Raw genomic sequence first — 288,358 nt, 5'->3', positions numbered from 1 at the left:
ATGTGCTGTCATGGAGTGCTTAACCGAAAAGAAGAAAGTTCCCAAAAAGGGAGCAGTGAAAGGATAAAACTCAACCAACCCAAAAAAAGTGGTAAAAAGAAGAAGAAAAGCAAGACAATAAATAAGATGATAAGGCCAATCAATGGTAACCAACGCGTGACTGAGAGACGTCCATTGTTCATACTTGGCAAAAGCCACAATAGGCCTTCTGCAACCAGGAAACTTGATATATCTGGTAGAAGACTTGAAAATACGGTAACTTCAAAATCAAAGGATCACTTACACAGACTTTATAATTACTAACAATCACTCCGAAAACTGCATTTGCTCAGAACATCTGGCTGTGGCCTGCATAAATAAGCATGTTATGCAAAACTCTAAAAGGCAGATACTAAAAATAAAATGACAGCGAGAGATTGAAGAAATGCTACTGGGTTGCTGGCTGTTATTTCTTTTGCATGTGAAGTCTGGCCACATGGCAGACATGGCATGCCATTCATCTGTTTAGGAAATCTTGTGTGGAGATCAGCCAGGGGCATTAATTCAAATGAAAACAGAAGCCATGCAAGGAATTCATGGGTCTTGCCAAATTTTTTTACCATACCAGCTGCAATGTGTTTGTACAATAGTGACACAACAGTCTGACATTTCCCACAGGAGCCTGGTTGAAGACTGAGATTGATAACAGCAGACTAGCGATAGGCATGCATGAGGCAATAGCCAGGATATACAAAGATGTTTATTTTGTTTTCAATCCACATGTACTTACTGTTACGGTTAAAGTGCAGTGTATTTATTTTAGTAGTGATTTCACACAAGAACCACAATAACACAATTCAAAACACAAATATACATTACTGAACACAATAAAATTGTTAACATTGAAATCCAATTAACAGGACAATGGCAAGTACTCACAATAGGGGAATTACAAAAATATTAAAGATTATTAATAAAAACTATTACAATTCATGAAATACCAACAGATATTCACTGAAGGCGAACTTAACAGCAGAGATAGTGCTTCCTCATAAGGTTCTACTGTATCTTTTTAGAAGATTTGTCTAATAAATTTTTATTTAAGAGTACATCAGACTGGGACAAAAAACACAAAACAAGGATCATGTCCTGCATCCACAAAATTATCAGCCAGAGTGAAAATGGATCTCGTCTCCATACATTTTCTCCAATAAGGATTACCAAATTTAAACTTCATTAAAAAAAAATCATACAAAAGAACAAGCTTTCAGATAGAACGCATTACACCGCACCTTACATAGAAACAATTTAACTGGAATCTTTTCATCAGTGAATAGTGTTGCATATAATTCTAAAAAGTTCTTATCTGCGAGAATTTCTTTAATCAAAGTTTCAATGTGTTATTATTTCTGCGAGATAGCACTTCTTCACAGTTAATGACCATCTGCTTTAAACAATGGGAATACATTTTACTAATCATGTAAAACTTATACATATCAAAAGAACATTGTCTCCATAAAATCTTTTTCAATGAACCTTAGGACTATTAAATAATCAATAAAAAAAACTAATAATCTGACAATAGACCTGATGAATTATCCCCATAAACCTTGAACAAGACGTATCATTTCAACAGAACCTAATATTAAAGTAATGCTTCCAAAACTGAGATTCAATAAGGTCAACTTATTAACAGGTGTTGTAGACCTAGTCTTGTTTGCATTTAATGCCATAGGACGTATTTTTAAGACATAGACCTTTAGAAATGACTGCATACCTCTTATCTTGAGTATTACAAATTGGAATAAACCAAAACGAAATGGTTACTCACCAGTAGGAGTAGTTTTGCAGCTTGAAGAATTTTCTGGATTCACATGCTGTGCATTATTCGGCTATCTAGTGGTTGGGTCCGGAATTGTCTGTTCTGTTTTTTTTTCTCTTTGTTTTGGTTGCTGTCTACCACCATTTGGTGCCAGGTGACGTCAGACGGTATCCTGGAGGTCGACGTGCGTTCTAGCCATCTTCGTTGTTTTTTTTTTCCTGATTTTATTCTTGTGTGTAATCTTTAAGATGGTTAGATAATAACTGATGAAATCCTGTGCTTCCCACCTGTTTGTTTTCTTATAGGGGAGGTCGGTAGGTAGCATGTGAATCCAGAAAATTCTTCAAGCTGCAAAACTACTCCTACTGGTAAGTAACCATTTTGTTTTACAGCGTGAATCCTTTTCTGGATTCACATGCTGTGCATTAGATTATGTAGGTTTTCTTCTGTGTTTGAGGGGCTGTGGTGAAAGAAGGATCTGCAAACAGGTGTTGAAGCACCTTTTGTCCAATTTGAGCTTCCTTATTCATTTGTGTATCCACACAATAGTGTTTTGTAAAGGTGTGTGGTGACCCCCATGTTGCTGCTGCATAAATGGAGTCAACGTGTATATTGGCCATAAAGGCTAGCGTTGCTCCTTTCATTCTGGTGGAGTGAGCTATTGGTTGAATTGTCAGTTCTTTGACTGGCATTGGCATAGCATAATTGGATGGTTTGTACTGTCCATCTTGCAATAGTTGCCTTTGTGACAGGCGATCCTGTCTTATGTGCGTATGCGACGAACAATTGTTTTGTTTTTCTGTTATTTTGGCAAAGAATACAATAATGCCCTCCTTACATCCACGGTATGGAGGCTTCTTTCTCCTTTAGATTTTGGGTTTTTGAAGAAAACCAGTAGGAGAATGTTCTGATTTAAGTGATACTTAGATACCACCTTTGGCACGAAATGTGGGTTAGTTTTCAAAATCACCTTATCCTTGTGGATTTGTAAGTATGGTTCTTATATTGTTAACGCTTGCAGTTCACGCACTCTTCGTAGAGATCTTATAGCAATGAGAAATGCTGTTTTTAGAGTAATGTGCTTGAGGTCCGCTGTATGCCTGGGCTAAAAGGGCTTTCCCATTAGTTGCAAAAGTACTGTATTTAAACTCCATGTGGGTACAGGAGCTGCTCTTGGTGGTGCATTCTTTTTACTCCTTCCAAAAATCTTTTTTTTTTTTTTAAACATCTTTTTATTGAAAAAAAAACAAGAAAAACAATAATAGGTGACTTACATCGCGGAATGAAAGGATGAGCAATATACATACAGGGCATAATGGATGGAGAACTATCAATAAAGCCTACTCACAAGCTACATCAGGTAAGCGGCCGCACGACATTCAGAATAATCAAACAAATGCCAACAACCAACCCCACCTCCCCTGGAAACAGGATAAACATTGAGCAGCAGTCCAGAGTAGAAGGGAGGGGGGGCGCCGCAGTAAAAAGGTTACAAGACTACAGCCGCCTCCCGAATACAATAACGGATGACGCAACAGTTGGCTAATTTATGCTAATAATACCCCCACCAGAGCCCATCCACCCAAAAAACAAATTTGCGCCTCAATAAGACCACCGATATCAGGATTCGAAAGGATTTCAAACATAAAAACTACAAACACTAACAAGACGAACACCCCTCCCCCCACCCTGCACCCCTGCATATGGCTTGCGCCTGTCCCCAACTAGCAGTGTGCCTGTTGCCCCATCTAACTAGGTACTAAAAGCAGAAAAAGTGGAGGAGGACACCTCAGTACGGGCCCCCGGTCCCCCCTCCCCCTCGCCAGAACCAGGAATCCCCCAGGATAAAATCCACAACTATTAGAGCGATGTAAAACAAAACAGGGGAAACAGTAAACACCACCGACCTCCCTTAAATACAATGGTAGCGAATCCCACTTCAGCAAGTCCACAGTGCCAAGACCCAACAATCAGTCTCATCCTTGACCCTTCCGATCAGTCGTGCAAGCCCCTTCCGGACGGACTGTCGCCTCCGCAGGATAGTCAAAATGCCAAAACAGTTCAGTAAAGTTCCTTCCGAGGCGAGGCAAAGTTTTAAAATCACTGGGAACTCCATCGACATCTACGATGTCCCTCACCGCCATGAGCTCCCAACGTCGTTGTTTCTGCGATCGTAATGAAGGTGTCGGAGAGGGGAAAAACACTGTTTCATCCCGTAGACAGTTCCCACCAAGAGTATCCGGAAAGGAAGCACCAATTAATCCACACACAGTAGGCAATGATGGTGGGCTTGACAATCCGTAGAGAGCACCGAGTTCACGGTCGTCGGCCATCACACTGCCATGAAGCTCCGACACCCCTCGTGGCACAGGGCCCACTGCCGTTACAAGGACCTCCATGGGTGGTATAGGCCGATCAGGATAATGCACCGGATCAGGGTCCGGTCCCTCATGCCCATGTCCGTATGTGAACTCTATCAATTTCTGGACAATGGACTCCACATGGGAATGTAGTGCCCCGATAGCTACCAGTACAGTCCGCATCGACGGTTCAGACTCAGTCCGTCCCACCACATTTCGTTCCGAGTCGACCATAATCGTGTCCCCCAGGGGCACCGGACTTCCCCGGGGGAACCGGCAAAATTGGGACGGACTGTCACGGAGGGAGACTCAGGGCGTACCAAGACCACAATCCACGCTCCGCTACCGCAAGCGAAGACCCCGACTCAGCGAACCCGGCGGCGGCAAACCGGGTCTCCGGGTCAGGGACCTCCACCCACAGCCACAATCGTGACTCGTCAACCCTTCGTCGATGTTTAGGCCAGAGCAACAACCGCCGTCAAAATCGGGCTTAGAAAGTTCTCCACATCCAAGAACCGGACCCTGTCGATCACCCACGGCCGATGTTATTCAACTGGAACCCGGCTGGGCCAGTACTCGAGTCCCCGGCTCACAAGCTAGTGTAGGCCCCCAACTGAAACTCAACATAACTCCGTCCACCAAGCTGGTAAAAGTCCCGGGATCGCTCCAAAGTACAGCACAGCAGTTCACACGCCCGGAGGCAGGGTGTAAATTCAGGATTAGTAGCAGGATCATCTGGCGGGGGACAGAGGTCGGCAGAGCCGGGAGCCTAAGCGGCCATCTTGGTTGCTAGCGTAGCTCCTCCTCCCAAAAATCTTTTAATTACTGGTCTTGTAAAGAAACTTTTACATGTTTTCCTTGTGTATGCTACTATGGCAGAAAGATGCACCTTTATGATTGAGTAGTTGATGTTACAGTCTAAGAGGTATGTCAGGTAAGTAATAACTGTTTCTTGCATGTTGATTGATCTCTGTTTATTGTTAGCGGTGCACCACGTGGTATATCGCTTCCATTTTGCTGTATAGCATTTTCGTGTTGACTGTTTTCTTGCCTCCATTAGAATTTCCATGGTTCGTAGGGGCAAATTGAGGTGACCAAATTCTATGTACTCAGGCGCCAAGCTGCTAGGTGTAGTGCTGCTGGCTCTGGGTGAAAGATCTGACCCTGGTGCATTGTTAGCAGGTCCTTTTCAACCCTGATCCTGACCATCTCCCCTTTGGATAGTTCTAGGAGAGTTGAATACCATGTCTGCCTTGACCATAGTGAAGCAATGAGAATTATATTTGTTCCTGGATCTTTTGCTTTTTGTAGCGTTCTTTGTAGCAGGGGTATCAGTGGAAAGGCATAAGCAAATATCCGTGACCAGTTGAGTGAAGGTGCATTTCCCTTTGATCAGTGGCATGGAAACCTCGAGGCAAAGGATTGGCATTTTTTGTTCTGCATTGTTGCAAACAGGTATATTTCTGGTGTTCCCCAGATTCTGAACAGATACTGTACTGCTTTGTGCTTCAATTCCCATTCGTGGGAGCAGTTGTTCTGTCTGCTCAGCTGGTCCGCTGTAATGTGTTCTCCAGGTAGATGTACAGTTTAAAATTTGATTTTGTGAATTATTGCCCATTGCCAGATTTCCTGTGCATGTTTGCTCAAGGGAAAGGATGTTGTCCCTCCTTACTTGTTCAGATAAAACATTGTTGTTGTATTGTCTATTTGGATCAGGATGTTTTTCCCCTGAATATGTTTCTGGAATGCTTTTAGAGCTAGAAATACTGTTTTCATTTCCAAAAAGTTGATGTGCTTTGTGGAATCCTGCTTGATCCATTGCCCATGTTCTTTCAGCTAGTTTAAATGCGCTCCACAACCATTGAGGTATGCGTCCATGGTGACTGTCACCATTGGAGTTGGGTTCCTGAAAGGTCTTACCTGTGCTTTTTTGTTTGATGTTCACCATTGTATCTCCACTTGCACCTTTTGCGTAACAACCACAAGATCCTCCCAACTTCCTGTGGCTTGAGACCAGCTGTTTGTAAGCCATTCTTGGAATGGTTGCATGTGTCCTCTAGCATGAGGGATCAGTGGGATGCATGATGCCATCATGCCCATTAGTTTCATGACCCTCCTCACTGTCAGAGACTGACCCCTCTGGTAAAGTCTTGTTTCCTGATGGATCACATGTACCCTGGCTTGTGTGGGGTATGCCCTCTGTCTTGCAGTATATAACTTTGGTACCAGGAAGGTTTTTTCTCTTTTTAATGCTATTGAAGATTTCTTGTGGTTTAGAGAAAAACCAAGTCTTTGTAGCATTTGAATTGCTTTTTGCGTGTGATTGTGACATGTTTGTTTCAATTTTGCCCTCATGAGCCAGTCGTCTAGATGGGGGTAGACGTGGATTCCTTCTTTTCTCAGGAGTGCCACCACTGTGGCCAGACACTTTGTGAACACATGCAGAGCTGATTTTATTACGAACTGAAGTACCTTGAATTGATAGTGTGATCCGTTGTGCGGGAATCTTAGGTATTTCCTGTGTTTTTTGTTCATTGGAATATGAAGGTAGGCATCTTTGAGGTCTATTGTTGGCGTTTAATCCCCTTTTTGAATCTGTGGGATTATTTCTTGGAACATGCACATCTTGAAGCGTTGTGTCAGTATGAACTTGTTTATGAACCTTAAATCCATGATTGGTCTTAAAGTTAGATCTTGCTTAGGTATTAGGGAACATAGTGAATAGTTTCCTGTGAACCACCTCTGTCTTGGTACTTTTTCTATTGCCTGTTTTAGGCATAGTTCCCCGATATATTCATTTCACAATTTTTCTTCTGGCATCAATAATTTTCTTGTTTTTGGTGGGTTTGCAGGTGGTAAATGAGTGAGTTTTATGCAATACTCATACTTTATCAAATTTAAGATCCCATTGGCTATTGTTATCCTTTTCCATTCTCTTTGGAAGAAGGATATTCTCCTCCCACAGGTCTATTGTGTGGGTCTTTGTTTGAGGGTAAGTCAGTTTGATCGATTCCCTCTTCCTCTAGAGCAGTGGTTCCCAAACTTTTTTGACCCGTGGCTCCCTTGACCTAATCGTTCAGAAAAGGGGGTGGTGATGAACAGAGTGTCTGAATTAAGCAGACCACTCTTACCCAGTCCAAAGATCAGGGCTTGATCCATCACCGTTTTTTAGCTTACTGCACCATCCCAGCTCAGAACCTGGCTACATGCAAATTAGTCTGTTCCTGTCCCAGTGCATGATGGGAACAGGGCAAACCAAACTACCAAGCCAATTCTTATACTGGGAAGGAAACAAGCTACCGGGGACCGGTTTCTGGCATTTCAGCCGCCGTCGGCCCGGCTTGCTTGAATCCTGATGGTGCAATGAGCAAGGGACTCACATCTGAGTATACCCTTCCACGCTTATGGTGGACAAAATGATTCAGAAAAGGGGGTGGTGATGAACAGAGTATCTGAATTAAGCAGACCACTCTTACCCAGTCCAAAGATCAGGGCTTGATCCATCACCGTTTTTTAGCTCACTGCACCATCCCAGCTCAGAACCTGGCTACATGCAAATTAGTCTGCTCCTGTCCCAGTGCATGATGGGAACAGGGCAAACCAAACTACCAAGCCAATTCTTATACTGGGAAGGAAACAAGCTACCGGGGACTGGTTTCTGGCATTTCAGCCGTCGTCGGCCCGGCTTGCTTGAATCCTGATTGACCTCATCGGCAGTTGGCCGTGGTTCCCCACCATTTTTATTTTTACCGGTGGGCGGAATGTGAGCCCAACCTCGGGAGTACTTCCTGTTGTCTTCCTTAAAGTAATTGGGACGCAATGAAGGTATTATAATGATATTAGTAACAAAATAAGAAGATAACAGTTGTTTAATAAAAACTTGTTAAGTGAGAAACAATACAAGACTTTTTTGGACCACACAATAGTTTAAAAACTTCTGTATAATAAACTATCTTTTTCAATGAACAGGAAAAACAACGGAGTCCGAATTTACCTAACAAATCCTAGTGAGATGGATGTGCTTCTTTTTCCTTACATAGCTCCTGAAATCTTGGGAGTTATTTTTGAGATCGCAACACGCATTTCCTTTTCAAGGTTAATTTTTGGCCCTATATTTGGACTTTATTACTGCAACTGCTGAGAAACCAGCTTCACAAAGGTATGAAGTAGCAAGCGGGATCAAAACATGCAGGGCATGATCATTGGGTATTCATCCCTAGCTTGGCACCAGAACTCAAACAGTGACTGAGACTGGAACCTTACTTTCAATGCTAAGTCACTTGCAACATCAATAAGCTGTTCTGCTTCCTCATTGTTGAAATGCTGAGGTATCTCAGCATTGAAAGGCTTGCTCACCCATTGTATTGGCTCCACTTCATCCTCTGGAAAATATTTGTCAAGGTAAAAACGCAGTTGAGACAAATACAGAACAAAACTGTCTGCAGTTCCTCCTTTAACACCATTCCATTCTCCTGCAGAAACTGGTCCAATGAAGGGAAACATTTATAGTCACTCTTGCTTACACTGCTTTTCCAAAGGATCACTTTGTTCTTAAAGCCTGAAACTTTGGCTGACAGTTGCAAGATGTTAGTGTTATTGCCTTGCAAGGACTTGTTCAGTACATTCAGTTTTTCAAATAGATCAGAAAGAAACCCCATTTGTATTAGAAAGTCTGCATCAATACATTTGTCAGCAAAACAATGTTCATCATCATGTAAATATGAGTATATTTCATTCCTCAGCTCATACACTCTAAGCAGGGAATTACCAAGAGACAGCCACCGAGAGCTGCTGTAGAACAAGAGGCATGAGTGGTCGGCACCCATGTCCTCACACAGTTTAGCAAAAAATTGCGCTTTCATTGGTCTTGTTTTAATATGATTTACCACTTTGATTACTATTTTCAAAATACCATGCAGTTCTTCACTGAGGTTTCCTGCTGCCAGTGCTTCTCGGTGTATTATACAGTGTGTCCAAACAGCATTGGGTGCTTTAGATCGTATGCGAGCATCCTTGGTAGCATCCTGCCATTGAACAACCCCCATCTGTACAAACTCCAACACATCCCTCCCAGTCAATTTGATTCTGTTGCATAAAATCATTCACAACTACATACAAGTCTTGACCTGTAGTTCCACCTTTGATTTCTTTACAGAACAACAAATCCGCAACAATTTGTTTTTTGTGTAGAAACCGGACATAGCAAATAAGATGGGTGTCTTTGTGGTTGACTGTTGCCTCATCCAACTGGAGTGCAAAGTCTTTTCCTCTTAGATTACTGATGAGATGATCATTAATATCTTCAGCCATTTAATTTATCCTCCGGCTGACAGTATTATTAGAAAGAGGCACTTTCAGCAGCTGTTTACCCGCATCTTCGCCGGCCATGTTTGTTACCATTTTAACAGCAGCAGACAAAATCAGCTCTTCTGCAATTGTGTGGGGTTTTTTACTCTGTGCAACTAGATAGGCCACTTGATATGAGGTCAGGAGGGCATTACTATTCATTTTGGATGGTTTAGAGAAAGAGGACTTTTGTAGTTTGGCTTCTGCAACTTTTCTTACAAAAAATTCCCTTGGCTTTCCGACCACATTTGGGTGAAGACTTTCAAGATGCCGCTTAAGTTTACTTGGAAGCATGGATTCCAGAGCCAAAACTTTTAAACAGATTGCACATTGAGGACGGTCCTCATTATTAACCTGAACACACGTGAAACCATAATCCAGATACCTATCATCGTACTTTCTGTACTTGGCCTTTCGTTTCCCGTCGTTTTTGTCAGAAGAACCTGCAACTTCACTTTGCGCAGATGAACTTGAACTTGGCATTAGAAATCTCTTCATTGTCAATCAAAAAGAGGGAAATCAGTTGCACGTGTCTGAATTATTCAGATGGAGGGGTCTTTCTATCTGTAAAGTTCCGGGTCTTCTTTTCTTTTCCTTTGCTCAAGTATTACCAGGTTTCTTCCGGGTCTCAACGGTATAATAAGTCTGAAGTACAAAACATCCAGGTAAGACAAGTATAAGAAGAACAAAAGTTATCCTCTTTCTAATGATGGATCTATTATTGATGTTAATTTCCAATAGCAGCACGTGATGATGATGACCATTTGGATTAATTATTCTTATTGGTACCCCACACAGATAGAAAGCGCATTCAGTTTTGTAATGAAATCTAAGATGGCACATTTTTGCAAACAATGAAGAAAGTCAAATTGCAGCTGATGTGTACATCAGACTGATTTGTAACACCAAAGACCACACTTCAACAATTCCTGGGCCCAGCCAAGGACATATCACAGTAGTACAGAGAACGCTATAGAACGGACATATAGTTTCTAATCCAAATCAGTCTAGAGATAACAGCACTACCTGCATCAACTTTGGTGAAAGACTACAGCAACTTTGAAAGTAAGCATACTGCATTTACCAGGATGCAATGGGATGAACTCTGCTGGGTTGAGAGGCAAATGCTGCAAAGCACGAATAATTTCTGCAAAAGCTAAACAGGTATCCAAGTAGCTTAGTAGCAAATGCAACAGAGCACATTCAAGTCATTGAAGCAAACACAAGACAGCACACACAGATACACGACCATTCACACACAAATGCATGAAAAATGCTAACACAGCGCTGCACACACATACACACCATCACCGAAAATGTAACTACAACACCCACACCAATTCAGCATATGCTGTGGAGCACACACACACCACTGCAAAAGTGCAGTACAGCACATGTAAGTCACGCATCTAGGTGCAGGACTATGCGTCTCAGTACCTGCTCAAAGGCGTGACGCTGCGCCGCGCAGGCCTATGCGGAGAAAGCTATGTGCCTGACTTCATAACTCATTCACCACTAGCAAGAGAGGAGCTGGAGTGAACCAGGGCAGGCAGCTACATGGAAGTGCAAAAATCTGTCAAACGTGTGCATGCAGATGAGTGTGTGTGAGCATGTGTGTGAAAGTGAGCGAGAGACAGGAGTGGACAGTTTGAATACCCCCACCGCATTTATGGTTCCATTCCTGCCCTCCCTTTCACTCCTGGAGGGGACTTCAGCCATCTGCAACATCCTGGTGGGCCTTACTACTGGTTGAGAGGGCCCATGCCTCCGCCACTGAAATTGAGTGAAGAGATGTGTGGGATAGATAGACTGCAAAGGAACGGCATTTGGTAAAACCGCGTGCTTACCACACAGCAGTCAGCACCAAAACAGGGCATCAAGGGCCAAGTACAGAACGCTTGCATTAGTGCCAAAACTAAATAACATCCTTAATAAAGAGCCTTCAGGCACTGTGCGTGGCACCAGTCAAAGCAATAATGGGAGCGCAGCAGAACAGCTTTGAGCCACAGATAGACTGGAGTCATGAACAGAGAGCATGTTCATCAAAATATTGCTGCATGGAGGCGCCCTGGGACATGGTGACCCCTGGATCAGCCACACTCCGTTTACCAGTCACTAGTTTCACCAAGGAGTGACAAACTCGCCCTGCTTGGGGGCCTTTTTCTCAGAGGAAACCAATTTGGTCTGCATGTGTTCGGGAGCCACCACCTCTTCCCAGGCCTTCAAAACTGACCTCAAAGTTCGCCTCCTTCAAAGACACTTCCAAATCTAACTCACACCCTATTATGTGAAGGAAGACCTTCCAGTACAGAAAATTCTTTTCTCCATGACTATTGAAGTGCCTTCCCAGTGTGTTCTTGTGGTTTGAGTGTCAGCCATTTATTGCAGTATTATCCTTCTACCTGTGTTTGGTACTCTTTTGTAACATGCACACGTCACTTTTCTCTTGTAACACACTGTTTGCTACCTCTTACATTTTGTTTGCTTTAGATACTTGCACAAGTGCCACCATTGCCTACATAACATTTGTTCTTGTGCTTAAGTGTCTGCCATTTATTGCAGTATTATACCTCTAGTTGTAGTTTGTACGTTTGTGCAACTTGCACACATGTCACTTTCCCCCCCTGTAATGTACCTTTTGCTACCTCTTGTATTTTGTTTGCTCATATTACTGCCTCATGTAACTTAAAGTTTGCTTTTGTAATTTGGTCACTTGTAATTTTCGCATGTATCATTACTGTTCCTATTGTGAAGCGCTCTGACATCTTCGGGCATTCCACGTAGGCCCACAAGTGCCTGACCTGTGCAGCACTTTCACGATAGCCATGTGAGGTGAAATTACATATAATGATGCCCTGATTTTGAGCAGGGTGGCATAGGGTGGGGCACTTAATGCACCTGCAAATACCTGGAAGACGAGGATCGGGTATTTACTGGAAGTGGTAAATACCTCCAAATTCTGAGCTCCACTCCATTGTAAATAGGGCATAACATGAAGGTGTGGCATTAAAGCACCAGACTCTCTTTTGCCTTTTTGCCCGGAGTTTTTGCAAATACATTTTTGGAAACCCATCAGTGGAAAGCTGCAAGAGTGCAGTCATGACTGCAAAATACAGATGTTTCATTTGTGTGTGCTTTGCTTTGTTCCCACCTGTCCTGGTTAATTCCGGACTATTTAACACCCCCCAGACCTGCCACCGTCCGCCCCCTGTAATGTACCTTTTGCTACCTCTTGTATTTTGTTTGCTCATATTACTGCCTCATGTAACTTAACGTTTGCTTTTGTAATTTGGTCACTTGTAATTTTCTCATGTATCATTACTGTTCCTATTGTGAAGCGCTCTGATACCTTCGGCCATTCCACGTAGACCTCCCTTCACACTATCTCCCACTGAAAAGCCGAGAACACACTGGTACAAGGAAGACAAGCTGGAAATAGACTTTGAAAAGCCACTGTTCTGAAGGTTTTGAACATCTGGCTCGCTTTTAAAGCTTGGCATGAATCTCACGTTACCAGCAAAATCGAAGGGCTTTCATGCGGAGCCCAGTGAAATCACGCGCCACTACACTTGCTACTGTTCAAATGATTGAAGAAGCATTATGATTAGACATTCCTACTTTCCTGCATTTGTCTGTGACTACGCTTACTTACCGATTTGAACAGGGTCAGGCGAGGCAGAGCAGGGCAGGGCACAACACGGGGGTCACCAGCAACGTTTCTCCGACGCTCCAAACAGGGCACAAAACGGGTGTCACCAGCAACGTTTCTCCGACGCTCCAAGCAGGGCACAACATGGGGGTCACCAGCAACGTTTCTCCGACGCTCCAAGCTTGCTAAGGCAGTAACGGTGAGCCTACGCAGCTTATGTACAACGTGCGTGCGTACGTACGCACGGAAGCGTATGGCGGCAGTGTGCTGGGCAAAACCATTCAGAAGGTGGTATTTTAAACCCCCCGCATGTTGGGCTGCAATTTATATCACCCACTTCCTGCGTGGTGGCGCGGCGCCCCTGGCTGCTCATCGCGGCACACCAGGGCGCTGCGGCGCACACTTTGGGAACCACAGCTCTAGAGGATTAGCCTCTTCCATCGCCTCTTCCTCGAAAGGGCTGTTTTTGTTGTTGTTGCCAACCTTAGTATCCTGATTGCTGACCCATTTGCTGGCCTTGGTTTTGCACAGGAGTTTGCTGAGACATTTTCTGTCCTTGTGCAAATGTGCCTCTACCAGTGGGCTTTCTGCTATTAAATCCCCCTCTTTTGAAGGAGCCTCTTTGTTGCAGGGCACCCATTGCCCTTGCTGTTTCATTATATTTTTTTATTTACACACCTCAAACCTGTCTGTAACCTCCCCTGGTTTACCCCAACGGACCTGGGAATAGGTATGTTCGTGAAGTTTAACCAAGATAGCAACCAATTCATTAGGCATCCCCTGCTCCAATAGTACTCTCCACAATGTTGCCCTTGGCACTAGATCAAAAGCGGATCTAAGATCCACAAAGGCCACAAAAAGCATGCTCCCACCTAAAAACACCTCCTTCCAGTACAGTAACACAAATCTGAAGGCCTGATCCAGGGTCCCTATATGTGACCAGAAGCCCGCCTGTAGGGGAGTTAGGATATCAGCTTCAGTCATTCAACACTGTATTCTCCCTAATACTAATCGTGCTATTATTTTCTGAACAGAATCGATTAGACTGATCGGTCTATAATTAGCCGGAGCAGAGCGGTCACCTTTCTTGAAGATTGGTAAAATCTCTGCTCCGAACCAGGATTCAGGGACTTGTGCACCGCTGGCTAAGGCATTTGCTAGAGCAGTTATATTTGGTACCCATAAATCTTTATCGTTCTTGAATAAATCTGCCGGAATGCAGTCAGGCCCTGGAGCTCTGCCACTTGGAATCACTTTCAGCACAGACTCCACCTCTTTATGTGAGAATTCCAGTGGTTCATCATAACTGGGGAGCTGGACAACTTCATCATTACTATCATGTATCTTAAATTGATTTTCAAAATAGGTTACCCAGTGCTGCGGCTCAACATGGTTGCTCGGTGTCAGTGATTGCGGGCAGTTCCCCCACTTTAATAGGTGCCAGAAGTGAGTCATATTACGACCAATGCAGGCCAGTAACAACTCCTTCCAGCGGTCTTCATCCCACAATTTTTTAGCTACTTTCTGCACTGCTTTATAGGTGACCCTACATTGCTGGATGGTATTCTGTGATCTAGATTTAATGGCTTTCACCAAAGCTTATTGGGCCTGCCTACAGCTATTGTTATACCACGAGCTAGGCCTCAACTGTTTATCCTTTTTACAGGGGATGTTTTTAATGAAATACTTTTTGACGCCCATAAAAAGATCACTATGGATGCTCAATAAATTAGCATTGAGCCCCTCTTTTGACTCGCAACCGTTGAGTTTACACAAAGAGCTTGAGACCAGATCCCTAATGACAGCACAGGTCCTCTCATTAGTGGCTATCCTAGGCCACCATACCCTTCTTTGGTCGTTAGAAATAGTTGTCATCACCTGATCTATTACACCTTCACTCGTAGGGGAGCTACTAAAACTGCTATCATTAATTGTCAGAATCAGAGGATAGTGGTCACTTTCTGCACAATATAAACAATGGTTCTGTTGGGCAAAAGATTTCTTCTAATTTTCATTTATTATTTCATCAGCTTCTTAAACTGCAGTATCAACTTGCTTTCAATTTATCAACCAAAGAAAAAATGCATATAAAAACGCAAATCCAAAACAACCAATAGGGTATGAAATGATTATTTTATGAATTCAATGTCATTCATAATAACCCTGCATTCAATATATACATTCATAAATTCTACAAAAACGGCGCATCAGAGTAGGGTGATAGTGACATATTAGTGCAGTGATTTATCGTGCAGTGAGAAATTGTAAACAGTGAAATATGTACAAGTGAAAGAACAATTCGGGTTAAAAAGGTGGCCAAAGCAGTATTCAATTGGAAATATTCCTATATGCCACTACAGTTGGCAATTATTATGGAATATTCCGTGTTGGTCCACAGACTTCTTTATCTGTCGACGTTTCGACCCTAATGACGTCTGATTCGTGGGTCACAGCGGGTCTTCATCAGGACTGGGGGGATTGTGGTTGGATGGGACTGATGTTGCCTGTTAAATTAATTAAAATGGAGTCAGGATTTGCTTTTAATTCATGAGTCAAGGAGCATGGCTAATCTTAGTACTCAACTCACCTCTGGGGTGCCCGTATGTGATATGGGGCACAGACCCAGACTTCCACCGGTTCAATGGCAGTGTACTCTGGTTCCAGTGGGTATCTATGGAGACACATAGACCTAATTACTATACGTCTCCTAACCACTTTCTAGGTAGTCCCAGATATCGGACTGGAGTGTTGCTTACCCTAGTTCGTCATTCAATGACGCACTCTTCATGCGTGTGTCTTCTGCACCTCAAAAGAAAATATATAGGGGGACCATTAGTTACATCCACCCGCGCATTATTTGCTTAATGCATGTCATGTCAAAACTAGGTCAGACAGATCGCACTATTCCAATCTCGTGCGTATTTAACATGCATCTATTGAGAGCTGAAATAGTATTAAGGTCGTTCTCCCAATGATGATTAAAATTCGCTAGTGCCACGCATAAATCAGCAGTTTTGGCAAAGCTAACTAAGCGCACATCTTTTAATTATTCAAAGTTAGCATTTGTTGGGCCTGGGGGGGCTCTAAACTACCTGTTACGATGTACTTGATTCGACCAGCGTTGCAGCGTCCCGTTTCCTTCTCGCTCCCAGCGCGATACATCCGCCATTCAACTCTCGGCTTGTGAAACCAGTCAGTTCCGGTAACTACGGCCTCAAGGACGTTTGAACGTAATTGACGGGACCGGTCGCCTAGCAACCGTAAACAACCAGAGTCAGACAGGAAAAGGACTATGTCATGCCGTCTCTCACAAGAGCGTTAAACAGGCTGTTAACCAGGACCCTTCAATTTCATGGAAATTAAAATGCTTTGTCAGTTTGGGGCTGATCTTTTTAAACAGTTTACATTAACATAATGCTTAAAAACCAGTACGTTACGGTTTTTGCAAAATTATTGAATAATCAGGTTCAGTCATACACATAATGCATTATCCCACATGTGCTTGTCTCCGGCATCTTATACTCTAGTGTCTCGAAAGTGAGAAAAATTGTTACCTCGAGAGACACATTTATAACAAAACATGCAGTCCATACAAACTTGGTTTCAAGGAACACGATGCTCTAGGTTTTCAACACAGTGATTAAATATCCACATACATGTATTAGTATACTTCAATGTACACGGAATTGGAATGCTTTGCCAGTTCGAGGCGGATCTTTTAAACAGTTCACATTAGCACATTGCTTAAATACATTGCTCAAAACACGATATTCTATGGTTTCAACACAATGATTAAATGTCAACATACATGCATTATTGTACTTCAGGGTAATAGTAATACATAAGAACAAAGACATCAATCCGCACTGATCACATATTACTACTGCACCGCTCCAGTGTACTGCATCATTATCACGACTTGCGGTGATACATTCATTGTTCTGACAAATGTAACCAAACCTCTCGGGTACTCATATAGTAGACATCAAAAGCTCTATAGGTATGTGACAGGATAAATGAAATTGTGTTCATAAATACATACCCATCAGGTATGGTACGTTTATGCCTTTAGAGTTCACCCATTTGCCTAGCTGTCTCCTCTCTCTCATTAAGGCCCTCCTGCACAGAGTTAAGGCAATGTATCCATCTACACTCCTTGAACTTAAGGGACCTAGTCAGAGAACCGCCCCTACTGCTTGGGATTACTTTCTCAATAACCCTCCATCTGATGTCCTCAGGTTTGTGGTTGTGTGCAATATAATGTTCAACTAGGGGAGCCCCTACAGTCTTGCACCTTATGCGACTCATATGTTGCAGGATCCTCGTTCTCACCTTTTGGGTCGTCTGTCCAACATAGGTCTTTGCGCAGGGACAAGTAATTGCATAGACTACGTCTGTGCTGTTACAGTTCGTGAAGTGTCGTAGTTTGTGGGTTCTTCCGCCCTCCGTGAAACTTGCTCCCTCCTGGCAATAGTCACAGGCCTTACAGCTACCACATCTATGATGCACTGTCAGTGGTGGCAGACCCAGGCAGCTTCTGATGTCCTTTATTTGTGGAGGTTCCAGAAACGCCTTTACCACTACGTCTTTCACATTCCTTCCTCTCTTAAAGGCAAACATTGGTTGTTGATCCATCTGTATTTCATTTGCCACCAGATTCCAATATTTCCTTACAATCTTCTTCACATCATTACTCTTGGTATTGTATGTGGTAACACATACCAGATTGCCAGTTTCCTCCTGTTTCTCCTTAACCTCCAGTAGTTGGTCTCTTTGTTGGTACCATGCTCGTTTCTTGGCTCATTTGAGCAGACCTGAGGGATATCCACGGTTCTTTAATCGTGTTGTCAGATTATCTGATTCCCTGAAGTCTTTTCTCTGTGAACAATTTCTCCTTATCCTCAAGTATTGCCCGTATGGCAGGTTATCTCTTAGGTTCCTTGGGTGGTGTGACCCATACATTAATAGCGTGTTACGTTCCATGGGCTTGCGATACAGATCGCAGTACAGTTGACCCTCATTAGCTCTGAAGGTGAGGTCCAAGAAGTCAATAGCATTCCTGTTGTGACTCATGGTCAATTTGATGTCTTCACTTCTGGCATTCAACCATGCATGGAATTCCAGTAGGTCACTCTCATCTCCCGACCATACCATTATGATATCGTCAATATATCTTTTCCAGATATCGATTTTGTTCAAAAAGGGGTTGGCTGTGTCGTAAAGATGTTACTCCTCGTACCTATCCATGAACATATTCGCTAGGCTTGGGGCATATGTTGCCCCCATCACCACACCTTTGCATTGCAGATAGAATTGTCTCTTGAAGACAAAGTAGTTTTTCTTCATCGCTATCACCAACAGCGTGATTACAAAATCTGTTGGGATCCAATGTGGTCTAGGTCTTCTGTCCAACGTGCTCCGGATCACTTCCACTGCATTGTCTTGTGGGATGGACGTATAAAGCGAGGATACATCTAGTGTGACAAGTATCTGACTTTTGTTATCAAATGGCTGCCCTTCCAAGAGTTGAATTATGTGCGTACTGTCCTTAACATAGGACTTCGTTGTTGGGACCCAAGGCTGCAAGAAATTTGAGCAATGTAGCATCGACACCGGAGCTTCCAACTTTAACAGATGGATTGCTCAGGCTGCCGATGAGTTCGCTCCTCTGGAGTCCCGAGTGCCTAAGAAACGGTCTGCCACCGCCAGTGGTACACGGCTGAGCTGAAATTAATCAAACTTAAATGCCGCAAAGCCGAGCGCATTTGGCGGTCTAACTACTGTGTTCTCAAAAAGGCTGAATATTTCAAAGTTCTGCAGGAGTATAAAGCAGCGATTATTCAGGCCAAATCTATATTCTACACCACCAAAATCCAAGAAGCCCCTAACTCTGCCAGAGAGCTCTTCAAAACAGTTACTCTTCTGGCAAAAACCCCGCGAGACACTATATTTACACCTGACCAGAACTTTGTCGGGAATATTGCTGCTTTTTTCCAGAACAAAGTACAGGCAGTATACAATGATCTCAGCACTGTAGCTACCAACTCCAATACTGACCTTAACATCTCTGTCACTCCCACTCAGGTCCTGGCAGCGGGCACTAGGGAATCATCACCATCCACTTTCCCTGCCTACCCCAGGTTTCCCATGTTAAAGGAGTCGGAGGTCGGGGACCTTCTCCTACAGATGAAATCAGGATCTCCATTGGATCCATGCCCTCCGCACATACTGCACTCTATTCCACTAGCCATAACTGGAGTTTTGACCTCCCTACTAAACAAGGCTATCTGCTCGAGCTCTTTCCCTTCAATCTGGAAGAAAGCCTGTATCCGCCCGATTCTTAAGAAAGAATCCCTCAATCCCTCCGAAACTAAAAACTATCGGCCCATCTCCTGTCTGCCTCTACCAGCTAAAATCCTCGAGAAAGCCATGAACTTAGAACTGATGACTTTTCTAACGAAGAATAACCTTCTTGACTCTACACAACATGGCTTTCGAGCATGCCATTCAACTGAGTCAGCTCTCATCATGGCAACAGAGGATATCAGGAAGACTATGGATGACGGTGGAAGAACGGCCCTCATATTACTTGACTTAACCATGGCGTTCGACACCGTCAATCACTCGGTCCTACTGAGCCGACTGGAAAATCTGGGCATCTCTGATGCCGCTCTGGCCCTCTTAGCATCATTCCTGACAGGCAGAATCCAACAGGTTTACTGGGATGGACTTAAATCAGAGGAATTCACTCTTCCTGGAGGAGTCCCACAAGGGTCGGCGTTATCACCAACCTTGTTCAATCTATATGTCACCCCCTTGGCGTATCTGATAAAATCTCATGGCCTGAGATTAGTGTCTTATGCAGACGACACGCAAATTATAGTGTCTGTCTCCGATTCTATTGAAGCAACTGCAGGGCGTTTCAGGAATTGCCTTCTCAATGTGAAAAACTGGATGAGCCAAAACTTTCTCAAATTAAATACTGAGAAGACTAAAGTCATAGAATTCGGTCAGAAGCCCTCGATATGGAGTCAGCTATGGTGGCCCCCGGAAGCCGGCTGTTGTCCAACTCCAGCCCAGAAGGTCAGAAACCTTGGATTTCTATTGGACAAAAACCTCTCCTGCACGGCGCAGGTTAATCAAGTCACCTCTGACTGTTTTCATACGATGAAGGTACTTGGAAAGATCTTGCCCTACATCCCACCCACCTTAAAAAAGACTGTTATTGCCGCCCTGGTAATGTCTCGGGTTGATTATTGCAACTCTCTCTATCTTGGTACGGGAGAGAAGCAAATGTTCAAGCTGCAGGCTATCCAGAACGCGGCCGCCAGGGTTCTTTTGAACCTGCCAAGGCGTCACCCCACCTCCCGTGCCATTCGAGAGCTACACTGGCTGCCAATTAAGCGCAGAGTTCAGTTTAAGGCCCTCTGCCTGACCCACAAAGACGTTCACGGAAAAGGATCGGATGACCTGGCCAAACTCCTCCCGGGATATGTGCCCAACCGAATTCTAAGATCGGCCAATCAAGACCTGGTCTGTGTGCCTAGAATCCGGAGAGTGCGTTGGGGTGGAAAATCCTTTTCTAATCAGGCTTCCAAACTTTGGAACTCACTGCCTGCTGAACTTCGCTCACAAGCCTCCAAACGGAGGTTCAGAAAATCCCTGAAAACATGGCTGTTTTCCCTACCCTGATCTGCCTCACATCGTCTTTTAATCTACAGCGCCAAGACGCCGCGGCATTCGAGCGCTTAATAAAAACTTCAGTCAGTCAGTCAGTCTGTCCCAACTCTGATGTCTCCCACCCCCTCTGTTGCCTCTGGTGTGGCTGTCCCCTAAAAAATTCTGGGGTCTGTCTGGTTCAGAGTCAGAGCTACTTCCTATCGAGGAGTCAGAGAAAGTATTGAACCTTCTTGGGCCTTGCCTGCCCCTGTTCGTAAAGAACCCTTGGCTATCCTGTTCATAATAATTATCTTCAAGATAGGGGTATGTGGTCTTTTTATCGTATCTCCTCACGTCTTTGCTCAACTTATCCAATTTCCTGCCTAGTGTGATGGTATTAAACTCGGCAAGGATTTTTTCTGCACGCTCAAGTGCCTCCTTGGCATTAGTGAGGGCAGAATCTCCCAGTATCTCACTTTTTAGTTCTGCAATCTCCTGCGTGAGTTTCTTTACATACTCAATGGCCGTTTCAATCCCAAGCACCATTCAGTGCCTGGAACAGTTATTCGCCACGTAGCTAAAACCCTCACGGAATTTAGGTAAGTCTATGAATATGGCAGGTTCGTTTCTCACCTGGAGGCCTTTAGGAATGATATTTGATTCTAGGTATTTGGTCAGAACATGACCATGTAGGCGAGACCTGATTAGCTTCTTTTCTAATCTCTCAATTTTAGCAAGTTTGGCACTTAGACGTGCGTCTGCCGATAACCTCTCACTTCCTAGAAGAAAGTTAGAGGCACCCTGTTCCTGAATGAGTTTCGCTGTATATTCCTCACTGTAGATTTTGGAAAAGGGGGTGGTGATGGACAGAGTTTCTGAATGATGCAGAATACTCTTACCCAGTCAAGAGATCAGGGCTTGATCCATCACCGTTTTTTAGCTCACTGCACCATCCCAGCTCAGAACCTGGCTACATGCAAATTAGTCTGTTCCTGTCCCAGTGCATGATGGGAACAGGGCAAACCAAACTACCAAGCCAATTCTTATACTGGGAAGGAAACAAGCTTCCGGGGACCGGTTTCTGGCATTTCAGCCGTCGTCGGCCCGGCTTGCTTGAATCCTGATGGTGCAATGAGCAAGGGACTCGCGTCTGAGTATACCCTCCCACACATAGTGTGGACAAAATCGATTTTGAAAAAGGGGGTGGTGATGGACAGAGTTTCTGAATGATGCTGAATACTCTTACCCAGTCAAGAGATCAGGGCTTGATCCATCACCGTTTTTTAGCTCACTGCACCATCCCAGCTCAGAACCTGGCTACATGCAAATTAGTCTGTTCCTGTCCCTCACTGTAGGACAGGGTTTCTGTAGTGTTTTGCCAATGTTTTTGCCAATGTTTTCTTTCTAGTCTTTCTGGAACCCTTGTCCCTCTCTGTTTTGTTTTTCTTTTTGTCATCGTTTTTTTTTCAACACTCTTAAGGACACTGATCTCATCTAACATCTTCATAAATTCCTTTTGAGTTACTGCTGTCACAGTGATGAGTTTACAAGCAGTCTCTCCTCCACCACCTTTTCTTGATCTTCCTGGTGATCCCCCTATTACTTGGAAAAAGTGGTTCGATGCTTTCACTACTTACTTAGGTGCCATTGGTGCCTCTAGGTACAGGGCAGAAAGGAAAAATTATCTTCTTTTGAATAGCCTTGGATTTGAAGGTCGCTCAATCTTTAAACATTTACCTCCTTTAGTTCTTTTTCCAGGTGAAGAGGATTTGGATGACTATAATCAAACTGTTAAACTCCTTGAGTTACGTTTTGATATCAAACCCAGTTTAGTTGTCGTCAGACATAAATTCTACAAACGTGAACAGAAACAAGGTGAAAAGGTTGAAGACTTCATCTCTGCACTTAGAATACTTAGTGCGGAGTGTGAATTTGAACATTTCAGAGATCAAATGATTAGAGATCAGTACATTTGTAAATGTTTAGATAAGAGTATTTAACAAAAGTTGCTTTCTTTAGGTAATCCCTCTCTTGAAGAAACTGTACGTGTGGCTAAAAGTATTGAGTTTTCTAAGCTCTCTGTCAAAGAACTTGATGGGAAACTCTCTACATCTTTTGGTAAAGAAGAAACTGTTGTGGGTGCTGTAAAAGTTGTTGACAATAAGACTAATGCTTCTGGTCGCACTGACAACAAATTCTTTAAACAAACAAATATCTGTTTCAAATGTGGAAATTTTCCTCACTCTAAGTCTGGACGTCCTTGTCCGGCCAGAAATATCACTTGTAGATTATGTGGTAAGTTAGGCCATTTTGCCAAAGTCTGCCAAAGTGTAAAAAGAGGCCCTTCTCTTCCCCTGCCCAACAAACAGTGGAACAATAACTACAATCCTACTTCTGGTGCCTATGTTTCTGACTGCAACCAAGATGATACCAACATTCAGGATGATTTAAGAGATATGGTTGCTGTTGTTGGGGTTAGCGCTGATGATCCTGAGTGTGAATGTGTTGATACATATATTGACATTGGTATTGGTGATAAAATTGTTTGCTTACTAGTAGACTCAGGAGCCCGTATAACCATGCTTACTCAGGAACTCTTTGAAGAAGTTTGGGGTGATCGCAAACTTTTTCCTCCTGACAGGTCTCCTCTTAATTATGAGGGTAGAAGGATTGAACTCAAAGGTTATTTTGAGGATTCTATTGAATTCAGAGGAAGGAAAATTTTTGGCAAAGTGTATGTTTCAATCAAAGGCCTAAACATCCTCGGCTGGTTCCATCAAGGTCTGTTTAAGATGGTTCTCCGCCCCGGCACTAAAGATCCTGTCTCCATTTCTGTTGTACAAATTGATGACCAGTCCTCCACAAGTAATGATCTCTCCATCCTAAGTGATGATTTCATCAACTCTTTAGTCAAAGATTTTCCTTCCGTCTTTAGTAATAAGTTGGGGGAAGTAAAAGGGTTTACGCACACCATTCGTGTCAAGGACAACACCATCCCTATCAAACATAAGTTCAGAAATGTCCCGTTCAGCGTGAGAGATCAACTTGAGTCAGAGTTGTTTGGTCTTTGCAGTAAGGGGATAATTGAACCCATTGAGTCCTCCTTATGGCTTTCTCCCTTGGTGGTCGCTAAAAAAAAAAATGGGGAACTTCGTGTCTGTGTCGATTTGCGCAGTTTAAATAAGAACATCTGGGTGGATTCCTTTCCCCTCCCTAAAATTCCTGATATGTTGTCGCTTATTGATGGTTCCAAGTGGTTCAGCAAGCTAGATTTGGCTTCTGCTTACCACCAAGTCGTTCTTGATCCTGCTTCTAGACATTTCACTGCCTTTGTATCCCCTGTAGGTTCCTTTCAGTACTGCCGTATGCCCTTTGGGTTGGCCTCTGCGGCGGCAGTTTTCCAGAGGATCATGACCAACATTTTGAAAGGTATCAGTGGAGTCGTCGTTTTCCAGGACGATGTACTTATTCATGGAAAAACCTGTGATAGCCATGATGTAATCTTGAGGGAGGTATTAAAAGCATTGGGCAATGCTGGCGTGGTTTTGAAGAAAGAAAAATGCGTTTTTAGGGCACGGAAAGTGGAGTATCTCGTTCATGTGTTGTCTGAGAATGGTGTGGAACCTAGACCAGGCCTAGGTAAAGCGATTGTTGACAGTCCCCCACCTAAAGACAAAACTGGTTTAAAGTCTTTCATTGGACTTTGTGAGTTTTATGCCAGGTTCATACCCGACTATGCCTCCAAGGTTCAACCTTTGTCTAACATGCTTAAGAGGGAAGTTCCTTTTTTGTGGGATTCTAATTGCGAAAAAGTTTTTGCCTGGATCAAACAAGAGTTGGTTGGCTCTAAAGTTTTAAAACCTTTCAATCCCAATGTTATGTGCACCATCACTGTGGATGCTAGTGGGTTTGGTTTGGGGGCCGTTCTCACTCAGGAAATTGGTGGTGTTGAGCAGACCCTAGGTTACGCTTCGAGAGTTCTACGTGGAGCTGAATCCAATTTTGCTGTAATTGAAAAGGAACTCCTAGCCTGTTGGTGGGCATTTAGAAAGTTCAATCCTTACATCTGGGGTAAGCATTTCCGTTTGAGGACGGATCACAGTCCTTTAGTCTCTATCCTTACAGGTGACCGCATTAAGGAACACTCTCCCAGGATTGCCAGACTTTCTACCAAATTACTCTAATATGATTTTGAGGTTAGCTACATACCAGGTAGCCGAAACACTAGAGCTGATTATTTCTCAAGGAATCCTGTTGACGCTGACTGTGACGGAGATTGGGAGGAGGATTATGATGAGGAGGATTGTTTTGTTGCTTTTGTTGGTATGGATGATATGCGTTCCATCAGTGAGGCAGAATGGAGGGAGCATTTGTCTAAGGATGTTCTCCTCAATGAGGTTACTAGGCATGTTAGAGATGGATGGCCAAGAGAGAGCAATGTTTATGTTTCCCTTCAAACCTTTGTTAAAATTTCTGATGAACTCTCCATTGAGGGTGGTCTACTCATGCGTGGCGATAGACTCATTCCCCCCAGTGATCTCAGAATCAGAATTGTTAAAGGAGCACATGAGGGGCACCTAGGCAAGACTTTAACTAAAAGAAGAGTTAGAGAGCATTACTGGTGGCCCAAGATGGATCAAGAGATTGATACTGTTGTTGAGGAATGTGTTGTCTGTTCTAGTGCTGAGAAGTGTTTGAAAATACGTTCTCCTCCTCTTCAACCCATTTCTTTTCCTGATAGGCCGTGGGAAAAAATAGGCATTGACTTGGTAGGTCCTTTCTATTTGCTTCCCTCTTCTTCCAGGTTTGCCATAGTGGCTGTTGACTATTACTCGAAATGGCCGGAAGTCCGTTTTGTTCGTGAGGCCAATTCCAAGAATGTGATCGACTTTCTCAAGGACTTGTTTTTGCGTGAAGGCTTTCCCTCATCTATTGTAAGTGATAACGGTTCTCAATTTATCAGTCAGGAGTTTAATTATTTTGTTTGTCAAAGTGGTATTGATAATTTGAGGAGTGCCCTCTATCACCCCCAGACGAACGGTCTTGTTGAGCGTATGAACAGGGTCCTCAACAATTGCATTCAGTGGGCCATAGCTCAGCACTGTCACGTTCCCAACGCTGTTAGATCCATGTTGTGGTTCTATCGTACCACTCCACACTCCTCCACCAAAGTATCCCCCTTTGAGTTGTTGCGTGGGAGGAAACCTTGTTCAAAAGTTTGCCCTGGATGGATGTCACGTTGGGTTAAACTGAATTCCCTTGACAATTTAGATGAAGTTGCTAGGTCCAATGTGATGTATGCCCAGTCTAAGCAGAAAAATGATTTTGACTCCAGGAAGAAAGTTTCTTCTCAACCTTTCAAGGTGGGTGAGAGAATTCGAGTAAAGTTACCCACTCACTCAACTAAAGGTAGTCCCAAGTTTTCCGAACATTTTGTTATTGACAAAGTTTGTGGTAACTCAGTTAGAGTCAATATGAAGAATTGGTGGAATGCTGCCAGAATTGTCAAAGTGGGTGAACCTATTGTTAATCACCTTTCTTCTCTAGACACTCCTGTTTTGCCTTCAACTTCTGCTGTTCCTTTTCAACCTCGTAGGAGTGTTCGCACTCGCTCTGTTCCTGCAAGATTTCGTTGATGGTTTCTTCCCTCTTCCCTTGCTTTCCTTCCTCTCTTTCTTTTCTGTTTTGAAGGGGAGAGGATAATGTAGTGTTTTGCCAATGTTTTCTTTCTAGTCTTTCTGGAACCCTTGTCCCTCTCTGTTCTTTCCCTTGTCCCTTCTGTTCCATTTGGAATGTATTTTGAATTACTGTTTCACAGTTTGTGATCTGCTTCGCTGTGAGCTGCTGCGCAGCACCTGTAACAATAAATCCTCTCTTCAACTACATCGACTCTGACCTAATTACTACAGTTTCCTTATCTGCCATACTCAGGGCTACATCAACTCACAGTTATATACACTTTCCTTTTTTGACAAACAACACAAAGTGAGAGTAAAAAACCCTCGCAGGTATTTACCTGCACTCAATATAGTGAATTCCTATGGGGTAACCCAGTATCCCTCAGAACCTGGGCATTCTACACAATATAAACAATGGTTCTGTTGGGCAAAAGATTTCTTCTAATTTTCATTTATTATTTCATCGGTTTCTTAAACTGCAGTATCAACTTGCTTTCAATTTATCAACCATAGAAAAAATGCATATGAAAACGCAAATCCAAAACAACCAATAGGGTATGAAATGATTATTTTATGAATTCAATGTCATTCATAATAACCCTGCATTCAATATATACATTCATAAATTCTACAAAAATGGCGCATCAGAGTAGGGTGATAGTGACATATTAGTGCAGTGATTTATCGTGCAGTGAGAAATTGTAAACAGTGAAATATGTACAAGTGAAAGAACAATTGGGGTTAAAATGCAGTACACTGGAGCAGTGCAGTAGTAATATGTGATCAGTGGGATTGATGTCTTTGTTCTTATGTATTACTATTACCCTGAAGTACAATAATGCATGTATGTTGACATTTAATCATTGTGTCGAAACCATAGAATATCATGTTTTTGAGCAATGTATTTAAGCAATGTGCTAATGTGAACTGTTTAAAAGATCTGCCTCGAACTGGCAAAGCATTCCAATTCCGTGTACATTGAAGTATACTAATACATGTATGCGGATATTTAATCACTGTGTTGAAAACATAGAGCATCGTGTTCCTCGAAACCAAGTTTGTATGGACTGCATGTATTGTTATAAATGTGTCCCTCGAGGTAGCAATTTCTCTCACTTTCGAGACACTAGAGTATAAGATGCCAAAGACAAGCACATGTGGGATAATGCATATGTGTATGACTGAACCTGATTATTCAATCATTTTGCAAAAATCGTAACATACTGGTTTTTAAGCATTATGTTAATGTAAACTATTTAAAAAGATCAGCCCCAAACTGACAAAGCATTTTCATTTCCATCAAATTGAAGGGTCCTAATACATTAATAGTACATCCCGGTTAACACTCTTGTGAGAGACGGCATGACGGAGTCATTTTCCTGACTGACTCGAGTTGTTTACGGTTGCTAGGCGACCCGTCCCGTCAATTACATACAAACGTCCTCGAGGCCGTAGTTACCGGAACTGACTGGTTTTACAAGCCGAGAGTTGAATGACGGATGTATCGCGCTGTGAGCCAGAAGGAAACGGGACGCTGCAACGCTGGTCGAATCAAGTACATCGTAAAAGGTAGTTTAGAGCCCCCCAGGACCAACAAATGCTAACTTTGAATAATTAAAAGATGTGCGCTTAGTTAGCTTCGCCAAAACTGCTGATTTATGCGTGGCACTAGCGAAGTTTAATCATCATTGGGAGAACGACCTTAATACTATTTCAGCTCTCAATAGATGCATGTTAAATACGCACGAGATTGGAATAGTGCGATCTGTCTGACCTAGTTTTGACATGACATGCATTAAGCAAATAATGCGCGGGTGGATGTAACTAATGGTCCCCCTATATATTTTCTTTTGAGGTGCAGAAGACACATGCATGAAGAGTCTGCGTCATTGAATGACGAACAAGGGTAAGCAACACTCCAGTCAGATATCTGGGACTACCTAGTAAGTGGTTAGGGGACGTATAGTAATTAGGTCTATGTGTCTCCATAGATACCCACTGGAACCAGAGTACACTGCCATTGAACCGGTGGAAGTCTGGGTCTGTGCCCCATATCACATACGGGCACCCCAGAGGTGAGTTGAGTACTAAGATTAGCCATGCTCCTTGACTCATGAATTGAAAGCAAATTCTGACTCCCTTTTAATTAATTTAACAGGCGACATCAGTCCCATCCAACCACAACCCCCCCAGTCCTGATGAAGACCCGCTGTGACCCACGAATCAAGCGTCATTAGGGTCGAAACGACGACAGATAAAGAAGTCTGTGGACCAACACGAAATATTCCATAATAATTGCCAACTGTAGTGGCACATAGGAATATTATCAATTGAATACTGCTTTGACCACCATTTTAACCCCAATTGTTCTTTCACTATTGGTTGTTTTGGATTTGCGTTTTCATATGCTTTTTTTCTATGGTTGATAAATTGAAAGCAAGTTGATACTGCAGTTTAAGAAACCGATGAAATAATAAATGAAAATTAGAAGAAATCTTTTGCCCAACAGAACCATTGTTTATATTGTGTAGAATGCCCAGGTTCTGAGGGATACTGGGTTACCCCATAGGAATTTACTATAGTGGTCACTTTCTGGCCTGCTCTGAACAACCATATCTAAAATAATAGGCCGCATCTCCACATTAACTAGTATATAGTCAATGCGGCTGCCAGATCTGCCGTTATCAAACGTCTTCGCACCCTGCCTATCTGACTAGGTCCTGCCATTGACCGCCCTCAAACCCTTGTCCAGGCACAAGCCCTTCAATTGGAGTGCAGTCTCGGACCATTTCCTTATGGGTTGTAGTTCCAGATAGGGAACACCCCACAGTACGTCCACGTCTTCGGTGAGCTTGCCATCATCCAGGTCTAGGGGCTCAAAGCACGTGTTAAAATCTCCAACAATAATCCGATAACTAAAATTATCATGCTGGTTCAGATGGCTTTCCAGGATTGAAGGTAGCCCCCTCGAATACACATTATATATGGTCACAGTAAGACCCGTTGATGATCTAACCCGGATTGCCATAATATCTGGACTATTGATAGCAACCTCTTCCACCTTTATCCGCTCGCGTTGCCGTACCCAAAGGCTGAGCCCACCAACTGGTCTACCTCTCGGTCCCTTGACTGCCGGTTTGGAGAAATTTAAATAACCCATTCGAAACACTCCTTCCACAGACCAAGTCTCTTGGAAGGCCCATACATCCGTATTCTCTATGAAACTTGCCCAATCAGGTGAGAGTAGTTTGGGTTCCAACCCCGCAATATTCCAAGAGGATAACGTTGCATAGGATCTCGTTGGGCTAGGACTCGCCTGTGGGTGATCCTCGGGAACAACATAAGTCTCCTGCTGAGCCGGGCACTGACTAGTATTGTCTGCTTTGCCAACAAGATTTGTCCAAGAGGAGTCTCTCCCCCCACACAACTCCTTATGGGTACCAAAAGTATTCCCTCCAGTCATATCCTTAACCCCATGACTTACAACCCGCAATGGGGTGACACATCCACTCAGTCAGTCAGTCAATGTCTTCTAACGTAGATAATAACTCGAAACGATTGCTGATCTGAATTGGATAATTAACCAAGTTGTAAGCCCTATGGGGAACCCAGGTTTCCTTAATTCCTGGAGTCCTACGGGGGTTGTAAAAAAAAAGAAAAAACGGGAGGTAAGACTTTAATGCATTCAGCAGCAGGGGGATAATGGGCAACGGTCTCAAGGATGTGTTGTACAAAGGAAGGAGACCTGAAACTCAATACCACATAGTCACCCGTCAGAGATTTATGTCAATGGCCTACCCAGTTGATGCGCCTCACCATTTTAAATTCATCAAATAATGCCTGCCTAATGCCAGACTTTTTCCTCAGAAAGAATAGAGCTGTTTTTTAAGAGTTGACCAGTGTTCACGAGTACTCAAAGAGAGTGGGGGCACATTAGCTAAAATAATAGTATAGGGTGTGGCTTCAGGGGGGAGGTGGAGGCTAGGAAGCAAATTGGGACCCCCTTCTATCCCCTCGTCATCCCTCCTCCCATTGCCTGCTGCCTCGTTCCACTGCACTATTAGAGCCATAGTGCCAATTATTGAATTCGGCCTGGCTTGATCTACAGCACTTGACACCTGAGGGACCCGGGCAGTGCATCCTTGGGCGTTTGATATATCACCCATTTGCACAGTGGTTTCTACTCCTGAAGGTTTACTTGAGGCGCCCCCATTATCCTGCGGTTTAAAATGGATCGGAAACCCTTTCTTACTACTGGAGAGACATTGTTCGATTTTATTAAGCCTCTCATCTACTGAGTCGAGTCTTTTAATAATTGGGGCAATGAGGGCAGTTAGGTGATCCTTTAGCATTGTGCACAGATTTCCTTGGTTAAGCTGGGCATTAGCACCAACAGTAGAATTGACTATGGGAGCATTAACATCTGGATTCCCAAAAACATATACATCACTAGTTCCATTAGAGGCCACTGATGCAGCTTGTTTTGCTGGACAGCGACCTTTCCTTTTTTTTGATGGCGGGTCAACCCCTGCCCCCCTAATGCTTTCCTCCCCCTTGTCCTAACCATAGCCGGACTCTGGATGTTACATTGGGGTAGCAAAGCACCAGGAGTGGGGGGCATGGACACCTCACATACCGAACTGGGTGGGGTAATCTCACCAGAGAGATCCACTTCAATACTCGTTTGAGAGGGGGGTTGCTGGGCACAAGACAAAGAGCCTCCCCTAGATAAAGCTGGCTCCAAGGAAAGCCTACGTTCAGTTGCCTGAATTTCGTGGATTAGAATTGATTCAGCTCGATTCAAAAAAGCATTGAGTGTACCCACCACCCTATCCCCTACCTTCCTTTTGCTCATAGCTGCTGGGTACAACGTTAAGGGAACCCCCAGGAGTTCTACCAGGCAATATACAAAGAACAACAAGAAAGTAATAATAGTCCCAAGAGGAAAAATGCAGTCTTACAGTTCTCGGCAAGGGAAGTAAGAGATATGGCCCTGCCCGGCCTCCTCTGGGCTCGGACGGGCCTGTCCTTGGCCCGGGCAGCTCCGGGCATGCCCCGCGCTGCGGGAGGGCCGGGCCGGTTTTGAGGGTCTCAGGCACCCTCCAACAGTGTCACTTACCCTGCGACCTGCAGGGACTTCTGGGGCTTGTAGTCCATGGCGACCCAACCATCACGCCGTGCCATTCCCCTCACGGCTGGAGTGGCGTCTCCGGCTCCTGGCGTCTCCGGACTCCTGCTTTCCTGGCAAGGTGAGCTTTCAAAGGCGCTGAATAAAAATTATGGTCCCGCACTGCAGGAGGGCCGGGCCGGTTTTGAGGGCCTCAGGCGCCCTCCAACAGCGTCACTTCCCCTGCGACCTGTAGGGACTTCTGGGGATTGTGGTCCTTGACGACCCCATCAACACGCCGCGCCTTTCCCCTCACAGCTGGAGTGGCATCTCTGGCTCCTGGCGTCTGCGGACTCCTGCTTTCCTGGCAAGGTGAGCTTTCAAAGGCGCTGAATAAAAATTATGATCCCGCGCTGCGGGAGAGCCGGGACGGTTTTGAGGGCCTTAGGTGCCCTCCAACAGCGTCACTTCCCCTGCGACCTGCAGGGACTTCTGGGGCTTGTGGTCCTTGGAGACCCAACCAACACGCCACACCGTTCCCCTCACGACTGGAGTGGCGTCTCCGGCTCCTGGCATCTCCGGACTCCTGCTTTCCTGGCAAGGTGAGCTTTCAAAGGCGCTGAATAAAAATGATGGTCCCCGCTGAATAAAAATTATTCATCCATGTCCTTGCAAAACAGTGCTTCTCCATTGAATGGCCTTTTAATGAAGGAGGTTTGAACTTCCTGCTTGAACCCTGAAATCCTGAGCCAGGCAGGTCTTCTCGGTATGGTTTCTGTGCACATTTGCCTACTAACAGTATCTGCTGCAACCAAAGCTGAATTTAGACAGGTGTTAGCCACGTTTTTTCCCTCCTGTACATAGCTTTTGCTTTTTTTTTTGTCTTCTTTAGGGAGTTTGTTCAATATTTCCTCTATCTCAACCCACTGTTGGTGGCATATCAATTTAGCAGGGCATTTGAATTAGCAAATCGCCATTGTGTTGCTGCTTCTTTCTCCATTCTCCTCCCCACCATGTCCATCCCCTTACTTTCTTATTCTGGTGGTGGCCCGGTGCTGGAGACTGCATTGGCTCTCCTGCCTGTGGTGACAATAATAGAGTCAGGTACTGTACTTCCCTGAATATATTTCGGGTCCTTTGTGGAGGGTTTGTACCTTTTCTCTACTCTGGGTGTTACCCCCTTGTTTGACGCTGGTTCTTTGAATGTTTCTGTGCCTCGGTCCAGGACACTGGGCGGCATAGGCAGGTATTGTGTTCCTCTTGTAGCTGGTGCTAGTGTTTCTAGCAAGAAACATGCGCCCCCTTTTTCCTCCTCTAAGACTACGCCAAATTGATTTGCTGCCCTTTTGACAATGTCGTTGTAGAAAGCTATGTTATCTGGAGGAGAAGCTTTCGAAGGGTTAGCTGCAAATCTCTTCTTCCAGGCTTTCGGTGTTGAGGTCGTTCCATGTATCCTCAAAATTTTCAGAGTCTTCCTCTTTGGGTATGTCTCCATATTCCTCAGGTTCTTCACCTCGAGGTTCCGGGGTTGGAGGTGAGTCAAAAATACCCTCTTCCTCTCCTTTGGCGTCTGCTGCCTCTTCGGCATCGACGTTGTCCGGTTAGTTCACTAGTGCCTTTGGGAAATCCTTTAGTGAGGCGTCTAAATCCTTTTTTTTTTGTTGGAGTATTGCCGCCATCTCCTCTGCAAAGCTCTTCCTTTTCCTTTCGACCTCGAGGGCCCCTTCGGTGTCTGAGGCCAGGGATTTTTTTCCCCCCCCCCGACGTCGACTGTTGTCTTCGACGGTGTCGGTCCCTGTTCCGCAGGTTCGGTGTCGACCCGTGGCTTCGTCGTCTTTTGCGATTTTCCCTCCTCTGTGACCTTTGGTTGGGTGCCTTGGGGTTCTTTTAACCGTGGCTGACCCTCAATCGCCTTTTTTGGATGGCGTTGGGGCTGCCTTGTGCGCCTTATGTTCGTGGCTCTTCGGTTCCGAAGGATTTTTAAGGTGTCTTACCTTTTCGGGTCTTTCACCTTCTTCTCGGTGTGGTTCTTTTCGGAGTCTCCTTCTAGGACCTCGACGTCCGATCACTAGTGCGTCTACTCCACTGGTGCTCCATGTTCTTCATAGTCGCTCGAGAAACCTAGGTATCTTATGGAAGTTTTTTTCGATGTTTGCGACATTGTGGCGTTGTGAGCCTGTTTTTGTTTCTGGTGTGTTCTTAGCATCTTGGGCAGGAATGCTGTGCAGACCTCACAGTCTTTGTCCAGGTGATTTTCGGGCAGGCAGAGGTTGCAGATGTGCATATTTGTGGTGGAACTTTGGGCAGAATTTGAAGGGGGTATTCTCCATGACCCCTACCTCGCCATTTGTGGACTGAAGTGGTCCTCTTACTGTCCGACGTTGATGTTATTTCTTTGACAATCTTCTTATTTTTTTAAGTTCTTAGGGAAAATTTAAATTTTCTTTGGCAATTCCTGTCTTGTTTCCAGACCCAATGGTGGAAAAAAGAATCTGAAGATGGCTACCACGCATGTTGACCTCCAGGATACTGTCTGACGTCACACAGGAGACATACCTGGCACCAAATGGTCAACCAACCAAAATAAGAGAAAAAAAAGACAATTCCGGACCCAACCACTAGGTTGCAGAACAATGCACAGCATGTGAATCCAGAAAAGGATTCACGCTGCAAAACCTATATACTTCATTCTAGAAAGTCGGCCTATCATGAAATGCCCAAGCGAGATAATTTGTGATAACTCCCCCCCAGGTATATGTAATCTTTTATCACCTCCAAAAGTTTGCCCTTTATAATACCAGGTCTGACAGGATTTTAGCAAAAACCACAGGTGATGGACAGAATGCAGAACAATGTCATACATTCACCCCAGTACAGAGATCTGGGCCTAAATCCATCGTTTTTTTGCACTCCACACCACCCCAGTTCAGATATGGCCATATGGAAATCAGTCTGACCCTGTGCCTCATGGGAACAGTCCAGCCCGAACTGCCAAGCCATGCCTTCCCTGGACCGGAAACAAGCTTCCGAGGACCGGTTTCTGGCAACCAACCAAAATAAGAGAAAAAAAATGAAAAGGAAAAAAAAAAGACAATTCCGGACCCAACCACTGGGTTGCAGAACGATGCACAGCATGTGAATCCAGAAAAGGATTCAAGCTGCAAAACCTATATACTTCGTTCTAGAAAGTTGGCCTATCATGAAATGCCCAAGCGAGATAATTTGTGATAACTCCTCCCAGGTATATGTAATCTTTTATCACCTCCAAACGTTTGCCCTTTATAACACCAGGTCTGACAGGATTTTAGACCTTGTGCACCCATTATCATGATTTTGGTTTTACTTTCATTAACAAAAAGGTTGTTAGTTACAGCAAACAAAGCCAGAATATCAATTTGTCTTGGTAAACCTATCAAGTTGAGCGACATTAGAACCCAAAACATCTGCATGCATCAGTGTTATCATTTATTTTATTCCTAATTTTGGAGTATGAGTAATGAGTTTTTTTTTAATAAAGCCTGGAAAATCAGATAAATATAAGGAGGCTAATATACAGCCTAGCTTTAAACCATTGTTAACCCTAATTTGACCAGAGTGCTCATTTCCTACCCTCAAAAGGACCTTAGTCAGTTTTCAGAATGAAGATTCATCAACTGACGCAGCAGCTCAATGGGGATACCTAGTTTAATCAGCTTGTGCCATAAAGTGGTTCTGTCTATAAAACTGAAGGCACTGCTAAAATCTAAATATGCCAAATAAAGCATCACTTTCTGGTATCCAATACATTTCTCATTTTCCAACGTTAAGCACACAATATTATCTATCGGGGAGCAACCCAGATTGTTCAATTGACAGGAGCTGTGCTGCATTGACCCAGGGCACTAATCGATTTAATAGACACTCCCAAGTAACTTCTAAAATAGAGATCAGAAGATAGCTTTGGGGTAGGATCGCCATTTTTATGAGGAGGGATGATGTTACTGCCTTTCCCAGAACTGAGGAATCAAACAAGCTCCTAAACAAAAGTCAAATAAAGAAGGATTTACTTTAATATTACTAGCAAGATACCAATAGGTCATGGAGGTCTTGAGTTGTTAAATTCAAGGATTGTGTCTATAATCTTGTGATGTAATCTCAGCTTGAATTGAAATAGGGAGGACAGAAATTACATTTCAGGAGGACTTATGTTAGTCAGTTGGAGTGCATAACATGTCAAGATAGGTGCACCAGTACTATCTTTACCTTGCCTTTTTGACATCAAGTACTAAAAGTTATGCATATTTCCATAACTCACTGCAGAGTGAAGTGAGCACCAGCACTTCACCATCTTATTACTGTGAATTAGTTTCCTTTGAAGTTTGGTATATTTATTAAACCTGCACAGCATTATTTTATTTGTGTATTCAGGTGGACAGATAAAATAATTTAATTAAACAGAGAAGGATCATACAGGAGGGAACAACATTTAAAATGTGTTGTTATAGTGATGCTATTTCATCACCAAATTTCCCTTCCGAACATATGTACTATCCGATCGACATCGTACAACAAAAGGGTATTCAACTGGATTCTTAAACTCACTTTGTTTGACAAAAGTGTAATTTAAAGCTGTGAACGATTGCTCAAGGATTTAGGGTTCATTTCTAATTTTGTTACTAGTTTAGTTCCTATATAATGAATAAAAATATAGTCTATCAGTGACCATTGAGAACCCCTTTGACAGGTGTAATTATCCGGAACCACAATACCAAATCTTCCATTAACTTGTGAGAGATTTAATTACAATGCCCAAAATCAGTAAGTGCATTGTTTGGTTGTTACACTACTTATTTGAGAGAGTAGGTTAACCTAGTCGAATTCTAGGAAGCCACCCTTCCTATGTGCAGAGGATGTTACTCTTGTGTTAAAATCCTCTGCTGCCATTAAAAGTGAATTTGGAAATGAATCCATGAATGAATGAACAAATGAAATGACATTTATATAGTGCATGGCTACCTGTGAACATCCCAGCGCTGGACCTGTAACTGGGGTAGTGTATACACAGGGGGGTTTTACCCAAAAATAGTCACTGGGACCTGGGTTCTATAAGTACTAAGAGGAAGGGGTCCCAGTGTGAACGTGATATAGTATGAACAATTCAAAAGAAATTATTTACAAAAACAATGAATGCATCCACACGGTTTTATTCACAATGGGATTGAGTATACTGAATATATAGACAATTGTTCAATAGTTTTAAACTGTTGTACAGTGCCCCAGGGGGGAAGGGGGTGGGTAATTGTGATAAGGTGGGGATATAGTGATGGAAGGGAATTAGTGACAGTAAAATCAGCCAGTTTAACAAAACTGTATTGGCGAGTTATATACAAAGCAAAGGACCATTAGTTCAAAACTAAAGTCAACAAATATCATACTTCACAGAATGCAATTAATGAAAAAATAGTGGCGTGAAGGTGACTATCAAACAGGTTGTTGTCGTCGACGTTTTGACCCTCAGAAGTTCGCAGGGATTAGTCGTGCCCTTGCTGCGGGGTCTTCATCAGGACCAAAATAGGGGGCAGGCAACCTAATTAATGTATATAAAGTAAAGAACTATATTTCAAGGTGGTGGGATATGCCTCATAAGTTAAACCAATCTAAGCACACACAGCTGATTGGGAGGGTATACCGTTGAGGTTATAGCTCTGGAATGAATCATTAACTGGGCAAGCGTACCCGTCTGGTACAGCCTGCACTTGGAAATATCTGAAATAAATCAGACTCTGAGATAGGTAGGACAAATAAATTAAAGAGTGGATCTTCCTCATACTTTTGAAAATAGAGCGTGATTGAATTTGGAGCGTATGGAGATAAAAGCTGGCCCGGGAGGTGGGTGACTATGGCCACATCCAAAACAAAATACTTGACCATTATCAAATGTAGCGGTTTGCCTTGATTAATTATTTGACACACGATCAAGGGCTGTCATCACACATGAACTCTTAGTATGGTCCGTGTCTGTTACAGAACACGTGGAGTGAGCGATGTTATATCTAGCAGTATCTAAACCAGGATACTGAGCCATTATTAAAATTAGCGATTTACCTTGATTAAATGTATAGCACACTGTCAAAGACTATCATCACGCTTGATCACTTCACGTTGCGTGTCTGAAACAGAACACGGGGAGTAAGTAATATTAAGGCTAGTTAGGCTATGATAGTCAATCAAGTATAAAGGTAGAATGAGCTTACCCATTAATGGGAATAGATCGGCATGGGTTCAAAAGTGTCGTTGAGAGAAGGTTGTGCATTAATATCTGAAATTTAACAAGAGACCTAATCACTATAAAACGCTGTCATATCAAAGATATGCACTGCATTGTAAAATTGGGCCGAGGGCTTACCCAGAGTTGCGAGATGTCAGAACTCGGGTCATCGGGTGTAGAAACTCCGTGAAATCTGCAGTGGAGAATACGGGGGAATCATTAATATTGACCATGGTTAAAGCGGGCCAGACTCTGGAAAGTTGGGGAAGAGAGTCGTAGATTCAAAAGCACACTTACGAGATGCCGAATTAATCAGGCCAAGGACGCCGCTCTCACTCGCAATGGCGAGTCACGCTTCCTGATTGTATTATCACTATGGTAACCCTACCACGTGATTCTGGAAATCAGTATAGAGCTGGAAAACAGACTCTCGTCGTAGTCCATTATTATCATAAAAATTATTACTGTTAGTATTCGAGCAGGCATGATTTGTAGACTGTACATGGAGTTGAATAAACATAGATGATAATGAACTTGGCAAATTAGATGTATACTTGATGTGCCAGAGGTTGGTATGCAATTGACCTGTGATCACAGTTATTAAAGAAAGCATATAAATTTGGTCAGCATGATAACTGTGTGTAAAAAGGGTTGGACATAGATACCACATATCCATCAAAATATAATAAAGACGTCAGCAATCATATTCCATGATGTAAAATAAAATGAAATGCCATTGAATGTTAGACTATCTTAATGGCGTACCTCCTGACAGTGGGGTATAGGCCGGTGCAGATGATAATGGAATCAGTGTTGTACACAGTCATAGATACTATGGCGTACCTCTCACATGAGGGTAAAGGCCAAATTACATATAGTGTATATTGCGTATTGAATGCAAAGAAGTTCAAGGTAAGGTGGCTAGTTGTGAGAAAGAGCTATCGTGCTCGTTGAGGCCTGTTTCAATGGAGTCAAAGAAGTACATCCATTTCAATTCGCGTGTGTTTAGGATACTTGTAATATTGCCTCCCCGGCGTCCCAGAACTGCTTTTTCTATTACCACCCATCTAAGGCTCTCTGGGGGGTGTGATGCCACTTTAAAATGGTCTACTAAGGGTGCGCCCTGGACCTCACATCTAATCTTGCTCATGTGCTAGAGAATTCTAGCCTTGGCTTTCTGTTGTGTTTGACCAATATAAATCATTTGGCACCTGCATATTATCGCGTAGATAATATTAAAAGAGTTACAGTTGCTGTGCGTCTTAAGCCCAATTTTGTGTTGGTGATGTTGAAATTCCTTTGATTGGATTGCAGTGTCGCACGCCTTACAGTGGCCACATTTAAAATGTCCGACCACAGGGGGCAAATCCCACAATGAGGTGATAGTGGGCTCATCAGATGTTGGTAGAAGTGACCGTACCACATAGTTCTTGATACTTTTGGCTTTTCTAAAAGCGTGTAAGTACAATGTCACACAAAATCCTAGCCTATGAAGCGGTGGTTTGGAGAGATGTGCAAGAACTACTACGTGATAAATCTTACATCAGGTACAATACCAGTAAAATGGAAAAGGCAGCACTACAATCACTAGCCCGGAACACCCAAGTTGTGATTAAGCCCGCAGATAAGGGCGGGGCAATTGTTGTCCAAGATGTATCCGCCTATGAATCAGAAATTCTCCGCCAACTTAACGACCATACTAGTTACCAACTACTGCGGTCTGATCCTTCTAAAGCCATTGCCCTTGAAATTTTGGAGTTAACAAAAGCTGGCCTCGACCAAGGTTTCCTATCTGAGAATGAGTTTCATTTTTTAAATCAGAAACATCCTCAACTGGCTACAATTTACACCATACCTAAAATCCACAAAAGTATGGTGGATCCCCCAGGTCGCCCTATTGTGTCTGGATGTGGGTCTATCCTTGAGCCGCTTGGCAAATACATTGATTTTTTCCTCAAGCCTTTGGCTGAGTCTACTCCATTTTACCTACGTGATACCATGCATACAATTAACATCATTGAAAATTCACAGTTTGACCCTCAACATCAAAGACTAGCTACATGCGACGTGGTATCACTGTATACCTGCATCCCTCAACAAGAAGCTCTCACGGTAATTACACGATGTCTGCAACGACGACCTGCACCGGTACAAGTGCCATCGGAATTCATTGTGGCCCTGTTAAAAATAGCTATGACCAAGAACTTTTTTCTATTCAAAAATAAATTCTATCTCCAAACATGCGGAGTAGCGATGGGGGCTCCATTTGCACCTGATGTGGCGATACTCTACATGGCAGCCTTCGAGGAAGACACTGTCCTAAATCAAGTTAATCTATTCAGAGACCAATTAGGTCTCTGGATGCGATACATTGATGATGTTCTTCTAATCTGGAATGGCGATTCGGAGGATTTATCCTCCTTTTTCACATGGCTTAATCAGCAATCTGCACATCTGAAATTCACGATTCAGTCAGATAATCAAACCATAAACTTTCTGGATATCACCATCTAAGAGCAGTCAGGAATTTTACTCACGACACTATACCGAAAACCGGCTGAAAGAAACTTGTTGTTACAATACAATAGCCACCATCCACAAGCTCTTCGCGACAACTTGCCCTTCGGGCAATTTCTATGTATTCGGAGGAACTGCTCTAACAAAGAACATTACTTTACTGAATCTGAGGATCTTGCCAATCGACTGCAACAACGAGGGTATCCAAGACGCCTGGTCAAGAAATCACAGAAACGTGCCTTGTTCTACCCAAGGGAGGAATTACTTACGCCCAAAGACAAAAGTGATCAACAAGAAAATAGGATTGTCTGCGTAACCACCTTCAACACCAAAAGCAATAAGATCAAACGCATAATCAATCATCATTGACAATTGATATCGGATGATGTCAACCAGTCTGAAACACCGTTACACGCTTTTAGAAAAGCCAAAAGTATCAAGAACTATCTGGTACGGTCACTTCTACCAACATCTGATGAGCCCACTATCACCTCATTGTGGGATTTGCCCCCTGTGGTCGAACATTTTAAATGTGGCCACTGTAAGGCGTGCGACACTGCAATCCAAACAAAGGAATTTCAACATCACCAACACAAAATTGGGCTTAAGACACACAGCAACTGTAACTCTTAATATTATCTACGCGATAATATGCCCGTGCCAAATGATTTATATTGGTCAAACACAACAAAAAGCCAAGGCTAGAATTCTCCAGCACATGAGCAGGATTAGATGCGAGGTCCAGGGCACACCCTTAGTAGACCATTTTAAAGAGGCATCACACCCCCCAGAGAGCCTTAGATGGGTGGTAATAGAAAAAGCAGTTTTGGGACCCCGGGGAGGCAATATTACAAGTATCCTAAACACACGCGAATTGAAATGGATGTACTTCTTTGACTCCATTGAAACAGGCCTCAACGAGCACGATAGCTCTTTCTCACAACTAGCCACCTTACCTTGAACTTCTTTGCATTCAATACGCAATATACACTGTATGTAATTTGGCCTTTACCCTCATGTGAGAGGTACGCCATAGTACCTATGACTGTGTACAACACTGATTCCATTATCATCTGCACCGCCTATACCCCACTGTCAGGAGGTACGCCATTAAGATAGTCAAACATTCAATGGCATTTCATTTTATTTTACATCATGGAATATGATTGCTGACGTCTTTATTATATTTTGATGGATACGTGGTATCTATGTCCAACCCTTTTTACACACAGTAATCATGCTGACCAAATTTATATGCTTTCTTTAATAACTGTGATCACAGGTCAATTGCATACTAACCTCAGGCACATCAAGTATATGTCTAATTTGCCAAGTTCATTATCATCTATGTTTATTCAACACCATGTACAGTCTACAAATCATGCCTGCTCGAATACTAACAGTAATAATTTTTATGATAATAAAGGACTACGACGCAAGTCTGTTTTCCAGCTCTATACTGATTTCCAGAATCACGTGGTAGGGTTACCATAGTGATAATACAATCAGGAAGCGTGACTCGCCATTGCGAGTGAGAGCGGCGTCCTCGGCCCGATTTATTCGGCATCTCGTAAGTGTGCTTTTGAATCTACGACTCTCTTCCCCAACTTTCCAGAGTCTGGCCCGCTTTAACCACGGTCAATATTAATGATTCCCCCGTATTCTCCACTGCAGATTTCACTGAGTTTCTACACCCGATAACCAGAGTTCTGACATCTCGCAACTCTGGGTAAGCCCTCGGCCCAATTTTACAATGCAGTGCATATCTTTGATATGACAGCGTTTTATGGTGATTAGGTCTCTTGTTAAATTTCAGATATTAATGCACGACCTTCTCTCAACGACACTTTTGAACCCATGCCGATCTATTCTCATTAATGGGTAAGCTCATTCTACCTTCATACTTGATTAACTATCATAGCCCAACTAGCCTTAATATTACTTACTCCCCGTGTTCTGTTTCAGACACGCAACATGCGAAGTGATCAAGCGTGACGATAGTCTTTGACCGTGCGCTATACATTTAATCAAGGTAAATTGCTAATTTTAATAATGGCTCAGTATCCTGGTTTAGATACTGCTAGATATAACATCGCTCACTCCACGTGTTCCGTAACAGACACGGACCATACTAAGAGTTCATGTGTGATGACAGCCCTTGATCGTGTGACAAATAATTAATCAAGGCAAACCGCTACATTTGATAATGGTCAAGTATTTTGTTTTGGATGTGGCCATAGTCACACACCCACCGGGCCAGCTTTTATCTCCATATGCTCCAAATTAAATCACGCTCTATTTTAGTATGAGCAAGATCCACTCTTTAATTTATTTGTCCCTACCTATCTCAGAGTCTGATTTATTTCAGATATTTCCAAGTGCAGGCTGTACCAGACGGGTACGCTTGCCCAGTTAATGATTCATTCCAGAGCTATAACCTCAACGGTATACCCTCCCAATCAGCTGTGTGTGCTTAGATTGGTTTAACTTATGAGGCATATCCCACCACCTTGAAATATAATTCTTTACTTTATATACATTAATTAGGTTGCCTGCCCCCTATTTTGGTCCTGATGAAGACCCCGCAGCAAGGGCACGACTAATCCCTGCGAACTTCTGAGGGTCGAAACGTCGACAACAACCTGTTTGATAGTCAACTTCACGCCACTATTTTTTCATTAACTGCATTCTGTGAAGTATGATATTTGTTGACTTTAGTTTTGAACTAATGGTCCTTTGCTTTGTATATAACTCGCCAATACAGTTTTGTTAAACTGGCTGATTTTACTGTCACTAATTCCCTTCCATCACTATATCCCCACCTTATCACAATTACCCACCCCCTTCCCCCCTGGGGCACTGTACAGCCGTTTAAAACTATTGAACAGTTGTCTATATATTCAGTATACTCAATCCCATTGAGAATAAAACAGTGTGGATGCATTTATTGTTTTTGTAAATAATTTCTTTTGAATTGTTCATACTATATCACGTTCACACTGGGACCCCTTCCTCTTAGTACCTATAGGACCTGTAACTGGAGCAGACTAATACCTAGGGGAAAAGCCAAGTTTTTAACTGTTTCCGGAACCCAAGATGATTTGATTCCCTACACAGATACAAGGGTAGGGATTCCAGAGTCTGCCGGCGTCCCTACAAAGATACAAGGGTAGGGAATTCCAGAGTCTGGCGGCGTTATACGAGAAAAGCCGGCCACCACTTCTGGCCTTCTTAATCCTAGGGACCACCACCAGGTGGAGATCATCAGAACGGAGCAGTTTGCCTTTTAGGGGCGAATCAAGTCCTTGTTGATCGGTGGACCGCTCCCTCTCAGAGACATATGGGTGATGCAGAGGGCCTTAAAGTTGATTCTCTCTTGTACTGGGAGCCAATGGAGAGAAGACAGCGCAGGCCTTGCAGAGCAACGATTTGGGATTCCCATAAGCAGCCTTGCTGCAGAGAGTTGTACAAACTGCAGTTTCGAGACTACTGAGATCAGGGCACCTAAATAAAGGGCATTGCCAAAATCTATTCTGGGTGAATGAGTGGTTGAATCAACAGTTTTTTGGCTTGGAAGGGGAGCACTTTCCGGATTATTCTGCGTAGGCCACAGCAGGAAGCAACAGCCTTCCAGGCATGAGCTCTAAAGCGGAGGTCCTGATCTAGGCAAACGCCCAGACTTTTTAGCTCTGTTTTAGGGGCCGGGGCCGGGCCCATGCAAGCTGGCCTCATTGCGGCTGCTCTAAAACTTAGAGGGTTGTCAAGGACCATAAGTTCGGTTTTATCGCAGTTTAATTTTAGATGTGACAGACTCATCCACTTTGCTACTTCTTTGAGACAGGAGTGCAGGTCATTAGACATCTGGTCAGCGTGGTTTAGGGCTACAACCAATTAGGTGTCATCAGCATATGTTACTATATAGATCCCGAAGGAGGAGACAATATCCGTCAACAGAGCCATATAGACATTAAAAAGAGTGGGGCTTAATGAGGAGCCCTGACGGACACCACACTGTAGAGGGATAGGTTTTGAAGTGCCTTCGCCTTCAAATATCTGGAAGAATCTTTCTTCTAAAAAAGATTACAGCCAAAATAAGGCTGAGCCAGTCACCCCATCACTCCTAAAACGGTGGCCCAGAATTCGATGGTTCACCGCATCGAAGGCTGCACTCAAATCCAGAAGAATTATAGCTGATGAGCCTCCCGAGTCAAAAATCTTTCTGGACTGTTCCACCACCGCTAGCAAGGCAGTTTTGGTGCCTTGACATGGGCGAAAGCCTGTTTGGGAGGGGTGGAGAAGATCTCGAGATTAAAGAAACGAGGAGAGGGTGAGATTAACATAGTTTTCTGCAATCTTGTTGATTCAGGAAGGAGCGAGACGGGGCGATAATTGCCCAGAATCATCAGGGTCCAGGTTGGGCTTTTTCAGTAACGCTTTCACCATTGCCATTTTCCACTTGAGCGGAACCGTACCCTTGGAAAGTGAGGCATTGATCAGGTCAATGATAGTGGGGGCGACTGTCTCCGCTACCAGTTTCATGATATTAACAGAAGCTGGGTCTCCTGGTGACCCACTTCTGATCAAAGTCAGGATGGCTTGAAATGATTCATGGGTCATTGGGGAGAAGGCCTCCAAGGAATGTTCACTTTTTTGGGGGCCAGAATCAATCAGCTCGGTTATCATGTCACTATCCTTTGAGGGAATGCGCTGAAGAATATTTTGGACTTTAGTAGAGAAATACTCAGCATGTTTATTACAGCGGTGACCAGAAATGTCCGGTATAACTGGAGGGTCGGGGACTTTGAGCAAATTTTTCAAATGTGAAACGTTTCTCTAGGAGAGTTGGCGGATAACGAGATCTTTTCCTCATAGTAGGAGGCCTGGGCTCTTTATATTTCTGCCTTATACGTTCTAATTGCCGCCCTATACTCCAAATTTCTTATTGGGGGAGAACTCTTCCCTCCAGACCCTTCTCCGTCTTTTTGCATTGCTGTTTTAAGTTACGTAGTTTGGTGGAGAACCAGGCAGACTTGTTGGGTCCACCTTTCCTATGGATCAAATCTTTTGGAAAGGACCAAATTGAGGGATCCCTCTATCCAGTCGTAGAATCTTTCGTTATCTGCGACTGGATTGGGGTCAGGGTTAGGCTTGGTCTTTTCGAGTTCTTGAACCTACCTGTCTAGGGGAAGTTTGGACCAGGTGCGAATAAGGGTTTGTGTTGGCTGAACATGAGGTGTAGTGGTTAATGGAGACCAGAGGCAGGTGATCAAAGATTGGTCAGACCATGGAAGGGGAATGGGTTCCTTCCCCTTTAAGTCGTCTAAGTTAGGAAAAATGGGGTATAGGAGATGCCTTTTGACATGGGTCGAATGTGGGACCTTCTGTGACAGTTGAAAGGCCGTGAGATCTCTGGCTAATTCTGTTGCAATCAGAGCAGAGGGGTCATCAAAATGCAAGTTAAAATCTCCTAAGAGAGTGAAAATAGCAGCAGTTCTGGCGAGATGGACAACTGTTTCTAATACAGATTTACTAAGTAGTCCAATCGGCCCAGAAAGACGATATATTAAAATACCTGAGAATGAAACGGTGGGGGGTAAAGTCTTTTGAGAGATGAACATTCTCATAGTCTAATAGTGGGCTGCCAAACAGGCGGCAGATCAGATGATCTTTGTAAATGGCAGCAATACCATCTCCCTTGCTTAACGTGCTATACACTATCTGCATTAAATATCCCGAAGGAAGCGTTTGCACAATATCAGGCTCTGAACAGGAATTGAGCCAGGTTTCTGTAAGAAATAGGACTTCTAAGTCTTTTAAGCGAATCAAAATCTCTGCTGTGTGCTTAGGCAGAGATCTGCAATTTAGCAGGAATAATTTGTATAATTTCCGGGAAAGGGAGAGGGGAGAGACAGAGGATGAAGTATCCTTTAGCTGACCTTATCGTTGCCAAGGCTTGTTGGTGGCCAGACAGACAACCACCGCCTTTACACGACTCTGCAACTCGAGGGAACTCCGTAACACCTCAATCCGATGTCAGCAGTGACTTTGTTGTAGACTTTCTGCACCAGTTTCCTCCTTAGCACAGTGTAAGCATTAAAGCCAGCTCTCCGCAGCTCTTGCTTCAGCACCCAGGACAGCCAGGGCAACTCTGCACCAGGCTTCTAGAGCCAGGTAAAATTTAACCGGCTGTTGTGGCTTGGTCCTGGGACCCACATCACCTTTAACCTTCTTGAGTTCCACACAACTCGACCTGAAAGTGATTGATTTTCACAAGTGCTTTATACCATTGACCGCAAAGCTAAAGTTCTGCAGTATTGAATTGCTGGGATTTATTTTTCCTTCTAAAATCCAGAACTCCGGTTATATGTATGTGATTGTGTCTAAATTAATATAAAAATCAGCTTTAATTTTATAAATTGGAATTGGATTTCTATTGAGTCGTGTCATTACCTATTGTCCAGCTTGGTGCTCTGAAATGTTTAACACATGTTCTTCTAGTAAAAGCCTTACTGCTCTTTACCACTCTACCAGACTGAGCTAAGGATTTATTATTAAGAATCCAAGAACCATTTTGGGGTGTTAAGAGTATTACATAGTGCAGCCTAACCAGCCACACTACATATTACTATACTTTCCTACAGTGCTATCTCTCACCTAAAGCAGCAGGAGTCTAACCAATTGAGCAGCGGAGGTAATTCAGATGATCAGACCCCATACCAATGGACGCAACCACAACTACTACTGTTCACTTCAACTGGCAAACGGGTCAACTAGGTCTCCCGCTCTCCACTTCAATTTAACGATTTCAGACAGTGCGAAGTACCAGTGTTTCAAGCCGATCTCTGCTCCTGGAGGACCAGCAACCTGCACGATCCATGTTCACGCGCATGAAAAAGGACTAACAGCAGTGTATGCTTTGCTATCAAAATACAGACAGAACTGCACGTGCTAAAAGAGTTTGAGTGGTGCGCGCGTGCAGTGAACATTCGTTGTTTTGTTTGTGTGGCTGTCGCGATAGTCAATACTACATGCTAAAGTGATGAAGGAGGAACTGTGTGTACTGATTGATGGGGAGCACTGCTAGAGAAGAGTGTACTGGTTAGCATGAAAGTCAGAGGTGCGTCTGTTGGGCAGAAACGTTACAGCAGTATGTGCTAGTGGTGTGTACTAATGGACAAGCTCGAGCAACCTGCACATTGTTGAGATGGTTGCAGTTGTGTATCTGCTAAAAGGCATGGTAATCAGAGTTAAGATTGAGCTGATGCTCAGGAACGACAGCAGTATGTGTGCGTAGTGGAGAATGGACTATTGCACACCTAATTAAAGCCTATATTTGAGTAAGTGCTGCAGGCGGGGGCCTCTTCACCTTGTATTTACAGTGCACTTCTGCCACTGGCTGCTCTGTGGAAGTGGTTAATGAGCAGATGCTGAAGAAAACAAGTTACTTACCTGTAACTTTGGTTCTCCAGTATTCGTAACTTTCATAGATTCCCAAAGCTTGTAATATTCCCAGGCGTCGGAATGGGAGCCTCAGTACATAAAACATGACATAGCAGTAGGTACAAAAGAGAAAGAAAGGCCTAGGCCTCCTCTCATTTTGTAGCATATCCACCTCTTTTGGCAAAAGAGACCAAAAACATACAACAACCAATCGGATTAGCCTCACCCCATAGAACCTTCCGGAGAGAGCCTCAAAGCCTCAGATTTTCGTAGCCATTGTGTAACAGTAACCAAATTTGCTTAAGGCTGAGCTTTCCCAGGGTAGGAGGGTGGGCGAATGGGAATCTATGAAAGTTACCAATACTGGAGAACCAAAGTTACAGGTAAGTAAATTGTTTTCTTACTCCAGTATTGGAACTTTCATAGATTCCCATAGCCTGTATCAGAGTAGCCAGCAGTTGGCAACTAAGCACATTTTGTGATATAAATAATTACATAACTTTGTATCGATACTTTCATAAGAAGTAAAGACATTGAAACATTTGTCAGTAAACATAATCAGATACAACATGTGCAATAACTCCTGTTAGGAGTGATAGAAGGGAAAGCTCACAGCTTATTGGAAGAGATTCCTCAGTACAGCCTGTCCCACTGCCGCCTCACTTCGTGTGGAAGAGTCCAAGCAGTAGTGCTTTGTGAAAGTATGGGCACTGCTCCATGTAGCTGCCCTACAAATGTTTTTGATAGGAACTCCAGCGAAAAGAGCAGCAGAAGATGAAACTTATCTTGTGGAGTGAGCTCGTACACGTCCTTCTAGCGGCTTACCCGCCGCTTGGTGACAGTAGTGAATTGCACTGGAAATCTAACGTGAAATTCCTTGTTTTGCAAGGGGGAAACCTTTTCGAGGAGCACTAAAAGCGACAAAGAGTTGTGAAGATTTCCTGAAATCCTTTGTGCGCTCAAGATAAAATTGTAGACATCTCTGGACATCCAAGGAATGAAGAGACCTTTCTGCTGGAGTCGTAGGTCGAGGGAAGAAAGATTTTAGAACGACAGGTTCATTCAAATGAAAATCCGAAGGGACCTTTGGAATGAACTTCGGATTTGTTCTTAGAATTAGTGTTGTTTTTGAACTGTAAAAAATGTTCCTTAATCGTGAGAGCTTGAAGTTCTCCAACTCTCCGGGTTTACGTTAAGGCTAGAATGAGGGCCACCTTTCATGATAGAAATGTAAGATCCACTCTATGAATAGGCTCAAACGGAGGTCTCATGAGCTGAGCCAGAACCAAGTTGAGCTGCCAAATTGGAGACGGAGGCCGAACTGGAGGGAAAACCCTAAAGAGTCCTTTCAGGAATTGTTTGACAATCCTTGCAGACCAGAGGGAAGGGTCAGAGGCTGTCCGTCTGAATCTGGAGATGGCCGCCAGGTGTACCTTGATGGAGGAATGTACAAGACCTGACTTGGCCAGAGATAAAATGTAGGGCAATATTTGATGAGGAGCAGAAGAGAACAGATGAAGGTTTTCTTGGCAGCACCACAAACAGAAACGTTTCCATTTTGAGCAATAGGTCTTATTTGTACTTGGTGCAAGGGATTGAGCTAAAACCTCTTTACACTCTTGAGAGATATTTAAACTTTGGAACTCTCGGTGCTCAGGAGCCACGCTATCAACTGAAGTGAGCTCGGATCTGGATGCACCACTTGGCTCTGGGACATCTTCAATAGAGAAGGAATGGGACACAGGTGAATCGGCTGATCTTGAGAGAGCAGGAGAAGCTTTGTGAACCAGAACTGGCGTGGCCACGCCGGTGCTATTAGAATCATTGTGCAGGGTTCAGTCTTGAGTTTTCTGAGTAATCTTGGAATCCGGGGAATTGGCGGAAAGGCACAAACAAATGCGCCTGACCAGGCCATCGAAAGAGCATTCCCCAACGACCCTCGATGGTGATCCCTGCTTGCATAAAACCGGCATTTCCTGTTGTCTGGGGTAGCAAACAGGTCTATGTACAGAGTGCCCCAATGTGCGAAAACACTGTAGAGAGTGTCCTGATCCAGTTCCCACTCGTGACAGACCGACGTCAGACAACTCAATGTATCTGCAGTCGTGTTGAGGGTACCTGAAAGATGCTCTGCTGAGAGCGCAATTCTTTTGAGAATTGCCCATTCCCACATCTTCTGGGCCTCTTTGCAGAGAAGTTGAGAGCCCGTTCCACCTTGTTTGTTCACATAATGCATGGCCGTCGAGTTGTCTGTATGGACCAGGACGGTGGAGTTCCGAAATTCTCGAAAGGAAAGCCTGCAAAGCCAAACAAATCGCCTTGAGCTCCAGAAGATTGATGTGGAGAGTGCATTGTTCGGGTGTCCAGTGATCGCTTACTTGAAGGTCTTGCAAAACCGCTCCCCAGCTTTCTAGAGAGGCATCCGTGGTGAGAATCAAAGGAGCTGGAGCAACCTTGAAAGTGAGACCTTTCGAGATATTGCCCTTGATCGTCCACCAGTTGACCGCCTCTCTCAAAAGAGGAGTGACCATTATCTTGTCGTCGAACGTGCCTTCCGCCTGGTGCCATTGCATGTCCAATTGTTCCTGCAAAGGGCGCATACGAAGTCTGCAATGCGGAATTAAGGGTATGCAGGATGACATCGGTCCTAGGAGAGATTTGTATAGACGGACCGACAGAACGTCATCTTTGCAATTGACGGGCAGAGAGAATCAGCTTTTTCTGTCTTTCCTCCGATGGGAAAGCTTTGAAGCAAGTCGTATCCAGAATGGACCCTAGAAACTTGGCCGACCTGGATGGAAGAAGGACTGACTTATCCTTGTTGAGTTGAAGACCCAGCTTATTGAAAAGTTGAATGCAACTGTCGACTGACTTTGTAGTTGCTTGAGAAGATGGAGCCTTTATCAACCAATCGTCCAGGTAGGGAAAAACCTGTAGAGACTGTCTTCTGAGAAACGCTGCAACTGTGGCTAATACCTTTGTGAATATCCGTGGAGCGGATCTGAGCCCGAAAGGCAGGACCTTGAATTGAAAGTGGCTCTTTGCTACTGTGAAGCGTAAAAATCTCCTGTGGGCAAGGTGGATAGGAACATGGAAGTATGTATCCTCGAGATCCAGAGTTGCCATCTAATCGCCTGGATTCAGGAGACGCAAGATATCCTGAAGAGACATACCATCTGAAACGAGAGTTTTATGAGATAGGTGTTGAGCTCCCTCAGGTCTAAGATTGGGCGCCATTTTTGCTCCGTCTTGCGAACCAGGAAAAACCTGGAATAGAACCCTTCTCCTCGCTGGGATAGAGGTATCGGCTCTATCGCTCCTTAGATGAGCAGTTGACGAGCTTCGAGACGTAGAAGATGTAGATGTTTTGATTAGGTGGCGCGAGGGGCTCTTGAAGGTGGGAGGTGTTGAAACTCTAATGTGTGGCCAAGCCAGATGATATTGAGGTCCCACGGATCTGATGTTATGATCTTCCAGCTGTGGAGACATTGTGAAGCAGCTATTGGTATTTCGAGGCAGCTCTACCCTGACGCCGCTGTCGTCTTCTTGAAGGCTGACGAGAGAAAGACGCCGACTGGCCTTGGCGTTAAGAGTACGGAGGTTTGTACGATTGTGAAGATTGTGAATAGGAGTAGCACTGTTGGTATCCTCCTCTGTAGGTAGAAAAAACTTTTCCTCTTGCCCCCCGTAAAGGCACTTTGCGGTATTGCAATGTCCCCAAGGACCTTGCTGTGTCCGTGTCTTTTTTGATGTCTTGTAGAGCATCATCCACATGCTTTTCAAAAAGCATGTCTCCATCAAATGGCAAGTCTAAGATCTGATTCTGAACTTCAGGGCAAAACCAGGTAGCCCGAAGCCAGCCTTGCCGTCTTAGAACTGCTGAACCTGCCAAGGCTTGTAAAAGCAGTTGTGGCAATGTCCATTGCGCAATCTATGATTTCCGAAGAAGACCGCTCTCCCTCCTCCAGGATCTTCTTCGTGTCAGCCTTGGTACCATCTGGCAGTTGATCTACAATGGAGATACATCGCACCACATTTGGCGATCATATTGTCCCATAATTGCAAGTGCATTGGCAGCTCTAACAAGGAGGCTGGACATAGAGGAAAACCTCTTGCCCACATTGTCTAGGCGCCAACCCTCCTTATCCGGTGGTGCGATAAGGAGCGCCGAAGGATTCTTCGATTTTCTTTAAACCGCCTGAGAGATAAAACAGAGTCAGGCTACGGTTGACCAACCAGAGAAGCAGGACTATCATCAGGAGCCTTGTATTTTTTCTCCAGCCGCAGAAGAACAGGGATGACTTTTATTCCCTCACTCCAAACATGTTCCACAATCGGGATAGATTTTCTGTAAGGTTCCTTAAAATCATAAGGAAAGCATTCCGACTGTACCATTGGAATAGGAAGGCAAAACCTCTTGGAAGCTCTCTGCATAAGATTATGGAAACCCCCAATGTCTGCTGGAGGGGAATCTATAGGATCTGGTGATGGGGAAGCTGGATCTGGGATGATATAATCGTCCCCCTCCCTATCCGGATTAGGGACATCTTCCACATTCCGGTCATCATCTGACGAATCATCATCATCCTGCACAGTGACTATGTTCTGTTGACTTTCTATTGGTTGCGGCCCCAGAGGTTGAGCCACCATAGCCAAAGAAGAGGTCGGAGGTGGTGGTGGAGGTTGTGGTTGTGGTGGTTGCATCGATTGTTGATCCGAGGTCTGAGATGGAAATCTCCTCTTATAATCTAACAACATGATTTGTAAGTCACTAATAAGTGAAGATAGCATGGCCACCATACCCTGATGTAACAACTCTTGAGGTCTATTTCATGGAGGGAAGTGTTGGTGTTCCAAATAATAATCTTCAGAATCCTAATCCTGGTATTTTACTTGAAGATGGGTTTGGACTGTACGCATCCCCATAAGGACCTTCTTCATCCTCAGAATATTACTCATCCTAAAGCAATGCCGGAGGTAATGGTGTCACTCTACGCGGAGATGTCATTTCCGGTGTGATTTGGTGTCTTTTTACAGAAATTTGGACTTTTTGTATTGTCGACGAGTTCGTCGTCGAAGGAATCGTTGACGGAGAATGGATCGTCGACGCCGATGGGCTGATTGACGACGGTATTGTCAACGAGCTCAACGTCAGTACCATCGTAGCTGTTGTCATAGACATAGTCGCCGTCGTCGACACCGTTGTCGGCGTCATCATCATCGAGGTAGTCAACATAGTCGACGACACTGACAGCTTCGCTGAAGTTGTCGTTAGCAAAGATCTCGACGACGGCCCGCCGACGGAGCTGGAATCGACGCCTGGTGACTTTTAGAGGCCGTCGTCGACGTACCTGATATTGTTGTCGTCGACGGACTGATTTTCTTCTCAGATTTTCCCTCTTGAGGTACAGATGCTGGTTTCTTGAACAGTTTTGTCTTTTCAGATGGCGGAGAGGCAACAGAAGGTCCATGGCTCACCTTCTGAGTAGAAAGTACCTCAGGAGCAAGTCCCTCCCTCTCCTTTACACCTCGGTGAGGAGATTTTTTTGGGACTGGGCCTGTCAGACCTATCAGAGGTCTGTTGTAAGGCCTAGGAGGTTCAGTTGACTTTGAAGACCTACCCCTCTTTTTACACCTTCTTGAAGAGGTAGCGGAGGAAGAATCTTCACTGTCACTAGAAATTACTTCCATACGTAACTTCATCTTCTGTAACCAGGTCAAGAGACGTCCTTCCCTGTCTCTCAGAGTCTTAGTAGAGAAGGTCCTGCAGATCTTACAATCAGTGGCCTTGTGATCAGGGTACAAGCAATAAATGCAGTCTTTATGCTTGTCCTCAATATAAAGTCTATTTTTAGAACAAGTGGCACAGGCCTTAAACAAAGCTTTATTTTTCTTTTCTGACAAGCTGAAGAGAATAAAGTTGAAATCCAAAAGTTGTAGAGAAATCTGAGCAGAGCTCAGTGGAGACTCCCTTAGCACAACGTGCGGTAGAAAATCTGAGGCTCTCAGGAAGGTTTTATCGGGTGAGGCTTATCTGATTGGTTGTTGTATATTTTTGGTCTCTTTTGCAAAAAAAAGGTAGATATAATACAAAAAGAGAGGAGGCCTAGGTCTTTCTTTCTCTTTTGTACCTACTGCTATGTTATTTTGTATTTACCGAGGCTCCCATTCCGACGACGGGGAATGATACAAGCTATGGGAATCTATGAAAGTTCCAATACTGGAGTAACGAGCTGCTATTCCCTGTGACAAACTGTCTGATATTACTTTCGGTAACGGCTTATCTGGTAGAGACATGATCTAGCTGCAGATTCCTTACCTTGGAACTTCTAGGCATCAGGCTGGATCTGGAAGATTTTTCTTAGCAGTACTCATTGCACGCAGGTAGGTGGCGTCGGTCGACACCACGCAACGTTGTCGTGTTCGTCGTCAATATAACAGCCACTCCAACGCACTGACGTCAGTACTTTATGACTTTCCACGCAAGCAGAGCGGAGCGATGAAGTGATCTACCATGTGTGTTAAAAAAACAGACTATGGCCCTGAAGGGGAACAGCCCTGACACAAAAAAGAAAATTCTGAGGTGTGGTAAGGAATCTGCGGCTAGATCATGTCTCTACCAGATAAGGGGTTACTGAAGTTAAGTAACTTGTCCATCTGATAGAGACATCTGGCTGCAGATTCCTTACCTTTGCACAGATACAAAAGCAAAACCTTCCCCTGAGGAGGGACAGCAGGAAATCTTTAAACCAGGAAATCCTGTAAGATAAGAGCGGTCAAACAGGACCTCCCTGCAAACCGGAGAATCCAGGCAATAGTGTCTGGCAAACATGTGCAGAGATGCCCACGTGGCAGCTGGGCAGATGTCAGAAACAGGAACACCATGCTGGAGGGGTGTCGTGTCTGCTTTCGCCCTGATGGAATGGGCTCTAAGGCCTTCGGGAGGCTGCTTCGTTGCCAAGGCATAACATATTTTGATGCAGAGGATAACCCAGCATGATATGGTCCTCTTTTGGACACGGCTCCCCTTATTTGCTCCCACATATCCTATAAAGATTTAGTCATCCACCCGGAACACTTTTGTGTGATAAAGTTAGAATGAGAATGCTCTATTTGGGTCCATATGGTGCAGATGATGCTCTTCCTTGGAAGGATACGGAGGTGCATAGAAAGTAGGCAGAGTAACGTACTGTCCCAGATGGAAGAGAGTTACAACCTTGGGCAAAAAAGATGCCCGAGTTCACAGCACCACTTTGTCTGGGAATACTGTCAGGTAAGGAGGCTGTGATGACAATGCATGAAGTTCGGTCACCCTCCTGACAGAGGTAATTGTCACCAAAAATGCTGTATTGATAGTGAGTAAATGTAGAGGACAGTTGTGACGTGTCTCAAACGGTGCTCACATCAAGAAAGTAAGGACCAAATTATGGTCCCATTGTGGCATAAGAAAAGGAGAAGGGGTGAACAATTGGGGTAACCCCTTCAAAAATCTCTGCACCAGAGGAACTTGAAAAGTGAAGGCTAATCCTGCAGCAGAAGAAAGGCCCAAGAGGGCTGAAACGTAGCCCTTTAAAGTGCCCAAAGCAGAGCCCTGCTGGGCCAGGGAAAATATAAACGGGAGGTTATCTGCCAGGGAGGCAGATAAGGAGTCAATAGACCATTCGGTTAAATATTTACAAAATGTATTCCATCGGCAGTCATATACTGATTTCGTGGCGGGACGCTTGGCTGCCAGAATAACCTTGCAGACTTCGGGAGGAAGGTCAAAAGCTGTCAACTATCGCCATTCAATCTCCACGCAAAGAGGCGGAGAGTGGACAGGTTTGAGTGGAGAACCCTCCCCTGCTGCTGCAACAGAAGATCCTCCCTAAAGGGCAGCCTGATCGGAGGATCGATGCTCATATCTAGAAGCTCGGGATACCAAACTCTTCTTGCCTAATCTGGAGCCACAAGAAGAACTTGTGCTTGGTGGCTCTCTTCATCTTCTGGGGCACTCTGAGCAGGAGTGATATGGGCAGAAAGGCATACAGGAGGCCTTGCAACTAAAGCGGCGCAGAGCGAGAGCCGCCTTGGAAACTCCAATGCACAAAACTGCTGACATTGCTTACTCTCTTCTGAGGCAAACAGATCTAACCAAGGTTCTCCCCACGGCTGATCGAGACACTATTCGGGATCCGTAAGGCACCTACGGCTGAGTTTGTCTGTTCTGGCATTCAGCGAACTGGCCAGATGGTGAACCACCAGGAAAAAGCCCTGCTGTTCCAGCCAAGTCCAGAGGCAGAGAGTCCACGACCCCACTCCGCCTTGTTTGTTTCAATACCACATGGAGATAGTGTTGTCCGCAAACACCTGAACTTGCCTTCCTTTGATGGATGGTAAAAAGTAACCCTGGGCAAAGCACTACGCTTGCGTAGTTTGCACAACTTCGCACTACGCGAACTGTACGTAGCACAGTGCAAACATGCGTAGCGTAGTGCAGCAGTCATTTTTTTTTGCTTGCTCGTGGTCCTCAACGTCAAGTTGGCGACTGCGAGCAAGCAAAATGACATCCTCGCGAGACTTTTTCCTTGTTCGCGATCGGCAACTTGATGTTGCTGATCGCGAGCATGGAAAATAAACTTCCCGGCGAGATTCTCAACGCGGGGAGGTCAGGTTGCTCATTGAGAGTGGTCGCGCATGCTCGCGATCGCTCGCAATGAGAAACTACCAGTCCGCGTTGAGAAAGCTGCTGCTCGAGTAAAAATCTACTTGAGCGGCAGAAAAGTACAGCTCGCACTGTGCAAGATGCCGTTTTCAATGATTCCACAGTGCCGGATGCTAGTCCGCACTGTGCAATCATTGAAAATGACATCTTGCACAGTGCGAACATGCTACTACGCAGTTCGCGTAGTGCGAAGTGCACTTTACGTACTCTACGTATAGCGCTACTTTGCGAACTACGCCCACCCCTAGTAAAAAGGCTTTCTGTGAAAATCGGATTGCCCAAAGCTCCAACAGGTTAATATTGAGCCTGGCTCTTGCCGGAGAGTCCACTGACCTCCACCTCCCCCAGATGGCCGCCCCATCCCAGAAGGGACTAATCTATCACTGCTGTGAGATATGGGCAGGGAAGGGAGAGGGGTCTGCCTCTGACCCAATTGCGGTTTGTTAGCCACCACTGCAGGTCTTTTGCAGTGCCCTCTGATATCTGAACCAGGTCGATGAGATTTCCTCGATGCAGAGCCCATTGGAACTTCAGGTCCCACAGCACAGCCTGCATGCGCCACCATGCATGTTCCACCAGCAGAATGCAGGAGGCCATGAGGCCCAACAGCCGCAAAGTCATTCTCCCTGAAATCCAGGATAGAGGCTAAAAGATCAGCGTCATAGCCTGAATATCCTGGAGTCGCCTTTCGGGAGGATAGGCCCAAAACTAAACGTGTCTAGAACCGCCCAATGAAAGTGAGCGTCTGAGAGGGACTTAGTTGCGATTTCGGCACACTGTTATGGAACCCCAGTGAATGCAGGAGGTTCGCCATAGTCTGGAGGTGGGAGAAGACTGTTTGGGACGAGCCTGCCTTCAACAACCAGTCGTTGATAGGGGAAGACTGGAACCCCTGATCTCCACAGATGGGCTGCACCCACCACCATCACCTTTGTAAACACCCGAGAGGCGCTGGTGAGGCCGAAGGGGAGCACCGCAAACTGAAAATGCTTGTGGCCCACTGTAAACGGCAGGTAGCAATGGTGAGCAGGCAGGACAGGGATATAAAAATAGGCATCCTGCAAGTCCAGTGCTACTATTCAGTCTCCCGGGTCCAGCGCAGACAGAACCTGAGCTAGGGTGAGCATCTTGAACTTCTCCTTTTTGAGGAAGTAGTTGAGGGCTCAGAGGTTGAGAATAGGACGAAGGCCTCCGTCCTTCTTTGAGACCAGAAAATAGCGGGAATAACGACCACAGCCTATTTCTGGCCCAGGAACCCTCTCTATAGCTCCCTTGGCCAAGAGCGTTTTGACTTTCTCGAGGAGTAGAGCAAGGTGATCCTCCGTCAGCCGATTGTACACTGGAGGCATAGATGGAGGGGTAGTCTTGAAGGGGAGGAAGTAGCCCTTTCGGACTATTTGCAACACCAACCTGTCTGAGTTGAAGTGGAAGCTTGAACCACCAGTTTTTGTGGGGTGGTATGGGCTGTGAGGGAAACTGGGTCACCTGGTTCAGGGAGATGGCGTTGGGAAATTGTCCTATTCACAGGAGCCCCTGTGCTGGGCTTGGACCAGGTGCCGAGAAGGACGTCCGTTAAGGTCTCATTAAAAGGAAGCAAGGGTGCCGAGCTGGAGACACCAAGCTGCAGGACCTCTTTCAATACGTTAGTTTTGACTGCCACAGTAGGAAGCTGCAGGTCCAGGACCTCCGCAGCCCTACGCACCACCATAGCAAATGATGCTCCCGCCTCATTAGCCAGGTTAGGTGGAGACAGCATGCCAGAATCTGGGGAGATTCCACTGGCATCCCCCAGTTCCTCATACCAGTCCACGTCTTGTGGTTGCGTGATTTCTAAGGGATCATGCTCTCCCTCCCAATCCTCCTCATCCATTCCTAACCCTTCAGAATAGGGCAGGTTAAATGGCATGGAGCAGTACGGCTCCATCTGCGCCGGCCTCTGAGGTTACCCGACAGGCTCGGTGTCGTCGGGAATGAGGATGTGTCGCCAGAGGGCGTCGGCGAGAACCTCAACGGTGGACATGGCGCCAGGGAAGGTTGTTGTGAAGGTGCGACGGGCGCTGTTCCGGATCCGGGAACGGGTCCAGTTGGAGGCCATGGCTGGAGCCGAAGTCGCTGAATAGACGGGTAGTCCTCCGTCATCTGAGCCTGCGGGGCTAGAAGGTGCGCCGGCAGGGTCAGGCCCTTCAAATATGGCGCACAAGGAATCATAAAAATCTGTAAGCTGGGCGTGGGTTGCTCTGGACCTGGGAAGGCAGGGAAACAGGGAGCCAATCCAGACATCGTTCTGTAGAGTGGGGCCTCAAACACAGAGTCCTTCGTCTCGTACAGAGACGGGCTGGGCAAAGTCAAAGCACACTGACTTCTTGTGTTTTTTGTGGTGCCTCTTACCTGACTTTGACCGGAGCGGTGCTCGGATCTTCCTCTCGACAGACCGGGATCAACGAGGCGACCTCCATGGTGCCGGACACTGGGCCACAATCAGCTGTAGGGACCGCTCTCTCAAACCCTTTGGCGCCATGACCTGGCAATTGGTACACAATTTTGTGTTGTGGTTGCACTCCAGAGACAAACTAAGTGGGGGTCCATGACCGACATGGCGCGATGACAGGTGCAGCATGGTTTGAACCAGAGGGATTCTTACTAGACATCCTACACACCAAAAGGAGTCTACAAAAAGTCAAAAGTCAGTCTAAAAATGACAGGGGTTAGCTCTCTTCGACAAATCTGCGCTGGTCAGAGTACGCCATAGTAGTGGTTATATTGACGATGCTGACATCACAACACTGCAAGCCCGACGCAGACGACATCACACACAGTCGACCGATACCACCTACTGGCGCACAAGGGTATTGCTAAGAAAAATCTTCTCGATGCAGCCTGACGCCTGGAAGTTCAAAGGTAAGGAATCTGCGGCTAGATGTCTCTATCAGAACATGCTTTAAGTGCCATTTCACAGAAAGAAACAGACAACATTGGATGAAGGTGAAAGTCAAATAGCACTTATGGTGTGTGCGGATGCTTTGTTTAGCACAGACACCCAAATCGTGTAGTTAGGAATAATTTGATAAATATAGAAAGAGTACAAGCTTGGCAGGGATTCGAAGATGTCAAGCTGGCATGAGGCGGACAGGAGCGAGGCTATACTGATTCATGTAAACGAAACTAAATTAAGCTGCCACTTTTTTTGTATTAACTGATCAGAGATGGATCTCTAAATAAAAAATATTTGAAGTAGCGTGAAAGCCATTTGTTAAAGGCGAAGGGGCCAGCAGCGGTGGGGTACTCCACCCTAGAAAAAATAAATTAAAACAAGATATAAAAAGGATCCCAGGGCAATGGAGGAGCAGGAGAGGCGAGGGGAGCATGTATGGGGAATGAAACTCAAAAGGAAGCCGGGTGGTGGGAGGAGATGGAAAGGCGCACAGGGGACAGAGACCAACATGGAGTACATGGGGTGATGGAGAAGCACAAAAGGGAGAGATGAGATGGAAAACGTGCACTCTAAGAGTACTTAACAGAACAAGCATTTGCAATGCAATAGGTCTCGCATTTGCGAGAGTTTAAGCTATTGGCATTGTAAATGACAATGCCTTTCATTTATGTTTTAAAAACCAACACGTAAATAAAAGGCATTGCCATTTACAATGCCAATAGCTCAAACTCTCACAACTGCGAGACCTATTGCATTGCAAATGCTTGTTTTGTAAGCCGGCCAATTACATCATCAACATGCAATGTTTTGTAAGTTTGGTGCAGTGCAGTTTTTTCGAATTTGCACAACAAAGTGCTGGAGACTTTTATGGTTCTCTGTCCTCAAGGACTTTTTAGTAAATCTCGGCCAAAGGGTCCACCCAGAAACAACAGTGTGATAGCCCCCAGCACAGATGGCTTACAGGCAGCCAGTGTGAATGTCCTTTAATGGGATCATTCCAGGATGGGTGGGGGAAGGATAAAGGCCAGCATCCTAATAGATCATAGAGTCCTATTGATGAGTGAGAAACTGAACTAGTCATACAGGGGAGGACTTCAACCATAGTGAATCCTCTTTCGAGGTCTAACCAAGAAAGATAGAAGAGTAATCTGCAGGCATGCGCGTGTTACCGACAGCCAGCAATGCTGAATTAAACCCTGTGGAGGACCCTAGTAGGCAGTTGATTTTTCGCCAAACACCCGTCCCATCCTGAAAATTATCTCCTAATAACCAATGCACCTGATTATTTTTTTTTACAAACTGAAAGCTGCCAGAAGATGAGCTTTGAAGAGACAAACTGTTCTGTGGAGCTGATCTGATGTATTTGGTTTATGTACTTTCAGTTATACTTTGATCCATTGTCACGGGCCCCTAAAAGGAGTGGGGCCCTTAGGCCGAGGCCTACTTTGCCTATTAAGAAATCCGGAACTAGCAGCCAGGCAGTGACCCAAGGTTACAACCAGAGGTGGAGGTGCACAAAGAATCAAGGCAAAAAAGTGACAGACAAATGTGGCAAGTAAAAGAATGAAAAGCTTATGGCCTAATGCCCAGTTTACACAAATAACAGTCATTGCTAACTAGAACTTGAAATGGTTAAACGTGGGCCAAAATGTATCTTGTACACTCAAGATTCCCTCCTGGTGGGACTGTGAGGGACACAATGTGAATACCCTCGCTGCCGATGTGAGGCCATTTGGTAGACAGACAGGATGCACGAGGAGGGGGAGCACGTGACCTTTCTGACAGCGTACTTCCTGTTTGTGCCATAGTGGTAAGAGATGGGCTTAGATGGATGGGAGCAGAGGCCTGGGAACATCTTGGCCATGGTCTGACAAGAACTTCCGGTGTGTGATTATTTATAACCATCGCAAACTACCACACATTTAGGGAAAGGTTCAGAAATGCCAATAACTGCTCCCAGTCGTTCTCTGAGGTCATGTAAACTATTAGCCTTGTGTAAATGCAGGTATTGACCTGTCTCGGAGCACTGCAGTCCTGCCGCAGAAGTGCTCCAGAGGCCAGTGGTGCATTAGGACTTTCTGGTGTCATTGCATAAGCAGAGGTGGACATGTGGTCACTTTGTTGTGCACCTATACACCGCTGACAACATACGCATATATCAAGCCTTGTTTCTGAGACCCTTCAGGACCCCTGTTTTTCAGAGGTACCGCTGAAATTAACCTGCAAAGTTCAGTTTGAAAATCAGAAATTCATTCACAGATGGGCAAATTCTTTAAAGTACGCGATTTATTTGCTTTTGTGAGATTTTCACAAACATTTCCTCGGTGTGTGGCATATCTTTGTGTGGTGTCTTTTCGTGGAACTCACCGACCAATCACTGGGCACGCTATTTTTCTGCTGCATACCTTATCAGTAATAAATTAACACATCGTGACTTTGAGATAACCTGAGTCTTCCTAACCACATCTGGCTGCGGATATTTTTAATGACACACAATTAGAGGGCGGTTGTGCAGTCGCATCTCGTGCCACCCGGATGTGAATATGCAGCGGCTGCGCCTCCACCCCAGAACTGCCTACGACGCGCAGCACCTTCTGGTTTCGGAGAGGGGGCGGGGAGCAAGTGCACGCGAAGCAACAGCCTCAAGGCCGAGCGCACAGCAGCTCCTTACATTCATCAGCGGTGCTGGCTGCACTAATGACAGCCCGGGCGCTCGTGCGGCCGCTTTCATTTTACGCTTCACACCCCACGATCGGGCCGTGCCCCAGCTCTGCCGTGCTCCCAGGATCAGACTTACTGTAAAACGAACGTCATTATGTTTTCATTACTCAGATGGGTGTGTGACACCTCTTAAATATCGCGCATGTTTACAGAAAATGCCAAAGAAAAACTTCTTGTCCGATGGCTCTGAGCCTTCATTTTCTCCTTCAGTGTTTGTTGTTTTAGGTTGGACTTCAGAAGTTAATGTGAACGTCTTTATATATTCATTATTTAACTGTATGTTTTGGAGTTTGCCCATCAATGTTATGCAGCTATGAAGGTCCAATGTGATTAGAAGAACATAAGAATGGGCCCACGCGGACCAGGACAGCCCTCCTTCTCAGAGTAAGGTATGCCCGTGAGGCCCTCATGGATATCGGATTCAAGCGGGACATTGTTTTGCGCTGGGAAAATCCTAACACCAGTATACGGAATGTAAATATTAAATGCACCATTATTTCTGTAGGCAGCTGAGCTCCGTGCATACATTTGGGAGCAGGTGCATGACTAACGTGCGCTTAATAACACCTACTACTCTGAGGGGCACCGTAGTAACTGTGAGGTGTCTCCGGGGTCGAGATACTACTCGTCTCGTGCCCCGTTTAATTAATATGTAAGTTATATATCTGGCTTCCCCAATCTCCATGCATTAAGGGGCTCTCTCTGAACAGCATCTCCCGGTCTGCGCTGCTGACAGTCTCTCTCCATCACGAGCCCCCGATGCAGCGGACCAACTGCGGGGTCACCCGTGCTTAAAGTCCAGCCAAGACGCTCCATTTCGCAGTTCTCAAGGTTAATTGCAGCCCATAAGAGTCGCCGAGCGCACGATCACAACGCCGTCCATCTTTCCCTTTCGCGCTCTGGTGACAGGATGTAAACATTTAAGAACAAGCCAGCAACAAAACAAAAAAAATGCGTGGTGAAAACGAGGCCTGACACGCAAATAGGATTTCCGTCCGGGAGAAAGGAGAGGCGTGACACGCACCTGAAGGGGCGGAGAAACAACGGAGCGGGCTGCGGAGTCTGGACACGGAGGGACAGGACGAGAGGAGCCGGTGAGGGGGGGCATCGAGGGACAAGAGGGGCGGGTGAGTTTGCCTGTATGTGTGTGTGTGTGTGTGTGTGTGTGTGTGTGTGTGTGTGTGTGTGTGTGTGTGCGCGCCTGCCTGCCTGCGCGCGCGCGCGTGTGTGTGTGAGTGTGTGTGCCTGCGTGCATTTACCAACGCGAAAGCGTGCGCGTTCACGAGGTCAAATCTCCGGCAGGAGAAGCTCGTGACAGTCTGCTGTCCACATTCCCCCAAAAGTGATCACATAAGTTGTCGAGACCTAGACAGCAAAGCTTTCGCTTTGCTTTCGTCTAGGCTCGACCTAAAAAAGCACGAGGGAGAGAGCTGGGAACCACATGCACGCCTAATGGAGTGCTTAACCAAAAATAAAATAGTAGTTTCCTAAAAATAAGCAGTGAAGGATACAAGTCTCCTAAAGTGGGGACAAAAGGCAATGAATGGTCCCGGGGAAAGAAACACAAGCAGTACAAGGCAAGCCATCACAAAAGAAACAAGCACACATGACTGGTCATAAAGCCAACCAATGGTAACCAATTGACAGGTTGTAAGCCCACTATAAGCTCTTAGTAAGCACACAATAGGTCTTTTGCAAGCAGACAGCTTGCGCTCATGGGTAGGAGAAACCTAAAAAAAAAAAAAAAAGAAGCTACCCAGAACAAGCTATCAGTGTGTGAACTGCTGCGGCTGAACAGGGTTCCTCCCTAGTAGTCACAACAGGACCATCACTGAGAAGGAGGGGTGCAAGATCTGTCAAAATGTTACATTTCACCTTCACAGAGGACAGATTCAGTTCAAAGGCTTCAGCTGCTTTTTGAACTACACAGTTGAAAATGAAAATATCTCTGCCTGAAGCAGAGCCAGAGAGATGTGGGATGTCCCTTCTGATGAAGTGTGCACGCCACCCACATTTTACAACCCTAGATGTAACCTAGCATTAGTATTATAATGAGAGAAGGAGGTAATAAGCATTAAATAATAATACTCTGTCCGGTCATAATCCTTGCCAGGAATCGCAAGGCCATCAGTGCAAAACAACAACTCCATCGAGGCGCATTACTGGCCCGTATTGAGGTACTCTGAAAAAGGATCATCCATGAAGTTCAATTTAACTTTCTATCTTGCTGCATGATCAGTTTCCTACAACAGGACATATTTGAGAGCGCCAACAGCTCTGTGGTCAGCATCATTGTGGGAGGCAACAGTGTTGGACCCACCGAGTCAAGAAGGCCCCAGGAATGTGCTCTCTCTTGGAAGGTGTTCTAGAAAGTACAAGAGCCATACAGAACAGATCCAAAATAGCCATCCAGTAAGCTTCGACTTGTGTATGGTCAGTCAACAGATTAGGAAACTCCGCTCTTTGACAATGTCGGATCTTGTTCAATGATTAGGAAGAGTCCGGAGTTTATGAATGGACCAAGACTCCAAAAAGGGCTGGGATCTGAAACATTTGCACACAAAAGTAGATGACAAATTCCTGTGCTGCTTTTTGTGGGGTTCTCTTAAGGAAAATCTTTTGGAAGGTTATTTATTGACAGGTGACTTACCTGTGGGAGAAGGAGAGAGCGTGGGTGTCATCCTACATGCCTTAACCAAAACCAAGCTTGGCATCCCACTCCCTGATAGCCTTCTGGTGCCAGGAGGCACAAGAATCGCAGGCACAGATGTGGTGGTCCAATTCCAGACTCCACTAGCAGATGTCCTTTTCGAACTCACATGACATCTTCCTGCATCTGCAACGAGAATTAAACCCTGGAACTGTTGCAGACATGTGTCCGAGTTGCTTTTAAAGTTCTGGGCCCTAATTGATTAAACAGATAATGCAGAAACTGAGAGTAGCATGGCCACTGCTGCTGAAAAAACTCTGGCGTTGCGCTGGAGGCACAATAGTTTTTCTGGCCCAGCCTGAAGCTTGGAGGGAAAATTAAGGTGAAGAATCTGCAGGAAGATGCATCCTTCACAATTTCTTTTTCATTAATAAATGCTATTGTCAAAAACCTAGTTTTTCATTACTGTATTATTAAATATACATTTACTATTTTTAAAGGGAAAAACAAATCGCTTTTCTCAAATAGAGCCATCAGATAGTCCATAGTGTATTTTCATAGTTCAACAATGCATCTTTAAAAAACATGAAGAATATATGTAGTAAATATTCTGGGATTCAGAACTACCTAAAAACGCCATGGCTGTCAATGAAGATTCCTTGACTGAAGGTTGAATATATCAAATGTTCCACCTCAGAAAATACTATTAGTACAGTTCAGAAAAAAATAAACCTAACTGGAGGACACGTATCTTGGGAGATCAAATGTTAGTAGGGTACAGAATAACTTCCTATGTAAGGTTGCAAGGAGAGATTATAATCATGAAAACTACAGGCACCGGCTCCGACACTTCTTTAAGAAAAAAAATGAATGTGTCTTTTTGTAATGCAACTGGTGCTATGTAAATCGCTCTGATAGCCGATTCGGGTAAAGCTCGCGCTATATAAAACTCTGTAAAAAAAAAAAAAAGCCAAATCAGAAATCAAATCAATAAAAAACTAAGTAACAGCATAGAAAACATTCATTCATTTTATGTAAAACTGTGCATTTTTCAAGTAATACAAGCGATTCATTCCAGTTGGCTCTCACTCACCTCTCACATTCATCAACTTTCAAATCTTGACTGTAACTGTTATCGCAAAGAAAGCTAGAAAGGCAAACAGCCCAGATAAAAACAAAACACTGCGAGGATAACAATTCCATCTCACCTTTCACTTTATTCCAAAAAACAAAAGAACAACGGTCAGTATTACAAATTGTAAACTGAGAGACAATCCACCACTCTGTTCCTTATCCCTTGTTCAAAATATTACAAAAATTCACTTAATCGCACAACCATCCTGGGTAGAGGTAAAGGAAACACAATTCAAAAATAATTTCACGTGGCTGAATCATGGGCAGCTTCTGGGCTCGACATCAGTGCAGAAACCAGTGTAAAAAATGCAACCGCAAGCCACTTAAAAACAGACTTTCTTTGGGTCTTGAAAATGTCTTCTGGCACCTCTTCTTAGAAGATCAAATTAAATGTGTTTGCCATTTGAAAGTTCCTTCTTAGTTTAATTTTCCAGATCTGAAATAAATGAATAAGCAAACAGTTACATTTCTCTTTAATTTGAACGTGCCAGCTAAAAAGCCTCATGTCTGCAGAAAGGAAGACACGTCTCTTCCTTCCTGGAAGGCTCTAGCTCATCCAAAATATTTTACTAAATGGATTTCATTGGTCGCATTCCATTATGAGTTTATGCAACTCTTTGAGCCTGGTTTTTAGGAATTCTGTTGGCAAAAACATTCATGAATATTAATCTGAAGAACGGCTACACTCTTTTGCCTAGTAGATTAAGGTGCTTTCTGCAGCTGATTAAGGGATAATTTACACCATCTCAAACCAATATATTTCATCAGTAATGGTTTCATGTATATTTCCAAAACATGGATGTCACGATATCTGGGTAGGTAAATGTAGTGTGGTGGGTGAATGGAGCTTTAGAAAGCAGAAAATGCCCTTTTCAGCACCATGTGGGAATAGCGGACACTACCTCCATATTTGTCCTCAACCATTAGTCCAATATTAAACAGAGCACATGACCTTCCTAAAATTCCAAACAAGATTTAATAAAGTTTCAAACTCTCATAAGCATATTGGGGTTCAAGCGCTTTGATAAGAAAACATCGGTAACGTGTTGATTGATTAAATGTATGAGTTATTCTAGTCCCTGTGATGAAACTAATTCTAAGTTCCAATGACAAAACTGGAGTATGTTTAAGAAAAGCAGAAGTGGGAATGATAGTTTTAAAATGGACTATTTTGGATGGCCTGAGAGAAGGGAGCATACTCTGTACAAACGTGACAAGCCTGAACATACTTGGTCTGTTGGAAGCGCTGTCCACCAAGCATCTTTTATCGCAAAGATTAGCGACTGAACACAAACATGTCAAATCATTTACTGAGTGGATAGCACTGTATTAATTGATCACACCTGCACGGTCTAAAGTGAAAATATGGATGCTTTGTCTGTTCAAACTGTCAAAGGATAATCTATACTACATTAAAATACAGACAATGCTTCATGGGAAGCAAGGAAAACATAAGAAGCCTTTTAGAGGAAGAATACGTCCGGTGAACGGTAATATAATAATGCTGGGTCCTTTTGGATAAGCTATATTGTAACTATTAATTGCAATGCAGAAAAGGTTACATTCCTGTAGCTACAGTTCATAAGCATTGCCATCTTCTAAAAATTCATATGCTTAGATTATTTCCCGCTGTCTGGCCTTGAACCCATTTGTAGTAAATGTTCAATAGGAGTGGCACCAAACATTGAACACTGCATTATTTACAGTCTAAAAATCTTCACTGAATGGCCTAACCTAGAGCCAAAGGGGTGGAGAGGTTCTGAGCTGCAGTTCAATGTGTGAAATTAATAGGTAAACCTCTTTAATGGGGGGGACAAGGGTGACCTGGAAAAAATTAAATTTGAAATGATTATTCTGCTCTTTAAAAAAAGAGCACTCTTACTAATAATCCCAATCTGGAAATGGGACACTGGATTCGACCGCCATAATGTTGAAAGTAATAATTGGAGGATTATGCTTTCATCGGCCTAACATACTTCCTTTCATAAAATTTGTTTGGCGGCATGTTTTCATTCAACTAAAATATTGGGACTTTACTTTCAAATATGCACCTCACAAGATGTTCTTGAGTGTGCCCCATTGGTCGGTTGTTATCTGCCTGGCAAACTAATACCAATGGATGGATTATTCCACACAACAACTGAGTAATTGGACTGAGATACTGAACTGGGGTACTGCTAAGCAATTGTAATTGCATTTATATAGCGCTTACTACCACTGACGAGGCGTCAAATCGCTTTTTCGGCGAGTAGCATGCTACTACGGAACTCATAAAGGATTAGTGTTGAATTAGAACAGTGAAATATTTTATTTTATTTATAAAGTTTTCTATAGCGCGAACTTGACCCAAGAGGGTATCAGAAAGCTTTACATTTAGGATCGTTGAGTTACAAGGTACATCAGATACAAGAGCATAATAAGGTACAGTGCACATAAACAATGTTTCAATAAGCCTTAGGAGGGGGGAGGGGGGAGGAAGGAGTAATAGCGGGGGGACGAGGAGGAACGATGCCCAAAGTCCGGCTGGGTAGGTGACGGTCAAGGGGGAAACCAGGGCCAATCTCCTCATTAGCTGTCAAGCAGCTCCACCGGTCATCAGCCATGTTGCTCAGGTCTCAGGAAAACCAGTTGTTAGTTTATTTGATTTGCAACGGTTATATAGCTCTATCTAGACCCGGAGGTATCAGAGCACTTAACCATGGGAACGTTGCATTAGGAGGTACATCAAAATGATTATAAAGCGCTGGCTAGACCCGTAGGTATCAGAGTGCTATAACAGAGGAACATTGTGTTACAAATTGCATCAGTTGCAATATTGTAATAACGTACAGTAAACAAAAAACGAGGTTGAGAGGATTTATAGGAAAGGAGGGGTAGAAGGAGCCGTAGCAGGGAGACGAGGAAGAACTGTGCCCAATGTCCGGCTGGGTAGGTGACGGTCGAGGGGGAAACCAGGGCCAATCTCCTCATTAGCCGTCAAGCAGCTCCACCGGTCATCAGCCATGTTTGCTCAGGTCTCAGGAAAACCAGTTTTTAGTTTATTTGATTTGCGACGGTTATATAGCTCTATCTAGACCCGGAGGTATCAGAGCACTTAACCATGGGAACGTTGCATTAGGAGGTACATCAAAATGATTATAAAGCGCTGGCTAGACCCGTAGGTATCAGAGTCTTATAACAGAGGAACATTGCGTTACAAATTGCATCAGTTGCAATATCGTAATAACGTACAGTAAACAAACAACGAGGTTGAGAGGATTTATAGGAAAGGAGGGGTAGAAGGAGCCGTAGCAGGGAGACGAGGAAGAACTGTGTCCAATGTCTGACTGGGTAGGTGACGGTCGAGGGGGAAACCAGGGCCAATCTCCTCATTAGTTGTCTAGCAATTCCATCAGGCATCAGCCATGTTGCTCAGGTCTCAACATTCGGGAAAAACAGTTTAGAATAGATGTGTAGGCTACGAGGATAGAAGTAAAAGAAGAAGGTAGGGGGGAGGGCATAGAAACAATCCAGAGAGGGAGTTGAGACACAACGGGGAGACAAGGTGAACTATGCGCAATGTCCGGCTGGGAGATGATGGTCAAGGGGGTGAACCGGGGCCAATCTCCTCTACGGCTATCTCACAGCTCCACCGGGCATCAGCCATGTTGCTCAGGTCTCCGCGGTCGGGAAGACAGGAATAATGAAATATGAAAGTGATTTAAGTGGTGTATAGGTAAGTCAATTGTTTGGATTCAGAAGGATAGCGGAAGGATAGAAGAGGGAAAAAAGGTTTGTATTTATATAGCGCTTGTTACCCCTGATAGGGTGTTGAAGCGCTTTTTTTGGGTGAGTAGCACGCTACTCAAGCAACCCATAAAGGATTAGTGGTGAATTAGTATAGTGAAATATGAAAGTAATTTCAGTGGTGGATATTAGTCAGTTATTTGGAGTGATAAGGATAGTGGAGGGATAGAAGAGGGAAAAAAGGTTTGCATTTATATAGCGCTTGTTACCCCTGATGGGGTGTTGAAGCACTATTTTGGTGAGTAGCACGTTACTCCGGAACCCATAAAGGATTAGTTTTGTAATGAGTATTGCACGCTCTTCCCAAGTCAGTGCTGCAGTGACAGTGCAACTATTCAAGATTCAAATTCTGTGTGGGTAGAGTTTCCTGTAATCACAGTTTCTTATTTACCGTAAATACTAATCAGTCTTGTATCTTGAAGCACTGATATCAACAGAAGATAGAACTAAATTATTCTGTTTTGGACAACATCTAGTCTTGGATATTTAAGGCGCCTGGGAAGGTACTCATAAAGGGACCACTAATGCAGACTTCACAGTTCAGGCCAGGATTGGTCAAGCATCCTGTTGGATTTGCGTACTGCTGTATAGTGCCCTTGTTGGGTTTATACTATTTTTAATAAAAATATATTTGATATGTATTAGTCTGTTGATATCATTGCTTGATCTCACCTGTAGAAAATGTTACCTTCGTGAAAAAGCAAATACAATTCCTCGAGAAAGTCTGCTTGCCTGTTGATCTTTCCTACAAAAATCCAAATTCATGAGACTAAAACCTCAAGCAGTAACTAAGGAGAGGCTCACACTAACGGTATTGTATAAAGCAGATGCATCCTCCCAAGAAAATCAAAAATGTACTTAAGTGGTTCTATAATAAAACAAAGAAAGCATTATAAGATCCTATGCTGCAAAGGCAAACAGATTAATACTGACTGGTACAAATTGGTAATTGGCTTAGTTGTCTTACAGCCGAATTATTGTCCATATGATCAGTCAGTGAGAGTGCTTAACTCAAAACGCCTAGCTCCTGTAGGGTGTCAAAGCCCGGCTTGGCTTCTCGTAGGAAGGGGGGGGGGGTATGGTACAGAAATATGTCACACAATATAAGTCAAATAACACACATGAAGTGATCTAGTACTGCTTTGTCAACGGGCTGAAGTGTTTGAGAAGAATAAATGTACATTCATTTTCTCTGTGATGGAAACTAGGAGTAGTTTTCCCATGTAATACTGAATTGCAGTATAATAATATAACAGTATGCAGAGTGTTACAACACAACAATAATGAAGATATCTGCAAGTTATGTAACTAGATGGCACAAGTAGAGTTGTGTTTTCTCAATTTCCTTAATGTTCAATCAATCAATCAGGGGTTGTTAAAGTGCACTACTCAGCCATTAGGGTCTCAAGGGGCAAAGGGTGGAGGGGGGTGTTAGTGCAACAATGTTGTAGCATAAAGAAAAGTGTGGTAGATAACTGGGGTGGAACAAGCCACCACCTTTTAAGCCTATGTTGGAATAGCTTTATTTAACCAGAGAGATCATACATGGAATGTCACGTTTGCTGTAATGTAGTGCTAGAAAGACAATGCTTCAATGGATACACGCTACTCAGTGATAATTTCTTCACAGGTCTATTTTCCCCCAATATCATATTATAGAATTGCTGACGGATGTCCAGATATATTCTGCCTACCAACAGTAGCGCTTCTCAGCCATGTATATCATAAGCATAGGTGAAGCATACGAGAGAATACTTCAATAGTGAACCTGGGCGTGGCTGGTGCTTGGTTAATACTGAATAGGGTGTGTCTCAAAGGAGATTTGCTAAAGGGTGCCTACGGCAGGGCTCAACTTCATGGCAAGGGGTACTAGGCGATAGTACCACGTGTCTAGAGAAAACAAGTGTCCAGTAATTAATGAAAAAGGCAACACAATGTATTTTTTCAAGTCAGAGGCATCTACATGTCAAGTTCTCCTGAATTCGTTTATCCAATGGAAATGTGAGCAATCTATTTTTGCATCTGACTCACCAATCAGCTTCAATATTTTAACAGTATGTTAGGATGTGAACTGTTCCATTTGAGTCAAGAAACTTGTCCCAACACTACATGTTAAAAGTAAACCAGGACGGAGGGCGATTGATTTCAGACACTACATTAACCACAAATAGGGCTTCACTATGATTTTGAAGCTAAACAACAACTTCAGATTACGTGAATGCATGTGAATGGGACTGATGCTAGTACTGATATGGAACTGTACTTTATTGTGTCTCAGACACTTAGTCTTCGTTAGTGAAAATTAAAACTAATTACACTAGTCTGACCAACACATTTAATGGAAAAAGAAGACGAGTAAGTGCCCTCATCTGCTGGCGAAATACATTTAGTGCGGCTTTTCATTAGCTTTTTATTGAGCTATTTGTCTTGTGGTAGTACTGGAAAATAGTGTGGTGAAGGCTGTCATATAGAAGAAACAAGAGGCTTACGACTTAATGAACCTGTTTGAGAGTAGTCAAAACCCTGCGGACTGGGGGAGATCTTTAAAGTGGTTGAATAAGCCTTAGGAAAAAGTGCCATTGTTTTAAAGTCATAAAACATGAACGTTTCAGGCTTCCTTGGATCATGATAGAAACACTTAATAAGGAAAAAAATTAGGCATATGAAATGAAACACAATTTGCACATTAGTGTATATTGATGTTACACTGTCACAAGGTTGCACCACTGCAATCAAAAAGCTTTCAGTTTTCAGCACGTTAACAGCATTTTTTGGGGGTTAGAATTGATGAGTGTGTGAATAACAAACGTTGACAGAACTGTTGAAAACTCACAGCACCGAGGCACTCCTGTGCGCTAAATTAAGAGTTAATCTTCGTATGACTGAGGGGACTAGGCGACTGGAAATGGAACAGAGGAAACACAATGATGGCGGAAAAGGACATGACAGGGATGAGGCGGGCATAATGGAGGGTCACTGCGGTGAGTGGTGACACAAAGTTGTGAAACATGCTCTTACTTTCCTGTAGAGCTTCTCGCTCTATAGCAAACCCTGTTTACCGGAGGGTTCTATACTTTGCCAACCTACTGCTTTGTTCAGCTGCGATCCTGCCAAAAAGGAAAGGAGGAGAGAAAGCATCACATGACAGTGAGAAGCACAACAGGGCAAGTTCAGAAAAGGAAACAGGAAAGTCTCACAGAACACTTAAGCAGAGGACAGAGCTCTCGAGACATGCTTTTAAGCATCACAATGTTCATGCACGAGAAAAAAAATTAATGTGGATACGAGAAAGACCAAGGTTAGCATGTCATTTTAGTGATTGAGAGAGAAGGTGGTCACAAAGCCTTACTGCTTCAAATTGTTTCATCGATCAAAAGCCCTGCTATCAGAGGTTAGCAGATCTCATATTGCAAGTAATGGTAACAAGTCCTGGAAATGCCAATTAGTCTGGTTTATAAAATAAAGTGTCTCTTAAGTCACTGGTGGGCTTTGGTACTCAGTAAGTCAATATACAATAACTGCCACTCATCTTTTCACTGGTAGACCTAGTCATCCAACTAATGACACTTTCATGTACTCACCCACTTACTCAAGACAATAAGACATACAAAATTAATCAACATGTACAAGATACATGGGGCATGTGGCTACAATCAAATGAAACAGGGCAGAGGGCAGCCTCTTGCCGTGGTACTGTACATAGTATATCATTGTTTTAAAGTTACATCATGGCCACCATGTTACAAACTAAAGTGTTGGATTGGTAAAACAATGATACACTGAGGACAGTACCCAGTTCCATGATGGCTGCCAGAATAAGAGGCACTGGCGGAGCAGTAGCCAGCGTACTGAAGGTGAGAGGAATGGCAAGAAAGCGGTCTGTTATCACCAATCTGGGGAGCTGGAATATGTTTTTGATAAAAGATGAGAGAAATACATGAAAGGGGATATGTACGAAATAAATTTGAAAATTACAGGACTGAACCACCAGCTGACAATGAACCATATTCATTTTCAGGCGAGTGAACCTGTGATTAGACAAATGTCACCTCTCACAGGACAAGAAAGCCAGTGGCCAAAATGGACTGACCCTTTTCCCATGCAGCCATGGATAGAAGTAGAATGTAAATGACTCATACAGACCAATGATTCAGAAAAGGGGGTGGTGATGAACAGAGTGTCTGAATTAAGCAGACCACTCTTACCCAGTCCAAAGATCAGGGCTTGATCCATCACCGTTTTTTAGCTCACTGCACCATCCCAGCTCAGAAATTGGCTATATGCAAATTAGTCTGACCCTGGCCCAGTGCATCATGGGAACAGGGCAGACCAAACTACCAAGCCAATTCTTATACTGGGAAGGAAACAAGCTTCCGGGGACCGGTTTCTGGCATTTCAGCAGTCTTCGGCCCGGCTTGCTTGAATCCTGATGGTGCAATGAGCAAGGGACTCACATCTGAGTATACCCTTCCACGCTTATGGTGGACAAAAATGATTCAGAAAAGGGGGTGGTGATGAACAGAGTGTCTGAATTAAGCAGACCACTCTTACCCAGTCCAAAGATCAGGGCTTGATCCATCACCGTTTTTTAGCTCACTGCACCATCCCAGCTCAGAAATTGGCTATATGCAAATTAGTCTGACCCTGGCCCAGTGCATCATGGGAACAGGGCAGACCAAACCACCAAGCCAATTCTTATACTGGGAAGGAAACAAGCTTCCGGGGACCGGTTTCTGGCATTTCAGCCGTCTTCGGCCCGGCTTGCTTGAATCCTGATGGTGCAATGAGCAAGGGGTATACTCAGACATGAGTCCCTTTCTCACTGCTCCATCAGGATTCAAGCAAGCCGGGCCGAAGACGGCTGAAATGCCAGAAACCGGTCCCCGGTAGCTTGTCTCCTTTCTGGTGAAGAATTGGCTTGGTAGTTTAGTCTGCCCTGTTCCCATGATGCACTGGGCCAGGGACAGACTGATTTGCATATAGCCAGGTTCTGAGCTGGGATGGTGCAGTGAGATAAATAACAGTGATGGATCAAGCCCTGATCTTTGGACTGGGTAAGAGTGGTCTGCTTAATTCAGACACTCTGTTCATCACCACCCCCTTTTTTGAATCGTTTTTGGCCACTATAGGTGTGGCAGGGTATACTCAGACATGAGTCCCTTTCTCACTGCTCCATCAGGATTCAAGCAAGCCGGGCCGAAGACGGCTGAAATGCCAGAAACCGGTCCCCGGTAGCTTGTCTCCTTTCTGGTGAAGAATTGGCTTGGTAGTTTAGTCTGCCCTGTTCCCATGATGCACTGGGCCAGGGACAGACTGATTTGCATATAGCCAGGTTCTGAGCTGGGATGGTGCAGTGAGATAAATAACGGTGACGGATCAAGCCCTGATCTTTGGACTGGGTAAGAGTGGTCTGCTTAATTCAGACACTCTGTTCATCACCACCCCCTTTTTTGAATCATACAGACCAATGGCAGAAGAGGGTTAACCAAAAAATCAATCCATCCATCCATGTCTACCCCACCCAACCCATCCATCCATGCATACATACATACATACAAAGATTAAAGTGACGTTATAGTTTGGAATTGTAATAATATCTTACTTTATATTTTTTTTTAAACTTTAGAAATTCACTGAACAACAAACTTTAAAAGGACGTTATAGTCAGGTGAAATTGTTATTTAAAACATAATGTTTTCAACTGACAAATCCATTGAAATTCACCGGTTATAGTTATCTCAAGTAACTGTAACTCGTGCCCTTGCCATGAACAGTGTTATCAAGATGTAATTTCAGATGTTATCAATGCAGTCATGCCCGGGACCAGGGTTCGATTCCCGGCGCGGCAGGTTTCTGGACCAGGGTCAGCGGACTCGATAATTCTCTCACCTCGGTGCCCACTCTGATCAGCGACCATACTCGGCAACTCTGGGCATTAGCTTGCCTCATCTTCACTAACGGCCCCACCAGACCGCCGGGGATGCCTGGTCTCACCCTGGAGATACCCATTAAGGGACCATCTCTCAGGGAAGCCAGGAAGGGTTTCGCAGCGGTCGAAGCGCCTTGGGACCCTACGGGTAAGTAGTGCGCTATATAAATGCCAATACATTTACATTACATTAAACGTTTCATGAGTGATTTAATATGTGACGGTACAAGCAATGCATGACAAAGGGGGCATCCGTTGGGGGGGTTAGGGAAGGTAGAGGGAGTCACTGTTTTGCAGTGGAGGCCCTGCCCACAGAGCCACTTCTGACCTTCTCACATCCATATTACCCATAGGCTCCTATGTGTTAGGCCTTAAGCTGCAAGGCCATGAGAGGATTGTTGATGCTGTTTGTACAGGGGTCTCTGACCTACGAAAGTCAGATTTGGGACAGGGGGACCGTTGGGGGCCCATGACGTTAGTAATGCACTAAGTCCTTTTTGATTTTTTCGAGCACCTGGTCGTCCTCGGGCCAAACAGATGCTCTCCACCACAAGAATAGTTTAAGAAGTGCTGCTGCACCTCGGGTCTAAACCCCGACACCGTAAGGCAGGCATGCCTGCAAAGGAAGGCAACTGTTTTAACTGTATTGTTGGAAGCAAGCTCATAGAACTTCTTTATTCGGGCAGTGACCACCCTGGCCTTTACTGTCTCCTTAAAGTTGTTGGTGGAGGACCAGAGGATTCCCGTCAGCATGGGGAGGTAATGCACTGCACGTTCGGTCTTAGACAGAATCTTGACTAGGAAGTAGCCTATTCCTGCACGGTGTTTAGTTTGACTTGATGGTTGAGCATCCATCACGGACAATGGAGACTCGAAGTTGTGGTGTACCAGAGTTAAGCAGTCAGCAACCGTTGGATCCAAAGTCCTAACATCACAGACAGCGAGACACTTTGTAGCGGTACTATTGTTTTTGCTGAGGACAAAGGATGAATTGCTGAAACTGAGAAGGAGAACCAGTGTTAACATGCCAGTCCTGGAGGAACATTCCTGAATGCCCAAGCTTGAGGTTAGAATTTTTTTTAGCTGACATGGAAGTGGCCTGGGGTCCTGACAGGGGACCAAGTGGAGACTAGAGCTCGGGTTGCTGTGGAATCGGCTTTTGCAAAGTCTAGATCACCTACTGAAGCATAGACATGAAGCTTAGGCAACCAGTACCTGCATTATTAGGGGTTCACTATAGTGGCACATTGGTCAAAGCTTCTTCAGAGAACTCCGGGTACGATTATCTGGGCAGATTAGCATATAGTCTTGTAGAAATTAGCCCTCCTCATTAACCCCTTCTTTGTTTTAAGGAACATAGTGCACACCTAAGTAGCAAAGACTACAGGCAATGCCAGAGAGCTGCTTTAGTTTGCAGACATCAACTTCCTGCTTAGAGTCCAGGACATTATCTTCATGGGTGAATGAGAAAATGGTAGGGCTGGAACACGCAAATCTGCGTTGAGTTTGTCGTCTATGTAGCTGTTAATAATGAGAGTGCTACTGGAGACGTTGTCGATGGTGATTTAGTTGGTGTTTCTGATGAGGATGCAGCCATCAATGGTGTTTTTGAAAAAGGAGGGTCTTACCATCCATGTGATTTCCTTGGATGTTGACAACGGGACGCTCCAACAATGCTAGGCTTTTGAAGTGGTCATCAATGTTAATATCCTCATCAACAATGATTAAGTGGGACGTCTATCAAGACATAAGAACAGCTGGATTCTCACATCAACTTCTGTGCAGGGTATTTCTCGCCCTTTTTTAAACCTCTGAAGAGGAGCTTGTCTTTTCCTTGTAGGAGGTGGTGCAGGCACTTCGGAGGTAAACCCCAGCTGAGGAAGCTTCACACGAATCAGTTTTTTAGTGCTGCATTCGTGTAAGTGCTTGAAGGAGCACTTTACAGAAATCCTCCACAGAGGGAGTATCTCCTTTGGAAGAGGAAACTTAATTTTTCTCCAGAAGATAGAGCTAACTTTGGGAATAAAAGTCTTACCGATATCACAGCGCAATGCTTTATGACCTGGCTAAAGGTGATAAATGCACTGATTTTTCAGATCATCGTATAAATATTTTGTCCACAAATAGGGGAGATCTTTTTCCTTTTCTGTCGTAATGGCAGTTGATGAAGGACAATGTTGCCCAGGGCCAGAGAGTGGAAACAAATACACAAGCCGCTAAAAACAAGTCAGTTTGTGGAAGCTGACTTTAGGGAAGGATGAAGTTCAGGAAAGATGAAAAGGTGGGGTGGGAGGGGTCATGATGTACACAAAATAGAGGCGATAGAAGCATACTGATGTTGGGCATATGGTCATTTCAACAGTATTTACAGTAACCAGGAATTCCCAGCTTGACAACGGGGAACGATTCAAGTATGTGAATCTATGGAAGATTCAATGTTAGAGAAACTCAGTTTGTCGCATGTACACTAAGCAAGTCTGGTAACTTGACTGTCTAGCTTCCAAGTATAATACTTTTCAACTTTATTAGTTTTATACGTGAGATATAAGAAGAGCTTGACTTAATTTAACCATTCCAAAATCTAATTTAGTCTTTTTTATTTTGCCTTTAAATATTACTTTTTTCCTCTGACACTCATGTTGTCCTCCTTAATTTAACAGGACCAGAATTTTGGATATGATTTAACTTTCTTCTTGAAACATTCCGTCCCCAACATTCCACACATACATCCACAGACTTTATTGTCTGTAACAAAAAGCTCAGATAACATTCAGCTTCAAAAATGACTGAGCACAAACTAAGCTTTGCAATAACGAAAGTGAAGGGAGTTCCAACTAATTACCTACCCCAGAGCAATACAAGTTTCCTTCTGCTAATATCTAGAAACAAATTAGGCGCGCACCTCTGCCTAATTATTACAATCACATTTCCTTTGTAAGCAGCTGCAACTGAATAATAGTTACCATGATGCAAATTGATAAATTCAGTTAAGTTCACCTCTGCTTCCCATCACATTTCTTATAGGTTCATACAATCCATTAGCACCAGGGAAATGTGGAATCATTATCTTAAAGCTACACTATGCATATTCGGTGACATAATTAGCATTAAATAAATACAAGTTCTATCGATACTTACAGATAGAAAGGTTATTAGCGTGTTTGCACCTTTAGTCATTCAAAACTATCACAAAAACATATTGCTTAGAGCAAAACTCTGGGATTTTCGGATATTGGTTAAAGATCGATTGCTCACTGGTCAGCCTGTTAACTGCATTTTATTTTCTTACAACTTATGAATATACTGCAAACATATTTTATATCTAATATGCTCTAAACCTAATCTGCTGAAGCTTCTTATTTCCAATACTCTGATACAGCTATCACAACCCAAACGAGTTTTGAAGTACTGTACCCTCTCATTGGTAGCTCAGTTCCAAATGCCAAATGAACAGAAACATTTAAAAGTCAGTGACTATTCTTGACACCCAAATTGGGATTTCTGGTGTGGCTATATTGGAAATTAAAGTTCGAGGTGACCGCTCTATCCTGCACGTTATTTTCCCTTCCATGTAAGCCGTGATTGTAGCACCTAATCTCCTCCCTTAAATGAGAAATGAATAAAACTCTTCTAGAAAGTTGTTTAATATTGTAACTCCTTTGGCGACACATTCACAGGAGGAGAGGCAGAGGAGCCCTGCATCGCACAACTGAGATGTGGATATACAAAATGCCCACGTAACTATCTTGGTCTGATAGATTCCCATTCTCAAGTGTAATTTCTATCAGAGGACACCAATTCATGCTCTCAACTGACCACCCAATTGGATATGGGAGACAGAAATGTACAAGCAACAGCATTGACAGATCTCTGTAAAACAATAAATAGCATTTGGTTCGGATACTTAACATTGCAACATTTATTCTTTTTCATACATCCGATTTTATTCCCATTCATATGTATCTCCAGTGAATCTGAACAATAAAATGAATGGACTTGCAAAGGTTTTTAGCGCTAAAATGATGCATTTCTGCCAGAATGATGCTGTGCGTACAATCAAATCTCCGTGAGCATTGCCATATTTTCATGCAGAAGGGGAAGATGAGCACATTCTTACCTCTTGACTGCCTTTTGAGCTAGCATCCGATTGCCTGCCAGGAATGTGAGTGTACCTAGGATGGCAAGGTACTTCAGTGTCTGAAACATGTCTAGCTGGGTCCAGTAGACGTACATAAGTCCCAGCATAGCTGCAAAAATAGACAAAGTAAATGGATGTTAATCAAACAGATCCTAAAATAGTGGACTATTTCCATACATTCTCTTGGGTCGAAACATGTTTGCAACCCCATGGAGATCTGCTTATTAACCCATACGCTCAAGGTCAGCATAGTCGCGCACAGTTTGTCTCACATTTTAGCATAGGTTTAATGAGATTTAAAAAGTGTAACAAACCTGAGGGTTGGCTTACTTGTGAATCTATCATTTGCATGCAGTTGAAGTAATATGCAAACACATTCAGGATTGTTTAAAATTCATTCACTATTTCTTCATCTGATAAAAACCATAAAAATTGAGAGGTACTACAAACTGCATGGTAGAGAAACAAAGGAATTTCTTTCACAAGGAGAGTACAACAGAGAAGGGAAAAACAACCTTAGAGGACGTGAACCACAAACCTAGTGAGTCAAGATGGACATCTAGGCACAATATATTACTTAATGAATCCTGACCAATTATGGTATCTGGACTGCAGCCACAACACAAAAAGAGCCACAGTACATAACGTAGTGATGCACAAATGAGTGAAATGATCTCCAGGCAGCAGTCTGTCAAATATCCCAGAAGGAAGTTACTTTTAAGGGCAGCACTAGCTGCTTTCCCATGGTAGAATATGCCTGGTGAAGGTCAATTCACTTTTATTATACACAGGCTATGATACTAATAACGACCCATCAAGAAGTAGTATATTATGAAACCAACCCAGCTTCATGACGAACAAAAAACTATTTCGCTTACTTGTCTAAAAAACATTAAAAATAAACAAACAACTTAAGGCGCTCTTAACATCTAAGCAGTGCACACACTTTCCTGCCTGATGAAATTGGGGAGAAAGTAGGTGACAAAACACCCTTGTTCATATGAAAGTGTTAAAGGCAGAAAACTAGACTGAGTGCATAGAGACACTAGTTCTACGGCAACCTCTATGATAAGAATCTCTACAAAAATGCTTTATTTTTGCTCAACCTCCTTGCTGCATCAATAGCTCCAAAGAAAAGCACCTACTATCACAAGTGCTGAAGGTGTGATGTTTACATGGGCTGAAAGGGAAGTCCCGAATAGTTTGGGCAACAGAATATTTAACTCCCAGGACAAGGAGGCTTAACTAGGGTACATATTTTTCTAGTGCCTTTCAATAAAAGGATGTGTTGGTCCAGGAGGGCTGTGATCAAGAAAAGATTACATCAGTTGGATAGAATGTAAACTTTCTATTAGTTGTACATCTGTAAAATGTGAGAGGGATTCAACCCTCCTGAATATCCAGCCTTCAAGAAACTCCTTAACAAGAGAATCCTTAAAAGAGATGTTTAGAAAGGACATTTTGGTAGTTGATGATGGGAGCCAATAGTACTTCAATAGATAAAAAGTAAATAACACATTTTTCCAAATGTATAATGTAGTACCAATGCTTCATGACACGTTCACAGATTCACCTGCTCCTCTAAACACCAGGTGCAAAATCTCTCACACTGGAAAGTAAAAGAAATTCCAGTGTGTAGGAAAGAAGCCCTTTTTGACCTCGTCACCCCAACTTTTTGCCAGGTAACTGATGTGATTTCAACTGGAAGTGCACTGGGTTTCTGCTAAGCAGGTCCCTAGTGCCAGAGCGCTTTCCCAAAACTGTACAATTGTTTCTCCAATTGGCAAAACCTATAGTACCCTCTATGAGTCCCTAGTAAATGGTACCCCTGGTACCTAGGGCCTGAGGTACTTAAGGGGGTCCCATAAGATAGCAGCACAACCTGTACCACCCTAAGGGACCCCTCACCAAGCACATGCAAGGCTGTCATTGCAGGCTGCATGTATTGGTGCAGACGAAAGAGAAAACACAACATGTGATATTTGTAAGTCACCCTCACATCAAGCCTGGCAGCCCTAAGGCAGGGTGCTGAATATTTACATGCAAGGGCATACCAGCATGAGCAGATATGCCTTTGTGCTGGTCCGTCCTATTACTGCCAGTGCATGTGGGCAGGGAAGCCATTTTAAAACGTGCTGGACACAGGTGAAAACGAGTTCCCCAACTACATGATGGCTTCACTGAAAATAGGGTTATTTGGTATCAAACATCTTGTATTGATAAACCCACACTGATCCCATAGATAGATTTACCAATATATGGGGTGACCCCCTGAAAACCTACCAGCCTCTGGTGTGCTCCCTGACTGGTTTCTGCCAGCCTGCCACCAGAGACACTGTTTTGATATCCTAGGGTGGGAGTCTCTGCTCTCAGGTGGACCAGAACAAAAGGCTGTCTGGGAAAAGGGTGCAACACCCCCTCCCACAGGATGACATGTTGATTACCCTTCCTAGGCCGGCAGGCTTCAAAGAACTGCCGCTTTTGGAAGACGAATCTGGCTTCCCTCACAGGAGAGGTAGCCACCCCCCTTTGTTCAGGACCCCATTGGCATCTGGAGAGGTGGGAAATTTAGCTAGTTGGGTAGGCTTGCGACCTCCAGGCTAGTGCCACACACAAGGTGTGCTACTGTGAAGAGGACACTTTTTCCAGATGTAGCCATCTTGGTGATGGCATGCTTAGGAATTCTCGTACAGCGTAATGCTTACTTCCCACAGGAAGTAGTCAAATAGGGGGCGTAGTGACCCCAAGGATCTTGATACAGGGAATTGAACCGCAGGATTGCACTGAGGTGGTTGGGTCAGTGTCTTCTTCTAACTCAGGAAATGTAAGAAGCCCCTTATTGCAGCGGCCCAAAGGATCCTGGGATGAAGAAAGTTGTTATGCTCAGTGTTGGGGTGTGATGGGGAAACAATCAGTGAACTCAAAAACCCAGACACTGAGGAAGATTTAAATGGGGAATAGTGCCTGGATATCAAACAAGTTGATTGAGATGCCCTTGATGTGGAGGAAGAGATTGTGATACCAAGATTCAGAACTCCCTCTAGTATTGCCATCTGAGTTGTTGAGAACTAGTCAGGTTAATTGCAGATGTATACAATTCAGGATTCTTCACACTGATAGAATAGATGGATCAAGAAGGTATTTTCCTACCACCCCCATTTTTTGCCCCGAATGGGATATAGTCTCTACCCCTCTTTTTAAAATTTCTGGCATCTACAAACAGATTTTACACATATTAATAGAGTGACATTCTGGAAAGCAGATGACTTAAACATGTTAATTATTTAATGACTTTGTCCACACAAAGGGCACCTCTCTTAAAAACAATTGAAGATCTAAGACAACATTGTAAGACTAATAAAGTTCAACTCCCAACCCAAGCACACAGGAATACCGTCCCAAAATAACTAGATCTAACGCAGTCCGTAGTAAAGCGGTTATGTAGGACAGCTTCGGGGTTAATAGGTGGTCCTGGGTTAATAGGTGATTAAAGACTGCCTTCGACCTGGTTCCCAGGGAGAAGTTATGGAAGGTCTTGTTAGACTTAGGGTTGCCCTCGTACATTCTCTCCCTACTGGTAAAACTTCACGATGGCAACTTTGCACAGGTGCGCTGGGGCACGAAGGGTGAAAAAAGAGAAAGGATCCCTGTGGGAAGGGGTGTCCGACAGGGATGTTTCTTAGAGCCCACCCTGTTTTCGCTTTATGTAAACGGTGTGGTTGACCATCTGCTTGGAACTCCCTCGGACGCTCCCTCCTTGGCGGGTAAACGGATCCCAACACTGCTTTTTGCAGATGACGCTCTCCTTATGTCAAAGTCCCCCATGGGTCTGCAGGGCCTTCTAAATAGTTTTCAGGAGTTTTGTCTGTTGAGAGGGCTAGTAATTAACACCGATAAAACCAAGTTTCTGGTTATGAATCCCCCCAGGAAACTTGGCAGACTTCCGACCTTGAATTCCGAGCCATTAAAGAGAGATTCCGAATTTGACTACTTGGGTATCCGCCTCAATGACTCCCTTTCCTGGAATCCACACATCTATAAAATGCTACTGGGCCACAAAAGGGTAGGAGGTTCACTACTTAAGAAACAACGCTCCTCATCCAGTAAACCCTTGCCCCAGTAGTGGAAATATATAAAGCGAGAGGGGTCAGTGCCGCTCTATACGGGGCGGAGTTGTGGGGCACCTGCAACCTGGATCCAATAGTCAAATCAGAAAACAAGTTCTTGAAAGACCGGATGGCCCTGCCACGGAGACTCCAACTGTGCCAGTACTGCTGGATTTAGGTTGCAGACCTATCAGGGATCAAGCTCAACTTTGCCCACTGCTTCTTTGGGCAAGGATATGGCGGGTGCCCGAATTGGTCTCTTATGCGGAAGCTCTATCTGAGGTTATGGACATGGCAGGGTGGTCTAGGATCAAATGGTTGAGGGACGTCAAAAGATTATTAATGGAGATAGGGTTACCCGATGCTTGGTCTACAAAAACTGCCCCTCCAAAGGCTACTATTAAAAAGTTGTATTGGAACTGGGTCTCTGCGAAACTACATCTAGACTCTCGCCATTGCAACGCAACTGTAGCTTTTGTGAGAATAAAGGATGTGGTGGCATACAAACCCTATCTAGACATTATCTCCATTCCGTTTGACCGTACCCTGTATTTCAAGTTCCGTGTGGGGACTTTGCCAGTAGGGGAGGTAGTCGCCCGCTGGAAGCGGCCTCACCAACTTTCACCTTTCTCTGCATCCTGTTCTACTCGTGTAGAGTCTGTAGCCCACATCTTCTTTGAATGCCCAGACTATTGTGCCCCGAGGATTCGTTGGCTAAAACCACTTTGCAGACTCTTGGGCATTCGTCAGTGTATAGTGGCAATGCGTATTTTAATGACTGACACATCCCCCGTGATCGTATGTGCTGTGTCAAAATTCTTGAAATGGGCTTGGTTGATTCGTAATAGAAGGCTTTTCTTGTCAATTTAATCCTTGTTTAACTCTCTCAATCAATTTTTTCCCCTGTTTTTATCAATTGTGTGTAAATAGATTGTATATGACACTTATTGTAAATTGTATTTTTGCACTGCTTTTATGGTATTTGTATACCGAAATAAAGCCAATCAATCAATCAATCAATCGATTAGTGTATTGTGCATAAGTGATGATGGTTCTTCTGAAAAGTAAGGGATGAGGCAAATATAGACCATACTTAGCCCTGTGGCGAGTGCATTACCCAAGTAACAATTGGCATCTGCCATGTAAAGAGAGGATGAAGCAGCATCTCATATCACCTACCAGCATGTCCTAGGTGAAAAAGAATGGTGCTTGGGGCAAAGCTGAAATTAGAAATGTTGGCGCCGATCTTTATCCACTGGAAAAAAAGAAGAAATTAGGAAATTTAAAAAAAACTGAACTCTCACAGACCATTCTATCACTTACTAATGCTTTGGGCAATTCCACTCTGTAAGGACCTTAGACCACTGATTGCCTCTGGTCTACATAACAAATGACTTAATCATCGTACTATCCTTTCTTGACAATGTAAAAAACTGGACAAAACAAGCACAGGACACAGAGATACACCAATAAGGAGTATGTTACTTACCCTGTAAGCATCTATTCGCAGCGTGTAGAGCTGCAGATTCACATGCTATGCATACTCCTGCCATTTAGTGTTGGGCTCGGACTATGCAAGTTGTTTCTGAGCAAGTTTAGTGATTGGCTTCATCTCTTCTCCCCCCTCGAGGTATTGTGCATGTTCAACGGTTTCTTTGTTAGATAATGTTTTTTCCCCATGCCACATACGGAGTAAGGATATAGACTGCTAAGTAAGTCTTTTCTGTTGAACATGCTGTATTTGTATGCATTTTTGCCACCATCTAATACCTGCCAGGGAGAATCGAATGCTTACAGGGTAAGTAACATACACCATTCATAGACTGTATTGACTGCAGATACACATGTTATGCATAGACTGCAAAGCAGTACCTATTGTGAGGTGGCTTTAGGCATGAGAACATTTGTTTGAAATAATATTTGAAGGACTGTTTGTCCAACCAGAACTTGTTGTCTAGCTTGAACATCCACACAATTGTGTTTAGTAAAAGTGTATGGGTTTTCCCATGTTGCTGCTTTGCAAATGTCATTGACAGGCATATTCCCTAGAAAAGCCATGTTTGCTCCTTTTTATTTTTAACGTAGTGAATGAGCCCTTGGCATGGTTGCAAGTGTTAGTTTTTCTTTAGTATAAAACATTTGGATACATTTGACCGTCCATCTTGCTATTCTTGTTTGAGAAATAGCATTTCCTTTCCGTGGCTTTGAGAAACAAAACAATTGTTGTGTTTTTTCTGAAGGCTTTTGTGCAATCCAAATATTACAGAAGTGCTTGTTTAACATCAAGGGTATGTAAAGCACTGTCTGCTACAGTTTCTTGTTTCGGAAAAAAAATGGTAACTCTAAAGTTTGATTCAAATTGAAAGATGATCTCATCTTTGGTAGGAACTTTGGGTTTGGGCGTAAACGCACTTTATCTGAGAACACTTGGAAATATGGCACTTAAACAGTGAGCGCATGTATTTCGCTAACCCTTTGTCGAGATGTTATCGCTACAAGGAAAGCCTCTTTCCAAGTAAAACATTTTATTAGACCGGTATGTAGTAGCTCTGTGGGCCCACGAGTCTTGTTAGTACAATGTATAAGTTTCATGTGGGTGTACGAGGTGGAATGATTCTTTCTAATCCTTCCATGAAGGCTTTGAAATCAGGAATGCGGAAAAGGAATTGGTGCTTTACGTTTTGTGATATGCTGCAATGGCTGCTAAATGAAGGCGGATGGGGGTGTATGCTAAATGAGCCTTTTACAAATGTAGCAAGTAGCAGATTAGTTCTTGTTCTTTAGGTGAAGAAGGGGTAATGTTCAGTGAGGCACAATAGTGCACACAACGTTTTCACTTTGCTGGATAGCAAGTTCTTGTGGTTTGTCTTTTGGCCACCTTTAGAATAATCATACATTCTGGAGGCAGGTTCAGGTATCCAAACTCTAAGACCTCAGGAGCCAGATTGTAAGATTGAACTGTTGAAAATTGGGATGTCTTACCCTTTCCCTGCTGCAAGAGGTTTGGGTAGTTGCGTAGCTTCTTGTGAGATAATAAGGAGAGTTCCAATAGGGGTGTGTACCATGGCTGCAGAGCCCATTTCGGAGCTATGAGAAGTAAGGTTAATGAAGTCTGTCTGAGTTTCCTGACCACGTATTGGATGAGTGGGAGAGGCAGAAAAGCATAAGGAAATATCCCTGACCAGTTAATCCACAGAGAATTCCCCTTGGTTTGCAGGTGTGGGTGTCTGGAGGGGAAGCATTTTGAGTTTTCGGCAGTGGCAAATAGGCTATTGTGAGAGTTCTCCATCAATGGAAATATCGTTCTATTAAAGGAGTGTATATTTCCCCCTCGTGGACTTGTTGGTGTGTCCTGCTGAGAAGGTCCACAATAGAGTGGTCTTGGTATATATTGTGCCAGGAGGAGTATTTGGTTTCTGTTTGCCAATTTCCATATTGTCTGTGCCAGCTGCGACTGTTAGATGGAAAGGTCTCTACTTGTTTCTGTATGTAATACATTGCTGACATATTGTCCGTTCACAGAAGGACATTGAGCCTGGTCATGTTTGGGAAGAAAGCTTTGAGAGCCATTTAGACAGTTCCAACATGTTGATGTGCAATGTCTGTTGTTGTGTGGTCCAGTGTCCCAGACCACAATGTCCTTCATATGAGCACTCCACCCCATGAGTGATTGGTCGGTTGTGATTGTTACTTGTAAGATTGGGTCCTTAATGGCTCTTCCCTTTAGTATGTTTGAGATGCTCCACCAGTGTAGTGCTTGATGGACCTACAATACTAGATCCTCGATGTTAACCTCCCCCCCCCCCCGTGACAACTGCAATGTACTCTTGGAGAGGTCTTGTGCAGTCTTGCATGAGGCACTTTTGCTATGCATGATGCCATCATCTCTAGAAGGCGCATCACTGTTTTGACTGGTAGTTGACAATGTGGCTGTAAAAGAGCAAGTTGGTTTTGGAGATTGAAAAACCCTTTGTAGATTGGGGTAAGCTGTCCCTGAGAGTAAATAGAGTATCTCTCCTAGGTATGGGTGAACCTGGAGCGGCTGGAGCTGGGATTTTGTGGCATTGATTGTGAAGCCCAATTGGTGTAGTAGGTCAATTGTGATTTGCATGTCTGTTAGACATTTTGCTTTAGTTGGACGATTGATCAGCAAATTATCTAGATATGGAAAAATATGTAATATGGTAATTTTGCAGCTACTACTGCTAAACGTTTTGTGAACACCTTTGGTGCTGTTACCTCAAATGTAAGGAGTTTGAATTGATAATGACGCCCACTTACAACAAACCTAAGGTATTTGTGATGAGCAGGGTGGATTGAAATGCGTAAGTGTCCTTCAAGTCGATTGCAGTCATGAAGTCGCCCTTTTTTAGTAGCAGTAGTACATCTTGCAATGTAATCATATGTAAGTATTCAGATAGTATGTATTGATTGAGTGGGCGTAGGTCCAGAATGGGCCTTAATGAGCCATCTTTCTTTGGTATGATCAAATAAAGGGAGTAGACTCCTTTGTTGTGATGTTTGCGTGGGACCAATTCTATGGCCCTTTTTTGAAGCAGTGCCTTTAATTCTTCCCTCAGCAGATGTAGATGCTGTGGATTTAAGAAGTAACGTTTTAGTGGGATATTTGGTGGTTTTTGGAGCAGTTCTAGACAATATCCATGTTTGATTATTTGTAATACCCATTGGTCTGATGGGATGTCTGGCCACAACTGATGGAACTGATGTAGCCAGTCTCCGACAGGTGTTTCGTGGACGGGATTAAGTATGGGTAAGTCACTTGTTTGGTAGTGTAGAGGTGCCCTTGTTAGGGGGACCTCTGCCTCTATTTTTGTTGTTGCCTCTATACTACCCACGTCTTGGCTGGTGGTACGGTTAGGATAGGGTGTATTTTCAGGGGTGGATGCTTTAGCTGCCCCGCTACCCTGATAACGCCGAAGGCCTGTTGTTTCTGAGTTGTTGTCTGCAAGGTACCGATTGATTTTGCTGTATCGGTATCCTTTTATTTCAAGTTGTGTGTCCACAACAGGCCCAAAGAAGTTTTCTCCATCGAATCGTACATTGAGAATGTGCTGCTGCACCGCGATGAGCATAACCATGCATATCTGCGGAGCATGATAGATGTGTCGATGCTCCTTGAAGCAGTGTCTGCTCCGTCTAGTGCACACTTGGTTGTTGCATTACATATTTGCCTGCTCTCACTTACCAGGTCTTTGCATCGCATCCTTAATTTATCTGGGAGATTTTGCATGAGTTCTTGCATTTCATACCAGGTAGCCCCAGAGATTTAAGTGGGCCGGGTCTCACCGGTGCGGAGCACCAGCAGTTTTTTTAAAGGGGGCCTCGAAACGGGTCTCTATTGGGCTTTGTTTTGTGCCCTGGCACAGGCAGTCTGTTTTTTCCTGGACTGTAGTGACACCAAGCACATTGCTCACTTCTCACTAGTGGAGAAGTTACGGCATAATGTCATGCCAGGTGACCGTTGTAGGGAAAGAGAAATCCTTTAAAGAGTAATTTTCTCTCTGGATTTACCTTCTCTTTTTAAAACTCAGGAGCAGCAACATTGTTGTGGTGTTACCAGGGCTGTAAGTGGAAGCTTTTTCAATAATATATACAAGCCATAGTTGCTGCTTACTTATCTTATGCAACTAACAGCCATTGACAATAGTACAGACTTGTAGGCATGTTACTGGTTGTATCATATCTGGATGCAATGACAGAAACAGCAAAATGCATGTCAGGCAGAACACTATGCTTAATACAGATTTTAAGCTTACGTTTAAGCCAAGCTCTTAATTACATTGGCCACGCCCCTTTATGAGACCCCCAGTTTTTTCATCCCACTTAAAGCCCTGGGTAGCCCTGTATATCATGAGAGTAGACCAACTGAATTGGCAATCCTCCAGTGTTTGGCATGGCCTGCTGCCACCCATTTGCCTGCAGCATCAATTATTTTACTTTCCTTATCTGGAGAAGGTGCTTTTCCAGTGCCTAGTACTGCAGCTCTTTTGCTGGCAGTGGTAACAACGAGGGAGTCTGCTGGGTGGTGCCCACGTATGTAACTTGGGTCAGTTGGCGATGGCCTGTATGGTTTCTCTATGAGAGGTGTTTGTACCCTAGGTTTAATTGGATACGTAAAGATCTCTTTGGATACGCGGAGTACGGATCCTATCATTGGCAGATATTGGACAGTGCTTTCTGTGCGTGAAAGTGATTCTACCATAAAGTCTGTTTGCTCCTCAGTGGTGTGCACTGGGAGCTTGTGGTACTCTGCTGCTCTCTGTATGACACTGTGGTATGAGGATTTGTCATCTGGTGGTGGTGGTTTTGTTGGTACTGGCGGCCCCATGTCTGTGCCAGGTAGACTATGTCATAGTCATCACACAGGTCTGTGGTGTGGTGGGTGTCTTGTGTTCCATGTGTCCCCTGTATATCTGTGTCTTTGATCTCCCCCTCTTCCTCTTCTTGTGTAGAGTGCAAGTAGGTTTGCGGTGACTCAGGTGGACAAAGTCATTGGGTTTGTGGCACTGTGCTCTTGTGCCACCCTTTGTGGAGAAGGCAGTGGCAATGTTTTCTCCTGTGCCTGGTATCTTCACACTCTCTTGGATGCATTCATTGCTGCAGTCCCTCAAAGACAATGCCTTTTTACGGAGTTGACTTATGCGAGTGAGTCTTTTGTTTCTTCGGAGCCGGAGAGGTGTTCATAAACTTTATGCAGCTTTGGTACCCAAATGTCTCGCCTTTCTTCTGGCCAGAAGGGTGCCTGTGCTGTTTTTCAGTCCTCAGAGCCCATGGCTGTTTCGATTCAGAGATGCTCGAGGCAGAGCGTTTCGTCTGATTCAGCGTATTTTTTTGGGGTTGGCATCATTTGGTGCCGATTTGCGATTGGATGTGTCAGTATATGTGGAATTGTGTTTTGGTACCAAGCTGGAACAGTCTCCATGCTGTGGCCTTGTCGCATAGTCAGGATTGAGAACGCTCTTGTCCCTTCTCGGCTCAGGCATATTTGCTGTGTCAACCTGAGCCGGAAGGCTGTGGCGCACTATGGTTTGGCAGGGGTCGTGGAGGTGAAAATAAAATCTTTTTGACACTTGGGTCAGCAGTACTCATGGTACGCGTCCTAGTCTGTGTCCCCGGCCCAGACACGGGAATGAGCGTGGGCGAAGTGGGCACCTCGATAGGTAACAGAGCGTGTTCGTCCCCGGACATTGAATCGAAAATAACTTAGTGGGTGCTGGCGATGCCCACCCCGCCTCCTCCCGGAGCACTGGTCTCGTTTTCTGCGTCTGTCATGCAAGAACTCCGCCTCTAGCTCCATGGAGTGCGCCAGGTGTCAGTCCCTACGGGACCGAAGTGTCTTTTTGTTTTTTTAATAATGCACAGGCTGCGCACTTGCCTTCTTTGTGCTCTGGGGATAAGCGCAAATTAAACACTTTGTGTGTGTTGGAGTGCGCGTATTTGGCTTAGCACCAAGGGCACTGTCGAAAGAGGTTCTTCTTTGTCGCCATCACCCGGCGATGGGCATTCTTGACAGGCTGTGTGTTGATCGCCGGGTAGTAGGTCCCCGGCATCTAAGATCCTCTAGTGTCATTCACTGGATCTGCTGTCGCGTTTTCTCTGTACTCTAGGCCGTGTGGGCATCGAATGCGGAAGCGCTTCAATGCAGTCCATCCGAGCTCAATTCCGGGGAAAAAACTTTCTAACAAAGGAACAAGGGAACATGCCCAATACTGCAAGGGGGAGGTGAGAAGATGCACAACGCAATCATAAAACTTTCTTGAGATAAATAACTTGCAAAGACTGGGCCCAACATTAGATGGCAGAAGCATACTTAGCATGTGTATCTATAGCCAACACATGCTATGAATTTAAAGATTTTGGCGTGACTCAAAGATGCATGGGAGAAGTTCCCCGACACCTCAATTCCTGGCTTATTTTGGGAGCAGTGCATTTATAAACATACACATTAAACATTAAGTGTAGGGTTTAATACAATTTACAACCTACAAAAATAATAAAAAATTCACATTGTACTACATTCTTTGAGGGGAGGTCTTCTAAGGTTATGACAACCCTAGGTTTTAGATCACAAAACATGTATTTATAAGCAGTCATCTTATCTTGATTGAAAGGAGAGAAAGTTACAGGTGACTAGTGCACAGGATCAAACTGACAGCAATAAAAGTTAAAAAGGGAGCCTCCTTGCAATCATCAAATATAAAATATAATATATATATATATATTTTTTTTTTAACGAGGGGGGGGGGGGACAGAGAGAAGTCACTCCGAATTTTAGAGTCAAAATACATCGTTGACCTAAAGACCATGACACCTTGGGGCCTGAACAATGACGAGGAGATGGGAGTGCATCTTTAAATGGACACATGGGATCATGTGTACCTTGGTTCTGTCTTTGTTGCAGATATGTCAAACATGTTTAAGAAACGAAAACAAACTATGAAAGTCTCCCAACCCTCAAGTCCGAAGTTATGCTGCAGCTCTTTAGCATTTCCAATAAAAAGTGATATTTGCCCATACAGGGCCACACAACACAAAAAAACAAAAAAACAAACAAAAAAGTCAGGAATAGAACAGTTGACGTCACTTAAATAAAAGACTATACTTGGGGATTCACCCCTGGATGCAACACTATAATAATAATAAATAGACCAGAACAAGTGTTCAATTAGTCACTGTTAAAATCGAGATCCGACTTAAAAAAATGATAGTATGTACACAAATGATAAATGTTTGTTGTTCTCAATGAGTTTTAAATTATGCACTTTAAGCACTTTATTGAATTGCCATTCAAAGTAATTGTGAATGTATGTGTATATATACACTCCAAGATGGCCACCGCCTTTTTAATGTATGAACCTTCTTATATGTTGATGAATTAATGGAGGTCAGGTGGGCTTTAAAATTGCAACTATTCATAAACACAAACTGACACGGACGAAGCTTCTATAGCGAAACGCGTCTGTCTGGGGTGAGGGGGTTTGCAATAAAGAAATTCTGAACATCGGATTACCTGCGTGCTTGCCGTTTTCCTGACGACACAAAGTTGGATCGTGTTGATATATATATATATATATATATATATATATATATATATCACCACAACTTCTTCCCAGCAGGGAAAAAACAACGGGTCGCACAGCCAACTTGGATTTAAACAGCAATCCTTTTTATTTCTTTCTTTTCAAAGGGCAACAGGCGCAGAGATCTACGCGTTTCGGTGTCACTCCACCTTGCTCACGATCACCGGGTTTGCCCCACCCACAAACATTTAACCACATTTTTTTCATTTTTTTCAAAAACAAGAGTATTTCCTGTCACATGATGTACTAAGGATTCTGGTCCTTGTAGTTTTACCGAAAGTTTAACAAAAAATTAATTATAAATGAAAGTGCAACCCAATCAACAATTAGATAAAAAGATTCAAAATTTGGTGCATTAATTCATGCGCCTTCCAATAGGCTTTTGTATCAATCTTTGTTCCGCCTTCCAATAGGCTGACTAATACTAATAATTTTCACTGATCATTGTACAAATAGTTCTGATTCAAATGTCTGGTCACAGGTGCACATATAATTCCTCCGATTGGTTCAACCCATTAGGGTGCAGGGTCCTCAGGTTGATAATAAATTTAGATTCAGCTTGTCTCAATTTTTTCGCTCGATCACCTCCCCGCTCACCTTTGGTTATTGTTTGAATGCCATAAAATCTCAGTTTTTGCCAATCACCCTGGTGTGATAGTTCCATATGTTTGGCTATGGCATTTGAGCGGTCCTTATGAATTGTGGCCCTCATATGCTGTAAAATACGGTTCTTCAGTTCCACAGTTGTGCTTCCCACATATTGCATGGGGCACGGGCACTCCACTACGTATACGGTAAATGGGTCTTGCACGTTATGCATTGTCTGATTTGCCATTTCTTTTTGTTAGCCAAAGTGATTTCCTTTGTTTGCTTGGCTATCTGGCACATTTTGCAGCCATGACATTTCATGAATCCTTTGGTTTTCAACCAGTCATCCTGTCGTTTTTTCTGGAAATGGCTGTGTATTAGGTGATCCTTTAGGTTTTTTGCACGCCTATATGTTATCGTAGGGTGCGTTCCCATGAGCTCCTTAACAGTATTGTCTAATTGTAACAACTTCCAATTCTTACGGAGGATTTTTACTATCTTTTCACTTTCTTGTGAATAATCAATGATTAGGCGAATTTTCTTCGTCTCAGGATCATCCTCTTTATTTTTCCTCTTCAAACATTCCTCTCGTGTTCTTGTATTGCTTTTAATGAGACTGTTTCTCACTGTTTGTTGTGGGTATTTCCTTTTGATAAATCTTTCCATTGTCTTTTTGCTGTTCTTCTTCCACTCATCTTCTTCACTGCATATCCTACGGATTCTCAAAAATTCTCCGTACGGAATGCTGTTAAGTAATGTTTTTTGGTGGAAGCTGGTGGCTTCTAGTGTGGCATTTGTCGATGTTGATTTGCGGTGGAGAGTCGTATGTATTTGTTGATTTTTTACATAAATTTCTGTGTCCAGGAATATGATTCTCTCCTTACTCATGTTGTAAGTGAATTTAAGATTTTTCACACTGTTATTCATTATCTGAAAGTATTCCTGGAATTCTGATTCTGTTCCATCCCAGATTAGTAATAAATCATCGATGAATCTCTTGATTCATCGATGATTTATTAATAATCTGGGATGGAACAGAATCAGAATTCCAGGAATACTTTCAGATAATTTTTAAAATCAGTAACGAACCCATTGCTGTAGCTGTTGGCATTTGATGAAGAGTCAAGAGACTCGAAACGCGTTATGCCTAAACTTTTACTTTGAATAAAATCCATTTGGACGAGTATTGCTGGTGTGGCCTGGATTGCGTCGCAGAAGCAGCGCGTGATGTTGTATGCATATATAGATATATATATATATATCTATCAGAGGTCCAATGACAAACCTTTCTTTCCTATATAAATACTATTTAATGGGCATAATACTATGCAGTACTTCAGTTTCTTTGTCTGCAGCAACTAAGCATATTTAAGCGCTATGTGAGCCTAAGCATTAATTGTTGTCTCACATAGCAGTAATAGCCTGAATTACTTTGAATGTGTGAGAAAGAGCCTCTTTTCACATGGTTAGCCCCACTGTTTGCCTGGAAAGTGATGTGGTTTCTGTTTTAGTGCTTAGGCTCCCTGCAAACTAGGTCCCCTGAGCCAGTGCTTCATCCCTAAAACAATTCCACAATTATCCCTACAGGCCCCCTGAAAGTACTTAGTAAATGGTACCTAAAGCATTGTGACTGAAGAGGGTCCCCTAGGAACCCCTCACTTTGGCCAATACGACTGCCACTGCAGCATGCCTGGCCTGGTGCAGACAAGACGACAAAGTCGACATGGTAATCTGCCTGTGTGTCATGCCAAATAACACGGCCTAAGATATAGGTAAGTTACCCCTCTAGCAGGCCTAAGGCAGGGTAGTATAGCACAGGTGTGGGCATATCTGCATGAGCAGATATACCCTTACAATATTTAAGATTATTCTTAGATAATATAAGTGCCAGGGAAGCTATAGAGTGTACATGGGCTGGAAACTCGACAACTCGAGCTCCCCAGCACCATGATGGTTTTTCTGAACCGAGGAGTGTTTGGTAACAAATTACATCTCTCAATAAACCCACAATAATGCCAGTGTAGGATTTATTGAAACATGCACTCAGAGGGCACCTCAGACGAGCTCCCTGAAAACCTGCAACACTGGTGTGGTCACAGACGGACTTTAGGCAGCCTTCTACAACCAGACATTCTTCTAGACCCCTGGGTCGAGAGCTTGTGCTCTCTGGTACCAGAGACAAAGCATATCCTGGGCGGAGGCGTTACACCTCCTCCCCCGGGATGGGCACAGTGCTTGAGAGGCAGCCCCGGTTTACACCTCCACTTTGGGTGGGAAAACCAGAGTTAAAACCTAGGAAGAATAGAGGTATGCCCCCCTCATCCAACTCCACCCCTAGGGTGGGGGACATGGGGTGAAACATATCTTTCAGTCCCCGCTATCTTCAAGATGGGGAGACCCCTACAATCAGGGGTAGGACAATGCCCACCTCCCACAGAAGGGTGGCATAATTGTGGCTGTAGACATCCCACGCGAGGTGCCCATTGGTCATACCCGTCGCTCTCATTAAACACCCCTAAATTTAGTATTTAGGTGGCCACCTCAGACCTGGAAACTAGTCCCTGCCAACCTGAAAAGGATGAAGAAGATATTGTGCAGCGAAGCCTGAAGCCGCCTACTGACTTGATTTGTGCCCTACGGGCCTGCCTCCAGCTTCAAAGACACTGCAAAGAAGACAACGCCTATCCTGTTCTGCAGCCAGTGACCTCCACAATCCGAGGAGGACTGCCTGACCTTTGATAAAGACCAGAACTCCACAGGATATTTACACAAAGGACACTGGTGCCCTCCAGAACCGAGAGTCCTGACCACTCTGCACTCGACGGCTCCGGCCCGTGTCAAGGTTGCACACCGATCCAGAAAAGGTTCCCCAGCGATCTGACCCCAAGTCCAGTGTTGGCCAACACCTCCTGGACACCAAGACAACGCCTGCAGTGTGAATCCAGGGGCTCCCCCCAGGCCCACCCAAACGCGACCGGTAAGAAAAGACGACGTCCCAAGACACTCCTGCACCTGAAGCCCCTAAGCCTTGGTGAGCTGGGCAGGCTGTATCACTATGACCTACAGCATCTCTACTTACCTTTGCAGTGACTGGTTTCCTCAGTGCAGCTTCTGGTTCATAGCCTGCAGCCTGTTTGTCCAACCAAGTATTTCCATTGAAAAGCAGTGGGCTCCTGATGCTGTATTTGAACCCTGCACCCCCCACACCTCGGCTGGTGGTGGTGTATGTTTGGTGCTGCCTTGTGCCTCCTGTGCTTGCTCTAACTCCTGAAGCTTGGCCCCTGCAACAGATTAACTTACCGGCAAACAGTCTGGCTTCAAGCACCTCCAGTCACTATCGAAACGCGTTGGGTCTATATCTGAATTTGGCCCCTGCACCTGCCACCCCTGTGCTGCTGGCAGTGCAGACTTTGTGCTTACCTGAACCTTGCCCTCAGCTGACCTTAACCTCCATAGATTGGAACTGTAAATTGGGTAGTTACCCGTGAAATTGCATTGTTGTTTTTCTTCATAGGTTAACATTGAACGGTTTGAAAATTGTAATAAGTGTCGACTTTTGAAAGACTAAAGTACTTTTCCTGAATAGCGTACTTACCTTTTTACGAAGATCTTGGCTTAAAATAAAACTCAATCAAACAAACCTAATTTTTATAAAAATGTGTGGATTTCCTTTTTGAATTGTGTGTAATTTATTGGTCGTTGTGTGCACAACAAATGTCTTACACTCCTCTGTATTAGGCCGAAGGCTACTCGCCCACACTACCCCAAATCAAGCACGTTGTGTTTACATTGAGGCCTGTACACTTCTGGGGAAATCTCTGGACTCTGTGCACGGTATAACCACCTAGTGGTCTACCATATACAGAGACAGCTTCCTATAGACTGCACCACTGAAATAAAGAATCAGTGGTGCATTAGGAGCAATTTTGCATAAAAAATGCCACTAGCAGAGTGTGAAGCATCACCTCAAAAAGGACAATTACCTTTAAAATCCAACCACCAGTCCATTGAGATAGAGCTGAAGTTTACCTTTAATCTACAGCACTGGTGTGAAACATAAAAACGGGGACCATTACAAATAAACATTTCTGAATAAGTACTCACCAGGATGAAGAGCAGTAGCAAAGGAGACAACACTAGGGCAGTGAAAGTGTTGGACACCACAGTGGGAGGTCTCTTCTCGGGCTCTCGGAACAGGTGCTGAAGATTGACAAAACAGACAGAAGTTATTCTGGTCCACAACTCCAATATTAAAATGATTCTTGTGAAATAAAGACGTAACTCACTGGATGACCAAACTAATAAGTTCAAGTCTTTAAATTCTGATCCCAAAAAAATTCTGAAACCCTATCTGTAAGTCTCAGGTAACCATGCTGTTTTCTGTGCAGCTAGAGACTTTTAGCATACCTACACAGGTAACCTCTTGATCCTACAACTTACAAAAATATCAATTAAAAAGCACATCTATATTTAGTTTATTCTTTTACAGTGAGCACTCTTAAGCATATGGGATCAACACAATTGATAGGTACTAATACTGAATGGTTTGGTGGAAGAGCTTAAAATCTGTCTATCAATCAATCTAGCATGAATTCTCAGAGTCTGGTGCAAACCATTCTGATAAAGGCAAAACGGCAGGAACATGACAAAAAAGCCACACGAGAAACTGTGGAAAAGATACAAATCTTTAATGAAATAGATGTTTCAGCGAGTCAAGACATCAATCTCTGTTCTGGGGCCAGAAGCCAGGAAATGGTACCTCATATAGGACTGAAACATTCCTAGATTGGAGATCTTGCAAATACCATTGACTGAAATATTTCTTGTGAAAGCAATAGTAGTTGCCTTAACAGGTGTGGGACTGGGCTAGGTACTACCAAACACTACAACACCATCTTTTTGACTGCAGACTGGACAGGGATAATAAACATTCACAGAAACAAAAACTAAAAACCTGAGATATGGTACTGGTAAAAAAATAAAATAAATCTGCCTTTTATTTCATAACAACACACACAAATGACACCATGTGACCAATCCTCTGTGGGCCACCAACAGCCGTCAGCCAGGCCCTGTGTCTAAGAATACATGAGCAGACAACCCCATCTACGCTGGGGTCTTGATGTGTATTTTCACAAAAAGGTAGCTGCGAGATCACGATTATAAGTCTGCAAACCTTTTACCTGTCTTTAATTTTGCATTTTATCACCCCTATGTGTGCACCCTAGCACCTCTCACAGGGCCCCACCTTCCCTCAACCCCCAAGCCTCCATTGCTTAGGAAATTTGATTCCACAGTGCGAAAATTGTGATTTTCAAGATGGCGGGAAACAAATAAATGCCCTTCATCAGCCAATCACATAAGAAAAAATTCAGACATGAATAATAGGACTTGTGTTTTTGAAAGGTAGCGCCATGCAAAATTTTAACCACGTCAGGTCCACCCTGTATGAAACACGTTAGAGGATTTACACAAAACCAGCAAAATATCGCTTACTGAGTAAAGTTCTACTTCCATGCCAAGTTTGGTATAAATGTGTAAATGTGTTTAGAGGTTTTGGCTGTACGCACAAGCAAAATCTCCTACTGAGCTAAAATGGGAAAACACTTTGTTTTATCCCCCATCCCCAAACTTTTCGTCTGCATGTATCTCCATAAATACTGGCACGCCAGAGCTTAGGTGTCTATGCCAAGCAGATAAGTCTATGGGCTCAACGGTTTAAGCACAAATTGCCCGTCCAATGGAAATCCATCATGAACCATAACTATTATTATTATTATTATGTTTCTTATATAGCGCCTGAATCGAACCCCGAAGGGGTATCTGGGCGCTTGCCTTGGGAACCCGTCCTGGCTTTTCCCTGTGAGATAGTCCCTACAGGGCAGCCCCAAGGTGAAAGTCAGGCATCCCGCCGCGGGGGGCCGTTGTGGAGATCAAGCAAGCTTAATGCCCAGAGTTGCAGAGTGTGAACCCATGATTAGGTCAGGCACCGAAGCGAGAATTATCGAGTCCATGGACATTTGAGCTCAAGACCCTGCCGCGTCGGGAATTGAACCCTGGTCCCGGGTCTGACCTCTGCTTCAGGGTCTGCCTGCTCTAACCAGTGAGCCACACTTCTCCACTATAAAATGGCAACTTCGACTGTGCAATGTGTATATACAGTTAATAAATCAAAGTAGTTCAATTTGGCTTACAGATGGCCTAAATAGGCTCCAAAGCTTCAAGCAAATAAATCAAAAGCTCGAGCTGAAATTACCACGACTTTACCTTTGATGGCAGCTTGCTCAAATAAAAAAATCAATGAGAAGTAACAATGTAGGGATTAAATGAGAAAGCTATCACATATCTGTCAAGAGAGCCAAAAGGTACTACTTCACCAAAAACACCAACAAGGCAACAAACCAAAAAGGGAGATTTCCAAAATCTACCACGAAATTAGCAAGCATGACAGACTTAAAAATATTTTTGACGTATAACCAATAGCACTGCAATGGCCTGTGTTTCTTCGATTAAAAAATGGCAACACCATTAATTCTGTGAACATCCGATCTCTCCACCTCCGAGTATACAACACAGCTCCGTCAAAACCTTCCAAACCCACAAGCCATAAAACATGCCAGTATCGTGCTTTTTCTCAAGAACAAATAACCCAAAAGTCCTGTCTAACTACTGTCCTACCTCCGGATTACCCTTCCTCAGGGGCCCACAAGAGGTCCTGAATCTGCCTAGAGTGGAACTCATAACAACGAGAAAAAGAAGCCAGCACTCACACTGCTACACATTGTTGTAGCCTACCACACAGTTGATCAAAGCATCTAAAAGGGAAAGGCTCCAGAAATGTGCTGGAATCGGTGAGTCCACACTAGAATTGAACCATTCCTCCCTTCAAGCCGTCATCAACAAGTATGAATTGTGTTAATTGAATTATTGTCACACAAAATATTCTGTGAAGTACTTTAAGGACCATCACTATCCTATCCTATCTTTTCTTCAGTAAATAGGTGTCCCCCCTCTGGCCCAAATTCTACAGGAGTAACAGATGACCCACACAATGGGATGCAATGATACTTAATCCATTTGCTAATGAAAAATAAGCCTATACGTAGAACTATGTTAAACGTGTTGATGTCATCAAAGTTTTAGTAATCCTACTAAAGGTTTGAAGCCTGACAAAGGGGAATAATTCAAGCATGTGAATCTATGAAAGCTACAACGCTGAAGAGGCCTTCCTTCTTAATACTCTACTGCAAACTCTGAAAGGGGTCATCACATAACCCATCAGGAAAGTTTCAACTCTTGTAAAATCATTTTTAACACATCAATCATAAACTAATGGAGTACTCTCCAAATTCTACTAAAATTCAGTAACATTTACAAAAGTTTTAAAATTTCTCACTCAATGTTTTCATGTGCCCTCCTAAAAGCTAGTAAACGAAGAATTATTTCACTCCTCCTATCGGCTGATTATTGCTACACGATTTCAACTTCCTTTAAATAAAGTGATTGAAGGCACAACTTAGACAGCATAAAAGAAACCAGAGGATGGCATGTGACACTGATGGTTCCTTGTAGATGTCACAGGAGAGTCTCAGCAGATGTTTCTCAAACTCTATACAAAGTGATAAAATAGATTTCAGCTCGCACCAGATGGATACAATGTAAAATACATCATGTAAATAAAACAGCTTCACTTTACAAAGTTCTTAGTTTTAATCAATACTGTAATGGTATCAGAAGGCCTTCTTCCTCTTGGAAGATTAGATGAGGCAGAATATATCAGCTAACAGGAATTAACTTGAATACTAAGCAAAAGGTCATTGGAAAAAAAATGACAGGATGCCCTGGCATAAGGCATATTTTAGCTTAAGGAACATTAAGGATGATTCAGAAAAAATACGGCCGTGAGAAGTTGCCTTCCTACAAAGTGCACAGTAGGTCAACCAGAAGCACTCAGGCTAGTCCTATGCAAGGTAGGTCTTTACTCCTAGTCCAAGAGACATGCCTCACATATAGAGATGGAGAGTTAAGAACCACAGATGCATTCCCCTTGTGAAAAGATATGTCAGATCCCACTGAGTAAATTTCAAGAACCTCAAATGCCTCAAACAAGCTCCAGAATTAGCCACTTTCCTGTAGGTCACAGTGACACAAATGTCCACTTTACTTTTATTTCTATTTCGCACCAACTGTGGTGTTCAAAAGCATATAAAAGGTGTATTTTACTTAGACAATGCCCCAATTAGTATCGGCAGCAACAAGGTCTCACAAGCAAGCAGTCATGCTCAAGCAAATAGGCGTAGTGTGCTGACTGACAAGGGATTCAGGTCTGCTATAAAATTATACATGTTATCAGCTCAACAATGAGTAAGGCTAGTTATCAAAACTTAACATTTCCTGATGCGCCCCCCCCCCCCCCCCCCCAAAAAAATACAGCTTATACAAATACCAGAATTCCTTTGTACCATTACCACAAATTAGTTTGATTAGAGCATGGGAACTGGGGGTCACGATCCTTATTAGAATTACCTGGATGTCCGGTTTGGGAGCAAAAAGGGTTTTGGATTGCACAGTTGCTGGCGCATCTTCCTCTGGGAATTTGATTACAACATCAGCCTGTAAATAAATATAGAAACATGGTTTTAGAAGCTGAACAAACAGTGACCATATGGTGACCTGTCAAAGAAAAATAGCTGAGGCAGCACCAAGGACCTTGGTCTTAGGCAACAAAAAAGCAGAAATATATATCTGTTCAAGGCTCCCTACATATGTTTGGATTAAAATGGTTAGGTGTTTAAAATCCCAATTTCTCAGGAATTGTTAGAACATGTGTCCATACATCAATGTGGCCACTACAATATGCATTTGTGAAGTGTGCACCACCCACTTGCCCTAGTTTGAATTGCTTTTGTGCACCATTTACTAAATGACAAGTTGCAAACTCCATGACCACCTAGGACTAAATTCGGTCTAAATGGCCTGGTTGTGGGCAGTGTGTTCATCTGTTTGAGTTAACTAGCTCTGGCCACTGGGTCCAGACAATTATTTCAGCTCGAACCACAGTTCAAGGGTGTGGGCACGCATATATTGCATCTCAAATTATGAATGACTAAGTTCAACAGATGTGTACATCACATGGAACATTACATTGTTTATGCTCTGTAGTTCGCTCGCTCATTCTATATTAATAAACACTGGCACTGTATGTTCTTGGTCCCAAATAAGAGTCTCCATAAAATAAGTATGTGCAAGAGTATATACTGTGTAATTACAATTGTAAATAGACAGAGAATTCACATGTGACAATCTACAGTCTGTGAGCAATACATATAGGTAGAGCATCTGCCGGAAGCTACTTACTTGCCTAGACCTAATATATGTCAACAGCATATTTAACTTGGAATGAGCTAACAATCCTTGGTCACTAGGTGTGCAACGTCCTTCTAGCTGTGAAAGATCACAATCAACAACCAATAGCTAGAGAAAGGGCATTTATGTGTGAAATATGGACCCATTATGCTATGGCATTTTCCTGTGTCGCTTGAGTATCACATGTACCAGACACAACTCAATCGGTAAGTAGCAAAGCCAGTTAGCATCTGGGGTTCTTGGTTTTTATTTCCCAGTCCAGTTCTCATCGGATGGGTTTGCTTCAAAACAGCTACTAAACACATATGGCACCCGAGCTGGTTCTTTTTAGAAGAAGTGTAAAGATTGGTGCAGAGTTTAAACTATAATTTGCATAAATGCATTTGATAATAAAGACTGATGGGCAGCATGAAAAAGATCACTTGCCTAAAACAGTTGGGTCCACTGTGATTGCAAGCAGCACCTTTTATGGGCACCACTCATAGGCATTTTCTTAGGGTCCTGAGCAACCATTGGTTACTGGTCAGTATTCAGCTTGGTTGCTGTGGTTTACCACTTTTGCTCCAGGCCCACGATACTGAGGCATGGATAATCACGTTGCTATTTTTGGACGCCGGACTATCGAGGCTTTCTTCAGAACATGGGCGGATTTAGAAACTCAAATGCAGTACAACATAACGTCAAATCAGTGGTTCACCTTTGGAAGGAAAAACCAAACCAATGTTATAAAACCTACTGGGTCTGAAAAAGTGGCAAAAAAAATTGGACTGCGTGTTTTTTAGATGAAAGTGCAACTCTTTAATAACATTGGCGAGATAGAAAATGTGTTCCTATGTGGCTAAGTTTGGGTAACTACTCCTTAGAGACTACACAAGTTAAAAGGCCAAAATATAAGGGGTCTTTATTAAATCAGTAACCCAAAAATCACCCATACAAACACTTAGTACTCCATCCCATGGTTTTAAAAATGATCAGAGGCAACCCTTTACTCACCAGGATGGACCCAGGGTGCCTTAGTCTATAAACCCCTGTATCTTGGAAACATGTCTGGCTTTTATTTATGGTGTAGGGGCCAACTGCATCCTGGTCTTTTGGGGTAGAACCGGACTGAAAATAAGTTTATATATCTTCAGAGTCATGAAGGCTAGAAACCTAATGCCAAGGCTGACTGGGCCTTCTGGGGCAGAACACGGCGGATACTGGCACTACATATAATTGATGGTAGGGAAATGCAGACAAGCTGATCACATTCAGTATCAGCTAGCGATTGAGCATTTACATGATCTTTCTCATGCTTTTTTCCCCTTAGTTATTTTAATTTTTATATAGAATATACACTGTGGCAACCAATTAGCTCATCAGTCACCTCCATTCACTGAGATGTTCTCATCCAGTCAGATGGGTCTAGTGCTAGTTTTCTTCTAGCTTAAGCTACTGTGAACTCTACGGAGAACAGAGCTCAAAGTCTAGCTACTTTGCAGTTTTCTATCAGGTCAAAAGCCGCAGAGGGTTAGGATGTAAAAACTGTTAACTGTTGAATGTGTGCAATTTGAACAATATGGCTACTCCAGATACATAGAACACTTCTCTAATTTATAAACATTCCTCAAAGACCCTGACAAAGGGCCGACAAGTCAGCTCTTAAAAGACCGATTAAACCAGACAGGAATACACCAGTTGCTCAAGCTATTTCTTATTTTGCAAAATATTAGTTTAACTCAAAGATTACCATTACTGGTATTAGCATGGCATTTCTAAGAAGTTTTAGTTTAGGTTTGCTGCCGTGAAAATAGCCAATGCTTGACAAAGGAAAATGCAGATTTCCGTAACAGGTGGCACACAAAGGATGTCTGAGTAACTTACCATGTTCCAAAGGATGGGATTTTCTAAAGTAGCGTCTCCAATGATCAGATAAAGTGTGTAAGTGCCAGAGGCCGAATCAAACTCAGTCTTCCTTTCCGTGGGATCCAGCTCAAACTTATACACGTTCTTGTTGTCTGGCTCAGCGACAAACACAACCTCTTGCCCAGTCTTGTGGTTGTGTAGGCGGACAAACGTCTGAGATGACAAAATGCGTAATAAATGGAGGTTAGAAAAACATTACCATGCACATGACTTCAAGAGTGTCAATTTTACAGGATGAAAGATTTTTTGTACAAGATAAATCTTTTGATAATTTCACTAAACCCTTTGGATGCCTACTGGCAAACTCCTGAACGAGGAGGCCTGGTGCTCATTTCGGGACACATATTTAGTAAGCATGCAACGTCACTTGTGACAACACACACACACATACATTGGATAGGTCGCGGATGGATTCCCTAGCCCACGTTCAGTCAAGAAATAAAAGTGGTGGTTATGGCTACAGGAGACGATAAGGACAGCAGCTAGTGATCCCTGATACTTCCCAGCCTTGCCCACCAGCTCTTTCTTTTTTCCTGTTGGTGGGAGAAAGTTAGAGAGGAGCAGTCACATCCCCCCACCATCCTTCCAATTAACGACTAACAGAATAAACAAATAAGGAGGTAGAGATTGGAATGGGATGAACTAGATTGTTTCTAGACCATACCCTACAAGTGTCCACTTTCTGATTCAATTTGGCAAGCATCTCCCAATGATTCTATGTCCAAGAGAAGCACTGGGAGAGTAAGGTGTTGTGTGCCAGTGCCCCAGAAAGGAACCAGATGCGGTTTGGATTTTCTATCGCAAAAGAAAAAATCCACACTTTCAGGTTCTTAGCTGGAGCGCAGAAACACACGTCTGCGCACCATTAAGTAGCCGGAAACTCTTTGGATGTTTTCTTAGCCTTTGAAAAATCTAAACCGAGCACAGCTCCTTGTTGGAGCACATAAACACGAGTTTGTGGCCCAGCCAGGAGCCCAGACACTATTTGAATTGTTCTCTTATACGAAGAAAAAATCTTAACAGTGTCCAGCTCCTTGTTAGGATGCTGTGATAGTGATGTGGGTCTTCAGCAACTGGGGAAACCTACCAACCATAGACATTTACGAAACTATAGACACGTGGATGAGTCCTGGGCGCGGTCGCTTGCAAGACTGCCACCTTTTTCTTACTTCAGAATTCCTTGCACAAGTTAAACATATTTACTCACATTTCTGTGGCAGAAAGCTCCATAATGTGTTGCCAACTGCAAAACTACCACAACCAGTGTTTCCAACAGAAGCAGTACATCACATGTATAGGTGTTAGACTTTGCATTTTCAGAGGGTGTATCACGAGACTTTATGACCAAATTTTCATTGGTTTTGGCACTCTGGGCACTTTACCACCGTTATTCCGTGCTAAAGTGCATATACTCTCCATGAAAATTGTGTTTATGGATTGGTGTTTCCACGATTGGCTTATTTGTTTTACTACTAAGTCCCTAGTAATGTAAATATGTGTGCCCAGGACCTCTATATCCAATGCCATTAGTGGGCCTGCAGCACTGATTGTGCCATCCACACCAGTAGCCTTTCAAAGGGATTCTCTGACCTGCCACTGCAGTGTTTGTGCACAGTTTTTAACTGCCATGTCGACCTGGCAAGTGCACCCACTTGCCTGGCCCTAACCTTCCCTTCCATGTAAGGCACCCCTACGGGAGGACCAAGGTAACCCTGTGGGTAGGGTGCAGTGTGTGTGAAAGGTATGGCATGTACTGGTGCATGTTACATGTCCTGATAGAGAAATAAGAGCCATTTCGTTTTTCACTATTGCAAAGCTATCCGTCTCATAGGTTAACATGGAAGCTGCTTTATGACATCTCACAAGCATAACTTTCCCTTGGGACAAGATAGAGGCATTGAGCTGGGGCTGCTTACCTCAGGATTTAAAAAAACATATTTTAGTAGAGATGGTTTTCTCATTGTGTGTTTGAAAATGCCACTGTCATAAAGTGGGCATTTTCTTGCTTAATCATCTATATGCCTCTGCCTATTGTGTATTTGTTGTCTGGGTTTTAGACTGACAGGGGTTGGTTTGTGCATTCACACTAGACAGACACCAGGGGGTGTTGAGGTGTGTCCTGTCTTTCCTGGGTGACGCATAGCCAGGCTGAATAGACAACTGATCCGAGAAAGGACTGGACTGTGCTTTCTGCACTTTAAGTATCTCCAAGGGCTTGATGTAGAGCTTGCCTCCTGTTGGAAGTCTCAGGGAAGTCAAAGACTTCAATATATTCTGTGTAGCAGCTTCTGGAACTGGATGTTTCAGCTGCTACAGAGGAGAAAAAGGTAACCCAACGCCGTCAACGCCGCCGCTGCTGGCCCCCTACTTGAAGGCACCGCAGAGGGCTCCGCTGCACTTTGCACCTCAACCCTGGTCTCACCGACAACACCATCTGCCGATGCCACGGAGCGGCTGCTTGTACCATGACCTGTGGGCACCGCACTTCACACTGCTGCCCTGGTATTCCCGCCGCGATACTGTCACCGACGCCGCTGCCTGCACTGTGACCTGTGGACACCGCTCGTGGAGAACACAGAGCACCGTCCTGCTTTGCACCGCAGCCCTGTCCTCACCGCAGCTCCAAGCTGACATGGAGGCCGTTGCTTACACCGTGGATTGGGGGCACCACTCGAGTTATACGATGCACCATCCCATTCCACACCGCAGCCATGGCCCACTGACCATTGACTCTAGATCGTCAACCGACCCAGCTGCATGCACTGCGACCTGTGGGCCCCGCACACTGCATAGCCCTGTCTCGCACTGAAGCCTTGGGTCTACCGATGACAGTAATTCAGCGGCCATGATGCCGCTGCCTGCACAGAGACCTGTTGGCACTGCAGCTCTGGACTCACGTCCACAGCCCTACAAATGCAGACACCGGCGGTCCCGACTTCAAACTTAAGGAGGTCGACCTGCAACATGTGTGACTTAAGGGTCTGACGACTCATGCACCGACTTCCGGAACCAACGCTGCTGACGTTGACCCCCCCCCCCCCCCCACCCCCCCGCTCCCCCCCCCCCCCCACCCCCCTCCCCCAAGATTTCCGCAAGATCAGATGCCCTGCCTCTCCAAAGGTACTGTTTTACAGGTATCCCTGACACCGGAGCAGACCTGTGACGCCACGGTCGGCCAGGACTGTTGGATTTGTTGTTCACAACGATGCAATAGCCTCGGACGGAGCTATTGACTTCAAGGAATTGTATATAGTCTATTTTTGCTTTATTGGTATTGTGGATTACTGTACGGTGGATTTTTATTGTTTTGGTCTTGTTTGACACAGATAGATATTGGATAATTTTTTCAAAACTGGGATGGTGTCCTTTTGTAGTGTTTTCACTGTATTACTGTTTGTTATGTGCAAATACTTTACACAGTGCCTTTGAGATAACCCCGACTACTCGTGCTAAGTTACTGAGAGGGTGAGCAAGTTTTATTTTAGACGTGCAATCCTCCTATCCTGACTAGAGTGGTGGATTCCGCCTTGCTTAGGTGCGTACCCTAGCCAGCCAGAAACCCCATTTTTAACATCGGGCAAATGGTAACTGACAGGAACTGACCAAATAAATGATTATGTGAAGTCAATATAGTGTACATTTGGCCTTAACATAGTCACAATTTGGTCTAATCCCCTCTCGTGCAACTGGTGCCTCACACATGTAGGGTTCCATTTCTTGGGGGAAGTGTAGGAACATAGTATAGTAGGAGTTCTGCCATTTGCCTAGAGTTCACACTCACAGCAAAGGGAACTTTTTTTATCCATACTTTGTCATCCACAGGGGATTCTGGGTAATAAAACAAGTTGGGATTCATAGAAGCCACATCAGGGTGCATTTGTCTGCCTCAGTAGCTTTCAGAAATGTCTAGGGTTGGTAGGTTTCCTTGGGAGTCAACTGACCTGGGCCTAAATACTGCCTACATCTCCACATAGAATCCTAGACCTCGGGGAATGCAGCTTAGGGCCAAGTCTTGGGATGGTTGTGTGTGCTGAAGGCAACTACCATGGATTAGGGGAAAAGGTTGACAATCTGACAAATGTCTTGTTCAGAGCACTGGCCCGGCCAACCAACTAGGGTGAGGCTGTCTGACCACAGGTGATAGAAGCCTTATAAAGTTCAGATGTTGAAAATATAGGTTTGTGGTGTGTTTCCCTTGGGCCAAGCAGTGATATTGATGACGAAAAGACAGTCATTTTGCTTTCCAGTTTCAAAATTTCCCAAATTCTCTGCACCCAGTTTATCACCCTTGGCCACCCGAAACATACAGAATACCCATCTAGGTATGGTATCTTTACGGTGAAGAGACCCATAGTAACACCAGAGGGGGTTGAGACTCGGCAGGAATATGGTCCTTCACAAGGGAAGCTAGAGGGAATTACCATGTCATAAAAAAATTTATTAAAAAACTGACCAACATTAATTTTCACTGTTTTCTACTGGCCAACCTGTCAGACCCATGGACTTCTAGCTTGCACCAATAGATTCTTGAGATTTTACCGAATTTTAAAAACTATTGCTTATATAATTTACTTTTAGTACTATGTTTGATAAGTCAGCAAAGGAACAGTGCACCATAAAGTGTCTCTGAAACAATTTAAGGATGTACATAATAGTTCACAATTGGTGTGCAGATTATATTGCCTAGGAAAACTAATGAACAAGTTACTTACCTTCGGTAACGATATATCTGTAAGAAACATTAGTTAGTGTTAGATTCCTTACCTTAGAATATCCCCAGGCGTCAGTCTGGATCCGGAAACTTTTGCGTAGCAGTACCCCTGCGCGTCGGTAGGCGTCGTCTGCAGGCGTCCCCTGCGGCTCCGCGTCCGTCGTCGGCGTCGTGCGCCGTGATGACGTCGCTGGAGTACATAGACGCCGCCTCCGCGCGCTGACGTCAGTTCTTTGCACACAGCTGTTCCGCGCCAGGAGACGCAGAGCCATGAGAGAACCAACACTGGTGCCATGTACAAACTAGGGCCCTGAAAGGGATGACCTTAACCCTAGGTATCAGTTCGCAGAACGGGGAGGATGGGTGGGTTCGGTAAGGAATCTAACACTAACTAATGTTTCTTACAGATATATCGTTACCGAAGGTAAGTAACTTGTTCATCTGAAAGAAACACGTTAGTGTTAGATTCCTTACCTTAGAATACATACCCCAGCAATACCAACCCCGGTGGTGGGTCTGCGAACCAATACAAAACTACACCAAAAAGTCCTGGAGGACAGATCGGCCAAAGAAGCCATCCCTCCGGACTTGACTGTCCAGGCAGTAGTGCCTCGCAAAGGTGTGCAGCGAGGCCCACGTAGCCGCCTGGCAAATGTCCTGCAAGGGGACTCCCCGGCCCAGGGCAGTAGTAGCCGCCGTGGCCCGAGTGGAATGGGCCCTCAGCCCAACAGGAGGCTCCTTCCGAGCCAAAGAGTAGCACGCTTTGATGCAGAGGACGACCCATCGAGAGATGGTTCGTTTACAAACCGCCCGTCCCTTCTTCGCACCCACGTAGCCAACAAACAGTTGGTCATCCACCCGGAACTGGCGTGTGCGATCCATGTAAAATGAAAGCGCACGTTTTGGGTCCAGACGATGGAGCCGCTCTTCATCCTTTGAAGGATGCGGAGGCGGGAAGAAGGAAGGGAGGGTGATGGACTGCCCGATGTGAAAGGCCGAAACAACCTTGGGCAGGAAAGAAGGTCTAGTCCTCAGAACCACCTTGTCAGGATGAATGGACAGGAAAGGAGGTTGGACAGAAAGAGCCTGGAGCTCACTCACCCTCCTGGCAGAGGTGATGGCAACCAGGAAAGCCGTCTTTAAAGTCAGGAGACGGAGAGGGCAAGAATGAAGGGGCTCAAAGGGAGCACACATCAGGAAAGTAAGAACCAGGTTCAAATCCCACTGAGGCATCACAAACGGAACAGGTGGAAACATGTGAGTGATGCCTTTCAAGAATCGAGTTACAATCGGGGATTTGAACAAAGAAGGCTGATCAGGAAGCCTTAAAAAGGCTGAAAGGGCAGAAAGGTAGCCCTTGATAGTGCCCAGAGCAGAGCCCTGCTGGGCAAGAGAAAGAAGAAACAGAAGAACCTCCGAAAGAGGGGCAGAAAGAGGATCCACAGCCTTTGCTGTGCACCATGCCACAAATCTGTTCCACCGACAGGCGTATACCGACTTGGTGGAGGGACGCCTGGCTGCCAGAATAACATCACAGACTTCAGGAGGCAAGTCAAATGGCCTCAACTGCCGCCGCTCAATCTCCAAGCATGGAGGTGGAGACTGGACAGGTTCGGGTGGAGGACCGTCCCCTGCTGCTGCGACAGAAGGTCCTCCTGAAGGGGCAGGCGGATCGGGGGACCGACTGACATGCTGAGTAGCTCGGGATACCAGTACCTTCGAGCCCAGTCCGGAGCCACAAGGATAACTTGGGCCCGGTCGCGCCTGATCTTCTTCAGCACTCTGGGCAGAAGTGGTATAGGCGGAAAGGCGTATAACAGACCGCAACTCCACTCGCGCCGAAAGGCGTCGCCGTGCGAGTGCCGTCTTGGAAACTCCAACGCGCAGAACTGATGACATTGCGCGTTCTCTTCTGTGGCGAATAGATCTAACCAAGGCTCTCCCCATTGCAGAAAGATGCCTTGCGCCACGTCCGAGTTCAGACGCCATTCGTGATCCATTGAGCACCGACGGCTGAGTTCGTCCGCCCTGGCGTTCAGAGAACCTGCCAGGTGTTGAACCGTCAGAGTCACGCCCTGACGTTCCAGCCATTGCCAGAGGCGCAGAGCCTCCTGGCAAAGGGTCCACGACCCCACTCCGCCCTGTTTGTTGCAGTACCACATGGCGGTGGTGTTGTCGGTGAACACCTGCACTACACTCCCGTTGACAAAGGGGAGGAATGCCTTCAGTGCCAGACGAATCGCCCGCAGCTCCAACAGATTGATATGGAGCCGGGACTCCGCCGGAGACCAGATGCCTCTGATCTCTGCCTCTCCCAAGTGGCCACCCCAGCCCTGGAGGGACGCGTCCGTCACGACAACGTGCTCCGGTTGGGGAAGGGAGAGGGACTTGCCCCTGACCCAATCGCGGTCCGTAAGCCACCACTGCAGTTGTCTCGCAGTGCCCTCCGAGATCAAGACGTGGTCGGACAAGTTGCCCTGATGCTGGGCCCACTGAAACTTCAGGTCCCACTGCAGAGCCCGCATCCGCCACCTGGCGTGATGCACCAGAAGGATGCAGGAAGCCATCAGTCCCAGCAGCCGCAGCGTCAACCTGACCGAGACTCGGGATAGCGGCTGAAAGATGGGAATCAAAGCCTGAATATCCCGAACCCGCCGTTCCGGAGGATAAACCCGAAACTGCGCCGAGTCCAGAACCGCTCCGATGAAAAGGAGCTTTTGAGAGGGACACAGGTGTGATTTCGGCACGTTGATGGAGAACCCCAGGTCGTGCAAGAGGTCTGCCGTCATCTGAAGGTGGTGGACGACTGTCTGGGGCGAGCCCGCCTTCAACAACCAGTCGTCTAGGTAGGGGAAGACTGAAACCCCTAACCTGCGCAGATGGGCTGCGACCACCGCCATCACCTTTGTGAACACCCGTGGGGCGCTGGTAAGGCCGAAGGGGAGCGCGATAAACTGAAAGTGCTCCTGGCCTACCGTGAACCGCAGGTAACGCCGGTGGGCCGGCAGGACGGGGATGTGAAAATAGGCGTCCTGCAAGTCCAACGCTACCATCCAGTCTTGCGGGTCTAGAGCAGCCAAGACCTGAGCTAACGTCAACATCTTGAACTTCTCCTTCCGGAGGAAGCCGTTGACGTTCCTTAGATCCAAGATAGGACGTAGGCCCCCCTTGTCCTTCTTGGGCACCAGAAAGTAGTGGGAATAACAACCACGCCCTACTTCTGGCCCAGGAACGCGCTCGATGGCCCCCTTGGCCAAGAGGGCCATAACTTCCTCCTGCAGAAGTGTCAAGTGGTCCCCCGACACACGGTGGTTCTGCGGTGGCATGGCTGGAGGAGAGGTCTCGAAGGGGAGGGAGTAGCCCCTTCGGACAATTTGCAGCACCCACCTGTCCGAAGTGATCGTGCGCCAGTGAGCGTGGTGATGGCGAACCCTGCCACCCACTGGCGTCACATGGGGCCGAAAGCACGGACTAGGAGGATTTTGGGGTAGATGCTGCGGGGGAAGGTGTGGTCTGACCCCGCCGTTGTCCCCGACCGCCACCACGGCGGTTTCCACGGCCGCCACCGCGTTGGAAGGATTGTTGCGGCGCGTGGCTGGCAGCACGTGTGGGGGCGCCCCTTCCTTGGCCACGAAAGGGACGAAACGAACCCGGTTGCTGACGCTGGGTCGAGAGACCCAAGGACTTGGCCGTGACCCTGGAGTCCTTGAAGCGTTCCAGCGCGTGGTCCGCTTTGTCACCGAACAGGTGACAGCCATCAAACGGCATGTCCATCAGGGTATTTTGGACATCAGCCGAAAAATTGGCGGATCTCAGCCAGGCGTGACGACGAATCGCCACCGTCGTAGACATAGCCCTGCCCAGCGAGTCGGTCGTATCAAGACCACACCGAATTGAATATTTCGCTGCATCTCGGCCCTCAGCCACAGCCTGACCGAGCTTTGCCCGCACCTCCATGGGGCATTCTGGCAGCAGCTCCGCGACCGTATCCCACACAGAGTGGGTGTAGCGGCCCAAGAGGCAGGCGGTGTTGCAAGACCGCAGGCCCAAACTAATGGACGAGAAGACCTTTTTGCCAAACTGGTCATACCTCTTGGATTCCCGGTCGGGCGGGGCCGACGGGAATGCGGACTGGGAGGTCGAGGCCTGGATCACCAGACTCTCAGGAGTGGGGTGGGTAGACAGGTACTTGGGGTCGTCCGGACAAGGACGGTGGCGCCTGGCCACGTTCCGATCAACAGGCGCACCTGAAGCGGGCCTGGACCACGTGCCCAACAGAACGTCAGACAAGGCTTCATTAAACGGCAGCAGAGGCTCCAATGGGCATGACTGCGGTTTGAAGACCTCGGTGAGGATGTTAGGCCTCACGGCCGCGACGGGGAGCTCAAGGTTTAAGGCCTTGGCAGCCCTCATCAGCACCACAGAATAGGCAGCTCCCTCCACCGATGCCACGGTTGGGGGAGAGATCAAACCAGGGTTAGGGGAGTCGTCCAAACCACTGGCATCCCCCAAGTCACCTGTCCAGTCCGGGTCATACTGGCACTCGCGAGCCAGAGGGTCCTCGGACCCCTCCCAACCTTCACCGTACTCCTCATCCTCTCCGTACTCGGAGTCAATGATGAAGACCGGCTCCTCGGGGATCATGGGCCCCATCGGCGCCGGGACCGGCGTCGATCGACGCCCGTCCGGCGCCGCGTCCGGCGTCGGAGAAGGTAAGGGGACGGCGCCGCCCGGAGCCGGCGTCGGAACCCCACCGCCGGCCGGAACCGGCAGCGGAGAACCGGCGTCGCGCGGGGGCGGCGTCGGGGGTAACCCCGATGGCAACGGCGCCGGGGAGGCCGGAAGACCAGCCGGCGCCGATCCCGAAGGCCCCTGCGGCGCCGGGGTCGGAGCCGTCGGCGGCGCCGGGGCCGGAGCACCCGACGGCGCCGAGGCAGGGACACCCGAACCGCCAGGGCCCCCAGACGGTAGCACTGGGCCCGCAGGCACCGTAGGCCCCGTCGGAGAAGCGAGCGCCCTCATGGCCATGAGGAACGCCTCGATCTCCTCAGGCGTCGCACCATGCCCAGGGACCGGAGGGTATGAGGCAGGCCGCGCCGGCGACTCTCGCGGAGCCGCGGGGATGGGGTCACCCGAGCCCCCGGCCGCATCGCGCGAGCGTCGGGGGGAGTCGGGGGTACGATGACGACGCCCCGACTTCTTGTGCTTCTTACCTGACGAGGATGACGAGTGGTGTCGGCTTCCGGAGCGCCCGGCGCGGCTCCGCGACCGCTCCCTCGAACGCTCTCTCGACCTCCGGCCGGACCGGGACCGCTCCCGGTCCCGACGTGGGGCCGACACCCGGAGCTCCAGTAGCTTGCGGGACCGCTCCCGTCTAGCCTTGTTGGTAAGGGCCCGGCAGTCGACGCAGGAGTCCACGTCGTGGTCGGGGCCCAGACACCGGAGGCAGAGGCGGTGATGGTCTGTGACCGACATCGTGCGCTCACAGCCATCGCAATTCTTAAATCCTGGCATCCTATCAGGCACAATAGAGGAAAAAGACAATCGAAAAAACTTGGTCAAAGACCGGAGTACTGCTCTTCAGATCTGCGTCCACTGGCGCGGAAAAAAGAAGAACTGACGTCAGCGCGCGGAGGCGGCGTCTATGTACTCCAGCGACGTCATCACGGCGCACGACGCCGACGACGGACGCGGAGCCGCAGGGGACGCCTGCAGACGACGCCTACCGACGCGCAGGGGTACTGCTACGCAAAAGTTTCCGGATCCAGACTGACGCCTGGGGATATTCTAAGGTAAGGAATCTAACACTAACGTGTTTCTTTCAGATAAATACTTGTTACTGCTGGACTGCAGACATTCAGTGCAATATTTCCTGTATTAAAACCTGTTAAAACCGGCATTTTTCATGATATCGTCAGGCTGAAATGAGATACTGAAGCAGGGTTTGCACCAATATATAGCTCTTAATGTGCCAATGAACAGTTTGTATGGCTACTATGCTGATATTTTGAGAAAGAGCTCAGCACTGATGCGCACAAACATTACAGCAGAGAAAGGGTAAATGGGACATGTTCGGCAGCACAATTTGCTGCTACTACCCTCTGTCCCTGAACAACCTTTCCTATGTTCGGTTTAACAATACTAATAAAAAATATTTTTGAAAAAATAAATTAACTAAAACAGGTCGCCTCTGATGGCCCAAAAGTGTCCCTTAAAACGTTTGATTTTAGAGGGCTTACTTTCTAAGTTTAAGTCTTACTCTTGGTAGGCTTTACTTGAATCCGAATGATAGTGTAGTGTCAGAATTTAATTGAACAGCCCATCAACATGTATAACGTACTGCAATAGTTTCTGGCAAAGTTGAAGAAATGCACATTTCATTATCGTTCGAGCATGTAACAGGCATCAAAAAACACAAACTACGCAGAAATTCTGAGTGAGAGCTCATTGCCTATTGCACTTTCAGAGGAAATGCTGTATTAGAAAATTCCACTCTGGAAATTTAATGAAGCAACATTTTTGTACATAACAAGGGATGATGTATTCTACAGGTCACAGCATTATTAATTAAATATAATTTAACTATGAGAAAATACTGAAGGCCTTTTTCACTCCAATCACTTGCTTCTGGAAAAAATGAGGAGCAGCTATGCCTTACCTGATGTGGAGAGACATCAGCTCCAGTGTTCACATCTGTCAACTGGAAAGACAAGGCAAGGTTCTGGTGACTGTCAGCAGTGAGCGATCCTTTGGCTTTGGATGGATAAGTCACCCTAAAAGGCAAGAAGCAAACTAAGTGATGCAGAGTAGAGTTTGTTACAAGTTGCACATCTAATATCATAGCCACCCACATACTGATCAGCAAGACGTCACAGTCTTCGAAGAAGAACACATTTCAGGGCATGCACATCTATAGCAACACACTCTACGAACTTGCAGCCATCTCTGGATTCTGTCTATAATTTCTCTCCAACCTTCGTATTTTCCAGTTATTGTTTAAAAAAAGAAAATCATATACCACGGACCAGCGCCCAAGCTGCTCTAATTACCTCCAGGAGAGGCCTCAAAGAGGGTCTAGAGTCTAGACAAATGCTTTGCTACTTTTCCAAAGGCATATTGAAGCGATCTTCCCTGTTCCGGATGTATTTCTTGTGGGGAAGGAAGGATCCTCAGCTGTCCATGAAAACACCCAGATACATGTAGCTGTTGAAACCATTCACCCACATTTTTGATTTTGTTCCCTATGATCATTGTTTTGGGCTTTTGTAAGTTCACCACAAGGTGGTTCTCAACTGAATATATTTGAAGGGTATTTGTCAGTCGTTGAAGGCCTATTTTTGTCTGACTCATAATGAACACATCATCTGCATAAAACAAACAGGCAAAATGCTTTCCACCTATTTTGGGAGGTTAAGGCATGAGTTGCAGCAGCACCTGAATTAGTCTCCTGCTCCTCTCATAATGGGTGTTGTGCCTCCTGCTCCATGGAGAATGCATTTTTTCCACGTAGAGGAAGGATATCTAAGCTGATATTCAGGGGCTCAGAATGCCCTTTTTAATTATAATCTAGTCAACTGACTAAGCAGAAAATGTGGCCCTTGTTGCTGGGTGTACGTACTCGGTACGCAGTCTTGCAGGAGAGACGGAGGACCAGACGCACCAAGCACTTTGACTTCTGTATTACTGACACCTCTGTAAAGTCTCCCTTCAGCAAAGACACCGTAAATCTGAAGCCTACAGTTCGTCGCCTTTGTACTGAGTCCATACACAATAAAGGTGGCCCCAAACAACGATCCATATAGTCATTGGCTTAGGTAATCTCACCTGTAAAATCAATTAATCATTTGCCAGTGTATCTGTATCATTATGGGTGACATCATGAGTACTGGATTTGGTGTGCAAAAGGGGTTCTGAGTCTGTTGTGCAAGTTATGGATGGCAGTCCCAACCATAATTTACAGTATTCTGTGTTGTTTTCGGTCTTGATTCTAAACAAAAATGCGGTCTACTTTGCTTTTTAAAGTGAACTTTTGAAGTTCTGTAACACATATTTTGAGGCGTTATAATCATGACAACTTGAACTTTACTTTAATCTCGGGTGAATGTGTTTATATAAGACTGCAATCTTATTTATTTATTTATAAAGTTTTATATAGCGCAAACTCGATCCCATGGCTTTGTTATTGTTGTACCTGTTATCATGCTAATCGTTCAAAGTAAAAACATATAAACACTTGATTTGTCCTCTTTGCATTCCAATCACCACCTTTCAGAGACGCACTAGTCCATTACCATCCAAATACAAAATTTTCATGTAATATACACCTCCCTCTCCCTCTCCCTCTCGAAAAACGCAAGAAACAGACAGACTGGCAAGAAAGAAAAGTAATTTACTTGGCCATTTTTGGTGCGATACTCTGATCCTTGTCCACTATAGAGAGCTCCACATTACTGATGGCAACTTCAGTTGAGACCTTGACTTTCATCTGCAGATCGAAAAAGAAGAGTAGACTTTAATGCAGCGGAACATTCACTCTTCTCTCAATGAGAGGCATTGAGAGGCCCATCTAAATCACACTTTACTGTTGTCTCAGGCCGCCTTCAATGTTAAATGTGCTTATTTCTATACTAGTAAAACATTTTCTTCTTAATAAACCAATGCAAATTCCACATACCTACGTGGAGAGCTCTCGGTCTTCTCTGCCGGATATTAATAATTTAATTACTCTGGAAAGGAACATACTGTGACTTCATCGTGGGTGGCGTACAAGTGTAAAAAATGCTAGAGTGGTTTCCATTGAAGTATAAGGGGAATATAACTGGTTACAAGCAAATCCACATAATTCCAATGTCATTGTACATCCAAAAAAGAAAAAGCTACTACTGTAGAGTTCAGAAGAAACAAATACCAATGTCTAATGGAAAATAACAGCACAGAAGATCCCAAATCGTGTTTCTTTTGTAGCACGTCTGTGAGAAAGTGCCCTCTTTCTGCATGGTTTCCCCCCTTTTTTGCTGAACTGCTGATGTAGTGTGCCCTGGGCTCTTGCCAATCAGGTACTGAGGCCTTATGTTCTTTCCCTAAAACTGCATTGAAGACCAAACCCACGTGGCACTCTCTGGCCACAGGTCAGTCCCTGGTAAATGGTACCACAGGTACCCAGAGCACTGTGACCAGGGAAGGCCTCTAAAGGGCTGCAGTACTTATTGTGCCACCATCTACACCTTATTGTGATAGAATGCCTGCCTATTTTTGTATCATTCTACTTTTAACTATATTCTGAACATGTGTGATGCACAGAACACTACCTCATATATGAAAGAATGTCTCCCTACTAGCTTTACTCTGAACATTCGTAATGCACAGGTATAATCCCCCTTCCCCACAACGTGGCCACTCCCAATCCCATTTCCCATCCTACTCTCAGCCCCCAATATCCTTCCGGCACCCCCATCTCGACTATCAGATCCCAGCACACACCCTGACCCACCCACCTACCTTCTGTGCCATCACTCACACCACCCACCCCCTCCCCACCTCATACACACCCCTCCCGCCCAAAAGACCCCTTCTCCCTATCACCTTCCCGTACATCAATACAGCGCACACCTCCTCGAACATCAGCCCACTCTCCCACCTGCATACGAACTCCCTGGTCAGCCATTCTCCTCGGTCGGCCGCCCCCACCTCCACCATCTACCCCACGATGACCCCTCGCCGCACACCCCATTCACCCTTCACCCACCTCCCCTCCAAACCTATCCCCTACCCATCTGGTTGACGCACTCACTTAACACGTCACAAGCCTAGCGCCAATCCCCACTCTTAGACGCAGCATATGCCCCCCTTGTCACCCTTGCAACACCTCACTCAACTACACCTTCCCGCCCGAACTCTCTCACTCAACCTTTCAGTACTGTTATTAATTGCCTGATTATTCACATGTTGGACTTTGTAGCCTTTTACCTGCGCTATTTCATACACAGGTTGGCTTTGTAGCCACTTATTTGTACCATTTATACTATGTGACCTATTGTTCCACCTGTCTGACTATGCTCCCCCAGGTACTTCTCTTGTAAAGCGCTCTGATATCCGCAAGGATCTTGTCCGCGCTATATAAAACTTTCAAAATAAAATAAAATAAATAAAATTAGAGGCCCTGTACCTTTACACTCACACACTGCCTTTGCAAGCTGAGTGTTTTTGTGCAGAACAAAGTGAAGAGTCGACATCTTACACATCCCGGTGTGCCATACCTACAACCCACTGCCCTGGCATAGATCAGCCACCCCTCTAGCTGGGTGCACTATACCAGTGGTGAGGGTACAGGTGCATGAGCACTGTACCCCTACAGTGTCTAAGCCAATTCTTAGACATTGTATGTGCAGTAATGCCATTAAGAGTATATTGTGCTGGGAGTTTGTCATTACGAACTCCACAGTACCATAATGGTTTTACTGAAAACTGAGAAGTTTGGTATCAAACTTTTCAGCACATTAAACCCACCCTGATGCCAGTGTGGGATTTAATAAAAAAAATACACACAGATGGCATCTTAGAGATGCCCCCTGAAAAATGACCTAACACTAGTGTATAGGCTGAGTGGATGCTCTGCAGCTGCCTCCACCAGACATGTTTCTGGGCCCCTGGGTCGAGAGCCTGCTGCTCTCGGGTGCCTGAAACAATGCACATCCTGAGACAAGGTGCCAAGCCTCCTCCTCCAGGATGGGTAGAGTCCACGAAGGGGAAGCTTCAAAGGCTTGCCGGCTGTGTGAGCTTCCCCAGGCCTTTTGCTGCTTCCAGCAACTGGTCCCCATCGGTTCTGACCCCCACTTGGGTAGGAGAACCAGTGGTAAAACCAAGTGAGGAGGGGAGGTGTGCCCACCTTTTTCAACCCCAACCCTCAGGTGGGGGAGGTGAGGTGAAGCACAACTCTCAGTCCCCACCATCTTGCAGATGGGGGACCCAGCCAACCAGAGTGAGGCATATGTCCCTCTCCCACTGGAGGGTGGCATAATAGGGGGTGTACCCACCCCAAAGAAGGGACCCATAGGTCCAAACCTTTTACTGAGCTGCAACACCCCTAAATCTAGCATTTAGGGGCACCCCTGAACCGTGCCTCATCAGACTAGCAACAGCCAAGAAGAAAGGAAGAAGAAGGACCGAACAGCAGTGCCGAAGCTAAGAAGAAGAGGACGCCCACTGACTTGGCCCCAGCCCTACCGGCCTGTTCCCACCTCGAGCGTGTAGAGACTAATCTCCAGTGTTTCCTGCAGCCAGCAACCTCAAGAACATAGAGGGCCTGCCCTGCATTCCAAGGAAAAGACTGTCTCCCGTGAACATCGGATTTGCTCTCCCACAGACTCCAGCTCCCGCAAAATCTGTGAGAATGCACCACTCTGCACCAGTCACCCACTGCCCGAGTTCGAGTGGCCTAACACCACAAGGAGGTCTCCTCGGCGATCCTGACCCGAGATCCAGTGATCTCTGACCTGCCTCAAGTCTCCAGCCGACGCCTGCAGCTGAGCTCGTCATGAGCCATGGAACGCTCACAAACGGGAAAAATTCCCCTGCTGTGCTGAACGTTCCACTGGAACGGGTGTGGTCATGACGAGCTCAGCTTGTCATGAGCACACGAGCACTGTGCCTCATGACTAGCTGAGCTCGTCATGAGCACTGAGGCGCTGTGCGCGCCCCCCCCCCCCCACCTCCCAGCACAGCGGGGGAATTACCCCCGCTGCGAAGGGGTTAGAATACTGTTTAATCGCCTGTTTAATTACAATTATGTTTATTCATAAGTCATATCCATACATGTAAATCTACACAAGATTAATTATTAGTGTGAGCTTCTTGTGTGTTTCCACCCATGCAGAAAAGGCCTCTGGAGTTCACTAATAAAAGAATGCTGTAGTTCACAGAACCTATAGGGAACTTTAGTAGCCACATCCCCAAGTAGTTTGTGGGATATATATGGGCTACTGTTAGCCTAACTACTTGGATAGCGTTGGTAAATTGGCTTTGGTGTGCGATTTCCAGAGTGTTTTGGATGCCAACAGCTGGAATGTATTTGCTGGTGAAACTGCAAAATAATGGCTGGTAACAAGGATAATGACAGAGCGACAACTGAAGAGAGGTTAGCACATTGGAGCAAGGCTACGCAAAATTTGGGTTACCCTGAAATAATCTTTGACATTTCGCATTATGCAAAATTCCTCAAAATTACGCCATTATGCCATGTTGCCTAATTTCAAGTCATTTTGAATACAACTGCTAGCGCCGGGAACAGGGGATCAATGAGAACAAATAGAACAAGTTCATCACTTGTGTTTTACCCTTCTTTTTTCTGCCCAAAATGTTTCTTGTGTCCAAAACTGACAGAGAAGCATTTTGCACTAAAGTACAGCACTAAATGCCAGTTTTGAATTCTGCATAATTTCACATCGTTTCCTGAATCTTTGCATAATTATGCTATAAGAAATTATACGAATGCTGGAGCCTTCTAAACAGGCTATTTTCCACAAGGGACAAATTCAAACTGTTCAATTACTGTTTCGAAATCAAGCTTAAAGACTATTCTACAGTGGTCTCATTTTTGGTCACACTAACAGTTCCTAGCAGGCAGCCGCTGATACAGGGTAGGTGCGATTGAGTCGCAACCGACACAACCCCAATAAGGCGCGGGCTATCAGCAGGGACTAGCCTAGAGACACCGTTCCCCTGATTTAAGGGTACTCCTATTACTTAGGGCAAATCTACGAGTCGCGATTACAAGCACTCTAGCAAAGGCACTAGCCATGTGGTTAACCCTTCAGTACCTTTTACTTTAGCGGGTTATCGTGCTCTTTGGAACCCCACCTCTCACGTGCACCACCTCAGTTAGGTCCTGAAGAAACACCACTGATCCTTTTGTGGACACACCAGGTGTGAAGCATGTCGACCTTTTAACAGTTACTTGGACACATTAAGCCCCACAGTAACCCACCAACCTTTTTAGGTCGGGTTTACTCGAACCTATTGTTGTCAACCCAAAAAATTCCTTTCCTAACAGGCGGATTCGGCGGATTTTGGACAGTGCACAAGAGAGTCACGTGACTCCTCGTGGATGAGCATGCCCAGCGCAGCCTTCCCACTGCCAGCAGCATTTCTCCACGGCCGCCAGGCCACATCAAAGGCTTCCCCAGCACTGCCCCGCCCATCAATCACCCTCCCACTGCCACCCCCCTCCTTCTCCATATGGTGCGCTCTGCCTCAGGACTCTGAGCCGTCCCTACGCTCCCCGCCCACCCCCATCCTTCACACCCTTTGTCATTACTTCGGCCCCGAGCCTGAGCCATCCCTCCGCTCCCCGCCCACCCCCATCCTTCACACCCTTCGGCACCACTCCGGCGATCCTGAGCCGTCCCTATGCTATTTCACTTGTTTAAATATTCTGGCCAATTTTTTCCCTCTCAGCCTGACACCCGGCTCACAACCACCAGGCTTCCTTTTAACAGAGCACTTCCCTCAAGTGTTTGTGTTTTTGGGGCTTAATTGGCACCCTACCAGCATGCTGCACACCCACCATGTAGTTGCCATTCTGCCCCATGGGCAGATTGGCAACGAGGGGACAGTTGCACGGGTCAGCAGGGCGGCGGACTGCCATGAACTTTCCCCCGGCCATGCCGAGTGCGCCCCCAGAGCTAAACCTAGCCACTTCCAGAAAGCATGGCCTCTTAGCCAAGGGGTGAGCATGTGGGCACAGGAGGAGGCAAAGTGTGCAAACTGCAGTGCCAACAGTTCATGCGCAGCAGGGGTCGGGCCTGTAGCACATGCAATAACACGCACTCACATAGGCACACCAGAGCAGGCACATTAGGGCAGCAGCAGACCCGTTAGCGCAATGCCTTTCCGTTTAAATCACCACACCCCTGCCAACACATCCATCCATGTTAAAATAAGTTTATCGCAAAACTTGGCATTCTATTTTTTTTTTTAATTTCCGCTTTCCGCCTCTCCCCCCCCTCCGCCACAGAAATGCGAGAGCTTTTTTTTTTTTTTAAAGCAGTGAGGCACGCATGTTCTTTCCTATTCCTTGGATCAGGAACCTTTTTTTTTTACATTTTGGACGTGCAGTTTCCACTGAGTGCGCAACCCGGATCATGGCTACCAGGCTTCATTTTTACCAAGCTCTTCCCTCAAGTGTTTGTGCTTTATTGGCTTGATTAGCGCATTACCGGCTTCACCAACGCCATGCCTCGCAAGGTTCTCTTTTGTTTTATGTTATATGCTTTTTTGGTCGCAATTATAAATGGGCATGTCCCACTCAGCGTGTCACCCGTCTTTTTTTAAATATTCTGGCCGATTTTTTCCCTCTCAGCCCATCCGGCTCACAACCACCAGGCTTCCTTTTAACAGAGCCGTTCCCTCAAGTGTTTGTGTTTTTGGGGCTTAATTGGCACCCTACCAGCATGCTGCACACCCACCATGTAGTTGCCATTCTGCCCCCTGGGCAGATTGATGCAGTACGGTTTCGGGGGGAGGTGGAATCAGTACACAGCTGTTTTCAAGTTTGTCTTTATTTTCATTCTCTGACTTCAAAGTTAGAGGATTTCCGAGTTTTGCTTGTACACCTGCAAACGCATACCCTGCATGAGCCGTGCAGGGGCTGCTTGTTTGTCCTTTGCCTCTTTTTTCTAAATAATTAGACACTCCCAGCAGATCTCCTTTGTCTCTACTCTCTCCTTTGAGCTGGAGTGTCTGAGCATCTACGGCCTTCGAACATTTACTTCCAAGTAAGAGCATCTGTCAGGTCAGAAACTCGTGGCCCTCAGAAAGCCAAATATATTTTCTTGAAGTCATATGTAAGTGTGACAACAAAGGCAGTAAAAAGTCTCTCCTTTGCAGTTATTAGATAAGTGCTGTCTAAACATTCAAAGTGCATATTCTGATGTAGCCTACTATTGCTGCTCTGAGCCTGTAAACAATTGTCAGTTCTACATCACAATTATTTGGCGATTCACTTTCTTAATTTGTGAACACGTTTTCTTGTGCCTATATTTCAGTAAGAGTGATTTCTGTCCATCCGCCTACTTACCTTTTCGTAACTAATTTAATTCAAATGTGGAACTCTCCTGAGTAAGAAATTACCCAGGTGCCTGGGAAGCCACACTGATGCATATTCAGCACGAGTTCGCTGTGGTAAGGAAGATGGAGTGTGAGGAGGCTTTACCCTGGCTTGGCCAGCATCATGACTGTTTGCTCGTAATATTCATTCATTTCCCAGTGGGTTGGGTTACTGCAACTGTGTAGCCCTATATTTTTGTTATTTTATCCTACCAAGGGTACCACGTAATTAAATCTCCCTGTGGGTACTCTTAGATATTTTTAATTTTTATATTCTCACTGCACGCACTTCGCTCTCCCCTCCCCTGGATCTTGCCCGAATACCCGCACTCACCGGTCAGCTTTTCTCCTAAAAGACCTCCGTTAAAGTGACCCTTTTAATAGGTGTCCCGTCGGGCATTGCAGCGCCCGCCCGACAAGGAGCATAAGCCCAGTGATGAAACATGACATCCTTTGGGAAGTGTGAGGGCTAACAAAGAGGCAATACTTTACCCTTCGGGACTAGTTTCTTGATACCGGGAATGCACATCTGCCTCTCTCTCAATTTCTTCTTTACTCTAACTCTCTCCTCCTGACGAGTGGGTGATAATTTACACCCTACTCCTGGAACAGTGTCCCCTCTTTTTTGATTCAACACCCTCTAACAGCCACATCACTACCACAAACAATATAGGATCACGGAGTGTTAACATCAACTTCGCCAGATCTACCAAATTTTAGACAGCTTGTCCGACAAAGAAACTCAAAAAGATCTTTAGTTTTTTTTTTACACCGAAAATTTGCCTGGATATATTGGCCACCTTGCAGGAAAGTCTGCAGCACACCGGTGCAAGTCTAGAACACTGGTGGTATTCCAAGACACTGTTTGTTTCCTGCTTATCACAGCTGATACGATCACATAAGTCAACGTTCATTGATGACTAACTCAATAGAAAGTGTTCAAATCCAATACTTATTGCTTTTATACTAAAATATGGCTTAGAAGGACGGGGTAGTGTTATCAATAAGAAGAGGCACAAGAACAAAACATTCTAAATGAGCACATCATCCATTCTCAACTCCCTCTCAGGGCTACCTCCTAGGAGGAGGCAAGTAAACTAATTGCTTCTGGAATTTATGTGTGCTTCCATTCAAACTGTCAATCAAAATATCATGCCTTATTTTGAATGAATGAGCGCGGTGTTAGAAATGCTGCCTCACCTGCCTGAGTGGCTTAACATAATGCCCACACCAACAACACATGTCATCAGAAGCATTGCTACGTTGCCACACTTGGAGCTATACAAGAAGATTCTGTCACAGAAAATCGCAAACTGCAGTCAGTTCTGCTCCAACTTCTTTTAAACAGATTCCATCCCAGCTATTAAACATAACCAGTACTGTCTGGGAACATGAATACCTAAGCGAGCTGAGGCTAAATACAGGAGACTTTTGCGCACACCATTTGCTCCTGAACAGTGCCGCAAGCATCTGACTGCCATTGAATAAAGCCTTTAGCAGCAATGAGCAATCCAGCTCAAGTAAGACTCATTACTGTCAAGTACTTTAGTACATTAAGGCAAATTAATGCTAATGACCGTTTGAAAACCACAGCTCCATTGACAGTCTCCCCCCTTCCTCGCGCCCCAGAAGAACAAGCCTTGCAACCCCACTAGTGCTGATGTGTTCCCAAAAGCTGCTGAAGTTTCTGAAGAGTATTGTCCCTTCGCTCCTTGTGTGATGTGCTAAGTGAGAATATTGTAGCAATTACACTACTGAATTTGAAGATTAGACAAGAGGTCACCTGGACAACTAATTACAATTCACTCAGCAGCTTCACAATCGGCATCACCGATGAGGCAAGCCAGGAATGTCTGCATCAACTTAGATGTAGTTAACCTTTAAGAACCAAGCCACTGCAGCACACAGGAGAGATAATGCTTCGTCCATACTGTGCTCTCAATATTTATCAGACACATACAGACTTTTCTAAGTGGTTATGGTAATCAAAATGAAATTTAATGAAAATACAAGCATGAGAAAAACCACACTGCAATGTGCAGAAGAAATAGATTTCCGATGGGGTGTAGAATAATATAGTAATTTTTTAAAACTTCATTTAAACCGAAAATAATCACTACTTATCACCAGGTAAACACAGGGAGAGGAGAGTCCCTTGTTACTCGGGGATTATCAAGAAATATATAGCACTGTGTTTTGAATCTGATAGATGTAGAATAGGTCTCCATTTTTTCATGGCTGTAGTTTGGCCCTCCATGCGAAGGTTTAGGTGTGTACTGGCAGATCATGCAGCAATTAATTTTACAATAGCATCTTGAAGGCCTTCACTCTTGTGAGGGGTGCGGTGAGGGAACATAAACCTTGATTAAGAGATTTATGGGGGAAATGGTTTCACCAGCAACCCTTTCACCTTACAATATAGTCTTTCCCAAGAGGACCAGAGATGGAACAAAGGAGAGGCTGAATAATTATGTCCCAACACTTTATATAAAATGGGGGGCCGTTTGGAGGGAGAGGCCATCCCAGGAATTAGAGTGAATGGTTAAAAGAAATACCTCTTTCACCATGCACAATCCAATTTCTGGGTTCTTATGTAGCTTGGTCTTAAAAGGACGTTAATATGTTTAAAAACCTATTTTCAGATAGAAGCATAAATGTACAGAGGTACAAAAGGACTTTACATAAATAATTTAATGAGTAGGACAAAAGTTAGCATGGTAGTAATAGGCTGATCTTTTCTGTAGACGATATTATAAGTAATACTTTAGAGAGTCTATTAAAGATCTTTGAGAGTCATGGGTGAACCATATCTTAATAAATATGATTCAACTGAATGTTGAGGTTATCTGAGATCTATAAACTTTCCGTGGCTTAACCACTACCATAAATTGGTCTTGCCAAGTCTGCGCGTTAAAAAAGCCTTGGTTTCTTGCACTTTTGGAATGGCAGAATAGGAGTGAAACCACTCAAAAATCACTTTTTTAAGACATATATATTTTACTATATATTATACATATACATGTAGTATATACTATAAACAAAAAATGGTGTCTAAATCTCTTACTAGCTTTGTGTACTCAAATTAATATCTCTAAATATCGACTACAGATTCAAAACGTTCACTCCCCAAACAGAAAAATAAGATTTGGTCCATGACTATCACTTTGGCGGAGGACAGCTTGGGAGGGGTACTGCTTTCATATGCACACATTGAAAGGGAGGAAAATAGGTTCTCCGAATAGACCTGGGTTAAGGGATCACTGGATGTGACATCCTCTCTTATGGCATGCAGAATGTTAACTCCGCAAAGTGCAATATTTAAGTACAAACTATCTAGCCATATTCAAAGAACTTACGTTTAGGTGACTGAAGAAAAGGGCCAATCAGCTATATTGCTACTATAGAACAGTCCGGTTCATCTGAGAAGCGGACTCAAGAAACTCCCATTTCTTCATCACCAATGACAAGATAACATCCGATTTTGAAGAACATTCTTTTAAAGGTTTTGGCATTCTAAAAACTGATGGCATTTTGCAAGCTGATTCTTTAATTAATGGAACAATCTGTTTTGTTAAGTATCCCATTTGGTATTTAATGGTTCTTAAGGTTTCATTCCAATTAAATATTTTTACATTTGTATGGCTTTTGCTTATTTGTCTACCGCACAAGTGCCTCTACACTGCATTCCTACTAAAAAAACGTAAGTGTTTCTTCTGCAGCAAATGTTTAAACTCTACTCAAGATTACATCACTTTAATAAAGCTTGACCTATGCTTGCTAGAAAGGCAGCAGAAATCAATGCCCAAGATATGGCAAATGTTCAGGAAAAAACACAAACTTATTTTGCACAATCCTTTTTTGTGCACAGGAAAGATAATGCAGAACTGATGCTGTTGGCACCATCATTTCCGGTAATCATGAAGGCTGCTGCAGGACAGCAGTCAAGACTACTGGGAAACCGATGCTGGCGAAGAACTTGAAGTGCTGGCATGGTTTGGAACAATGTCAGTGCATCCTTGCATTATGAGAGTGACTCAATGAAATCTAGTACTAGAATTTAAGAGGTGCTGCAGAAGAGATTAGTCATAACTAATACACTTGTACGACTGTACACTTTCACATGTACGCCGATGACACCCAACTTTATCTCAAATTACAATCCCCCAAAGACATTTCGCTCCTGAACTCAACGATCAGAAGCACCCAATCCTGGCTTGCCGATAATCATCTCAAACTCAATGCCCTGAAAACAGAGTTCCTTCTGATCTCACCTCCAGCAAAGATCTCCACCACTCAAATTTGGCTTAAACATCTAACTGCACTCAATGTCCAACCCACCATCGTGGACTCAGCAAAATCTTTAGGCATAACACTCGACACCAATCTCAACATGCAGCAATATATCAGCAAGGCAACCAAGGGAGCGAACTTCCAAATCAGTACTCTGAGGAAACTTAAACCCTTCCTCCCATCCAAAGACTTCCAAACCGCGGTACAAGCACTAGTCATCCCTCGAATAGAATATGGCAGCATCGCCCTCTGCGGACTCCCCCTAACTACTACCGCACCCCTAAGAGCTTCACTAAACGCTGCAGCGAGACTCATCACTGGGTCAAAAAAGCACTCTCATATTTCCCCTGACTTGAAATCCCTGAACTGGCTGCCTTTTGAAGCCAGAATACATCTGAAAATCGCCTGCATGACACACAAGGTGGTACACCTGAACTCACCCGGATACCTCGCTCAGAAGCTTACAATCTCTGGCGGAGCTAGAAACACTAGAGGCACAAACAATCTTCTGCTGAAACCTCGAAGATTCCGGAAGGAAAAAACCTATAAGCGCTCCTTCTCAGGAATGGCGCCCAGGATCTGGAACTCACTCCCTCCCGAAACCAGGCTCATCTCTTCCACCACACTCTTTAAGAAAGAAGTAAAAGCTATCCTCATGGCTAAATACACCTGATCTATTATCTCGAACTCTTTAAAGACTCTGCACCGATCTGTACTACATGTTTGACCCCTTTGCCTATTTGTATTACTTGTCTTATTGATTTACATGATTGGCTTTGCATCCACCTATTTGTACTATTAGCTTTACTTATCTGTTTGACTATGCTCCCTCATGTACCCCTTCTATGTAAAGCGCTCTGATATCTGCAAAGATCTTGTCCGCGCTATATAAAACTTTCAAAATAAATAAAAATAAAACTATCTTTGCAGACATGGTACTAAATTCCTTAGAGTTTTGCAGGAGAAGACTTATGCTTTAGCATAAAATGTGTCCTGGAGCAGTAGTGAAATTTTAGGAGACGCACTGGTAAAGCTAAAAGAGTAGTGAAGAGACATGCTGGCTCGAAACTGGAAAGGTGAAGTACTGCTGGTTAAAGGCTTCATGCAAGGGTTGTGGTAGCATCCTTGTCAGATGAGCATTTTGCATGGTCAGTCACAGCACAGAGCACAGGTTCCGCATGCATTTGTGGTATACGGACCGGCACCAGCAGAAGGTTAAAAGCATCAGCACCAAGAGTCTCTGGGGTAGGGTGCATTTTATAAATGTTGTCAATCAATTAACAGTGATATATATTCAGTACTGGGATATGACTGGGGTATTGTACCAATAGTAGGAGTTAAACTTCTGCTTTAATGGAGGTGCAGGAGTAGGCTTTTCAACAAAAGTGCTGGATTTGACTTCCACCGTCAAATTTATTTGCAGTTAATTAAATCCATTACACACAGGGCAACAGGACAAATAGAAAATTACTAGAAGGTATGACGGTGAAAAAGTGTGACCAACCTTTATAAACTAAAATAAGATATTATTAAAGCATTTTAAGAAACTTCAAAGTGCAAAACTTTAAACGCTAAAGTGTGGTTAGTGTTGGAGCACTCCGATATCATGTGCAGTAGGCATTCCAGACTGATTAGTTATATAAAGTGACAAAGTGCTAAACATTCATAGAAATATTGTATATAAGATTTCGAAAACGTTTATAAAGTGCTTTATGACAAAAAGGGGCCATGTTGGCACTTGCAGCCAAATGTTCAGGTCAATGTTAATGCTCAGAATATGTTCTCTTTCCAAAAGGTTTAGGAGTTTTAAATGGCAGAAGCCAAACTGATGATAGTGCTAAACATGTCTCATGAACTCTTAAAATACGATAAATATCAATTTTGAAACAAAACCAAATTAGCTCTGAGCGAAAACCGACGGCATAAGCCATTGCTGCCTGTTTTTAAGATCAATATTTCTAACACAAGGCAAAGTGGGCTCATGCCCAATTAACCTGTATAAGGGTGATTCAGCATGGTTCATGAATTTGTAAACCTAGTCACCATGAGTGGATGGTCTCTTTCAAACAGGAAGTGATAGAATAGTGACAGGTCAAGTTATTAAACTAGTTGGAGGGAAGACACACACCACTATGGTTCAGTAGCACTATGTCATTGGAATACTGGAGTGAAGTGATGCGCCTAGAGCGGTCTTTGTTTTGATATAACTCTGCCGCATCAAGTTGTGAACTGAAGTCTGAAATATATACAACAAAAAAATGGTGAGGAGCAAGGTACGCATATCCTAGTTTGAAGCATCTACCTCTGGAGATCTTCGTGAAATCACACAGATTTGTGCCCAGCTGAACCTTAACTGGAATCAAAGAAAAGCAGCTGGATGGAGTGAAGGAGGAGTGAGAGGATATAAATAGAAGGCAAGTTTTTTCCACAGATGGTTTCGGTTGAAATGCTCGAAAGCCGTATTAAAGTCAACAAAGCAAGTACTTTTTAACTTTAGTGGGGGCGCACAAATACAAAGTCCAAGGCGAACAAAATATGTGTAAAAATTCCTTTCTTTATTCTTTATTCATTCACAAACAATGATCAGCCAACGCGTTTCTCTCCCTCATTGGGAGCTTCCTCAGGACTCTCGAGTAGTGTGCAGTTCATATTAAGGATTAATAATGTCTCAGTGTTTTCGAAAGTTGAGTGGGATCAATCAGAGTTCACCGTTCACTCGCCTCAAGATTTCTAGAATCGCATGTCTATTGGTAGCTCCAGCGACGCGATGTACAGGTGATCGTTTGCAGGTCCTTTTAATAGAGGTGGCAACGTTATCCTTTAGCTGTATGTATCGCAACGCTTCTTCCCAGTATGGGAGGATTGATTCAATTCCTGTGTCTGTAGTGTTTTGTGTCCCTGGATCCGGACAGTTAGGTCGGTGTGCGATGTCTTCCGGCGTGGAGGGTCTGACTGCAAAAGCAAGTGTGCAATACAGCTTTCTTGTTTATAGACCTACCAATCAGTTGGAAAGTGACAGCAAGTTATCTGTGGTACTTGCCGTGGCTTAAAAACCGGATTGATTGAATGGTATCAAATTGAACTTTCGGGCCCAAGCATCCAAATCCTTCAGCAACAGGTTACTGAGATACGTAGACTTGACATCCAGACGCGCTATTAACCTATGGCTGCTTGCATTTGAGGCAGAGCCTTGAATAAGGGCTGTAATACTGAGCACTGTCAGAAATCCGGGATGGTCACTGAGCTTGCTCAGTATTACAGCCCTTATTCAAGGCTCTGCCTCAAATGCAAGCAGCCATAGGTTAATAGCGCGTCTGGATGTCAAGTCTACGTATCTCAGTAACCTGTTGCTGAAGGATTTGGATGCTTGGGCCCATCCTGTTCTCAACAGACACGGTCGCTCCAGACGCTGCTCCCCGCTCTGCCTGCCTGCTGAAGTGCCTCTGCATCCCCACCTCGCTCTTCTGCAAGTACCCATTGAAGTGTGAACTGAACTGCCTGAGAGGCTGGGACTTGGTTGTGCATAAGTCTGCCGTAGCGCTCCGCCTGCCTAACTACGCTGCAATTAATCACTTGGTATTGTGGAAATTGTTGCGCTGTCTGCCTGATCTCACCGGTGCCTTTAACATCAGGATCGCGCTATTCGATCTCTGTGCCCCAATCCGTTTAGATCTTGGCTGAGGCCATTTTGTTATTGCTGTTGTTGTTTGCTTCCTGTGCCTTCCCCGACCAGATCCCCGCCCAGCTCCCGCCTCCCAGCTGACCACCCCTCGCCCCTCCCCCTCCTCCATCCACATATGACAGATGTCTGTTCGCGCAGCGTTTACGCGCCCCATGCGCGCCGAAGGTGTGCCAAAGGTAAGCCTGTCTACGCCCGTCCGCGCCTGGACCGCGCCCAGCGCCAGACCCCCCTACCCCACCCGCATTACATACGACGGCTCCACCCTCTTAGCCCTAAACCCCGGTCGACTCCCCAACTGCGCCCAAGCCGCTTCTGGACACACCCATGGACCCTTCACATGCAACTCCTGCAAGTATGACGGCACCAAGACCAACACCTCATCCACTAACACCAAACAGAGATCTGACACCAACCACCTAAAATGCATCCTGCTCAACATCTGCTCGATCCACAGACACGCCATCGACCTTTGGAATCTACTAGACACCATCTCTCCGGACGTCGCCTTCCTAACAGAAACATGGATGAACGCCTCCTCAGCCCCAGACATCACCATTGCCATCCCGGAAGGCTACAAGATCATCCGTAAGGACCGCACCATCCAAACAGGAGGAGGCATCGCTATCGTCCATAAGAATTCCATCCACATCTCAACCAGCTCAGAAGTCAACCTCCCTAGAGCCGAACACCTTCACTTCCAGATCCACACCGACCCCAAGACCACACTCAGAGGCACCCTCCTCTACAGGCCACCAGGACCCCGTGCACAATTCAGTGAAGACATCACTGACTTTATCACCCCACACGCCCTCCCCTCCGAAGACTACATTCTATTGGGAGACCTCAATTTCCACCTGGAAAAGAGCAACGACAGCAACACCACCACCCCCCTGGACAATCTCGCCAACCTCGGACTCAAACAACTTGTTAATACCCCCACTCACTACGCAGGTCACACACTCGACCCTATCTTCACCTCCAGCAAACATATCCCCTTCAGTCACACCACAGTTCTCCATTGGACGGACCACAGCTGCGTTCACTTTGTCTACAAAAAGACCACAACCCACAACCATCCTCAACCTACTCTGCGAAGAAACTGGAACAAAATCACCATCGACCAGATCTCATCGCTTCTTCAAAACCCCCCTGCCCACTCTTCGAACCCCAACCAAGCAGCCATTAACCTCACTCAATGGCTAACCAACAGCGCTGACAACCTAGCACCTCTGAAAAAACGTCAAATCAAACTAGGCAGCAAAAACGCCCCCTGGTTCAACGATGATCTTAAGAAATCCAAGAAACTCTGTCGCTCCCTTGAGAAGGCCTGGAAAAAAGACCCAAACACCAGCACCAGGGACGCCTTCAAAAACGCCACCCGCATACACCACCAACTGATTCGGACTGCCAAGAAAGCCGCATTCAAAGACAGACTAGACAACAACGCCCACAACAGCAAGGAATTATTCAACATCATCAAAGTGTTTACCAACCCTACCGCCAACTCCAACGACATCACTCCCTCCCAAACCCTTTGCGACTCCCTAGCTTCGTTCTTCCACGACAAAATCGCAGACATCCACAACAGCTTCGACAACCAACCCGGAGACCAACCCACCCAACCTTCTGCCGTACCTTCACGCCCCTTGAACATCCTTAATGACTGGAACCCAATCTCCACTGAGGACACCATCCGCCTGATGAACTCCATCCACTCAGGATCCCCAACAGACCCATGCCCTCACCACATCTTCAACAAAGCAGACTCCATCATAGCACCACACCTCCGAGACGTCATCAACTGCTCCCTCAACTCCGCCACCTTCCCGGAAAGCTGGAAACACGCCGAACTCGGCGCCCTTCTGAAAAAACCCACTGCTGACCCCACCGAACTCAAAAACTACCGCCCCATCTCGCTCCTTCCATTCCCGGCCAAAGTCATCGAGAAAGCTGTCAACAACCAGCTCGCCGCCTTCCTCGAAACCAACAAATCCCTCGACTCCTCACAGTCCGGCTTCCGAGCCAAACACAGCACTGAGACCGCACTCATCGCAGCAACAGACGACATTCGAACTTTACTGGACAATGGAGACACAGTCGCCCTCATCCTCCTCGACCTCTCCGCAGCCTTCGACACAGTCTGTCATAGCACCCTGTTACAACGCCTCAGAAACATCGGAATCCAAGGAAAAGCACTGGAATGGATCACCTCGTTCCTTGCCGGTAGAACTCAGAGAGTCCCCCTCCCACCATTCAAATCAGAGGCCACTGAAGTCATTTGCGGCGTGCCACAAGGATCTTCACTCAGCCCCACCCTCTTCAATGTATACATGAGCCCCCTCGCGGCCATCGCACGCCAACACAACCTCAACATCATCTCCTACGCTGACGACACTCAACTGATCCTCTCACTCACCAAAGACCCTAACACCGCCAAAACCAACCTACATGAAGGAATGAAAGAAGTAGCCGAGTGGATGAAGCACAGCCGTCTGAAACTGAATTCAGACAAAACAGAAGTCCTTATCTTAGGTACCTCCCCCTCCGCCTGGGACGACTCTTGGTGGCCAGAGGCCCTTGGGAAAGCACCCATCCCGACGGACCACGCACGGAACCTGGGCGTCATCCTGGACTCCTCACTCTCGATGACCAGATAAGTCAACGCTGTATCATCATCATCTTGCTTCAATATTCTTCGCATGCTCAAAAAAACATTTAGCTGGATCCCCACCGAAACTAGGAAAACAGTCACCCACGCACTGGTTACAAGCCGCCTGGACTACGGAAACACCCTATACGCCGGTACCACCGCAAAACTTCAGAAAAAACTCCAACGCATCCAGAACGCATCAGCCAGACTCATACTAGACATCCCGCGTAAAGACCACATTTCCGGTCACCTGAAAAACCTCCACTGGCTCCCAGTCAATAAGAGGATAACATTCCGCCTCCTAACCCACGCACACAAAGCACTCTACGAACTTGGACCCGAATGCCTCAACACACGACTTTCCTTCTACACCCCCTCCCGCCAGCTACGCTCTTCCAACCAAGCCCTTGCTGCTGTACCTCGCATCAACAAAACCACCATGGGAGGAAGATCCTTCTCCTACCTGGCGGCTAAAACCTGGAACTCACTTCCCATTCACCTTCGCCTCACTCAAAACCACCTAGCATTCAGAAAGCAACTTAAAACCTGGATTTTCAACATGTAACTCCCCATCCTTCTTCAAGCGCCTTTAGACCCTCTGGGTATGTAGCGCGCTATATAAATCAATTGAATTGAATTGAATATGAGAATAGACTGAGTTAACCTTACAGTCCAGAGCTTAATGTCAATTGCATCGGTTTTCTGCAGTATACAGACTAAAGACTCAAAGGCTATAAAGCCAAATAATAAAGAAAAAATAATTGGATGTCATTGATAATGGGCGAGATGAGCAGTAAGAATATTACGAAATTTTATGAATTGTAAAAAAACAATTATACTGTGAAACTTTTATGGTTTTTTGAACCGAAATAAGGTTATTCTTGACTTGAATATTACTAAATTAAGAAAGTTTTCTGTCTACTGGATACAAACTCGTAGATAACTAACATGAGGCAGTCTAATAGCCCCTTTGAAGAAAGGTTGATTGCACAAGTGCTGCGAATTAAACCTAAAGGGATTGGAGGAACGTCCTGAACAGACCGAAGTAATTGTTCATTTGCATCCAGACAGTAAAGCTTTGAAAATGACCTAATTATATACTTGTAACAGTTCTTGCAAGAATGGAATTTTCCCTTCATTAATTAGCAAACTTGCCTCCTCTCACAGTGCCACTGAAATGTATTGAAGGTCGTTAGTTTGGGTCGTTAGTTTAGATCGCACGTTTCCTCAGTAATTTGCCATAAAACTACCGCTGTGGGAAAAACTTTCACTTTGTTTCATTCGGGTGCTTTGGAGCTCATTGGGTGGCTAAAAAGGGCAGCACATATTTTCCCAACAGGTGTTGCCCATGGAAAAAGATCCTGTTCGTGTTTTCCTGTTTCCAATGGAGTAAAGATGAAAATGGATTGGTCAGCAATTCTGCTATATGTGCCTTAAACTATTTCGAATTTTATAATGCACTATTGGACACGTATTTATGTGTTTTTATTAAAATATAATAAAGAGACAATGTTACATTTAGCACTTTTTCAAGATTCTCACGTCATGGGCTTAGGTTTAAATATTCAACGCTTAAAAAATCAAGAGCCCATGAAAGAAACTCATACTTTGAGGCAGTTTATATGTTACGTAAATGGAAAAGCTACTTTTCTCCCTAAAAGGAACGCACAGACAAAAGAGGACACCAATAGTAGAGTGTAGCATTATGATCTGAACCTATATGTATAGTCGTGTATGCAGTGACAAGCTCCCACATATGAGTTGCTCCCAATTTCTCTTTAATGAACAAATTGTTCAGATTTTAAGGATTTTAAAAGGCTTTCAAGTCGCTGACATTAGCCCTTAAATGGTAAGAATCCTTCAGACAAGAGGAGTGCTGGATGACCTATGAGCGAGCAAATCTCGAAAAATGTAGCAGGAGAAGGCATGAAGCACTATAAAAAAAAAAGAACAAAATATGATTGTGTCAGAGTGACATCAGGGATTGGTACTAGATATGGACCTAGAATTCACTAATTAAGAGGATTTCCTAGAATACAACCGAACCTCTAGATTTGTACAAGCAGTTACTTTTTATATCTGAAGACACTTTCCAAATAAGCATCACTCCGACAATCCCACCTACCTCCACTTGGCTTGCAATGTATCTGTTGTCACCCTCTACGCTCAGTGAAAAGTCGTAATATCCACTGGTAGGCTTGGCATCCATGAAGTTTATTTCAAAGACATCCCTGAAAGAACGACAAATGATGCGAGGATGAGAAAAGTGTGCAGACATGCAAGACGTGTAAAGTTTAACGTGTCTCAATCAAATTCTGGAAAGTGCTAAATATTTTACATCTTCAAATACATTAAAGTGAATCAGAAAGCATATGACGAGCTCTGTAATCACAGACGCCTGTAGAAGCAACATATTAAAACTCAGCTTATTAAGTCCCAATGGTACTGCCAAACTCAACATGCGGAAGCAAAAGGATTGACAGACGCAAGTGGTCTGAAAGGAACCCAACAACTGGCACTGTGCCTTCAAGCATATGAGAACATCAATTAAAAAACATTAAGGTAGGCTAGATGCTAACTTTTAAAGTAACAAGATTTTCTTCAGATCTTTTCAACATGCAATTGGCTAGCCGAATATTCTGCTACAATGGAAATCGGCCACAATATCAATGATCACGGTTACAGCAGGTTTACAGTCAAAGATAAGCGTGAGTTCCACAGCTGCAATTCACTGTGAGTGGAGATCAAAGGCGAAAAACAGTTTGAAGAATCATTTGACATGGTTCAAACATGAAACAATTCTGCAGTATGTGGAAGCCTCGCATCCAGGGGCTGCTCTAAAGAACCCTCGGTTGCTGCTCTATGGTGGTTTGCAGAGCCATAAGATAGCTAGAGGACGGATTCCATAAGGTGCAGAGGAATCTGTGGGTGATTCAACCTGATTTGAACTGGTTTTGACTGAAAATGGTACCCAACTGAGGATGTACAAAGGTGCTGTGTGGTTAAATAGGCTTACTTGGGCCTGTGACAATAGGCATTTCTTTTCCATTGGAGAAGAGGATCACCCCGTTCGGCGTGTCCTTAATTAACTACGCCGACGACACCCAGTTGGTTGTCATCCTCACCCATCCCCATCATGCCCCTTCTGACCTTCACAGCTGTCTCTCGGAAGTCCATCGATGGATGAATCTTTCATCGTTAAAACTGAACGGATCAAAGACCGAGATACTACTGTTAGGTCACACGGGCCCCGCCCTTCCACCTCATCTCTGGCCCAGCTGCCTGGGCGACCCTCCCGCACCTAAGGACGAGGTTAAAAGCCTAGGTGTGTGGATTGACAAGGACACGACCTTCAAAACCCAGGCAAATAAAACAGCAGGGACATGCTTTGGTCTCCTCCGGGCCTGCAGGAAGATCTTCCCTCTGCTCCCAACCACCGCAAGGAAGCTCCTTATACAGGGCCTAATCCTAGCGAGATTAGACTACTGTAACGCCATCTACCTGGGAGCTCCTGAAGCCACCCTTAATGCGCTGCAGAAAGTCCAAAACGCTGCCGCCCGCCTTCTCACGGGCACACCTTCAAGATCCTCCGCCAAGCCAGCTCTCAGGTCTCTGCACTGGCTGCCAATCAGAGAAAGAGTCATCTTTAAGGCCCTCTGCCTGGCCCATAAGACCCTCAACAATAACGGCCCCCCCCTTCTCAAAGAAATCTTAATCCCCTACAAAGTGAAAAGAGACCTCCGGTCCAATGGAGAAAATCTTATTTCAGTTCCCAGAGTTAAAAAAGCCAAAACCGGTGGCCGCCGTTTTTCGGTCCATACGGCCAAACACTGGAACTGTTTACCACGAAGTCTGAGGACAGAATCAAACCATCTTCGGTTCAGGAAATCCTTAAAGACCCTCCTTTTCCCCCAAACATAACTTCAGTCAGATGGCCGGAAGCCTCAGGAGAAACAGCTCAGCGCTGGGATGCTCATCGAGTTACTACGCGCTTTATAAAACCATTAAATAAATAAATAAATAAATTTTCTCAAGAAAGTTTCAAGATCATCCAGTGACCTTACAAAAGCAGAAATAACACATTTTCTTAGGTAAGGAAAACAGGGCTTAGAAACCCCCTGAAATGTTTTGTGATTCTCTCAGCACAAGCTGGAAAAAAGAACTACTGGGCTCCAGAAATTGCCAGTAGCAAGCATGATGGGATAGGGAAGACTATTGGATTTATAAAGGGACAGTATTCTGATTCCTTAAGTTGACAGATCTGTGGACTATCTGGCTACATGTTTTTCTGCTATATTAGTACAGCAGGTAGAGGTTATGCTGCAAAGAGATGATAATTTCTACAAGTGTTATGTCAGTGTCTTTAGTATTCTAAATAAACGAGATAGGAAAACATTTTAAATGTGATACTGTAGTGATTTCTACGTCACTGATAGCACTTTTTCAGTTCAACAATCAGGGGTTAATGGTTCTATGTATTATCAAATGATATCATTATGTATGCATTTTGTGGGAGTGAATCTTTTCTCATGTAAGTATGCCTTGCATGTGGGGGGCGGAGCTAGCCGGCATCCGAGATGGCTGCCTGAGTCCGGAGCTCCTCCGTCCCAGTAGCTGATCCTGCATTTATCCTGTGAAGTTGCACCACTATTTTGGTAGACTGCGGCACTGGAGCGTGTGCTATTCCTGTGGACCTGATTTCTGCCGATTTGGCTCGAGTTTGCTGCCTGCGGAGCCCCGATCAGAAGGCGCGGAGCAGAGCGAGCGGTGGGCCTGTTAAGCTGCGGCCTAGAGTTTCGCGAACTCCGCGACGCTGAATGAGATCTCTGCTGCCACGGCCCCTGATGACACCGTGCTGCAGTCGGAGGCTGCGGCTCCTTTGAAGTGAGGTGAGCGGGGGTGATCGGAATGAAGGGGGGGCACAGAACGGCTGCCGCAGGGACCCCGATCATCGGGTCTCCCCCCCCCCCCCCCCTCGCCGCACGGCCTGACCCCACCACTATTAGGAACATTGAGAGGGGGCCTGCCCATAGACTGCCATCCCGGTCCGGTCAGGGGTCTCCTCTGGACCACAGTATACCGTGTGGGGTCGCTGCCTGCTTGGGGGCGCCTTGGCGATTGCGGCCATTTGAATTGGGGTTCCTCTTCCCCCCGTAGCGGGCTGTCTGGACCGTGGATCCGCAGGGGGCAATAACCGCCATATTTAACCCCCACTACATTGCTATGAGTAATTGTGGGACCTAGACGAGGAGCGAGCGGCGGCTGGCTTCTGCTGGCTGTGCCTGAGAACGCAAGGGGTCTGCCTGCTTGATTTGACCACAGTTGCCACCACTTCAATATCCAGGCCGACGCCACACTTTTTGGAGCATATATAGGCGGCGACAAACCCTGTCCTTTGCCAGTTCACTGCTGAGGGCCCCTACACTGGTTGTCTGGCACACCGCCTACTCATACACTCTACTGTATTTCCAGGCCCTTTCTGGACGCCTCAAAGTAGTGGAGCCGCCTGCTTCTCCTTGTCGCATACTTGTCTCAGGAGCTTCCTTACTCTTCCTTCCCACACTTGGGAGTATTGTCCTCTTCGTGCACCGATGCTGTGCCTGGTGGTGTGCCCTATCGAGGGTGAATTTGCAGTGGGACTCAGAAGTAGCGGTCTACTTTGAGGTGCCCTGTGCTTGAGGCCTTGGTCCTGTGGAGGGGGGCGCGCACTGACTATTACTATGGGACGCTCCGATGGAACGCAATCCAAGCTCTCCTTTGGCCCCAGAGGTCCTAAGACTATGGAGGACGCGGGTGGAGCGGCGGATCGGGACGCCGCAGACGAGACACAGCAGCAGGACTTGTGTGGGATACTCCTCTCCATGGAAAAAACCTACAGGGAGGGTTGACTACCCTGGGCACGAAAATAGACGCACTTACATACCGCATGGATCGTATGGCTGAACGGCTTGACAAACACGCAGAGAGGATCGATATGTCAGAGCGCCGGCTCACTGAGGTAGAGGAAGCTCAGACCTCACTTGACTCTGAGAACAAGCAAATTGGCAGAGCTGTGCAATCCCTCCTGGATAAAACGGAGGATTTGGAGGCCCGTTCACGTCGATGCAACCTGCGTATCACGGGCCTTCCCGAAACTACCCAGACCGGCAACAGGGAGCTATTCATCAAAGGGCTGCTGAAGAAATTGCTTGGGGACACTGCGTTTTCATCCATGTTTGTAGTGGAGAGGGCGCACTGTTCGTTGGGCCCACGACCTAAGCCGGGGGCTCTCCCCCCCCCCGCCCCATCATTGCCATGCTGTTAAATTACCGAGACCGCGACGTGGCACTGAAACTTGCCAGAGAAAAGCAGCCGTTACAGCATGAGGGCTCGGTGCTGTCCATATTTCCTGACTTTACGGCCAGGGTGCAGGAGGCCAGAAAGCAGTTTGCTCCTATGAAGCGCCAATTACGTGAACTGGGTGCTGATAACGCAATGCTATATCCAACAAAGCTGCGCATTAACAGAGAAGGGAGGTCCATGATCTTCACAGACCCCAAAGCATTGCAAAAGGCCCTTAAAGACTGGCAGAAGGAGAAACGATTGCCAAGGAATTAAGACGTCGCTTTGGAGGGGGGGTCCTTGGAGGAACAGGACTGAGAGAAGCATTATGTATAATTAATGATGCCTCCGAAGCACACAGTTCGGCGGCTTTTGTGAACGGAGGGAAGGCTGGGGCGAATGTTCTTATTTTTCTTTGCAGGCATGCTTCTTGTTTGAGAGACCTCCCTTTTACCTAGTAGCCAAGGCTGGAGGGGACGACAATTATTCTACAGGTATCCTTTATTACATTCACGCGGACTAATTGCTTTTTGAACTCTGAAAGTGAAAGGTGATATCCTGTTCCCATGTCTAGTAGGCTTGACCCTCGTTTCTTTATTGATGACTCTACTTGAGTGTCCTCGCCCAGTATTTACAACACTATTTACTAGCCCTGGGAGCGCTCTGCTTCCAAGTGTTTTTGCAGTTTGAGACTTTTTATTAAGAGGATTGTGATTTTTTTGCAACTTCTAACGGTGTAGTATAGACACCCCTTCTTTCTTTGATTTCTGGGACGGGGGGGATGAAGGTGGGCATTGAACTTGGTTCTGTTTTTGAGTGGTTTACGCATTGTATTTGCAGGCTACATCTGCCCCCATGTGATTACCACCGGGGGAGGGGGGGATGGGTTGAATGGTTTGGAGCATTGGTTTTTGATTGTTTTTAGGTCTCGCGACATATCAATGTGCGCATGCGCATTGAGCGGAGCGAGAATTCAAGTGCTCAAAATGCTCGTCAAACCAAGGGCTTTTTGGTGCGGTTTTCTTTGTGAGTTCACGTGAATCACGTGACTAAACAAGCACGCGCATCAGCCTCCCTCCCTCCCTCCTAATTGCAGTTTTTCACGGCCGCACAGCACATCAAAGGGCTCCGCCCAGCGTGCGCTCTGCGGCTTCTCCTCCCCTAATTAATCATGGCTGGCCGGCCATACTTTCAGTTTCCCGGCCGCTCTTGTTTCAAACAGTTGTGCATCCTGAGAGTGCATACTACCTCAAAAGTCTACTTGGTGTTCCTAAAATCCTGCATGAAAATATTGAACTTGATTTACGATTGTCGCGTCTCCTTATTTTCTTTTGAATTCATGCCTCCTCACACTGAGTTCAGTCCATTATAACTCATGTGCTTGTATGCCTTAATCTGTTATTGTATTTCTACAAATTGCCTATTCCGATTGTCGCGTCTCCTTATTTTCTTTTGAAATCATGCCTCCTCACACTGAGTTCAGCCCATTATAACTCATGTGCTTGTATGCCTTAATCTGTTATTGTATTTGAATAAAATTTTAAAAATAAGAATCTTTCTTAAGCGCTGCATCCAAACGTGGAAGTACAGCCTGTCGGAGCACTGAAACGCCACCCCCTACGCCGCTTTTAAGAAGAAATGTAACATGTAAAAGCTTTTCAACAATAACACGGACATGGACCACTCATTCAGGTTCAGCTATGAGCTGAAACACTGACCATCATTTCTATATAAAAAACTAAGAACGTTCGGATTCAGTTATTCGATGTAACCTACGAATAAATTGTTTATAACGTAAAATACACACTTGAACGGTATAGGATTGCTGGAATGTACATTCGCCAGAGTGTTTTTTTAATACAATGAAGCACTATGCTTATGACGATATGCTCAAGAACGTGTTTTAAACTTGTAAATCGCTCAGACGCTTGAAATGGCCCGGTCGGCGCTAGGGAAAACTAAAAATAAATGCATTTTTAGGCACGTTGGTATATATATCACTTGTTCTCTCCCTCAAAGGGTAAACTCAACTAAGTTTTGTCCTCAGATCGTACCCCTCTGTTTCCCCCGAGGCTGTACATGTTCACACCCCCCACCGCCCCGCCCCCTCGTCACAGCATCACAGCGCTGAAACGCCACCCCCTACGCCGCTTTTAAGTTCCAGTTGAACCTTGTTGAGTGTTGCTGTAAACTTGAGAAATGGCTTGTTGCATTCGACGTCATTATAGCTAATATCTAACACGAACGGAGTCTTCCGTGTCACACACATCGTTAATTGAGCAACACTAACGTGATTTTAAACCTACAGAACGGCAAAATCTCAGCCAGAGGTTGAGATTTAGAGGAATGCAGGAGAAAGAGACAGTCTTTGAAATACAGGGAAAGATGGGACGACAGAGACTGGGAAGAAGGCCATGGAAAGAAACGGGTAAAGATGAAGAGCCTGGGAAAGAAAGAGGAAGGCAGAGCAATAACAATAAAACAAGCATTGGAAATGCAATAGGTCTCGCATAGTTGCTTCGACTTGTTTGAGTTAGGTTTGTTCCCCCGCCCCAATTGCTGTCCACTTGGTTGTATATTGGTTGACTGGCAAGGCTTACGCACAACCAACAGCTTGTGTGCACAAAAACATATTTTCAACACACAGATGCCAGGCTTCTGATTGGCAGACTCTGGTACTGCGAACATTTGTACCCGCATCTATATCTCAGTACAGCAGCCAGGCAGTATCACTGTGGGTCATCTGCATGCTCCTTTCAGGGTTACGGTTGGCATGGGTGGGCATATGAAGTGCAGTGTGTGGGTATTCACACACGTTTTGCAGGTTGTTTCCTTCCTTCCTGGACGAGGCACATAAACCTACTCATGCAAAGGAAGGAGAAGAAAGTGTATTTCCATGGTGTTGGCGAGCGGTGAGAACCCCCTTATTAATTTACATGTCGGCTTTCTAATGACGGTGGGGGTTATTTAGTATACAACGGTGCAATAATTGCTAACAAAAATGGTCCCCCCGTCCGACGATTAAGTTACATGAAGGAAGACTGCATTTAGAAATCTGTGTGTTTTAGATTGGGAGGCGAATTACCAGGGCAGTGAAGTGAAGTGATTTATCATAATAACAGAGACGTTTTAAGGCATGGGCGAAGTGGGCAATTGCCCAGGACCTCTACTCTCCAAATGCAATGTTCTTGGATTTTCGTCACAATAAAATACACTGAACATAATCTTCACAAAATGTATTTACAAATGTTTAAGCTATTGCCATTATAAATTACAATAACTTTTATTTAAGTATTAATTATTTACAAAATAAAAGCCATTGTTATTTGTAATATCAATACATCTAAGTCACGTAAATACAGCACACATTGCATTACAAATGCTATAGGTGTCACATTTGCCAAAGTTAAAACTACTGACATTGTAACTGACAAAGCTATTAATTTTGCTATTTTAAAAACCAACACAAATTAAAAAAGTGTCATTTACAATACCAATCGCTCAAACTTTCCTAATGCGAAAAGTTAAAAGTATGGGCATTGTAAATCACAAAACAAAAAAATAAAATGTCATTTAGAAAACCAATAGCTCAAACTTTCCTACTGCGAGACCTATTGGCAACGCCAGTGCTTGTTGTATAAGGGTATGTGCGGGGGGCTCGGAGGTGTCTGGTGGGGCGGAAGGATGAACGCGGCCTAGTTGTTGTAGGGCAGGCGTGGGTGGGGGGTTGGGAAGGGGAAGTTATTGGATTTGTTTTTATGCATTGTTTTGAACAGCTTATATTGTTTATAGCAACTAAGCGTGATGTGCAAATAGGCAGGACTGAGTCAGCTGTGTTCCTTATACACAAACTGGACATGTTAGGGAAGACCCTTCCACATTCACTATGGCAGATACAATGATTATAGGGGACGAATCTCCTGACACGTTACGTTTCCTGACCTGGAATGTACGGGGGCTGAACGACCATCGTAAAGTGCGGAAAGTCCTCCAATATTTAGCCAGACATAGGGTAGACATCGCTGTCCTGCAAGAAACACACCTCCCATTAGACAGTCCCATTCTCAGATATAGGGGGCAACGTTCACGCCGCAGGATTTACCACTCATGCCAGGTGGTCCTTACTTGGTTTAACCCGAAGTCCTCCTTAAGATGGACACCGCTAGTCACAGACAACGCTGGACGCTACGTGAACACTAGTTGCTATGGCAAAGGCGTTGACATGTGCATAGTGAACACATATGGCCCCAACTTTGACTTACCTGACTTTTATACGGACCTGGCGGCAAGGATGATCATGTATGCTGACAGACTGATCTGCTGGGGTGGGGACTTCAATTTGACGCTGCATCCTGGGTTGGACAGATCAGATGGTCCGACGCGTCTCCCTTCGGCCTCTGCGCGGACACTGACTACACAGCTCACCAGTATGAACTTAGCAGACGTCTGGCGCCAAAGACACCCGACGCTGGGCGGATTTACTCACTACCCGGCCCCCCATAATATACATACGAGGATAGACTATTGGTTTGTGTCGGCTTGCTTTCTCCCTAGTGTGCGATCCTGCGCAGTCCTGCCACGCACCTATTCAGATCACTCGCCGATCTTGATGACTTGCAACATGCCGGCCCGACGGATCCCGCCATTTGCTTGGCGCTTTCCTCCATACTCCTTGCTGGATCCCCTCTTTAAGGAGGAACTGCTGACAGCAATGGAGATCTTCTTTGAAACGAACGTAGGGTCGGTCGATTCATTTCAATCTGTCTGGAAGGCGTTTAAACTATACGCTCGGGGGAGTCACTATCTCCAAGCATGCAGGGGTACTGTAATCAATTGGGGCAGACTCGGACTATTGAAAAAAAAACTTAAGGATTTGGAGACCCTGAGGTTGTAGACTGGCGATGAGTCTATCAATCAGGATATAGCGAGGGTCCTTTGAGAGTATAATGAGGAGGCGGACTCGGAGGTCAAGCATCTCGGGAAGTATGCCACAGCCCAGAACTATTGCGAAGGCGAGCGTTCGGGTTTTGTACTGGCTCGTCTAGCCAAGCGTAGTAGGGATAGTACCTCTATCCCGGTGCTGAGATCGGAAACCAGAGATGTTCCACTTACGAATGAGCTAGTCGCGGAACGCTTTCGTGATTATTATGCAAAATTGTACGTGTCAAGAGGCCCTGCTCCATAGGAGCATATCACTGATTATCTATCCCATATCGAGCTTCCATGGTTCTCTAACCTGCATCGCGAATTCCTTGCTCGCCCATTTGATAGGGATGAGGTTGTTCTTGCTTTAACATCAATGAAAAGCGAGAGTGCGACGGGCAGTGATGGCCTTACGGTGGGCTTCTATAAGTCTTATTCTGATCTCTTGATACCACACTTACTTTGTTTGACGACATGGCCAACTCGGGTACAATGCCGCCTTCCATGAGAGAGGCTATTATCGTTGCGATCCTTAAACCGGGCAAGAACCCTGGTGATTGTGCCTCGTACCGCCCGCTCTCCCTCATGAATGTTGGCACAAAAATCTTTGCTAAGCTCCTTTCCAATCGCCTTCAACCTTTGGTCACGTCTTTGGTGTCCCCTGAGCAGTCGGGTTTTGTTACAATGCGCAACCTTTTTTACATCAGAACTGTCTTCGCTGCGTTCCAGCACACACGCCCGGAAGTGTCGGCTGTGGCGGTCTTCTTAGACATGGAGAAGGCATTTGACTCAGTTGAATGGGCGTTCCTACATCAGGTTCTGAACAGGATGGGAGTGGGACAATTGTTTTTACAACTTCTGGCAGAACTGTATTCTTTGCCGACAGCGCTCATTCGTATAGGACCTCTGGTCTCGGAGCCCACCGCAATAGGTAGAGGGACGAGACAGGGATGCCCCCTCTCCCCGGTACTCTATGCTTTAGCAGTCGAGCCTCTTGCATGTGCTCTGCGAGGGTATCAGTCACCGTGGCATCCGTTTCCCTACATACAACTTAATTGTATCTACCTACTTGGACGATACCCTACTCTATGTCAGGGACCCTACTACGCACCTCCCTTCGGTCCTACGTGAGGTGGTCCTCTTTGGATCCCTCTCGGGTATACAGGTTAACTGGACTAAATCTATCATGTTCCCTTTGAAGCCCGCCACGGAGAGGTTTGAGCCAGAGTATCCACTACAGTGGACTATGGATGCGGTTAGATACCTCGGAATACGCCTACACACGGACTCTGAGGTCATCCTTAGGGAAAACTATGGCTGTGCTAGATCTAAATTGGAAGACGACAGAGAAATGGATCTCTTCCGCTATCGCTACTAGGGCGCATTTCTCTAATGAAAATGGTGATACTTCCGAGATTACTCTTTTTATTCAGCAATATCCCTATGGTCTTATCATCCCACTTTTTTCATAGGCTGCAAACCTTGTTTGTTCATCTTGCAGGACGGGAAAGCAGCCTAGAGTCGTCTGGAACATCTTAACAAGCCCATACGCGGCAGGAGGCCTGAAAGCACCCGACATGGAGCTTGATTACCGCGCTGCGCAGAGTGCCCATGCCTATTCTTGGATACACGGTCCTCAAGACGCCCCTTATGTTCGTATCGAGCGGATAGTTGCGGATCCAACTCCTTTGCCAGCTCTTTTGACGCAGTTTCGTGATCGCCGTACGAGCATTCTTGATTCTCTGAATTCGGTCACACACACTTGGCATTACATGGAGATTCAAGCGTGCACATTACTGTTCTCCCCGAAGGTGGGGATTGAATGGTGTCATTGGTTAGCTCCATGCAGGGAGAAGGGAGTGATATCGGCTCTCTTTATCAGCTACGAATACACACTATGGGAGACTTATTTGAGGGAGGCAAGGCGCGCAAGTGGGAAGACATCGTTACTGACGATATGAACCCCCGCTGTTAGCACGCTTTCAGTTTTACAGGGTGTGACATGCTTTGAGGGAACTCCTGGGGGATGACATGGAGGAGCCAGTGACGGTTACAGCATTTGACTATGTGGTAAATGTCAAGTCACCTCTACAATTGATGACTAATCTCTATAGGATAGCCCTATCCGAAAAATCTACAGAGTACACGAAGCAGAGGTTGGCTTGGCAGCACGACTTGCAAATTGAATTGGGCGAGGAAATGTGGCAATACTGCTGCACTAGCACTAGGAAAATCTCGCTAAATGGACCCCATAAACTCATACATTTTAAGTTCTTGAATAGGACTTACTACATCCCAGAGAGGCTTCACAGGTCTCAGATGCGCGAATCCTCTGAATGCGAACAGTGCAGGGCTCCTATGGCGGATTTTATACATGTAGCCTGGGCTTGCCCTGCAACCTTCTCCTTCTGGGAGGCAGTTTATGGGGAAATCAACAGAGTGATGCTTTTATCTCTGGTCCCAGACCCGCTACTGACCATTTTGGGCTACTCGAAGCCCTTGCGCCCTGCTCATAGGCGACTGGCTGACATGGCGTTTTTAATTGCTAAGTGGTGCATTGCAAGAGCATGGATGAGAGGCCCTTCCCCCACACTCACATTATGGAAGAGGGAATTGATATACTGCTGTAAACAATCTGAACTGTACAGCGACTTAATGCCCCCTAAGAATAGGCCTAAGAATTTTTGGTCCCTAATCCTTGACGGCACACTAATGACAGAAGCACAGAATGGGGATAATGAAGATGATGGGGACGCAAATGACAGAGAGGTTCCAGCACTCGTGGAAGCCCTAGGTGACAGTACTGACACGACTGTTAGAGCGGGATGTGTGTAATGCTGTGTCACATCCTACGGTTGTGCTGTATATCCTGAGTGACTATGGTCTATGGTCTGGGGGACTGGGAGCGATTTTGGAAAAGGGGGTGGTGATGGACAGAGTTTCTGAATGATGCAGAATACTCCTACCCAGTCAAGAGATCAGGGCTTGATCCATTACCGTTTTTTAGCTCACTGCACCATGGGGGACTGGGAGCTGCAGGCTGATTTGTCCTATTTTGATATCTGTTTCTGCTGAGTTGGAAGTATATGTTATTGCTGCCAGTCTTGCAATGCTGACATTTTATTTTCCTGCCGAATGTAATTACTCATATGCCTGAGTTGTATCATGCTTTGTTGTTAGTCCTTTTTTTGAAATCTCAATAAACAAATAAAAAAAAAAAAGTATGCCTTGCATGTATGCGCGAGAGACATGCCTACAAATCCATGTGTGTGGCTGCTGGTTGGAATGTTGGCTGTGGACAACTGATCATGCGCAGCTGCGGAAGCAGCTGGCTGCGCTTGTGCCCTCCCCCCTGCGTGTGTCCTAGGGTATATATCCCTCGCCATTGTGCGCCGAATTAAACTCCTGGCCGCCGGGGAGCCAATCCACAACATACCTAGGCTGTGCGATTTTGTGTTGTGACATTGCTCTGATGATTGCAACAAACAGGGACAGCCCTGTAACCCAAACCTGGGGCTAATGAACAGTATAAAAGCTACAATGGTTCAGGTTTCTAGTTTTAAGAAAGTAGACATTTATGACTTCAAGAGAAACATTTTGAACAATCACATGACAAAAGCACAAAAAACCCTCAACCAATTGTCAACAAATATATCGTTTTTCTTTAGTTTAAATATACATAATTACAAACGGTGCTCACAGGCTTACACAAACACATGACATTAACAAGGGACAAACTATAGTGTAAACAAAAATGGCAAAAAAAGGAAAATTATACACAAGTTTCGTGGGATCACAAAGACACAATACACTTAATGCTTCCTCTTATTTTTTTGCCAAGAAGGCGTCTACGATGGTTTTACCTTATTAATTTGACAAGTCATCATCAGGACAAAGACAATTAAAGAGCAACCATCAAAGGTTCGGGCAGAGACAACAACATTCTAAACGTCAATGGACACATGCCATGCGCACGCTCTGTTCCACAATATCTAACAATTTGCTCAAGACCACAAAGAAATTAATGTGGCTTGAGGGTTAACACGATCACCAATTACTTAGTACCGTCCGAATTCAATCCACGAGTTATTTACGATAGCTGTGTCCCAGTCCTTGCTTCTCGCCAGTACACTCCAAATGACGGGAAGCAGAAAGACAGTGGCACCACCGGTCTTACAGGGAGGGTTGAGCAGAGCCGCAGGGTCCCAGGAACCCTTGAACGGGTAATTAAATAGATTTTTGAAACAGACTCTGATATCTCACTATTTCTCCCTCAATCGAGGACCTAACTGGGGGCCATTCGCTGCAAGTGCTTGCAAGAGCGTACAACCTTGTGAACCAGCAAACTAGCGACCCAGCTAATGGAAGAGACTGGGAACAACGTTTGAGTAATTCATCCACTCGAGCTGCTGGGAATGAATCACCAGCTATGCTAATCCATAAATAATATATGTAATTATTCAACTGCCTGCCACCATTTGTACTGGCAGATCATTCATCATCGAAATGGAACCCCCTCGAGTAAATATAAAGTTGCGTGCATGCACTAAACTGCCACCATAAATGTAATGTAGAAAACCTCAAAACAGCCGACAATAGGTCATGGGCATATCCCATGCATAATAAAAGGGCATGACAAAAAGAGTGAGCAGGGGAAACGTACAAGCAGAGGACGAGCTACGCAACACAAATGAGACATTGTGCAAAAAAACTTGCTCAGCCCTTATTTAACCTCTTCAAGCTATAAAAATTGAACAAGGCCATGGCCCCACATACTCAGTCTCACAAGAGCCCAAGTGTTGATGCACTTCGCCTTCAAACGAGAAATGCGATGTTATTTGACAACCAATTTAAATGAAACTACAAGCACCAGTTACCCGAGATTTTATTTTCACCACCGGCAAATCAGAATGATGGAGTATGTTCAAGGGGCTCAAAGACAATGCTCATCTTCAACTTTCTAACCAGAGTTTTGACTCCATGTACATAACGGGTAACAGATGAGGACCTTCTAGAATCTAGTACTCTAGATTTTCTGCAAGCACTTGAAGACGACATTAATATCGAAAACGACAAAGTTCAAACTGAATCGGGGAATTGGTATGAGTTCTCTGCAGCAGTAAATACGACGATACCCGCTATTTGTAGACAAACCCTTGATTTCGAAAAACAACTAACAGTACACTAAAAGTGGAAACTTGACTGGCAGCCATAGATGGAAAGTACAAAATGAAATACATGTATACATCGTGAGCAATAAGAGGACAACATGATCACTGCTGTATGCCCGTGTTCACTGATAGAAAGCTTGCAAACTGCAATTATTCTGCAAAGAATGGCACACAACTGTGGGAAGAATTCGAAGATCAACCAATCCTTCTGCAAACCAGTGAACCTGTATAAACCTGCATTGGGTGTTTAGCTCTGTAGGGAACTAGGCTTTTGTTGGAGTCCCCCCCTCCCCCCACACTTTTTGCCCTTTTTAGGTCGAAGGCCTAAAAGGCTGCGCTTGCGCAGTCTTAGGCCGGAGATTTAATGACTCTTAGTAGCGCAGAAGGTCCCGCCTTCCTGCCCTGTCTCTCCTTCATTGGCTGGCTTCCTAAACGGAGGCCAGCCATTGGAGGAGAGATGCGTCACTCCAAACAAGCCCCGTCTTTTTCGGATTCGGGGGCGTAAATGTTGCTGTTCTTTAGACAGTGACGTTGTCTGTCACTCAAATCAGCAAAACCACGCCCCCGAATCCGAAAAAAATCGGAACCTTGAGGCCGCCATTTTTGTTGTTGTCTGCAGTGAGGATCGATCTTTCATTTAGCCCTTCCTCTGCAATCCACAGACACCCAGTTATGCCGCCCTTACTTCTGCCCTCTTACTGCCCTGTGACAAGCCCTCCCCTGCCTGGGCACTCTCGGCTCTTCACTCGTTTGCAGCGCGGAGCGTGCGGCTTTGGGTGGAGCCTGCCGCGTGCGCTGTTCCCTGGGCCGAGTTCGGAGTGCTACCAAGGACATGAGGTAAGCCTCTGCCCCCCTGTTTGTGCCATTCTTAGTGCCCCTACCCCCCTGTTTGTGCCGCCGGCACCTCAAGCCAGGGAGAGCTTCCCCGAGGTGAGGCTGCGCCGCCTGGGACCCAGAAGGAGAAAGAGGAGTCCGGCCGCGAGGCTCCCGTGTTGGGAAGAGAGCCCCGCAGCCCAGGAGAGAAACCAGCCCAGCCGCACTGAAAGTGGAGCCCCTGTGAAGGGGGGGGGCTCCACAACGCGGTGCAGGGACCAGAGGCGCCTGGAGCAGATCGGCAGCATACCGGAGCCGGTAAGTGGCTGTCCCCCGCACGGTCGCACCCCGGAGCCGCCACCAGTTTCTCCCATATCAGGCTCTCACTCAGTTGAGACTCTGTTCAATTGTCCCGGAGGGGGTCCGAGCGCATTTGCTCCGGGCCGCGATCACGTTTTTGAATGTCACGGAAGAAGGGTTCTGGCAGCCTCCGCTCCCCGTCTGGGTTTCGCTACAGTAGGCTGGCTGTATTCGTTTATTTTCCTTAGGTCTTAGTGCAGCTGATAATATTAGCAGTACTACGCTATAATTGTCCCGTATTAAGTTGAGGAAGTGGTCTGTTTTTTCAAAACTGAGGCGAAAGGCCTGGGGTAGACAGCGGAGTCCTCGAGCCTGCAGGGTAGGAGTGGATAAAGCACAGAAGAGCTTCCCCTCTTACCCCCCCCCCCCACCCCCCAAAACTCCCCCAAACCACCTTCCGAGCACTGACAGGGTGGAGGTAGGAAAAGACTTGAGCGCCAGCCCTAAAAGAAACCGCTATTTCTGAGGAAAAACTCTGCAGCCTGGAACCTGCCAAGCTGCTGTCGCTCCACAAGTGCCCACCAAGGTGGAGAAAAAAAGTCGTTGTTCTCCACACCTGTGTCAGCCTGCCCACCCTGACAGATATGCCACCTTTCTTTTTTGGTAGCTTTATATAGCGCAAATTCGACACACAGGTATTGGAGCGCTGTACACGAGCGACAGTTACGTTACACAAGGACACTTTCATTTGATTCGGGGCAAATCGCTTAATCTCCCCGTGCCTACCAAAAACCGAGTGTGTCCTTGTTCTTTTTTACACACGCTACTTTTATCGTGGACTACAAATCTCAATAGTGAATGAATACCTTGCACTGCCTTAGAGTACGTACCATGAACTAAATGTCGTCATGTGCATCACATCTTTAGAGTGTCTTTAGTTTTTCCAGCTAATTTTCAGTTCTTTTGGTGGCATGGTTGGTTCAACTAATGGAATGCCCATCGCTGCACATTTGTTGATCTTTGAGTTCCATCATGGTTACCTTGAGAACTATTAAAAGTAGTACCACCCGTGTTGTTCACAGCGTTTAATAAAGCACAGGTACTCGTTGGCAAAGCCAATCGGTCAGGTGTTGGCTGCCATCTCTTTCCCTTTATTGTTGAGGGAACCACAGGGTGGTCATCCATGGGGAAAAAATTAAAACTATTGACTAAAAGCAAAACCAACTTTGGTCTTTAAACATGCTCATTGCTCAGTGACTTGGAGGACTTATTTTGTGTGTGTCTGTCCGCTCCTTGTGAAAGTGCTCTAAAACCCTCAGGTTGAGTTTGCGCTATATACTGTTTTCAATAAAGCCCTACCATTTTTATTCCCTTACTAAACCCTTATCGCTCTCTGTAAAAATATACTTTAAATACTTACGTGTTTAACACAGTCACTAAATATTTGCTCTTTATTTATTATTTTTCCTGTACGTAGTCACGACTGCCGCGGGTTTCTGTGTTATGTTAATGTTTACGTTTCATCCAGGAAACGCGATGCCTTTTCGCCCAACTCTTCTGCCCGACAGGAAGCTTCAGGGAGGGACAAACTCACTTCAGTCACCTGGGGGCAAGAGTTGATTTGGCTGTGGTACAGTGAGGTGCTGTCTCTGGTGCTGTGCAGGACAACCACTGGGGGCGGGGTGGATTATCTCGGATATAGTGCTCGACTGTCAATGATGATCTTTTATCGTGCAGTGCATGCCGTGCTCGAGGATTGCCTCTAGTGAAGATCACAACTGACACTGGGGGAGGGGGGATTATTTTTAGTGCAGTGTCCCGTGCACGCCTGTAAGCTGGGTGCTGCTTATATTGCAGTGCTCTCCTGTCACTGATGTGCTGGTGCTGTGAACTGGTAACGGAGGTTGTCTTTTATGCAGTGCACTCCTGTCACTAGGGTTTTCTTACTGCTTCTGGCGCTCTGCACGCACATCACTGACATGCTGCTGTTGGTGCCTGCACGACGGGTATGTGTGTATGTGTGGGGGGCTGAGGGGGGGCAGGGCTCACCTGACACGAGAAATCTTGTGCGGAATAGTGCACACTTGTGATTATGGGGTCGTCTCTAGTGCAGTGCACGTTATTCATTGGTGACAGTGTTCCTGAATTCTACAGCAGGGGGCACTGGTGGTGCATACAGTAGCCAGATGATGGCTGGAATGGGTATGTTTTAGTACTCAACATGCACGATACGTTAGTACTGTACAGTACAATGCTTTGCTGCACTTGAAATTCCCCAGTTGCATTCTGCATGCCTGAATGTTGAATGGAAAGGTGCTCTAGATGCGGCATGTATCATTGATCTTCTGCAGGATAAGACAGTTTGTGGCTGTGCACTGTCCGTGCTAATGTATGCTAAGTGGAAAGGCTTTGTGTTAGCTAGAGGTGTTTAAGTGTGTGTGTGACTCTGTGTGTGGGTGGGTGGCTCTGTGTGGGTGGGTAGCTGTGTGTGGGTGGGTGGCTGTGTGTGTGTGGGTGGGTGGCTGTGTGTGTGTGGGTGGGTGGCTGTGTGTGTGTGGGTGGGTGGCTGTGTGTGTGTGGGTGGGTGGCTGTGTGTGTGTGGGTGGGTGGCTGTGTGTGTGTGTGTGGGTGGCTGTGTGTGTGTGGGTGGCTGTGTGTGTGTGTGTGTGGGTGGCTGTGTGTGTGTGTGTGTGGGTGGGTGGCTGTGTGTGTGTGTGTGTGGGTGGGTGGCTGTGTGTGTGTGTGGGTGGGTGGCTGTGTGTGTGTGTGGGTGGCTCTGTGTGTGTGTGTGGGTGGCTCTGTGTGTGTGTGTGTGGCTCTGTGTGTGGGTGGCTCTGTGTGTGGGTGGCTCTGTGTGTGGGTGGCTCTGTGTGTGGGTGGCTCTGTGTGTGGGTGGCTCTGTGTGTGGGTGGCTCTGTGTGTGGGTGGCTCTGTGTGTGGGTGGCTCTGTGTGTGGGTGGCTCTGTGTGTGGGTGGCTCTGTGTGTGGGTGGCTCTGTGTGTGGGTGGCTCTGTGTGTGGGTGGCTCTGTGTGTGGGTGGCTCTGTGTGTGGGTGGCTCTGTGTGTGGGTGGCTCTGTGGGTGGCTCTGTGTGTGGGTGGCTCTGTGGGTGGGTGGCTCTGTGGGTGGGTGGCTCTGTGGGTGGGTGGCTCTGTGGGTGGGTGGCTCTGTGGGTGGGTGGCTCTGTGGGTGGGTGGCTCTGTGGGTGGGTGGCTCTGTGGGTGGGTGGGTGGCTGTGTGTGGGTGGCTGTGTGTGTGTGGGTGGGTGGCTGTGTGTGTGGGTGGGTGGCTGTGTGTGTGTGGGTGGGTGGCTGTGTGTGTGTGGGTGGGTGGCTGTGTGTGTGTGGGTGGGTGGCTGTGTGTGTGTGGGTGGGTGGCTCTGTGTGTGGGTGGTTCTGTGGGTGGGTGGCTCTGTGGGTGGGTGGCTCTGTGGGTGGGTGGCTGTGTGTGGGTGGGTGTCAGTGTGTGGGTGGGTGGCTGTGTGTGGGTGGGTGGGTGGCTGTGTGTGGGTGGGTGGCTGTGTGTGGGTGGGTGGCTGTGTGTGTGGGTGGGTGGCTGTGTGTGTGTGGCTGTGTGTGTGGGTGGGTGGCTGTGTGTGTGGGTGGGTGGCTGTGTGTGTGGGTGGGTGGCTGTGTGTGGGTCGGTGGCTGTGGGTGGGTGTGTGTGTGTGTGTGTGTGGGTGTGTGTGTGTGTGTGTGTGGCTCTGTGTGTGGGTGGCTCTGTGTGTGGGTGGCTCTGTGTGTGGGTGGCTCTGTGTGTGGGTGGCTCTGTGGGTGGGTGGCTCTGTGGGTGGGTGGCTCTGTGGGTGGGTGGCTCTGTGGGTGGGTGGCTCTGTGTGTGTGTGTGTGGGTGGGTGGGTGGCTGTGTGTGTGTGTGGGTGGCTCTGTGTGTGTGTGTGGGTGGCTCTGTGTGTGTGTGTGGGTGGCTCTGTGTGTGTGGGTGGCTCTGTGTGTGGGTGGCTCTGTGTGTGGGTGGCTGTGTGTGTGTGTGGGTGGCTGTGTGTGGGTGGCTCTGTGTGTGGGTGGCTCTGTGTGTGGGTGGCTCTGTGGGTGGGTGGGTGGCTCTGTGGGTGGGTGGGTGGCTCTGTGGGTGGGTGGCTCTGTGGGTGGGTGGCTGTGTGTGGGTGGGTGGCTGTGTGTGGGTGGGTGGCTGTGTGTGGGTGGGTGGCTGTGTGGGTGGCTGTGTGTGTGTGGGTGGCTGTGTGTGTGTGGGGGACTGTGTGTGTGTGGGTGGCTCTCTGTGTGTGTGTGTGGGTGGCTCTCTGTGTGTGTGTGTGTGTGTGTGTGTGTGTGTGTGTGTGTGTGTGTCTGTACAGTACAATGCTTTGCTGCACTTGAAATTCCCCAGTTGCATTCTGCATGCCTGAATGTTGAATGGAAAGGTGCTCTAGATGCGGCATGTATCATTGATCTTCTGCAGGATAAGACAGTTTGTGGCTGTGCACTGTCCGTGCTAATGTATGCTAAGTGGAAAGGCTTTGTGTTAGCTAGAGGTGTTTAAGTGTGTGTGTGACTCTGTGTGTGGGTGGGTGGCTCTGTGTGGGTGGGTAGCTGTGTGTGGGTGGGTGGCTGTGTGTGTGTGGGTGGGTGGCTGTGTGTGTGTGGGTGGGTGGCTGTGTGTGTGTGGGTGGGTGGCTGTGTGTGTGTGGGTGGGTGGCTGTGTGTGTGTGTGTGGGTGGCTGTGTGTGTGTGGGTGGCTGTGTGTGTGTGTGGGTGGGTGGCTGTGTGTGTGTGTGGGTGGGTGGGTGGCTGTGTGTGTGTGTGTGGCTCTGTGTGTGTGTGTGGGTGGCTCTGTGTGTGTGTGTGGGTGGCTCTGTGTGTGTGGGTGGCTCTGTGTGTGGGTGGCTCTGTGTGTGGGTGGCTCTGTGTGTGGGTGGCTCTGTGTGTGGGTGGCTCTGTGTGTGGGTGGCTCTGTGTGTGGGTGGCTCTGTGTGTGGGTGGCTCTGTGGGTGGGTGGCTCTGTGGGTGGGTGGCTGTGTGTGGGTGGGTGGCTGTGTGTGGGTGGGTGGCTGTGTGTGGGTGGGTGGCTGTGTGTGGGTGGGTGGCTGTGTGGGTGGCTGTGTGTGTGTGGGTGGCTGTGTGTGTGTGGGGGACTGTGTGTGTGTGGGTGGCTCTCTGTGTGTGTGTGTGGGTGGCTCTCTGTGTGTGGGGGTGTGTGTGTGTGTGTGTGTGTGTGTGTGTGTGTCTCTGTGTGTGTGTGGGTGGTTCTCTGTGTGTGTGTGTGTGTGTGTAGCTCTGTGTGGCTCTGTGAATACTACTCTCTAATGCTCATCTATTGCCATTGTAAATGACAATACCATTTATTTATGGGTTTTTTTTTAAATGAAGAAAAATGTCATGAGCAATGCCAATAGCTCTAGCTTTAATAATGCCGAGACCATTGCATTGTAAATGCTTGTTTTTAGCTACTAGATGGTGATTTTAAACTCGGACAGTGCACTGAGGTCTGCTAACCAGACCTCACTGCCAGTGCTCCTTCCCTAAAACAAGGTAAATTCTATTTTTTCTACAACTGGCTACAGATGTTAGCACCCTTGTAAGCCCCTAGTAAATGGTACTCCAGGTACCTAGGACATGGGTACAAAAGACGGTCCCTAAGGGCTGCAGCATATCTTGTGCCACCCTAAGGGGCCCACATACCCAATTCCACACTGACTGACATTGCATGGTGCGTGACATGGTGCAAACCAGAAGTGAAAACACAACACGACTCTCTTGTGTGTCATCCTAAAGTCAATGCATTTAATATATGCAAGTCACCCCTACTGCAGGTCTTTGAGCTTTAGGCAGGATGCATTATATTTTATATGAGGACATTTCTGCATGAGCATATATGCCGCCCCCCCCCCAAAAAAAAAGTGTGAAGGCCTTTGTTCTGATGAAGTCAGAAAGAAAGCCTGCTTGCATGGTAACACAGCCTCCTACAGGATGAGCTGCTGATTGGCATACCAAGGCAGGGGAGCTTCAAAGAAGCCACTGCCTCTGAAATGAGTCAGACTTCCCTCATAGGGGATGAAACCGACCCCCATTGCCCAGAGCCCTTTGGCACCTGGACAGGTGGGGAAATTAGCATGTCAGGCCGGCATGTCCACTTCAAGGTGCCTACCACCCCTAAGTTGGGCTACCTGAAGTGAACACACTTTTTCCCAGCTGGCCATCTTGATTGCAAACTTAGGGAATCTGGGACAGGGTTTTGCCCACTTATTTATTTATTTATACAGGATTTATAATGCGCATGGCTGCCACAGCAACGAGACGTCCCAGTGTAACCAGAGACCAGAGAGGAGCGGGCGGATACAACAAGCGTCCTTTGTTAGACAGTAGGGAACAACCATGTCTTTACAGACTTCCGAAACGTCAAAAGATTGGATATAACTTGGATGTTCGCTGGGAGGGAGTTCCAAAGTTTGGCCGACAAAAGGCCAAACGAGCGGCCCCCACCCTAGCTTTTCTTACTCGAGGGACACAGACCAGCCCGCAGTTGGCGGATCTCAGAGCACGCCTGGGCAAACAGGGCTTCAATAAACCAGAGAGCCAGATAGGGGCTTGGTGCATCAGGATTTTGTGCGCGATGCACAGCACCTTAAAGTGAATGTGGGCTTCAATGGGCAGCCAGTGCAACTTAGAGAGCACATGAGCCACCGACTGCGATCTAGGAAGCGCTACTAGCATGCGTGCTGCCGCATTCTGGACCCACTTCCCACCAAAAGTGGTCATTTAGGGGGGGTAGTGACCCCAGAGGTAAATACCCAGTGGCTACTACCTCTCACTCCTCTTAACGCTCCAAAATTGAGTATTTAGGAGACCCCCGATACCAGATTCATATTCTGACTGATCAAGAGAAGGAGTGGACAAAGAAGGGTCTTGCCACGAGAACCGAGGACCCGCGACTGACTTGGCACCAATCCGGCTAGCCTCACTGCTGCCCCCAACAAACGTGGAAGAAGCAGACTCGTCCTGCCACTGTGCAGTCTCCAAGAAACCCAGAGGGATGATATTGTTCGCCAATTGCCAGAAGAAACTCCCTTGGAGTAGACATGTTACTCCCCTGCAGCTGTAGGCACCCAAGGAAGAAGGAAGGTTTGGTCCACCGAGTTGCTGCACCCTGGCCAGCCCAACGCAGCAGCTCCCCAGTAGGAGGACTCTGGGCTCCTGAAGATCAGATCTGGCTTTCCATAAAGTGGGAGGACACCAGACCAATCAAAGCCGCACTGGACCAATAACCGGGTACCAGACCCCTTGCAGCAACCAAAGCTTGTTATGTCCAGTACGGACACCAACGCAGAGGAAGACAGATCTGCACATTGGAGGCCTTCAGGGATAGGGAGACCCACTTTGAGAGTGGCCCAGCTGTCCTGTTTGCTCCTCCTGCAAAACAAAGACCAAGATGCGAGTGTGGAACTTGCGCCACCTGAAGCCTCAATTCAACTATGCACCCGCGCTCCAGGGCACAAGTCCAAGGGAGGAGATGGTGCCAAAGGGGCGCCCATATCCACAAGAGCTAAGCCTCCACTTCAGTTTGCCTAGACTGGGCTTCCAGTCGCCACCTGCACCCTCTCTCTGCAGGACCCCTCAAGCGGCTTGTTCACCGGAATAAGACGTCAAAAGATACCACTGCACTGAGCCCCACAGCCCGAGCAGAAGTGGACCACAGGCTTCCCCACATGCCAAATGGTCTCAAGGGTCGAGTCCCCATGGGTTCTCCTGGCCTGCCGCTCCAGTCCCTGCTTGCAGCCTCTTTGTAACCAGACCATTTTCCCATTGAAGGGCATGGGACACCAGACACCATGACACACCTATACACCTGGACACCCCAGAGCCCCTGAAGTCACCTGTTGGTGTATTATTGGATCTAGCCCCATACTCACCGCTAGTCCAGTCTTGTGAGTCTCTGACAAGTATTCAAATTAAATACATGTTTTTCCTCCATAGGACAACATTGCCAATCCAGAAAATGGAGTGCCCATTAGTGAAAACCATAAAAGTTCATAACTCAAAACGTACTTACCAGATTCCGATGACCTTGGTATCTAAATTTATTTAAAACTATGTGTTATTTTTATAAACTGGTGTTAGTTTTCTTTACTGGGTGTCTGTCTCATTTATTGCCTTTGTGTGTGTAATAAATGTTTAGCACTACCCTCTGATAGGCCTAATTGCTCACCCACAATATCACAAAGGAGAGCATCTGGGGTGTCATTTGTGCCTCTAATTCCTTTGGGGTTTGACTGGACTCTCTGCAGAGTGTACCTCATTTTGGTGCATCCGACGCTGAACTGTGCAAAGGCTTCAATCAACTCAAGGTTAGAGCAATAAAGATGGCTATGCCTAGTGTGTGCACATCCATCAATCACATTGGGCAGTGAGATCTATAACCAATTTCATAAACAAAACATTTCTACACTGTTTTTGCGGCCCTTCTCGTTTGGTGGCACATGGACACATGGTTGGATATATAACAAAGGTTGAAATAATCTAAGTGCTAATTGGAACCTTTGATTTTGCAGCCTTGAAAAAGTCCCGGTGGACGAAACATGTGTTGGCTGCTTCTTGTTGGAATATAACATGTAAAGACCGGTCTATGAATTAAAAAGGAAGAATTTGTCATCATATACGGCTAAATTGGACTTTCATATCAAGGACCAGAAAGGAACTACAGTGAGTGCCCTTCTGTGCCATTGCTTGTATACAACTCAAGGATAGATGTGCCTCTGCAAGGTCTACCCCTCAAGCATACGATACCGGAAAAACAAGTCAGCCTCCCAGGCACTAAAAAGCAGTCAGGAGAGTGACACTTATTGAGAGTCTTGCCCAAGAATCCCTTAAGGGAGATGGCACGAAATCAGAGGACGCAGCATCTCCAGGTGACAAGAAAGAGATTTCACCATATATCAAACAAGCATTTACAATGCAATAGGTCTCGCAGCATTAAAGTTTGAGTTATTGGCATTGTGTAGGACAATGCCAATAGCTTTAACACTTGCAAATGTGACACCTATAGCATTTGTAATGCAATATGAGTTGCATTTACATGACACGTGTGAATGGCTGGATGACCCGAGCGCCCCCTCCCCTGGGGAGGCGGTAATCGCTTTATAACACCATGACAATGTTTCTGGGCTCGGATTCAGTGGCCGCAGTCTGTGAGAGCGCAGGCTTATGTCAATGATACCCCCGCTCACGGCGCCCGTGCCCTCTCTTTACCCGTGCCTCAGCGCTGAATCTCCGCTCGCTCCCTGCACCCACCAGCACCCCCACACCCCTCCCCAACAATACATAGGGAGGGTGGGAATTGGCGGCTGAGGCTCCGACTGAGTCTCAGCACAGCCCGTGTCTAGGCTGCAGTCATGGCTGTTAAATGGCCCCACGTCACGAGTAATGGGGATGACTTTCAGTCTTCCTTATTTCAAGTAACTAATGAACATTCCGAGACTCGCGGGCTGATAGCGTGGTATACGTGGAGTAAAACTACTAGTCCCAGCATGCTTAGTGTCGTAGGCTGTAAAAACAGGACTGGCCGAAAGTCGCAACGATGACATGGATGCTGTTTGACACTTTGTTGGGTAGCGCCTCTACTGCCACAGATACCCCTACTTTACTACACAATCGGATATGTGACCCTTGTCACCGTGTCCATTAATTCAATGTAATGTAAATGGTGCAGCGTTTAAGTGCACGTGTGCTTACTGCACTCCTCAACACCCAGTTCCTCTCGGAAGTTGACCACGCGCTGCCGGCAGTAACTGGTTGGTTTAGCCCCAACAATACGTATTATCCACATACGCCAGGCCCCGCATATACAGTCACGTGCTGGCATGGATTTGCGTGTTTGAATTGTATCGTGTGTGAACATGTTTCTAATAAGCATCTTGTGTTCCGCTCCCCTGGGGGTTCCTCACAGAGCAAGGAGGCGCTCACGCTGCATCTCACAGCTGAACAAAGCCAAGGCGACCGCTGTGCCGGCGGCAGCCCCCGTGCCCGGACTCAGCCGGCACTGCCAGTGGTCAGATCCACGCCCGCGCACATATGCTCACAGCGACAAAAAACCGTGCTGTCCCGGAACAGAACGTGCCAACAATGACTGCTATTAAAATGCCCCCGGAATCCCGCCGCGGCCGCCCCGGAAGTCAGGCACGGTCGCCTGTGACGGGGGCGGGGCCACGTCCAGACCGGAAGAGGAGGCAGGCGGAGTCAATGCGTCTCGCGGCCCGGGGCTCCTGTGAGCGGTGTAGAGCCCCGGGGCCGCGCCAGCAGGAGGTTGGGCGCCGCGTGCTGAGAGCAGAGTCCCCGACATTGGCCAGGTAAGTTCCAAAAGGCTGGGGGGGCTTGGTGCACTTGTATGTGTGTGTGTATGCTCGTGTGTGTATGTATGTGTGCGACGGTGACGGCGGGGGAGGGGGGCCTCGGTGCACTTGTGTGTGTGCGCGCGTGTGTGTATGTGTGAGGGGGGGTGTCTGTATGTATGTATGTGCGTGCGTGCGTGCGTGGGCGCTTGTGTGTGTGTCTGTGTGTATGCGCATGCGTGTGTGGTGCTTGAGCTTCCCAGGAGACAGCGCCTGGCCACAGCGTGCGTTCCAGTTTCAAATCGCCTCCAAGGCGATGCGCGTGGCTGGCACGGTCTCCTGGGAAGCACAGTCGGCAACAAAAGATCTCTGGCGAGACACAGCGCTGACGCGCTGTGTTTTCGCTACAAGACCTAAAAAACAATTTTCTAAAAGAATAAGAAAACTAAACCGAAAAGTGGGGTTTGAACGGAAAAAGAGCTAAAAGATGACCCAATGGGAAATTATATTTCCTTTTTTCCAGAAAAGCTAATAAATTTACGACAAAGGCCCGACCACATCAGTAACCACAAGCAATCAAGTCAGCAATGCTCAAAAACCCTTAATTCTATCATAATACCAATAAAGCACCACAAGTCGGATGGCTACATGAGATGCGAAAAGGGAATCGATAAAGAACTACAACTAAATTCCAAATGACTTTGCATAAGGGCACTACAAACCAGGTTGACTCAATATCCCAACACCAAGGAGCAATCCATAGCAAAGTGACAAAATGGCGAACTCCCACTTCTTGGAGAAATGGAACTCTGGTCAAAACCCTCTGTAACAACTCACACTCTAGAAAATATGTGCAAATGATCCTGGTAAGGCTAAAAATCAATCAAGTATTGGAATGACAGATAAAACCAAGCACAATGCAATTGACTCCCCAAGAATTTCTGTAGAAAAAAACAAACAACCTGGACACAAACTATAAACCAAGTAGACGAGTGGAAAAATGGACAACACATTAAGCAAACTAGAATAAAAAAAAGAAACAGAATTTGAATGCAGTACTTCTGAAGAAGAGTCCTGTTAAAAGGTCAAGTGTGAGGAAGACGCATCGATCTATGTCATTGTATTTTATTAACACCCCAATACACAATTGAAGGTGCCATATGATTCCTTACATCAAAGCAAAATTCTTAACCTATAGAAATCTCGTCCAAAACATATGCTTTTCTACTAATCAATAATAAATATACAATTTTTACCTCCTGTGCAAGGTGATAAAGAATCCACCAAAGCAGCTCTAAGATTAAGTATAATGTCCCAAAAACAAATCTTCGTTGACTGGGGTGTCTTAATTTTGGTACCATAATGATCTATTATAGTCCTCATGACAAACCACAGCATCAACAGCCAAATGAAAAAAACCTCAAAGAACAAATCCAACTCAAAAGTCCGTTTGGCAAGATCATGCAGCATAATTCCATAGGGATGGGAAGAGTGTATACTCATTTAAGAGAGGGCTGCAAATTAGAAATCCTTAAAGTAGCACTTTATTAAGAAAACAAAGAAATCTTGATCAATGTCAACAGTCGGGCAATAGACACCGCAGGCTGAAAAATGAAGAAACAAAGAAGCAGGTCTGATCATGGCTGCCGAAAGCCCTTTTGAGTAAAGACCACATCCCAAATAAGAACAGAAATCAAACCTATTATTGCTGAAAAACAACTTGAAAGAGATTGTCACTCATGTAGGATCTGTAAAATCAATAACCTAGAAATCTGGTCATTTAACATAGCTAATTAGAATCAGCTTCACATCCAACACAATACAACAGCCTATATATCAATGTTTGGAATCGTATGCCTGCTTGAGACATGGAAAATCGAAGCTCTTTATCTACCAGCCTAAGAAGCATTTCACAGCCCAGCAAAAAACTCACAATGGATAAGCTGGCAGTGGGCCTGGCAATCCCTTGTGAGAATCAGTCTCAATATGGAAATCTACAAACTAGATGTGGGAAACTCCTGATTCTTAAGAGAAAGCTATAGTTGTGAAATGGAAAAGCCCAGAAGCTGCTTTCATTACACAGATATCTTAACCAGGAATCGAAGCACTGCTACCACAATTTGGACAGTCTCACGACCTAGCTATTGGATCTGCTTGCATCAAGGTCAAATTTATAAATCACACAAGACTTTAATCTCAATTTGATGCATTTTAATTCTGATAAAAAGTCATTAAGAAAGGAGGATGCAATATGGAAAATATTGGAAACCTTCAACCTTCCTCTAAGAATTGATCCTCTCGGCCGAGTCTAATCGAAGCACTGAACGCAACAGGAGCATGAGAGTCTTAATTGGCCGCTTGACGTCAGACAAACCTGCCTCCTTATCGTATATCTAAAAACACTTGGGAAAGTATTAGTTTATACCCCAGTTTCCATCAAGCTCTCCAACGAATTAAAGGCATTCAAAATTGACCACCGGCTAGAAAGTGATAATTTACAACATAAATTTGTTTAGATATTAAAGGATACAGCTTACCATGTGCAAAACCTATAGGAAGAGAGCATTCAGCTTATAAAGCTGAACAAATAAGATGATCCGCAAAGTGGAAGAAAAGCTACATGAATGGATGACCACCGCAGCCCCAGACTTCTCTAGTTTTTAAGTTACTATATCAAAATTAAAAAAAAAACTATAATCAATTTGTATGGGATGTAGCAATTCAAGCAGATAATGTTACAAAGTGAAACCAATCACAACACTAGGTCATTGCAAAACATGAAAAAAAGATAAAGAGTACCATTACAAATTTTTAATTTGAAAAAATCATCTGCTTATGCATATCAGTTCATCCACGACATTACTTATAAAATACTGAATGCCTTCATCCATAAAATTCTAAATGACCAATCAGTATTCTAGCTTAAAAATCTATTAAAATGTACATTAAACAATCTATGTATTTGCTACTGTCTGTAAAAATCTCCAAATATAACTTATTGCATCCAAGTAATGCATACCACACAATTTCACACCGTCAGCACCAAGATTTTTAAGTCATATCAAATTAAACTTCATTTAAATTCTATGCCTTTCTACTTTTTAAAACTGAAAATTCAGTAGAATATGCATATTGGGCATTTCATAAGCAAGCCGCATTTACAATACCCCCTTCCATATCATGTTGAATAACTCAATTTAGGTGCCTACTGAGTTAACAATACTACATTTCTAAATTCTGTATCTCATGCTTTCATCTGGGAACACTGAAATATATGTAAATACATCATCATTACTCCCAAGAGTCTCACAGGGGGGACTCTGTGATCTGTGTTTCTAAGTATTTTAAGTTTTAATGTCTGGACAATATTTCTATTTTCATATTCCACTGGGGCTCCCAATTTGGGAGAATCTAAAGAAACAGATCAAATATTGCTTTCATCTACCCTTTAAGAGTTGCAGTCCGCCTCAAATCACTACATAGAAGGTTTTTCTCTCAGTAGAAGATAATTTGTCTTCTCCAATATAGTAGTATCTATTCCAAAATGTCACTATTCATTTTATGGATATGAATACCAGGAAACCAAATAGTAGTATTTATTCCAAAATGCCACTATTCATTTTATGGATATGAAATACTAGGAAACCAATCTTGTTTACATCCTTATTGCCTGTGTCAGATGATTTGGGGAGATTCAATTGTGCCTTTAGACACCGTCTCTAATTTATTCAAGTTTTGAAACCCACTTGTCTATAACATTTCAGTACTGTATAAGTATTTTATTTGAACAATTGCTTTAAATGTGTCTAAGACCAGTACTAGGGTGGGGCCTCTATGTACCCTGCTGAACTTCCGCAACGCTGCTATGCTTGTTAACACCCAGGATTTTACTACATCTAAATGCATTTTTCAACCAAGGTTTGAAGTAAAGTGTATTCCAACATTTCTATAGAAGTCACTTTCTCTATCCTCCCTTTTTCTATAATCTTTGTTACTTTTTCTGACAAAAGCCCACGGTTTTCCTATTTGCACTAATGTTTTAGTTTAACAATCATTTAATTTAGGAGAACCATATGCAACGCAAACCGTGACTGTGTCTATCTTCTAGAAATGAAAAACTTTCTGGGTTCATCCATGGGTTTCACACCTTTTTCCTCTCCAAACTACAAATAGGGAGAAAATATAAAACTATGAAATACGTACAACCATTTAGAAAACTGCAAAGAACTGTGGTATAAATTTTTTTTTAACACTCCTACTGGTTTCCAAGAACTCAGAAAAGCACACGTTTGTTGAGGCCACTGCTACAAAACAAACACTTTCTTGCACACCACTTTTTTTTCACAATTTCCAAAAATGTTAGATTAATGCAAATTTGGATTGGATATGTTTTATCGACAAATAAGTCATGAAAGCTCAAGCCAGTCCTGCCCAAAATTTAAAAAAGCAGTGGCAAAACAACAGGTTCACATTTTTAAGGCAAGGTATTGGCTTTGTCTGCAAAGTATTGTTTAAAAAAAAAAGAAAAAACATTTCAAAATACTGGAGGAAAAGCAAGAGCATATCTTTTAGTATTTCAACGGTGTACACTAAATTCAATCTTTTCAATTTTTACAGATGGCATGGTTTATTTTTGTGCATACTTTTCAATCAAGAAACTTAACGGAATTAAAAAAGAATAACAAAGTGTAAGAATTTGAAGGGAAACCCCTTCCATGACTAAAATTAACTTTTCAAAGGATTCAGCCATTTGTATCTATTTTAACCCTGGGAGCAGATGTATGGGCCTGCATGACAAGTGTCATGCTAAGTAGACATATTAAATCACTGGCAAGCAGAGGGAGTGCAGAATATGGCATTACCCCACCGCCATAAAAGCCTGTGTGTGCCAAAGCTTGTGGTTGCCTGCAAAATTTGGAACACAGGAGATAAATAAAAAATAACTGTTAAAGTATGCTCTTCAGTCACACCCTGGCATAAAAACCCCTGTTTCTGTGCTTTTTCAGGATAGTTGGGAGGGGTGGGGAAGCAACATAGCGTGGGGCGATAGATATTTGAGGTCCTTAAGAGTCACTAATACTGCAGCCGCAGACAGTGATTATTGTTTCTGCCACTGAGTCTTGTTACTGTATGCGGGCAGTGATGCTCAGTAATACTTTAGGCCATCAAGACTCAGTAAAGGTCATGAATACTTAAAGTTAGCAGACATTCATGCCTGGGGTTGTAAAGGGTATTTGCTAGTTGGCACATTGATCTCTATGAGGGCCACATGTCTAATGATGCTATGGGAATGATTTGAGAGACATTATGAACACTGATGGAAGGTGAATAGTATTGTAATCACAAAACCACAAAAGATATGTAAACCCTCCTTTAAAGTAGTAACTAAGTTATCTTCAGCTTCCACTCCTGCCATCATGGGCGAAAGTTGACAAGCACAAGGTATTAATGGAATGAGTGTGATGCTCAGTGTTCACTTTCAATGAGTCAGGTCTTAAGATGTTAGAGTGACAAATGATTATCATTGGCAACCGCAAATGGATCTTTCTTAGTATGTATTATGATTCTATCAAGAGTCACATTGACTTAATTTGAAGGTTTATTTGTTTGATAAGGTTACAGCCTACTGTTCCTGAAATAAGTCATTCAGAGGATGAAGAAATGCGGGCACAATATTCTCTATACCAGGGGTCTTCAACCAGTAGATCACAAGCTTCTGGTAGCTCGCCGACAGCCTGTCAGTAGCTTTCTGCCCCATGCCTATTTTTGTACCATGTCAATATTAGTTTGTTTATTTTTAGGCCATTTGGCCTCTTATCCATTCTATCCGCTGTTACACAAAGAAACTGCTTCCATTGGCTTTTAAGCTTAGCCCGGGAGGAGCAGGGCGAAGTAGATGACGTCGGCCTGGCATGAGCAGTGTTAAGCCTGCCCACAGGGAGCCCCGACACCTGCCTTCTGCTGTCTTGCACCTCTCTTTGATCATGCTCGACTTATGCTGCTGGAGCAGCAGCCGTGGAGGCCCGTTGTCTCTGCAAACAGCAGAGCAGGAGGTGAAAACCTAGCACCTTACGCACAACCAGACTGCTGGCATAAGGTTTGTGGTTGACATACTTGAAAGAAAAAAAAAATATGTCTGTGGAATGCTTTATTCAAGTTAACAAAATGTGAGAAATTTATTTTTTGGAAAATCTATTTGAAACACAGTTTTAATTTAATCATTAAATGAAAGCAGTGTTTCACAAGTATCTTTTATATTTTAATAAATAAAGCACACCAAAAGTTTTGCCTGGCCACAAACCGGAGCCAGGAACATAATTTTACATTTCTTTTAATGACATTTTAATGAAATAAGAGAAATGTAAAATAGGTTTCTGCCTCCGGTTTGTGCCTAGTGACAACTAGCAAGACACACTTTAGTTATTTAGAATACCTACCTGTAAAACACAGATTTAATTTAATAAAATGATGGGAGAAATGTAAAATGTGTTAATTTTATGGCACAATGAACATAAGGCTTAGCACCACTTTAATTGTATCCCATTTAAAAAAAAGTACTTCACCCCTGTAGTGGCTATGTTTTTCTGTCATAAATGCGGCCAATGAACAGGGAAAGTGGACATGAACCAACCTTAGATGTACGACTCCTTCCTTGCACGAGGACAGATTTGAAAATATTGCAATTAGTTAAACAAAAGTCATATCGTTAAAAAAATCACAATGTTTATTTCTCCAACATGCAGAAGCATTTAATCAGAGCATCAAATTATATCGCTGCATTGACAAGCATCTTTAGAAGTGATAGCTATAAAACAGTCATGGCCTCCAGCGCCCAGGATGATACATGCTATGTTAATGAACTAAGAGGCAAGTCGTGTACCAAACATGTGCCATAGCTTATTGCTACATGGACCAACTTTATAGCCTGTCAGGGTAGATTTTTGCACAGTGCACGCCCTGAACTCAAGTATTTCAAAGTGCAGTCATGTGCAATAATAAAGTAAAAGAAGGCATGATATAATAAAAATTGTATTGAAGCATTTATATAGGGTTATTATCCTTTTGTGGGGCACTGAAGCACTTTCCTAAATTGCCAGTAAGCTGTGCCATGTATAGTGTGTAGTTGGCATTGTTTTGTGATCCAATGTGCGAAGTGTTTCTATGTCATGCTTGAAGACCACCGAAGTGTATTTACCGTGTTATGGGACGTAGAATTGTGATGTATGATAAAGGTATAAGAAACAGATGTGCAGTGTATGGTTTTCAGTACGCTGGTATATATGCACAGCTCTGCAGGTCCCTATAATTTCTTATTATTGTAGTCTACTGGTGACTGCAGAGGTCAGTATCACACATTTTGTTGAAGGTTTCCTGCTGTGCATTGCATACGCTAAATGGTAGCTCTTTCTCAGTAGAGGCCCTTAAGTTAAAGAAGCTGGGTGTGGGGGGACTCTGGGAACAATTTGTGAGTTCCTCAGTCTTTATTGGCTCATAAGGATGTTCACTGATCAGAAGTAGCTCTCACTACAGGAAAGGTTGGAGACCCCTGTCACAGTGTGTTGCCGAGTACAGTGGAGTAGAGTGCAGCGGTATAAAAAACAGCAGTGTGCAATGCAGTGTCGTAGATTAGGAGTGGTGCATAGCAGAGTGCAGTGGTGTATAGGGCAGTGCTGCAGAGTAGAATGGCACAGAGTGCAGTAGCGTAGAGTGGTGCAGAGGAACATATAATGGCGTGGAGAGTACAGCAGCGCAGAGTAGAATGGAGGAGAGTAACGTGCAGAGGCCTACTGCCCAGTGTCGTAGAGTGGCACAGATTAAGATTGTTTCAGAGTAGAGTGAAGTGGCGTAGAGTGGTGCAGGATAGAGTCAAGTGGTGTAGAATAATGGTGTACAGTGTTGCAAAGTGCAGTGACAGAATGCAGTCATGCAGAGTAGATTAGAGCAGCATACAATGGATTAGCATAGAGTGCAAGTGCGTAGAGTGCATTTGAGTAGACTGTATGGGCATAGAGTACAGTGGCGCATAGTATAGTGTTTCAGAGTGGCATACAGTGGAGTGGTAGAGTGACTTGGCCTAGATTGGAGTGATGTGGAGTAGAGTGTAGTGTCATAGAGAGCACTGGCATAGACATGAGCAGAGAGGTGTATATTGCAGTGGCTTAGAGAGGAGTACGAACGGTGTTGCAGCAAACTGCCATCATAAACAACACATTTTCAATTGAAATGACCATTACATTTGCACAGACATACCGTTTTACTAATAAAACTACAACAGTGCACAAACTATAATGTGCGGAAATGGCATCTAGTATACGGATTTATTTTGATCATATTCAAGTATTTGTTTACAACACACTTCAGAATGATCAAAAAAGATGCTTTATTTATTCTTTGTTAATTTATATATATTCTGATATACTTGTACAGAAAGATTGTCACATTGATCCTCTCACTTTGCAGTCAGAGAAAGAAAAGTAAACGCCCAAGCTCCCCTGAAGACAGCGCCTGAAATTTGACCTCTGCCTTTGAATGCACAGCAAATGTGACAAGGTAAAGACAATATTTACTGGCCCGTTTACAGAAAGGAACACTTGTGGAATAATACAAGGAGAGGTAGTGTGAAGAGGTAGTGCAAAAAGGCTTTGCTTCTTGGGTGTAGGAAGTTGGCTCTGTATGTGTTATGCCACTAGGTGGTTATACATTGTAGAGAGTCGTAGACGTCTGCAGATGGCACAAAATCAGGCGGCCAGACTGATACACCGCATCCCGCGTTGGCAGTCAGCAAGACCTCTGCTGAGGCAACTTCATTGGCTCCCAATTCAACACCGTGTCACCTTCAAATTGGCCTGTATAGTCTTCAAATCTCTCCACACTCGTAGTCCCAAGTTCATTCAGAAACTTCTTCTCAGATATACCCCCTCCCGTAGCCTCCGGTCTGCTTCTCATACCCTTTTGATAATCCCTCGTTATAAGCTATCACGCAAGGGAGGCCGTAGGTTCGCCACCCTTGCACCCAAGTTGTGGAATTCTCTTCCCTTGGAAATTCGTTCCTGTACCGCTCTTCTTCCATTCAGGAAGCTATTAAAGACATGGCTGTTTACCCAAGCGACGGCCTAGTGTAAGATGGTCCCCTTAGTAGTGTTTGTGTCCTGTTGGTTACCGCCATGAAACCCTTGGGTGTGCGAGCGCTTTATAAAACTTTGATAAGAGAAGAGTCCAGAGATTCCTCAGATGTATACAGGGCACAATGAAAGACCCAAAGTGCTCTAGCATCAGTGTGGGTTTATTGAGACGAGTAATTTGATACCAAACACTCCTGGTTTCAGGGAAGCCATCATGGTGCTACGGAACTCAAGTTGCAGAGTTTCCAGCCCATGTACTCTCTATGGATTCCCTGGCGCCTACAATATTCCAGAATTGACTTAAGTATAGTAGGGGCATATCTGCTCTTGCAGATTTGCTCTACCTTGCGGTATAGTGCACTCTACCTTAGGGCTGCAAGGCCTGCAAGAACGGTGACTTATCTATATCTTAGGCATTGCTAGTTGGCCTGGCACACAGGCAGTGTGCCAGTTTGACTTTGCCATTTTTGCAATGCAACAAGGCATGCAAGCTGCAGCAGCATGGCCTTGGTGAGGGGTCCTAGTGCTATCTCTGATGAAAAAACGAAAATAAAATGAACAAATAAGCTTAGAATAAGCTAATGAAGAGCTAAAGAGATCCTTTGAAATACCGAATAACCAATTATCTTGGTAGAGCAATAAGCTATCATGTACTATGCTCATTTAATTCATCACCCAATTTGACAAGAGCACAAATTCAGGCAGATGCTCAATTGTAAAACTCTGTGGCTAAGCAAAGATGCCCAAAATCCTATCAAAATAAAGCATCATCACTTGGAATGGCACATAATACTCTTAACTCGTGCAAACAAATACCCTTACCCTGATTGGGTGAGTGTTGTCTGTTGAAGGATTGGGGCTTTGGTGGCCGCAGACTTTGCATGCTCCAGTTTGACTTGCGCTTGGGTCAGCGGCTGGGACAGAACATCGGTAACCCGCAGCTGGAAAAAGATAGGTGCAGCAGACATAGTTACAAAATAACACAGGAGGAATTTAAAACATATAAGACAAAGTTTAAGCAAAACCATGGCTATCTACTGCTTCTTTCTACTGTGATGAAGGAATAAAGGGATACATTAGAAAATAAACACTAACAAAGCCATGAGACCTGTGCCGTATGAATTTTTAAATATTTGTTCTTTATTATTAGTTAAAAATATCTTTAACTTTACAATGATAATCCCACCTTTGTTGTGGACCTCCAAATTACCATAACATTTTCAGTAGATTAGTATTTACTGCTCACCACCAATGACACTGAAGGACAACTTGATAAAAAGAATAGTTCTCCAACAGTGTAATATGAAATGTGTGAAAAGATCACTATGAATGATTCTGTAATATAATTATTGAAGCAAATATCAAGTTCCACCAAGTCAATAAAAGGTAAGCCAGGAGGAAAACATTCTCCCTTGCGTTTCGAAGCTCGACGAAGAAAACATTTCTTCAATAATCCGAGGGGAAAGATGAAGGATCCTTTAAGGAAAATCACATCGAAACACCACTACAACCGGTAAACAAAATGTTTTCTATATTATGAAACCCTGCAATGTTAGGATAGACTACTGGGCAACACACCAATTCAAGGAAGGATAGAGTGGAATGAAAATGTTCCTGAAGATGTAACTGAAAACAGATGAACCTGCCCTGGTTAGATGGTAAATTATGCTACATATGGGCTTTGAGGAACTCCACAATAGGAGGGGACAAAGCCCCCTGTAAGCCTGCTTGTTGAGTAATGTGCTGTCAATGAATGTTAGCAACAGGAAATAGCGCAAGAACAAAGAGCATCATTGCTCCTATTGAAGATCGCTGGCAGTGGCGGCTGCTGAGGTTTGAAAGTGGTGCGGCGTAAAAGTTTGAGATGGGCATAGCAAGCGAGCCTAACTGCCATAAGGTAGGTTTGAGGTGGGATTTTTTTTTTTTAAGTGGGGAAAAGGTGCATTTTCAAGCACCCATGCAAAGCACTCTAACACTCAAGTTTGTGCTGTAAAAAAAGGCTAAAGACCATTAAGTACATTGGGCATCGGGGTAACTGGACAAAAGGGCCTGCTAGTCTACACCTATCGAGTCATATCCCCTGCATGATCCTCACCACTCCATAACATCTTTACAACAAAACCCTCATCTGAGCCATCGCAGGTGTAACATGAATTCCTAAAACCAGGAGACCTCAAAGTAATAGGAAAATGGGCCAGAATAAGTAAACAATACCTCTTATTTGACTACCGGGATTATGGAGGCAGCCCATGGAGCATTGGAGCTGTGCATAAATAAGGTGCCCTCTAACTAAAATACATTAGAGGGGTGATAAAATCATCGCTTCTCCATAAAAATCAGCGTTTTTTCCACGACTAGGTGGGCACTCATTTTATCCACCACCAACGAAGAAAGACTGAGCCAGTTGTTCAGAGCACAAAATCATACCTGTACACTGCAGGTAACTGCAGCACATGCATTAACCCAACGAGCGGTCTTACTGCATGAAGACGATTCTCAGGCAGGGCCCGTCCTTTTCGGAAGACGCCACGGATACCTGCTACTTTCATTGGCATGGGTTCTCCTTGGCGTCATCCTAGGGGCCAAGTAAAACATTTTTGGAGGACTTGTGAGGCTCTATCCGTGGAATCATGTAGCCCGGTTAGTTGCCGGACTCTGCAGTTACAGCCAGCTGCATCCCAAACGTGATCCGGGGAGTCCTAAGCGGCAATCACTGAGGTTAGGGTCGGTCAAAAGCGGCCAGGAGACGTATAGCCCCCAAACGGCCATGGGTCCCAAGTCAGCAAGCTCACGCGCTGTGTCTCATTTGTGAAGTGCGGGATGTGTTTCAGTTTGCGCACAGTGTAAAACACGGATCGTGCATGTGAGCGTGCAAGTTGTTTTTTGCTCTTTTTACACGGCAGAAAAACCCTTAAGAAAGCTGCCCGGTCCCCTTGCGCCACAGCCCTCTGCAGTGAAGATGGGGAAGAGCTGACCGGTTTGCACTTTTCTTCCCGCTCAATCAGAGCTGGGCATCCGCCAACCCCACCTCCCTGGACTGTGGGCACATCTCCTACCTGACAGTTCCTCATTCTCCATCTCGTCCACCGTATCCTCGTCCTCATCCCCCAAGGGCCCGGGCATGCTTCGGGCACGGCTGAGGAGTCTCCCCCATGGGATCCGTTGTATTTTCTGTCCGAAGCTTCACAACGTTAACCCTTGGTGTGCCGGGCAGCGTTGCAGGAGCTGCGTAGACAAACTCTTCCCCCAACTCACTCCCCCAGCTTCCATTGCCTAATCAGGAGGCGCAAACATGAAGGGAGTGCTTCAGTTGTACCACCCACTTCACTTCGTCCCTGTAGGCCAGCCCTGCCCCTTATCATTTAGTTCTATGGCGCTCTGCTGAAAACACCTGGGCCACAGCATAAGCGCCCCATTTAAAAGTAAATCATTGCAGCTTCCTCCGGCAACTCCCATCATGCTTTCATCACCCCCCTGGTGTGTGCCTTGAAGCGGCGAGCAATAGCCCTCGCCCCCAGCCTCCACATGAGCAGGAGGACTGACTCTGACTGCACCCCCTCCTTAAAGGAAAAATAAACAAACCAAGAATTTGTATTGTGCATGAAGCAGTGACTGAGCGCGTAATTTAAAGCTGCTCCACATGTGTACACATTTTCTATCGTCTTCTCTCGACACTAGTGGGGCAACGCCCCTTTCGCTCATTAATACCAGCCGCCACTGGTCGCTGGCCCACAAAGTCAGACTCTTTATTTGTGAGGGGCGGCAAACATTAGCAAACCAAAAATGTCTTTTGTTCAGTAAATGCATCGCGGACTCTATAATTTACAAAGACAGTTAAAAAAATAGTTCAATTATAGTCAAAAAACAATAGAACACTAGAAGCCTCGCAGAGCAACGCATGCCCGCTGGCTCAGGCGAGACTTAAAAACTCTGAAATGTGCCAACCCCTGGTTTGTAAGTCCTTTGGCCATTTGGTGAGGAGTTGGGAGCAGGCCCCAAACCCAGTTTCCCCCAGGAGTAGCACAAATGGATTGGCTTGTGGTAAGGGCCTTCTCCAATCTTCTCTTTATGGCAATCTGTCGCTATGCTCAATCCTCCCTCTCTTACAAGCGGACTCAAGATTGGCCGCCAACATTCGTTATGGAGTGCCCAAGGGGAGAAAATTTAAATTTTCCTGCATTCTCAGACCTAGTTCCCATACACCCTAAACATGCATAAGCACGGGAGTGGGCTGTAGCCCTAGCTCCAGCATTGTATAAAAATCATGCAGAGTGGGATGAGGAGTCCCGTTAAAAGTTTCACCAAACGCACATAGGCAATACCTAATAAATCAAGAAGCTGAAAAACAGGTCAGGGAGATCTTAGATTAACTTGAATACCAAGGGGTGATCGAAAATTGCACCTAAGAACCAATCCTTTGTTTCCCGTATCAAAACCAGATAATTCATATTGTCTAGTTTTAGATTACAGATATTTAAACACTTGCACAAAGACATTTGCTGTCCAAAACGCACACAGTGCCGCACTAATGATTAACATTGTGCAGTTAAAATACAAAGCAACACTTAATATCTCAAATTGATTTTTCTGTCATAATATAGCGCCTGAAAGTAGGCATTTGAACATATTCTCAGCGTTGGGGTGCAAGCGACAATTTCTTCGTCTCACCCAGGGGTATAAGAGCAGCCCCAGGGTATTTTCAGCAAGGGTAACTGAGTTACTCCAAAATTTTGATGAGGAAGCATTGTGCAATGTGGATGATATTTATCTGACGGACGATTACTTAATGAGGCACTTGACCAGAAAGAGCACCATTATTATGGGATTCGCTTCTGAAGGCTACTATTTTAACTTTAAAAAAGCAAAAATTGTCCATCTCAGTGTCCTATTTTTAGGACATGAGCTTTCAAGTGAAGGGAAAAGCCTGGCAGCTAACTTTTTAGAAATGTGCGCGCTGCTCCAACCTCCAAAAACATAAAAAAAAGTACAATCAATACTGGGATTCCTAAATTTCGGCAGAACATACATTGTGGATTATGCAGAAACGGTAAAACCTTTCTACGACTTAATGAAACCTGACTTTGGATACAGGAACATTCAAATATCCTATGTTCACTACAAGAAGACATGATTGCTTCCAAACACTTACAGACACGAGTAAATGTACGCAAATTGGTGATCTGTGTATTAGCTGGTCAATGCGGGTACACTTGCTTAACCTTCAATAAAGGCGAAACTGTACCGATTGCATACAAATGACACCTGTACACAAACGCAGAAATGAGTTTCACTTCAACAGAAAATATACTGACAGCCGTTCAAACCTCCGTAGCAAGAGAAAAAGCACTAGCTCTGGGGAAAGACATAATTGTCGTAACTCCGGTACCGGCCTTAGGGGCTATTACAAAGGCTAGCATTCCAAATGCGAAAGCCTTACCCCAGAGGCCTCCCAGGGGCTGCAGCCTGTATTGTGCCATCCCTGAGAGGCCACTCAAATTGACACCACAGGTATGCTACTGCAACCTGTGTAAGGTGGTGCATGCACCCCATAATTAGATATAGGTTCACTATATCTACCTTATCACTGCACATATAAACCCATCAGTCACCCCTATGGCAGGCCTTATCAATCCTGAAGGCAGGGTGCTGGCTTTTATGTGAGAGGGTGCCCATGCATGAGCAGAGCCCTTCAGCCTTCGGAAACTATTCTCTGGGGTTGTTCTGTGATGCAGCCATACCATATACATTATAACCTCGCGGTAAATGCTAACTTTAAAACGGCTGCACAGAAACCTGTTGTGTTTGGTGTCAAACACCTTGGAATCATACCTCCACACCAGTAGCTGGTGTGGGCGGTATGATTCTACCCTCCTAGAGGGGGAAATATGGCAACACCGGTACACCCGGTACCAGCTTTCTTAACCCTGGCATCACAAGATGGATGCTGCCAGCCACAGACACAAGTCTGCCCTCCTGCTGCTGGACGAAACTCCGGCAGGGGAAGGCTGGACAATAGGTTTCCTGTCACAGGTAGGTGTAAAAACCTCCCAGACAGGCTTTAGTGTATTGGGGCTGGGTGGGTGCACTCAGAGTGCTTTGATGTCTGCACTGGGGGCACTTTTTGGTGTCCCTGTGCAGAGTCCAGCTCAAACCGGTTGCAGGAGCCAGCCATTTGATTCTGCTTTGGCGCAAAACTGGACAAAGGACATGGGTGTGGCCACCCCTCTGTCCTGACCCTCCCATAGGTGGGTCCCCAGAGTTTGTCCCACCTCTTCCTTGGGTATTAAAGTAGGAACCCCTGGCTACAGGACTTTAGATTTACCTGGGTGAAACTCTGCTACAGAAACCAAGTACTTCGACGATCTCCACTGCGCTAGATGACTGAAGAATCTCCCTTGGAGTAAAGGAGTTACTCCCCTGCTAAGCAGGCACCAAAGACGCATCTGACAGGTTTGCATCTCTGAAGCTCCTGAGGACTGCGAAGACTTTTGCAACACAAGTGGTGGGTTTCCAAGAGTCCCTGAGGTCGACTAGTGTGCTCAGCAAACCTGAGACCGTATCCCTCCTGAGGAACGTGCAACCCGAACCCCTGGGCACCATGTACATTTGCAGAAGCATGTGCTTTCCAGCGACCCCTGAAGCTGTGCTTTAGGCTACTTGTAGTCCAGACTCCGAGCAGTGATTCCACCGAAGATTACCGGCCTACACGTCACGAGTGCTCCGTGGGCTAGTATTTTGCAATTCCTCTCGAGAACCCTGGTCCATTGGCCTGTGGGTCCCTGTGAAGGCAACTTTAACTTTCAGTGGGCTTTCCTGGTTGCTCCAGACGTGCCCTGACTCTCCATCGCTTGGAGAGTCCCCAGGACCTTGCTGATCCTCACCGAAGCATCTTTTCTCTGACTGCGTGGGTTGCAGTTACCAAGGCTTGTTGGTGTTCAATTCGGACACTGACCCCCCCAGCACTCGACATTCTTCGTGGGACAGCTCACCTGCAGACTTTGGTAATCCTCGATGTCTCCTGGTATCCGTGGCTGAAGAGTCCAGCTTCACCTCTTCTCAGCTGAAGCAGACGACATTGGTGGGCATTAGTCTACCGAGCCCCTGGTCACTGGCAAGTGGAGAAGTGTGGCTCAATGGTTAGAGCGGTAGACCTTGATGCAGAGCGCTGGCCAGGGACCAGGGTTCGATTCCCGCCTCGGCGGGATCGGGCTTAAATTCCTCTGACCGGATATTCTCGCCTCAGTGCCGAATCTAAGCATGGGCCCCACGCTGCAACTCTGGGCAATAGCTTGCTTAGTCTCCACAACGGCCCCCGATGCACAAGGGATGCCTGGTTTCACCATGGGATGCCCAGGAGTGGACACCTCACAAGGAAAAGCCAGGAGGGGTTCCCTTGTGGTAGGAGTACAAGCGCCGGGATGCTTACGGGTTACTGTTCGCGCTATACAAATACAACACATTTACATTTTACTCTGTCCCCTTTGCTTTCAGGTTCTTCTCAGCTTTGATCCGGGCTTGGATCACATCGGACACTTTTACTCTTCAAGGCAGCAGCACGCCATTGAAAAAGACGAAGATTCTGACACCATTTGACACCTATGTACTCAGCTTCCCTGGGTTAGGTAACATGGGTACTCCGGTGCTCACATGGGTGCTGGCCTTAGAACCTTCAAAGTTTGAAAGGGTTTGCTCACAGTCCTCTCCTAAGTGTCTTTATACTTAAACATTTCAAAAGCGACTTTCCCATAGAGTTGTACGGAGCTCGTGCCTGTGTTCTCACACTGCACGTGTCCCCCGTGGGTCCCCTGTGTCACTACCTTGGGGGGTTCCTTAAGGTCCCAGCTACTCTACATGCTCTAGGCTCTATGTCTAGTCAAGTCGTGGATGTTATACCACTTTCTTAGTATATGGTTTGGTCTCCCCCTGGAGCCCAGTGTATTGTGCTATTTACTGTCATTCTAGTGATTTAAATATTGTGTGCTTTGTCCTCTAATCTCATAAAGAGGTTAGTAGAGAGTGCTTAGTAATAAATACATATATTTTATATATTCCTTGTGTGGTTCTCCTTTCATTTGGTCATTCAAGAGGTTATAGACTGGTAAAACAAGCTGCTTTACATTCCTTCGAGACTTAAGCTGAAAACTGCTCTCCACAGCTACCACTAGGATAGCTTTCTTTAAAGGTTGTCTTTGACCTAATCATCAATAAGGGTAGTTTGGACTGGTGCAAGGTGCCCACTTTAATTAGTGGACAGCATGTACCAGGCCAACTTCTCACCGTAATTATTTGACAATGTAGAAGATATAAAACAGAAGTATATTCCCCTGAAGGAAAGCATTGAAATAAATACCCAAGATAAAAATGTTCCTGAATGCAACCATTGCATTTATATTTTAAAAAATTTCAATGAAAAAGCCAATTTCGAAAAGAAAAATACTTTATATGAATAGGTTCCTATGAAATGGTAAATGTCATCCATTCTGCAAATTTCAATTAAACAGTTTAGGCGAAATGGTTTCTCAGTAATGGCATATCCTGAAATAGTTTTTCTATGAAATCACATGCAACCTTCTGTGACACCTGGTAACATACGTTATAGAAACGGAATCTGCAGGAAGAACTACCTATATTTTACTAGGCTGACCAAAAATCAATTCAATCAATACAATTTACATTCACTTTTCTCATTCAAAATTCCATTCTGGGCCATATTTACCCCAAACGAACTAAAAATGTTTCTTAGCATTCCTTAAGAGCTGTTTCTTAAGGTTGGTGACCAATTTCACATGCAGTGATATATCAAATGCTGATTAAAAAAACATACCGTCATTTGAACAGGTTTAAACAACACTGATAGAGGACTAAGATAAGTAGTCACCCTATGCCTGGCTTGATAACTTCTAGGGAATTTAACACAAATTAGTAAACATCGAAAGAGTCCCAAACTTACCCGGAGGATGGGATGCTTATGAGAGACAGCTGCAGGCCCATCAGAGACCACGATGAGAGGAAGGTGGTAGTTGTTTTGAGAAAGAGCCGCTGCAGCACATGCAACACTAAATGCCTCGGACAGACTCTCAAAGTTCTTCTTGCTGAAAACTGCATTCACAAGCTGGACAATCTGATCCTGAAAAGAGCCGAAAATGTGATAAACAATTAAATGGGAGGCTAGAAGTAAATAGGCAGAATATTAGCTACATTGAGTTCATGAAGGGCCTCTGGGATACCCAGAAATGTATCATGAATGTATCATGAATGTCTGAAGTATATCAAAGAAAACAAAGCTTATTAAGATAATTGACTTACTTTCATTTTGTAAGCAGAATAGTATGTAAAATGGTGAATGACAGCTGTTTTATTTATTGATATGATGCACATTTTGCCACACTATATGCCTCATTTCAGTGGAATTCAATAACTCGTTGTCCTAGTTTAAAAAAGTCCATCACCAACTATTCTGCTGTGACTTGTAGGGAGTAGTGCCAAAATAGTTTATTTTTGCTGCCAAAAAGGATGTGTGGTGTAAGTTTGCTGTGTGTTGACAGAAGTCAACGACTAAGCTTAATTTTCCTAGCATGAAATTCATTCACCTCTACTCATGCATATGTGTAGGCTCTAATTTCCGGAGGCTGGTGGAGTAGTTCCTGGAGGCCCAGTCTGAAAGAGAGGTTCAAATAATACAACAAGCATTTACAATGCAATGGTTTCGCCTTTGGAAAAGTTTGAGCTATTGGCATTGTAAATGACAAAATTTGTATTTATGTGTTGGTTTTGAAAACAGATAAATAAATGGCATGGTCATTTACATTGCCATTAGCTTAATCTCTCGCAAATGTGAGACCTATTGTACCCTACGGACGAGCTCAGTAGGCAGCAATTACTACCACACACACACACACCCAGAACCAGCAACACACACACACACCCAGAGGCAGTCAGCAGGGCCCGGTGCAGCTCTTCCTGGCTATCACCTCCTTTCCCTGCTGGTCTTTCCTCCCCACTGACCTTCTCCTGGTTGGCCACAGCAGCACATATTCTCCAGTGCCAAACGTGGAAAGCTACCGGCAAAGAAGGACCAGTCGCTGACAATAATCTCTTCCAGTTGAGAAGCGAGGACTTCTCAAAGTCCAGGTGAAGCACCAGTTACTGGTGCAAAGACACTGATAACTATCCTACTTTGGGTGTGCAAAAGTCAAAAAATCAACTACCAAATCGGAGACACAGAGCCCTCATCGCCAGGCAACAGCCAGTAGTATAAGAAAATGAAGTGATTTTACCACACTCTCCAGTAAACTTTTACAGCAGTGAAAAGGAGGAGCTCTTCACACACCCTGATTTAGATCTAAGACAGGAGTCACACCTTAAACGAACTTGAGTACTGTTGAGCGGATGAATGCAAAAACAAAGCAGATCAGCGAAAAAAGTCACTTAGGACAGGACTGCCGTACTGAGAGGGTCTAGGTTCAGCAGTGCTTCCAGCAAGAGTCGCTACCCAGATTTAGTTTCTAGTGTGGTAGGATCAGCCAGCCTTACTCTTTCCCTGGAACTCCGTATTGCCTCAACTGTAAAATACAGCTAGGTCTGTGGACCTGAGGGAACCTGAATCAAAGTACTGGATACGCTGCCAAGTGCATACCCCCTGAGATACCCAGAACTAACCTTAGCTCTCTGGCATCTGCATTTGTTTTAGGACGCGCCACAAATCAAAGCACCTCATGATCAGATCATGCCAGGGCTACGGCACGATGAAGCACTCCTGATAATGTTTCAACCTGCTCAGGCACAGGAGTTTATTGGGACCAGACTCTAGTATGTATTACTTCAATTTACACAAATGAATGCTAAAGCCAGAGAATATCATGTTAGACTAATGTTCTGATGTGTTACCTTTGCCTCAAATTGTAAAGCGCTCTGATATTCTTCTGGATCAAGTTCGCGCTATATATAAAACTTTATAAATAAATAAACTTTGCCTTTCAGCCACTATCCTATTCTGAAGAGCAGACTTGTGGTTGGCCAGCTATCGGAAAGAGCACTGATAAATTTAAGAAGCGATTTGTCTCACTTTGTGCTCAATTGCTGGAGACCGATTTCGCAGGAGCTTGGGTAAAGCTAATAGATCTGTTTCAGACTGGGCTATCAAACTCGGAATCATGACAAGTTTGCGCTATATATAAAACTTTATAAATAAATAAACTTTGCCTTTCAGCCACTATCCTATTCTGAAGAGCAGACTTGTGGTTGGCCAGCTATCGGAAAGAGCACTGATAAATTTAAGAAGCGATTTGTCTCACTTTGTGCTCAATTGCTGGAGACCGATTTCGCAGGAGCTTGGGTAAAGCTAATAGATCTGTTTCAGACTGGGCTATCAAACTAGGAATCATGACAAGCCACCATACAAGGGAGAGAATTTCGAAATAAGCACTCAGTTTAACTGAGAATTACTAAAGTCTCCTTATTACTGGGGTAATGTGTTATCTTTTGTCAATGCCTGAGAGCAGTCTGCTAATTGCATTTGGTGGACATTTTGTAGTTCCAACAAACTTTACAGTAATTGACATTTAACCATTGCATAAAATCCATACTGATTATTTACAACCAACACTTCTAATTTTTCTTCAACCTAATGGGTGAATACAATAACCACTACTACGCAACATGTTTCTCTCCGTTACTGACACATCAGATCATTTGATTACGTTTAAAAACAAATTTCCTTTTGATTTACATTGTTTTGAGTCTATGGTCGATAAAGTCCGTGTTCAGTAAACGTGTGTCGCCTGTCGCCCCTCTTTGTCTGGTGGCGGCTCCTCCTCCCCGCCCACCCAGCGCCTCGTGCCCACCGCCAGCCGAGCTGGAGCTAACTGAGAAGCTCCACTCTCCACCTTAACCTTGCGCCCAATCCTTTAACAAATTAATTAACCCTAATGAATTAACACTTCATTTATTTAAACGCGCTACAGTTCATGAATTAAATTTTTATGCAGTGATTAAAGCCTGCTAAAATATGCATGATTTCGTTAAAATTTTATTATAAATCAGGGCAATGTGTTACATGACAAGGCAACTTCTGCTTCTGGGGCCCCTCTGTGTGTGCCTTGGTTTGCAAGGAAGGAAAATGGCACTGTTTTAGGGAAGTGTTTTTATCCGTTGTGTTTTTACCGCTCGAATTTCACACTGTGCTCCTTCTCGGGGCTAACACGGCTCTCGCTGTCGCTCTCATGCATTTGCTTTCAAAATGTGCTAATGTGAAATGGACGCATTAGTTATAAGATTTCTCTGTTCTAAGTCATTACGGTGTCAACGTAGAACAGGGGATTCCGTGTTCTAATCCCGGCTCACAATGTACCCAAAATGTGTGATCCTGGTCATTGCACTATCTCGCCGTACCTCGGTGGACTTAGCAAACGAAGCGCTTAGAATCGGTTTAACAACGTTGAATGAAAAAAAGAGGCAAATGTACTTGTTGTATTAATGCCACATACTAATGTCATTTGGGGCCGAGAGTGACCCAGCCGGCCATTCCATTTACGTGGTGAGGGAACTCCGAAATGAAAGCGAATTGGGACCTAGACTGGGCAAACACGTAGGCTTTATACTCGCCTAAGTACCAACGTCACACGTGTTTTGATTAAAAACCTGTGCTTGGAGTGGGCAGGTATGTCGGAAACGGAGCACCTGTGCTTCAGTAATTTGGAAGGGAGGACACCTGGACACCCCCAGCCAGAGCGCTGTGCCTTTAATAAGAGAGTACCAGCACTTCTCAAGTGCCCTGGCACATTGAATAATAGCACTTTTCTATGGTCGCCAGTATATAGGTATTATAACTTTTTAACCAAGTCTGTTCTGTTCAAGGTGCCCACGGAGTTAAAAACAAGGACATTCGTGTATTTATCCTGCCTCCAGTGCCCGTAGAAAACAAAAACAGGTGACGAACGTGCCCCTACCTCTACCGAACCCCGAGCAGACATCTCCCGCCGGCGCCGCCGCCGACCTGCTGAGGAGAGAGGACCTGAAATCCGGCGGGGGTCTGACCGGTCAGCACCACGGGCTACAATATGCAAAATTCCCTCGAACAGCAGAAGCGGCATCAAAGGAAGTCCTTCGGGTCTGGGGTGTAACTGCAGGGCAGGGGATTAAGGGAGGGGTTTATACTTTTCCGGTCTCCCTCTCCACACGGGAGACCGGCAACGAACCACCAGCAGGCTTCCCCCGGGCAGGGGGAAGCGGAAATGGCCGCCTCGAGGCCCCGCCCACGTCGCACCACTGCGTGCCTGGCTTCCTGCGCTGAGGGCCGCCAATGGCAGCGCGGCCCTTGGCAGGGAGGCGGGCGCAGCTCCTCTTGCTCGATCTCCGGGCCAGCGGCGGTGAAATCAACACGGAGCAATGCCGGGTGGGCACCGGCCTCCAATAATTAAATAAAAACGGGGTGGCACCCGTAAATAAAAATATAACAAGCGGGAGGGGGCGGGAAAGGGGGAGGAGAGACGCTGACGACGGAAGGCGGGTGCCGGCAATGCCGGACCAGACACGGGGGCGTTCCCGGCGTCGCGTGACGTCGGCAAAAGCCAAAGAATCTCGGGAACGCCCCCGTGTCTGGTCCGGCATTGACGGACGCCTCTCTGTTCCAATGGCTAGCCTCCATTTATGGAGCTAGCCAATGAAGCAGAGAGGCGGGTTAAAGTCACCCATACTAGAAACTACAGATTTCGCTGGAGGAGGAGCCTAACGGCTCCGCCCCCCAGCGAAACCTAAAAAGGACGTACCCATCACACCCAAGCACTGAAGGCAAAGCTATTAAGGATACGCCTCATATATATTACCAAAAAACCCACTAGTGATGCTGGGGATACTCATTCAAGCACATTCATGGATAATAATGGCAGTGTTACCAAAAAGTGGCAAAGACCATGAAGAAAATAAATATTACACACAAAAAAAAAAAAAAGAGTTATTTCTGCCGTATGTTTCTTATAAATTTAAGGAAACACCAGTGAGAATATTTTTTTCAAGTATGGGGGTAGGATAACATTTATCAAAAGATTTTGGAGTGCAGATTGTTAGGTGAATAGAGATGTCAATTAATACATTTTATAAACCAACGTGGAAACCAAATTTAAAAGTAAAATATACTAAATTGGAATAGGATTATATACAGTGTACACAGAAATACACCAACACCTCTTGCAAAGTAAAACCACCCCATGTATATTACCGTTTATTATGCAAGTGTGCCACACCAGAATACACACAAACATATTTGTGAATATAAAAAGTAGAAAGGGACAAAATGATGAGCAAAGGAGACATGGCCAAAACATTTTAGCTTAAGCTCTACAAAGTTCAGTTAAAACATGACCAGTAATCATTTTTCTTTCTCAGACATTGTATTTGTTCAAATAAGGAAAAAAGTGACCCCAGTGGTACATAGACCAACACTAACCTATGCTCATCCCTTCCCCATACTCGCCCATTCTAGAAATTCACAAGAAACAAAAAGAAAGCCTTGTAAAAGAGATGACCAATCCACCACACCTGCTAGGATTGTCGCGATAACACACTATTGACTAATAAAACGCTGTTTTTCTGTTTATTGCTGTTCCTTTAAATACCTTGGTATTGCGGCATTCTCACTGGCCATTTAATTTACTTTTTCTTGCACTGGATAAAGTAATCTGGATCATGAGCTTGTTGGTTTGAAATGAGATGATTGGCTTCAAGGGGCAGTTCACGCATTATGCATTACAAGCCTGACAAGACTTATTTGCTGTGTCTCTTTTGTTGCTGAAAATTGAGTCACTTGGAGAGCAATTTTGATGTAGTAGTTGTGTTTTTTTACAGCACAGTGCAGGCTAACAGAATGCTGAGCGTGTTGAACGTCAGAAATCAAGTGGCATTAGTCTAAATTGGTATAATTAGAGAAGATTGCCTTGCATTTACTGAATCATGGTGTCAAGAACAATGAAGTGCCTATTGTCAGGCTTTGATGTTTTTGTTGTGTAAAAGTAGAAAGGAATGCGTTGGTTTTAGTTAATCTCTGAATTAGAATAGAGTTTTAAGTGTGCGTTTTGTTTCTTTCTCTGGGGATTTTCTGTGCCTGATACTCTGACGGAGTAAAACAAGAGAAAGGGTTCTACATTGGGGACGGGACCTGCAGTACATAGTGAAGTGCTATACACACAGTTTGTCGCAAAGAGAAACTTGTGCTTGCCTCATTGTCTATCGATTATAAACAGAGATACTGGCAAGCATTTTGAACAATTCTGAGTAAATTTAAACTTTTCTGTGTAAGATTTTATTCAATGCCTGCTTCCTCAATTACAGTACTTCTTATTAGTTATCCTCATTTTTTGCCTCTAGGTAGCAGCCACCAGGATTGCACTTCCTCCATTTTACAAAATGTGGAAGAATTGTAACCTTTTTTAAATGTTTTCAGATCCGAATTCGGTTAGCATACAAACTTCCTGTATTATTTTAGAGAAGAGAGTTTTTTATTTTTTTATTTTTTATTAAAAGTGTCATTATAGTGCCCCGAGAACATAACTTAAATGCAGCAACTACTTGTAAGCGGCAAAATGAAATGAGGATTCCTTTGATCTCGTTTTCTTGACACAGGCACCAGAAAGTATTTTTTTACCCGTTCTTGCTTCATCTCTTGTATGCTGGGTGATGTGCAGCTCAAAAAGTTGCATCAGTAGTCGTAATGTGCTTAACAGTTTAGTCTGAAACCAGCCTTCAAATAATTGCTTGCAAGGATAGGGATTAATCCTTTTTCAAGACCTTATCCAGAAAGACCATATAACTCTCGACATCAGGTAATGCTAAAGTCTAGGAGTGACTCACTCAGACTCCGGCTTTATTGGGAATGAACATGAGGTATCAGAAGTGTCTTCACTCCTGTATTGTTTCCACCCCGCCAAAATATTAGTGTGTTTCAAACATTTATCCGTACTGTTTTCCAAGGTGCTTTTTGAGCCTTTTACATGTAACAAGCCAAAAGCAATGCAAATGTCAAGGCACACAGTATCCGCCTGGTCTAAGCTCGAAGGGTTAAATTGATGCCACATTGAGCTTGCACGGACCTTGATCCAAACATGTTCCGAGTGAAGCACAAACACGAGCAGTCTCTGGCATCTGCAGACCCGAGCCCTGCTTAAGAATTCTGGATTTTCTACGCCAGCATTCTCTCTACTATTTATACGTCTTGAATTTCATATCTTCTGTGAGTCCTCCAAGTCAGCAGTTCTTCAACTTGTTGACTTCTGGGGACCCCCTACTGAATCAATATTGGGAGCAGGGGGCCCCAGCCTAAGCAATTTCAATGATTTGAACCTCAAAACAGTACACAAAACTACAGATACACACGTATTGATAGAACTAATACACAAATTATTAAATATTTTAATTTAATCACAAAGAAAAATATACAAATATCACATTTTTAATTATTAGGTTGGAGCTTTTCAAAATGTGGTTTATTTTTAATAGGTAAAGAAATATGCTAGATTCTAGCATATCACTTTGTCTTTTGTGTGCTTAATACATATTTTTTTTTGTTCAGGCATACCAGCGCTTCAATTAAGGTCACCAGTCGCCCATACTAGATTGTTTATTGTGCTTGCACTACCTCCAAAAATCATGAGGATACAACTTAATGTTTTTGTCTCAAATTTTAAAACCGTTCACTTTGACAGAACTTAAAAAAAATCTAAGTTTTGCAGGGTAATGTATATTTACTTTATTAATCTTCTATATTTTTTTTGTGTAAGCAGATGTGGACTGACCCCCCTAAGAATGCTTTCCTGTTTGGATCCGTAGTAAACAGATTAAGAAACACTACTCTGACAGTTTTAGATATGGAGGTACAGTGCCAAGCCACTCTCTTCTCATCCCACTCCGGCTAATAAGGCTTCTGCTCAGATGCTGTCATAAATTATAAAATAGGCCTTTGGGGGAAGTTTCTTGCTAACTTTTAGAATGTATATTGTTACTTGTGGTCAATACTGGATTTATATCCTTCCTTTTAAAACGCTCTGATATCCCTCGGATCTTGTTCGTGCTTTATAAAACTTTATAAATACATAAATAAATATACAAATCCTGCTGGCGGTCGCCAGTAGGTAGTTATAATTAGGACAATTATTTCCATAGGAAAATCGTTTTTTGACCGCCTATATCTTTGGCATAGTTTGACAAATCTTCACGAAATTTTCCAACAGAAGTATACACATGGAAAGTTTCAAGGTGATCCGTCAATTGGGGGCCAAGAAAAAGGGGGTGTAGGGCATAAAACATGTGTTTCCTATGTTAATTCCCAAAGAAACTTTAGACACACGCTACAGCCCGAACTGCTGAACGGAATGACACCAAATGTGGCAGAAAGGTGGATACTGGGACAGGGAAGTGCCTTTATGTGATTTGGTGTAAATCCCTTCAGTATTTGTGGGGCTGTGCGGCTGTGCTCAATCAAACAAAATTGAATATTAAAAAAGACGTTGAAAACAAGGTTTGGGAAAAATTACAATACGACACCCAAACTAACAACAGTGCCCGCTTCTGGCAATCAGTGAATAGGATCATGCGCCCACAGCACAAAGATTTAGGATCTCACATCACGGAAGAGACTTGGATTAATTACCTCTCCAGTCACTTCAATGACCATCAGAGCACGCAGGAGCACAAAACAGGATCAACAAGAGCACAGAGTCAGATTGTGAAACGTACATGTCTGCGCTATTGGGACAGGTCGATCAAGGCTCACTCACCAACAACCAAGACATCTCTAGAACTCAGCAGATAACCTCAATCAAAAAGCAGATAACCAAAGGCAGGAAAGAAGGTGCTCCAGGATCAAACGGTATCCCACCAGCCCTTTTTAAAGCAAAAAACAGAGTGAGCGGACATCATGCAAACCCTATTCACGGAAGTTAGGCTTCTAAACAGAATCCCAGAATCCTGGAGAGGGGGGGGTCGCCGATCGTCCCTATTTACAAAAAAGGAGACAAGATCGACCCAAACAACTATCGCTTAGTAGCCCTCCTTGACAACGAGGTGAAATACTTTGCGGGCACCATCTTAGAGGAGATCGCACTTTGGGCTGAGTCAAATCTGATCATACCACTGAACCAGACCGGCTTTCGGAAAAAGACTGGTACAGCAACTAATATCCTCGCCATTTCATTAATTATTGATGCAGCAAAAACCAAAAAACTCCAGCTGCATTTGTGCTACATCGATTTCAGTGCTGCATTCGATAACATCGAGAGAGGCAGACTATGGGGGAAACTAGCACAATGGGGCATATCACAGCCAACTCTAAACACGTTGAAGCTTCTTCACACTGACACCTGGGTACAGGTGAAACTAGGAAGCGGCACCCATCTGTCCTCAAAAGTTCGTACCACCAAAGGACTTAAACAAGGGTGCGTGCTTGCTCCAATATTGCTCAATCTCTTTATGGCGGATTTACCAAGACTACTCGATACCTGCAATTCCCACTCCCCGAGGATGGGAGGGAAAACTCTGAGTAACCTTCTGTATGCGGATGACGTTGTACTACTCAGCCACACCTATATTGGTCTCCAGCAGCTTCTGATGGAAATGCGCAATTATGCAACTGAAAACAACTTAAGAATAAACCTGAGCAAGACTCGTACGATAATCAACATCAACAAAAAACAACAGAAGACCAAGTATAAATACTTGGAAGTTATTTTTGATAGAGAAGGCTAATTTGTGCAGCAGAAGCAGGAAACAAGAAGGAGAGGAGCACTGATTGCTGTGACGTTGAAAAATGTAGCTACCCAACTGATGGGGCCGACCCTGACCCCCTATCTGAAAGTCATTCAGGCGAAGCTACTCCCCTCGATTACCAATGGCAGCGAGGCCTTGCGGGGAAGAAACTCCAAAAACCTGGACATCATACAGGTTGAAGCTTACAGAACAATGTTTTCGCTCCCGCTCCACACTTCGCCTGCTCAAATATGACTGGAGTTCGGCCTGCAAAAACAAGATCTAGCCAGGCACAGAGCATACATAATTTGATGCCACAAACTCAGACCCGCCACTACAGACACATTAAACTCTTTGCTATGGCAGGACACACAAGGCAGGGATGCATCTCAGGCAAGAACTGACTTGCAGGCAGCGCTGGGAGAGACTAAACTCTCTGCGCTTTGGGACATGCAACTTGGGCATAACACTTTAAAAAAACTAGTTTGGAAAAATTTCAAATCACTTTCCTTACTAGAGGACAAGGCTGTTTTTCCCAAAAGATCTCATGCATGTTTGACCCTCAACTCATACAAATCTTTGGCGCCACAAACATACTTTAGTCAGGGTTATCCAAAAGCCACAAAAATGAGGTTTCTGAAATACAGATTAGGGATTCTGCCAAGTACAGAGTACCTCCCACCATGGCTCAGGGCATTGGGCAATGAGGCCTGCCCGCTCTGCAACTCAAAGAAGGGTGACATTCTCCATGTCACCTGTCTTTGTGAAGAACTACAACAAGCCCGCCAACTGCTCCTTAAGAATCAGTTTAAGCAAAAAGGGATTAGCACCAGAAGGCAAGCGGTACTCGCCTGCCTGAATCCTGCAAATACTAAATTGAACTGCAGATATGTCAAATTTCTCGCGATGGTCGAGCAAAGAATTCCAAGACCGCCAAAACCGGGGATCAACAACACAGATACAGGCTAACAAGCAGACGGACAGAAGGAAGCAAGGGAACCCACTGTTCCATCTTTGTAAAAAGGCGCATGGTCTGCCACACTGTACCTTTTAATAGTAGGTTTATTTTTTAACGGTTTTAAAGTATGATATTTTAAGATCCTTTGTAACATGCTTTGCACTGGTTTTAATTAACTATGCATAATAAACTTTACCTTACCTTCAGTAGTTGTGAAGTTATTAACCGAGATCCAAATTTGTATGTATAGGGACGTGGATCCTCTGAGGATCAGACAGTCCCCGTGCTCAAATCTGACTGCCTGCCAACATTTCAAACCAGTATTGGCAACCATCTTGGGACTTGGCTTGAGCAGACGCCAGAAAAATTGTTAAAAGGAAAAGGGGCAGGGTAGAAATATCTTGACCCCCTAGAGCCTTTGGGTTGGGGCTTGGGGTTCCCAAAGGGTCCAAAAAGCATTTTTCTAAAGATTGTCAGCAGGAGTCCCGCTGGATCTGTGGCTTCTGCCGAAAAAAAGTGCTTTGTTAGTAATAGGCCCCTGATGGGCCAGGCCCCAGGGACATTTTTATAATGAAGGAGGTGGGCACAGAGACCCCCCCCCCTCCCTCTTCCTAGGCCTATTAATGCCCCGGGGACCACCACCTCTTGTGGCCACATACCAAAATCAAAATGGGAGGCCTTTTGGAACCCCCGGGGAACACCAACCCACTGAGGCCAATTCATTGTAATTGGGGGAAGCATCTCCGACCCTCCCCCTGGCCCTGAGGACCGCCACCCACAAGGCCGGCTCCTGCTATGTCCCGGGGTGACCACCCCCAGGACATAGGGGTTGGCTGTAGCTTGGCAGGAGCTTTACTGGGAAGGGGGCCGCCCTCCCCCTCCCATTCCAAAAAGACCTGACACCGGAGAATGGGGTCCCCAGGGCCCTCCTATCCTAATAAAACAGAAAATGTTTTTTAAAAAGCTGTCCTGGCAAGTCGCTGGAGGCCTCACCCCCTTTTATCACCACTCTGCACACGCTCCTCTTGGCGCACTACTAGTTGGGGATGGAGTCCCCTTACATGCTCAGGGTCCTTGGGGGCCAATAAGCCCTCCTGTTACCTCCATTACATCCCACACAGCGGCATTGCTGAGAGGTCATCGGATGGCCCGCTCCTTTTTCTCCATCACTTTGCAAACACGCCTCCTAATGTACTACACATTGGGGGATGAAGTCCTCTTGGATGCTGAGACTCCTTGGGGGCAAAGAAGCCTACAGTTACCTCCAGTAAGTTCCTCACAGCCGGATTCCTGAGAGCTGGTCGTAGGGCCCGCCCCCTTTCTCAACCACTCTGCAAACATGACCACTAGTTAAAAAACCCATTGAAATCCACTTAAAACACCAAAAGTTAATGGGACGTTATAGTTAGGAAATAGAATTTGAAAACCCTTACAAATTCACTTAAAAGAAAACAAAGCTTACAGGGACGGTATAGTTAGGAAATTGATTTAAATATTTTTTTTTTTTTTTGATTTCTGTAATTCTTTATTGTAGAAAAATATATATTTACATATAATAAATATATGGGGGGGTCGGGGAGGGGGAGTGGCTGCCAGCTTCCAGCCTTATTGGCGTTAGTCCGATTGCCAGTCTTACAAGTTCAGATTTCCGATTACCGCCCCTTCGCTATGCTTGGTTTTACATCCTTGGTCCCTCGCCCCGGGAGAGAGGAGATAGAGAAAGGTCGAGGAGGAGAGCAGAAGGAAGCGATGCAGGTTATATTCGTATTGTGCGCACAGAGACTGGCTGGGTAAGCCGCTTCGCTAATTGTTAATTGTTCAGCTTCACCGCCTATGGAAATTCACTGAAAAAAAACAAAGCTTACAGGGATACCCAACAATGGAACAACACAACACTACACACAACTTGCGCACCTCTCGTATGGCAACACGCCCGCCCTCCCAAAGTAAGCCTTAAACTATGAGCTCCTAGCTCTCCTGGTGTGCATTTCCACTGCCCCTGTTGTCCCCAAGGAGCAATCTCAATGATCAAAGTCGAAGCTTCTACCCACTGTGGATTGCACCACCTCGCATGAGTAACAAAAGTACAAATGAATTAAGAAATGTGCATCCAGTATTGATATGGTTTGAGGTTTTCTTTTAATCTTCTTTATTAATATAAATTTAATCGGGCAGCCAACGCGTTTCGTTATTACAAAGAACTTCGTCAGGGCGAGAAGAAGACAAAAGAAGAAGACAAAAGAAGACGAAGGAAAGAGAAGGAGAAGAAGGAGAAGAAGGAGGAGAAGGAGGAGAAGAAGGAGGAAGAGAAGGAGGAGAAGGAGGAGAGGAAGGAGGAGGAGAAGGAGGAGAAGGAGGAGAGGAAGGAGGAGGAGAAGGAGGAGAAGGAGGAGAGGAAGGAGGAGGAGAGGGAGGAGAGGGAGGAGAGGGAGGAGAAGGAAGGAGGAGAGGGAGGAGGAGAGGGAGGAGGAGAGGGAGGAGGAGAGGAAGGAGGAGAGGGAGGAGGAGAGGAAGGAGGAGAGGAAGGAGAAGGAGAAGGGGGAGGAAGGAGAGGAAGGAGAGGAAGGAGAGGAAGGAGAGGAAGGAGAGGAAGGAGAGGAAGGAGAGGAAGGAGAGGAAGGAGAGGAAGGAGAGGAAGGAGAGGAAGGAGAGGAAGGAGAGGAAGGAGAGGAAGGAGAGGAAGGAGAGAGAGCGAGAGAGAGCGCGCGAGAGAGAGCGAGAGAGAGAGCGAGAGAGAGAGCGAGAGAGAGAGCGCGAGAGAGAGCGCGCGAGAGAGAGAGCGCGAGAGAGAGCGCGCGAGAGAGCGCGCGAGAGAGAGCGCGCGAGAGAGAGAGAGCGCGAGAGAGAGAGAGCGCGAGAGAGAGCGCGCGAGAGAGAGAGCGCGCGAGAGAGAGCGCGCGAGAGAGAGCGCGCGAGAGAGAGCGCGCGAGAGAGAGCGCGCGAGAGAGAGCGCGCGAGAGAGAGCGCGAGAGAGCGCGAGAGAGAGAGCACGCGAGAGCGCGCGAGAGAGCGCGAGAGAGAGAGCGCGCGAGAGCGCGAGAGAGCGCGAGAGAGAGAGCGCGAGAGAGAGAGAGCGAGAGAGAGAGCGCGAGAGAGAGAGCGCGAGAGAGAGAGAGCGCGAGAGAGAGCGCGAGAGAGAGAGCGCGAGAGAGAGAGAGAGAGAGAGCGCGAGAGAGAGCGCGAGAGAGAGCGCGCGAGAGAGCGCGCGAGAGAGCGCGCGAGAGAGCGCGCGAGAGAGCGCGAGAGAGCGCGAGAGAGCGCGAGAGAGCGCGAGAGAGCGCGAGAGAGCGCGAGAGAGCGCGAGAGAGCGCGAGAGAGCGCAAGAGAGCGCGAGAGAGCGCGAGAGAGCGCGAGAGAGCGCGAGAGAGAGAGAGAGCGCGAGAGAGAGAGAGAGCGCGAGAGAGAGAGAGCGCGAGAGAGAGAGAGCGCGAGAGAGAGAGAGCGCGAGAGAGAGAGAGCGCGAGAGAGAGAGCGCGAGAGAGAGAGAGCGCGCGAGAGAGAGAGAGCGCGCGAGAGAGAGAGAGCGCGAGAGAGAGAGAGCGAGCGAGAGCGAGCGAGCGAGAGCGAGCGAGAGAGAGCGAGAGAGAGAGCGAGAGAGAGCGAGAGAGAGCGAGAGAGAGCGAGAGAGAGCGAGAGAGAGCGAGAGAGAGCGAGAGAGAGCGAGAAAAAACGAGCGCGAGAGAGAGCGAGAGAGCGAAAGAGAGAGAGAGAGAGCGCCAAGATGGCGTCCGAGAAGGACGTACCTGTTCGCCGCCCCGACCCTTGGCCTGGGCCCATGCCACATAGCTGCGTATAGCGGATTACCAGATACAGTCCAGCACCTCGCCTTGGTCCGGTGCCTGCCAGGGAGCTGTTGCTTTGAAAGCGGTGCGGTGCTGGCACCTCCTTTGGCGACCGACTCCCGGCGATCCGCGGCCTGCCCCACGGCCGAGCTGCGAGGTGCCTGGTGCGGCCGTGCACATCAGTGCGGAACCTCTTGGAGGCCCCTTGGGAGTCGGCAGCGGGTATCACAGGGGTGAGCCGACACCGCGACCGGCTTTCGGCAGGATCCAAGGCCGTATCAGCGAGTCAGCTCAGAGTGCGGCGAAAGAAAATGGCGGCTGCCGACCACTATCAGTGTTAATCTCGCCGACTCCAGCAGGTGTGCCTACACGGGGTGGTGGCTGGGCCTCCCGGAGCTCCTTGGGAACTGTGATTCACCCACTCTACACTGCCAGAAGCCTGTGGTGTCGGATAAACTGAGTCAGGCACACAAGCTCCTACAGGCGGCCTTGCAGTGACGGTGCTGCACGCAGGACTCCCTAGAGGGCGTACACCCCCCCCTTTCTTTTGGCCTGTGACGGCTGCGCTGCCATCTGCACGGACACGAGGCACGACTTGTGCACGAAGCAGGGTGGGGGCCCTCTTGAGTGGGGGGGGGGGGGGGGGGGGGTGAGTAGATGCTCCAGCCGTCCAGCCGTGGTGTGACGCTCCCCACAGCCCTAACGTCACGGCCACAGCTGAGGGGCCCGGACTCGGAGGACGGCAGATCGGAGGCGCCTCCACACTATTGGGGAGTGATTGGCAGAGGAGGATTACGAAGCATACTCGAGGTAACCTTGAGAAAGGAACAACTCGCTGGGGCATAGCTTTCCACACCTCTCGGAGCATCAGCGGTAGAGAAGCTAGAGTGAGTGCCTCCGAAACAAGAGTGCCCAGTCCCTTTTGTCTGTATTCCTTCCTTGGTTTAGTGTTCTCTACCACCTGCATTAAAGAGCATTTAGTCCCACCACAATGGCAACCGCCAAAACCAGGAAAGATAAATCTGTGAAGGACCTGCTTCTCAAGGCTGGGGCTAGTGGAGCGGAGGCTTCGACGACGCAAGGTGGCTCCCTTGCGCGTCAAGGACTGGACGACCTGGAGGGCCCGGTCACACACAGCGTCCTTGAGTCCCTCTTTGCAGACCTCACGAGGGAATTTCAATCCATGAAGAGGGCGTGACCATGGAGATCCGGGAGATGCATAGAGACATGGACTAGGTGGGGGAGAGGGTTGATGAGCTGGAAACCCAAACAACCACGAGAGACGAGAAGGCGACACAACTTCAATAGGAGGTTCTGCAACTTCGCGACCAGCACTTGGATGTACAAGTCCATGCTGAGGATCTCAAGAACTGCTCTCGCCGGAATAACATCAGAATCCGGGCGGTTCCTCAGGGGATGGAGGGGCACGACATTGAGGCCTTTGTTGTAGAACTGTTTCAGGCTGGGACTCGGCGCGGGTGGGGCGGCCGGGAGCTCCTACTATCCGTCTCGCGTTTCTCCAAGGGGTGGTACGCCCGGGACATTTGTGGACTTCGTAAAATAATGTTTTCAGTTGTGAGTTCTTTGTTGATGGATTTTTGGTTCACTCCTCCTCCCTCCAGTCATAGTGGGTTGATGGTCTTTACAATTGGTCCCCCATACTCGCCTCCACAGGACCGGGGATGCCGCACAGTGGCATACTCTGGGATTTTCTCTCATGACGTCCGACATTCAGATTCTGTCCCTTAATGTCAAGGGACTCAACAACCCCACCATGAGGGAGGCAGCCTGGTCATTCCTCAAAAACTCAAGAGGCCCATATCTGCCTGCCTCAAGAAACACACCTTCTAACAATCACATAGATTGAGATCCAGGGCCTTCCCCTTTCAACTGTTCTCTTCTCATACTTCTAAAATGGCAGGGGTGGCGATCCTGGTTTCTGCTAAATTCCCGGGTCAGGTGGGTTGTAAATAGGCAGAGATTAAGGATAGATTTCTAGCACAGATCTTCACTCTGGGAACACGCACTTTCACGGTAGCCACAGTATATGTTCCCAACGGAGACCAAGAGGGATTCTTCGGGATGTAGTACATGATATCATGAGCCTCCCGGACAAAACTGTGCTCGGGGCAGAGGGGGGGGGGGGGGGGGCGGACAACTTAAACCTGGCCTTTGATGGTGCAATGGACCAGTCGGGACAGCGTTGGGGCTCTATCCGGGGATGTGAGACGTCTTTTAGCGGAGGCAGGGCTCACTGACATTTGGCTGTTACGTCACCCAGGGTCCAGAGAATACACCTTTTACTCCCACCCCCACACGACATACGCCAGAATAGATTACGTGCTCACCTCTGACACCTTCACACAGCAGACACGAGAAGTTGGAATCCTTCCCTGCCCCTTATCTGACCACTAGGCGGTGAGGATTCCTCGGTCTATGCACCACCACCAGCCCTAACGTAGGTTCTGGCGCTTACACAAGACCATGCTACAATGACCTTCAGTGGTACAGCAGATCCAACAGTGCATAACTGACTATCTAGATCACAATGACTCCCCTACTATCTCCACAACAACTTTCTGGGAATGCGGTGGTCAGAGGGGAACTTCTGGGCATAGCAGCGGCAGACAGTAAGGAAAAGAGAAAAAGGGAGCGATTATCCAGGGAGGTTGCTGAATTAGAACAAATCCACCAACGGACAGGGGCACCCAGAGTCTGGAAGCAGCTTAAGGTGGCCAGGGCGCAACTGGCAGGGTTGAATACGCAGCCCTTCGCCTGAAACACACCTTTTACTGGGGCAGGGGGGGGGGGGGGGACAGGTGTGGGAGGCTCCTCGCCAATAGATTGAGTGCACAGAGACCGGCAACTCGGGTTTCTGGGATCCGGGACAAGCACGGGAGGGAACGCAACACAGACTATGAGATTGCAGATTCCTTCCGACAATTCTAGGAGACCCTCTATGCAGCCCAGTCTCTGCCCGATGAGGAGCCAACTCTCTATTTACAGGGGGTTGCCACGTCTAAACTTTTACCCTGTCAGGTGGAGGAGCTTGCAGCTCCCATTCGCTTCGAGGAAGTCATCTCTGTAATTCCTTGCTTGAAACTCCATAAGTCTCCCAGCCTGGACGGATTCTTCTCTGTTTTTTTTAAAGAAGTTCTGTGTACTTCTGGCTACGCTGTTGGTGCAGGTCTATAATTCAATCAGGACAGCTCCGTCCGCCTCCCTTGCGTCTTCTACGTTGGAGGCACTAATCATGGTAATACCTAAACCGAGCAAGGATAGACGCCTGTACAGTTCTTTTCGGCCCCATAGATCTCGTGAATGTGGACCTAAAAATCTTTACAGGTGTCCTGGTATGTTGGCTCTCTCGTCATCATCCCGGGTTGATAGACCCGGATCAATCCGAGTTTGCTCCCGGACGTCAGTGCTCTGATAATGCTAAGCGGCTCCTGCATTTAATAGATAGATCCGAATGCTTCCCGACAGAACGCATGATTGTCTCGGTTGACGCATGAGAAAGCGTTTGACAAGGTCCACTGGCCGTATCTCAAGGCAACTTTGACCCACTTTGGCCTCCCAGACCGTTTCATTGACTGGGTATTTGGCAGCTACGCGAGCGCCACAGCTACAGTGCGGGTGAACGGAACGGCCTTACTGGCCTTTCTCATATGCAGGGGTACAAGACAGGGTTGCCCCCTGTCGCCCCTTCTGTTTGCCCTGTACATAGAACTATGGCCCAAAGGGTGCGGGATGATCCTGATATTAAGGGGGCGCGTTTCGTGGGGTCTGAACACAAACTTTGCTTATACGCGGACGATGTGGTGGCCACGCTGGAGCATCCTAGGGAATCTCTACCCGCCTTCTTGGCTGAACTGGACGGGTCTGCGCTGGCCTCTGGCTTTAAGATTATTGTACACAAGTCGCAGGCCTTAGATCTTTCATTGGCGCCTGAGACGTTGGGGCTTCTACAGCGTTCGTATCCTGTTCAGAGGGCCCGTGCCATAAACCCTTACCTTGGACTGCAAGTTTCCGCTACTATACAGGACACTAGGGTGACTAACTACGCTGCACTTTCAAGGCAGGTCAGCAGGTCAGGGAGTCCCTCTGGAAGTGGAGACCACATTCCCTCTCCTGGCTGGGCCACATAGCAGCTGTATAAATTGTGATACTTCCCCAGATTCTTTACATGTTCCATACACTGCCACTCATGCCTCCGACGGGGGTCATACGCTTATTGCAACGAGACAGAGAACATTTTATCTGGCGCAAACAATGGGCTCGGCTACGTTGGGAACTTACCTACAGAGATCCTGTTAAGGGTGGTTTGGGGGTCCCCAACCTCCAAGCGTACTGGCGGGCAGCCCAAATGAGAGCTCTGGTGGAGTTATCCCACCCGGAGTCCGAGAAACACTGGTTATTTATGGATCGTTGCCTCGCTGGTCAGCCCCTGTGGATTGTGTTCCCTTCCTTGCATGCGCGATAAGGCCTCGGAATCTCTACCTCTCGGAGATGACTCGACCTACTCTGTTAGCATGGGACAAGGTTGCCGCCCCTCGAGTGCTTACGACTTTTCAGTCCCCGATCACACCTATAGTCCACAACCCCGAATTTGCACCGGGTCTCGACTCAGAGAGTTTCCGACATTGGACCACAGACTCATGTCGTTCTATAGGCCACCTTTTTGATCTTGCTGGTCCCCGATCCTTCACTGATCTCCGCAAGGAGCAGTCAATACCAGAAACGGAGCGCTATCGCTTCTTGCAGGTTCACCAAAGTGTTTTGCATGGGGACGTATGGGGCGGTGCAGGGAGACACCTCACCCCATTCGAGAAGTGGTTACTCATATCCCATAATGACGCACGTCTGACCTCGGATCTGTATAGGTTTACTAGATGCACCCCAGACACTGTGAAGATCCTGGCCAGTTACATTGGGAGGGGAAATTGGACAGAACCCTGACGCAGAAAGAATGGAATTATTTCTACTATGGGGCCCGCCGCACAGCACGCAATGTGTCCTCCATTAAGACGGCCACTAAAGTGGCCACCTATTGGTACCTAACCCCTGTACGGCTTCATAGAGGTAACCCTTCATGTAGCCCGCAATGTTGGAAAGCATGCAGCCTATTGGGTACCCTCATTCATTTACTGTGGAAGTGTCCTTCCTTGGGGGCATACTGGTAGCAGGTTCTTGATGACGTGGGGCATCTTGGGAATACATATATACTAACCTACTACAAAAGTTAGATTAGTATACACGTTGTACTACTAATGTGTGTGTTATCAGAGTGTGTCTGTCACCTTCTGTATTTTTTATTTATTTTTTATTTTAAAAGTTTTATATAGCGCTAGCTAGACCCGTAGGTAACAGAGCGCTTTACATACATCCTGTGAAAGAACAGACGGAAATTGCAAAATAGGCCTTGACACCCTAGAAAGTGTCCAGTGTGTAAGAACCGTGGCCTACCATGACACCATGCTTATCACTTTATCACTAGGGGTAATGTTTTCCGGTACAGTAAGTGAAAAGCAGAAAGCTTGCTTGTTTGTACCAATGCACATCTATGTGTCCTCAGAGCAGAGCGCTCCTTCTACCCACTGGCATCGGGTAGACGGGTTTCTTTCTGCAGCTCCTGACCTGCCTGTGCTTCTTGCGGTGTCCGGCAGTGACAAGAGACCCCTTCCTGCCTCACCCATTCTTCTGGGACAACCCCAAATGCAGAACTGCACTTTAGGCACCCACCCAATAAAGGAGTGATGCCCCCTGACCTTAGTGGAACTGTGCTGCACCCAAAGGCAGGAGACATAATCAAAGAGCACGTATGCGGTGCATGTCTTGCCCCACTCAGTGTGACATGCCACACGCTGGACTGCACACACTGTGTGAAACCAATGTAGGCCCAGATTGGTGATTTTTAATCTGTGTTCCTTTTTTGAGTTTTGCACTTTTTTGGGGGCACTAGCTCGGTTGTGTAAAGCGCCTGGAGATCAACTGGTGCACTATGTTCGACTCGTAAACAGGCAAAGTTTCTGCCTTGTTTGGGACTTACATGTAACCCAGTGCTGAACCAACCTCAGCAGCTGCCGCTTAATTCCCGACAATCACAACTGTGCCAGGGCACTCCACTAAAAACTGATACAGCACCTGAGTCAGTTTTGACCTGCGGCACCTCTACTGTGCTCCGCAGAGAGGCCAAAGTTTGGATGAGAATGAAACTCACACTGCTTTCACACTTTGGAGAGCTCAATGCTGCCACCAGAACTCCTTCCACCATCTGAGCTCCCCGAACCCTTACAAGTAACTCAGCTCGTGTTATGCGCTGCATCTAGGTAAGGTAAATACTCTTAGGAAACAGGTCTGTATGTACTACACCAGGTGAGGTCAAACGAGTAAAATGTACATACGACTGCATCGCTGGCTTGTATAACCTTTAGGGTTCTTGTACATTCTGTCGAAAAACTGTTCTCTTATGGGGCCGTCCCACATCAACCTCTGGCCTCAGTCTTCAAACCCTGTGGGCTGCTTGAAACACCCCCCGACCCCCGACCCCTCCCCCGGGAGGCCACCTCAAAGGCATTGGTGCCACCGGGGCTGATAAATGTCCAATAAACCATAACGACCTGGGCAACACCACTGCTTTAATCCACCTCGATCCCTATCCCCCACACATCTAAAGGATGCTCAGGCCCAAGCATGTGATCAGTTCGGAGAGGGCAAAGGACTCACACGTTCTGTGCGCGAGAGTGGGCCGAGCAGGCCGGTGGAATGCACACCTTTCTATGGATACAAACAGTGGTTTGTAAGAGGTGTTCCTAGCACCTGGGTTTACTACAGACGAGGCAATGGGGGTAAAACACACTGCCTAACAGCTGGGCGGCCTCAGGACTGGCCCGATCTCCCAATCCGACCCAGGCTGCTTCCAAGGCCAATGACTCCTCGGTCTGTGCACCTGAACCAAGCTGAATAATTGCCCCATTAAGTCATAATTGACCCAGCTCCGACACTCTCACAGACATACTTCAATGCTCTGCTGGACACTCACAGTAGGAGGAAGACTAGTTGATGTGAGGTTTAAAAGAGGGGTGACGAGGGATTGAAGACGCGGCGTAGTGATGGTCATGAGCGTCCTCAGGGGGGGGGCAAGGAGGGATGCTCCAGGGGGGGGCAAGGAGGGATGCTCCAGGGGGGAGCAAGAGCCTCTCCTTGCCCCCCCTGCGGACACCCATTACTACAAATTATGGCAGGAAAGGGACGGGTTCGTCCTACGTCGCCTACCAGGGATTTGTTACAGGTCGAACAATGCCTTGCAAGAAACGGGGCGCCACAGCAAGCAAGCTGCGAGGAGGAAAAAAAAGACAGGCACCACACATTCACTCATGAGGAGCAACCACTTAACACACCTGCTGTCAGGAAGAGCAGATAGTAAGCACACACTGAGCCTGTATGAGAGTGCTGTAAAGGTGTGTGAATGCATGCACAAGTGACTATAGGTGAGTGAGTGGATATCTGACTAGGTCTGTAGGTGAGTGAATGGTTGTATCAGTGGCTGTATGATGTGTGAGTGAGTATCACATTGATTGTATGGGTGTGTGAGTGGTTGTGTGAGTGGCGGTGTGTGAGTGAAGGTGTGGGTGTGTGAGTGGCAGTAAGGGTGTGTGAGTGGCGGTAAAGGCGGAAAGGGTGTGTGAGTGGCAGTAAGGGTGTGTGAGTGGCGGTAAAGGCGGAAAGGGTGTGTGAGTGGCGGTAAGGGTGTGTGAGTGGCGGTAAGGGTGTGTGAGTGGCGGTAAGGGTGTGTGAGTGGCGGTAAGGGTGTGTGAGTGGCGGTAAGGGTGTGTGAGTGGCGGTAAGGGCGTGCGAGTGGCGGTAGGGGCGTGCGAGTGGCGGTAGGGGCGTGCGAGTGGCGGTAGGGGCGTGCGAGTGGCGGTAGGGGCGTGCGAGTGGCGGTAGGGGCGTGCGAGTGGCGGTAGGGGCGTGCGAGTGGCGGTAGGGGCGTGCGAGTGGCGGTAGGGGCGTGCGAGTGGCGGTAGGGGCGTGCGAGTGGCGGTAGGGGCGTGCGAGTGGCGGTAGGGGCGTGCGAGTGGCGGTAGGGGCGTGCGAGTGGCGGTAGGGGCGTGCGAGTGGCGGTAGGGGCGTGCGAGTGGCGGTAGGGGCGTGCGAGTGGCGGTAGGGGCGTGCGAGTGGCGGTAGGGGCGTGCGAGTGGCGGTAGGGGCGTGCGAGTGGCGGTAGGGGCGTGCGAGTGGCGGTAGGGGCGTGGGAGTGGCGGTAGGGGTGTGGGAGTGGCGGTAGGGGTGTGGGAGTGGCGGTAGGGGTGTGGGAGTGGCGGTAGGGGTGTGGGAGTGGCGGTAGGGGTGTGGGAGTGGCGGTAGGGGTGTATGAGTGGCGGTAGGGGTGTGGGAGTGGCGGTAGGGGTGTGGGAGTGGCGGTATGGGTGTGGGAGTGGCGGTATGGGTGTGGGAGTGGCGGTGTGGGAGTGGCGGTATGGGTGTGGGAGTGGCGGTGTGGGAGTGGCGGTATGGGTGTGGGAGTGGCGGTATGGGTGTGGGAGTGGCGGTATGGGTGTGGGAGTGGCGGTATGGGTGTGGGAGTGGCGGTATGGGTGTGGGAGTGGCGGTATGGGTGTGGGAGTGGCGGTATGGGTGTGTGAGTGGCGGTATGGGTGTGTGAGTGGCGGTATGGGTGTGTGAGTGGCGGTATGGGTGTGTGAGTGGCGGTATGGGTGTGTGAGTGGCGGTATGGGTGTGTGAGTGGCGGTATGGGTGTGTGAGTGGCGGTATGGGTGTGTGAGTGGCTGTATGGGTGTGTGAGTGGCTGTATAGATGTGTGAGTGGCTGTATAGATGGGCACTTAATCTCCTGTGCCTTCCAGAACAACTCCTCCCAACTTCCCACTTCTGAACAGCTGCTCTTCGCTCCCTCTCATGGGTTGGAGCTGCCTCCTCCCTATGCGTACCCCTCACTAAAATACAAAGACAAGCAATTGCAGCATGCCTTTAGAGCAGAAGACATAGATTGGACAATTACCCCAAGAGACCACAGCCCTATAGAAACCAAGCTACTCAATGAAAAGCTTCAAACCAAGGTAGTTGCACACTTGACAAAGTGCTGAAAATCCGGACAACAAGGGAAAAGGGCTGTAGGTCCGAAGTAAGATAGTTATTGGGTTGCGGCACTAATGCCCCCCAGAGAGGTCGCCATAAAGCCCAGGCTGAGGCTAGTGCAACTTAAGATCCTCCACAGAATACACTACAATAGAAGCTGGCTGTTTAAAATGGATCGGGTCCGCAGCCCTGTAGGTTTTAAAAGTAAGGTAACTGAAGGCACTTTTTTAGACACAATGTGGGAATTCCCGCCCCCCCTCCCCTGCTAAATACTGGGCCACAATTGTGAATAAGTTAGAAATAGTGCGAAGCACGACTATTCCAATCACACCACAGTACATCCTAGTGGAAATACGCTGTGAGGTTAACTTGATTAGCTTCAACCTGTTGTCTTGCAGACTGGGCTTCATTGTAGCAAAAAGGGACATCGCCAAGATGTTGGGATTGTCACAGCATCCTCCCAAAAAGCTGTGGAACTCTGGTATGGACACGTAAATGGAAGCAAAAAGAGTGGTCTATGCCAGCCAGAGATATCCAAGGAAGTTTAATAAGATTTGAGAGGAGGTGGATGGATTACTACGGATTGAATTGGGAATGACAGGGGACCAAGGATCCAGACATATGGGTATTGCAGGGTAGAGTGAATCTGGTAATGAAGTAATTGTAGAGGTGGGAGCCTTCCCACAGATCACCAAGGAAGAAGAAGCAATGTGATGTGACCAGTTGAGCTACAGCAGGGGCAGGAGAATGTGCTCTTTAATTTTAACTATAACTACTGTGACTAGCTATATCATGGCAGAAATCACTTGTTTCAGGTTTTCAAAAAGTAATTAAAATAGTTTAGTAAAAAAAGAAAATTGTTGAAAACGAAATGTCAACCTGTACCCATCACACCAATCATGATATCTACATACAGTCTTTAGTGGTTCCTAGTCAAATCTGTTTTACAATCAGACTGTGTATTGGAATCATTCTACCATTTTCTGGAAGACTATCCACACGTGGCTTAAGTTGGAGCATACCTTCCTTGCACTCATCAATTCAAAAGGGGTTTTCCCAGTGGCAACATCCAGAGTCATCCTTCATCTTCTCAACATTTTCACCTCAGCTTTGTCTATATCCAACCTGCTCCTGCACAACTCTAAACACACTCTACTAAAATGCTGTTGAATCTCTCAACCATACCCTTACTCTATAGCCAATATAATGGTTAGCAAATACTTAATGCCACATTTATTAAAAACGTGTACCTGTACTTAAAACAAATTGTATGCCATTAAGAGTTAAAATGGTAGGCAGAACACCTTATGTAACCATACCTTTAAAAAACCTGCTATTCCCTATCATTTCCCAACAGTGTGCTAGCAGTGTGCTAGCCCTGAAAAGAGAATGTAGAGTGCAAAGGAACCATTCTTAAATATGTTGCTTCTACACCATTGACACTTTATTAACAGTGAAGGCATGAAGATTATGTGACAAAGAACAGCTGGAAACACATAGTTTCACTTTTGGCCAGTGTGCAGCAGATTTGGATGCCAAACCCAGACCCAAAGAAGAGTTGATAGTTCATCCGGAACTCAGAAGTGCAATCAACCTAGAGCGACAACACTCTTTTTGGGTTTAGTCAGTGGTGTGTCTCCTCTTTTTTAGAAGGGTGAGGTGGAGCGTAAAAGGTAGGCATAGTGCTGGATTGGCCTACATAAAAAGGGGGAACTACTTTTGGTAAAAAAGGTTTCCCTAGTTCGCAGAATAAAGTGAGGTATGGAGGATGCGTAGAGAGCGAGCTCACCGACCCTTCAAGCAGATGTTTTCGCCAGAGCCGGCTACAGCACAGAGTCAGCCCTACTTGGCGTCACAGAACATCTAGTATCAATTAGATAAAGGCGGTATAGCTATTGTGATTCTTCTAAATTTTAGTGCCGCATTTGACACAGTAAACTAGAACACGCTCATCCAAAGACTAGATGAGATGGGTGTGCATGGCAAGGCCTTGACCTGGTTAAGCTCATTCCTGCAGGACAGCTCCTTTCAGGTCTTACCCACTTTGATCTGGAGTTCCTCAGGCTCTACTGTTTTAGTCAACCCTTTTTATTATCTATGTACGGTCACCTGCGGATATAGTGGAGAGCCACGGTCTTACTGTCTTTTTATATTCTGATGACAACCAGATTGTTGTCTCCCTCTCACCTCAGGAGAATCGCAGTACTGACGCTTTCAATATCTGCCTCAGGAAAGTAACATCTTGGATGAACTCCAACTACCTCGAATTTATGGGGATAAGACTGAGGTTCTTTTAGTGGGCAACCAACCTCATCTCTGGGGGTCCCATTTGAGGCCTAAGATTCTTGGTGCATCTCCAATTCCGGTAACCGTTGTTAAGAATCTTGGTTTCAGCCTTGAAAACAAGCTCTCAATGAACCACCAGATCACCAAGGCTGCGTCTACCTACTTGGATGCCCTCCTGTCTCTGCCCAAAGAACAGTGATTCGATTATCTCCAGGCTGGACGACGACAACATCCTCTTTTTGGGAACCTCAAGGCTTAACTTAAGCAGCTTCAGGTGAGGCCGCGAGACTTCTTCAACACCCCCCAACCCCCCCCCCCCCCCCCCCACCTTCCTGAAAAATACTTCGACGGCCAGACTTCATGATCTTCACTGGCTACTAATTGATAAACAAATTAATTTTATAGCCTTTTGTTATATGCATAAATTGATGTCAAACACTGGTCCTAATTATCTCAGATCTTTGTTATTGCCGTACAAGCCAATCATCCTATTCGCTCTGGTATTTCCAATCTTTCTTCAGCCCCCAGAATAAGAAAAACCTCTGGCAGGCCTTCTCCTACCTGGGTCCCAAGTTGTGCAACGCACACCCCCTCACACCTCCCACTGAGATAATATTGTTCTCTTTCAGTGTTTCGTAAGCTGTTAAAGACCTAGCTGTTCTGAATTATATGTGCGGTGTTTATTTTGCTTCATGTACTACGAGGTGGATTAGCGCTGGGAAACCCTTTTAGCTATGAGCTCTATAAAACTCAAAAAATAATAATTAGGAAGGCTGTTTTGATGGTGAGAAGTCTGAGTGGGCAATTGTGGTGCAGCTCAAATGGTGCACACATCAAAAAAGTAAGAATCTGATTTAGGTCCCACTGAGGCATAATAAAAGGATCTGGTGGGAAAATGTGTTGGAAGCCTTTTAATCACATATGTGCAACAAGGGATTTGGAAAGGGATGGATGATCTGGCAACCTGCAGAAATGCTGAAATTGCTGAATGGTACCCTCTTAACAAGCCCAGAGCAGAGGCTTGCTGTGCCAAAGAAAGAATAAATAAGAGAACCTAAGAAACGGGAGTAGATAGAATGTCACCATGCTTATCTACACACCATGCCACAAACTTACTCTAACAGCAGGCATACACCATTTCGATGGAGGGGCACCTGTCTACCAGGATAACATTGCAGACTTCAGGTGGAAGGTCAAAAGCTGTCAACTGTTGTAACTCAATCTCCAAGCATGAAAACAAAGCGTGTTCAGGTTCAGTGTATTGACCCTGCCCTGCTGCTGCGACAGAAGATCCTCCCGAAGAGGCAGCCTGATCAGAGGACCAATGCTCATGCTCAACAGGTCTGGATATCAGACTCTCCGTGCCCCATTGGGGTCCACAAGAAGGACATGTTCTTGATCTTCTCGAGAACTCCGGGCAGGAGTGGTTTTGTCAGAAAGGCGTACAGGAGGCTGAAGCTCCACTCCAGACAAAAAGCATCCATGTGCGAGAGCAGCCTTTGGAAATCTAGCACGCAAAACTTCTGACATTGCTTGTTCTTGGCAGGGGCAAACAGATCTAACTAAGGTTCTTCCCACCCTTGAAAGAGACCTTGCATCACCTCCAAGTAGAGATGCCATTTGTGATATGCTAGACTCCGACTGATGGGTTTTCCCGCTCTAATGTTCAGAGAGCCCGCAAAGTGTTGAAACACTAGGGAAATCCCCTGGTGTTCCAGCTTTGTTCAAATGCGCAAAGCCTCTTGACAAAGGGTCCAAGACACCACCCGCCTTTCATGTTGCAGCACCACATGGCGGTGGTGACGTCAATTAACACCTGCTCTAGCCTCCCCCTGAAGGAAGAAAGGCGTTCAATGCCAAAAGCATCACCGAAGCTCCAGTAGATTGATTTGGAGTCTGGATTCCACTGGCAGCCAGAATCCTCCATTCTCCAATTCTCCTATATGGCTGCCTCAGCCCATGAGTGAAGCATCAGTCAACACAGTGAGCTCTGGTTGGGAAAGGAAGGTGGGGTTGCCACTGACCCAATCGCAATTTGTTAGCCACTACTATCTTTCGTAGTTCCCTTCGAGATCTGGAACATGTCGGAGAGATTCCCTTATGCCAGTGTTCTTCAATCTGTGGTGCGCGCCCCCCTGGTGGGGCGCGACTCCTTCCCAGGGGGGGGCGCGCAGTCCACTTCAATTTGACCTTTGTTCCCTGCGTCGCTCCGTCTGTGCAAGTCTCTTGTAGGATTCTGGTATGTCTAAGGGGAGGGAGGTGAGATCGATGGGGCCGGAGGTGCCCGTTCTTTTGTCATGTTAACTCTCCCAGGAGGGGGTTAATTCACAGAGCTGACAGCTTCAGCTGCAGTGGGAGGCACGGAGTACAGACATGCTTTCGGTTTTAGCAGTGGAGACCACTCGCCTCCCACTGCAGCTGAAGCATTTCAGCTCCATTAATTAACCCCCTCCTGGGAGAGTTAGCTCTTCCCAGAATGGAGACAAAGTTTCCAGAGTTCGAGTCTCGGCAATGAAGCTGAACATCCTGTGATTCTGGGCAAATCACAATCTCCCTGTGCCTAACAAAACAAGCCAACTATCATGAAACTGTGCTGCTTATATTTAAAATCTCCCAATTCTGAAAGGGGCCCTTTAAGCAGTTTAATTAACTTGAATAAACATTTTAAAACATGCATTGAACATCTGCCTAACAGTGGACATAATTGTCAAATATTTGTGTGCTCTATTCCTATTGGAATGTTGCTTCCTTGCAAATACATAGTTGCAATTAGCTCTTCTTGTCGGTCTTTTTGATTTGAGAGAAGTAAGGCTCGGCTGCCAGCATATGGTGCGAAGAATCGTGTATGTGCGTGCGGTAGTTGCCTGCTTGGAGTTTAAGTGTTACACAGTGAGGGTGGGATGTGGATGGTTCAAAGTAGTTCATACTTCGAGGGCGTGTTTGTTTTAAGTGGGAATATTGTTCCCTGGTCGGAAGAGGTCGCTCCCCCACCCTCGCAAGGCTTTCTGACTCCGTGACCTGAGAGAGTCCACAAGCTGTTTCTTGGTATCGTAGCGCTTCACAACTATACCCCCAGCGCAACCTTCTCCCCCGCATCACTGCCGCTGCCTGCTTAGCTCGTCATACTTGTAAATTCAATTCTGTGCAGCCGCTGCCTGCTTAGCTCGTCATAATTTTGTGCACTGTGCGTTGTGAAATATTTGTGCTGTACTGCCAAGCCTGCGCTTTGTTTATAGATTGGCGCTTCACTTTGTGCCCGGTTGTGCCTTCTGTTCATCCCCCAGGCTAGTTTCGATATCTCCGTAGTTGCAGCCATTTTGTTGTTTGTGTTGATTCCCTGACCGTAGCTCCACCCCGCGCCCGCCTCCCAGCTGACCCTGCCTCGCCCCCACCCCCTCCACCATCCATACATGACAGATGCTCCCGCGCGCAGCAATCGCGCCCCAGTCGCGCCGAAGGTGCGCCAAAGGTAAGCCCGTTTACGCCCGTCCGCGCCTGGACCGCGCCCAGCGCCAGACCCCCTGGTCCTCGTAATGCCCACCCCTCCCGCATTACTTACGATGCCTCCACCCTCCTAGTCCTTAACCCCGGCAGTTCCCCCAACTGCGTCCAAGCCGCTCCTGGACACACCCATGGACCCTTCTCTTGCAACTCCTGCAAGTTCGACGGCACCAAGAACAACACCTCATCTATGAACACACAACAGATATCCGACCCCAACCACCTACAATGTGTCCTGCTCAACACCCGCTCGGTCCACAGGCACGCCATCGACCTCTGGAATTTACTAGACACCATCTCTCCGGACGTCGCCTTCCTAACAGAAACATGGATGAACGCCACATCAGCCCCAGACATCACCATTGCCATCCCGGAAGGCTATAAGATCATTCGCAAGGACCGTACCGGCCACACAGGAGGAGGCATCGCTATCGTCCATAAGAAATCCATCCGCATCTCAACCAGCTCAGACGTCAATCTCACCAACACTGAACACCTTCACTTCCAGATCCACATCGACCCCAAGACCACACTCAGAGGCACCCTCCTTTACAGGCCACCAGGACCCCGCGCACAATTTAGTGAAGACATCACGGACTTCATCACTCCACACGCGCTCCCCTCCGAGGAGTACATCCTTTTGGGAGACCTCAACTTTCACCTTGAAAAGAACAACGACCGCAACACCACCACCCTTTTGGACAACCTCGCCAACCTCGGACTTAAACAACTTGTCACTACCCCCACCCACATCGCAGGTCACACACTCGACCCTATCTTCACCTCCAGCAAACATGTCTCCTTCAGCCACACCACAGCTCTCCTTTGGACTGACCACAGCTGCATTCACTTTACCTACAACAAGCCCACATCCAACAACCACCCTCAACCCACTCTGCAAAGAAACTGGAACAAAATCACCATCGACCAGATCTCCTCATCGCTTCTTCAAAACCCCCCAGCCCACTCCTCAAACCCCGACCAAGCAGCCACCAACCTCACCCAATGGTTATCCAACAGCGCCGACATCCTAGCACCACTGAAAAAACGACAAATCAAACTAGGCAGCAAGAAGACCTCCTGGTTCAACGATGATCTTAAGAAATCCAAGAAACTCTGTCGCTCCCTTGAGAAGGCCTGGAAAAAAGACCCAACCACCAGCACCAAGGACGCCTTCAAAAACGCCACCCGCATACACCACCAACTGATCCGGAATGCCAAGAAAGCCGCATTCAAAGACCGACTAGATAATAACGCCCACAACAGCAAGGAATTATTCAACATCGTCAAGGAATTTACCAACCCCTCAGCCAACTCCAACGACATCACCCCATCTCAAGCCCTCTGCGACTCCCTAGCCTCATTCTTCTACAACAAAATTGCAGACATCCACAACAGCTTCAATAACCGACCCGAAGACCAACCCACCCAACCCTCTGCAGGACCCCCACCCCCCTTGAACATCCTAAATGACTGGAAGCCAATATCCACTGAGGACACCATCCGTCTGATGAACTCTATCCACTCAGGATCCCCCACAGACCCATGCCCTCACCACATCTTTAACAAAGCAGACTCCATTATAGCACCGCACCTCCGAGACGTCATCAACTGCTCCCTCAACTCCGCAACCTTCCCGGATAGCTGGAAACATGCAGAACTCAGCGCCCTCCTGAAGAAACCCACAGCTGACCCCACCGAACTCAAAAACTACCGCCCTATCTCACTCCTTCCATTCCCGGCCAAAGTCATCGAGAAAGCGGTCAACAACCAGCTCGCCGCATTCCTCGAAACCAACAAATCCCTCGACTCCTCACAATCCGGCTTCCGAGCCAAGCACAGCACTGAAACCGCCCTCATCGCAGCAACTGACGACATTCGAACTCTACTGGACAATGGAGACACAGTCGCCCTCATCCTCCTCGACCTCTCCGCAGCCTTCGACACGGTCTGTCACAGCACCCTTTTACAACGCCTCAGAAACGTCGGAATCCAAGGAAAAGCACTGGAATGGATCACCTCGTTCCTCACCGGAAGAACCCAGAGAGTCCGTCTGCCACCATTCAAGTCAGAGGCCACTGAAGTCATTTGCGGCGTGCCACAAGGATCTTCACTTAGCCCCACCCTCTTCAACGTATACATGAGCCCCCTCGCGGTCATCGCACGCCAACACAACCTCAATATCATCTCCTACGCCAATGACACTCAACTGATCCTATCACTCACCAGAGACCCTAACACTGCCAAAACCAACCTGCATGAAGGAATGAAAGAAGTAGCCGAATGGATGAAGCACAGCCGTCTGAAACTAAACTCGGACAAAACAGAAGTCCTCATCCTAGGCACCTCCCCCTCCGCCTGGGATGACTCTTGGTGGCCAGAGGCCCTTGGAAAAGCACCCATCCCGACGGACCACGCACGGAACCTGGGCGTCATCCTGGATTCCTCACTCTCGATGAACAGACAAGTCAACGACGTTTCTTCATCTTGCTTCAACATTCTTCGCATGCTCAAAAAAACATTTCGTTGGATCCCCACCGAAACTAGAAAAACGGTCACCCACGCTCTGGTCACGAGCAGACTGGACTACGGAAACACCCTCTACGCCGGTACCACCGCAAAACTCCAGAAAAAACTCCAACGCATCCAGAACGCTTCAGCCAGGCTCAGATTAGACATCCCGCGTAAAGAACACATCTCTGGTCACCTGAAAAACCTCCACTGGCTCCCCGTCAATAAGAGGATTACTTTCCGGCTCCTAACCCACGCACACAAAGCACTCTACGAAATCGGACCCGAATGCCTCAACACATGACTGTCCTTCTACACCCCCTCCCGCCAGCTACGATCCTCCAACCAAGCCCTTGCCACTGTACCTCGCATCAACAAAACCACCATGGGAGGTAGATCCTTCTCCTACCTGGCAGCTAAAACCTGGAACTCACTCCCCACTCACCTTCGCCTTACTCAGAACCACCTAGCGTTCAGAAAGCAACTTAAAACGTGGATATTTGACAAGTAATTCCCCACCCTTCTTCAAGCGCCTTGAGACCCTCTGGGTATGTAGCGCGCTATATAAATTGATTGACTTGACTTGACTCATGCAAAGCAATTATTACTTATCCGACAAGCTTTTTGGACAGATTTGTAGTAGTGCAGATAAAGGATGTCCGGTTCCTGTAACAAATTTATATAATGAATTGAATGGATTTTATAGTCATAATTGTGGTATATAAACTGCTTCCTTGTTAAGTGTTGAGCAGTGGCAGGCAGGGAATCAAGGAGACCGGTATCATTTCATGTTCTGTATAAAAATTCACATTTAAGCCATTCCAAGCAGATGTTTCTGGCTTGTTGTGTAACTATTTCAAGAAGCATCTAAAGGCGCCTAATTCGCCTGATTCTGTCCCTTTATTTTCATGGTATGGATTGCACGTAGGTGGAAGGTTGTCATTTAATATCGAGTCTACATCATCTGCGGGCTGTAAATGCACATATGTATGTGTGAAAACCATTAAATCAGACCGCTTCGTCCCACTCTGTACATCAGATGTGTTAGCGCGGACTTTGCCCAGTTACCATGTGCTTTTTGTCGATTTAAGCAAAATTCAGAAACTCTTTGGAGTTTATTGGAGGATATAACAGATATTATTCACTGTAAAATTAGTGGGCTGCTGCTTTGTTACAACAGTGAAAACACATCACTATCTCTGAATATTAGCTGCAAACGATTTTACACTTGCACTTGCGGTATTAAAGATTAAGTTCGTTCAAGACTGGATGTGAAGCACAACCTGAGGATGGCAGTAGCAAAAATCCATCCACAGATTGACAGTCTCTGAAAAACAGGCACACCCGTCACATTTATGTTGGTGGCGTTATTATCAATCCATGTCATATGTAAAACAAAGCATCCTAGTAAAAACTATTTGCACACATTTTATCTTGGAAAGTGGTGTTTTGAGCTGTGTAATAAGCCTCTGTCATTTCACCACACCCACCCACTCACAAACCTGCAGTTTACTAAACACTCTTATTGTATTGAATGTTATTCGCTGAATATGCCCGGAATGTGCGCGTGGCGGTCGAGCCCAGAAATTTCTGTCAGGTGGTGGGGGGGCCCAACATCTAAAAAAAATCAGCTAGGGGGTCTCAACCTACATAAGTTTGAAGACCTCTGCCTTATGCTGTGCCCAAAGGGACTTTAGATCATATTGCCGAGCCTGCATATGCCAGCTGGCATTTGTTACAAGCAGGATGCAGGACGCCATGAGGCCCAACAACCGCAGGGTCATTCTCACCCAAATCCAGGAAAAAGGCTGAAACATCGGAATCACAGCCTCAATATCCTGGACTTCCTGGGAGGATAAGCCCGAAACAGCACTGTGTCCAGCACAGCTCAGATCAAAGGGAGCACCTGAGAGGGAGTCAAGTGCAACTTCGGCATGTTGATAGTAAAGCCCATCAAGTGCAGAAGGTTCGCTGTAGTCTTGGAGGCGGCATTCGACTTCCTGGGCCGAACCAGTCTTCACCAGCCAATCCTCGAGGTAGGGAAAGGCTGGAACCCCTGACCTTCACAGGTGAGCTGCAACCAATGCCATCACTTTCCTGAACATCCAAAGGGGGCTGGTAAGGCCAAAGGGTAACACAGCAAAACAAGTGCTCCTGGCCCACCGTGAACTGCAGATAAAGTCTGTGGGCAGGAAGGACAGGGATGTAGAAATAGGCGTCCTGCAAGTCCAACGCAACGATCTAGTTTCCCGAGTCTAGGATAGAGAGAACTTGCATGATCATCTGTAATTTCTCCTTTTTCTGGAAGTGGTTGAGAAGGTGCAGGCCTAGGATAGGACAAAGGCCTCTGTCCTTCTTGGGCACCTGAAAGCAGCAGGAATAGCAGCCACAACCTACTTCTGATGCGGGCACCCGCACCCTTGGCCAAGAGTTAGCACTCCTAATGGGGCAAGGCGGTGTGATCTTCAGTCAGTTTGCCTTAAGTGGGGGGGTGGTCACAATGGGGAAGGAGTAGCCCCTTTTTATGCGCTGCAAAACCTAGCAGTTGGACCTCCAGTATTGCAGGTGATGGCATATCCTGGACCCCGCTGGATACTCATGATGGTCAAAGGGCAAACTAAAGGGGTTTGGAGGCTGCGACTGTAAGGGGGTGGGCATTGGGTTTTGGACTGGACCTACTTCTTGCTACCCGGACCACGTAGTCTGTGGTAACAGCTTCCTCGGCAACGAAGTGCCAGCTCCGAGCTGAGCCTCGTGTACAGACGGCCTCACGACTCGTCCGAATACTTGAACGGAGAAGTTCAAGATCTCTTTGACAACTTCTTTTTCTTGTGGGACTTTCCTCATGACTTGGAGCGGGACGACGATCCCAGAGTTCGACTTTGCAAATGACCTCAATACCTTCTTCATGACCAAGATCTGGAGCGCTGTGAAGTCGTTCAATGTTGGGCGATGGGGAGCTTGAGGGACCGCTCCGTCAGTGCCTTAACATGCCTGGCACGGCAATCCTACCATGTTTTTCGCCATGGTCTCGCTCAACACACACGAGGCAAACCAAATGAAGGTTGGTCACTGACATCTGGGGTGACAGACACCTCAAGGTTTAAAACCTGCTTTTCTGGTGCCCATCCAACAAGTCAGGAGACAAAGTCTTAAAAAATCTTCGACAAAGTCACAAAAAGGTCAGTCAAAAAGTGACTGGGGGTAGCTGTATCCGAATCTGCTTTGACTGGAGCGGAAGGATAAGAACTAATGTGAGTGTGCTGGGGTTGTGCCTATGTAAGGACACTGCACTTCACTTATGGTGCGGACGACACCACTTACCAGCGCGCAGGGGTACTGCTCTTCAAAGGTTTACGGATCCACTCTGAAGTCTAGGGAATATTTTAAGGTACGTAATCTGCAGCTAGAAGTCTCTACCATACATACCGTTGAAAGCTGGCTCTTTATATGCTATATCAGTAAGATGATATACAGTGTAAAGAGGCCAGGAATTTTCTTATGAGTGGGCAGGGCTTGCTATGCAATCCCAAAGTACTCTGTTAAGGGGTGGAGTGGTCGAGCAGCCTTAAGCGTGCAAGACATCTGTAAATACATACAATGCCCAACAAATGAGACACTCAACTCAAGTAGGAGATTCACACCTATTTATCAAAATAGCAAATATCTTTATATATGTTAGGCATCAGAAGAAAATCGTTCAGTTAAGTATATAAATGCAAACCTTTTTTCCCTCTTCTATCCCTTCACTATTGTTCTCAATCCAAATAACTGACTAACAAATCCGCCACTCAAAACACTTTCATATTTCACTGTACGAATTCACCAATAATCTTTTATGGGTTCTGGGGAAGCGTGCTATTCGCCAAAAAGGCGCTTTGATGCCTCATCAGGGATAGTAAGCGCTATATAATTGCAATTACATTACAATAATACAATTTATGGGTGTAGTGACCCACTACTGGACAGTAGCCCATTGGCTACTACCCTACACCCCCTAATACACCATATTTCGGTATTTATGAGAGTCCCTAGCACCAGAGAAGCAGATCCTGCCTACCTAAGAAGAGAGTTCACTGAAGAGCTGCAAAAACTGAGAAGAGAGAACAGCCGCCGACCTGGTGCCAACCCTGCTGGTCTGTCTGTATCGCTCGTTGAAAACGGCACAAAGACGACTTGTCCTGCAGCTGTGTGATTTCAAAACCTGAAAGGACTGCCTGCATCCTCCTGTGTGAAGTTGGCATAACCCTGTCCCAGAATTTTTAAGTATGCAATCACAAAGACGGCTACTTCTAAAAAATCACGCCCACCTCACAGTAGCCCACCTTAGGGGTGGTACTAGCCTGGAAGTGGCACACCTACCTGACTAGCTAATTTGCCCACCTGTCCAGGTGCCAAGGGTGTCCTGGACAAAGGGGTTGGCTTCCTCTACTGTGAGGGGGGACCAGATGTGAATTTCAAAGGCGGCAGCCCTTTGAGACTAAGGAAGACTAATCAGCGGATAATCCAGCGGGAAAGGGCGTTACCCCCTCTTCCAAGACAGGCTTTTGTTCTGGGTGTCCTGAGAGCAAAAGGCTCTCACCCTACAAACTCAGCAAAACATCTTGGGTGGCAGGCTGGCAGAAACCAGTCAGCAAGGACACCAGAGGCTGGTAGGTTTTCTGGGGGCACCTCTAAGGCACCCTCTGAGTGCACGTATTGGTAAATCCTTGCATCAGTGTGGGTTTACCAATACAAGATGTTTGATACCAAACATCCCTATTTTCGGTGAAGTCATCATGTAGCTGGGGAACTCGTTTTCAACAGTGTCCAGCACATGTTCTTCAATAGCTTCCCTGGTTACTTGTACTGGCAGTAATGGGACTGACCAGCATAGGGGCATATCTGCTCATGTAGGTATGCCCTCACAATTAGTACTAAGCACCCTGCCTTATGGCTGTCAGGCCTGCTGTACGTGTGACACGTATCGCATGCATTGGTAGGAAACATGGCACACAGGGATGTGTGACATGTTTTTTTACTTTTGTCTGCACCAAGACATGCATCCTGCAATGGCAGTCTTGAATGTGTTTGGTGAAGGGTCCCTGAGAGTGGCACAATTTGTGCTGCAGCCCGTAGAGATCTTTTTAGTACCTCAGTGCCTAGGTATCAGGGTACCATTTCCGAGAGACTTAGAGTGCACTATATGTTTTGCCAATTGGGGGAACAATTGTACAGTTTTGGGAAAGAGCTCTGGCACTGGAGACCTGGTCAGCAGGAACCCAGTGCACTTTCTGGCAAAACCACATCATTTACCAGGCAAAAAGTGGTGGTGACCCGGTCAAAAAGGGGCACTTTCCTACAACTACTTTCACATGTTGATCATATACTGCTATGTTTTATGATAGGCTTTTAGGGCCCCAAATGCTTACGTATTATTTATGGAGGTGTGAATTAATGTGCAACAGAATTTGTATGCCAATACTTGAATTTTACATTACTAGTCAAGAGGTCTGCCCTTGTCTTAATAGAAGAGTAGTTAAGCCTGATGCAAAAGGATTATAATGCAGAAAATTTCCAGATTTAGCCAGGAATCTCGAGCAAGTTGCATGCCAGTCTGTCAAAGCTTATTTTTAAGTGCGCTTTTCGCAGGTCAGAACACCAAAACAGAGCCAGGCTATGACTTTCTCAAAGCACAGTAACATATAAAAAAAAAGTTTGAGCTATTGGTATTGTAAATGACAATTTTTTTATTTATGTGTTGGTTTGGAAAATAGTGAATTGAATAGCTTTGTCATTTACAATGCCAATATTTTTAACTTTCGCAAATGTGACACCTATAGCATTTGTAATGCAATATGTGTTGTATTTACGTGACTTAGATGTATCGATATTACAAATAAAAATGGCTTTAACTTTTTAAATAATTAATACTTAAAAGTTATTGTAATATATAATGGCAATATCTTTTGTAAATAACTTTTGTGAAGATTATGTTCATTGTATTTTATTGTGATGAAAATCCAAGAACAGAAGTGAACTATTAACATATTTTTGTGACATTTGTAATGAAGCTTGAAACATTGAGAGAACATATTTGAACCAGTTGTTGAATGGTTGCAAAGATTGATACTTTGGTGGCGCGGAGTGATGTGGTGGCGACAAGTGATGCTGTGGCGTTCAGTGATGCTGTGGTAGCGCATAGCGATGTTGTGGTACCCCTGAGTGATGCTCTGGTGGTGCTGAGTGATGCTGTGGTGATGCGATAGATAGATAGAGTGAGTGCGATAGATAGATAGAGTGAGGGTGATAGAGAGATAAGACAGATATAAGGGTGATAGATAGATAGCCAGATAAAGTGTATTTATGTTGCATTGAGTAGAGTGTAGGTATGAGGCATGTAATTATATGGCACTGAGTGATAATATGTTATGTTATGTTATGTTATGTTATGTTATCCGGATTTGTAGAGCGCACAGATGCCCCAGCAAAGGGGCGTCCTGGCGCTGGTACAGAACAGAAAAGCCGGACAAGGGGGAGAGACACAACACAACAGAACTAAGGAGCAGGGGGGAAGAGAAAGGTTTTGACAGCCTTCCTGAAAGCAAGGAGCCCATCGATGGCACGGATGTGGGCGGGCAGGGAATTCCACAGTTTGGCGGCAAGAACTCGGAAGGAGCGTCCGCCAATCCTGGATCTCTTAAAGCGGGGGACTATGGCTAGATGGAGGGCAGAGGACCTCAAAGAGCGTGCTGGAACATAGGGGAGAATGAGAGGCTCCAGAATCTGAGGGGATGAGAGTTTGAGAATTTTAAAAGTCAGAGTCAGTGATTTAAACATAATTCTCTGGGCCACCGGCAGCCAGTGGAGATTGTAGATGGTTTTCCTAGCTGAGCAGAATTTGGGTAGGCCAACCAGAGCCCTGGCGGCAGCGTTTTGGACGCGTTGGATACGGGATAGTTCAGCCTGATTGACTCCAAGAAAAAGAGAGCTAGCATAATCAAGTTTTGACAAGATCATGGCTTGCACAATGAGCTGTCGGTGGGAGCGTCGAAGTATTTAAAGGTGGACCGAAGCTGACGCAGAATCCCAAAACAAGATGCAGCAGTCTTTTTAGTATGGGTGGAAAAGCTCAGTTGGGAGTCAAACCAGACCCCAAGGTTTTTAACTTCAGCAACGGGGATAGGAGTCGGACCGAGCTCAGACGGCCACCAGTTATCGCCCCATAAATGAGTTTGTTTCCCCACAATGAGCACCTCTGTTTTCTTGGCGTTCAGTTGCAGGAAATTATCATTCATCCAGTGGGCCACGGATATGAGTCCCTCACGGAACTTAGCTGCCTCAAGATCGGAGGCCCCACTAATAGCAACCGCCAGCTGCGTGTCGTCTGCGTAGGACACGATGGAGAGGTTCCCACGCATGGCGACATCAGCTAGCGGTTGAACATAAAGGTTGAATAAAGTGGGGCTAAGAGCCGATCCTTGTGGAACTCCCTGGGCAATCGCATGAGGTTTAGATTCGAAAGGGGGGGTGGTGACCCTGAAGGAGCGATCAGATAAAAAAGATCTGAACCATTCAAGAGCCAGATTGTCCACCCCGGCCTCAACCAGACGTTGGAGTAAGATGTCGTGGGAGACAGTGTCAAAGGCAGCACTTAGATCAAGGAGCACTAGTGCCGCCGTGTGACCTGAATCCACCAACATGCGAAGATGTTCGGCCATGTACAGGAGCGCAGTCTCGGTGCTGTGACCGGGCCTGAAACCATTCTGCGAGGGATGTAAAATATTCGCAGAATGGAGATGGTTGGCTAAGATGGTATTAACATGGGCCTCGGTCAGTTTAGCAGCCCACGGGAGGAGAGAGATGGGACGGTAATTTTCAGCTTTTTTAGGGTCAAGAGCAGGTTTTTTTTAAATAGGGATTACCTGAGCCTGTTTCCAGGCACCGGGAACAGAACCCGATGACAGGGACAGATTGATGAGCTTACAGATCGGGGGAAGGCAGAGTGAGGCAGATTCTCTGGATTGTGCGGGCCGCAAAGGGTCTTTAGGGGAGCCAGATTTTATGGGGAGTGTATATTGTATTCAGTAGAGTGTAATTGTGTGCTGTGTAATTATGTGGCACTGAGTGGTATTTGGAGTGTATGAGTGCAGTGTAATTATGTAGCGTGTAATTATGTGGCACTGAGTGGTAATATGGGGAGTGTGTGTTGCATTCAGTAGAGTGTAATTATGTGGTGTGTAATTATGTGGTATTGTGTGGAGTGTTTTGCATTCAGTAGAGTGTAATTATGTGGTGTGTAATTATGTGGCACTGAGTGGTATTTGGAGTGTATGTTGCATATAACTATGTGATTAAGGAACAGTGAGCAACCCAAAATACCCTTGAGGGCTTGGGTGAGTAAGTAGAAAGTTATAGGTGCCTTCAAGGGGATTTGTTTAACAAAATATAATTAAACGTGATTCAACTAACTCTTTAGGACAGGTCAATGGTCCTTATTCTTGAAAGGACCATTGACTTGTCCTAAAGAGTTAGTTGAATCACGTTTAATTATATTTTGTTAAACAAATCCCCTTGAAGGCACCTATACCTTTCTGCATATAACTATGTGGCACTGAGTGGTATTTGGAGTGTATGTTGCATTGAGTGCATTGTAATTGTGGCGTGTAATTATGTGGCACTGAGTGGTATTTGGAGTGTATGTTGCATTGAGTGCTGTGTAATTATGCGGCACTGAGTGGTATTTGGAGTGTATGTTGCATTGAGTGCAGTGTAATTATGTGGCGTGTAATTATGTGGCACTGAGCGGTATTTGGAGTGTATGTGGCATTAAGTGCAGTGTAATTATGTGGCGTGTAATTAAGTGGCACTGAGTGGTATTTGGAGTGTATGCTGCATTGAGTGCTGTGTAATTATGTGGCACTGAGTGTTATTTGGAGTGTATGTTGTATTGAGTGCAGTGTAATTATGTGGCGTGTAATTATGTGGCACTGAGTGGTATTTGGAGTGTATGTTGCGTTGAGCGCAGTGTAATTATGAAGCATATAATTATGTGGCACTGAGTGGTATTGTGTGGAGTGTCTGTTGCATTGAGTGAATTGTAATTATGTGGCGTGTAATTATGTGGCACTGAGTGGTATTTGGAATGTACGTTGCATTGAGTGCAGAGTAAATATGTGGAATTTAATTATGTGGCACTGAGTGGTATTTGGAGTGTATGCTGCATTCAGTGCAGTGTAATTATGTGGCGTGTAATTATGTGGCACTGAGTGGTATTTGGAGTGTATGTTGCGTTGAGCCCAGTGTAATTATGCAGCATATAATTATGTGGCACTGAGTGGTATTGTGTGGAGTGTCTGTTGCATTGAGTGAATTGTAATTATGTGGCGTGTAATTATGTGGCACTGAGTGGTATTTGGAATGTACGTTGCATTGAGTGCAGTGTAATTATGTGGTGTGTAATTATGTGGCTCTGAGTGGAATTTGGAGTGTATGTTGCATTGAGTGCAGTGTAATTATGTAGCGTATAATTATGTGGCACTGAGTGGTATTGTGTGGATTGTGTGTTGCATTCAGTAGAGTGTAATTATGTGGCGTATAATTATGTGGTACTGAGTGGTATTTGGAGTGTATGTTGCATTGAGTGCAGTGTAATTATGTGGCGCGTAACTATGTGGCACTGAGTGTTATTTGGAGTGTATATTGCATTGAGTGCAGTGTAATTATGTGGCACTGAGTGGTATTTGGAGTGTAGTTGCATTGAGTGCAGTGTAAATATGTGGCGTGTAATTATGTGGCACTGAGTGGTATTTGGAGTGTATGTTGCGTTGAGTGCAGTGTAATTATGTAGCATACAATTATGTGGCACTGAGTGGTATTGTGTGGAGTGTATGTTGTATTCAGTAGAGTGTAATTATGTGGTGTATAATTATGTGGCACTGAGTGGTATTTGGAGTGTATGTTGCATTGTGTGCAGTGTAATTATGTTGCATATAACTATGTGACACAGAGGTATTTGGAGTGTATGTTGCGTTGAGCCCAGAGTAATTATGTAGCATATAATTATGTGGCACTGAGTGGTATTGTGTGGAGTGTGTGTTGCATTCAGTAGAGTGTAATTATGCGGTGTTTAATTATGTGGCTCTGAGTGGAATTTGGAGTGTATGTTGCATTGAGTGCAGTGTAATTATGTAGCATATAATTATGTGGCACTGAGTGGTATTGTGTGGAGTGTGTGTTGTATTGAGTGCAGTGTAATTATGTGGCGCGTAACTATGTGGCACTGAGTGTTATTTGGAGTGTATGTTCCATTGCAGAGTGTGTGAGGGTGCCGAGTGTGAGGGAATGGTGGCATGCTGCGCTTTAGATGAATATGTTTAAAAGTAAAGTGTGCCATACTGCGATTGCTACAATAGTTAATTGTGGATGCGTTAACAATTGATGTGTGCACTGATGGCTGGTGGTATGTGTGCCTGTAGAAATGGTGCACTGATGGCTGGTGGTGTGTGTGCTTGGTGAAAGCCTGCACTGACGGCTGGTGGTGTGTGTGGGCCTGGCCGGCTGGTGGTGTGTGTGCCTGGTGGAAGCGTGCACTGACGGCTGGTGGTGTGTGCCTGGTGAAAGCGTGCACCGATGGCTGGCGGTGTGTGTGCCTGGTGAAAACGTGCACTGATGACTGATGGTGTCTGTGCCTGGTGAGAGTGTGCACTGATGGCCGGTGGTGAGTATGCCTGGTGAAAGCGTGCAATGATAGCTGGTGGTGTGTGTGTGTGCCTGGTGAAAGCGTGCACTGACGGCCGGTGGTATGTATGCCTGGTGAAAGCGTGCACTGATGGCTGGTGGTGTGTGTGGGTGGGTGTGCCTGGCGAAAGCGTGCACTGACGGCCGGTGGTGTGTATGCCTGGTGAATGTGTGCACTGATGGCTGATGGTGTCTGTGCCTGGTGAGAGTGTGCACTGAGGGCCGGTGGTGTGTATGCCTGGTGAAAGCGTGCACTGATGGCGGGTGGTGTGTGTGTGTGCCTGGTGAAAGCGTGCACTGACGGCCGGTGGTGTGTAGGCCTGGTGAAAGCGTGCACTGACGACCGATGGGGTCTGTGCCCGGTGAAAGTGTGCACTGACGGCCAGTGGTGTGTATGCCTGTGGTGAAAGCATGCACTGATGGCTGGTGGTGTGTGTGTGCCTGTTGAAAGCATGTAATGATGGCTGGTGGTGTGTGCCTGTCCGGCTGGTGGTGTGTGTGCCTGGTGGAAGCGTGCTCTGATGGCTGGTAGTGTGTGTCTCTGGTGAAAGCGTGCACTGACAGCTGGTGGTGTGTGCCTGGTGAAAGCGTGCACTGACGGCTGGGGGTGTGTGTGCCTGGTGAAAGCGTGCACTGCCGTTTGGTGGTGTGTGTGTGCCTGGTGGAAGCGTGTACTGACGGCTGGTGGTGTTTGTGCCCAGAGAAAGCGTGCACTGATGTGATGACTGATGGTGTCTATGCCTGGTGAGAGTGTGCACTGATGGCCGGTGGTGTGCATGCCTGGTGAAAGCGTGCACTGATGGCTGGTGGTGTGTGTGTGTGCCTGGTGAAAGCGTGCACTGACGACCGGTGGTGTGTATGCCTGGTGAAAGTGTGCACTGATGGCTGGTGGTGTGTGTGTGTGCCTGGTGAAAGCGTGCACTGACGACCGGTGGTGTGTATGCCTGCTGAAAGCGTGCACTGATGGCTGGTGGTGTGTGTGTGTGCCTGGTGAAACCGTGCACTGACGGCGGTGGTGTGTGTCTGTGCCTGGTGAGAGTGTGCACTGAGGGCCGGTGGTGTGTATGCCTGGTGAAAGCGTGCACTGATGGCTGGTGGTGTGTGTGTGTACCTGGTGAAAACGTGCACTGACGGCCGATGGTGTGTATGCCTGGTGAATGCGTGCGCTGATGGCTGGTGGTGTGTGTGTGTGTGTGTGCCTGGTGAAAGCGTGCACTGACAGCCGGTGGTGTGTATGCCTGGTGAATGCGTGCACTGATGGCTGGTGGTGTGTGTGTGTGTGTGTGTGTGTGTGTGTGTGTGTGTGTGTGTGTGTGTGTGCGCCTGGTGAAAGCGTGCACAGATGGCTAGTGGTGTGTGTGTGTGCCTGGTGAAAGGTAGAAGGAAGCGCTATGGACTGTGTGTGAAATCCAAGAAAGAGTTCAGAATGCAAAGGCAGAGGGCAGCTCGGTTTACAAGCTGCCTTTGAAGAACATCAGGCAGCACTGGGCAACCATGCCAGTATTCCAAGGAGCAGATGGTCGCTCACGTTAGAAGTGTGATGCCCTGAGGACGTATGGCACTGTGAGGAGCCTGGGAGACACACGTAGACGCCAAGTGCCTGAGGAGATAAGGAGCGGAAGGAATTCCTTTGAAGTGTGATGCCGAGGCTCGGGAGAAAAGCGCGTGCACGGGCACATGCACTGTGCATAATCAGACTCCCTAAGACCTTTGTTTTAAGAGTTGGTTTCAACACAATAGTTTTGAGTAATAAATTACTCGACCTAACAAATTTATATCAAGTGAATGTGTGTCAAGGGCTATCTGAAAATCCCATATGGGTGCTAAGAAAGATTCAGCTAGAGAAGGAGGTTTTTTTAACCATAAACTGGCTCAATCACTCAGTGCTTTGATCACTGAACACTATTTAAACACGGTCTGATAGGTTGTCATTTTTTAAATTTATATTTGTGTTCTTTTAATTTTTCATTTAACATATGTTTATATAATTTTGCACTAGATCAGGGTATTAATCAATATCAAAGTCTCCTAAATATATTTTTCGTTGCTTTCTTGTGCATGTTTACCTATGTGGAAAAATGACTCCAGAAATCATTAATAACTAATAAATACTCCAATAGCCTAGCAGGTTTGATAGTTTGTCTCGATCCCAGCATCCTGAGTAGGTCACTGGGATACAAAGGTTTCAGTCTACCAGATTCCCTGGCTCAAGTCAGATCAAGTCTGTGCATGCCAGAGATTTTTGTGTGTCTGAAAGCAAGCAGACATATTTGCTGGAGAACCTGCAGAAACATTTCACTACTAAGTCATGCAACAGTAACACCTGTTATTAGGGAGTATGGAGGTCCAGAGTGTAAAAGGTATATAAAAGACAACCTAACAAGTTAACATATTACCTCCTTTAATGGTGGTTCCATTCCCACATGGTCCGATAATGTGTAGGTTGCAGCCACAAACAGAGCTGTGGCTTCCAGTCCTTCTTCAAATTGCAGAGAAACTCCCCCGACGTCATCCAGGCGGGCCACTAGGTCCTAAATAGAACAGAAGAAAAATATTATTTCATAAATGCATATAAAGATGAACATGCATTCAACATGTCTGGCAACAGAACTAATATCTGCAAATGACAACGCATTTTATTTTATGTGAAATTGTATAACGCAGCTAATCACCTGTGAGGGGATTCAGGCGCTTAGTTGGGCAAGTCTAAGGGGGAGGAGGAGATCATTCCGTTTCATCTGGAAGAGCCAAGTCTTTTGGAAGTCCATGAGGGCAGAGTCCATGAGGGCAGAGGAGGTTCCTAAGTGTTTCAGAAGGTTGGTCCAGGTCTTGGCTGAGAGGTATGAGAAGGAGCTTCCTCCGCTTCTGGTGTTCTTGATGCGAGGGAATTGTGCTCTTGCCTGTGACGCAGATCGAAAGTGACTGGTGGGGTGGTGGGTTGGTAGACGTTGAGATGGCGATGAGGCAAGCTGGACAGGTGTTGTGAAGAGCTTTGTAGGTGTGGTTGAGTAGCTTAAACCTACATCTTTCCAGACTGGGAGCCTTTGGAGATTGTTGACGTGTCAAGAGATGTGGTTATTTTGTGTGATGTGCAGGATGAGCCTGGCAGCTGCATTCTTGGGGATTTGGAGCCGGCGTAGGACATGGGCTGGGATTACAATCTGGAGGGAGTTTCCATAATCAAGTCTACTGGTGATAATCTTGAGTAGCATGCGCAGGATGTGGAAGCATGATGAAGAGACTACGCTGATCTGACTGCTCATGGAGAGGTTGGTGTCCAGGATGATCCAGAGGTTTTTTGCATGGTCTGCAGGGGTGGGTGAGGGGCCAAGATCGCAGGGCCACCAAGAGGTGTCCCAGGTTAAGAGGTTGTTGGCGAAGATTAAGACTTCGATCTTGTCTGTGTTGAGCTGGAGGGAGTGGGTTTTCATCCAAGCAGTGACGCTGCTCACGCAGTTGGGGAAGTTTGCTTTGGCTCTGCTGGTTTTGTCGGGTAAGGGAGAGGATGAACTGTGTGTTGTTGGAGTATGTTGATGCCGTGAGCTCTTACGATGTCCGTGAGCGGCGTCATGCAGATGTTGAAGAGTTTTCGGCTGAGGGACAATGCGTGAGGGACACAACAGAGAAGTTTCTTGGGTTCGGAGGTGTAGAGGAGAAGTCTACCTTTTTGAGTTCTGTCCATGAGGAAGGAGAATATCCACTTGAGGGACGGTCTGCAGATACCCACATACTGAAGCTCTCTGATGAGTGTCTTGTCAGAGACTGCATCTAAAGCTGTGGAGAGGCTGAGATGGATGAGTGCAGCCGTTTCTCTTGGTCGAGGATGCTTTTGGCGTCATCAGTGTCTGCTATGAAAGCAGTTTCTGTGCTGTGGTTGGTGCAAGAACCTGATTGAGTGCTGTCCAGGATTGGAGCTCTAGATGGTCTGCATGTTGGATATTGATGGCTTTCTCCATGACTTTCGCTGGACAAGGCAGGAGCAAGATGGGTCTGCAACTGCTGAGGGTGTTAGGGTCTGCTGTTGGGTTTTTCAATAGGGTGTTGACTTCTGCATTTTTCCAGCAAGACGGGAAGGTGCTAGTTATGGAGGTGCAGATTATTGCAGTTATCGTGGGGAGATGATGGTTCTTCTAAGGTTTTATATGAAGTTGGGGCATGGGTCTGAGATACATCATGCTGTGTGTCAAATGTGTTAATATATCTTAGCAATCGTCTGTTTAAACAAGTTTGCGAGGTCATTGCATAGTGCTTGGGATGTGATGTTGGCAGCTGCAGGATTGGAGAACTCCTCGACGACAGTGAAGCGTTCTTTGACGTTGTTGGAACTGGCTTTGAATCTGAGAGTTATGGCCTTTTTCCTTCATGTTGCGTAGTTGTTGGTGGTAGAGGTAGAGGTTGTGGGCAGCATGGTATGCGGATCTAACAGTGGGTTTTTTGTTGAAGCTCCATTTTCTCTCAAGTCGTTTGCAGTGGCATTTTGACTACCGAAAGTTCTTTGCATACCAGCTGGGTCGTTTGTTGTTTTTGCAGGTCTGTTTCTGGTGGGAGCGGTGTGGTTAGCGAAGTTAGCGAGCCAATTATTGAAGAGCTTGGTTCCTGTAATGGTTGGGTAGACATTCCTGTAGGGTCTTGGTACAGTTTTCTTAAGAGCTTATGCATCAGGGTCTTGATGGTGCTTTTGCTTTTTCTGATGGAGAGTCTAGGTGGGCGGGTATCCTGAAATGTTTGATGTAAGCAGGATATTGTGGGTGGTTGTGATCCTGTTGTTGGAGGACAAAATAGGGTCGAGGGTGTGGCCTGTGTGGGTTGGTCCTTGGACGAGCTGGGTGAGTTAGAGGTTGAGGAGGCCGTCAAGGAGGGTTGTGGAGTTAGGTTCTGTGGCGTCTTCCAGGAGGAAGTGGAGGTCTCCGAGGAGGAAGTAGTTGGTTGATCTGATGAAGAGGGGCGCAATGAAGTCTACGATGTGGTTGCAAAATTCTAATTGGTGGCCTGGGGGGCAGTAGGCAAGGGTTCCCTTAAGGGTGGCGCAGTAGTCCGTTAGTTTTGAAGTGGAGATGTTCCATGAAGTTGTTGTCCAAAGGTGATGCAGTCAATCATGCTTTTGTCGATGATCGAGAGTCCTTTGTCTGGGTTGCGGATTCAGTCCAGGTGCAAGATTCTGTAGCCGGAAGAGTGGCTGCAGCGATGTCTGTGTTGAGCCATTTTTCGGTCAGGAGGAGAAGGTTGTGTGCGTTGCTGTTGAGGAGGTCTTGATTTCGACGGAGTGTTTCCCAAGGGACTGGACATTGAGGAGCATGGTGGACATTTACTGTGCAGTGGTGGTGTGCACCGGTTGTTTGGAGGTGGTGGTGTCAGCATTTGACATGTTGCAATGGGTGCAGGAGAGAGGTCTTACTTTGGTACAGGGGATGTGCAGCAGCGTGTTTGCCAGTGTATGTTGTCGAGGTCGCAGAGGATGGTGGAGGAGTAGTGCGGCGTTTGTTGGTTCCTGTGGCAGCTGCGGTATTGCGTTGGATGGTAGTGGGGCAAGGGTTTGTTGTGCTGGGTGCAGTCCAGGCACAGGCTAGCTTGCCTTTGGCGCATCAGCGGGGCACCCACCCGCTGCGCGGTCAGGCTGCAGCCTGCATGAAGTAGGTCCTGGGGTGGGCCGGGCTTCAGTTGGCAAGAACGGTGAGAAGAAAAATTTGGGCAGGAAAACCCGGGCTGCAGCAGTGTTACTTGGTCAAATGGCGGCAACTCCATAAGGCTGGAACAAGCAGGAAATGGAGGCCATTGTCAAGTGGCAAGCTAGGTGCCCAGGTGTCTACTTAGATCTAGAAACCTATCTGAGGAATGTATAAGAGTATTGGAAGCATTTGCAAGGGAGCCTCTGGACTACAAGACAAGGAAGCTGCTCTGGCAACACTTTGAACATGGTGATGGTTGCCTTTTCTAGGTTTCTAATATATCAGTGGCAACAACAAAAGAAATACCATATGCACCTTTATTAGACTTAGCGTCTTTTGGCGTGTTCCCCCTGAGTTTTTGCTTTCTGACCTCCCGGTTTTGACTCTGTTTTTGCTGGCTTAGTGTCTCTGTGCACCGTTCTCACTGCTCATCAGTGGTAAAATGCAAGTGTTCCTGTTGTAAACTGTGTTAAGGATTTGTGTTTCCATGATTGGCATATCTGATTTACTTGTCAGTCCCAAGTAAGTGCACTGAGGGCGCCAGGGCCTGTAAATCACATGCTGTTAGTGGGCTGCAGCACTGGATTGTGGCACCCACAAAAACAGCCTGTGAATGTGACTCTGGCCTGCCATTGCAGAGCCTGTGAGCAGCCTGGGACTGCCATGTCGACTTGGAAAGTGTACCCACTTGCCAGGCCCTAACCTTCCATTTCCTTACATGTCAGTCACCCCTAAGGTAAGCCCAAGGTACCCCTGTGGGCAGGGTGCAGTGTAAGTGAAAGGTAGGGCATGCCCTGGTGTGTGTGGCATGTCCTGATAGTGAATTTCTGTCAATTTTGTTTTCCACTATTGCAAGGCTACCTGTTCCCATAGGACAGAATGGTGAGTTTGTTTATAACATCTTATAAAACATAACTGGCCCTGGGAACTAGGTAGAAAAATAAAGTTTAGTATGCCTGAACTCAGAATCTAAAGATGCATCTTTTAGTAAAGGTGATTTTTACATTATGTTTGAAAATACCACTGTTAGAAAGTAGGTATGTTCTTGCTCAGCCATCCAGTAGGCCTCTGCTGGGTTTGTGGATTGACTGTCTGGGTTTTGGATGACGGGGCTGGGGAGGAGCCGTGGCTCCAGATAGTCTAAGTGTGTCAGTAAAGGGCTGAATAGACCTGGGCTGCATTCAGAGTAGGGGGGAGGAGAATTCGTTTCACCTGAATGGGCCTGGTCTGCCTCGGACAATGCCGTCTCCACCTCCTGCCAGAAAGCTACACCAGAGAGGGCCGAGCTGGTTCTGGCTGGGCACAGACACTCTCTGCCTGAGAGGACAAAGGATTTTCAAGTCAAGTCAAGTCAAGTAGAAATTTGTATAGCGCGCTACATACCCAGAGGGTCTCAAGGCGCTTGAGGAGGGGAAGGGAGTTACTTGTCGAATAACCAGGTTTTAAGTTGCTTTCTGAATGCTAGGTGGTTCTGTGTGAGACGTAGGTGGATGGGGAGTGAGTTCCAGGTTTTAGCTGCGAGGTAGGAGAAGGATCTACCTCCCATGGTGGTTTTATTGATGCGAGGAATGGTAGCAAGGGCTTGGTTGGAAGATCGTAGCTGACGAGGGGGGGTGTAGAAGGAAAGTCGTGTGTTGAGGCATTCGGGTCCAAGTTCGTAGAGTGCTTTGTGAGCGTGGGTTAGGAGTCGGAAAGTAATCCTCTTATTGACGGGGAGCCAGTGGAGGTTTTTCAGGTGGCTAGAGATATGGTCTTTGCGTGGGATGTCTAGTATGAGTCTGGCTGATGCGTTCTGGATGCGTTGGAGTTTTTTCTGGAGTTTTGCGGTGATACCGGCGTATAGGGTGTTTCCGTAGTCCAGGCGACTTGTAACCAGTGCATGGGTGACTGTCTTTCTAGTTTCGGTGGGGATCCAGCGAAATGTTTTTTTGAGCATGCGGAGGATGTTGAAACATGAAGATGAGACTGCGTTGACTTGTCTGTTCATCGAGAGAGAGGAGTCCAGGATGATGCCCAGGTTTTGTGCGTGGTCTGTCGGGATGGGTGCTTTTCCAAGGGCCTCTGGCCACCAAGAGTCGTCCCAAGCGGAGGGGGAGGTGCCTAAGATAAGGACTTCTGTTTTGTCTGAGTTCAGTTTCAGACGGCTGTGCTTCATCCACTCTGCTACTTCTTTCATGCCTTCATGTAAGTTGGTTTTGGCGGTGTTGGGGTCTTTGGTGAGTGATAGGATCAGTTGGGTGTCGTCTGCGTAGGAGATGATGTTGAGGTTGTGTTGTCGAGCGATGGTCGCGAGGGGGCTCATGTATACGTTGAAGAGGGTGGGGCTGAGTGAGGAACCTTGGGGTACGCCGCAGATGACTTCAGTGTCCTCGGACTTGAATGGTGGGAGGCGGACTCTCTGGGTTCTTCCGGTGAGGAATGAGGTGATCCATTCCAGAGCTTTTCCTTGGATCCCGGTGTTAATGAGGCGCTGTAGGAGAGTGCTATGGCAGACTGTGTCGAAGGCTGCGGAGAGGTCGAGGAGGATGAGGGCGACTGTGTCTCCGTTGTCTAGTAGAGTTCGAATGTCGTCTGTAGCTGCGATGAGAGCGGTCTCCGTGCTGTGTTTGGCTCGGAAGCCGGACTGTGAAGAGTCGAGGGATTTGTTGCTTTCGAGGAAGGCGGCGAGCTGGTTGTTGACGGCTTTCTCGATGACTTTGGCCGGGAATGGTAGGAGCGAGATGGGGCGGTAGTTTTTGAGTTCGGTGGGGTCCGCTGTGGGTTTTTTCAGAAGGGCGCTGAGTTCGGCGTGTTTCCAGCTTTCCGGGAAGGTGGCGGAGTTGAGGGAGCAGTTGATGACGTCTCGGAGGTGTGGTGCTATGATGGAGTCTGCTTTGTTGAAGATGTGGTGAGGACATGGGTCTGTGGGGGATCCTGAGTGGATGGAGTTCATCAGGCGGATGGTGTCCTCGGTGGAGATTGGGTTCCAGTTATTAAGGGTGTTCGAGGGGGGTGCAGGTACGGCAGAAGATTGGGTGGGATGGTCTCCGGGTTGGATGTCGAAGCTGTTGTGGATGTCTGCAATTTTGTTGTGGAAGAATGAGGCTAGGGAGTCGCAGAGGGCTTGAGAGGGGGTGATGTCGTTGGAGTTGGCTGAGGGGTTGGTGAATTCTTTGACGATGTTGAATAGTTCCTTGCTGTTGTGGGCGTTGTTGTCTAGTCGGTCTTTGAATGCGACTTTCTTGGCAGTCCGGATCAGTTGGTGGTGTGTGCGGGTGGCAATTTTGAAGGCGTCCCTGGTGCTGGTGTTTGGGTCTTTTTTCCAGGCTTTCTCCAGGGAGCGACAGAGTTTCTTGGATTTCTTAAGATCATCATTGAACCAGGAGGCGTTTTTGCTGCCAAGTTTGATTTGACGTTTTTTCGGCGGTGCTAGGATGTCGGCGCTGTTGGATAGCCATTGGGTGAGGTTAAACGCTGCTTGGTCGGGGTTTGAGGAGTGGGCAGCTGGGTTTTGAAGAAGCGATGAGGAGATCTGGTCGATGGTGATTTTGTTCCACTTTCTTCGTAGAGTGGGTTGAGGTCGGTTGCGAGTGGTGGTTTTATTGTAGCAAAAGTGTACGCAGCTATGGTCCGTCCACTGGAGGGTAGTGGTGTGACTGAAGGAGACATGTTTGCTGGAGGTGAAGATGGGGTCGAGCGTGTGACCTGCGATGTGGGTGGGCGTAGAGACAAGTTGTTTGAGTCCGAGGTTGGCGAGGTTGTCCCGAAGGGAGGTGGTGTTGCTGTTGTTGCTCTTTTCCAGGTGAAAGTTGAGGTCTCCCAGTAGGATGTATTCCTCGGAGGGGATGGCGTGTGGGGTGATGAAGTCGGTGATAACGTCGCTGAATTTTGCACGGGGTCCTGGAGGCCTGTAGATGAGAGTGCCTCTGAGTGTGGTCTTGGGGTCGGTGTGGATCTGGAAGTGAAGGTGTTCGGCGCTAACTAGGTTGACGTCTGAGCTGGTTGAGATGCGGACGGAGTTCTTATGGACGATAGCGATGCCTCCTCCTGTTTGGTCGGTGCGATCCTTACGGATGATCTTGTATCCTTCCGGGATGGCAATGGTGATGTCAGGGGCTGATGAGGCGTTCATCCATGTTTCTGTCAGGAAGGCGACGTCGGGAGAGATGGTGTCTAGTAGATTCCAAAGTTCGATGGCGTGTCTGTGGACCGAGCGGGTGTTGAGCAGGATGCATTTTAGGTGGTTGGTGTCAGGTCTCTGCTTGGCGTCGGTGGATGAGGAGTTGGTTTTGGTGCCGTCGAACTTGCAGGAGTTGCAAGAGAAGGGTCCATGGGTGTGTCCAGGAGCGGCTTGGACGCAGATGGGGGAACGGCCGGGGTTAAGGGCTAGGAGGGTGGTGGCATCGTAAGTAATGCGGGGGAGGTGGGAGGTACGAGGACCAGGGGGTCTGGCGCTGGGCGCGGTCCAGGCGCGGACGGGCGTAGACGGGCTTACCTTTGGCGCACCTTCGGCGCGGCCGTAGCGCGTGGACGCTGCACGTTGGGACATCTGACATAAATGGATAGTGGAGGGGGTGGAGCGTGGGAGGGTCAGCTGGGAGGCGGGGTCTGGGAGGAGACACGGGTGAAATAACAAACAAATCGAAATGGCCGCCCAGAAACAAATCGAAAGTGGGGCACAGCCGGAGCTTCACTCAAGGATTCTTGTAAGTAAGTAAATAAAGAGACGCTTCAACGACAATAACAATCGCCGCTTTAACAGTTAATGAAATGTAGCAATGCGAGCACAAACGAGGAACAAGCGCTCTAACGTTAAGCAATAAGTTATGAAAAGCAATGCGGGCAGAAACTATACCAAGCGCAGTGAGATGATGTATGCGCTAAAGCAGGACGGCAGTCAGCAGGCAAGGCAGGCAGCGAGCACAAGGCTTCCGTGAATCGAGTGGAGTGCTGGGGGAGCGACCGTGATGGAGGGAGTCCAGACGGTCACAGGGAAAGAGAGGACGGGGCTGGTGTAGTGTATCAGTGTGTGGGAGGGTCAGCTGGGAGGCGGGGTCTGGGAGGAGACACGGGTGAAATAACAAACAAATCGAAATGGCCGCCCAGAAACAAATCGAAAGTGGGGCACAGCCGGAGCTTCACTCAAGGATTCTTGTAAGTAAGTAAATAAAGAGACGCTTCACCGACAATAACAATCGCCGCTTTAACAGTTAATGAAATGTAGCAATGCGAGCACAAACGAGGAACAAGCGCTCTAACGTTAAGCAATAAGTTATGAAAAGCAATGCGGGCAGAAACGATACCAAGCGCAGTGAGATGATGTATGCGCTAAAGCAGGACGGCAGTCAGCAGGCAAGGCAGGCAGCGAGCACAAGGCTTCCGTGAAGCGAGTGGAGTGCTGGGGGAGCGACCGTGATGATATAAATATTGGGGCCCAAACCCCCGAACTTTAGAACTCTTTTGGGACAAGAAGACTGCCAAGAAGAAGAGCTGGAGAAGCTGTGAGGAGCCAATACCACTTTGCTGAGTGCTTTGCTGTGCTGGCCTGCAGTGGCTGCTTATGTCTTGGGCAGTGAAAGGACTGGACTGAACTTTCTGCTAACTATTTTGTGAGTTTCTCCAAGGGCTTGAGGTAGAGCTTGCCCCCTGTTCAAGAAGTCTCGGGAAAAGCAAAGACTTCAAGTTCTTCTGCCCTCTCCACTGGGAACTGTGTGTTTTGTGCTGCAACAGAAGAAAAAGCAGCCCGACGCCGCTGCGGACTCTGTGTCCTGAAGGCACCGTAGAGAGCACTGTCGCAATTCGACCCTGGTCTTACAGAAGGCGCCTGCTGACGCCACCACTGAACAGCTGCTTGCACCGCGACCTCTGGGCACCGCACTCCGCATTGCCTCACGACGCCGCCTTGGTATCCCCTACGACGCTCCACACCGAAATCAAGGCTGCTGCTGGCACCGTGGTACGAGGGCGCCGCTCGTTAAGTTACATGACGCACCGCCCTCATCCCACACCCCAGCCTTGGCCTACCAATGCCGACTCCATCGACTCCAGTTCTTCCGCGGACGACAGAGATTCAGCAACAACGACGAAGCTCCTTGAACCATGACCTGCCAGCACCACAGCTAGCACTGCATCACTTAGCACCGCGACCCTGGTCTCACCGGCGACGCCATCTGACGCCGCCACCGAGCCGCTGCTCGCACCCTTATCTGAGGGCATTGCACGCCGCACTGCAGCACCTGACTTCAACCGCGAGGAGTTCGATCTGCAAAGCGTGTGACTTCAAGGGCCGACGACTCCTGCTCTGACCCCCGGAACAGACGCCTGCGACGCCTTGCTTTCGGAAGCTCAACGAAGAGGTCGCCGACGCCCTGCATTTCTAAAGGTACTGTTTTGCAGGTCTTCCAGACACCTTAGCTGGCCCGCGACGCAGCGGTCAGACAGAACTGTTTGGATTTGTTTGTTTGCGACGCCGTGATAGCCCCGGAGGGAGCTATCAACTTCAAGGAACTGTTTTTCAAGGTAATATTGATAACTGAAGATGCCCAAGTACTGTATTGTGGCTTTTTATAATTTTGGGTCGTCTTGAGTATAAAAAACATATTGGATATTTTTCTGAACTGGTGTGGTGTCCTTTTGTAGTGCTTACACTGTATTACTGTTGGTTATGGGCAAACGCTTTACAAACTGCCTTTAAGATAAGCCTGACTGCTCGTGCCAAGCTATCAAGGGGGTGAGCAGGGGTTATTTTGGGAGTGCAACTCCCTTATCCTGACTAGAAGGAAAGGTCCCTACTTGGGCAAGGTGCAACCATTGCCAACTAGAGACCCTCATTTCTGACAACCTTATTCATCACGCTGCATAATAAGTGGTTACTCATACAGAGCTAAAAGACTTCAGATGTGTCTGAACACGTTAAAAGGATAGTGAAGCAGAACTAGCAGAAATGTCGTCATCCATAAACTCTTTCTGAATCACCAACTGTAGGGAGTCAATTTTGTGTATGTTCTAGAAGAATGCTTCAACAAATCCGTAATAGTTTAAAAATTAATTTTGTCTTGCTGTAAATCACATCCCAAGACAAAGTTGTAGCTCAAGCTGGAAAATTATGTGAAAAGGAGGAATTACAATATTCCCTTATAATTTGATCTTACTAGTCAAAACACAGCAGAAAGGACCAACATGTCATCGAAACATCATAGGACATGTCCTTGCACATTACAGAGCAAGAATTTGTGTTTAAGGAGTGGCGACTGCAATGAACAAAAATTGTCTGGAAAGTGCTCCTTTGCTGCTTGTGCTGTTCGAAGTCTTGCCACGCAGTTCCTCAAAAATATCAAAGGGCTCGATCAGCAATGCAAAATGAATGCACTAATTTTGCACAAAACAAAAATGTATACTTTCAAAAGCAAAAGCATTCCTTTATATCTATTACCGAGGACAATATAGGACTTTGAATGGAGCATCCAAACATTTCTCTTCAGGAGAAATACATTACAAGCAAGGGCTACTCAAATGTGACCCGTGTGACTCTATATGGTTTGCAACTTTGCATCATTCTTCTTCAGATTACCTAAAAAGCATCCACCGCCCTCAGATAAATGTTACCCTTGTCAAAATTATCATTTAAATAATGTACTTCGATTTATGGATGGCGAAATCTGAATCCTGACATGAGATCATGAGCAGGAATTTGTTCATCTCAAACGTAGCTGTTACCTTTAGATTTATTTGAAAAACATACGTCAGTTTACATTTAAATACCTGAATTTCGTATTGAATGCACTCAAAGGGATGGTCTGAATAAAAATCACAAAATAAAACAAGCATTTGCAATGCAATAGGTCTCGCATTAAGAAAGTTTGAGCTATTGGTATTGTAAATGACAATTTTTTTATTTATGTGATGGTTTTGAAAATAGCGAAATTAATAGCTTTGTCATTTACAATGCCAATAGTTTTAACTTTAGCAAACCTGACACCTATAGCATTTGTCATGCAATATGTGTTGTATTTACGTGACTTAGATGTATTGATATTACAAATAACAATGGCTTTTAATTTTTTTAAAATAATTAATACTTAAATAAAAATTATAATTTATGGCAATAGTTTAAACTTTTGTAAATAACTTTTGTGAAGATTATGTTCAGTGTATTTTATTGTGACGAAAATCCAAGAACAGAAGTGAAACATTAACATCTTTTTGTGACATTTGTAATAACGTTTGAAACATTGAGAGAACATATTTGAACCAGTTGTTGTTGAATGGTTGCACAGAGTGATGCTCTGTAATTTTGTGGTACTGAGTGAAGCTCTGGCGTTCAGTGGTGCTGAATGATGCTGTGGCATTGAGTGGCGCTGAGTGATGCTGTGGCGCTGAGTGATGCTGTGGCGCTGAGTGATGCTGTGGCGCTGAGTGATGCTGTGGCGCTGAGTGATGCTGTGGCAATTTAAAATGTAGCAAGGCAAGAGCTGGAGGGGCCTTGTGAGGAACCCGAAACATTTGAAGCTAACGAGGATGGCAGAGAGCTTATGAAAGGAACGCTTGTGGATGCCCGACGCTTGTGGATGTCTGATGTTTGTGGATGTCTGATGCCTGATGCCGGACGCTTGTGGATGCCCGACGCTTGTGGATGCCCGACGCTTGTGGATGCCCGACGCTTGTGGATGCCCGACGCCTGTGGATGCCCGACGCCTGTGGATGCCCGACGCCTGTGGATGCCCGACGCCTGTGGATGCCCGACGCCTGTGGATGCCCGACGCCTGTGGATGCCCGACGCCTGTGGATGCCCGACGCCTGTGGATGCCCGACGCCTGTGGATGCCTGATGTCTGATGCTTGTGGATGCCTGACGCTTGTGGATGCCTGATGTCTGATGCTTGTGGATGCCTGACGCTTGTGGGTGCCTGACGCTTGTGGGTGCCAGTGTATGTCTGACACTTTTGGATTTTTGACGCTTGTGGATGCCTGAAGCTTGTGAATGCCTGACGCTTGTGGATGCCTGATGCTAATGGTGTGTGTGTGTGCCTATAAAGCGTGCACTGATGGCGGTTTGTGTCTGCCTGGTGGAAGCGTGCACTGACGGCTGGTGATGATGGCAGGTGGTGTGTGTGCCTAGTGGAAGCGTGCACTGACAACTGCTGGTGTGTATGCCTGGTGGAAGCATGCAGTGACGGATGGTGATGTGTGCCTGGTGGAAGCGTGCACTGACAACTGGTGGTGTGTGCGCCTGGTGGAAGCATGCAATTATACCTGGTGGTGTGTTTGCCTAGTGAAAGCGTGCACTGACGGCTGGAGTGTGCCTGTTAAAACGTGCACTGACAGTTGGTGGTGTGCATGTGCCTAGTGAAAGCGTGCACGGACGGCTGGTGGTGTGTATGCCTGGTGGAAGCGTGCACTGACGGCTGGTGGTGTGTGTGCTTGGTGGAAGCATGAATTTATAGCTGGAGGTGTTTGTGTTTGGTGAATACGTGCACTGACGGCTGGAGGAGTGTGCCTGTTAAAACGTGCAATGACAGCTGGCATTGTGTGTCTGTCTGTTAAAAGCGTCCACTAACGGATGGTGATGTGTGCATGATGGAATTATGCACTGACTGGTGATGAAGCTGGTGGTGTGTGGGTCTATAGGAAGCATGCACTAATGGCTAGTGGTGTGTGTACCTGGTGGAAGCGTGCACTGATGGCTGGTGATGTGTGTGTGCCTGGTGGAATCGTGCACTGATGGCTGGTGGTGTGTATGCTTGGTGAAAGTGTACACTGACGGTTGGAGGAGTGGGTTGGTTAAAACGTGCACCGACAGTTGCCATTGTGTGTCTGCCTGGTGAAAGCGTGCACTGACGGGTGGTGGTGTGTATGCCTGGTGAAAGTGTGCACTAACGGCAATAACAACAACATTTACACAAAATTACACAGATTATGCCACATTGCGTAGTTTCAGGGCTACATTTTAACACAAGATACACAGTTCGGTTAATTTTTTAGCATGAGCAGCTTTTCAGGAAGATTTTTTTCCGTGAGTGGACCATTTAGGTAATTTTTTAGATCAGAACTACAGATCTGAATGCGACCAGTAGCGTTTTGAACACAAGCAGCAGTTCTTTTAACGTGGGCTGTCGACAAACCTTCAGGTAGATTTTTACCTGAGTGAACCATTTGGGTATTTTTTGAGTGCAACACTACAAATTTGAATGCAAGCAGCCATGTTTTGACTGCAAGCAACTGAAAATCAACTCGAAATTAGATTTTCAATTTTTTACCTGAACACACCGCACCCTTCAGGTAATTTTTTAACGCAAGCTGCATCACGCATACTTTTGCTGTATTTTGTGTAATGTCACTTTAGGAAATTATACGAGTTGCACCTAAACCCACATTCAAGTGGAATACTGGCCGCTTAGTAAAAGCATTCTGGTTTCCAATGAATGATCCTTTTGGTTTTACATACTTGACTGTGTGATGCCAATTCTGTAGGGTAAATTCGCTGAACAATGGTGGTGCGACTAACAAGGACCAGAGAAACAGTACTGAACAGGTCAGGGGTTTAGCAAGAAACTACACATTCAGGTATAAATATACTGATGTGATAGAAGACAGAGAATAATAGATGGGTAAATGTCTGTACAGAATTATTTTGATCAAGGCGGTGGGAGAGATTTCAACTAGACAATGAGATAAGAGCAAAGCTCAAGTTGTCTGTGATGTCACTCAGACTCTTGGAACAAAACATTTCTCCTTTATCAAAAGTATCTACAGTTTTGTGTTAGCTATGCTCTTCCACCCCAGATCGTCTTCTACGATACACAGTGCATGGGTTGAGGAGTCCTGGGAGAGCCATGCACAACATGGCCACAACCACCCTCAGGACTCCTACCCCCGTTGTACGTGCATGAACAAGTATACCTAGTGTCCTGCCATCCATTCCTACCACGCTCTTACTATCACCCCTTTTCACCACCCAAATTAATATACCTGTCAGCTGGCCACTTTCCTACACATTCTTCACCCTTACCCTCCCCATGGAAAATATTCAATAACAAATGCAATATGTTGTTTCCTGCCACCTTCCTCATCTTTTTTCACCACTGTGATGCAAGTGAGGTTCACCCTTTATACAATAAGGCTGCAGATCACAAAGAGCTTGGGACGGAGAGGCTGGAGAAAGGGGTGAAACATGCACGCACATTCTCTGAGGCATTTATCAGTGTTGAGTGAGTAGAATTAGAAGTGAATAGAACTACAAAGGGGGGACGGTTAAAAAAACATGCCTTTTTCCACACGTGAGGGAGTGAACGCCTGTGAGCGACAGCCAGCGTTTGTGGTAGACCAAAACTCCATTAAAGATACATAGTCTGGGGCAGTTGCGTTGGTAGGTGGAGACACCGTGAGTTTTGGGGTTTTAGAGAAAGCAGAAAGACGGACAGGGCCTATGCACCCCTTTGACGTTACATGTTCTGTTGCAATGAGGCATTTGTACATAATCATTACGTTCAGGCAATACTTTTCGTTGGCGTATTCTTTCCTGTAAGTTTATGACTGGGTGGAAGAACTGAGGCCTGACGAAGTTATGGGTCGTTCAATTTAGCAGGCCATTAATAACCGGAAATACCCAAGCTCGGAGCCGTGTTTGTCCATTAGAAGCCTTTGAAAATACCACTCTTTTTTTCTTTCGCTGCATCTAATCTCGGTTGCCTAAGTAACGTTTTTCCGACCAGTTAATACCCACTGTCCTGATTAATCTCTAATCAAAGCACAGCCTCCTTTCCCCATTGTGTTATCCGCCTCCTAGGTCCCGAGGTTCACAATATACATTTAGAAGTGACAGCAGAAAGAAAGCAGACACACAAAGCTTTTCAGTGCCCTGATTAAATCAGTGGCTCGGCACGAATCCTTTGTCAATGAATGCAACAAGCAAAGTGCATTGTTTTTTCTTTGGAATTGGACAGTGTCCCGGTCAAGATAGTTTTTCCTCATTTTTTGAGGCTACATCATCGAGGTCGGTGAAATTATGTTTCACTAGAGTGTGGGCACTGACGAACGAGCATAGAATATTCTTGTATTGCAATTTGCTTTTCTGTAATCGGTAAAAAAAAAAAAAAAAAGACTTCTGAAAACTGCGCGCTTCGTCAGCAATAAAACAAGTATGCAGGGAGGAGTGGGGAGCGAGAAGTAACAAGATTAAGAGCGAGACCGAGCTTCTTAATCTACTAGGTGTAAATGACAAACTTTAAAGCCCATCCAAGTGCTGCTGCTAAATTAGAAGTTGTATTGGATTGCTCGGCATGATGTACTTTTTTTCTTGTCATACGAGGTCACATGACCACATTAGTTATAGTCATATTCAGATGCAAAATATGTTTTGCATTAGGAGGATGGACAATACAGTCAAACATTTCTCTTTCAGCAAATACGTTTTGGGTGTTAAAAACCTACTGCATCTGTGTGAATAAATGCATTCAAGCTTTCAGTTTCAGAGGCCTTTAAGCTTTACATTTCTGAGGGTGACAATGTGAGGCAGCATGGTGGCTCTTAAAAGGGGCAACACTTTCAACTGCGTAAAGCACTCCCTCTTCCCCTACTTTCATGTTACCCAGCTTCTCGCAAGGGCAGGCGACTACACATTCATTTCAGTTTGTGGTGTATCCTCTCCAGCACTGTCGCACTGAGGGGTCACCCTAGGTTTGCGAGCAGTCAGTCAGTTGAATGTATAGGAGAAAGGATGACAGACGAAACGCTTCTGCATGCTACAGAAATACTCTTGAGTTATGAGGAGACAACAATATGTTTGTATGCTGCTCGTTGCACTATGTTGATGTTTGATGGCAAACGTTTTCATGGCTCGTCTCGAGCACGGACTCTCAGAGCCAAGACAGTCCCTCAGCTCGGCGCTCCCTGTTAATATGTTGGCTCGTCGTCCCCATTATCGACGCAGACCCCGTCAGCATCTTTGTTTGCAAGTCCCTGAGCTCTTTGACAGTACCTCGCAAACAGACGCAAACACGAGGGCGCTGCAAACCTTGGCCTCTGGGAGGTACACAAAATAAAATATCTGGGGTCGAGGATATTTACACGGAAGCAGAGTTGTGGTAAAACCGCTGAAACTGTCCCCCTTTTCATTACTTTATGATGAAATATGTCTGATGGCATAGGTAGGACTGTTTTTATAGTTTACAGCTTAACCACTGTAAAAGGCTTAATAAAACAAGACACGGATAGCGGGCGGGACACGACAGCGGGTGGGACACGGACAGCGGGCGGGAGGAGGCAAAGCCTGCCTCTTTATCAGCGCCGCGCGCACCTCTGCAGATGCATTCCACGAGGCGCGCGGCGCGATCTGATTCTTTCTGCCATCATGCTGTGGAGACAAGACCTGGCCACGCGCAAAATGTTATCCTATGGGGAAACGCTGCGCGCGGCCAGGTCTTGTCTCGCTTCGTCGTTCTCAGACTACTGAGACGCCGACTATAGTTCTCGCTACGAGAACGCGCTTTCAGCGCGTTTGTCGTAGGCGAGACCTAAAAATCTATCAATTTTCTCCTATCAGAAACAAAGTATAAAATTGAGTTGCCTTCTCAGAAGAAAATTCAATATACTTGTGGGGGCACTGATCATCCAGTCATTATCAGATACACTGTGTAGCTGGTAAAATCCTTTCCACATCAAAAGTCAGCTGAAGTAGTTGCAGTTAGTTCTTAGACATAGTCTCTTGCCCTGTTTAGTTTTCTACAGCGAACAAAAACATTGGACTTAAGATATCCTACCTCAATTTCTTCCACAATGCTGCTCAGGTCTGCCTGCTGTGATAAGAACGATGCAGTCATCAAAGCCTGGATGGTCCTAAAAAAGGAAGACACTTTTTTTTAAACTTAAGTACAGAGTTATCTTGGGCGCAGCAAAGAAATAACAAGCAATGACAAAGCCAATAGATCTTGCATTGCCACCAGCCTGAAGTAATACTGTGTCATGTTTTTGGAAAACATTAAATTGTGGGGAAACTGCAGAGTCCTCATCAATCTAAACAAAACAAGCATTTGCAATGCAATAGGTCTTGCATTAGGAAAGTTTGAGCTATTGGTATTGTAAATTACACATTTTTTATTTATGTGTTGGTTTTGAAAATAGCGAAATTAATAGCTTTGTCATTTGCAATGCCAATAGTTTTAACTTTTGCAAATGTGACACCTGTAGCATTTGTAATGCAGTATGTGTTGTATTTACGTGACTTAGATGTATTGATATTACAAATAACAATGGCTTTTAATTTTTTTAAATAATTAATACTTAAAGTTATTGTAATTTATAATGGTAATAGCTTAAACTTCTGTAAATAACTTTTGTAAAGATTAAATCATTGTATTTTATTGTGCCGAAAATCCAAGAACAGAAGTGAAATATTAACATCTTTTTGCGACATTTGTAATAAAGCTTGAAACATTGAGAGAACATATTTGAACCAGTTGTTGTTGAATGGTTGCACAGATTGATGCTGTGGTGGCGCTGAGTGATGTTGTAGTGGTGACGAGTGATGCTGTGGCGTTCAGTGATGCTGTGGTAGCGTATGGTGATGTTGTTGTGCCCCTGAGTGATGCTGTGATGGTGCGATAGATAGATAGAGTGAGGGCGATAGATAGATAAGAGTGAGGGCGATAGATAGGTAGATCGATAGATAGAGGGCGACAGTAAACATCCCGTATTCGAAGAATTTACTGTGTGCAATTTTAATATTGATTCAAGGTTTCAATGCGTCCCCTCGAGCACCTGCGTTATGCTACTAATATAAATGATTTCTAAGATGTTAATCACTGTAACCAAACAAAAGGAGGCGGACGTGTGGCCTCTGGCTTCAAAGGCACAAAACCTGAGTTCAGATCTTAGTTCCTGCACATAGGCAAAGCGTCTTATCTGACAGTTTTGTGCTTTCTGAGCGGGCGGGCACAGTGAGTGCTGAGAAGCCGGACTACCAGTGCGCTCATTGCTTTGACTGCCTCCTTACAGTCTCTTTTCTATCCAGCCATGAAGTGAAGGCACCTCAGCAAGTTAACTACACCACATATTTCTGCGTGCAACAAGAAGTATCTGGGGTCTGATTCCAGTCGGGGCGAGTTAGACGTTTATCCTTTTTTGACCAACAAAGTCAGTTTGAAATGGACAGTAAACTAAATAAAACGCACTGCACGCCTTCTGCTGTGGGCTCAGAGACGAGAATGGACAGGGAAGGAAGGCCCGGCAGAAGAGCTGTTATGTCTGATGCTTGTGGATGGCTGACGCTTGTGGATGTCTGATGCCTGATGTTTGTGGATGTCTGACGCTTGTGGATGTCTGATGCCTGACGCTTGTGGATGCCTGACGCTTGTGGATGTCTGATGCCTGACGCTTGTGGATGCCTGACGCTTGCGGATGCTTGACGCTTGCGGATGCCTGACGCTCGCGGATGCCTGACGCTCGCGGATGCCTGACGCTCGCGGATGCCCGACGCTCGCGGATGCCCGACGCTCGCGGATGCCCGACGCTCGCGGATGCCCGACGCTTGCGGATGCCCGACGCTTGCGGATGGCTGACGCTTGTGGATGGCTGACGCTTGTGGATGGCTGATGTGTGATGCTTGTGGATGCCTGATGCTTGTGGATGCCTGATGCTTGTGGATGCCTGATGCTTGTGGATGTCTGATGCTTGTGGAGGCCTGATGCTTGTGGAGGCCTGATGCTTGTGGAGGCCTGATGCTTGTGGAGGCCTGATGCTTGTGGAGGCCTGATGCTTGTGGAGGCCTGATGCTTGTGGAAGCCTGATGCGTGATGCTTGTGGATGCCCGACGCTTGTGGATGCCCGACGCTTGTGGATGTCTGATGCGTGATGCTTGTGGATGTCTGATGCGTGATGCTTGTGGATGCCTGATGCTTGTGGATGTCCGATGCCTGATGCTTCTGGAGGCCTGATGCTTCTGGAGGCCTGAATGCCTGACGCTTGTGGATGCATGACGCTTGTGGATGCCTGACGCTTGTGGATGGCTGACGCCTGTGGATGTCTGATGCGTGATGCTTGTGGATGGGTATACTTCCACAGTTGCCAAAGTTGGAGCTACAAGGTGAGGGTCTCCGCTGCTGGACCATAATGAGTCCATGTTAAGCAATAGGGGGTTATGGTCACCATCAGTGGTCGAAAGGACTTCCATATCCTTCATTACGCCAAACTTTTAATTCTTCAAATGAGCTCTACTATTATCTGAAAATGCATACTTCTTAAAAAAAAAAAAAAGCCAGATGCTAAAAATATGATTGCAAGCAATTGGAATTAAAGAAAAATAAATGTTAGAAAAATAAAGATCGAAAGTCATCAGAAATGTGCACACTCGAGTACTACATCACTGGCACAGGTAATGCATCTTCCACGGACATAATAACAAGAGCACTTCCAGTAAAATCAGCACAATTCACTTGCACTCAAATGTTACAGAATAAGAATTAGCCTAGCTCTCATATTTCAGGCACACTACTAGATTCAAATGTATTTGAGGGTGGAAGGAAGATTCTGATCCTCTGTACAACTCCATAAATCCCACCATATAGGTATTTTCTATCCATGGTGCCATGCAAGCTCCTGCCATATTGTTTTACTCACTAAGACCTGGCTTGGTGAGGAATACGTTGCGGTGGTGGTGATCTGCCATGTCGCAATTAATGCAGGCTGCCCTATCCCAGTATGCCTTGCTCTGCTACTGCTCTAAGTCTGTGGCAGCTCCTGTTCAGCAGGGATGGGAGGAAGACGAATGGTGGACAAGGAGAAGGGAGAACCTGGAATAAAGGAACTGCTATGGAGGAACAGAAGTGAAGAGCCCAGCGGTGCCAGAGAGCTCTCAATTGTGGAAGGAAGCTATTAAATACTACTATTGGTCTAATGTCAGCAACATCAATGCTGTTCCCTACCCGCTAATGCTTCAATAAGGAAGATCCCTCTTCCTTGGTGAAGTAAACCCAGCTGCACTATCTTGAGCCTGAACGCTCATCAGCTTCATGTTCTATCTGCCAATAACAAGCAAAACCAGCCCACCATATAGTGCTGCAATATGGGGACCATGTCATCAGCTATAAAGAAAAAGATTTCATGTGTAGATATATGCAAGCAGTAACATTAACAGTAGGCAACGGACACTTAGTGTATGCCAAGAACCAATGAATGGCCCACAGATGCTCACCTGGAGGGACCGAGGGGCCAAATTTACTACTTAAATATAATGCAACAAGAGTAGGAAAAAGAAAGCGATCAGAATTGCATTATGAAGCTAGTAACAAGAGCTCCCACATGACTTGTGAGAACATTATCCACATAATAGATGAGGGTGGATGTGATGCGGAGTCGGGTGGTGCAGAGCGGGGTGGTGCAGAGCGGGGTGGTGCAGAGCGGGGTGGTGCAGAGCGGGGTGGTGCAGAGCGGGGTGGTGCAGGATAGAACACAATGGCGTAGAGTGGTGCAGAGTAGAGAGAGAAGGAGAGGCGTATACACATATACAAATTAGCGTTAAAGTAAACTAGAATATACCAAAATCTTTTCCAAGACAAAACAAAATGCATGAAGTCGAGTTTAATGCTTTCGTAAGTGGTCGACATTCAACAGGTGATAGTTGTGAGAAAAATAGTTTTCTCTTTTCAGATTTATTTTTGGAAGGAGGTCAAGAAATGTCAAGAGAATTTCTCAACGGTCTGTCAATTGGGACATCCCCACAAGAAAAAAAACACAAAATAAAAGCATCCGACACAAAAGGATATATTCTGAGAAAGCAGAGTTCCTTCACAAGCCACACACACAAAAATATTACCATGTGACAGCAATAAGGAATCGAAAGGAGAGATCCCTCCACACATGGACTTGCGCCCGGTCCGTGGACCAAGCAAAATTGATTTGGTTCCTCAATCTAGTTCTGCATATAATGTGTTGTACACCACAAAAAACATGCAGCAGGAGTGATTATGGAACAGTGCATTTGCGTGTGCCAGTAGTAAGCCAATACACTATGAAAAGAGGGTTAAGAAATGCAATTAAAAAAAGAAGACCTATGTGTGAGAAGTTGGCCTGATATGTGGTGTTTCCAATTCTGGAACCGCCTTGTATCAGTCCAAACAATCCCTTATGGTGTCTGGTTGTAAGTCAACCTTGTAGACAAGCTATCCTAGGGGTAGCATGGACTAAGCAGCCTTAAAGGCTTAACTTAAGAGGTCGTGTTAAGCGAGCTGTTTTACCACATACAATCCTGTAATACCAAATGAAAGGACACCACACAAGTATATATTATAAAAATATATGTGTTTATTTCTAAATTAATCCCCAGTACTCTTTATGAGCAAAGGGGCACAAGCGTTAAATCAAAAGCACAGTATAACATACAAAGTTGCACAATTATGGATGAGGGCGGGTGGCCACTCAAACCATATACTAAAAAAGTGGTATAAGAGATACCAATCGAACAGTGGTTAGGCCTAGGGCCTAGAGAATTGCTGGGAGCAGTCAGGACTAGCAATGCTGAAGTCGGGAGAAGCCCGCAGAACTTGGGTGCAGCACGTAAAGTGCGGCTTGCACCAATGCAATGTCAATGGTGCGTAAAAGTTACACAAAGTGAGTTTAAAGATACTTCCGCTGAACCTAGAGGAACAAAAAACTTAAGACACAGACCCTAGAGGTGTGTACCAGTGTAGGAACACCGGCGTTGCAATGTTACCTCACCCACAGGAAGTGGGTGCACAGGGTCGAAGTGGCGTCGGGTTTTGACACGCAGGTTCTTGGTGCTTGGAGCTGGAGAAGCTGCAGGCGATGGGAAGCAGAAGTGTCCGGTGTGATCCAAGGGTGGATCGAAGTCGAGATGAATCTGAAAGCAGAGGGGGACAGAGTCTGGGTCACTCAGCAGTGACCAGGGGGGAACCAGGACGGAACCAGGCAATGTCGGGCGCAATCAGATGGTTGTCGAGAGGCTTCTCTCCGCTGTCACGTGGGCTCTGGGGCATCTGCGACGTCCAGGAGCAGGTCACGATCTGTCTCACGCAGGCTCTCGCCGTCAGCACCGTCGGCTTCAAGATTGCAGCAAACAGCACTTGGCAAAAGCAATCCACGCGGAACCGGGAGATTGCTTCTCACTCAGACCAGGAGGGTCAGAGTGGGGGCTCCTTTTCACAGGAGCTGGTGCAGATCTGGAGCAACCAGAAAAGCAAGTCGTTTTCAAGTTTTCGTCGACACAGGGGCCACAAGCCAGCTGGCAAGTGACCGAGCCAAAGCGTCGAGCCAACACAATCAGAAGGGCCCCACGCAGCACTCGTCGAGTGTGGAGGGGGTAGCTTTGGTGCAAGTGTAGCTCAGGGTTGGGGCTTCTCAAACCCCGGTGTACAGCTTCGAGGGTCACTCGTGGGCTGCACGGTCAGCGTCTCGTGGCCTTTTCAAGATGGCGTGCCCCACGCTTCCGGTCGCCTCCACGGGTCTCAGCTCTGCAGGGACTGTGGATCGGGCTGGAGGAAGGCAGGCAAGCTTGATCTTGTCGCTCTCTGTCGCTCGAGTTCCGGCGGGAACTGCAACAAAGCAAGGGTCGAGGTGCTGGGTGGTACCTGTTTGCACAGGGTGGTCACTCCTTGACCACAAGGGAGATTCTTCAGTCTTCTACGTTGAGTAGGATGTCAAAGGGTCCAGAGTCCGTTTCTTATGTTCCTTCAGGATTATCTGAGTTGCATTGGCACTGCTCCCACTCTTATTCGAATCTGGTGGGCTGGACATCCTGCTAGGTCCCCTCCTATGGGTGGGACCCAGGAAGGGGGTGGTTACACCCCTTTTTTTTATCCAGGCCGCGCTGGGACTGGGGCTGGTGTGCCCCAGAACCGGTTTGGCCGGATTATGCAAGGGGCAGCCTTATGCTCCCCAGGCAGTGTCTGGTTTCTTTGAAACCTCCCTGCTAGAATCCACTATCTCCTGTCTGGGGTGGTTTGACACCGCCCTGCGACAGGAAACCCTTTGTCCAGGCCACCATTTGCTGAGTTTCGGTCAGCAGCAGGAGGCCAGACCCGTGTCTGTGGCAGAGGCATCCATTTTGTGGATCTAAGGCTCATTTTAAATCAACCGCATTCCAGTAAAGTAACATGTCGTCCCCTCTAGAGGGGTGGAATGCTACCCCCGTCGCCAGGACTGGCGAGGGGGTAGTATTCCAATTCGTATGACACCTTACACGACATGTTTTGATAAAGCCAAACCAAAGTGGACATATAACCGCGAGGATTATAATGCACTTAATAGTATATGGTTTGGCATTATCCCGGAACAGCTACGGGAATTGGTCCCGACATCTGCTGACAGGCTCAGCTCATGCTAGAGCACCATCTCACATTAAACCACGCACTCTGCCTTCAGGATTGTTAAGGCCTGCCGTAGGAGTGGCTCACAGGTTTATATATAGGCATACTATATCTAAGCAAGGGGTGATTACACCACCTTGCCCCAGCTGAGTGATCAGCCAGTTGTGTCAATTTAAGATAGCCAGCCAGGGGTGGCAAAAGATATGCTGCAGCCCCTGGTAGGCCTTGGATGCACCTATGCCCTGGGCACCTATAGTGCTCTGTACAGGGGCTGATAAGGTGACCCAAGCCAATCTAGTTATTTTATTTTTAAAGTTTTATATAGCGCAGACAAGATCTTTGCAGATATCAGAGCGCTTTACACAGAAGGGATACATGAGGGAGGGAGCATAGTCAAACAGGTAGTTCAGAGGAGCAAACAGTACAGTCATGAACATCAATAATACAAATATTATAGATAAGCAACGGGGTCAAATAAGTAGTACAGATCGGTACAAGTTCTTTAAAGGGTCCGAGATAATAATTCAGGTGTATTTTGCCATGAGGATAGAGTACATGGAATCCATTTTACAGAGAGAGCAGATAGTTGGCCTGGTTCCCTGCTAATCAGGGCCCCAGGCTAAGTCGAAAACCAGCTAAACACAAGGCAAAAAATCTGGGGTAACCATAGTCAGGTAGCCACCTTCCTACACTATGGTAATAAGAATAACACGCATTTGCAATGCAATAGGTCTCGCATTGATAAACTTTCAGCTATCTGCATTGTTTGGAGGCCACAAAATAGGTCTTTACTTCTTAGTAAACCTCAAAGAGATTTATGGTGTGACCAACTGTCTACAAAAGGAAAAACACCACTGAATAGAAGCAAACAAAGCTCATAGTAAAAAAAGTATGAAGTTGCTAATCATAAGCATGGGATGCTAAACTAAAAATAAAGACTCATCGAGGTGTTTGGCATGCTGGTCTTTAGCAATTTCCAAAAGGCGGTATGAGATTAGTAAGGCAAAGACGTAATATACAATTATAGATTAACTTATACATTTATAAATGATCTTAAACTGCCTAGGTCAAGCGAGGTGCACCAGCTGCAGCCTACAGCTTATTAGTGTGGTTATACACAGTTTAAGGCTGAAATTGTCTGTACCCCGTGATGTACAGAAAGGCAGGTTTCAGACAAATAGGCAAAGAAGCTAAGAAGTCAAGTCAAGTCAAAAGATTTGTATAGCGCGCTACATACCCGGAGGGTTTCAAGGCGCTTGAAGAAGGGTGGGGAATTACTTGTCAAATATCCAAGTTTTGAGTTGCTTTCTGAATGCTAGGTAGTTCTGAGTGAGACGAAGGTGAGTGGGGAGTGAGTTCCAGGTTTTCGCTGCGAGGTAGGAGAAGGATCTACCTCCCATGGTGGTTTTATTGATGCGAGGTACGGTAGCAAGGGCTTGGTTGGAAGATCGTAGCTGGCGAGAGGGGGTGTAGGAGGAAAGTCGTGTGTTGAGGCATTCGGGTCCAAGTTCGTAAAGTGCTTTGTGTGCGTGGGTTAGGAGGCGGAAAGTAATCCTCTTATTGACGGGGAGCCAGTGGAGGTTTTTCAGGTGACTAGAGATGTGGTCTTTACGCGGGATGTCTAGTATGAGTCTGGCTGATGCGTTCTGGATGCGTTGGAGTTTTTTCTGGAGTTTTGCGGTGATACCGGCGTATAGGGTGTTTCCGTAGTCCAGGCGGCTTGTAACCAGTGCATGGGTGACTGTTTTTCTGGTTTCGGTGGGGATCAAGCGAAATGTTTTTTTGAGCATGCGAAGAATGTTGAAGCATGATGATGAAACGGCGTTGACTTGTCTGTTCATAGAGAGTGAGGAGTCCAGGATGACGCCCAGGTTCCGTGCGTGGTCCGTTGGGATGGGTGCTTTTCCAAGGGCCTCTGGCCACCAAGAGTCATCCCAAGCGGAGGGGGAGGTACCTAAGATAAGGACTTCTGTTTTGTCTGAGTTCAGTTTCAGACGGCTGTGCTTCATCCACTCGGCTACTTCTTTCATTCCTTCATGTAGGTTGGTTTTGGCAGTGTTAGGGTCTTTGGTGAGTGATAGGATCAGTTGAGTGTCATCCGCGTAGGAGATGATGTTGAGGTTGTGTTGGCGTGTGATGGCCGCGAGGGGGCTCATGTATACGTTGAAGAGGGTGGGACTGAGTGAGGACCCTTGGGGTACGCCGCAGAGGACTTCAGTGGCCTCTGAGTTGAATGGTGGGAGGCGGACTCTCTGGGTTCTTCCGGTGAGAAACGAGGTGATCCATTCCAGTGCTTTTCCTTGGATTCCGATGTTTCTGAGGCGCTGTAGAAGGGTGCTATGGCAGCCTGTGTCGAAGGCTGCGGAGAGGTCGAGGAGGATGAGGGCGACTGTGTCTCCATTGTCCAGTAGAGTTCGAATGTCGTCTGTTGCTGCGATGAGGGCGGTCTCCGTGCTGTGTTTGGCTCGGAAGCCGGACTGTGAGGAGTCGAGGGATTTGTTGCTTTCGAGGAAGGCGGCGAGCTGGTTGATGACGGCTTTCTCGATGACTTTGGCCGGGAATGGAAGGAGCGAGATGGGGCGGTAGTTTTTGAGTTCGGTGGGGTCCGCTGTGGGTTTTTTCAGAAGGGCACTAAGTTCTGCGTGTTTCCAGCTTTCTGGGAAGGTGGCGGAGTTGAGGGAGCAGTTGATGACGTCTCGGAGGTGTGGTGCTATGATGGAGTCTGCTTTGTTGAAGATGTGGTGAGGGCAGGGGTCTGTGGGGGATCCTGAGTGGATGGAGTTCATCAGGTGGATGGTGTCCTCAGTGGAGATTGGGTTCGTCATTAAGGATGTTCAAGGGGGGTGAAGGTTCTGCAGAAGGTTGGGTGGGTTGGTCTCCGGGTCGGTTGTCGAAGCTGTTGTGGATGTCTGCGATTTTGTTGTGGAAGAACGAAGCTAGGGAGTCGCAGAGGGCTTGAGAGGGGGTGATATCATTGGAGTTGGCTGAGGGGTTGGTAAATTCTTTGACGATGTTGAATAATTCCTTGCTGTTGTGGGCGTTGTTGTCTAGTCGGTCTTTGAATGCGGCTTTCTTGGCAGATCGGATTAGTTGGTGGTGTATGCGGGTGGCGTTTTTGAAGGCGTCCCTGGTGCTGGTGTTTGGGTCTTTTTTCCAGGCCTTCGAGGGAGCGACAGAGTTTCTTCGATTTCTTAAGATCATCGTTGAACCAGGAGGCGTTTTTGCTGCCTAGTTTGATTTGACGTTTTTTCAATGGTGCTAGGATGTCGGCGCTGTTGGATAGCCATTGGGTGAGGTTAATGGCTGCTTGGTCGGGGTTTGAGGAGTGGGCAGGGGGGTTTTGAAGAAGCGATGAGGAGATCTAGTCGATGGTGATTTTGTTCCAGTTTCTTCGCAGAGTAGGTTGAGGATGGTTGTGAGTTGTGGTTTTATTGTAGATAAAGTGTACGCAGCTGTGGTCTGTCCAATGGAGAGTAGTGGTGTGACTGAAGGAGACATGTTTGCTGGAGGTGAAGATAGGGTCGAGTGTGTGACCTGCGATGTGGGTGGGCGTAGTGACAAGTTGTTTGAGTCCGAGGTTGGCGAGATTGTCCAGAAGGGAGGTGGCGTTGCTGTCATTGCTCTTTTCCAGGTGGAAGTTGAGGTCTCCCAGTAGAATGTATTCCTCGGAGGGGAGGGCGTGTGGGGTGATAAAGTCAGTGATAACGTCGCTGAATTGTGCACGGGGTCCTGGAGGTCAGTAGAGGAGTGTGCCTCTGATTGTGGTCTTGGGGTCGGTGTGAATCTGGAAGTGAAGGTGTTCGGCGCTAGCAAGGTTGACGTCTGAGCTGGTTGAGATGCGGATGGAGTTCTTATGGGCGATAGCGATGCCTCCTCCTGTTTGGTCGGTGCGAACCTTACGGATGATCTTGTATCCTTCCGGGATGGCAATGGTGATGTCTGGGGCTGATGAGGCGTTCATCCAGGTTTCTGTTAGGAAGGCGACGTCGGGAGAGATGGTGTCAAGTAGATTCCAGAGGTCGATGGCGTGTCTGTGGACTGAGCAGGTGTTGAGCAGGATGCATTTTAGGTGGTTGGAGTCAGATATCTGTTTTGTGTCCGTGGATGAGGAGTTGTTCTTGGTGCCGTCGAAGTTGCAGGAGAAGGGTCCATGGGTGTGTCCAGGAGCGGCTTGGGCGCAGTTGGGGAGTCGGCCGGGGTTAAGGGCTAGGAGGGTGGTGGCATCATAAGTAATGCGGGAGGGGTGGGAGGGACGGGGGCCAGGGGGTCTGGCGCTGGGCACGGTCCAGGCGCGGACGGGCGTAGACTGGCTTACCTTTGGCGCACCTTCGGCGCGACCGTTGCACGTGACCGCTGCGCGTGTGGACATCTGACATAAATGGACTGTGGAGGGGGCGGAGCGCGGGAGGGGCAGCAGGGAGGCGGTAGTGTGGATGAGGGGCGGGCCAGGGGATACCAACAACAAAATGGAGGGTCAAAGGGAAAGGCAGACAGGGGCAGCAAATACACAAATGCGTCGAGTGAGCAGTAGAATCAAACAAATGCACAGACACAAGAAAAATGATCCCAACAGCCTGAGCGAGGTCGCGCTAATTATGCCAAATAGTAACAGCGGCGCTATGCGTGAAAAGCGCTACAATGCAATGGTAACAACAGTGCTGTAGAAAACACACAAGAAACGATACCAGGGAGCGTTTCAGCTGCTAATGAGGAGGAGCGTGGTGGAGCGACCGTTCTGAAGCAAGTCCAGGTGGTCACAGTTTGGCCGGGGGAGAGGAAGGCTCGGTAAACGTGGGTGGGAGGGGCAGCAGGGAGGCGGTAGTGTGGATGAGGGGCGGGCCAGGGGATACCAACAACAAAATGGAGGGTCAAAGGGAAAGGCAGACAGGGGCAGCAAATACACAAATGCATCGAGTGAGCAGTAGAATCAAACAAATGCACAGACACAAGAAAAATGATCCCAACAGCCTGAGCGGGGTCGCGCCAATTATGCCAAATAGTAACAGCGGCGCTATGCGTGAAAAGCGCTACAATGCAATGGTAACAACAGGGCTGGAGAATGCTTTATGCATTTACAATTATAGTTAGTTCAAGTACAGAAGAGAAAAACAAATGAACTTGTAACAGAGTATAGCAGTAGCGCAGGGGGAATCTTTTTTTACGTAAACTTACGCCAAGACATTCTCTTCTTTGCTAAGACGAGTTGTGAGTGCACTGACCACTTCCTGTGAAGCTAGAGGAAGCTTGAAGCCACTGAGAGCCGCAACAGCATGGTAGATCTGTGATACTGAAGAGTCCTCACTAACAGCCGCAAGCAGAAGGTCCCTGGTCTCATTGGAAATGTCAATCTGGGGAGCAAGAACATACAACAGGATGAGCCTAAAAGCTCGAATATCCTACATATGGCTCATACAGAATATAACATCATATGGTAAATATTGTGGGCCTTCAATTAGTGCTGGTTTCGAAGCACATCAGATTAGCCGAGCAAGTTAACATATACTCCAAATCAGTATTCTTTAGCTTTACAGCAACAGTACAAGAGATCAATACAGTGTGTAGTAACAGTGATATTATAAAACAAGCATTGGAAATGCAATAGGTCTCGCAGCATTAGAGTTAGTGCTTTTAGAATTGTTTATGGGTTTTTTTTGTAAATCTTTAGCATTTTTGTTTCTTGTAGCCAATGCTAAAGAATTACAAATAAAAAAAGCCATAAACAATTCTAAAAGCTCTAACTCAAATGCTCCGAGACCTATTGCACTGTGTGAGGGTGAGGGGTTGAGGGTGAGTGAGGGTGAGGGTGGGTGAGGGTGAGTGAGGGTGAGGGTGGGTGAGGGTGAGTGAGGGTGAGTGAGTGAGGGTGAGTGAGGGGTTGAGGGTGAGTGAGAGTGAGGGTGAGTGAGGGGGAGTGAGAGTGAGGGTGAGTGAGGGTGTCACAGGACAAAACAATTCCGTAAATCAGATCAATTGCTAGTAACATACAGTGCTCCTAAGAAAGGTTATGTGCTCTCTAAACAAAGTATAGCAAGATGGGTAGTGATATTAATACACTTCTGTCATAAAGAAGCTGTCACACCTTTATAGACTTAAGTACGAGCTCATTATACTAGAACTTATCAACTTTGACAGCTTGGTCTGCTGGTGTCTATGCAAGATATCAGCCGAGTAGCCACCTGGAAAAATACATACTTTTATGCAGCACTACTGCTTGGATCCCCAGTCCGCACAGATGCGGCATTGGGCAAGGCAGTTTTATGCCATCTTTTCCAGTAAAGGTGAGCTCTCATAGTAAGTCATACCCCGCTATCCGCTAATGTATTGTGCACGTTTAACATTGAATGTGTGTGTGTATGTAAGTATATATAGGTGTGTGTGTGTGTGTGGGTGGGTGGGTGGGTGTGTGTGTGTGTGTGTGTATATAAAAATTACCCATATTATTGCGTTTAAATCCACAGTATTTGCCTTTATTAATGCAGAGATTGTGACCACAAAATATTTCTACCAGTGATTTTACCTTGCATTATTTTCTGTAAAAAAAACGATACTGACTTATGCAAGATCTCTGCCTTGTCATTCTACTGCTAGTATTTTGTCTATGTTCATTACCAGCCTGACCAGGTGACGATGTCTAAATTAATTACTGGCACTTTAATTGAGTGTTCTCTACATCAGCATGTTGTCATGTGAGCAAGGCTCCTCAAAGCCGAAACGTCATGCGGCTGAATTTGCACAAATAAAATCTTCAGCACTTACTTGGTCCGTGTCCGTGCTGTTTCTATCACGGTGGAGGAGTTTGTCACTGGTAGTAGACGCAGTGTACCGGATGTATCGACTGGTTTGTTCCTGGACCAGCCAACACACAAGACCCTCTTTGAAAATGGACAACGCCTGAACCGGGACGCTATCTTGAGCACCCAGGATTTACGGACTCCGGAAGGAGTAAGGCGTTTGACCCCCTCTGGCCAGAATTGCAGCAGCAGTAAAGACTTCAGTCGTCGGACTGCGGTATACGAGCCCACACGAAAAAACGAGGTGAACCGGGAGTTCAAGGTACCGGCAAACATTCTTGCATACCAATTAAATCTTAATACGGCTTAGCGGGTAAAGAGTATAGTGCACAGGCGCACTGTTCACCAATTATTACATCGGGGCACATTAGACTGGGCAGGCGGGCCGGAGGTGGGCTTCTGTGTGTTAGGAGGGCATTGCTGTGGGGAGGGGGGAGGAGAAATGCGACATGGCGGGGAGGGGGCAGAGCGGGGGAGAGGGTGTGTGTGTTGTTAGGAGGGCATTGCTGTGGGGAGGGGGAGGAGAAATGCGACATGGCGGGGAGGGGGCGGAGCGGGGGAGAGGGTGTGTGTGTTGTTAGGAGGGCATTGCTGTGGGGAGGGGGGAGGAGAAAGGCACACGACACGTTACAAATGACTTGGCATTACGGAGATTTAATTTCCTACCACAATTTCTGCTCAAGCTGTGCAAACACTTGCTCGTATGTCAGATCCAATGAAAAGAAGATATTACAGGTTCCGGAAAACATTCTGTTCCGGAGAACAGACCCGATATTCACAGTTTAAGAGCCAAACCATGAGCAAGGAGACTGTCTACAAGTCCTCAGCCAAATTCAAGGCTGCATCACAACACGAGTTAAACATGCTGAACGTACCTCCGTGGTGAGCAGAGCCCCGGATGTCCCTCTCTCTGCCTGCGTTACTCGACTGTGTGTTGTTGAATGTAATTCACACGGCCGGCCGGTCGTGAAACTGAAAGCATGGCCGGCCGGCCGTGAAAGCCTTTGATGTGGCAGGGGAAATGCGAGACGGCGGGAAGGGGAGGGGGCGGAGCGGGTAAACCAAGACGGACGTGCACGCGCTTTTAAGCTCAATGCGCATGCGCATTGAGCTTAAAAGTCACGGGCACTGCAAGGAATCGCCACGATTCCTTGCAGTGTGGATAAGTCCCAATACTCTCGCTTGCTCGATGCGCATGCGCATCGACAGGCGAGACCTAAAAAGAGCATTCAGGAAAATAAACAAACTTTAGCACTTGATATTCCTTTACTGAAACACAAATGAAACCACGTTCAATTAAAATTTGATGGAAATTAAATTTAAATATCTTTTGCCAATTTCAAGCTTTCCACCTGTGATTCTTCAGTTCGGCCTCCAGCGGCCACAATGTGGGCAGAAAACGTTACCAGTCCAGGGACGTCTCTACCATGGGTGCAGGTATTATTTTTTTGGGGCATGCACAGAGACTTGGCTGTGTTTACTTGGCAGAGGAGTAGAGGATAAGGGAACATTAAGAAGAGAGTGGAGAGTGATGAAAGAACATAGAACAGGGCAGGACAAAGTGACAGAATAGGAGTGGGAAACAAGACTCAGCAAAGAGCAGAAGAGAAAGGAACCAGATATAAGGAGAGGAGAATGAGCGAGGGGCAGAAGAGGAGGAAAAGAAAAGGGGGCGGAGAGAACATTAAAGCAATCAAGCAAATGTGAGGGGGGCAGGGTGGAGGTGGGGAAGAGGAGTACAATGAGGAACTTGCAAAGACCCGTAAACAACATTAGTGTAGCAGGTGCAGAGACACTGGAGTTCGGGGATGTGGTTTATAACAGTCTTAATACGAAATGGGTGGGGGGTTAGTTTAATTGCTAGCAATGGGGCCCAATGACGCAGTGCCACCCACGCCAATGTATTATCCTCCATTCAACTGCAGAAAGCATTCACGCAAAAGACCCCTTGTGTTTATAGCAATCCCCTAATCAAAAACATTTATACTAGAGATTCACAGCAACTTAACATACAATCGAATAAACATTGTAAGTAAAGCCTTGCTGGTCTACAAATAAGCTCCCTTCAGGGTGGCGGGTCATTTAACATGCATACGGATTTACATTCCAAGCTGTATACTCACCTCGCATGCAGACAAGGCCTGGCTGGACTGCGCGGCATAGAAAAGGGAGTCCACGCTGTTTGGGTTGACATTTGCTTTGATAAATTCACAGGCAGCCTGTGTGGGAAGAGAACACAAAAAGTCTCAAAGCACTGCGGAAAAATGTACTTCAACCTCGATAGTGTTTGACCTACTAGGAGGTGGGTATACAGCAGGGGAAGTGGTTCTGATTTTATCGCTGGATAGGGGTGGTCCAGGTGGTAACTGGAGACTCGCTTCACTTCAGACGTGCTTAACAAATTTACAGTGACCCCTGACTGATATCCCTTCACCATCCAATCAGAACGTGTATCGAATACTTCAACTGACAGCACGTGGCAACCACATGCGTGAGATAAGGGGGTTATCAAACGATCGTCTGTGCGGACACGTTTATGCGGGGAGAGAAAAACACGTCAGCGCTGTTTTCTAGGAAGATGCAACTTGTAAACGACTAAAACCTTGTCAAATTGAACAGTCGCCATCTAGTGGCAACTTTACGAGATCTAACACAGTACTCGAAGAGATGGCAATGTAAAGCGAGTTGATGATGGTTGTACCGCCCTTACTACGCACTAAATTAAAAACCTAAACTCACATGGCATGCGGGGTAACTCAAGTTATGATTTCACAACATTTTTCTGGCAAAAGAAAAATGTTTAAAAAATGGTTTAAATGATTTCTTAACTGCAGTATGGCTGCATGAAGACATGCCAGTCAGTCAAACATTCTTGTGATATGTTTTATTAGTATTTCATGTACAAAAACAATGCATATAAAATATATAACAGTATACTAGTCCATATTTCGGCGTAAGTCATGAAGACATGCTTTATTAAACACCTCAGAATACCAGCGAGTTTGGAACAAAAAGCAGATGAAAACAAGGGGGTTTGGTAAATGGCAGAGAGGATGACTCTACAGTGAAAAGCACCAATAACAATAAAAGATCATAAATCGTTAAAGGCACAAGTCATGAAGCAGAGAGAGAAAGTCAGGGAATGTATTAACACAATAAAAAAACAAATAATAAGAAGTGAGCACATGTAATGTGTGTTCTTTTACCTTTTCATCCAACGGCGACGCTCCTAAGAGGCTGAATCCGACAATGTGATAGTAAGCCGTTTCCAGATCTGAGACTGGTTGCTCAAGCGCTGCTTTTAAACGGTCCACATCAGGCCTGGTGAGATAGTGGCTGGGGGTCAGGGCTCTGATGTTTGCAACCAACAGTAATGCCAAGATGAAAGTGGTGTGTAATCCTGTGATAAAAGTGTATACAATTAGGCAAATGTATTCTCCATGGCCAAACACCGTAATCAAAAACCATATGCTTATTGGACACATTGAGTACCTGGTAATCAAATTAAAGGAACAGGGAAATGTGGCAACAAATCAGTCCTTCTTTGAAAGGAAACTACGTGTATGTTTGTTCTTAACATTATGGAAGCTATTTCCTATCACAATGACAACTGGCACATTTATTTCATTTCAGTCAGGGAACTCATTAAACGTTCAGATACAGAACATTAGGCTGCAGTTTGATTTCTGAACTTGGTGAGACCAACATGTCACTACACATCTGAGTAAAACCGCAAACACACTCCTAATATTAGCATAATGTATCAAACATTTACGAGAGTAGCAAAGACAGCAAATCGTATGCAAGTATTCATAAAGCACATCTGCTGGGGCACTGCAAAATTGTTCTAAGACCACAGTCAAACAAAAGAATATGGGGACAGCAGATAGATGAAAGAAAGGGGGCTGCTAAATGTGGCTCAAGAGAAAATGTTTGCAGTAAGATTTGAAGAGAAGGAGAAGAATGGCTAACAGGGCAGAGAGAGTTCCACGGTTTATTGCCGTCATGGAATTATTATTTTTAAAAAGACGTGGCAAGGAAATACATGTCATGAAAATAAACTAGATTTAGGAAAGAGCAATTAGATATCTTGCACACTAATGCGATACTCATTCCCGGATGGTGATGTTTTATTCCGTTTTATTCTTTTTATAGGTTTTTATTACAAAAAGTCCCATTCCCATCACGCCTCTAACAAACCTCACTGCCAGTGACTACTTTAAACTTTTCCTTCAAGCTTTTCACTGCAGCCGTCAAATCAGCAATACTCAAACCAAAACCATCAACTTATCCTAAATGCCTGATACATATATTTCCATCTGCCAACCCTATCTGTACCGTTTCTAACTCATTCTGCTCCAATAATCAAAAACACATCCTCTTTTTCAGGGTTCTTACCGAAGTCGCTCAAATCACTCACTGATCAAGATTTCACATGACTACTTCACGAAAGCAGTCATTCTGACCTTAATTACAGTAACATCCAGCCGTTAACCACACACCTACTGTTCTGTATTTTAACTCCCTTACTTTCTGGTTTAGGTTGCATTTATGCATCATACTCTCTTATTCTGGAAGCGGTTTAGCTCTTTACAATTTAGTTTCCACTAATTCCATTTGTTGGGCTAGCTTTTCCTGCTGTAAAACACTGCCTTTCAAGAAGAAGAAGAGTGAGAAAAGTGTGCACTGCAAAAGAAGCAGAACCTTAACCTAAAACTTCAAAGACCAAGATCCTAAATTAAATTTGGCGCCTGGAAATGGACTACAAGAAGGGGAGGTTGAGTCCCCAAAATGTGTTACCTGCCAAGCATCTTGACAGGTATTGTGAGGAGGGGAAGCTCTGCAAGACTTTGGCCTGTGACCAGGACTGGGGGACAAAGCCTACTAGTCTCACTGCTGGGAGAGGGGATATCACTCAGGGAAACCAATACCACCTGCTCTGGAGCCTGGAACACCAGCGCCTATTTGCCAAGACCAGTGTGGCCTGTGAGGAAGAGAAGAGCATTGGAGAGAGTGAGGCCCAGTTGGGAGCCAGCTGAGTGGACTCGGAGTGTGGAGGTGGCTGCTGTACAGATCGGTTCATTGCCCGTGTGCACGTTCCAGCCGCTGACCCCTGTTAGCAAGGAGGGGGCCGCTGTAAAGATAGCCGTGACCAGAGTACGGTGTGCAAAGAGTGAAGCCATGCAGGCTAACCTTTTATGCTAGAAGGTGTCGCTGTGAAAGTTATTGCCAGATCAGAAGGCCCAAAGTGTGTGCGGAGCAGCAACCTGGGATGGCAGCAAGGGCCACTATAGTATGGACTACCGTTATGGTGAGGGCCGGCACCTTTTCCGGTAGTGATAGGGCAACCCTGTACGTCCGATGTGGTTGTCGTTACCCAAGTGATTGCGAGGATGTGGCCTTCACCCAAAAAATGTGAGCTGTGACAAGCAGGTCATCACAAAACAAGGGTTCAGCTGGAGCTGCACCTCTGAAACTAAGAAAGATGCACTGTGTGCATCACCGAAATCCCAGCCAGGTGCACAGAAACGTAATCCCTCACACCCCCACTTCCCCTCTTGTGAAGAGCTCAAGAATTACCAGGCAAGAGAGGAGCACCGAACCCCTCTGATCGCTGCTGGAGCTTGCTGCTTATGAGCAGGAGAGAGCCACACGCAGTGGACTCTCTGAACAGGACCTGGGGCAGTGCGAGTGCCCATTGTCTGGGTGCTTGATGGGACAATGCAAGACACCTCCCTGCTGGAGCGTGTAAGACTGGTTACCCGGGACACTCGCTGATGAGGGTGCTGCTGAAAATGGACTATTGATTTAAAGCCTACTAGAGAGCTTTCCCTGGATGGGGCCACCAGTTAATGGGGATTCACCCGAACCAGATTACAGAGAGAAGTAGGACAGGGATTTGCCAGCAAAACACTGGTGCCCCTACCTCAAGGGGAAATACTTTGAAAGGGGTTCTAACACCATTTCATTGAAACAGCTCTTCCGCAGCTCTCCAATTTTGTTTTATTACTTCTGCTCACCACCTTTTATGCTCATCATTCTGGATGCTTTCACATTTACTGGGAATAACTAGCATGCTACTTCAGAGATTTTCCTGCTCAGCCGTCAAATCACTGATTCAATTTCTTGATACAGTTCTCTAGCTCACCGACTACTTGCATCAAATTTCATGTCCTTTGATGTGTGGTTCTAGATATCCTCCTGGTTGCCCTCTACATCACCTATTCCTTTGGGGATCTCTTTTCAGTTACAGAATTGTAAAATAAATCTTCTCCAATTACCCAACCACAAAAGAGAACATTAAAGACTTTCTTATCCTTTGGTCAGTGAATGGCACTCCGCTTCCTCGTGCCTGCCTCGTTTAAAACAGATGAAATATTTACCCGTTCTCCATAGGCCTGGCAGGGCACTCCTACTTCAGTGTGAGACTTCACACTGTTATCTTCTCTACTGCCTTTACCGCCATGTACCAATTGCTTAACGTCAGATAGATGTAGAGGTACATGTAGGTATAATGTGAGTACACCTAACTAGTAATGGCCTCAAACTAGAGATACCTGACCATCTTGACAGCTGCTGCTCAACATGACTGAATTGGCGTTTTTGCCGCTTTTTTCGAAAGCAGACATTTAGGCTTTGTATAATGGCTAGAGTGCGTACCAACATTTGTGCCTCATGCTCCCAGGTATCTGCCCTGCTTCTGTCTTCTGAATTTTGGTTAGCAGATGATTGTTTTGTTAAATGAACATGGAGTTTGCTGGGGAGCATTGTGTCTTACTCGCTTTTATTGGATATATTCAGGGTTATTTTTACAGAAAGATTTGTGCATGATGCATGGTGCCTAGCACTTACAATTTACACTATCTCATGCAGCCAGTAGAGTGCTTATGTTTGGTGTGGTTCTCCTTCTTCAAATTGAGAGATCTAATGCTTAAATAAATCACTGAACTATCCGACTCTTTGAAACTCAGCAGCCAGAGAAGAATCTCTGAATCTGTCAGAGGCCAAATTTAAAAAAATATTCCTCTTGCTTCTGAAAGGTCTCCAGCAGAACACGCCAAACCAACTCCCATTGTCTGATACAACATCTTCAAAAGGTTTGGGGGGATTAAGTGATATTTATGGTACTGGTGTTTGCCCTCAGGTCAAATTAATTCAAACAAACTGCTTCTTGAGAACGGAGTCAAACTTCTCATCCACTAGTCCTTTCAAAGGGGCATCCTTTTGTGGCAGCCAAGCTACATAAAAGAGAATCAGTTCAGTTTTACAAAGTGGACACACCCTTGACATCAAGTGAAGCACCATGGTCTTGTCCTGCTCCCTCCATTCTCCCAACAGTAAATTCTGTACCAACTCCACACAGAAGACCCATTGCATAAGAATGCTGAATTGACAGGGGAAGGGTCCCTGGAGAGCACAAGTATGTCACGGTCGAGAAATTCCACATCAACGCGAATGTGTTAGAGCAGATATCCCATCATTCACACCTCAAGATGATCCTAGACTATCTGAGGAAAATGTTTCCCAACTGAACCTCCACCACTCATCCTAGCGATTTGATGTGTCTTCTTGCACATAAGAGCTATGCCTTTAAATAGGAGAGGGGTGTTGTACGAGGTATTCAGTGTGTTCAATATATCGGTTTCCTCGCAGGAGGCAAGAAAGAAGTGTTTGAAAAGGAAGGCGAGGCTCTTCTTGCTTTCTTTTGAAGAAATGCCTTCCACATTCCAGGATGCCCATTTAAAGGTTATGATGAGCAGAAAAGCTCACACAACCAACTGCCAACCCCACCATAATACCTGCACGGACTTCAAAATATAGGAGAACTGGAGTCTTTAATGCATAATTTGCACAGTGAACTCAAGTTGTAAAGTCATCCTGGGCACCCCCCATTTTTTAGGTTTCACCTGGCGTCCACTACGCAGCAGTGTTCGCGCAGGCGAAATCTTTTGTTTAGCAGTACGGGGCTTTGTCCCGCCTGTCTCTTCCATTGGCTAGCTCCATAAATGGAGGCTAGCCATTGGAAGAGAGATGCGTCCGTCATTGTGGGAGCAGATTTGTGGGCGTTCCAGTGATTTTTTCTCTCTCCGCCTCTTTTCGTACGTCATACGGCGGTGGGCGGTATGTTTTTTTGGGGGGTTTTTCGGCATGTTTTGGTCTTTTTGAAAGTGTCTTTTGCAGGAGTGGGCATGATGGTCGTCTCCATGGCTTCTTTCCGTCTTTTTTTTTTTGTCGTCGTCTTTGTTTTCCGTGTTTGCATGGCTCATTGTTGTCGTGTCTGTTTTCCGTCTTTGCCTGGTATGTATGCTCCTGTTTTTGCATTTAAGGTAAACTCGTGGCTGTCGTCTTTGTTTTCAGTCTTGTGTGCGTGAGCTCCTCACCCCCCTCCCCTCTCGTTCCTTGTGTGCATGCGCTCCTCACCTCCCTCCCCGCTTGTGTGCGTGAGCTCCTCACCCCCTCCTCCCTGGTTGCTTGTGTGCGTGAGCTCCTCCCCTCTCGTTCCTTGTGTGCGTGCACTCCTCACCCCACTCCCCCCTCGTTGCTTGTGTGCGTGAGCTCCTCACCCCCCCTCGTTGTGTGCGTGAGCTCCTCACCCCCCCCTCGCTGCTTGTGTGCCTTTATGATCTAAAACCAATGCAACCCCTGTCTCACAAGTTTATTGAACATAAACGCCATCCGCCCTAGTTACATCTGATTACCTAGTTCATGCTCATTGTAAATTTAATCTATTTTTATGAGGATGTGGATTGAACAACAATACTGATCGTGGAGCATCAAGTATATTAGTTTAATTAGATGTAGGGGTGCTTGTTACTAACAAAACTGCATCCTTTTCAGCACAGGTCAGCCTAGTGGAGGTAGGTAAAGTCTGTGAGAAAAGTGAAATTGTTAAAAGCGCGGTGGTTGTTGATTAAGTGCCATTGTCTTTTGTTTTTGTTGCTGAAGATGCATGGCAGAAAAAAACTGCTTCATTTCGAAGTGGTCACGGTGATAATTACTTCCCGTTTTTTAATTGAAAGTAATGGGTTTGCTGCTTTAGGGCCCGGCTACCGTTCTAACTTGCTGCGAGTATACTTTAAATCCATGATACTCAATGTACGGCCCATGGGGACGCTTGCATCTAACTTGACCTTTACATGCGGCCCCTCCTTGTAAACAGCAGCAGTGTGTGGGGCTCGCAGTGTGTGGGGCTCGCAGTGTGTGTGGGGGGGCTCGCAGTGTGTGGGGGGGCTCTGTGTTGGTGTGTGGGGGCTTGCAGTGTGTGGGGGGGCTTGCAGTGTGTGGGGGGCTCTGTGTGGGTGGGCTCTGTGTGGGTGGGGGGGCTCTGTGTGGGTGTGTGTGGGGGGGCTCTGTGTGAGTGTGTGTGTGGGGGGCTCTGTGTGGGTGTGGGGGGCTCTGTGTGTGGGGGGCTCTCTGTGGGTGTGTGTGGCATTTGCGAGAGATTAAGCTATTGGCATTGTAAATGACAATGCCATTTATTTATCTGTTTTCAAAACCAACACATAAATAAAAATGTTGTCATTTACAATGCCAATAGCTCTAACTTTTGCAAAGGCGAAACCATTGCATTGTAAATGCTTGTTGCTCATTGGTACTGGTGGTAACTGACTGACTGTCCCTGGGCTCTGCCTATCCAGGCCCAGTGCAAAGCTGAAAACACTCAATTATTTATTGAAATGGTGTTTTTAAATGTTTTGCATTCCAATCTCCGAAGTTAAGCCTCCCTGCTTGCAGTCAAGCTACCAAGGGCTGAGCATGGGAATACTTTTCCAAGACCTATTCTGAGCCCTAGACTGTGATAGTGGCCTTACTGCCAGTGGCAGATGCAAATTTACCACTTCTAATAACCCAGTTTCCAACACCTCTACATAGAGTTGTGCCAGTGAACAGCTGCTCCATCGAAACTCATAATGCAGCGCAGCAGCTGAGCATATAAGTTCCCAACAGCAACAATGCCATTTAGCCCTACAGCAGTCTACCCATGAAATTAGGACCCCATTCTTGAAGCACTGCACTACCTGGCACTATTTTGTGTTCATTTTAGCATTTGGTGAGTCTCGAAGCAGCTTCCTGGGGCTGCAAATATATCCCCTGCTGAGCCCTTCAGCTAGCTCCCATCTCCCCCAGGAAAGGAGAACAAAGTCTATGATGATCTAAATCTAAACCAAGCAGAAGTCCTAGAAGCAGGTCTACTCCTCTAGAGATAGTGGAAAAACTGCTGCGTTCTGGGTGATAAGCTTTTTATTTCAACCCTGTGGGTAAAGCCACAGAGAAACAAATGTGTTTCACCCAGGGATTTCACATTGGCAGTAAATGGGCTACTTCTTGAATTTACAGTTTGGGACGAGGAAAAGGAGACATAGCATCATTCTAAGCCTTAACAACACTGACATGAAAAGTACAGAATCAGAATTCATGATATAGTTCGCCAGAAAAATTTTGTGAAAGGCCAGCAGCTTCACACTAATTTCCATATTATGATCCTGATACTTAAAGTAGCAGCACCCCATCAAAACAAGCATTGGCAAAGCAAACAGGTCTCTCATATGCAAGATTTGGGTTGTCAATGTTTTTTTACCCATGTTGCACAGCAGTGCAGTCGCTGTGCAACATCCTGAATATAAACATAATAAAAAAGCTATAACAGTATTTTTATCAAACTTTCAGACATACTGTACAACAGCTGAGTAACACGGCTAGAAAACATGCCGAACATGAATGGAGGAATGGGGCGGGGGAGAAGGATGTTGTGCTAGTCAGGGATGCTGACTTCGGAACTGGGGAACCAGTTTAGAATCTTGTTGTTGCCTCAACATCCTGTGATTTACCCAAAATCACTTAACCCCTTCGATGCTCATGACGAGCTCCGCTCGTCATGAGGTACACCTCTCGTACACTCATGACGAGCTGAGCTAGTCATGAACAATGGGAATCAATCATTGTCAGCGCACAGGATAAATCTGCACCGCACCGATGGTGTTAAACTGTCTAGCTTAAAAAAAAAAAAAAAAGTTGAATGCGACCAGTGGAAGGAGCAGACAAACACTAATGACGTTAAAACGGTCTGTACTTAGTCCATGCTCCCACAAAGCCAAAGAAGTGACGCCTCACAAAATGCTGCTGAAATAGAACGCAGCAAAGAAGAGAAATAATGATTTCAATGAACGGTAAGTAACGGACGGGATAAAAATCCCCTTTTAGATGTTTTGTTTTAAAAGATACATCAGATCGTCGCCAAGTGACAAGACATGCACACTGTATGCAAGAGAGGCTTAAAAATGTACATGGAGAAAGGCAATGAGGCATGGCCCATTTAATGGATTACTTTTATTTGATCGACTTTCCTTTTGCATTTGCTCCTTGCCCACTTGCATGTGCTTGTGTTATAGAAAGGCCTGGATAGAATGATCTTGCTGAGTGTCTTTAAGGAGTAGTCAAGAACACAAGTATACAAGGGACAAACATTCATCCTTAACAGGGCTACAATGGTTAAAATTTATTTAGTATATAAAACAGTTAATCACTCCTTCCATCTCCCATCTGTGATGTGACCCTATCACACAGGTGAGGATTTGAAGAATAAGTAGTGCAAACATAAGATCTAGTCAGCTACAAATAATGGTGACACGACTGTACATCATAAAATGGTATGAATAGGTTTTCAAGATATGCCTTGTTACCTACCAATTACTGTCAACGGCAGATCTTCCCTCTTTAATAATTGTATTTAGGTTGCACATCAAAAACTCTCTCTTTAAACTGGACAGATTACCAGAGTAGCTAGTGTTTTTCCTGCGAGTATACATTAATCATCCATGTGAGAAGCTGGCCTGGCATATGATGTCCACTAATGTAAGTGGTACCTTGCATCAGTCCAGACAACCCTTATGGTGATTTAAGAGGTCTTAGACAACCTAATGAAGCTCTCTACATGATGGCTGTGGAGAGCAGCCTTCAGGCTTAGTCCAGAAGGAGTGTAAAGCAGCTTTTCTTTTTTACCAGAATGCAAACTTATAGTATAGATGAAGTGAAAAAGTACCACACAAAGTATTTATAAACATATATATTTATTATAGGAATACTCTCTAAAACATTTAGATATCTCCTACATGGAGATAAACACAATGCACACAATACTTTGGAAAGAAACACAGTAAATAGCACAAAATACACAGTGGACCCCACGGGGGGATCAAACCATATACTAAGAAAGTGGTATAAGAACCACGACTCGGTCAAGACAAGGTTGAGATGATGTGAAGTGCTGGGGACCCATGGTGAGTAGATAGGGACCACGCAGAGAAGCCAGGTGCATACGTGTGAAGTGGAGTCAGATACCGCCATGGCACCCAATGGGGCACTTCAGGAACGTGCCGCTGCTGAAAAAGGATAAAGTGCCCAGTAGAATCCAAAGGTGGATTGTAGACGAGTGGTACCTGCAAGCAGAGGGAACAGAGTCTATGTCACTCAGGAGTGACCAGGGGACTTGCAAGACGAAAGCCCTCTAATATCAGGTCTTGCAGGATGGATGACGATGCCATTGACTCTGCAGCTGTGAGGACCAGGCGACACCGAGGAAAACAAGGAGCCATGCACGAACTGTCCCTCGAAGAATGTGGAGTACTGAGGGGTCTGCGTCCGGCAGGAGCGCCAACAAGCCTTGGCAAATGCAACCAATGCAGGAATTGAAGAAGGAGCAACATTGGGACCAGCAAGGTCCAGGAGATTCACCACAAGCAGGGGAGTCAGGTCGGGCCCCGAGCAAACAGGGCATCCCAAAAGAAACAAAGGTGACCCTCAAATGGACCCACAGGTTGGAGGCACTGGAGTCGCGAGAGGACCTCAAGCACCTCACCAAAAGATGCATGCCACGATGCACAAAATGCAGTGTGGCTGAAGATTCTGGTCACTGGAGGTGCTCGAGGTTGGGGCTACTTGGAGCCTGAAGATCTTCTTGGAAGGAAGCCAATAAGCCTTTGTGACTGCAAGTTAACGCAGTGCTCAGGGGTTCGGTTATGGCAATCCCCACAATGAATAATGGACTCAAACTTAGTGAGAGGGCAGGGCAGGCATCAGGAGCTGTAGAAAACCACTACCTGTGTTGCAGAACCTTACGGAGACCGGAGGAGTTTGGGATCAGCAGGCCGGCCAACTTAGTTGCGATGCTTGCGAATACAGGGGAGCGACTCCTTCACTCCAAGGGCGATTCCTTAGGGTGCTGTTGATGCCCTCAGGCCTTGGAAGGTTTCTGTATGGTGCACAGATGATGCAGCAGACTGGAAGGGAGACGAAGTCGAGCCCAACCGAAGTCGAGAGTGCCCAGAGGGTAGAAGTAGAAGCGGTGTCTGATCCTAATCTACTCCCATGACACATCTAGGGACCTAAGCCAAGGTAAGCCCTTAAGTACCCTAGGGAAAGGGTTGGGACGATTCAGGGAAAGGGTTGGGACGATTCAGGGGAAGGTCTAGACAGGGGGGAGGTTACTCAAATGTCAGTTTCGGGCTAGAGCCAGCGGCTCCCAAGACTAGTTTGAACTGGACTATACATAGGGACACCAAATGTGCCCCTCATGCAGACTGAATGGCACTGACAAGCACACCCCAATACACTAAATACTGCCCCTCTATATAGTATATGGCTGCTTCACTGACAACGTGGGAGAATGGGCTCCGTAGGCTTTAGGGGTGTCCCGATCATGCAGGGTAAACCTCGCACTTAGGACCAAGCACCCTGCCTTCAGGATTGATAAGGACTGATAATTCTCGCCTCTGTGTCTATTCCAATCATGGATTCCCACTCTGAAACTCTGGGCAATAGCTTGCTTAATCTCCACAACGGCCCCCACAACGCTAAGGATGCCTGGCCTCCACCTTGGGGGTGCCCAGGAGTGGACGCCTCACAGAGAAAGCCAGGATGGGTTCCACAGCGGTATTCGTACAAGCGCCTTGAGACCCTTGCGGGTGAGTACTGCGCTATACAAGTATCAATTTACATTACATTTACATGGGGGACCTCTGGGGTACCTATGCCCTGGGTACCTTAGTACCATATATTAGGGATTGATAACCGTACCCCAGTATCCAATCTGAGATGTACCGAAGTAGTAACCACAGCAATTTAAGGGAGAAAGCATAGACTGGGCCCCAGTCAGACCAGTCACAAACCAGCATAGCACCAGGCAAAAAGTGAGGGTAACCATGCAGAAGGATCCTACCTCCCTATAATCCATCTCGATTGCCAGTTCACTAAGGATCTCAGCACATTGCGTATTCTCTAAATGTAGGCCCATAAACCACACACCTGTCCATATACAACTTAACCTGCTCTCCGACAGAATGCAAAATGCACCACCAGGCAGCCCACTTATAGCACCACCAAACTGTTCAATCATTTCAACACCGTGCTAATGGATCTACTGGCCATCCTTTTGCCCAGCACCACACTCCTGTCCACAAGCTAAGTCACTCGTGTTCCACAAGCTGAGCTCACCTCCCTACTCCTTGCACCACGGTCCTGTACAGAAGTTGCACCATACTGCTGTCCACTAACTGCACGGCTCTGCTGTCAAGGTAAATTACATCCGTATACCGAGTCGTGCATTTTGCTTTACCACTTTTAGCTCCGTGCATTAACCCACTCTCCCCATTTTTCACTAAATAATCATGGCTCTCCAGTGAGATCACTGTTGCCATTTACAGACATTGCACTTTTAACCCTTCACTTAAACCTTAACGTTTCCTCACCGAGACTTTAAAAAACATAATAAATGTTTCAAATTAGGCTTGTTACCAAAGTTCGATAGCTCAGCATAAAGGCAAATTAATAGAATAAAATAAACCATTACCTTCCCAGGCCCCCATGATTCCAGCAGTCACTCCTTCACACACACTGGTAGCGTCACCAAAGAGACTACAAAACACTTCCGGAGCACACCAGGGGCAGGCTTTCGAGTAGACTCTACCATCTGATTCGGAAGAAGGGGGTGGGAAAGATCTTCAAATCTCCACCTCCGAGCTAATTTCGTTTGTCGTTCGGTGGGATACTAACAACAAAAAAATGATTCCTAGGGATTAATTTACGCCTTATCTGGCAGGTAATCGAGCTGCAGAAATTACAAACCCTGACACATATCAAAGATAGTATCGCCCTCAGGAGGGAGCAGTCTTTTCCAAACATAGATAAGGGACAAAAAAAGTATATTCCGGATGAAGCGGCAAATGGAGGCAAATGACAGCCCTGCTAGTCGTTTCGAAGCATTTATTTAATGGCAAGTGGAGAACACTCTTCGAAAGTTAAAATATATGCTATTGAAAGTATTACAATTGTACATAATTAAATTGAAAACTTCACATTTTATTTTTTCGTTGGCGCAATCGTTCTCTTTCTTGCTTAACCCAAGCATATTATTATGCTGAATACAGAAAAAATACGTATTTCCCTTTTATATTGTTTTGCGGCTTAATATAAAACAGAGAAAACACAACGAATCACTATTTCAAAATGGTTGCTTTATTTGTATTCACGGAGAGTGTTGCACGTCCCGCCAATCTTTCTAGTAAACTTAGAAGGATGCAACGCTGTACTGTCTGGATAGGTGCAGGCAAAGACGTGTACGCTTCCTGTACACTATTTTCCGATCAATACCGCAGCTTACTTTTGTTTTTTGGAGGGGCGGTCCATTCAATCGATGTGGCCTTTCATGATTGGTCTACACCTCAGTCAGTTAAATGTCTCCTGGAATGGGCGGGTCATACGGCTGTCAACGAGTCTCTTAACAATTGGTCTAGAAAGTGGACTACACAGGCTGCCGACTATCTTGGTAACGCTATTACTTTTAACAGTAGACATGTATGTATAAACTTGAACAGAATAACCAATAAGAGGCCACTGCTGGATAACAAAATACAGAGGTCCCCAGTTACGTGGGAATTAACTTGAACCAGTCAGAAACCCTTTTTGAATTCTTGGATTTGTAGTCCCACATAGCTGCCAATGTTTCAGATTGCTTTGTGTTACATTTGCATAATTTTAGAGTAATTATGAGTGACATTTCCACAAATATGAGTGACACTTTCTCGTAAGCAAATCAAGCAATGAAGACAAGGGAACCATTTAAATATCAGAAATTGCACCCATTAAAGCACAGCTGCTAATGTTTCAGATTGCTTATGTGTGACATTTTCATAGATTCAGTGGATTTATGAGAGACATTCAGTGACTAAATGTGTGACACTTAAAGTGACACTTTCTTGCAACCATAATCACGCAAGGAAGTCCATGGAAACACAAATATCAGAAAAACACTCATTTGTGCAACATGAAAGTCACACTCTGCAGCAGGTGTTTTTAAAGCAATTTTTTAATTTCTAAATAATCAACACTCTCCACCCCAACTTCAGCTGCGGCTGAACCACAAGTAATAAAGGGAACCGTGTGACAAAAGCAGCACCCACTGAGCTATCCACATATAATACAGTTCTATAATATGCGTGTAGGCTTTCTTTATAGCAGACATAATAATTCTATGGCAGAACGAAGGCTCCGATTATGCTTTCCCATTTCTTTTCTAAGGAAAATACAGCAGCCAATCAGAACACAGTAAAGAAAACAAACACTACATTACCCATGAATACCTAGGGTAACCATAGAGGATACGTGCTATAAAAGGTACCATAGAGGACAACACTTCCTCTTTCTTTGCTGCTTCGCAGCCAGTTAAGTGCACATTCTTCTTCTTCACAGTTTGTATTGTGTATTTTACATATTGCCTTTGCAGTACATTTACCTGCTGTTCGCCGCTCTGTCGGCTCCTTTGTTGCATGATAATGCATTTTCTTTAACGGCTTCGGCCCATTGAGTGTTATCGCTTTGTTGGGGTTTCGGCCCGTCGCATGTTGCGGGTCGTTGCTTCTCGGCATTCGTTGCAGGGAGCGTGTGGCACCTCCCTGTTTCAGGCGCGCGGTGTCCGTGCCTGTCTTGGCTTGTGGAGTGGGAGTTAGGAGGCGTGGGGACGCGCTCGAGGCTCGCGCGTCTCTCTAGCGGCAGACGGCTGTCAGCGCGCATGCGCAACAGATTTTTGTTTACTTTGGCTCCGTTTCACGTCAGGGAGCATTCTTTGACAGCGGCTTTCGTCAGGGAGCATTCTTGAAGGCTGCATTCTTCAGCGTGAGCCCACTGCCTGTCAGATAATTTGCCTCCACCTACGCCCTTTTTCTAAATAGTTTTTGGGTAGTGAAATAACGCATAGGCTTTGCCTAGAGTGGCATCGTTTAAAAGCAAGACCTCCCTCCACTCTTTAACTGTGTTTGTGCTGTCTGGTTTTCACCAGCATTTCTTATTTGGCTTGCTTTGGGGTTCCACTCCCCCTGAATTGGCCTTTGGCTATTAATATTGTAATTTTCCTCACGTGGGCATATTAACAACTTGAAGTTGTCAAAATGGGAGACTATTATGATGAGAAAGAATATTATTATGATGAAGAGGAGCCCTCTGGCTCTGTGGACAGCAACTTGATGGGTTCAAGCATTGTTCCACGCCATTGCCCCATTGAAGCGTCATCTGTCTGAATATGCAACAAGGTTGGTTGCCTCTGTCTTCAGGGCATGCTAAAAAATCTCCCAAAAATCTACATCATTCGGATTTTGCGAAGTTGGCAAAGGCTCTGTCCTCAGTGCAGCCTTCCAAAAAATCTACGAAGGCTGGACGTTCGTCCCCAGTCTCCCCTTCTGAAGATGGGTCTTCCTCCTCTGATTCATCATCATCTGGCCCTGTCAAGTCAAGTCAAGTTAGAATTTGTATAGCGCACTACTCACCCAGAGGGTCTCAAGGCGCTTGAGGGGGGGGGGGGGAGCGTTACTTATCGAATATCCAAGTTTTGAGTTGTTTTCTGAAGGAGAGGTGGTTCTGTGTAAGGCGGAGGTGGGTGGGGAGAGAGTTCCAGGTCTTGGCCGCTAAGTAGGAGAAGGATCTTCCTCCCATGGTGGATCTTTAGATGCGTGGAATCGCGGCGAGGGCTTGATTGGACGATCGTAGTTGGCGGGTGGGGGTGTAGAAGGTCAGGCGCGTGTTGAGGTATTTGGGTCCTAGGTCGTAGAGGGCTTTGTGTGCGTGGGTGAGTAGACGGAACGTTATTCTCTTGTTGACGGGGAGCCAGTGGAGGTCTTTCAGGTGACCGGATATGTGAGCTTGGCGGGGGATGTCTAGGATCAGTCTGGCTGAGGCGTTCTGAATGCGTTGGAGTTTTTTCTGTAATTTGGCTGTTGTTCCGGCATAAAGGATGTTTCCGTAGTCCAGTCGGCTTGTGACAAGTGCTTGGGTGACCGTCTTTCTTGTTTCGGTGGGGATCCAGCTGAAGATTTCTTTGAGCATACGTAGGATGTTAAAGCATGATGATGAGATGGCGTTGACTTGTCTGGTCATCGAGAGGGAGGAGTCCAGGATGAAGCCCAGGTTACGTGCGTGGTCCATTTGGTTTGGGTGCGATGCCCAGGGCCTGTGGCCACCATGAGTCGTCTCAAGCGGAGGGGGATGATCCTAAGATGAGGACTTCCGTTTTGTCTGAATTCAGTTTTAAACGGCTGTTCTTCATCCACTCTGCTACTTCTTGCATCCCTTCGTGTAGGTTGGTTTTGGCGGTGTTTGGGTCTTTGGTGAGGGAGAGGATCAGCTGGGTGTCGTCTGTGTAGATGATGTTGAGGTTGTGTTGGCGCGCGATGGATGCGAGGGGACTCATGTATACGTTGAAGAGGGTGGGACTGAGTGAAGATCCTTGTGGTACGCCGCAGATGACTTCAGTGGCCTCTGATCTGAAAGGGGGGAGGCGGACTTTCTGGGTTCTTCCGGCGACTTGGTGACTTATATGAAAAAATATTCTAAGGACCCCAAAAAAGATTTGGACAGATTTTGGCGGTCCTGTCAGGACAAGATGTTGGACCTTCTGGGTCCCCTGACGAAAATCCTGGATTTGGGCTTCAGGGCCAAAGAGTCTGGTGCTCTCATCGACCCTGATGAGTTAGTGGGTTGGTCTCAGAGGGCTATCTGTATGTTAGGAAACGCGAATTGCGCTATTTCCTGCGAGCGTCGCCGCTCTATCCTTCTTAAGCTGGACCCAAAGCTCACGGATTTGGCTCCTTCTGAGTCTGGTTCCCTGGCCCAAGGTTTATTATTTGGACATCCATTCCTGAAGGAACTAACTAAATTTGTGGCCACATTCAGTGGGCTTGACAAAGCTCAATCTAACCTACGACTGGCTTTTTGCCCGGTTTTTGGAAGGGCCGGACGACAGGGACGCTCGTTCGGCCGAGGTTCCAACCAGCAGAATCAACGCCGTTTCCAGTCCCAGAAAGATGGTGGACAAGATTCCTACAATTCAAACAAATCAAACTTCTATCCCTCCCGCAAAGGGAGTGGTCAGTTTAAAAAAGGCGGATACGGCGGAAACCAAGGAGGACGTCATGACTCCTCTAACTCAGGTGAGCTTGATTCTGGCTTCAGAGGTTGTTTTAAGGGCCAGGTTGCGATTTTTCCTCCCCAATTGGCAATTGATCTCGAACGATGCCTGGGGTTGGAGACGGTGCAGGGTTACAGAATAGAATTCTACGGACACCCTCACCAACACCACCTTCCTCTGCCCCTTGTTTTTTCCCAACAAGATCAGGTTTACATTTCCGCGGAAATCGAGTCTCTTCTGGCCAAAGGGGCCATCGTTCCCACTTCCCTGCATCCCCAAGGTTTCGTCAGCAATGTTTTTCTGGTGGAGAAAAAGGGAGGCGGTTCACGTTTAGTCCTCAATCTAAAGGACTTCAACGGCGGAGTGGTATACCGTAATTTCAAGATGGAGGGAATCCATCTTCTAAGGGACCTTCTTCAGGAAAGGGACTGGATGGTCCGTCTCGACCTGAAAGATGCCTATCTGTCGGTTCCGATTCACGGTCCTCATCAACGCTTCCTTCTGTTCCAGTGGCTCGGGAATTGGTTCGAGTACACTATCCTCCCATTCGGACTCTCGTCAGCTCCGTGGTGCTTCACGAAGCTTCTGCGCCAGGTGGTGGAGTCCTTGCGAGCCAGCGGGGTTCGCCTGATAGAATATCTGGGCGATATTCTACTCATGGCGCAATGCCCTCTTCTTTTGCGAACTCATTTGAATTGGTCCATAGAGCTCTTACAATCACTCGGTTTTCTTGTGAATCCACAGAAGTCCGACTTCCTTCCCTCTCAGTCGATGGACTTCCTCGGTTTTCGGATCGACTCGGTCTCATGTCAACCAGGTCCAGACTCCTGGCGGAGATTGCGAAAGACTTTTGGCATCTTTGTCTGCAACAACAGATCACTGTTATTGCAGAGTACCTTCCTGGTCGCGACAATCGGATAGCAGATTGGAACTCTCGCCATCTGAGGGATTACAGCGATTAGAGGCTTCACCCTCGGGTTTTTCGGACGCTGTCCCGGATTTGGGGACGTTGTCACATCGATCTGTTTGCCTCTCGCCTCAACAAACAGCTTCCCCGGTTTTACAGTTGGCGTCCAGATCCGGAAGCCTTGGCCACGGATGCTTTTCTCCAGTCTTGGCCTCCTCTCCTGTGTTATGCCTTGCCACCTTTTGTAATGATTCCCACGGTCCTGGCCCGCATGAAGCTCTTTCTATCGGAGCTCATTCTAATCTCTCCTCTGTGGAGAGCTCAGGCGTGGTTTCCAGTTATTCTGGAGATGAGTTGCTCGACGCCGCTCCTTCTTCCCCACAGGTGGAACCTGTTGCTGGACCCTTTTCTAGAATCTCACCCCCTCGTTCTATCGGGTCATCTCCGTCTGGTGGCGTGGAGGATTTCGAGGGTCGCTGGCAAATCCCAGGCCTATCTAGCGATGCTGCCAGATTTATCGGTGAGGCTTGGGCCCCCAACACACACAAGCGTTATGCGTCAGCTTGGAAACAATGGTGTGATTGGTGTTCACAATGGAAGGTGGATGCCTCTTCAGCGGATATCGCTTTGATTCTAAATTTTTGATTCTAAATTTTTGCTTCGTCTGGCTTGGCTTATAGAACTGTTAAAAATGTTCATTCTGCCATTTCAGCTGGGCATGTTTCTATCGATGGTAAGCCTGTTGGGGAGCATCCTTTGATTTCCAAATGACTCAGAGGCATTCAGATGGTAAAACCTCCTTGTCCTAAATATGTGGCTTTATGGGATGTGGCTATTGTTCTGCGTTTCTTGGAGTCCTGGCCTTCCAACTCTTTATTGACACGCAAGAAACTTTCAGCTAAACTGACAATGTTGTTGTGTCTGATTTCCTACAAACGGGTTTCAGATGTTCGAGCTTTGGACCTTGCTGGTCGTACGTTCTCGCTTGAGGGTGTGACTTTTGTTGTCTCTAGGCGTACTAAATGAAATACGTCTTCTGTGACTTATCCTTCTTTTCCACATAATCCACAACTGTGTGTGGTTCAATGCATCAAAGATTATGAGGTAAGTACTGCACCTTTTAGACATAATTTACATGGTCAATTGTTGATTGCTTTGCAAAAGCCTTTCAAACCTGTGACTCCTGCTACTTTAGCAAGATGGGTGCGTTGGCTAATGCTGGAGGCTGGCATTGACGTTTCCATCTTTGGTGCCCATTCTGCACGGGGAGCTATGGCCTCGAAAGCTTTTTCTTTGGGTGATATCATGAAGGCCGCTGATTGGTCTTCTGAGTCTGTGTTTAAAACCTTCTATTTCAAACCTATTGTGGATGTTGCTTCAGTTGCGGTGGCTAAGCTTTGAACAAGCATAATCGGAGCCTCCGTCCTGCCATAGAATAAAAACTTTGCTAACATTCGTGCCAAGAATTTTCAATTCTATTAAGGACAGGAGGCGAGGATTATCCCACCCTTGTTTTATACCTGCATTTCTATTGTTGATTGCAATTTTGCTTTGTATACAATTGTAATATACTATGTTTCATAATGTTCTATGCAGTGTCTATTTCCCTCCCTATCTTTGGTTTTTCTATGCTCTTAAGCCATTGTGGGTGTGGTGTATTACGGCTGTGCTTTGCTTTTCAGGTTCCTAAATGAGGTTCTGCCTTCGTGTTCTCAGTTACCTGATGACTGTGGTTTGCACGGAAGATCTTCAGATTCGGCTTCTTCGTTCTGCCTTCCGGTGGTCTGTTGCTCGTGATGTCCTTTAGGATCCTTTGGTTTCAATTGGGATTTTTGATCTTTATTGTTGAGCTGTTTTATGGACAAAGAAAGAGGAAATGTTGTCCTCTATGGTACCTTTTATAGCACGTATCCTGTATGGTTACCATAGGTATTCATGGGTAATGTAGTGTTTGTTTTCATCACTGTGTTCTGATAGGCTGCTGTATTTTTTCTCAGTAAAGAAATGAGAAAGCATAATCCTCACCTCCTGTCCTTAATAGAATTGAAAATTCTTGGCACGAATGTTAGCAAATTTGTAACTCTCTGCACGTCTTTATGGTGAGAGTGAAAACTGCCAGTAGAGAATAGTATGACCTCTTTCTAGCGGGAACTTTAATCACTGACTTATCTGCAACTTTCACTTAGCAAGTCTCTTAGTGTTGCAAAAATAAAACCTACTGCTTCGTAATGTCAAGCGAGGATATTAAACCTTTTGTGCTAATAAATCAGCAAAACAACTGCCAGTTTAATTAGACAAAACTCCTGCTTTAGATGGCCCTGTATTTACAGCACAGACACCTTTAGTGTGCCATTTGCACAGCGCTATGCTGCGCTGGAGCCCCCTCCCTATTCTCGTAACACTCATTTTAAATGGCAGGAGTAAATTATATTAAAATGTGACTTACTAAGTCTCTTGATAGAATGATCCACAAAGAGGAGCCGCTGTGGCATCATGGAGATTGTTTGCCTGTCTCTTCTTCAGAGTCAGAGCGAGCCGTGCTGCACTGCCTCAGCCTGTGCCACCTGCTCTCCCACTATAAGATTCATCCGGTTAGTGGTGAGTCCGGAGCACAAGTTAGGCTCTGTCTGGGCAGGGCACAGCAACAGCACATGGCGAGGGCAGGAGGAGGTGAGCAGGTGATAGGTTCTCGAACACCGGCATTCCCCCACCCTAAATGAACTGTCCTCCTTCCTAGGCCAATTGTCAGGTGAACACAAGATAGTGTTGGGAGGGGACTTTAACTGTCACTTCGAACCCCTAGAAGGTCTAAAGGAGGGTGCCCTCACTGCTGAGGATGATTATTGGGGGGTCCCACCCTCGTCTTCGCCCCACCCCAAAGCCTGGTCCCCACTAGCAGTACAACTCATGTCCCTTACCTTGAACTTTGCACTGAGGGCATGTAATGGCCGTACCCCTTCCGATACCCCCTCACTGTGCACTTTCAATAGAAAGGGTCATGAGTCAAGGCTGGATTATATATTATTAGATATTACATTGTGGCCAAAAGTCCTTGACTTTAGGGTGCTACCAAGGTCGGACAGCGACCATAATGCTCTCCGTCTGGAGATCCAGCATCCTCTGCCCACAGCGGGCTCGCCCATTAAGGCCTGCGGAGAGGATCAGGGGGATATGCTCCTCTCCACAAACAGGCGTCGTGTTAAATGGGGAAAGTTGCTCAGCACAGAAGATGCCATTAATAAGTTATACGGCCTGGCACTTCCCAGGTTCAAGGAGGTGGATGTGCTCATAAATGAACCAAGATCCTCGGACTATAATGAGAGATTAGCCAGCATTCACCAGGGACTAGTAAGGGACCTTGCAGAGGTATTCCATCCGGTGGTGCAAATCCGAAAGAAAAAGACTTGTGCCCCCACTTGGTACACCTCCTCCTGTAGGGCAATTAAATCAGAGCTAATTGCTACTATCAAGGAGGGCTCTAACAAGGGCAAGGTTCGAGACCTCAGGAGGGAGTACAAAGCAGCAATGGCCAATGCAAGGGCAGAGTGGGATTGGAATCACTGGCATGACCTCTCTGAAGCCCTAAAAGCTAGAGATTCTAGGAAATTCTGGGCCCTGGTAAACAATGGGACGGGGGAACTTAAACCAGCAGTCAAACCTAACATCGCCCCCTCTGTTTGGGAGGCTCATTTCGGGGCACTCTACCAAGATAGTGCTCTATGGCCCGACGGAGTGGTGGCAGTGCCCACAAGTACTTCGGATACGGCCCTGGAATTCTCCCTAGGGGAGGTGGTGTCTGCTCTGGAGCGCTTAGCGCTGGGAAAAGTGCCGGGGCTGGATAGACTACCGGGGGATCTCTTTAGGCATCACCCAGACATCTGGGGTCCGTACCTCCTTATTCTCTTTAACGCCATCCTAGGAGGTATGGCGGTCCCCGCCTCTTGGCTGGGGGCAGAGATTGTACCGATTTATAAGAAGGGGTCTCCTCTGCTCCCGGCCAACTACAGGCCGATTAGCCTGATAGATGTACCCCAAAAGCTCTTTGCGCGCCTCATCCTCAACCATCTGCTAGATTGGGTGGAGGACAACGATATTATGAGCCCCCTGCAGGCTGGCTTTAGGAAGAACACGTCGACCATGGATCAGATTTTCCGCCTCGTCCTCCTTTATTGGAAGACGGTGAGGTTAGAGGAGGGAAGGCTGTACATGGTCTTCGTGGATCTGAGGTCAGCCTTTGACCTGGTCCCGCGCAGGAAACTTTGGGAGGTCCTGGAAAAGTTAGGAGTACCCCCTCAGTTACTCAGCATTATAACCAGGCTGCATGAGAACAACTATGCCCAGGTGAGGTGCGGGAGGGAGGGTAAGCTTTCGTCCAGGTTTCCAGTCCGTCGAGGGGTCAGGCAGGGCTGTGTCCTGGCACCGACCCTGTTTTGTCTTTACATTAATAGCGTTATACTACACCTAGATAACGTTAAGGACAATGACGCCCCCATTTTGGCAGGCAGGAGGGTCCCGGCAATTATGTTTGCTGACGATACCCTCCTGCTTTCCAAATCCCCCATGGGGATTCAGAGGATCCTGAACGGATTTGGTCTCTTCTGTCGACAACACGGGTTGGAGGTGAACACAGAGAAGACTAAGTTTATGATTTTTAATCCTCCTAACAAAGCCAGACCCAATCCCACCCTGGGAACTGTTAGCCTTGAGAGGGTCTCTACTTTCATATATCTGGGGGTAACACTTCAGGAAAACTTATCATGGGACCGCCAGATAGCCAGATCAAAGGTTAAACTGTCCCAGCTGTCAGGTGCAATTTTGAAGGTGGCAAATACTTCCACCTTTAAGCCCTTAATCCCGGCCCTAGAAACATATAGGACTCAAGCTAAGGCGGCGGCCACGTACGGTAGTGAGCTATGGGGGTATAAAGCAGGCAAAGACTTGGCAGGAGTGGAAAATAGCTTTTTAAGGCGCCTATTAGGTGTCCCGCAAGGCACGCCACTTTTGCCACTAAGATTAGACATGGGTCTTCCCCCTATTGCTGAAGAGCTTGTGTCAAAGCCAGTGAAGTTCTGGCACCGGCTATGGTCCACTGATGAACTACACCATTATAGACAGGACCTTATCCATGTCATGAGCCTGAACCGCAACAGCAAAATCCCCTGGCTCGCTTTCGTAAAGAATGAACTGCTCAGTATGAACCTGTCAGACCTATGGGACGATCCTGCTCGAGGCTGTCAAAGGATCTCACGCAAAGCCCTGACCCAAATTTATAAGGACAGGAGCCTTTCACTCATGGTGAATGTTCATAACAGCGGCACCCTCACGGCGCGATTTATGGAATCCAAAAATTCTTATGCCTTTGAACCTTTTATGGATTTTATTTTTCCTGTACTGGCGAGGAAATTGTTTGTGCAATGGAGGCTTGGCACACTCCCTACTAAAGTTTTTACTTGTAAATGGTCCACAGGGGGTGACAAATTGTGTCCATGCTGCAACACCCATGAGGAAGATGACCTCCATATCATGTTTGTATGCCCTGCCTATCACAGACCCAGAAAATATTGGATAGCGCCGCTCTGTAGGAACCTGGGATTCAGGAAGTACATACAGGCATACAGAGTAATGAAAACTAGCACTCTGGGTCACATTGTGTTTGCCATATCCAAATTCCTAATGGCAGTATGGATAATTAGAAAGAAAACAGTCCTCTGAATCATGGTATTGTCCTGCACCCTCTATTCCTCGGAGGTCGAGAAGAGACTCTTTTATAATGTATTTAATATTGTATTTTAAATGTATGTGTTGTATTTTATGCATCTTTTATGGTCTATATGGCCGAAATAAAGAATTTTTGGATTGGATTGGATTAAAATGTGACTTACTAAGTCTCTTGATAGAATGATCCACAAAGAGGAGCCGCTGTGGCATCATGGAGATTGTTTGCCTGTCTCTTCTTCAGAGTCAGAGCAAGCCGTGCTGCACTGCCTCAGCCTGTGCCACCTGCTCTCCCACTATAAGATTCATCCGGTTAGTGGTGAGTCCGGAGCACAAGTTAGGCTCTGTCTGGGCAGGGCACAGCAACAGCACATGGCGAGGGCAGGAGGAGGTGAGCAGGTGATAGGTTCTCAAACACCGGCATCCTCCTTTCCCCGGCTATAAAGCAGGGCACACAGCATAACAGCAAGTAATTCCTGGGTGCCTTGGGGCCCGGCTGGCTGGCAGGAAATTGAACATCCTGCTTCAGCCTGGGCCTACCGGGCACGGCTCCGCCCCATCAACAGTGTGTCCATGTGGGAAACATCATAATATAATGTGTACAACAAGGACCCCCTGATACGGAATGATGATTCCTTAGGACAGGGAATAAAACAGTGTGTATATCATAACAACAAAATCACAAGCAAGAGGAAGGGTGACAATATCAAGGAATCACTAATACAATTCAATATAAAAACTCAAGTTCATTTAATAAATGTTCATAGTAAAAACAAAGTATGTCACTGTCAACATTACCTAGCAATCAATAAAATACACAAAAAGTGACAGATTACACAAAAATAACATAAAAATAATCATTTATTAAAAAAGACCAAAAGGTGGCAATCAATATGTTTCCGACGCGCGTTTCGGCGTTTCAAAGACGCCTTCTTCAGGAGCCACAGATTCTGTTTATAAAATACGTGAGATGATTCAATGCAGCACGTAATTTCTAAATTCAGGGCGATGCCATTCTCTGTAGTGTATATAGCTTCATGAATTTGTAAAGACTTATACTGTTCGATGTGAGTTGATACACTAAATTGTGTTCTTATCTCGAAAAACTCAACGAAACGTAGAAATAGATGTGGGTATGTCTCGTCAAATAAGGGCCAATATCGTTATAACGATGTCAGAATGCTCTATTTCCAAATATTCTATTGGACGTTGATTTCAGCCAAAATCGTTCTATCTTTGGATGTTATATTCAACGTCGGCAGGCACCGAATTCTATTCTTGGTGGTGATAGAGTATTTCCGTGTCGGTTCCACTGATATATGTGGGCCACATTCAACAAATATCGATAGGTATTGCTGAAAGGCCGATATGGGAAACACTCTGCAATACGGAAAGCACTTTGTAAAGACGACCGATACTTTGGCTTTCAGGTGTTACTTCAAGGATAACCAATTTCGATAAGGTTATAACGAAGTCTGCATAGGAGGCATCAGGCACTGCAAATGATAGCCGCTAGCGTCTTGCGACCATTGAAAATCGTATCACGATGTGGGAAACATCTACAGAAAGCAGAGTTGGCGCTAGTTTAAACAGCTTCTTTAGTATAACCTAGAAAGCCTTCTTTAAAATGAATAATTAATACATTTGGTTATTGGAATAGGAAGGTAGTCGGTAGCGCTGCCACTGCAGAAAGTAGTTAGAGACAAGCAGCAACCGTCTCCTCTATGCCGTCCTCCGGGCACGGCACCGACACTCCTCCTGTTGAGACAAAGTGCGGGATGTGTGTGAATCTGCCACCTTTGCCCCTGATAGGGTTTCTGTTGTAAAAGCAATACGCTGTACTTTCTACTACCTACACGCAGCTCTTTGCAATCACACAAGAGCACTACAGCACTAACTCCACTAAGACAAAAAATTAATTTTACCAGAATAGCAATTATAATCCCATGATAATGATCTGTGCCAGTCACTCTTTCTGACTGTAGCCACCCGCTCACTAGTCACGCCGTAGCGTCATGAAGGTGATGTCATTAATCCTGCTGCGGCGCAACGCGTGTTGGGTGAATATCTGTTACTTTGTAGCAGCTTATCGCTGCGGACACGCCCCTACCCTGTTGGAAGCAGCATGCACTTTGTGCTGCCTATCCAGACGGACAAAACAGCTTTAGTTTCAAGTCAGTAAGGTGCATGATTACTTAGCGCTGCTGACAAGGCGCTCTCATGCGTGACTTCGCATTTCAGTGCGGTGATGCGGACGACCGCACTGAAATGTGTTAATCTCACGCCTGATGCGTGGTACTCGGCAGGACTGGTACCGGTTTGAAAATGTGTTGAATAGGAACTCAAGTCCCAACATGCAAAAAAAAACAGGACTGCATGTGATTCTAGCACATGAAACTGGGGAACTTTAGAAGTTTGAAAACTCCACCTACCAACATGGCAAACTCTTGTTTTTTACAACTATTTTATTAAAAGCTCAACCTTTTTGGAAAGTGTCATACTTTCACGTTCCCACAAGCTAGAACATTGGGCACATTTAGATTAAAAAGTAGAGCAGTTATGTTTTTTTACACAATTATGTGCAATAGGTATACATCAAAAACTGCAATTGCTATTAGTCATAGCTGCCAAGTTTTTAGTTTGCATATCTGTAACATTACCATGTGTGGAGTGTGTTTATGTGAGACATTTAAAGTCCTTATGTGTGACACTTGAAGTGACACCTATTGAGAGAGAAATAAGGCAGTTGTATCCATGTCAAAAGACAATGGTAAAAAATTACACCCTTTTCTCACATGCAATGATTTAAAATGGGTCTTAAAAGCCACAACAGCTGAAACCATTAGACACAAGTGATGTTGGCAGTGTTATATCAGACAGGATCCTGTGAGGCATAGAATAGTCCTAGCTGAAAATGAGCCTGTTCTCCTGCATCCTAGTTTGTCAAGAGTCAAGCACTAGAGAAGAACGCAGAGGCAGCTTCTAGCCGCAGGCCCAACATCTTGACTCCTGGCACAAAGGGCCATCAGTGAATAAACTCACAGTCTTATACTGAAAGTACACAGGTGGCATCAAAACTGTGGTTTAGGAACTGATTTGCTGTACAATTCGATCTTACATTCTAATTTATGAGAGGTACTAGCACCGGGATCGGTGTAGTCCTGATACGGACTTTGGTGCTCCCCGACTGGAACCGTCACTCTTTCTAGTTAAAGGAATCCATAGGATTAGGAAGAAACATTCTTATAAGTGAGACAGACAAAGATTCTCATTTCAGTGCGTTATATAGAGAATTAATAGGCAGATTACAATAAATGTGATATGAGCAACTTTAGCAGCAGAGCATATAAATCATAAGTACAAAGAACTCAGTACAGTTCTAAATAAAAGCCAGAATAGCTTTGCCTTCTAAGGGGGAAAACTTGTCCTCTCTAGTCACAGAAATTCACATACTTTTATAGTACTTAAGACAAAGATTTGCATACATTCTGTGGGAATACATAGTTCTCAGGGTTTGGACCAATAGGAATCAGACTGAAACATGCATTTTACTACAGAATACATTCGAGGATTCTCTCAGGATAGAAATATATTGAGATTCAGTCATTCTCACAGTCCTCGTTGTATATTTAAGCCTTTACATTGTTTTAGCTTTCACCTGGAATGATGAGAAGCTTGAGGATGTATGACGTTACAACGCATGCTTTTACCACGCATGCCGTTACAACGCAGTTTTTACAACGCATACCCTTACAAAGCATAGCGCTTTGGGGTGCTGGATAGTGAATAGTTTAATTTACTATTCCAACTCCAGTCCCCGTGGATAGTAGGGAAGGTGTTGGATAGTAAATTAAATCTATTCCCTATCCTAGAGCGCCCCCCAGCGCAATGCGTTGTAATGGTTTGCGTTGTAATGGTTGCGTCGTAATAGTAGTGCGTTGTAAAAGTTTTGTTGTAAAGGCTGTTCACCGAGGCTTGATTCAGCACACTGAGAAAACTTTCCTAAGAGCTCTGTCGCCTTATTCATGTAAACACTAGTAATACTTTCTGCAGCTCAGAAGATGGTATTAGTCATCCCATGGCATATAGTGACGTTGAGGCAAGATGCAGAACAGTGTAAGCACAATCTAATGTTAGCATAAACTCAGTTTGTAATGCTCTTTGTTGATAAAAAATCAACTCTCACATTTGTATTGCCAAGATTACTTTCCAGTAATCTTTATTACTCCTATTCCTATTCGTCCTCATCTCAGTAATTACTTTTGAGATGGTTGGCACACTCCCCAGACCAGAACAACCCAGGACATTCTGAAAATGAAAGCCCCACCCACCCTACTGAGTGCCATAAAGGGGTAGGCACTCTAAAAATCCTCCGGTAATTTCCATGTTCAGTCAAAGGTCTGAAGGAGAGAGGGTGGGTGGTAAAGGTGGTGTAATGGCTGTGATGAAGACAACTAGGACTAAACAGCCGCGGTCCGTGCAGGTAATAGTGGTGGGGCCGGGTGGGAGGTATTTCGAGGGATGATGCAGAGGGAAAATTAATTATTTATTTAATGTCCCCTCGGCTCCATCCTTCAAAATCTCCCCCCCAACCCGGCCCCACCGCTGGTATCTGCACTGACCGCTGCTGGGAATAAAAGTAATAGACATTAGGGTTTTGAGTGGCCCTTTCTGCAGGGTTACCCCATACTTTTTCTCCTTCCTCCTGGTTTTCTGATCTTGCTTTTGTTCTTGTTTAGTAGTCTGTGCACTCTTTCACCTCTAACCAGTGCTAAAATACTTGTACTTTTTACCTAAAATGTGGTAATATTAGCGTATCCACAATTGGCATACTTAATTTACTTACAAGTCCCTAGTAAATTTCACTATGTGTCCTGAGATTGTAAATTTAAAAACACATCTTATAGTGAAGTCGGTTTTTAAATTGCAGTTCTGAAAATGCCACTTTTGGAAAGTTGCCATTTTCTTACTTAAACCATTTGGTGTCTTCTGCCTGCCTCTGGAATACATGTTTGGGGTGAGTGGCAGGTGGCATCCTGCATTCCCTCTAGACAGCCACACAACTGGCTTCCTGCATTCCCTCTAGACAGCCACATACAAAAGAAGGGTAGGTGTGACTGAGTAGCCATCTGCTTGTCGATTGGTCATTCTGTGCAAGGTTGGAGGGAGGAGTTGACACTGCACCTGAAAGGAATCTGTCCTGTCCCCGTACAGAGGGTTGCATACCCCCCTGTAGTAAGTCTGGAGCCAGGGCAGGAAAGCATGGTCTTGCGCACTTCAAAGCATCTCTTTGAATACACCCTACTTCAAAGGCCCAACTGGGTATAAGTACTGGACCTCTGACACCATGAACTCAGAACACTTCTTGAGCTGAGGACATTCTACCAGGAAGAAGGACTGATGGGCTGGCAGGAGGGACTTCCACTTTTCTGAACTGCTTTGATATGTTTGCCTGCTGTCTGCTGCTTCTTGCCTGGCTGGATCTGCTCTCTACATCCTAGAACCTAAGTTTCTCCAAGGGCTTGTTGGCTTGCCTCCTATTGCTGAAGTCTCAGGGATATCAAAGACTTTACATTCATCACCCCCAGAATCACAGCTTCAGAACTAACGCATCACCACCACTGAGTGGAGAAGATCGAAGCATCGCCCCTCCAGCATGGATCGACCTGCCACATTGCATTCAGAACCACCGCACCCCGGTAAGGACACTGTCCATGGA

At 46.0% G+C, this 288,358-nt stretch overlaps 1 protein-coding gene across 2 annotated transcripts; it reads right to left on the bottom strand.

Annotated features, from left to right (window-relative positions):
* Positions 1–66,008: 66,008 nt before the first annotated feature.
* On the bottom strand, positions 66,009–271,523 carry RPN2 (ribophorin II). Of its 2 annotated transcripts, none has more exons than XM_086932228.1 (17): positions 271,413–271,518; positions 259,774–259,967; positions 258,691–258,786; positions 254,949–255,124; positions 243,219–243,294; positions 226,214–226,348; positions 181,181–181,357; positions 173,053–173,171; positions 137,425–137,530; positions 117,969–118,060; positions 116,234–116,348; positions 104,823–105,017; positions 102,120–102,206; positions 97,698–97,793; positions 85,084–85,159; positions 79,778–79,907; positions 66,009–66,381 (listed from the first exon to the last, which is right to left on the bottom strand). In XM_086932228.1, exons 1-17 carry the CDS (start codon positions 271,426–271,428, stop codon positions 66,363–66,365), a joined length of 1,905 nt encoding a protein of 634 aa, XP_086788354.1. In that variant the 5' UTR covers positions 271,429–271,518; the 3' UTR covers positions 66,009–66,362. The 2 variants fall into 2 exon arrangements, with proteins under 2 accessions (XP_086788354.1, XP_086788355.1); XM_086932229.1 differs by lacking the exon at positions 66,009–66,381 and adding an exon at positions 72,755–72,838 and having other exon boundaries at positions 271,413–271,523.
* Between the last annotated feature and the right edge of the window lie 16,835 nt (positions 271,524–288,358).

This window comes from Lissotriton vulgaris, chromosome 7 (genome assembly GCF_964263255.1).
Source record: "Lissotriton vulgaris chromosome 7, aLisVul1.2, whole genome shotgun sequence".
NCBI classification, from domain to species: domain Eukaryota; kingdom Metazoa; phylum Chordata; class Amphibia; order Caudata; family Salamandridae; genus Lissotriton; species Lissotriton vulgaris.
Note: the sequence above shows the minus strand (reverse complement) of the source record. Positions and strands in the feature narration are given on the sequence as shown.

Excerpts from the sequence above, each read along its gene's own strand:
- RPN2 (XM_086932229.1), bottom strand. Across the intron at positions 173,172-181,180 it reads ATAAGCATCCCATCCTCCGG|CTGCGGGTTACCGATGTTCT; the intron begins GTAAGTTTGGGA and ends ATCTTTTTCCAG. Across the intron at positions 72,839-79,777 it reads GCTCAAAAGGCAGTCAAGAG|GATCGCAGCTGAACAAAGCA; the intron begins GTAAGAATGTGC and ends CCTTTTTGGCAG.